The 283599-nt window shown below is 38.2% G+C and overlaps 1 protein-coding gene and 1 long non-coding RNA gene across 13 annotated transcripts; both read right to left on the bottom strand.

Moving 5' to 3' along the window:
* Positions 1 to 58987: 58987 nt before the first annotated feature.
* On the bottom strand, positions 58988 to 61140 carry LOC112996567 (uncharacterized). The gene is made up of 2 exons (XR_003262491.2): positions 60763 to 61140; positions 58988 to 59782 (listed from the first exon to the last, which is right to left on the bottom strand). It is a non-coding gene; the product is annotated as an uncharacterized LOC112996567 (long non-coding RNA).
* A 23521-nt stretch (positions 61141 to 84661) lies between these two features.
* FUT9 (fucosyltransferase 9) lies at positions 84662 to 195083 on the bottom strand. 12 transcript variants are annotated; one of them, XM_064508793.1, is made up of 5 exons: positions 195018 to 195083; positions 137415 to 137737; positions 127374 to 127524; positions 118050 to 118177; positions 84662 to 94520 (listed from the first exon to the last, which is right to left on the bottom strand). In XM_064508793.1, the coding sequence occupies exon 5, from the start codon at positions 94510 to 94512 to the stop codon at positions 93433 to 93435; it is 1080 nt and encodes a 359-aa protein (XP_064364863.1). In that variant the 5' UTR covers positions 94513 to 94520; positions 118050 to 118177; positions 127374 to 127524; positions 137415 to 137737; positions 195018 to 195083; the 3' UTR covers positions 84662 to 93432. The 12 variants fall into 12 exon arrangements, 8 of the variants coding, with proteins under 8 accessions (XP_064364863.1, XP_064364864.1, XP_064364865.1 ...); XM_064508794.1 differs by having other exon boundaries at positions 137633 to 137737; XR_010388287.1 differs by lacking the exon at positions 84662 to 94520 and adding an exon at positions 111752 to 111950 and having other exon boundaries at positions 116904 to 118177.
* Between the last annotated feature and the right edge of the window lie 88516 nt (positions 195084 to 283599).

Raw genomic sequence — 283599 nt, 5'->3', positions numbered from 1 at the left:
TTGAGATGGAGTGAAGAGAGCATCCATCACCCAAGCACCCTACCTTCAGTGAGAAGCAGGAATAGGAGGTTGTGTACTTCCTTGCACGGGGATCCTGGTGCACGGTGCTGAGGCTGTATAAGCATCTGTCTGTATTTCTCGCTGGTAAGATTTGCTGCGTGAGCATGAACCACACACCTGGCCACTGCTTGATTCTGGTTGCTCTGTCGGCGTACTGAAAGTTGCAGAAAAATGTGTCTTTGGCATAGCTCGTGTCACGCTGATGGTAGGTTTTAATAGTATGGAGAAAATACTTTGCACGATGGCACTGACACAGTAAGCTGTAATGGCATGTTTATAGCAGGGTAAGTGTGTGGCTTCAGTTTTACTGGTCATTTTCTTTTTGATGAGAAACTAGAGGCAGGATTCATTCAGTTTAGGCATCTAAACAGCTGTCAAAGTCTAAATAGTCTAGGAGCCCTTCATAGACAGTGAGACAGGCACCTCACAGGGTCCTTCAGCTCTTCATAAAATATACATCTAATATAAGTTAGATTAATTGCTCACTGGAAGTGCCTGCTTTTCTCCATTGCGAAAGAAGTCAGCAAGCAAATTTCCTTAGGGCCAGATCCTTGATGTAGACATCAATATTTAGGTGGAGTTAACAGTGTATTGGGAGGGTAGGGAAAAAAAGTGGTAGTAACCATGGGGGCAACTTTTATGACGATTACATAGAAACATAGACTGTCATAAGGAGCATCTGGAAAAAGAACTAGGAACTTAGAGCTGGATTCCTCCTACCTAACTGTAAACATCCATCTGAAGTGCTTTAATTGCCAGCAAGGTCTACAGTCTATGGAGAATCCCACCTAAAATCGGAATCTCTCTCTGGGCTGGCCAAATTAGGCATCATAATTAAGATCCTAAAGTTAAGTGCAATGAATTGGACCTGCACTTGTGTATGTGTGACTTGAATTCAAGCAACAACTGCAAAATCTGTGGAAGTAGTCATCTGTAAATATATCTGGTTTTTTGTTTGTTGCTCATTTTTTAAGTTTAGGGTTTTCATGTTTTTCCAGCGTGCAAAAGAGGAGAGATCAATCACATAAACACACAACAGTTATAAGTATTTTGGTACTTCCAAATTGTACATTTAACGGAGTCTGCAGTCAGAGACTATAAAAACCTTCTCTTTCCAGATTTATGTACATGTGCATAACATGTCCCTTAAGATTTTCTATGCCTAATTGTTATTCAAGTAACAATTCAGATATTTTTTGCTGTAGAAATCAAGGTTTTATTTAGATAGTTTATAAATTAAGTTAAATCTTCTGTTGTTAAAAATACAGTAACTGATTAATTTGTACTATATATGCACAAATCTCTTGCAGTTATCTAATCTCTAACATTATTAGCAGCTATTTGAGATTTGGTTTTTTTGCAACAGCTGTATTCCTTAAAAATAAAGTTCATAGGTTTTATTTTACTAGAGTGCTCTGAATTTTACTGATTCCAGAGCCATGATGGTAAAAGAAATGTTCTTGTTTCATCATTTCAGGTATATTAACTAAGTGTGAAGATTTATATAGCTTTAATGTAGCAAATGATTAAATGAATCTTTGCATAAAGATGATAATATGGATTGATGGTCACATTTTACTGACACAAAACAAAGCAAATGCAATAACGTCTTATGAAGGCCATGCACAATATTGCATTGATATACTGTGGGAGTATCAATTCCCCTGTCTTAATTAGGGACAATAAAAGAAAATACTGAGGATATTAATCCTGTCAAAGTGAATCAATGTGGTATGCATGACATTAAGTGCATTATAAAAGTTCATATTGTAATACCCAGATACGTTCATACACACTATTTTGAACTCTCTTCTCAGGGGACCTGGAATATCTCCCAGTCCATTGAAAGAGCAGGAATTAAAGGAGCCGGTTGTCAGTTCTGCAGTTGCTCCTACTTGCAGATGCAATGCATTAGCCACCAAAAGACCAAAACTTGAAGAACAGGATGGAGTCACTATTGGCTGCTATATATTACAAAAAGTTATACCTAGTGGTCCCCCATCCCAGCCAGGTGAAGATACTGTCTTTTAGCTAAAAGACAGAAAGTATGGTCATTACAACATTTAGAGCAGGAGATAGGGACAGTGAAATATGACACTCGGGTACACGCACTTCTATATTGCTTGTGTGGAAACACCTACTTCTGCTTCAGAGCTATGCCTCAGGGCACCTGTGTTTCCATGCTCTGGGAGAATTCACCTTTCACAACTCTGGTAGCCTTTCTGGAAGGAAGCAGAGCTCTGAGAAATGTGTTCTTCTATTTTCCATTCTCTCCTCTGTGTTCAAGCATACTCTGGTGGAATGTTTTGTGGTATTTGTTTGTTGCTTTATAGCATTATCCTGGAATAGGGTTTAATTAATAAAAACTTAATTGAAATAAGGCATTGATGCAATGCCTGCTTAAGGTAATTAGTAGTCTAGCAAGAATGCCACCTGGTGCATCCTTCTTTACTGCATATCAGACTCATCAAATATTGACGTGGCAATATTTTGAATCTCGCAGGAGAGACCATGAATGTATTTACCCTGCTTTGCAGAATGTGTACTCTGAAGACAGTGTTAATAACAGTTACTGTCCTACACGATATTTGACCAGTTTTAGCGTCTTAATCTCGTCCTTGGGATCGTAACAAAACCCTCCCGATACTGGATTGGGACATCTAATTGGCGTCACGGACAGGATCCCTTGAGACGAGAGTGTCGTACAACCTTATGGTGTGCTGAGTGGTTGTGTGTGAACGAGACGTACGAACAAGTACGAAGTGAGTGCTGAGTTCCGATCCGCGGTTCCGCTCTCCCGCGAGGGAAGCGGCCGGAGATGAACGAAGCGTAAGGAAGGAGTGAATGTTGAGATCTTTAGTATAGTGGTTTGTGGTTTGGCCTCCTGAGGGTGTATAGGGGGAACTTGGATTTTAAGGTGTGACCCCCTCAGGACGAAATCCCCTTTGTAGGACATTTTTTGTAGTAGCTTATGGTTTGGCCTTCCGGGAGCGTGTAGGAGAAACTTGGACTCCTTTAAGGTTTGGCCCTCCAGGGACAAAATCCCCTTTGTAGGATATGGCTGCCCAGAAGGCAGGCGATTTTTGTGAGGAAATCGAGAAATTGTATGATCTTTTGGAAGTACACCGTTCTCATCCCTCGCCCCCGGGACGAGACTGGGCATGGGACCATTGGTTCCAATTGCAAAGTGTAGTGGACCGAATAGCGGTCTTGCAAAAAGAAGCTAAAGTTAGGAGAGGAAAAGGGAAAACTATTGTTTGCGCCGTTCTAGGAGCGTGCCTAGCAGCTGTGGTGGAGGACAGGCAGCGGGCACCTTGTCAGGCGGAGGCTGTGGCTGCTGCGCTACAAGCGGCGCTAACGCTGCTGCAAGAACAATTACGGGAAACCAAGCAGGCGCTGGAGGAGGAGAAGCACCAAAATCTGATACTGAAAGAGGAGCTGAGAAACCAGCTCCTGAGGGAGGCAGACGCCCTCGCCGAAACTGAGGTGCTGCTCGAGGGAAAAGGGGTACGCCAAATTTACCCCCAAAGGGACCTAAAAAGATTAAAGGAGGCCGTAGACGGCCCCCCAATATGTGCCCACTAGTCAAAATGGAATATATATACGAGGACAACAGCGATGACTGCCCCCAGATTGTTACCAAAGAAATCCCTTTCACAGCTACTGAATTGGCCAAGCTGCGAAAAGATTTTGCCAGAACAGCTAGGGAATCCGAAACCGAATACGTGTGGAGGGTATCCCTGTCGGGGGGGGGGGGGGGGGGGGAGGGGATCCTGCTATCTGAAAAGGAGGCAGAGGGATATTGGGGCCCGGGCGTGTTCCTGACAACCGGCGATCACCGAGCCCCGTGGTCCCTGACTCAGAAAGCTGCATATTGGGCGGGGGGCTGAACCCTTTGGAAAGGGGGGATCCCCTAGCTATAACAGGTTCTGTCGATCAATTGCTGGAAAGTGTACAAAAGGCAGCTTGTCTGCAAATGATGTATGATCGGGAACTCAAGCCGAACCTGAGCTCTCCGATGTTATTGCCGGTAGATCCCGAGCGGATGACTCCCCTAATACAGGGACTTCCTGATTCCCTGAAACCTACTGGGATTCAGTTGCAGGGGAGAATCCAAAATGTGCCCCGCGAGGAGAGAATCGCGGCTGCCCTGGAGGGGATACTAACCCCCGAGCATGGTTGGCTAGGGAAAAAGGTGTGGACCTGGGGGGAGATAGCCCAGGAATTGATCAATTATAGGAGGAAATACAGGCCAGTCAGCCGGACTTACCAAAGGGTGGAAACTAGGGCCGTGCGGGCGGCAGAGCCAGCAAACAAGCCGCTGGCATTTTCTGGAAGGAGCCCAGACTTAGCCAGAAGAGAAAGATCCCTGACCCGGCAGGGACTATGGCAATTGGGACTGCAAAAAGGCGTGCCCCGAGACTTGATGGACGGGCTCCCGATCAAAAAACTAGAGCTCCTGGTACGGAGGTGGTCTGGACAGGGACCCCCCCCCCCCCCCAGACCGAAACAACCCCCCGCGCTGGCGTTAAACGTGGGTGGGGGGGAGTTCGAGGAGGACGAAAGGGCGGTGGGAAAACTGGCTCCTCCGCCCCCTCAGGGTGAGGGGGGAGGCGGAGGGCGGATGTTTATAAGACAACTCACCTGTAATAACAAAGGAGATTTGTTAATCACCCTAGCGGTGGGGCCGAAGAGAACGCCCGTAACCTTTTTAATTGATATGGGGGCCCAAATTACAGCGCTGACACAGAGTGTTAGTGAGGCGGAACGGTGTGGCATCTCGGTCCCCTCCAAAGACCTAGTAGTTTTAAATGCTCTGGGGAAGACCCAGACTGTGCCCATGACCCCGGTAACATTGTGGTTACCAGGGGAAGAGAGTCCTGTGGACACCATGGCGGCTGTGGGGCCTTTTCAAATGAACCTCTTAGGCACAGATGTCCTGAAGGGGAAACAGTGGCGGGATTCCCAGGGGAATTCGTGGTCTTTTGGTGTTCCTCAGGTCAGAAGACTGACCGGAGATTTCGGTGTGGCAGTGCGCTTGCTGCAAGCGGCGCCTCCCCTCCCCTCTTCCCGGCTGACTAATGTAAAACCCTATCTGTTACCTTTGGGAGCCAGAGAGGGAATTAGCCCAGTATTGGAGGACCTGAAAAAACAGGGAGTTGTGGTCCCGGCACAGTCCCCCTTCAGTTCCCCTGTATGGCCAGTTCGAAAACCAAATGATAAGTGGAGACTAACTGTAGACTATTGGCAATTAAATAACAATACAGGCCCATTGATGGCAGCTGTGCCAAACATTGCTGAATTAATAGCGACTATCCAGGAGCAGTCCCACCCTGTGATGGCAACAACTGATGTCAAAGACATGTTTTTTATGGTCCCTTTACAGCCTGAGGACCAAGAGCGTTTTGCCTTCACGTGGGAGGGACAGCAATACACAGTCACTCGACTACCTCAGGGGTACAAGCATTCCCCTGTGCTAGCCCATCATGCACTAGCACACGAGCTCAAAACTGTCCCCATACAGGTGGGAGAGCTGGCTGCAGTGTGGAGCGTATTCCAATGCAAAGGCCAGGCTACTTCCCCTGTACACATCTACATGGACTCGTATATGGTGTTCAAAGGCTGCCCAGAATGGCTTCCTTTTCAGGAGCAAAACAGCTGGGAGGTTAATAGAATAGTAAATGTACTTGGAGAGCAAAAGGTGCTAGTGGGAAAACCCACAAGATTCACACAAAATGGATTATTCCCTCCTTCTGACCCGAGAAGCGAGTTTGTTCTTATTTCTGTTTTCAAGGGCGGCGGTCTGACCAAGATGCACCTACTGCCCTGGACCATCCTGATTCAAGGATGCATCCATGAGGGTGACGAACGACCACCCCCTCTACCTTCCCCCCACCCATTTAATCCCTTCGAGAACAACGAGTTCGTGTTGCTGGCAAAAGCAGTAAGCCAAACTTTCAATTTAAGTCACTGCTGGGTTTGCAGAGGACCGCTAGGGTTAGCAGGCTGGCCGTGGATGTCCACACCCCTCACCCCAGACCAGATCGTAAGCAATTACAGCGAAACCACAGATGACACGTGGAATGACAGTGGGACCTGGCCAATTCAGTTCCCAGCCATGGGACAATATTGTTTAAATTGTACCCAGGAGGGAGGGATTGAAGTGGGGGAAAGTCAATGGACACTCACTTGTAAGCTACTCGATAAAGACAGGAATCTCCAGCTATGGATGTGGCTCGATGAAACGGGGCACAATTGGGGACTTGAGGGATACTGGTCAAACAAAAATGAAACTGTAACTCACCAACGACCCAATTATCCCCCTTACAAGCGAACCTGCGAATGGAAAGACACTTCTGGGGCTTGGTATTGTACCAGCTGAATAGGTGATGGGGCAACCATATTTTTCAGCCCTCTGAGACAGAGACACAACTTACTTTCAATTCCCACCAGGGATAAACGGGCCATTTGCTCAGGGCATTGGAGCTAAGAAGGGGCATTATTTGATCTGCGGACGCACAGCATATAATTTTTTACCCGCGGGGTGGTCGGGAATTTGTTATATAGGGATTATCAGACCGTTGTTTTTCCTTTTACAAGAAACAGGCGGACCTCGGTTAGGCGTAAAGGTATATGATAACCTCGGAGACAGAAGGGTTGCCTGTAAGACACGATCCATTAAGGTGGATTTGGGTGGGATGCAAAAATGGGGAAATAATGAGTGGCCTCCTGAACGAATAATTCAACATTATGGGCCTGCAACCTGGAATCCTAATGAACTAATATCAGGGGCGAGAGAACCAATTTACAACCTAAAAGTTGCTCTAGAAATTATTACCAACAAAACTGCTGATGCAATAGATCTTTTAACTCAGCAATCCCAACAGATGTGCACGGCAATCCTTCAGCACCGCATGGTTTTAGACTATCTGTTAGCTGAAGAGGGAGGGGTGTGTGGGAAATTAAATATTTCCAACTGTTGTTTAGAAATAGATGTAGGCAAGGTAGTTCTCCAGTTAACCAAAGATATCAGAAAAATAGCCCACGTCCCTGTCCAAACCTGGAACGGCTGGAGTGGCAATTTGTGGTCCTGGTTACCGGGGGCACCGTGGGTGAAACAGTTAATATTGTATTTGTTAGGTGCAGTTGCCACTTTAATGTTTTTTACCTTGTATAATTCCTTGCTTTGTTCAATTAATCCGACATGTTGTGTCAAATATGCAATTTGTTCCTACCACCTCACCCAACGGCATAAAAGAAAATCCGTGCCATCTATCGGCCACGGCCAACCACAGTACCCATCATTTAAACCGATTCCCAGTTTACCCTGAAGGAGGAAATTGCATATTGACATCTATACCGCTTTTGCCAGCTGTTGTACCTGTTGTAACAATCACTTACCTTCGTTAACTCAGTTTTGATGTGTGTTCTGTGAAGTTAAATGTTGCTAAAATTGTTAAAGCATGAGCTTGCATTGGGCAACACCTCTGTTTAATCACTGTTAAGCACCTTTTACCCGAACCTATATCGTTCCTTTTACTCTTCCCGCGACTTGTTCTACCCTTTCTATACTTCCTTCCAATCTCTATCTCATATCACCACTGTGAACAAAGGCTATGAAGACTTCAGGAAGGAGACGTACCAGTCAATGTTTAAGTCACGGGGTGGTGTGGCGGACAGATGAATGAATTTTTTGCCTTAAACATGTCTTGGTGCATGGGGTGCAGGCAGGCCACAACCCCAAACAAGGCATCTGTCCCTGGCGGAAACAGGACTGGGCTGCTGCGACCCCTGAGATGGTCTCCCTGTGACCACCCAGGACACACCGAGCCTGCACTGAACGAGACCACAATCGGGCAGAGACTTTGGGATCTGGACTGTAAATTATTGTCCGTTTTTAGCACAAGTTCTATAAAACCTGCTTGGCATGAGTGGCTAAATTTGCTGAAGCCTTAGGCCGCACTCCCTAGTACAATGAGAAAGGGCCCCAGAGCTGGTGCAGGCGGGAATGATAAGGGAGTTACCAGCAATTTGCATTCCTGTGCACTGCTGAAACAGTGCTAATTGCTGGAGTTATCACCTTCTTTGTCAGGACCTTGAGAGCTAATGGCTGGACCCAAGAATGGAGACACACCTGTCAGCAGAAAGGGTAACAGTAAACGGCCTACCTAGGGACAGTGATGAGACCCAATAAGGAGCAGGAGACCCCAGACCCAAATATTACTATTGGTCTGAACTACCACGTGAGGGGTGGGAAAACTTAATTTGAAAAAGCTATAATTGCCGAGGGATTTCTTTGTTTGGCTCTCTCTCTCTCTCTCTCCCCCTCATCCCTCACCCCTCGTCCCTGGTCGGAGGCACCCAGCTTGAGCTGTGATTCGAGCGGAGTCAGCGGAACATCATCGGCCTCGGAGTGGTGGTAGCTAGCTTCCTCTCTCCTTTTGCAACTTTCTCTATCTTTTCCCCTTGCCCTTGTTCTGTTCCCCTCTTCCCTTCGCCTCCCCTTCGCTTTTCCCCCACCTTTTCTCCCCACTTCGTGGAAAATAAAGCTAAAAGGTTGTACGATATTTGACCGGTTTTAGCGTCTTAATCTCATCCTTGGGATCGTAACGAAACCCTCCCGATATTGGATCGGGACAGCATGATAACTAAATCATACAGACTGACTTGCAGACCCACCAGTTTCAGTCTGCCCTGCCATTCTTTTCTGAAATTACTAGTAATTATTCAGATAAGAAGAGAATGTAAAGATGTCGTCAGGCCTCACGTTGAACCTGTCACAGAAGAAAGTGTTATTAATGCCATTGAAATCTGAATAGCTAGGGAATATATGTTAAGTGACTTCTCTGTCACTTTGTGTAGCTGCTGTTCATCCCAAGATTGATTAGGAAATGAATCTATTGATGAAGGACAATCCACAGGACAAGAGAACAATGCTACAATGTCAAATTAATGTGTAAAGGATATGATAAATGTCGTGTATAAACAAACCATGCTGATTATAGTGTAGGGTATTTTTTTTAAGCATATAAAGGACTTTTAGCAATATATAGAAAATACATAATAAAGAATGGGTAATACAGAATAGGAAAGAATAACATTGCTAAGAGGCATGGTTTATTAGAAACCTTTTTGGCATAAAAAATGAATTAGAGGTATTATGATATGCACAGTATATTTTCCTTCTACCCAGAAAAAGTAGTGTTAATTTGGGAATAGAAATTGATCTGATATTAACAGAGAAATAAAGCATAAAGACATGACTATCTGGTAAACTGGACCATGTGCAGGCTGTATGTTTTTGATATGGGACATTTTGTTAAGTTACCTGCAAAGTAAGGAAGTAACAGTGTAACCATGTAATGATGAAGTAGAAATGACACAAGTAGAAATGAGTAAATACTTACCAACAGGATGTGGGACATATAAACATACCTAAAAATAGTATGTAAAGTAGATGAATTGAAGGATAAATTAGAATTTTACTAAATATTTGGTATTTATTTGGTTCTTCCTTTGCAGTGAATATTCATATCAATAACAAAGCCTTCCCTGAGTAAAATACTAATAAATATACAGTGCATGAAGCAGCACAGGCATGTGAATAATTCTACAAGTAAAAATGAATGTTAAATGTATGAGCAGCTTCATTGCTTATATGTTCTTTGTATGTGATTCAGATATATTTAGCAAATTATGTTGCCATAGATATCATTTGTATTGTTTTAAGTAACTCATCTCTATTTGTTGATGTAACAGAGCTAGTGAATTCTTCTCTGCTTCAAAATACTAAGTCCAATTTATATCCTTGTTTGACAAGGTTGTTTTCTCTATTTGAATTAGAAGACTAAATGTAGAGAAGTATATAAATGAGCAAATTTCCTCTGATCTTTTTTGAGGAGTGGTTTAACATAATGTACAGAGTTTACAATAATCATTTGTTTCACCTGATCTTTGAGCATAATGCAGACTGTTTAGGGGAAGAGAGATATTTATGCAGGTTTTCAGCACGTGCCCGGTTCAAAAGCAAATATACTGCTGTGTTTCCAGAACAAACTGAAAAAACAAAAGCTGCCTTAACCACCCATATTTTGCCATTCAACTGAATATCTTGACTAATGCTAAATAGAAGACCAGTCTATCATTTATGGCATAACTCGTCATTATAGTGAGATACTGCAGACATCAAATACGTCTTACCCTGATATACTGAGCTGTCATAGAACACAACATTTAAGTAGCATAATTTTTATTCATAATAAACCAGAAGCACTTGTAAAATATTGCAAACTATAAAATATATGCTGTTGCGTAAACACGCATTTATACTATTGAAGGCAAAAAACAAATTTTTAAGAGGTTTGTCAACAAAATTCTCAAACTCCAATGGCGAACAAAGACTTGAGCAGCATTTGAGACCAGAGAAGTAAAATAAAAGCACTTGAAGATAGAATGCAATAGCATATTTATTTCTGATGTAATTTCAAAATGCAATTATAGTAACAAACATGCAAATACAAAGAAAACCAGACATTTTTATCTCCAGAATACTTCTCCCACAGTGATATACTTTCATATAGTTTTTCACGATGTTTCTTCTATATGAAGTTTATGTTGCAGTTGAAATGTCATTGATCCTATCTTAGAGCAGCAGTGAACTGAGGTTTTGCACAGTCTTGACATGCACTGGATTATCAGCAGAGGTGCGAGCTCACGGCACAGTGTGAGTTTAAGTATTAAAGGTGCCAGAGGCCCGTCACCTTAAAGTGGAAGAGTGGATGAAATGGATCATTGCCAGCCAGTATTAGGGAATTAGGCACCCAACTATAAATGCAATGTTTATTGTATGAGATCATCTGTGTGCGTGTGTGTGTGTGTGTGTGTGTGTGTGTTTGTGTGTTTTTTTTTATTTGTGGTTTGCAAAAGATAAAACCTAAGTACGCAACATTCTGTATTTCATAAAGGGAAGAATTTTAATGAGAAGGAAAGAGCCAAATCCCAAGCCTGTCTGCCTTCCTCTCACCTCTTCCCATCTCAGTTGCTTCTTTGGACCCCATGTGATTTCCATCACCTTACAAGGGAGCAGACTTTTGTCTGCTTCTCCGTTTCTCTCCCATCCTCCTTGGGCTGCTTTCAGCCCTGAACCAGAACAGGGACTTCTGGATCATAAGTTCTGCTTGTCTCATGTCACAGGTAACCCTGTTATACATTTCTCATTTCAAAACACGAATAGTAGTTGGGTTGCTCCCCTATGCTCTCTGGAGGAAACTGCCCTGGAGTCAGTCTATCTAGATGATTAGAAATCATCTAATTTCCAGCCTGAATTAATTCATGAGTATTTGTGTTTGTGTCAACTTTGTGCTTTAGTTGAATTATTTTACCACTGTCTATACAAGAAAGGGTTTATTAGTCAATCACAGAGTAAGCATGACCTATATGTGTAATATTATTGAAAAAGACCAATATGATGCAAGGGTAAGCTATTTCTGATATACACACAGGGAAGTGTTAATGCCACTGTAAAAGATACTGGTTAGACTTTATCAGAATTGGGTACAATTCTAAGTGTCCAAGTTAAAAAGAAAAAAAACTGGTAAGAGCTGTAGGAATGATTTATGACGAAAGAGGAAAGGAGAGTCAGTTTTATGAGAAGCATCTGTCTTGTTTTATTTAAAAAAAAAGGCTGAAGTATAGTTGATCCTTAAATGAGAAAATAAACAACTGATATATAGGGAAAAGCTATAATTAAGTTATAGACATAGTTGGCCCCAAAATGAATTAATATGAACTAGGTATGAATACATTTAGATTGAAGCTAGAGAGAAAAACATTTCTAAAACCAGAACAATGAGGTTCTGGAACTACTTCAGCATGTGAGTTATGTGGCCAATAACTGAACTGGTTTTATATTGAGATTTTCTAATAGGGAATTATGAGATTCAGTTGTCTAAAATATCCAGGGTCTGAATCACTGTAGGAGATCTTTCTCAGTCTTATATGTGGTTAGATGGTTTTGTGGGAAAAATGATCTGATTCAAAGTTCATAAGATTCAGAGATCTGATTATTTTGTAAACCTGAGAAGAAGAAATTGAGGATGATCAGCACATTTCCAGATCCAGTCTAATATGATTACTTGAAAAGTATTGCAAGTCTGAATTCTCTAGTAAATCAGTCTAATGACATTAATATGTTACGTGGTTTCATGCTATTTTTAATCAGATTCTTCAGATTCTGTGAATGGAGACACAGCCAAAAAGCATGATAATGTCTATGGATGCATGTCCTCTGAGCCTGTCCAACTGTGAAATAAACTCAGGGTTTGAGCAACTTTATTTTATGATACAAATGGGACAGGCTGAAAGCTTGTGATGGTTAATCATCACATCTCAGCTAATGTGTGGTAATTTGCCAAGCTGCAGTAGCCCAAATGCCCCAACTATATTCTTACATACAGTTTGCTAACTCATTTGTGTCTGCTGTTAGTAAAATTTGTTTGACATTTTTAAGCTAAATAAATCAAAATGTAGGATTACTTTTATTTTATGAACTGAACAGTGATTTTTTTTAGAAAAAGTTTCTTAACATCTTTCTAGGTCACTAGTTAAATGGACACGAAGTGTGTTTGCGGAGGCAGCATTTAAAGGGTTAACATGAATTTTATATTTTTTTGTTACATTTCAGTTCTGCACCAATTCTCTGAAATTATAGGAAGGCTCAAGCGGAACAACTGCATTCTATTTTAGCTCAACATTTTAATCCACTCCATTCTGTATCATTTTGTTAAAGGGTGCCTTCATGTTGCACACACTGCAAATAGCACAGATGTGCTAGGATAAAAAAGCTTCAGTATTTTTCAAATGGATCTGTATGAAATGCCAATGCATGCTGAGAAGCAAATGCATCCTTCTGTTAGAAAGAAACACAGCAGAAAAGAAAATAATACATTCAAACCTTCCTCAGCTAAATTTGCATCTGCAAATATTAAATTTGAGAAAAAAATTCTTCCCAAGTGCTGAAGTGCTAACTAATCAAGCTAATTAATCACATATTTAGGTAGGAAAAATATCCCTTAGATTTTAGCCTTCTTTGTGATATTATATCTGTTATCTCACGGTTGTAAACTTTAAATCTCAGAAAATCATAAAGATTTTCCTCTTCTGTTTTCTCTGCATGTCATATCCTCCCAGTATGGTGGATATTACACAATTAACTCTTTTGTTATGGCAATCACCCTGGTTTAATATAGTATTAGAGTAATGAAAGAGCACAGGGGAAACTACTGCTGGAGGGTGACAGGAGGATTAAAAGCCAAAAAAAAAGAAGAGTCTTAGAATTCATAAAGTCATGTCCCTACCCCTCTATTCTGGAGTGAGGAATCTTGTCAAGAGTTGTGTGTTTTCTGGTACCAATCTAGGGTATAAAATTTGTTAATTTGTTTAAATCTGTTCAACTCCGTATCTTTGTTTCTGAGGTAGGCTTTTAAAATTTCCTTTAAGGAAAAAGCTTTCAGATGCATTTAGGAACTAACAGCCTTCTCACATAAGTTATGTTTCCTTAGAATAACTGAATAGTTAGACTGCTATGCTGAGAGCACTTGATGTCATGAAGTTCAATACTGTGTCATGGTTTCACTGTGCTTTGTTTGTGTGCCAGTCAATCTCCATCTGCTATGTCTTGTCTTATGATTAGATTGCAAGCTCCTTGGGCAGAGATTTATGCTTTTGTTGGCTATATATATTGCATAGTGAAACGGAGCCTCAGTTTGGAAAAAGAGTACCTAATAGCTGTGATGATGCAAAGTAATAAAACAATGTTATTTGCTCTTTAGAAGTGGAGGGCTGCACTGTTGTTTAAGAAAGAGCCAAAAGACACACAGGTGTGCAAGTGTAGCTCTGTGCATTACATTGTATCTCAAAACTGAAGTCCAAATTTTCCTCTTCTTTCTATAACAATGCAGTGCTCTTGAAAAATGCCCTCCAACTGAAAGTCTCTGAGCACCTAATACATAGTTTTTCTTCATAACAGCCTTTGAAGTCCTTAACTGTAAGTATTAGGAACCTTGCATGGGAGTTGGTCTGAGATTAATATCCCTAAATTTGCGATCTATGTAGGGAGCTGCAGGCATAGTAGATGTCTAAGCTGCTTCTATAGTCAGTGGAGAGCTAGGGCTTGATTGCAGCTACCTAAGGAAGGGGAACCAAGAGCCATCTGAGATGCTATAAGGTATCCAGAATATTTGCATGGTCCTGTAGGTATAACAAAAGGCCTAAGGGAGGACTTAGCACAATCAGACTGACATATGGAAGTCCTGTGGAATACGTTTAGGCATCTTAAATGGCATGAAATGCTTAGTCAACTAAATTGAGACTCTAGTCACTATAACTAGTGGAGGCCAAAGTGATCTTACAGATCTGATACAGCTGACCAGCCAGGAGAAGTGTTACCTGAGGTGCTAAAGAGCCACCAGCCACCACTTCAGAAGGACACGGGTGTTCCTTATGTCATATTTGGCAGCTGTGTTTCTTGAAAACTCTCAGGCATCTTGAATAACACTAAATGTTTACATGTGGGGAACTAAATCAAGCTCTCTCTGTCAACTAACAACTCAGTGAGCTGTTGCTTGCTGGGCTCCTTTGATAACACTGATTAGACTTTTGTGTGTTATAATGAAAGCTTAAAGAAGCAGCATGCCTGTAGACACCTACCTATTGGAAGGATTTAGTTGCATATATGTGGAGCCTGGTGTCATTTAGGCTCTGTAGGATATTTCCTCTGGTCTCCAGGTGCTGCTCTAGAAGATTGTGCATCTTCCACAAGCACTGCGTCATATTTACCAACTCCATGCACATTTTTTAGATAGCCTTAAGCATCTTATTTGTGCTAGATGTCTGTGCTTGGGCAAATGAGTTACTGTTCAGATGTCTTAATCTCAAATTGAATCCCAGCCACTATCTCCATTTTATAGCCAGGGAAAGAAAGACAAACACTGCCTAAGATGACCCAAATGTTGCCTAAGGTGGCCAAAATCGTTGTGACCATAAACCAAATTTCCAATTCCTATCACTGTGCAGTGACAAAAGAAGGGAGGGGTCCAGCTTTAAGCATGAAGCATAACACCAGTTAATTTAACATGACAAGTTAAACTTCAGTCTGAGGTATTCATGAACCAACTCTCAAACTATTTCCATAAGACCTCTGTTCTTTTTGTTTTGTTTACATGCTTTTTACCTCTCTCATAGCACCTTCTCATAGCATCAGTAGTCTTGGTATTTGCTGCATAAGGAAACTGGAGAAATTACCTTGTTTAACCTTGTAGTTGCAAAATTCCAAGCATTGCCATGGTGATACAAAAATGAGTAATACATTTTTAATAGTAAAAGCACAAATAAATTGTGCACTTCAAATTTTGAGTTTGTGCTTCGTTTAGTTCTTCTAACTACTGCAGCCTTGTCAAGTTGTTCTGCAAATTTCTGTTTGCTCCTTTTGCAATGTCTGAGGACAGGATATCTGAAAAGTTCATGAGCAGAATTCTGCAAAATTGGATTTGTTTCCTAATGGCTCATATGTACTGTTTTGCATTATATAATGTCTTCAGAGATCAGTAGCTACTGGCTGTGTGGCTGCATTCTGAAAGATTTACACCCAGGAACTATCTGTCACTAAGGAATCTACTTTTCCATACATTCCCAAAGAAAATGGCTTTGCAGAAGTCTGATATAACAGAGTTCAGATAATAAACATTTTTTTAGGTTTTATCCTACTTTATGTAGAATCTTGGAAGTTGTCTAAGTTTAAACTCTGAGCTTTGTAGTCAGTGAAATGAATCAAATGTCTGCAGAAAGAGATTCATCTTGTCTAAAACACCAGTTTTAGGGTGAGATGAATTTCCCTCTGGAGGTGCCTCATTCATTCCCTTGATATACAGAGAGCTTAAGGTTACTCATTCTGAAGTAGTCAACTAACTTTCAGGTGACTGAATTTGATGATGTTAATCTTCGCTTTTGCAACTGGACTGTGTGCAACTGAGATGTGCCAACAAGATCTAAGGCTTTTCATCAAAGCTGCATTGACACTGAATGCTCAGATTTAGCTTACGGATGGTAGATCTTCTTCTAAAAGGAGATTTCGTTTCCTGGTATTGTCTCCAAAATAGGTATTACAGGAAATGCTTCAATGAGATGTGCCAACAAGATCTAAGGCTTTTCATCAAAGCTGCATTGACACTGAATGCTCAGATTTAGCTTACGGATGGTAGATCTTCTAAAAGGAGATTTCGTTTCCTGGTATTGTCTCCAAAATAGGTATTACAGGAAATGCTTCAAGTTTGTCCATTACCAGCCATAAGAATCCATAACCAAACTACTTAGAAGAAGTTAAATGTCTTCTGGAAAGAAAAGAAAAAGATTTTTATTGTGTTTAAGTATTATTTGGCACTCACTGAGACTGTGTAACATCAGGTAAAAATGGGAAGTGTCTGTTTAATTTGTAAACAATATCTCTGTCCTTTTGAAATTCCTTATTATTTTACTCAAGAACGGTGTGAGGGCAGCAGGGGCAGAAGGAGTATGTGGTGGTAATGATGTTCAGGAGCTAAGTGAACTGTGCTCCAGAGGTGTCTGGGGGGCACTTGCATTCTCCCAAGAAGGGACCTGCCAAAGGCAAGTCTCACGCGGAAGTGGGAGATGCCTGTGCCTGCCTTCTGTTTGCTACTTACTGGCACTGCAGAAGTGCAGTGACCTGGAGCACTGTTAACAGGAGCTGCAAAGAAGGACTCGGCAGTTAGTGTCCTTGACAATGGGGTGGGCAACGGTGGATCCTAATGTTCAGCAAAATCTGACCTTAGCCCCCAGAATTGTGAGTTTTAACTTGGTAGCTGTGTTTTTCTCTTACATAAGTCAAATCTGGGACAGGCCATATGGAATGAAGACAGGGAGCCAGCTCCTCATGGTTTCTCTTTTCTATTCCCACTTTATCCCCAGCCACTTCACCCTGTAGTAACAGGAAAAAGCTTGTTGAGAATTCATAAGATTTATTCCTGTGCCTGTAATGTTGGTAGCCACCTTTACTGTAGGAGAAGGAAATATATATGGAGGAGAAATTATCCTGAGCAGAAGTCTTAGGGAAAAGAATTAAAATAAAGGAGAAAAAAGTGAAGTGGATTTCTCAGAAGCCTACTTGTAGAGACAAAATCTGATATTTCAATTCATATGTATCCAGCAAACCAAGATTTGTGTGCGCCAAGATTTGTGTGCTGCTCCTTTGAAATTTCAGAAATCAACTGTCACTTCTTCAAACCTTTTTTCCTTTCCATGTAACAAAGTTTATTTAATGAATTCAGGGACCTGGATATTTATTAAGATGACTGGCAATCTAGGTCCATATAATAAAAAAACCCAGCATGGCATGAGGTATGAAATACCTAATGAAGCAAAATGTGTGTGCCAGTGGGTTCAATATGCTTTTATAAAACTCTGATTATTCTGAAATGGGCTATGAAATCTGTAGGTTACATGACAAGAATGCAGCTTGCAGGTAGCTGAGGCAATAATCTTTTAATAGACTAGAAAGCAAAATACACAGAAATCAAAGGCATGGTTTATACCCATCCAAGTGATAGCAGGAATGCACATTAAGTTCCACTATTTTACCCTTGGATTTTGCACAGAAGAAAGTTGTAATTTAAATGCCAAAGACTTTGAGTAACTGCAGTATAACACTTATAATATGGTTTTTCATCCCCAAATTGTTAAGAAACTCATATATGTGCTATATATATATATAAAATTGTATGTATATAAAAAGAAATTATTTCACAAGAGAGAAAACTGTTTAAGAGTAAAGGAAAAATGACACTATTTATAAATTTATAAGTTGCCTGTGCAGTTAATTCTGTAATCAAAGGAGTTACCACTTAAGCATGTTCACTTTTCTGGATGGAGTATAATCTCTGTAAACTGAAACCAAAATGCTTGGATTCTTACATTCTATGAACCTAAATCACGCTGACTATTTATTTAGAATGAAAGGTCCCTGAGGCAGGCAATATATTTCCTTCTTCTTCTTTTTTTTAATGTTTTACTAGGCCAGTTAGCTGCTTTGGTGGAATCACATAAGACCTGGATAGTAAGACTGCCAGTGAAAGGGATTGACATTGTATGAGAGGAATAGAAAGGGAAATCTGAGACCAAAAACATTGGGTAAAATCATACCTTAATATGATGGAATGATTTGCATCCCCAGAGAACAGATGGATATTTTCTTAAATCTTCTAAAATGCAAGATATGTCATAGAGTAAACCAAGTTCTTGTGCCTCAGAAGCCAGAATCCCGAAGTCCTTCAGCAATATATTTTGTCCATGGTTCCCACTGGGAGAGAATTTATTTGGATCATGCAGTCTCAAGTTACCCAAGATCCGTAAGAGATGCTCCTCATGTAAGCACTGTGTTTCCTGTTAGCACAGCATTGTCAGTAACCATAAAATTGTGACTGTTGAACAGGCATAGTGGGCTTGGAGTAGAAAGTTGGTCATCTTTTTCTATTTATTTCAGTTCTTGATAGAGTGCTTAGCAGGAATATTAAACTGATCATCTCAATTTCCCTTAAAGCAGGCCCAAAAAGGGCACTAACAGCACTCTGCTGTACTCTAATTCCTCTGTTGAATAAAGAATCAAAACAAAGATGAATATGAAGAATGTGAATATGAAGATTAAGTGTGCTACAAATTTTTAATCTTTGGAAGTAGCTACCATGCAAGGCAAAGAGCAATTCAGATGCTTTATTAAATGCAAGTTTAGAAAATAGCTATTCAATTTGTGCTTTTTTGTACATAGTTTAAATATGCCTGTGCGTGGACACATTACACACAGTCTTATGTAAAGGACACCCACACTAGGATTTGCCTCTGCTCTGCTAGCCATATAGCTGCCTTTCCTTGAGGTGAGGGTGCAGAGGGAATGTATGTGCCTGAAATGTCCTCACTCACATATATGTGTTAATTATCTTTCCCAAGAAAACACAATATTTTCTGTGTCTGCAATCCCACTGAAATTGCCTTCCAGTCCCATAAAAAAATGCTCTCTGCCTCACCCTATTAACTGAAAATCAGACCTCTTTCAGCTTCATGGAATCAAAGGTAAGTTCCAGAGGCTGATTGCTGAAAAACTGCAGCCCTGTGTCCTGACAAACACACCTAAATAGCTGTTTATATAGCTGATTTCAACTGATGGAGTAAGACATAAGAACAGCAACTGCTTTTAACACACAAAACTGTTATCTAGAACAGCACTAGGAAATTGTGCACTGAAGTAAATGTGGGCCTGAGTTTCTGAAGAACTTCACTTCATTGCAGTGTCATGTGGAATACAGCTGTACTGGAATTGCTCAGTGGAAGCAGACAAGGGTTATTGGGAACACAGACACAATATTCTCTTCTCTGATCAAGTGAGATGAAGCAAAATTAATATTCCTTTTAGTGTGTGATCTTCTAAACTCATTCTGTTTTCTCTGAACTAAAAATATTCTCAAACTTGAACATACTCCAGTTTAAAACATTAAAAAAGCTTTTCTACATATTGTGATAAGAACTCTTGACTGCTGGCATTTAATTCTCCCAGTCAGCTACTTTTTGGATATTACATGTTAATCCCATCACTGCATGAATCTTATCATATTCATACTTCCTTGTCTCTTAGTTTTAACTCATTGAAGGAGAGCATTGAGTACAAAGCATCTGTTATAAACAGTATTGCAATATAAATTGAAGTCTTAGGAAAATGCTAGGTTGGAACTATCAGGTTGGACCATTGGCATGTGGAAGAAGCGGAAGGGGAGGGTAAGAGCTGTCCTTGTCAAAACTGTCTCATTGGCTCTGCTGCCTCTCATCTTTCCCTGATTGTGTGTCAGTGCTGAGTCAAACAGCTTAGCGTAAATTGAGTGGAAGAATCACACGGGTCGTTGAAGGCATTCCTTGTCAGTCTGCTGGTTGCTGGAGTTCCTCTGAACTTGTTGGCCACACTACATATGCGACACTCAAGTTTGCCTCCGATCTTTGGGTCTTTGACATCCTTCTCCTGGAGCATTTCCATGAGTGGTCAATGGGAAGCAGAGGGTAATAGAGTGAGGGTTAGGAAGTTGGGCAGAATGGAGGATCTGTAGGTCACGTCTCAGTTTCAGACATAAGAGATATAACCAGCAGTGATACCCTTTCTTCAGTGATATCGTCTGGTCTAAGAACCCTAAGATTTACATAACGCTTGTTTTACTTATGTCGTCTGACAATCATGACTAAAATACCACTAACTTTATGTGCTTTGTGATTCTCGAAGATAGGACACAGGTGCTTTTCAGAAATACACCCTGTGTCTTTTAAAATATCTTTCCTTTGTGGGCTGGTTTTCAGACTAAGTTCATCTCGCCCCACAGTGGGCGGACTTTGTCCTCCAACCCTCTCATTTACTGAAATAGTCAGAGATGTCTTTGGGATATGGTTAATTCCTTCATACTACAGTTAATGATAATTCCACATGTGAATGTACTAGGAGGCTTTGGAAATGCCACACGTGTATTCTCACTCTCTCTTGTCCTTCTTTGCTCCCTTGGCTTTCCATTTCTCTGTCTGTGCTCTAAACTCCAACTTATTTCCATATTTTTCCCTATATTTCAAAGAGTGAAATGCACACTCAGCCTGAGACTCCATCAAATAAGGGATTAGTGAGTGACTGGGTGATCAGCCCAGAGTTATTGCACATTCTGATGCTATTCTTGTAGAAAAAGGGTTTGATCTTAGTAGTCTGCTTAATTCTATGTGCTAGTAATAGCTATCCAGAACATTGGTGCAAAGATGCACCAGATTTTCCCTTACTCCTTTAACTCTGCAGGGTATAAATAAAATAGCGATGAACATACTGTAACTAGTGAATAGAAATATGAGAATGGAATGAATGGGCAGAATTTGCCATTATTTCCTTTTAAATTCAGCTGGTCTAGAAGACTATATGCTTTCCTCTGCAAAAGAGAAAGCTGGCCTGAATATTATAGCAGAATGCAACAAAATTGTAGATCCATTGCCCCATTTGGCAAAAATTTGTAAGTTTAGTGCATTGCCTTTCAGTCATTTCCAAACTGTTTGAGCCAGTCTGTTGGCACTGTACGCAAACTAGGTTTTTCAGCACTGCAAACTGATGTGGACTGGTTCTTTAGACTGGAATAGAGTCTGAGCATGTACAGTTTGCTCACTGATTCTGCTATGACCAGGCCAGATGTCTATATAATAAATACCCCGACCACCGCAATGATTCATGAGGGAAAAAGATAACTCTACCAAACTATGTGCATTAATGATTGCACAGTCAAACTTTGTCTCTTCTCCATTTTCTTGGGTAGCTGTTATTTAGAATTAAAAGTCTGCTAAAGTAGGACTCTTTGCCATGTTCCTTGTGTGCATTTACACACTTCATGAGAAAGCAAAGTGTGTGCTACAGTGTGTGCTACAGTGCTGCTCACCATTAGGTGGTGAGGAGAAGAGTTGTTCAGGTATGTGACCTAACTGAGCAGACTCATTTGTTCCACCTCAGGGCTTATGTACCTCTCAAGGTGAGGTGGTACTGCCTGAAATAAATAGTGGCAATATAGATTTTGTTAGGAGTGTAAGTTCTTATCTCAGCCTTAATGATTTAGTACATTCAGTACTTTTAAGGAGCTTAATATTTCAAGTGATTAGATGGGATGGAGAAAGGTAAAGGAACAACTGCTATCTATGACATTCTGTCTTCACCCAGTTCCCACAAGAAATGTACCAGGAAAGTTGCTGACAGTTTATTAACATATATAACTACTCTCCTTGTCCCATTCCTAGCAATCCCTGGAGGATATTGGATAGGACTGAATGGATTTCCTGACAGCATGGCCGTCATATGCTAGCAACTTACTCTTCTGCCTTGTCACAAGAGGTTATTAGAGAGGCAGAATAATCTACTTTTCCCTGTTCTCACTGTCTCCATCCATGATTCCTATTTTTTCCATAGAAAGAATCAGGACACTTAAAGCATAGTTAACAAATGGTATTTCTTACTCAAAGGACTAGCATCCAAGTCAGAAAAAAAGTTGTACTTCTACTTTCACCACTGTCTTAAGTTAGTGCTCTCTGAGGACACAATCACATAGGAGCAGGACACAGATCCAAGCAATGTCCAGCATTGTTAACATGCTTTCTGGCATGGTTTTGGCCCATGTCAGATAATACCTTTTCAGCCTTCCTGGATATGATTTGGAGAAAAGCACAGGCCAGGGAGTGTTTCCAGTAAGCATTTTGAGTGAGGCCATCTTGTCTGGTGTAAAGAAAATTTAGCTGCACAGTTGCAAGTTGTACTTTGGCACATGGCTTCTGTGACAGGGTATTCTCTCTCTAGTCCAGGCAACAGAGCTTTGAGTCTGCTCTCTAGAAGAGAGATTACCCTACTGTAAAGCCTCAATTGTTCATTAAGAAGTCAGACGAGTCCAAGCTCTAGAGTTTCCTGATGAAGAGAGAACATGAGTATGCATGGTTCAGCAATATGACCCATACTTTTTTATATGTGATCGGGACAGAGTAGGTATAAGTAAGGCTTAATCACCCACTGAGCAGGAGGTATTTGGAGTTAGCTCTTCCTGAGCTACCACTGGCTGTGAGGATTGAAAGCACCAACAGGGTGGGGCTCAGTGAACACAAACTTTCTTCTCAAGCCTGCTGTCCACTTTGCAGTATGGACACAAGCCCAGGTGAAGGAGTGGCTAGTACAGTCAAGTACTACCCCTGCTGATGGTGTGGACACATTGGCTTAATCCTCTTGGCTCAGCAATCAAATATAGTAAAGATCTAGTCGCTGTCATTCATTAACAGGTGGAAGAGTTGCAGATTAGACTGTTACTGAGGTCACGGCAGCATTCAGAACCCAGTGGAGCTAGAAACCATTGCTTCAACAGCAGTCCAGCAAAGGGAAAGGGAAGACCTGTAAGGCTAGGCTGGAATAAAAGTGCTTGAGGTGAGGAAGCAGTAAGAAAGATGTGGAGGGGAGAAAAAAACAAAAGACTTTTCCACCACATTCCTATTTCTTGCTCCAAATCAGCCTGTTAAGACATGCATGAAAAAGTATTACCTTGTGATGATTGTTGCTTACTCCTAATTGAAATCTGTAATCCCGTTACAGATGCATCCAGACACATTTAATCAAACTATATCCTGTTGTGCGACTTGAGATCCAAGTTCATATCTCATTTCTAAACAAATTACACATAGTGGGAAAGTCCAGGCCCTGCATTAGGCATCTTGTAGCAAATGCTGTCAGCTCCTTCAGGTTAGCTGAGAAACTGTGTTGCTGCTGTTTGCAATTTCTGAAGCATAGCAGGATAGCTCATTTTCCAGGCTGCCTTGGATTTCCAGCTAGGCTAACTCATGGGGATATTTTGTCTTCTGCAATATTCTAGTGGTGCAGAGAAGCTTAAATATACTTTCTTTAAGATTTCCTTGAAAACTGGCAGGCTTTTTCATGAAAAATGAAGGCAAGGCTGCTAAAGTAGAACATCTCTTAGTCTGCTGACCTTTATTTTGCAGACCTGAAAATTGAACTGGAATGCATATATTTTTAAAATGTATGGAATAGCATCTCTGACTGGCTCTCCTATACTCAGTTCAACCTTTAAATGTAAGATCTGAATTTGTTTGTCCATTGAAGATTTTGTAAGCAAGACACTTACAAAATTCAAGTTTATCTACCATTTGCTTGTTTTCTCTTTCACTTTTTCCTGACACATACTGTTCCTAATATCAACACCTCCACCTCCCTTTACTTCTTCAAATAACCACACAAATGCAATAATTTTGCTTGAAAGACAGCCTGTTACCCTCATTTCCATAATGCCGCAATGTTGGACTCTAGGTGGCAGCATATGTGAGTAAATATTAGATGTTTGTGCTAACTCATTTTAAACATGTCTGGATTGATAGTCATTGTAGACTAGTCTTGCTTAAAAGCATTCCATTTTTTTGCTCTTTCTACTCTGTATTTTTATCCTATAAAACCTAGCGGTCTCCTAGGCTAATGCACTAAACTACATCTGGGAACTTATAAGAAGTAAGCAGACTGTTTAGAAAGTGCTTAAAAATAAACCCATGCATACCCAAGACTGAGGAAGAAGACCGTCCTGCCCCAGCCATAAACATCACTCCTCCCAGCAAAGGCCTCAGGATGCTGAAAATGTTATAACACACTCCACTTCCATTTAAGGAGGCCTGAGATATTAAAATACTTTATTGGAATACAAAAATTCTTAGCTCAGTTATATGGTATGTTCCCTTTTGCCCATAGTGAGAGTTTGAGTGTAAACAGCATCTCTTACTCCAGCAGCTGTAGCTCTGATTATGACCCTAGTGCTGCAGGGCAAATGCCTGTGCCTTGGTACAGTATAGACATGACCACTCCCACTGCCCAGGTAAATCTCTTTTGGACTATTGGCTCCAGTGATATCTTGCAGTGGTTAAATTACTTCCTTAGAGCATTTGTAGGGGTTTCAGTTTTACTCCCTTATGCTTGGACAATTGGATCCATGGGTGCACTGAGCACAGCCCCAAAGTAGTTTTGCTATAACAATTTGATGTTACAGTGTTACACAACCAGTAGTAGGTCTATTGGCTCTCAGAAAAAAAGACAGGAAAAAATTATGTGGACAGGGATACCAGTCCAAACCCCCATCCACACGTGTGTGCACACATATACAGTAACTTAAAATAAAACAAATTATTAGATTTACTTGCTTGATGTTCCAGAGTGGACACTGAGTGAAGAGTGAGCTTGATATGTGAACAAAATCTGTTAAACTTTGATTATCTTTGGCTAACATTCCTACTCACCTATCTCTACATCCATATAAATAGAAAGTTACTCTGTGTTACCTATAAAATGTGAAATATAGAATAAGCTAAAATTCACATTTGTCCTTAAAAACTCCGTTTTTTTCAGGAGCGCTGTCCTTCTTATTACTACCAAACAGGCAAGGATTTGGAGGTGGCACAGGTGCTTTTCTTTTCCAGCTGTTAACCTCTGTTTAGGCTTTTCCTTGTGATACTCTTGCTTTAGTCATTAGCACATGGCTGGACATCTATAGATTTACAGACTAGAATCTTCACTATTCCTAAGCAGGATGAGCAACAAAACGTAGCATAAATCTAATTTTGTTTTAGCCTTCTGCTCTGGGCAGTTAACAACCTGGAACTGACTCATGCACCTGTATGTGTTGCATGTTTCAAAAACAGTCAGAAAAACTCTTCAGTATCATCTAGCAGAATGCTGCAGAATTCTGTTTTCTAGTTCTGTTATGTCTTCAGTGTAATCATTAGTGATATGCCCAGTGGGTATGGAATATTTGTATTTTCTAGAATTTATTTTGTTAGCACAGTCTATACGTACATACTGTCATTTGAATATATATGATACTTAATATAAGGATGTAAAATATTTCATATACACACCTATATATATTTAAATAACAGAAAAAGATTAAATGGGAAAGGTAACAACAGCCATTTCTTGGGAAGAAACAGGCTCATATATTTTTTGCTTTTAAGCTCTAAAGACTGGCATGTACAAGCTAGAAGAGGATTTCGACTGATGCTTGATCAGCAGAATGCAAAACAGTGGTCTGAATTCTGACTTGATAAATGGATGTCACGCTCAAGGAAGCAGTAAGCAGTGTAGGCATAAACTGGGTCAGCTTCATGGGACGAGGCTAGTCTAAAGAAGCAAACTAAATGTAAGCTGTCAGTGAAATACTGTTAAGATTATTCCCATAACCATTATTCCTATGAACATCCTTATTTCTGTCAAAGCCTTACAAAGAGGCTCCTTATTTCATGTACACTAATTTACTCATTCCTAGACAAGAAGGTGAGACAGACAGGTGAGATCAAGTTCCAATACGAGTGCAATAACCCCTTGGTGACATTTGGATGTAGGTCTTTTTTGCTTTTAATGAACTAAACTAAAAACCAGAATCCGAACTCCCTCAAGCTATGAAAATTTGATTCTGGTTCTTACTGAGGAGAGCCAAAGACATAAGTCTCTCCCTTCCTGACAGAAGAGCTTTTCATACTAAAGACCTCCTAAATAGATATACTCAGGCTTACATTGCTCAGTCATCCTCAATTTGTTCATGAAAAATTATCCAGGAGGAATAAAGAGTTATATTTATGTTCTCTCAAATACGAGCTATGCCGTGTGTGTGCTACATTTACAATCCTGAAGCTGTTGGCTTGATACTTTTCTGTAGTAAATAGCACACATAAACACGTAGATGCTGCGATGGTATGCATGAGAGAAACTATACTATGAAATAATTATATAGAATAATTATATAGAATATCTTATTTATATTTCCTTGGTAGTCATTGAAAACACTTTCAATGACTTTTGATGGGTATTGTAACACACTTTTAGTGAGGAGAAAAGCCAAATGCAGTTCAGATAGTGTTTTAATTGTTTGCTTTTCTCATTTTCTAGCCCTGTTCAACCCTTACTGTTGTTCACAAAATTGCCAATATGCTGGGCTTTATTTTCAGTTTCTCTAACTTTATTACCTTCAGTCTTAGGCCTGAGTATTCCAGCTGAAAGCCTGGTCCATTATCAATCATTATTCCTCTCCTAGATTTAGTAGAAAAACTATTAGGATGAAATTTGGGATTGTACTAGATACCACCAGTGGGAGTTCTAGTCCTTTTTAGCTGATCTCAGCACAAAATTCTGGAGTAGACTTGGGTGCATATGTGTGTATGAACAGGCATACAGAGGATTAAGAAAAGAGTATCATACAAACCAAGAACAGTATATTTTTTCATTACCAAAATAATCCTTAAAAGAGGAAAAAAAAATACTTGCTGTAAGTTGGAAAACAAAGCAAAATGTCCATTCCTTTGTAGAGGACCTTGTAGCTTTCTCCCTCGCACCTGTTTTTCTACTTAGCCTAAGTTAATGCATGCCTGCTGTGCAAGTTTGTGGATAGCACAAGTAATCCTTACTATGCAGGCACATGAATACCTTAAGGCTGGTAAAAAAATGCATGTATGGAAGCATCTTATATGTTCAAGCAAATTGTTTTTTTTTCTTTCAACCCAAACCCTAATGCTAAGGAGAGCCTCAGAAAAAAGCATCCTAGCCCAATCACGACAGAAAGTTCCTCCCAGGAGAATTTTCAGTTTCCTTTGGCAGTCCATCTCCTGTCCCCCTACAAGTGCCACTCTGAGATTTCTCCTTCTCCAGACACTAACCCTAGGCATAACTCTAGGGCAGGGACCATGTTTCAACAAAGACATCAATATTCCTAAGAAAAGATTGTTAATGTCTTAACTTTAAGATGTCTCTAAAATATTGTTCTAGGATTTCTTTCTTATAACAGTAACCAAAACCCTAACACCAAATCCTAATCCTGGGATGAGCATCACAGGAGGCCAGATAGACTTTACCCATACTGAAAATTTCCCAGGAGAAGATTCTGTTTGCAACTCCCAGATCCCTTTGGCAGCCCTTTTCAAGTCCCATTGCACCTGAAGTTCTGGGCTTCTTATTTTCCTCAACAGACCTAGCCCTAGCCCTACACCCTAAGCCCAAGCTGACCCATAGGAAAGGAAACCCTATCCATCCATTAAATATGCTTTCAGAAATATGCAGTTCCCCAGTTGTAGCATCAGCTCTTACTTAACAGTGGAGGGTATATTGCAGCCCCACTACAAATTCATCTCTGAGCTCTGTCTCTAAGCCTACTCTAACTCTAACCGAAATGCTTGTCTGACCTATCCGCCAAAGACAGTGCTCTATCCAGAGATGCAGTATTCTTCAGAAGAGAATATTAGAGTCAGCCCTTGGGTTTCTTTGTCAGCTGCTGTCCAGATGCAATCACACTTTAGCTCTGGGCTTTCTCTTTCAGTCAAAAATAATCCTAACCCAAACCCTAAAATGAACCTAAGAAAAAACATGCTAATGAAGATGAAAAATTCCTAAGGAAACAGTTATTTTTGAACCACTTGGTTTTCTTTAACAACTCTTTAATGATTGAGAAAAACAGCCTAGAGCTGCAGCTTGAATGGTTCAGGAAAGGGGCTGTCAGAAAAACTGTAGGTTAGATTTCCCCCTTGAGTAAAGTTTTTTCTGGGTAAGGAGGAGGGCAGTGTCTAGGTTTAGCCTATGGTTAGGATTACCTTTAGGAATAAAATTACGATTAAGAGAAAAACACAGAGAAAGTATTGGATGCCTGTGGTTAGGAGTCTGGAAAACCCCCTAAGGAAAAGAATAGCTCAAACTTGAATTTTCCTTTCTGGAATATTGATTGAAGTAGGAACAATGGCCAGGAAAGTCAGGCTATCATTAGGGTTCCCTAGGGTTCAAGAAGAAAGAACCACAGAAATCCAGTCGGAGTGGGGCTGCAAAAGGGCTGCCAAGTCAAGGTTTGGGCTCCTAAAAGAATTGTCCCCAGAGAACAGGTTAATGTGGGCCAGAGCCTGGGGGAACTTAGATGAAGGTTCATCTGATGCCAAGGTTAGTGTTAGGGTCTGTCCTAACCCTAACCATAGCGTCCGCTGAGCCTTCGCCCAGTGTCCCCCAGGCAGTGGCCCAGGTGAACAAGTCCTCAGGGGACAAATCCTTTTGCAGCCAACACCTTGCTTTGGCAGTTCCTTTGCAGCTCCACTCCAACTGCTGTTCTCGGCTTACTTTCTTACCAAACCTGATGCTAAGCCTAGCTTCAGCTGAGCCTTGGCTCAACATCCCCCAGGCTATGGCAAAGATGAACAAGTTTTCCAGGGAGAATTCTTCTGGCAGCCTTCACCTGGCTTTGCATTCCTGCTCCAGCTGCAACTCCAGGCTTTCTCTCTTTCCTAACCCTAAGCTTAACCATAAGCCTAGACTTTGTCCTCAGCTGAGCATTGGTTCATGTCCGAGTGCCACAACCCAGATGAATGAGTTTTCAGGGGACTATAGTTTTTTGGAGCCCCCATTTTCCTTTTGTAACCCCTTTGCAGCCCCACTCCCACTGCATTTTTAGGCTTTGTCCCTTCCTAACTATCACCCTAACCCTTGCCTATGGTCTTGGCCTCAGCTTATAGCTAAGGCTTACTTTTATGGCAAAGGATACCAGTCCCATCACAGGTGCTGTATTCATTTGAGGACTGTTCTGTCCATTCAGCCTCAGCTCTTCCTTTGGAAGATCATTTTCTTACAGATGTAGCTCTGAGCTTTCTCTTTGTCTCAACCCCAACCATAACCCTAAAAATAGATGGAGCTTATGGCAGGGAAGTCCAACCTTTGCCCAGACAAAAATTTCTCAGTACAGAGATCTCTTTGGAGATCACACTTTCTGTTGGCAGCCTCTTTCCAGCCCTTTTCAGTTGGAGCTGTGTTTTGTTTTTATCTTTTATGTGTACCTATTTGTTAACCTACACTACTACCTAGCCAGTGTGTGTATTCTGACACATCAACATCAACATCAACATCTGAAAGTGAAAACGATTTTTGAATAAGTACTTCTTACTCCTTGATATATGGGTAGAGAAGTATGCAGAATATTTTTTCTTACAATAAAACATCTGTTCTTTTCTTTTTGTTTCATTATCTGCTTATGAATGATTGTCCATTGCCAAATTACTAGATAATGGCACTTCTCATTTAACTCCCAGAAAGTTAAATTCAATAGCCTCACATTTCTAGGAAAGGCCAAACCTCTAGGGCTCTCTGTACAGAACCAGTTTAAGTATTCGTAAATCTGAATCTATGATATTTTTAATTTGACTTGAGGGGATGAGTTTTTGATGGAGTAAGAAAAACACAAATATTTTCTTTCCTTCTGAATTTTGTAGAAATAATGTTATACAAAGTATTTTGCTGTGTTTAAGCAATATATTTAATTGTATTCACATTATATTTTTATTCTTTTGCTACATAACTAACTAGAATCTCATATTTTGTCCAAGTGTCTTGAGTATTATGAAGCTTATGAGAGACTTATGGGTTGGACAGTGGCTGTTGCCAGTGCTGTATGGCATATTTAAATAATCTGTCAATGATTAGATAGAATCAATGGCAGGGAAAACATTCTGTTAAAATTTTACTGAAGGAAGGGTTTAGGTTTATTTGTGTTAGAGACTATTAACTGACTCACACTGAATTTCATGAGATTCCAAAGTGTGAAGCAAAGTTACAAAATGAGACCTATGAATGATACGCACACATTAGAACAAAACAAACTAGAAAGAAACCCTGCTGAAACCAGATTAAAAAAATGGCAAGGTTATAAGTATCTGAAAAAACTAGTTTTCCCAGGAGAAGGGGCTGGGACTTAGACCTAATATCAGCTGCATGTTGCAAACTCAGGTCCAGCTCGGGACAGGCCAGGTGTGCCACAGCAGGAGCTGTGGAGATTTCGGGTAGCAGGCATAGAGCAAAGCCCGCAGAAGGAGTTTGCCTTGTGCCGCTCCTTCTCTGCAGCAAATGGTACAGGTAGGAAGGTGACTGAATGGACACACTCGTGTCTAGCCCCTTCCCAGACAAGAAGAATCTTTGCCCTTTCTTGTTCTCTCCTGGAGGGCACAGGCCTGTGTTGCAACTGCCTTGCAATTGTTTTCTGAAGATTTGACCACTGTGAAGGGAGAAATACAACCTGAACATGCAGGGAGATTAAGAAAGACTAACTATATTAGTAGCTGGGGGAGGATTGGTTTGCCCACTGGGATATTTGACTCTGTGGATCTATCTGGATATTTGGAACCTTACGCAGAACACTTTAGTAGTGTCAGTGGGATTTCTGTTGAAATTTTTTGTGAGAATACAGGCAATTAAAACAAAGAATATTGTCCCTTTTCCTGCCTCCCTTTCCCCATCTCTTTCCTCATCCATTCAGATTTCTTCAAAATGTAATCTTCTTATCTGCAGGTGCAGTAGTCCACTGCCAGAATCTTAAGGAAGTTGGTATTTCAGCCACAGTGAGGTTCCTTCTAAATGGTAAATTTGTTGTTGTTTCACCCGTGCCTAAGCTTGCGTAACTTGTTCAGATGTCTGCATATTTTCAGGCATGTTATTCCTCCTAGGAGGTGTTAACTTCCTGCAGAGGTTATTATTTTCAGCAAGTAGGGTTTTCTGAATTACATAGGCTGTTGCAGATAGTATATATGGTGTGTAAATTCTCACCTATGATGAGACAGAGTTGATTTTTCCTTGCTGGCAGTGACAGAAAAAGAAAGAAAAATACTTTATCATTTACCCGAAGAAAGCTAGTTCAGGCTGACAAGAGAAACCTGGACTATTGTCACTGGAAACTGGGAGTGCTTAATATCTTTCCTCTACACTACATTTCCAAATCATCCTATTTAAGAATTCTCAAATGAAAATGAAAGCTATCTTACCAGATATCTGTGTCCTTGCTTGTCTCAAAGATTTTCTTTATCTATAACCTGGATCAAGCACTTGAGAAACAAGTAAGACAATCTGAAGCTTTCATAGCTTTTTTGAAATAATACTTTAAATGTTAGTTGTGATTTTATCACAAAATAGATATAATAGGGAAAATTGGCTATGTATTGAATCATCATTCATGGAAGCAAACTACAACTGTATTTTGTTTCACCTTATAAAATGTTTCAACATTTTTATTAATATTCGATATAACTGTGGCACATTTATTCACTTGATAGCAAAGATTTACAATATGTATTACATGAACTGCCTGGAGAATAAAACTTAATCTGCTTTTTATTAGCAATGATTGCATCCAGAAAAGTTGTTTTCTTTATTTTAATTTATTGGACAGCGTTTGTGAAATGCTTTTTGCACAGATTACTATTGTAATTATGAGAAAAGTGGCAAAAATTATTTCCTGACTTTTCTACGTTCAATTTTGATCCTGAACTTTTCCCAAAGATCGATATAACCTTACGCAATTGAATTACCTATATTCTGTCAATATAAAGGGCTTAGTAATCAAAATTGATGTAAATTCTTAACTTATAATTTGGGGAATAATTATTGCACTAATTATGCTCATATAGTAATATATAATGTAATTTTAGCTTCTCATGGCATGAAATATTAATTAGATCTTGCTAGTAGCATGACAATTCAGACATAATGTGACTTGAATTCTTAAATGGTTTCAGATAATAGTTGTAGAACAAAACCTGCACATCCATTAAAAATATACTGCCCCTTCATCGGCTATATTTGCAAAGAATGTGTGCAGAGAGTTTTTTGTCACAAGACGTTGCTGAAAATTCTTATCTTCTGTTATACAAGAAGTACGTATTGCATGTTTGTATGAGGTATACATATAGACATACATAAATTGAGCAATGATAATGTTCTTTTCTGTTACTTCTTAAGTTGTTTCTCAGGAAAAGTTCACGAATTACTTATGTTACTAAAGCTGACCCCAGAACTGTCATAAAAAGGAACTGTGTTATTCACATTGTCTCTTAGTGGTGATAAGTTCTGCATGTGATTCTCCTAGGTTAGGTTACTACTCCTTTAATATGAAAGAATTACCACTGTTTCCCTTTAAACCCAGGCCTGTAAAGGGTCTTTGCAGTTTTATGTTTCTGCAACAACATACCTTATGCTCTTTAAATCTTTAATTTACTTGGAAATGCTCTTGCTTTTCTATGAACTCCTTCAAATTTGTCAATATCTCTTTTTTTAGTAATGTTGTCCTGGGAAATGAGCACGGAATACACCACGTGCTGTTAAAGCAGATCAGCAGAGAGAAGGGCCCGTTGCCTGCTTGAATGTGCTGCATTCGTGAATACAACCCTAAACTGTATAAATCTATTTTGCAGCCATATCACATTGCCAGCCCCTGTCTCCTTCACTTTTAGCTTTCACCCTCGGGCCTCCTATATCATTAATCCTGCCCAGACCTCTCCACCAGACTGAATATTTTTGTCTGTGTTTTTAATTGCATTTCCCCAGATATATTAGGTTGCATTTTTTTGAAGAGGAAACTCATTTTGATCCTTTCGACTCAGGTTTCTAATCTCTCTAGGTCTCTTTGTGTCATGTCATCTAACTCATTGGTTTTCACAGCTCCATTCAATGAGACCATTTTCAAGTTACTGTCCTGTTCACTCTATCTACCTGATCATCCCTGAAGAGCTAACTGAAACCAGCACTAACTGATCTCCAAAGCCAATCAGTAGGCTATTTCCTTTTGCATCTATTTCAGCTCTGTTAACCCACATGATAGCCATTTCTACTCTATCCCATTTTAATGATTTCTCAAAGCAATTTCAGTTTAACTCTTTTCCCCATATTCCTGCTCATTTCCAAGTATGAATTAAGCCAGCTGTTCCATACCTGTCTGCTGAAATCAGCATCATGCCTCTAAATCAGTCTTTTGATATGAGCTGTGGACAGTATAGAGCACATTTCAGTTTCATCACCGAGGGATTTATGTATGCTCTGGCTTCTGTAGCTAGTTTACAAATACCTATTTGCACTCTAGCCAGCCAGCAAAATGAGTGGAAATAATAGAAGCCAACAATAGCAGTTATCAGTCATGAATTTGTTATCTTCATTTTTAGTTTATGAGCACAGATGATGGTGAAATTGCTATTTTTTGCTGTGCCCAAATCTCTTCAATGGCCAGAGTATTCAGTATGCTCTATGTTTATAGTTACTTCTGGATGATTATAATAAAAATGGGAAGAAAATAATCTGATGTGCATAATAATGTCAATGACTGACTGTTGTTTTTTGGATATCTGTGAATGCTAATGATTTTTTATTTATTATTAAAAAAAATTTTTTTTCCCTGGCTTTTAAATGACACAAAGGTTGAATGCAGAATGGTTCTTGTGCTGTTCAGATGGAACACCTACAATATAAAGAACTTATTAGGAGGAAAAAAACTGTGGAAGATTTATTTGATTGAATTATTCAAATCTTTAATCTGATTAATATTAATTGCTCATATTATTTTAATTAAATACATAGAAAGGGATGAATCAAATCAGGTGAGATTTCAACTAATAAAAGTTATCCATCCAGTAAAGCCAGATTTTAATTAATCTGTTAGCGTACCAACCTTTTCATGATAGTCATCTGCAGCCTAGGAGTTATTCATTTTATTCAAAAGTCATATAGGATATTTTTCATCTATATGTGCCCCAAATCTTCAACCCGTCACTTGGTACTTTCTCCAATTTAATTCTTGTGCTGGAGTGAAAAGCCACAAAATGTCCCATTGTGCTATGCAATAATGTGAAAATGATATCAGACGTTTTCATATATTTTTTCTTTTTTTCATTTCTAGAGGCATGGTTTTGGTCCTTACCTGCTGCAGGGCTGTGTGATGCCTTGTTGCCATGCGGACGGTGATTATAGTGAAGATGGGTGGCAATTACGTTGAACTAGACTGCCCATATTCACTTTCAGTTATTATCTGCATGTGGAGTGTTTTCATTAGCTACTTGTAGGAAACATCCTGACTGAAATAAGCAACTTCTGCTATTTGATTTGTGCCTAGGTATGTGTGTATGTGTAATGATTACTGTGGTACTTACAGGAATGCCAGAATAGCACGCAGTCAAACGGTTAATTCACCTCAGGGAAATTATATATTGTCAAAGAAATCAGTTTCTACAAAACCTTTTAATTGCCAAGTAGTCAGAGAAAAACCATCAAAACATCCATAGCAACAACCATCAGGGTGTCTGACCAAGTGAAAAAGTCTTCTGTGACCTCTGTTACTATGGATATATATGAAATACATGCAGTCGTTTCTAGTTAAAGTTTCATTTCTTATAAATTCCTGACCTTTGGCATATTGCTTATAGCGAAAGGAGAGAGCCACATCTTTGACTGCTGAATCTGCCTCATCCATCAGCTGCAAAAGCCGGCAGAGGGCCACTCGGAAGGAGCAGCAGATAATTCCCAGGGAGAGGGGAGTTCTCCATTACGACATATTTCATGGAAAGGCATACGGAAGGGAATAGGATGAACATCAAAGGGTTACAATACGCAAAAGGAGAATGAGGCCTCAGATAGAAGTAAAAACTACAGAGTCGTATGGCATTGCTGGAGGACTGAGAAATGTGGCCCCCCTAAGCACAGTACAACTCCTCTTCACACCAGTATAATACCATACCTGGGAATACTTCTCAGATTCATACCATGTACAGAGGAGCAAACAGGCTTACTTTTCATGCCAGCTGGCTAACAAACACTGAAGAATATGTCCTTTTGTGAACTTAGTTTACTAGGAAGTCCTCCAAAAACCACCTGCCTGTCTTATTTGCATAGGTCTCAGTCCTGTAGAATATGCAGTGTCTCACAGTTTTTCCAGGGTACTGTACAGAGACACCAGACTCCTGTGTTACGAGCTGGCTGAAAAATGCAGGATGTGTTCATGATTTATGTTTTCTCATCTCTGAGTTCAATGTGTGAAACACTAATGCATTAACAAAATTTATGGATGATAATAAAGAAGATTAATTCACTTGTAACAACCACTGATGAGCTGTTTTTCCTTGGTGTGTCCTTATTTATAAGAAGATTTAAGTGCCTAACAGTTTGTATTCCATGGAGAAAGCATAAGGACTTTATTCACTGCTTGTATTATTCAGTAAGCGCATTAAGCTGGAGTGGCATTGTTGAGGATGTGGCTTCAGAAGAGTTAGAACAGATTTCTACCTGGAAGTGATAAATGTACATGCTAGAATTCCTCTAACAGAGCAGGGTATGTGGTCTGGCTCCTCTGATACTTGAAGGAAAAGCTGAGCTCCCAGAATTCAAAAATGTCATCAGTTTGAATACAGTCATATGTGGGCTATGACTAAAACAAAAATTTTCAGAAACTGTTCCTTCTTCCTGCCTTCTATCACCCACTAATGTTGGAAGCTTCCTGAGCTGCAAAGTCCATCCAGATCAAAGAGTCTAACAGCTGCAGTGAGTCTGATATCCTTTAAACCCTGTTTAAAGGTTAAACTGGTTTGCTGAGAGCCTTCGCACAAAACAACTTGTCCAACTACTATGATTTGATAACCAAAAATGTGGCTAGATTCATAATTTGAATTGCATAAATCAAGGTAATTCTAATCAGGAGCACAAAATCATTAAACAAAAATTCTTGCTTCCGGCTTACTTGCACTACATTTACATTTTACATTGCTAAATGAATGCGTGCAAAATGTCTGCTTGATAATAAGCGTTCAGCATGCTCCACACAGGATTAGGTGGTGGTAAGGGAACTGGCCTTTAATGAGTTAATATACAGAAGGCAGTCGAGCAATACTGATCTAGCATACTACTCCTTGCTAATTTGCCCTGAGAAACCTGGAAGGCAGAATAGTCTAATAAAGATTACTAACTCATTTAGAGCTAACTGTAGATATGAAGGGTGCTAGCTATTATATATCAATATAAAGCCCTCTCAGTTCTGGCAGAAGGAAGAGCATCCTCGAGATTTCAACTTCGAAAGGCTAATGATGCAGGTTCTGGCAACGTGAATTCCATTTCAGTCTCATTGTATAGCGCTTCCTATTAGCCACTCAGCTGTGAAGACCTAGCATCAGGGAACAGGAAAAGCTAGGCTCGAGGACTTATATGTAATTTGTGCCGTCTGAATCTGCTGTGCTCATGCAAGTCCTGCTGCCTACCATAAGCTTTCTGACACCCTAAAAGACAGAAAAAGCAAAGTCAACAAGATGGAGAATCAGTCATGGATGAGGTGCATAACAGGACAGGATTATCTTGGAATTATGAGATTAAAAGGTTGTTAGAAGATCATTTCTCTTGGGAGAGGATATCAGACATAAAAAGTTTATTTCTGAGAGGAAGAAAGGTAGTCAGAATTATTAGCAATCTATGTTTGTGATTTGTGGGTTGCTGGAGGCAAAAAAGCAATATTTTTAAAGAAAGGCATATGATGTGACAGTTTTATGGTAAAAAGAGTGAAGAGAAACAGAACAAATAATACATCTTGGTTGTTTTCTAAAGCCTATATCCCAGGCTCTGTTTCTGTTGCCAATGCTAATAAGTTCGGTGGTCATTGTCGAACAAAGGTCGTCATCATGGTTTCACTTACAGAACAAAAAATATCATTGTCAAGCAAACCAAAAAGAGAACAGAGGCAGAAAGAAAAGAGGTTGGGCAAAGTTTCACCACTCGCTCAGCTCTGCTCACCTTCAAACAAAAAAGTGTATAAAGTTGAAGTATGGAAAAGAAGCACAACATTTTGCAACTTCTGGACATGAAGGAGTTTCAGGGCTTCCAGACCCTAGTTTGAAGCCAGCATCTCAATTTCTCAGAGAAGGAACTTCAGTAGCTCTTGCCAGCTCAGGCGCTGACTTGCTGCATTACTGTTTTCAAAGTTTGGCAAGTAATTTAAAGATGTGTTTTTTATAAGGAAATGCACGTCTCACAACTGTACACCCAAATGGGCATCATCAGATTGAAAAAGGATGGTGACATGCTGAAGCAGTGATTTGCGTGTGCGACTGCTTGTTGCATTCCTTGAAACATCTTTTGCCAACAGGATCTTAACATTTCTCCTGCCCGTGAGCACAATTTTCTGAGCTTAGCTTAGATCCTACTTTTGCAAAAAAATTAACACTCTATTCCTACACAGTTCTTAGGCGCCCAGGAGTTTACCTTTTCTCACTCCTCTGTGGAACTGTTAGATTTTTATACTTTAGATTTTATTTTTAGATTATACTATAGATTTTTATATTTTTTAATCATGTGTGCTTACTATTTATGTCCTTCAAGTATCTGACATATGTTCTGTTTTGTCGGTTTGGGACAGGGACTGAGAAAGTAGTGAAGAGACTTTGCACTTATCTGTAGTGCCTTGAAGTATTTTAAAAGTATTAGTTAATACTACAAATAGTGAACTTTCAAAGTGCTGGCAGTTTCAAACACTCGTACAATAACTAATTGGTGCATAACTACCTCACAAATTTTCGCTGTAATCAGATATCATTGTACTCTCAACATCTTCTTCTAGTTCTGCAATGCAGAGTTATTTTATGAGATCAGTCATTTATTCCAGAATATCTGTGCCCCAAATGCAGAGAGAGTAAAAGAAGATGTAATTCCACTAGCTGGCAATGAGAGACTGATTTTTTGGTGGGCCCTCACATTCATGAATTTTGTGGACGTCTTACTACAGAGATTCACAGTTCCAGACAGGTTTGTGGCATTCCTAGGAAGGCTCAACAGAAATTTTCCCTTTCAGCTGTTATTCAGTTGCTACTGCAGAGGGAAGATTGTGTACCAGTTATGTAGAGGATTACTAAATTAGTGTTCCATAAGGGGAACCAAAGCCAGTAAAAGTTGCCAACACTGCTCCCCAGTGAGAAAACCTTGAAAAATTATTTTCTTTAAAAGGAATTCTCCAATTTATTTATTCTTTGATTTTAGCCTCCAGAACACTTTGCATGAATGAAGAACTACTAGTCTGGAAAATTCTTAGAGAAAGAAATAATCCAGCTAGTAGAAGCCAGCTTTTGAAAGGGAGACTAAGAAGCCAGCCTGGGGCTAGATTACTAGCTACAGCTGTAGAATCTAAGTCTTAATAAGTGGACAGTGGGCCATCAAAAGAATGAATCTTCTTATATATTACTTAACGTATGATGCAAGAAACACAGTAGCAATAGTCAATTTGGTGAGACTCATGTCAAGGAAAAGACTGTGATTAACAGGTGAATGCTACAGTCCTGAGAAACAAATCAAACAGCTTCAGGGTGAACCACCAAAGATCTGTGCTTGAAAGCAATGGATGCAAGAGATCAGTCTGCATACAGAGCTCCTCATGAGAAATAAAGATTAAAAAAAAGTAGAAAATATCTTTTAACTATTTTGATGGAAAAAAAAAGAAAAGTAATAAATGGGATCCTGTTGTTAAAAACAGTGTCTGAACACAGGAGAGAGTAATCTAATGAATTTCTATGACTCCAGACAAAGACTGCAGATAAAAAACATTCTAAAAACTTACATAGTTAAGAAGTGTTCCATTCCCATATAATTTTGGAGAAAGAAATCCCTAATCAAAGGCTGAATCTTTTGTGAAGTGTAAATCCAACTTACTAGGGAGATTTATGAGAGGAGCAGCTTTATCTCTATAAAGATGTCTCCTATTGAATTTTTCAGGGACTCCATTAAAGTAGAACAAGTATATCAGGCTAAAGGAAGACAGGAAATAAGACCAAGAAAGAATAACAGAGAAAATAAATCTCGTAGGCTACTGTGCTGGGGAGAGCAACAGAGCAACAAAAAATCAGGAAGAAAAAGGACTAGCCTTTGGGCTATTGTATAGGGGGTGTAGCACACAAACCCACGTTCAATCCCAAAGTGCAGGTAGCCCAAGGATAAATAAGTAGCTGTGTACACTAACTGAAAATGCAGAGCTTTATAATAAAGAGAAGTGTGTGTCTAGCAGATCTATAGGTTCTCAGTGTACAGACTTTTCTGCCAGCAATTCTACTAACTTATTTAAGACTGTACCATAAGCCCCGTGATCAGTTAGATTTTTTAGATGGTTCAGCCAGGTGTAACATCATCTCAGCAATAATGACAAGTGGTAATGTCAACTTAGAAAAATACGATGATGTGTTGTTGCTGTTTATAAAACACCATGCCATGGACAAAGAAAGATATCAATAAGAAGCTTATATAAAAAATATGCTAGATGTTGGGAAAAACTTTTTATTCAAAATCTTTCCAATGGATAATTCTGATATCTCAAAACAAAAAATCTTCAAAAACTTTGAGTGTTAATTGCCTTAAAATAAGTGGAACTTGCTTTTAGAGATTGTAAACAAGTTAAAAATAAACATTTTATGTTCAGCACACTTTTCTATGGAAAAAAACCATGGGATCATAAAATACACATGGGTCCTTGTGTTGGTATGGCTTTGGGGGTCTGTTCTTCACTAATAATTTTTTATGCAGTTGATGATAATCAGCATTCAGATCCAAATCTCCTCAAATAAAGCCACCTAATGTTTTTATCTTTTTGACTCCTAGTAAACAAGTGTTTTGAAAGCAAATGGCTAAATTCCCTATAGAGTCAAGGCAGGGGAGCAGCTGCCTTTAAAGATCTCTGCAAGGGGATATCTTGATGACCTTAGTTTAGGCTTGGAAGTTAGATGGACAAAAAGTAATTCTAGACGTCTTCAGAGACAGCTACCTCTTTCCATTCACTGCATATTGTGCTAAGGCTCTGAGAGGACAGAATCACTAGGTACCTAAAACTGACATGTAGATTACAGGCTTGAATTAGATTGAATAGACCACAGGCTAAGATTTCTCAAGTTTCATGAAAATAAGTGTATGAGAAAAGGAAAAGTACCTTGCATATGCAATGCTTAAGGAAAAAGTATCTTTGAGAGCTCACCAAATGGAACCCCTGGACAAACCACGTAGGAAGGAGGCTAGATTTCCAGCTGGAGTTAGCATTTTTTTACATGCTGAAGTCTATAAAGCAGGCAAACATCTATGGGAGATCAGGCTTCTTTAATCCTGGAACCTGTGGAACGACATGCTTGTGTTGGAGTGACTTTTCACTTCATTGTAAGTCTGTGACCCATAATGTAGTTAACAGAGATGTAAAATGCATGTCAGTAATCTGAAAGTACATATCCTTTGTAGCAGTTTGAGCTGCTACATAAGTCACTTGGACTGTCTGTTCAAGTACCTAGTATACCTGAAACATCTGACACACTTCAAAGAATTTAACCTCATCAAACCTTCTGTATTTTACAAACCAGTACATTTAATCTTGACACATATGTTGAAGGCTAATAACTTGTTTTTAGCCTTCCCAGTGGTTCCCAGACTATAGGATTACAATTCAAGATGAGATCGTGAATACAAAAGCAAAGTTACCTAAGAAAACTTCTGGAATTGTTGGAATGAATGAAACATTATTTCCTATGAAGACATCCAGTCTTCACTTGAAGACAGTGAAAGAAGATAGATTTGCCATTTCCCTGGTATTTAAATGGCTGCCAAATGCAAGAATTTTTTCTTCCGATTTGAATTTGACTGTTTTTTTCTGTTAGATTTCAGAAGTGTGTAGTAATCACTATTATTCAGAAACATACATATAGCCTGTTAGTTGTCTGTTTGATTGAAAAAAACCCAGAAAACAAAAACCAGACTGATCTCTGAAAGTCTCTCAATGCATGGGTCTTTGCTGATTCTTTTTGGCAATCTGTCCAATTTTTCACTATTCTGTTTAAACTGTAGATACTAGAACATGAGCGATATAATATTGTCTGTGTACACAGATGTACAGTCATGTAAAATCCTACTTTTTAACTTCATTACCACTCTGTGTATCCAAGACCATATTTCTTCTTTATTGCCTTTAAGAAAAGATTTATTTGAAGGGGTGTGGTAGGTGAAAAAAACTTTACCTCTCAATTATTGCCAGCCCAGGATAATCTGTGAGCGCCACTCCTTGGGCTTCTCTCTGGATAGGGTCTATATCTACCTTCTACTATAGTAATCAACTCACAGTGAAAATCCTAAATCCTGTTCAGAACAGCTCTGTCCAGGAGATAGTCCTTCCTTCTATATTACATGTATTGCAATTTTAAAGCATTTTCATGTATTAAAACATAACCTGCCTGAATGTACTCGGTTTACTGAGCAATTTACCAGCTACAATGGTCTTTCTTCATCATTACTCAGCACTTCACCTATCTTTGCATCATTTTATGTGATCTTATCAGCAGTAGTTTTGTATTATTTCCATATCATTGAAGAAGATACTGATTAGTGTCAGCTGTATTGTCAACCCTTGCAGAATTTCCATAGAAAGCAGGGCCAGGCAGTAATGTTTTAAAGGTCTTTTCCATTGGAGTATATCAATATGTTGGAATTAATAATTTTTCACAGAATTGTGCCAGTTTTGATGAGAATTTTACCGTGAGAGATTTCTCAGATTCAGGAATGTCTAGTGAAAACTAAAGACAACAGGATTCTCTTCCAGAATAATGAAAATTCCAGTTCTTAGGAATTTGGAAAGTCCAAGTTCAGTTTACTGTTTTTTTTGATTCAGCCTAAGGATTGGACTTGAATTTAGATTGCCTACATCCCCAATGAAATCTGTTACCATACTTTGATTATTCTTAGATGAGTCTAAATACCTTTTCTTTGCTTTATATATCTAGTTAAATATTCATTGGATGAGAGAAAGAAAGTCCTCTTTGGTGGGAAGTTCTCTTTACTTTTGTAACAGTTTCTGATACAGAACGAGAACATTTTTACATCTCAGTTTTCAGGGACAGGAAAGCCATTTTCTACTCTGTTCCAACAGAAACACTAAGTGATGATCTCCATTGAAGAAGACTTTCTGGGCTCTGTCAGTTGGTAGCTTCTTAATTCATTGATCACGTGGACTCTTAATTTTTAAATCAGAATTCTATAAGTCAATACTTACCAAAATTCTGTTATACTTCTGCAGTTACCTTTATCAACGAAGCTTGTAATCTCAGCCAAAATGAAATCTTATGTGTTTGACAAGACCTATTTTCCTTCAAACCACACTGATTGGCATTAATTGTACTCTTATCCTTTAATTCAGTTGTAGTGCTATCCTTTAATTTCTTATTAGCTTCATCTTGTTCTGACATTTCCATAACAGTAGAGGTAAGGGTGATGATTGAGAAATGCTGCGTTACTTTTTTACATCAGATTGGAAACATGATTCAGGAGACGATGAAATTCTTTAGAAGAAAATGTACTGTAACAAAAAAGACATGACTTTCATGTTCTGTCTTCCACATGTTTTCCAAAACACAAACCAAAAAACCATAAGCAAGAAAATTATTCTGTTAAGTATACCTTTTTATAACCAGAACATTGATGAAAGTTTTCCAGGAATCATCTAGATTTTCAGAGTCAACACTGTTGAAAAAGAAAATACATAGGAAATGTATCATAAAACCATAAGAGCATAAGACCTCTCATGTCCAATTTTCATATTGGACTGATTAGAAGATTATCTTTCCTATCCTTTTTTTTGCTAAACAGGGACAAAGTGTAAAGCAACACCTCGGTGACCCTTGGTTCTCAACATACACTCAATTATATTGTGCTTTGATGCATAAAATTCTTTGCTTGATGTGGTTCAATGTAGCTCAGATAAATTAACTGAGGTAGGCTGCTTTAAATCAGTCAATAATCCAACATGAAATTGGTAATTCCAGTTACATAATCAAGTATCAGAATACTTCAGCCATGTTGCCTTACATCCTGCCATCTGACTTCCTTTAATGTTCCAGCTATTAACCTTGTCTTTGTATTACCTTTCTGAAGCACAGCCTCAAATAGAGACTCTAGACAATTATGTCCTGCCAGAATCAAAGGGAACAAAGTTCTTTGATTCTTCACAACTATCACCCATTTTCCTGAATATTATAAAATCATCAGCTTGCATCACACCAAGAGCTGGACAGGAAATTTTTGTTTTATTTCTTTTTAATGGAGAAGACCAACTTCTAAACGATAAAAATTTTCTGTAAAAGCATTTTTTTTTTAAATTTCCATTAGGAATAAATACATAAATACTTCTTTTTCCAAACTTGAAATGCTAGCTTCAGTTCAGGATTAACCTGAATCTCCTTCTGTGACTGAAGAGTCTCATCACACCTGTGGATTAGGTGCTTCCTGCCTCTAGTCTGCCTATAATCTATGTTCCCCAGCTGGATTATAACTCTCATGATGCCACAGAGTAGCCATTTGATTGAAGCATGTGACGATTCATGTCAGTGCATTGTGACAGTTAAAGTTCTGACACTGAGTACTGCTTATGAAGAAGTAGATTATGAGCTGGTGATGCTACAGCTCCCATGAGACCATGTGGGATGGCAGATAATCCAATTTAATGTCAAACTGACTCATAACAAAATATTTAGCTATTTCTGAATCAGAGTTTTTCTGAACTTTCTGATGAGCAAAAAACTCAATATTATGACATTGATTTGGAATGAAAAGATGCATTTATGTGGATTAGAAATTCTCACAGTATTTTGGCAGTATAATGTGATACTTTAAGGGCTACAAAATCCTACAGAAAGGGCAGCCTGAGTCACAGATTCTTAGATCATCTTATTCCCTCCTCCTTCATCATCCCAATAAATCATTTCTGTGTTGTCTTCACCCTACTACTCAGGTGACGAATTTTGCAGATGTCAGAAGTCATGCCTTTCTTTCCTTCTCTGCCTATGCCAAAAAACATTTGGTTGGTACACCTTGAAAGCAATGCAGCCACTGTTGAAACACTGTTAAGGGAAATTACCAGTCTGGATAGAGACTATCATATTTTTCCCATTTGAAAGATATGAAGGACCAAACTTCATTCAAAACTGGTACTTCCCTTTTGCTCCCTAACCAATAACTCTTAATGGGAAATTGGGCCTCTGTGGTAATTCCCAGCTGAAATGATAAATCAGCTACTGTAGTAGAAAAAATTCAGAACGGCATAATCACAGGGAAAGGGTCCAAAAAAGGTCTGAGGAGCCTTGCTGCAGGATAATGATTGTCAAATAGTGATAACTATTGCTGTCAACAAATAACGTTACCAGCTCCTGTTTAATGAAAAGTAACATAAACTAGAATAGTGCACTGCAGAGATTAAAATGCTTAACACTTGCATCAGAAAATGCACAGTCTAAAGTTCTGTTTTTGCACCGAGACTGCAATTTGCAGTTTTGACTGCCAGTCAGGCCATAAAATTAAAAGGATGAAGGTTTCTGACAATGGTGGCTTTCTACGATTTGGGTTAAGAAAGGGAAAAAATGAACTTGCTGTTGTGGTTTCACTCCAAAGTTTCAGGCATCAAACAAATGAAATGATATTTTCTTATGGAATTTGGAGCAGGGTTTTTTCCTTATATCATTTAAAATATCAGAAATTAGTTGATTCCATCGTCTTGTATATGTAATAGTTTAGAGTTCCTGAGAGTATTGTGTATTTTTAAAAGTTTTAAAGATTCTATACAGAAAATGCTTATTTGTCAGCTGCTCTTGGCCTCCTCCCCTGCCAAAAGATTTGTAATTCCTGTGGCCAATTTTGATTAAATTTGACAGACAGGTAAAGGTCTGGAAGATATTCATTTCCTATACATGTCATGAAACAGAAAGCTAAGAAGAAATTGAACCACAGTAGTTCTCCACTGAAGGAAAGGTTGAAGCCAAAGATGAACTATGTTAAAGACACCAAAGGATCTACATGGGAGAAGGAAGTAGGAATTAACTGCTGGAAAAGCTTTTACCAAAATTCACATTTTCAATAAATGTTGGCTCATCCAAGAACAGGGCACAGAGTCTTGGGAAACCAGGTACCATAACTTCCACCTTACTTAGATCTACTCATTCTGCTTTTAGATAGGTCCATCACATGGAAAGAGCTAGGGAATAGACTCTGCTCAGGAAAACTGAGACTCGGACTTCCAAGACAGAACTAGAAACTCAATGTACAAAGTTATCCTAGTTTCTCTTCCACTGTGCTGCAAAGCTGAGCAGAGAGGCAGGAAGCATTTCCCAGTGTCGCTGGCCAGTGACTGGATATTACCTGGGGAAGCAGCAAGTGAAAGAGGAATGAGTCATTGCAACAATAACACCACCTTGTAAAGGGTCTCCATGATGATAAAACTTTTTCTCATGCTTGTCATTTTAAAGGACTGATTAAGCTCAGTGACTTTTAACCTATTCTGGGTAACTTTCACTTTAATTTTTACTGTAAAGAGGGAGGTGAAGGTCTGTTTGGCACCAGCTGATTTCTTTTATGCCAGCTGCCTGAGAGGATGGTGGTTGCTCAGCAACTAGAGTCTCAGGCACTCCCTGTGCCTGCACCAGCCTCCCAGAGTTAAGAGTTTTTGAGGCTCAACATAAAAACATCAACATGAAAGTGAAAAGCCTTCAAGGTGTTTTATCCCATTTATCTTCTCTTATCTATTGTCTTTACGCACCACACGTGTTTATGGAATTGAGCTGTGGGTATATCATTTCTGTATCAAGTACCACAAATGCAAATAGAGATGAAATTAAAGTCCTCCTGCAGAAAATGCAACTATGTGCAGATCTTAGCCACAAAGAATGAGAGAGCATATCCTTTTTCTGACAAAAAATATATGAATTCCTGTATATCATATTCTTCTGGTGTCCCATCTGTGCCTTCCCACATGGAAAGAAAGGTGCATTAAGCTTCCCTCTCTGGTATTTCATGTAAAACAATTAGGACACTATCTAGTAAGAAGCTCATTTTAGGGAGGGTTGAGAACATATACCATCTCAGTGAATAGGTATTTGGTTCTGCTTCTGCATTTTCCCCCAGGAAGGTGAAACAGGAAAATGATTTCATCCTTTCATTTAGCTTCATTAAAAGGGAAGCCTTGGAAATTGAAATTGTCAATCAATAGAATTTGATTTTTTTCTAAATTTTCAACTATTCTCACATTTTTTCCCTGTGGAATTAAACTGGGGTTTTGGCACACAGCACATTTTTCTTATTTTTTTCCCGCTTCAGGTTTACATTAAGGTAGCAATAGAGCTCTGACTTTACAGTCTGGAGAGGCAATATTTTACCACCTTCTTTACCACTTCTGATTTCTTCTCCCTGGCATTATTTGGAAACCCATAGTTCCTTCCCTTCTATAATCCCATAGTTAATTCCCTTTATGCAAGGCAGGAGGAGAGAAGATTTTTGCAGAGTCTGCCAATTCCTTACTCTTGCCAACTGAGTCCTGACACATAAAGAGACTTAACTCTATGCTTATTTGCAGTCAGAAAACTCTATCTATATGGTCAGACAGCTTGTGTCCTCGCAAGTACCTAAGACTCTGAGGTGTATGATGCAGCTTTATGAGTGACTTTCATGTCTAATATTCTTTTACACACTTATGCCTTGAAGGGAAATGCAAAGTCCTGCACCTGGAGAGGAATAACCTTATGCACCAGTACATGCTGGGGGCCAACCATCTGGAAAGCAACTTGGCAGAAAAGTACCTGGTGTTCCCAGTGGACAGTTTGACCATGCCCTTGTGGCTAAGAAGACCAGCGGTGGGCAGACTTTGGCAGAACATTGCCAGTAGGTAGAGGGAGGTGATCCTTCCCCTCTCCTCAGCACTGGTGAGGTCACATCTGGAGTTGTGGGTCTAGGATGCCCCAGTACAAGAGAGAGAGGGACATACTGGTACGAGTCCAGTGAAGGATCATGAAGAAGATTAAAGGATTAAAGCATCTCTCATAATAGGAGGGGCTGAGAGAGCTGGGACTGTTTACCCTGGAGAAGAAAAGGCTCAGGGGGACATATTTATTAATGTGTATAAGTACCTAATGGGTGAGCATATAAAGAAGGACAGGCTCTTCTCGGGAGTGCCCAGTGATGGGACAAAAGGCAATGGGCACAAGAGGAAATACAAGAAATTTTATTTGAATGTAAGAAAAAACTTTTTTACTGAGACTCGGAGTGTGACTGGCACTCAAAGAGCACCACTCTTTTCTCCAGACTTTTTGACCATGCAAAGCAAGCACAAAAGAACAAACATGTCTATTGCATGGCCTTTCTTCTTAGGGAAAGACCTCAGTAGTACAACCAGGAACATGGCTGATGTGAATGGTGCAAAGGATAAGATACCCTTCAAAGATGTTTGTGATGGAAAGCAAATATTCTGCAAGCATGATCAGTGGGCGTGAACACTGTTTAGCATACTTTCTTTTGTACCTGAATATTGAGCCTGTGTGCTAAACTCTTTTATTCTGTTCAGTTTAGCTATGCTGGAACATGCTCTCAGGATGTGCTACCACTACAATCTAAACCAGCCACAACAGGTATGCCAGGGTCCCATCTTCTCCCCCCAGTCATGTAGTTCCTGCTTCCCCCTCTATGCCACTTGTGCTTGGGGAGCTGTGTAGAAAACTGACTATATAGCTGATTTGACTCCACAATATATATGTATATATAAAAATATAGCCTGAGTTCCTAGCCAGATCTGTTCCCTGATCTGCCTGCTTGGTTTCATAAATGCCAGTGTAAGGGTGGGGGAAACAACAGGGTCTGGGGAATTAGGGTGCTGCAACTTGCTAACTTAAAATGGCTAGAACTGCCTTCAAATACAATGCCCTAACACCTTAAAGTCAAGTTCAATTATATGTCAGTCTGAACAATAAGATTTGCCACTGGTAAAGATTGAGCAGACAGGGAAGCTGACACATGATGTAAAGCCAGTCATAGTATTTCTTACAAACTGTCATTGTAGACTCAGGTACAGAGAATGAAATAAATCTCATATTTCTCCAGCTGCCTCTGACCTTTCTGCATCCAGCTGACTTTAACCTTGTCTATGCATAGAAACAAGCTGTAATCTAACACAATATACAATTTTATTGCTATTTTGTCAAATACATTACTCACAAATACGGGTTTTTTTTGCATTGTTTGACTAGTACTAACAGGTAGCCAGGAAATAGATTAGCTCTCAAAGGCATCAGCAGTGCCCTCACTTGTAAAACTTCTAGCCACTTCTTTATTTTGTCTTCTGTACCTTCACAAAACAAAGCCCTGCTTACTCAGCAGCAAACTGGACTTGAATTTTACTGCATGGCCCTCATTTTTTGCAGAATACATGTTCTGAATTCTGTGACACAAGAGGTTCCTGTTGCACATTGGCAAATGTAAACAAAAGTTTTGATACCATGAAGAGAAAAAATACAACCTCTCACATCCCTTTTGTTATGAACTCAGTGCTGAATTGTCCCACCCTCTGCTCTGTGGTAAGTAAAATTAATTCTGTTCTGCTACTGACAGAAGCATCACTGATGGGAGCAGAGTCATGATTTCCTATTCTGACTTCTTAAGAATTCATGAGGATCTTTTGATGTCTAATAAGAGGTGAACTTCGCTGCAGTGGAGACACAAATGGGAGATATGTCCTCTACCTAGCTTCTCCCCCCATTTCAAAAGTGAATATCTTTAAGCTTTTACCTTTTGTAGAACCTGGCCTCTGACTTCTAATACTTTCAAAGATAGACATATAGATCAACACAAATATATGGGTACAAACACACAGACAAGGTCACATAAGCCTCTTCTCATAAGAAAACCAAGCTAAAAATGGATGTGTCGTAGTTCAAAGGAAAAGCCACTCTTCAAAGCTGATTGTTAGGACTAGTATAATCCTACTAGCAATGCAATGATTAACAGGACAACTTTGACAGGAGGGAACTGATAGTACCTGCCTAAAGAGGAGAAATATGAGGATGCGCTAGTCCAAGTTTCAAAGCATGTTCTGAGATAAAGGCAAATGAGAGGTATATGAAAGCATAATTCCTCTCATTTTCTGGTAGATTTTCACAGCAAAAGTAAAATATAGCAAGAGACAGTCTGTTGAAATTGACTATTTTTTCCTGAGAAGAAAGTTAAAATGCTATTTTCTCTATTTACAATCTTCTCAGACCACTTCAGATTTACTGTGTATGTGTATGTATGTGTGTTGGGATGGAGGGAAGGGGCACATGCCTGCATGTTGCTATAGGCAGATGCACAGTCAGACTTACATGCAAATGTGTGGTGCACTTTTCTATGCCAAATATTGCCAGTGACAGATTGCCATTAAAGACAGACAAGGCAAAATGATGATTAACATCAACAAAGAACATGTTGTCTCATTCTTTTTGAAGCTGAAGTGTTTGATGTTTTGCAGATTTTCAGTCTGTCTTTTATTGAATTTGTCATTGCTAATAACACTAAATTCAATACAGTATTAAGGTAGATATTTAATAATATATTCCAGTGATATTCTCACTAAAGTGTCAAACATGGTATGAACTAAAGATCATGATTTTGTAATCTACATCCAGCCATGAGAAATTAGCTTTGAAGAAGCAAATTTGATTTGCCATTCATGATCAGAGGAAGCAGTATTGCGAGTAGTGAGATGAATCTTTATTCCTAATATATTCGTCTCAAGTTGTATGCCTTCATCTGGATTCTGTTTAAATTTTTTGAAAACAGCTTTCCAGATGTTTAAACAGATAAGTATCTGTAACTTCAGGGGCAGAAAAGTCAAGTTTTATAGGCTTTGTAATGTGGTAGTTTAATATAAACTAGAAAGATGCACTTAACATGTCTTCCATTCAAGCTTAGTTCATGATGTTCTGAATGTTAGCATTATCTGGAGGCTGTCTCACTCCTTCTTTCTGTGTTTTATTCCTTTCTTTCTCCCTCAACCAATTAGTTCCTTCCCTTTTGGCATCTAACTCAGTCTCTCTTCTTTCCAGTTTGGACCTAGAAACTGTGCTTTATTGCCAGATGATGGCTTTACAGTGATGCTGGCCTCTTCTTTCTGTGGTAAACAGTAGGAAAAAAAGGAGCTGATTCAAGATATGGACCAGATGGAATTATTTTTGACAATACATCCTGATTTAGTACAATCTAAATGTTTCTCAGAAATAGGGTCTTTTTTGGTTGAAGTTTTGATGAAACTGAGGTATAGACCTAATAAATCCTTCTCGATAGATAGCTTTCAGCTGGAAATTTGCCAAAGTATTTGCCAGTTTGCTTGCTTGGCACAATGAGGGGTTCCCTGATGGACTTTGTCTCCCAGGCTCCTGAGCTTTGGAGCATGATTCTTCCAAAATGATGCACAACTCCAAAGCTGAGGATCCATTCCTGATTGCACTGAATTGTGAATTTTCTGTTTCAAAAGGAAAAAACATTGTTTGAAATCTAAGTCCTCTTTTGTGCTTTTGTGCTCCATGAAGTATATCAAGTCCTTCTCAGGCTGACTTAAGCTTGTATCCTTAAGCTTAGAAGACCTTGCTTTGTTGCCCTACTCGCATATAGTAACTAAAAACAGAAAAGCAAAAATTTATATAAGAAGAATGAACAGATACATAAACTGATGATGTTTTCTGTTCTGTGTAGTGGGTGTCAGGGAGCAGCAAGGGCCAGCTGCTTCCAAAGAGAGGACGAGCCAGGAGCTGGAGGTGACCCAGTGCTGGCCCTTACCCATGGGGCACAGCCCCACAGGACCTCAGCACAGTGGGCAGAGCCAGGGATGCTAGCGGGGCCCATCAGCAGTCCCAGCAACAGCAGTGATGAACAAGGGCTTAGGCCCCTCCAGGGAGTCTAGCCAGGGATGAGAAGAGACGAGGCCAGAGACAGAGCTGAAGCCATGGCTACAGCATAGGTGCAGGGTCCATCCAGGAGGCAGGGCCAGAGGCAGTGCTGGAGCATTGCAGGGCAGGGACTGACAGCCCAGGGCCAGGCTGAAATGGGAGTCTTTAGAAATCTTGAACAGAATCTGTTTGAAAAGGAGCTCTTTGCTGTAATAAAACCTCTTTCTCCACCTGGGATCTCATTACTCCTAAAAATAGTATTCCTGTAGTTGTGTTTCTTAAGCATCATCCTAATGACTTGGTAAAGCTGCTTGTGCGGATGAAGCTTCTTCTGGCAACACTTTCCTTATGGTTCACGGGTAGAGGCAGTACAGCACTCGCTTGCATCCATTGCTTCCGGCTGTGAGGAAAAGGCATACTCCTCCTCTGGATCTACGTTAGAAGACTGTGTAGCCTTTAGGGCCAGATCTGTAAAGGACCCAATGTCTGAACTGTTTGTGCACCAGGCATTTTAACATCAGACTAGCTGTGTGGAGCTTGTGGAGCTCATCACCCAGTTTAATCTCTTCTGAAAGAAGTCCAACTCCTGTATTTTAAGTCTCCTTTGAGATGTGAACTAGAGGGTTCACAGTGGTTAAGTGGGAGCAATCTGGAGATCTGCTTCAAAAATGTACTCCTGATATAAACCAAAATGCAAATGTAGACCAACGAAAATTTGTCTTTAACCTTCCCACACAAGAGTTTTATCTATGACAATTTCCTCATTGAGGGGAACTGACAAGGCTTTTAGCAGTTTCTGTAGCTTCTATTATATCCAGATTACCTCTATTCTTCAACCCTCAGAAATATGGTAGAAAGCGCCAAGAAGGCTGATGCTTAAAAAATACTAATGCAATCTCTGAGACATCTTGTACTGCCCAGACAATGCCAGGCTTAAAAGCAGTTCCCTTCAGTGCAAGTATCTCCACCAGGCAAACCAATTAGAAATCACAGTGGAAACAGAACTTCTCAGCAACTATGCAATCAAGTAATAGCAGGGAGAGACATAAGTGGTCTCTATTCTTTGCTCAAGATTGGAACTGCTATTATCTTTGAACCTTTAAGCTGAGACTTAAAACTTAGAAAGCAAAGAGATGCACACAATGGACCTCAGAGGGTTTTAAATTCTGTGGTACTTCTGAAATTCATGATAAACTTTACAGACTGAGGTCAGGTGTTATTCATGCTTACTTGGCATGTGTCTACCAGAGCTGGAACAAGATGATGACCCATCCTGGTGGGTTGTTTTATAGACAGAGTGACTAACTTATCTTTTCCATCCCTGTGTATTTTATCTGAGTCAGAATGAACTTTATGAGTTTGGCCCAGAGACAAGGCAAAGATTTGGGTCAGGTTCTTCTCTTACTGTGGTGGTTCACCTCCACTCATTTGCAACCTGTGAATTTATTAATGGATCCAAATATAGCCAGTGACCGTCTATGACAGGTGGTGAATCATGTCTTACCTCCAGTGCATAAATTAACATTTTAAAAGGTTTTTAAAAACAGTGTTGACTTGAACAAGTAAGACATAATAACAAGAATTTGCTGAAATACGATGCTATAAGTTTGGATAAGCTGGAAATTCATTATCTGAGAGAAAAATCCGTTAACAACAGCATTGCAAGCTGCCATTTGTTTTAGAATGATGTATGGTTTATGATGCTGAAACTGCCATCACAGACAGGTCATGATGATTTGCCTTGAAGATAATTTATGAATCATAACTCTGGAGGAAATCATTTCTCTCACACAGCTTGCTGGAAGTCAGATCCCTCAGTGTTTGCTTTCATCAGAAAGGGTATCTCAGTGGCCTTCAAAGTTTTGATCTAGAATATCCTAAATCCTCCCGCCTTCATTTAATAAAAAGTTTTCATATGGCCATTGACATGAACATAAAGGTGTTAATTATGCTTTCTTATAGCCCATTTTTTTTCACACCTTCCTTAAGCAATCTTACTAAAATACGGGTACACAAAAACACTTAGGTAGCGTTTAGATAACTGAGAGAAGCTTAGGTTATATATCTAAGCAGGAATGCTAAGTAGAGGATCCAGTAAACAAATATAAATGTAAATGCCTTGTAGTATTTTCTCCCCGCAAAGTTGCATTTACAGGATCAGAACAATACACACTGACAGAGTCCAAAGCAACTATTCAAACCACAGGGCACAAGTGTTATATGCAGTTAATATGCTTTTATTATGTCTTTTCTTCATTTAGATCATATGTGGAATAATGCCTGTCATTGTCATATGTCATACTGGAACAGCAGCCTGCTAAATTTGAAGTCCAGAGAGAACAGAGAACAACCAAATGCACATTCTTGCCCTTCCCTCACTCCTCTTCCTCCAGCTGCAGGTGGGAGGATCTTTCTCTTGGATACTGAAATGTTGCCTGGTGAGATTTGGATTCTATTTCTTCAGCTTGACTACTTCTTTGTCTGAGTCACTAAGATACTTTCATGAACTGGGGATACATAAAAACTGGAGGAAGCACAAAGAAAGTTAAATATTACTCTTTTTAAATATAAGCAACTCAGATAAAGTATTTGGATGGATGCAAAACTATTCAGTCTCTCTCCTCATTTTACATTCAAAATTAGAAAATTCAAATTCTGACAATAAACTTGGAGATCTTATCACATTGCAGAGCAATAAATCCCAGTAGAACAGAAATACATTGTACATTGCATATAAGATGTGGAGCCTCTGAGTAACCCCCCTAAATTCCTACACTCCTTTCCCTCTGTAACAGAAATGCACCTATGCCAAAATGTCATGATCCTAAAGAGGAATGGACGAGATTTGATCTAAGGTAATCTGGTGATTTTAGTAGTAAACATTAAGTAATGACAGAATATGTACAGACTTTTGTGGATTACAGTGTAATTACACTAAGCAGATCTAAAAGTAATTAACAAGTAAGCTGCAGTTCTGTTCAGAAGACAGAAAAGTCATGTATTCATCTCATAATCACAGAGATACCACGTGAAAATTAATTACCATGTAATTATGTGATCAGTATTTACCATACTTAAATAGTATTTGTGCCCCTTCAAACTGAAGTACCACTTTACTTTTAAAATATTAAATTACTAAGTCTTCTGTGAGTGTAGTCTAAATGTAGAGTAGAATTCGCTGTGTGTGACAAAGCACATAAGAAAAAAAGTCACCGAACATTGAATGACCCCGTTCACTTTCTACGCACATAAGGAAAAAAAATTCTGGCTGATGGAACTTCACTGAGTGTCCTTCTTTGGGATTATGTCTCATGTTCTCCTTTAAAATGTTGTTTTGGCAGACATAGAAATTTAATCTAGCCTACTTCAAGACAGCAATTAAGCACGAGCCCAAGCCCAGCTGATCTGCTTGAAGACGGAGTTTAGAGAGAGAAATGGAAGTAAGAGGACAGAGATGGATGAGGAGAAATCCTGGAGAAGCAGGCTTGCTGTTCTAGTTGTGATGAGCGGGACGGCAGAGGGTTTGATGGCACAGGGTTTGAAGGTTTTAGGGAGGTCTGTGCCCCCAGCAGCGGCCTTAACCTTCTGGCCTCTCCTGGGTGGCAGCAGCAGAAGCATGCTGACTTTCCAGGGCTCTGAAGTAGCTTCTGTGAGCAGTAAGCCATAACCAGCTCATCCTCCTCAGCAATCTCCTGCCCAGGGCAACTGCCTGCTTTGCCTGTGCTTTGGGTCTTTGTGCTTCACACTGGTATGGTATGGCTGCTGTATAACTAAGGTCCTGTCTGCTGGCCTGCTCCCGTGTCTTCATTACTGGCAAGCCGAGGTTGGTTGCGATGAAAAACTAGTCTCTGTGGTTTTCAGTTGTCACTGCAAACTAGTTGTTGTGGAGTGGGTTTATGACAAGAACATCTGTCCTATAGTAATTTCTCTGAGACCACCGGCTACCACTATTTTTACAAGGTGATAATGTCTAACCATTCATCAACATCCTTTGTGACAGAGCAGAAAGACTTTGTCTGCCCTGAAAAATACTTGAAAATTCCTACAATAGAAGTATAGAACAAATCATTGATTTGGATCAAATGAAAACTGATGAACTGAAGTGAAAAAGCCTATAAAACAGAAATAAAAACCTTATAAGACTTCCCTCTGCCCCCTGATTTATTTTTAATTTCTAGCTAAAGGTGATATGTTTCATCAGTGCTTGTATATATGGACACCTGGAGATAGAGAGTGAGGTACAATTGAAGCAGGATGTTCTACACAGGTGAAATTTGGATGACTAAACACAATGTAAGGCAGCAGAGAGTCAGGAATATGCCTTTTGAGAATCCTGAAGCAGAAATATGATGATATTTGTCACCGATTGTTTTTCTAAGGCAGCTTTCTGTTACTGGCTTTACTTTGACTTCTATATCATCTGGAGCTACTGGAGGGCAAGTATGAGATACAGAGAAAATCCAAACCATGAGCAGTGTGGTATAAGGTGGCTAATTCTAAACTCTCCTGATCTTTGGGAACTGAAAATCCAGATCTTGATCAGAAATCAGAAAGCTTCTGTAACTGCAAAATCAAAGGCCAGAGAGGACTGCCATTTTCTACAGCCAGCTAGCTGTAATATTGTCCCTGAAGCTTTACCTTAACATAGTTTACTTCATGTTTGCTGTTTATAACTTGTTTTTCTTAATTGTCTCTTTTCCTTGGGCACATCTTTTGAGCATTTTTTCCAGTGTGGTTGTAGTATATGGAAGTAGCTATATGAATGGTATTATTCATTGTCCTTTCAGTAGCCCATGAAGACATCTATTCAAACACATGGGAAGGTCATCATTTTTGTGCTGACAGCATGAAAGGATGTACAGTGCTGGGCAAGAAAGCTAAACATTGTATGGATATTCATGGCTTCAAATTAAAAAAAAAGAAAGAATGAAATAAAAGAAAACCCTAAGCAATTCTGAATGCATGAATACAGAGTGTCTGGCTATAGAACTGGAGGGTTAAGGATGCTAAAGTCTGAAGTTAAACTCTCTTTCACCCTTCACTTTTTCAATTCAAAGTCTTGCAGTCTCCACATTTAATGGTTTCCTGCCAAACAGGATTCACTCTTCATACTGGCAACTAACAAGCACGGTGGATCAAATCCTTACATAAACTGAGTAACTTTACTAAAGTTAGACCAAAAATTAATTGATTTTATTTACTCTCCACGGTCCCAAACTCTCCTACGTTTCAGTGGGAGAGTTGTTTCAATAAGGCTTGTTGTGTGTCTTCTCCTTTGACTTAAACCATGTTAATTATTCTCTGCTCTGAAAATTCAAACTACAAAAGCCACTGATTTCTACTGCCTTTCAATGGTGGACTGAAGAATGTCATGTTGAAAAGCAAAATGCCACTCATTAATCATCAGTGGAGTGAGAAAGTGGGTTCAAATTACCTCTGAACTTATGAGCAATGAGTGGGATAGAAAGATCTCTTTGATATAACATTGTGGCTTTTAAATATAAACACTTGTTTTCTCAAAAAGTAGTTTGGGATTAATGAGAGTGACAGTTTCTATAGGAGTCTGTGCACTTGGGAAATTATTTGTTTATTTAATTAGATTTATCACAAGCTGATTAAGAAATAGAAACTGCCCACAGTTTTGTTTTCCAAGTGACTCAGATGAGGCTTTGGAGCACCATATCAAATGCTCAGCTAGGGTGGCCACATTTGTCCATTAGTTCTACTGATAACAAATCCAAAGGGATTGCTGATTGAGGAGTTACTGTAGATTTACAGCAGTACAAGGAGCAGAACTGAGCCTAGGATGCACCTGTATTTGTATGTTTAGGGGAAGGCATTTATTATATAGTATATAATATGAACCAACATATTCACATACTGATAGTGAACTAACAGATGTGGAGCGCTCTCTACTTTTAGGTCTTTTGTTGTTTATCAGAGCTCTGCTCAGTTGCTGTTCTTTGAATATTGGAAAAAAAGAATCATTTTGTAGCATCTATTACATCTTCGAATTATCAGTAAGAAAAACAAAATTGATTAAGAGTATAGGGTGTGACAAATGAAACAATGAGGAAAAGCATGTTTCGGTATTCCTGGTCAATGAAACCTGTACTCGTGAAGATGAAGTAATCTGATGTAATCTGTTATCCATATATTAAAATGATCTTACCATTTAGAATCTATGTGGAATGCTGAAAACACTTGCTGGAATCCAGCCGTGTAAAAAATGAGCAGGAGGAAGTGATGTGCCTTTTTCAGGCTCTTGCACATAAATATCTAGTCACTTACATTAAAATGTGATATGTTTTGCAATAACACGTAATACTTTTCCCTTCAAATGCTTAAACTTGGATTCTGAAATTCACACTGCAGCATCTGCATGACTGGCAGGATTTCCAGATGGAGTTGGCCTTTAAGGACAGCTAGTATTATTTGGTGCCTCTGAAAACCAGGACACTTGGTTAATTCCCTAATTCTTAATGTTAATGCTAATGTTAAGGCTGAAAAACTTTGATTACATTCTTTTGGAATTCCTTAGATAGAGAATTCTATTTCTAATTTTGCTTGGTTTCTATTTTCTCATGTAGACTTTCTGAACATAGAAACTGTGAGTCATAAAATACCATCTGCTGAGACAAAGAAACAGCCTACGTAATTTCTGAGAAGATGCCTCAGCTATACTGCCAGTACTGCAACTGTGTCTTACAGTGTATAACGTTGCAATTAAGGGTATGTGCTTGAAAAGGCAGTATGGCTTTTCTGGTGGCTCTTCCACAAACAGGATAAGAGACAGCTTTTGTGTACAATTACAGAAAGTTTTCCACTTAGAGTGCTTTTGGAGGCTTCTATTTACGGAGCTGAAAGGCATCAGAGTTCTTGACACATACTTTATGTACCCTTACTTTCATGCTTTCCAAAAATTTAAACAAAAGGACAATAACAGAATTAAATCATACTAAAAGATAATATTCATACTAGGGAAAAATATGTATGCAGTGACACTCAGGATAAGATTGTTGCCAAAGATTGTGTTGTCATTTGCAGAGCAGCATTACACATTTATTAACTTAGGAATAATAGTAGCACTGTATCTCCAGAGCACTTTGACAAACAAAAGCTTCTCCTGTGTGGGACGTACCACTTCACAGAAAGAAAATGTAAGATACTTCCCCGCCATGGCAGAAGTAGTCAGTGTGAGACAGCACTTTTCCTCTCCAAAGCACTTCATAAACAGTAGCAAAGACTGTAAATATGACTACTCCCATTCTGTAGATGAGAGTATAATTTACTTTCACACTGTCATGAGTTATTCCGAGCCATTTCAGGACTGCTTGGTTCTATTTCTGTGCTCTTGACAAAAATAATGCTGTGATGAAAAGACTAATATTCCAGCCTCTGGAACGTGGTTATTTCAAGCTGCAATCTATCTATATTGGACAGTGTGAGTTATGTGCATACAAACAACTGAAAAGGTAACACAGCACATGGAGTATGTGATATTCATGAACATGTACAACTGAGGGAGAATGAAATAAACTTATATGTAAATTTGTTCTTTATTAGAAGGTTTAAATCTCATACTCCTGATGTGAGTTATTTAATCCAAACCTTTAGTGCTATGGTTATGCAAACTATTATATTTAACTTCAGATTTATTTAGTCAATTGTAGATAAAAATAATTAGTATTATGAGGCATATAACATTTTTAATCTAGTGCGAATAACATACTTGATTACTGTGCTAATAAAAATGCATAAATGATACCACAAAAGAAAAACTGGCTCCTATAAGAAAGGGTAATAGCATTCTTTTTATTTATTGACGCATATGTGACATATATGATGGCCTACAGGAAGGACAGAAAAGGAAGACAGCATTGTCTTCCTAGAGCATGGTCAATGTATGCTGCCCTTCAGTATACTTCCTATGGTAAAAATCTGGGGAAGCAAGAACATACTAATGCAATCACTTCATATAATTATTTCAGGTTTTCTAGTAGTAAGTTATACAAGCACTATTAGTTGAATGCAGTAATATTAGATGAACTCAATGAGCTAATCAAACATAATAGGTAGATTAAAGAAGTTTGACATGATACAATATCTACTATGATTTTTTCACATCAGTGGAAATTAGGATAACATAAAGTTCATCTTGAAAAATCTGTTGACTTTCTTTTTTTCACGGGAGCTTCTATGCCATTATCCATATGGTATTTTTCCAAAAGTTAAGACTGGGCTGGAAGTGAGTATTCTTTGCTTCATCTGGATATATTCAGATTAAACTACTTTCTTTTAAGAACTTTAGTTCATTTCAGAAGAAAGTTTACTCCATTAACAAGCTGACAGTGTATTTTGAATGAAAAGACAAATGGCTGGAAAAACCTGTAAGCCCTGTTGAGCATAGTGAAGTATTTTGCTAGCTAAGTGGAGCGCTTCATAAGTGGGAACTGCAGAGGATGATTTCGTTTGAGCCACATTTAGAATTCATGACAGGTTCACTTTAAAACACCAGATCTCAGATGGCAGTTCTGTCTTCATTCGGGGTCTCAATTCCCTTTTACCAAAGGCACAATACCTGTCACGGCTTGATGAGAAAAGAAAAAGTTTTAACAACATTACCGCTTGACACAGCTACAAATGATGGCATGTTTTATAGAATCCTTTGAAAGGTGTTTTTTTTCACATATAGATCAGAACATAATGTGTAAAAAGGCTACACTGTGGAATCATAAGATCTAAAGATTTTAGCAACATTAATATTGGAAGCCCACATGAGTAATCAAACGAAAAGTCAATCACTCAGGTCACTCTGTTTTTGATATACCACACGAAGGAAAGAAAGTTGGTGCCATTTTTATATCCATCTTCAAATTCAATCCATCCAAAAAATTTAATCATTTAAAGTGAAACTGTGAAAAAAAAGGAAAATAAGCAAGAGCAGCATTTATACTCTAAGGCATATAAATACCTTGTATCAATGAAACTTTAACATAACTGATCATATTCATATACTTGCATGTGGGGAGAGAGGGAGAGAACAAAAGAGCCAGGAAATGAACTGCTATCAATGAAAAACTCTATGGATATTTAGGTCTAGAATTTATTTTAAGTTTTTTTTTCTTTTTGCCAGTCTAATACAGTTGCTTTCATTTGAGAAGGAGGCTTTAAAGGTGAAAGCGTATGAAAAAACAATGCCACTAAAATTTTGAACTTTATCACAAATATATGCATGTGAAATATTCCATTAATATTGCAGCAGATTGTTTTTAACACAGGTTTTTGTATCTTTATAAAAGTTCCATAATAGCTATAATTAATGTATAGCAAGTTAAAAGAAAATTCACAATAACTCTTCAATCTTTCACTTAGGATATATCATACTGAAATAGAAATATCTGGCCAGAATATGGGATTTACATGTCAATTTTCAAAGGAACATAGAAGCTGACATAGCTGACCGGATGAGGAATCTGCCTGTCTAATCCACCAGCCTTGGCCAGAACAAGATACTTCAGGGGAAAGTAAAAACACTTGTATGGAGAAAATTGCCTCAGAGGAACTTACCTTTAATTGCCTTCATTTCAAGGTGAATTCATGCTTTGATGTACAAGTTTTTAATCCACTTCAAAACATTTACTCCTACTCTGACATTCAACATGAATGTGTATATTCGTGGGTAAATTTGAGTATGTCTGTGTGGCTTCATATGTGAGTCTGCGTGTCTGTATTTTTAAGTCCATTTTAATTCTTCTAATCTTTTAGCCTCAGTGATAACCTGGCACAGAAGAGTCCTCTGGATAATTTAGCTACATCTATATTTTGCCTCAGCTGGCTGCTCTCAGGGATACTCTGAAGCGTGGAGCACTCCGTTTTTCCATATTGTTCCTGTCAGCAGCCTAAATACAGCCTGACTTTGGATTTCATCGGTCTGCATCAGGTAACGATGACGCCCTTCTAGGAAAGACCTGCTTGTCTGCCTGACAAGCCTGTTGGTCGTGTTATGTCACCTCAAGGGCATATGAAATAAATCAAAGAGCTGAGTCCAGAGCCACAAGCTCCATCCAGATATTGAATAAATCTGTGCTACATTTCAGAAATTCTCTGGGCTCTTGAGACATCTCCTGTGAAACCGCTGCACAGATGCTCCTGTAGGCAAGGAATAGGGATGAATGCAAATGTGGCCATCAGCCTGGCCTTAGAGCTACTCTTTTCCAGCAATGTAGACACAGACGTTATACTATAATAGAATATATGCAAAGTACATACAGATTTTATTTTTGTGGGAAAACTTTTCTGCAATAGAAGTTCTGCATCTGCATGAGTAAGGCCCCTGTGACAGCTATAGCCCTAAATTTAGTCCCTGGATAGGCTTTCCAAATATCTTTGGAAGCCCGCAGCCTGACATCCTGGCTTATGGTGTTAGACTATAAATATGTCAGTATATTCTTTTACACACATGCTTGTTCCACCTGTGCTCTAAGCTGACAGGACACCAGCCAACTTTAAGCTGAAGGCATGGTGCTTGGAGTAATGCAGTAAGCCTTGCTCGGAGCACAAAGCTGCCTAATGAAGCTATGCAGTTTCTGCGTTAGACCTTGTTTGTATCCAGCCAGTTTAGAGTGCATGCAGACAAGCTCAGGGCTGTCTGTAAGAGATCAAGCAGACCCTGAAATGAGGCACATTACAAGCTCTTCACAAAAAACTGGAATAATGCCTATATTACCAGTGTGGAGAGCAAAAATAAGACCAAAGAGCATTTGAGAAACAGTGACCTTAAGCCAATATTTTCTCATTGTTGTGGAGCGCTTCTGTGCAGGTCCAGTGCTGCATCCTGCTGTGTGAATACAGCATAAATATAACTGAGGGTGATGAACAGACTTTGGTTTATGAATGTTATTTTTGAATGATATTTAATTTTTTTAGACATCCTGATTGGATGTCTAGTTATAGACAAGATAGGATATCTCCATACTGTGTGAGGTCCTTTTGGGCAGCAATTTTGAGTCAATATGTATTTGTCCTTGTGTGGATGTGTGATGCATGCATGCATTCATGTTTGTGTGTGCCTGTATTTGTTCTTATATACAAAAACTTCGTAGATACTCACGCAGAAAAGTAATGAATGCATTAGAATAACAAAGGGGATATTAATATATATACCAGAGGCGGAAGGCAGCATGCTTTTAAGAATGTCAAGCAAAGGTACACCTGACTTCGCTGATGTAAATGTTGATGCATAGCCCATGGTTTGTTTTTCAGTGTTCAAACTTACATTATTTGTCAGATATTCTCTTACTGCAGGAAGAAATCCTGTGGCAAGAAATCCTGAAATCTTTAGTCTTTAGCCAGGCAAAACTGTCAGAGATCAGTTAGTTCTAACTGGATTCAGACCAGCAAAACATACCTATTTTCTGTTGTTTTCCACAACTTCCATATCATATTAATATACTGAATGCAGATTTGGGGCAAGATTTTGGTCAAGATTGGGTCTTGCTATGCAAAGAAGTACCGCTGGAGGAGGGTCAACTCTTTGATGTCCATTTTTTTTGATGCCTTCTCTTCCCTCCTCTCTACCCACCACATTGTGTTAGCATAGGGCAGCTGATGGAGTGATGGAAGGGAAGAGTCTGTGTGAGTAATGTGCTGAAATAGTTGCATTTTCCCAAGGCAAGGCAACAATGAAGGAGTGAATTCTGATTCTCTGAATCTCAAGATTCAGACTGCTGTGCTCCCAGGGAAGTACAACTACATGCTGCTGGCTGTTCAGCACTTGTCATAAATCCTCAGTCTTGCCCTTAAAAATGGTGGATTTTCTTAAAGTGAGAAAAATACTTCTGGAGAGAAGGGGTCCACGCTGTGTGCTGTAATAGCTCAGCTCAGTTAAACTCCGTGGAATTGAGTTACTAACACCAGTTCAGAATTCTGATAATATTTTGGCAGAAATGAACCTTGAGGTTCAGCCATAGTGAGTTCATTGTTACTGTTATTTTCTCTTAGGTTTCACAGCAGGGAGAAACGAAATGAGTGTGAAATCTTGTTAGCTATCTGAAAACCATCTGTATTTTCTTAATGAACACTGCACTTCACTTGGAACCATGAAATATGCAATATATTATGTTGATTCTGAAACAAATTGTGCAGAATTTAAACTTTACATGTAGACTGAACATTCCTTTATTTAGCAGATTCTCCTGTGAAATCTACCAATGTGATATTAATCATTTAGCAGCTGCTACAAGAAAGAGCTCTTGGAAGGCTTGGCTTAATGTCTTCCCTGGAAGTAATTACTTAGTGGCTAAAGGCACTTGGTTCTAACCAGTGAGGAATTCTGAATTTTAACTCATTACTTTTTATGATGACTATGTCCTTTAGTGTATGCCTTTCATTGGTTGTAAGCAGCCTATCCATACTACAGCTATAAAATGCAGGGATGGGGGAGGAAGAATTATATGCGCAGCTTACCAGAAAGGAATTTTTCCCCTTTGAAATCCTTTGAGGAAACCTTCAAATAGTACCAAATGTTAATGCGCAGTAGCAGTAAAATATTCAGCTGAGTTTCACAAATGAAGATGGGTATTGCATAAGTGTCCCAGAAGACCCATGAAATGTCAAAGCTTATAAGCCATTAACTGTTAGGCTGCTCAGACTCTGAATTCAGAATTGGCATGGTTTAATTTTTGCATTATCATTAACACAATGGTGCAACATACTGAGGTTTCACAGAACCTTTTAAAAACCAAGATGGCATGAAATGTGGTTGGGGAATATGAGACAGGCTGTGTCAGAGAATCACCACTGCTCTCGCTTACAAAAATAATTGACACTTCATTATGTCAATACTGTGGGATCTGGGACAGTTTCCCAGCCCCTGAGAGCAGATGCATATCCCAGCCACAATGTCACTCCCTGTTGGAAAAGGAGACAAGCATGAACCACCCCTATACAGCTGCCACAGCCCAGCTTCCATGAAAAGAAAATTTGGACTCCTGGACAAGTAGTGGTACACTTTCCCACATCCCCCAGCGTGGACAATGAGAGGTCAGGACTGAGAAGGTGCCACAAAACATATCTGCTCTGTGAGCGAGGTGGGCAGAGAGGTGAAGAAAGTCCAGTTTTGGTAAGTCCAGTTAAATTCTTCATTGTACCTGCTCAACACTTGCTTGACATACTCCACTCACAACTCAGTGAAAATGTATACTACAGTTTGGCTTTATAAATTACTGTGCTTATAAGAAATCACCAGCTATAAATTATGTAGGGAAAGGAAAATATTATGTAAAATAAGAATTGTAATAAAAAATGTTAGGGAACATTAACTTTAGACAGTGTTACTACTCTGCCTATGAATATTACAGTTAAACATCTGCTTAACTTCAAAACTTTAAATGGCTCCAACAAAATGAACTAACTGCTTGCATACACAACACTAAGCCTGGGTATAAAATGTTTGCAGAACCAGCATCACAGATGTGAATGCAGACAACTATTTTTGGTTATAGCTTTTTCTTACATGATTAAGTGACACTTTTCCTATTCATGTTTTCCTGGATATGGGACCATGCCTTGGAGGAACTGCCACATCTACATCTACATAAATGAAAAGTATGAAGATTGGGGCAACCTTTTATGATAGCTTTGCATAGTGCAACATTTAGTGCTCAAAGAGACCTCATCCACTGAATCCTTGAGAAGCACAAGTCCAGCTGAGGAAGCTCCATGGTGATGCTGCCATATTAAAGCATCACAGAGAATGAAAAAGGAGCTAGGGGTTTCTTACTTAGCTGTATGACACTGATAGTCAACAAACAAAGCAGTGAACAAAACATTGCAAGAAATAAATATTATTTCCTTACCTTTATTTATCTTTATAGTCATAGCCCCTTGTGTTTGTGGAACTAATCAATGTTTCCTCCTATAAGAATGATGACTGGAGAATTTTATTTTAATGGAAAGTAGACAATAAATATACATAGGGATTTTTGGTGTAGGATGGATTGGGGGACTCCTAAATTTTACATTTTTCAAAAGAAACCTTTATATGTGCTTGCACAGTAAAGACTCTATTAAATACCGATTGCGTACAGCATACATTCCAGAAAGAGAGCTGATTTGTTTTGGAAATGTAGGTGCGGGATTTGGTTGTGTTCAAATGAACTGCTACATTTGTTAATTACAATTGTTGAGCTCTTCACTTGGGTTGTGTGAATAATTGATTTTTTGGTTCAGTAGCCAAACTGAAAAATTGAATGTTTAAAAAAAAAAAAAAAAAAAAAAAAAAAAGGAAGGAAGAAGGAAAAGAAGATGCACATGTATTTAACTGAAATGGGTATATTTTCATATTTCTCACTGAAAACAAAACCAATGCAAAACTTGCACTTGATGCCAAATGAGAAGTTTTATTTTTGAGTTTGGTCATATTTGACAGAAGCAAATCAGCAGAAATGACAAATTAGAATTAGGTACCGGGTAAAAACTCTGCTTGGTGGTGGTGGTGGGGATTCCTTGTGCTAAATACACCACTAGCAGTGCCAGAGATCTGCTCTTCTTCCTGGTCTCATGCTTGACCTCTTTACTGTGAAGAAATGGTGGTGGGAGGAGGCAGGGGAAGACAAGTATCTCATATTTGAGTGGTCAACTCCCTGACTGCCTGGCAGTTTATCCTATTCTTCCTCCTCCTTCCCCCCTATTTTGCCTTGAAATTCCCCATCACAGAAGTCCCTCATCCATCTAAGGACTGCCTGAAAAGCCGAGAAATGCTCTCAGGTCCTCTGCCACATAGCACACAGCCCCCCTCACTAACAGTTCAGAAAAGCACAGGATGGAGGATTTGAAGACGAAGGAACGAACTTTTGTCAAATAATGGAGGTACTGCTTGATGGTGAGAGGAGTCTGTGAATGACCTGCCTTTTGGAGCTATGTGAAGAGTAGCCTGGCATGGGACAGGTGGAGGCGACCCTGCCTCACCTCTGTGCCCACCATCTCCAACCTGCTACCTTGGTGGCAGCATGCCTGTGAGTCTCGCCTGGAAGGTGGGGGCTGAGATCTCTCACTACCCCAAATTCAGAGCAGGGGGTGCACAGTGGCCTTCCTACTGGTGATCATACTCCTTAAAGTGGCTACAGCAGAGGGGAAGGGCTTTACCATACCCTTTGTGGGTGCATCTGTGTCTGTTTTGACTTTACCTGAAAACAAAGCTGCTGTGTTAGACAGAAATGAATTTCCTTTGTTCGTTACCCCCTGGATTGCTCTGATAGACAATTTCCCAATTAGCTGCAGGGGTGTTTTCATAATTGGGGGCTATTTTATTCTTTGTCTCCCTGAAATTTCCTGCGAGTGTTTAAAAGGAGTATTTGCAAGGGAAATCCGAATGCTTTCTGTAGCTTGAGTTTTCATCACACACTCCAATGTGCATGGATTAATCTCTTAAATGAAATGCTGTGTAGAAAAGAGTTCTGTTTCTACTTACCTACAATATATATAACATTTTAATATAAATAAGCTGGGGAATTGTGTCATAGGATGTTGTTTACACCATACATCCAGTTCTTGTCATATAGGCATTGTTAAGTCCAATAATATTAGATGCTTGAGGGCAGAGGGGATTAGTTGCAGGCCCTGTTTTTGCAGACAGGAAGCAGCCACTTAGGATGCACATGGGTGGGTACCGACAGTGAAATGAAAAGCAGCAAACGGTAATGAATCTAGTTCACGCTGAAGCAGAAAACCATATAATGCAAAGTCCTTTCGAGTTTTCAGTTTGAGTTAGACTTTCCTTTCCACTGCCTGGACCTTGCCATGGGACTTGGGGTTGTTGGTGCAGACCTGACACTCTCTGCACGACCATACGGGGTGCCCCATGGAGTGGGGTTTTGTTTCTTGTGCTGGCTCTGTACTCGTTCCCAAGCCCCGAACCTTCAGGACAGCCTATTGCAGCCCGCACCTTTCCCCACCCAGAGAAGCACACATGTAGAAGGGTAATGGAAAGATTTATTTCCACATGCTCTACAGCTAGCAAGGATTTTATCTTGTGAGCTGCTGGATGTCTATACCTTCTCTTGAAGTTAATCAAAGCTGAGGGCACTCAGGCTCCTCCAGGATCAAATAAATAGAAACCACAATGTCTTCCTGTCTTCAAGGGAGGGAAAAGAAAAGGAACTCCATAGAAGCCCTGATCCTGCTCTGTCCCTAGTGTTATTAATTCTTTTTTGAAAGAGCACTGCTGCTGTTTTTGTAATTTCTAATCTATGGTAGTTTATTATCACTTGTTCTCTTAACAAAGCATTTATTACTACTCCTACTAATGATATACAATTATGAATCAAAATGGGACCATGAAAAGTCACTCCTCTTAAACCTGAAAGCTAGCAATTAAATCAGGCCAATTTAGAAACACTGATGTGGTTCTCAAGGCTACTCTTACAGATAAGGTGTTTTAGGTGTTGAAACAGCTGTAATGCTTCTGCCCATAAAATATCAGGTGAAACTGTAATATACTGATTAATTTGTTGTTTTTGCTCTCCATTCCAAACACTGCAAAGCCAGACTGTTTTTAGAACTCCTATGTTTTATTCATAAGTCCACCTTTAAAAGAATAATAAATTTTAAATGTTGCTAAAGCAAAAAATCATTTAAGTTAAGGGCAGGCATAATTACTTCCTTTCAACTGAAAGAACTAAATAGAGATTATAGTATTATTTATTTTAACACAGCTGGAATTATGCTTTCTCATATGCAGCCTTTCCCTTTTGATTACTTTTATTTTATGTTAAAGAGACAACAAGAAGAAAAAAATAAAAGTCAAGTACCCATCAGAGAGCCTAGCTTTGTATAGACTTCAGAGCACTGAGAATGAAATGGAAACCATCTCTTCAGGAAGAGTACTTCATAATTTAAAGGTGAAGTACACAAAAATCAACTGCTATGTATTTACTGCCTTATATGCCATATGAAGGATGTTATCACTCATACTTTTTACATAGCTCTTGAAAATGATCTTGTTTTGTATGGCTTACAGATGTTTCTGTGTTTATAAGTCTGGAGGAAATGCACAGATTTTGGACAGATTTGCACCCATTAGGCTTTGTATCTGAAAGATGTTTTTAGAGATAAGGCCAATATAAAAAAAAATTATCAAGGAAAAACAAGCTTTGAAAAATGTGAATTTGCATCACAGAAATAGTACAAGACAGCTAGGTTATGCTGTTTCCTTTTCATCACTATTATTAATTTCTCTGAATGTGGCTTCTGAAAACTCTCTGGTTGTTGATAAAAACATAAATAGAGACGGTGGATAAAAATATTAGGTTGGCTTTTAGTACTGTTGATATAGGAGAGGGAGAAGTCCGTGCTTATCCTGGAAGAGATACTTACCTGTTTCCAGACACCAGAAATAGTGTATTTTAGTTAGCACTGTGCCCTTCTGCAGATATTTTACTATATCTAGTGATAGCTCCACTTTGACTTTTAAATCCCATGCTGCATTTGTTAGTCTGAGATCCAAAGTAAAACGCCAACTGCATTTTTTTACTCAGAAGATATGTGACACAGCGTCAAGGAGAGACACCGAGCCTGAAATCCTAAAAAAACTTCTTTCTGCAATATCTTCACAGAGTAGAACCTCATCTTAAACATTGTAATAATCATGAATTCTCTTACTTTCTTAATAGCCCTCAGGTACAACTAGTCATTTTCTTTCCAACATTCAAAACTAAAAAGCAGAAAGTTGTTTGCATCTTGATCCACCGCCTTGCTCCAGAAAATGAACATCCCTGCAGAAAATCTCCCTCTCCAATTTACTTTATGTTTTATTCAGATCATAATCTCTTTCCCTCCCCTTCCACTCATTAATCCTCTCTGCACATGACAACAGTTCTTTGATCATTCACCACTGAAAAGTCCATGCAAATCAAAATGATGATATTTCATTCTGGACTTGTAAGGTAGGATTTGCTTCATCTAATTTAACTGCCGAGAAGTTATATATTTAGACTTCTAGCCATTCATCTAAACTCCATTTATGGTCAGTGGAGAGTGACAGGCATCTTCAGGTATACATTCATCATACCTATCTAAAACACATATCTTCTTAATCATTCCTTGGGGGTACTTAGCAGGAGAAAGTCTAGGGGACAGGACCTACGCATAAAGCTGCACCCCCAGCTCTAAGACAGCTTGAGGTAGGTGAAATGAAGCAGCTTTACCAAAAATCTAGTTGCTCCCTAACTTCTCATTCTAGTTGGGAGATCACTGTTCTCCGTAAACTTCCAGACTGTGTCCTTTTTCTTTCCCTCTGCTAAGCCAAATCAATTTGTGTAATGATATATGTGTAATGATATATCCAGCCAAATTTGTTGCTACATATTGCGATGAGATGTGGTAGTTTCTTAAAATGGAAGAATATAGGAAAGTAGTAAACCTTTCATAAAGAGTGATCTCTTCTGGATTGCTCAGTTGTTGAGTGTTTACATTGATCATGACCTGGAATTTTTTTTAAGATCCTTGATTTCGGTAATAGTTGATGTTAAATACCATTAGAAATTTTGTGTGCAGAACAAATGTCAGGAATAGCATAGCAAGTGCTGCCGTATATTATTTATTGTTTCAAAAAAATTAGAAATAGTTAAATAAAAATGCAAGAGTTCTGTTTGGACAGCAGAATACACAACAGTAAAAGCATTCCTTTCTTTCCTTAAAGGACATTTTTCTTTTACTTTATTTCTTGATATTTCTTCTTCTAGCTCTACTGATAATTTGCACATAGCAATTTTTTTTTGGATCATGAATTGTCATTTCTGTCTTTCTTAGTTATTTTACACTTTCCTGTTAGATGCTTCTGTTTGAACCTGTCCAGGTTCTATAGCTTCTAATCATTTTTGCTCCCATCTTTTACCTAATAAATGCGAGTTCCTCAGTTCTGCTTCCTTCTACTTGTGGCATAGTTCATCTACACTAGCAATGCAAAGACCTGACACCTCCTGGAGATTTACAAGTGAGGAACAACTTGTGGAGTAACAGTCCTCTTCGCTTTCTGGGAGCAGAAGCCCAGGAGAGCTACAGCAAAACTGAAGATGGTTATAACTCATGGCCTGGACTGTACATTAGCTGCACCAGTGGAATAGGAGGATATGTTGAATCAGTCAATGCTATGCCTTATTCCCTCCAGTACCTCTGACATCTACCATTCTGCTAGTCCGTATTGGAGTGTGTCTCTCAAGTTTCAGGGCTGAAACTGCATAGTCAGTCTTACAGGGACCAGCATGAATAGAAGAAGACCTAGATATATCTGGAGCTTACAAGCAGAAAGAATAGCTGCTATGAAAAGAATAGCTGTAGGAAATCATTTTATAGCCTGTTGCCATTTAATGCCATCACTCTGCCATAGCTGTAAAAGTGGTGAAATGCTGCAGCTTCTGGTTGGTCTGGTGGTAGGTTTAGCTAGTTTTTGATTTGCAACAGTCCTTGAGGTGGACTTCACAAGGCGGGATTTGTTCATCTGTAGGTCTTGAACATCAGTATTTATCCCTTCTATTTTTTACTGGCATCAATTGCTAGTTTACATAGAGCAGGTAAAACCTGAAGGACATTACTGGCTTTTTAGCTGATATGGTTCTTAGCAGGATTTCTTATCAAACCAGGGCATTCTGATACACGTGGGAAAGTCAAAAAAGTGTCTCTGTGATCTTCAAGTGACTCCTGAACATTTTTACCACTTTTATGATACTGGAAGAACAGTCTAGCCATGAGATCTAATGACTCTCTCACGGGGTACCTCCTAACAAGGTTCAGAGAAGAGTGGGGTTGTCACAAACACTTAGCTTTTACAGCTTAACAGCCCAGTTTGTATATTACCTGTGTATGTGAGTATGTGAATGAATATATAAGCCCAAGAGGTGAGAAGGAAACAAAAGTTCTTGTTGCAATTGACTGGCATTATCCATTATATTAGCAGCCCAGCAGTGACTAGAATAGAGAACATTAGAACCTCAGTTGCCCCTATCCCTATTGTAAATTACTTTTTTCACTTAAGGGAGCAAGTGAGGGGAAAACAGGAAAAGCTTAAATCATCAAGCTGACATCTTTAAAACATCTGACACACATCATATATCAGATTGCTGGCCAATATAAATCTACATGTGTGGCACTCTCAATATATATTTCTCACTTTTATGTTTATCTACATAGAAAAGTCACCAGCTACAGGTGGGAATACATCTCTGCTGAAAAAAACAGGCGAAGGAGATCTACATACCCATGTGGTTATGAGTGTATCCTGTGGCTGTGTCTGGGGGGAAAGCAAAAAGAGGCCCATTAAAGGCCAGTTAGCCCCTCCTTTAAACCTGTGTTGGAACTAACAGAACAAATCATACATGCTCCAGGCCTATTAATTAAACTCTGCATATATCTTCTGGGGCAAATTGCCATTGCTGTTGTGGGCTCAATATGGGATTTTTCCCTTTGAATGTTAGAAACCTTCAAGGTAGACAGAAGTGTCCAACTGAGCTAATCACCCAAGGGTAATCAATGAGGAGAAATGGGCACTCGTAATTATTGGGAATGGCCTGAGCTTAGAAAACGTGACAGAGATAAAATGATTTCTTTGTCTTCCTCTTCAGAACTCTAACCCTTAGGAATCATTTCAACCCTGCCACTGACAGGGGAAGACTTATGAGTGGAAGACTTCTTAAGTTTCAAATACTGTCCCCCAGTATGGATAATCACGAATGCCTGTTGGCTTCAAGCAGGCACCATTTGCAAAGCTCTGCGTATAGGGAAGAAATATCACTAAACTATTCAAACAAGAAAACGATAAACAGAAGACCATTTTTTTTCCCTTTAAGTGTGCACTTGTTGGACTTCAGTAACCCAGTCTCCTCTTCTTGCATGGCTTTCAGGCAAGAATCAATACAGATGTTATGAGTATGGAATCATGCTCTCTGCATAGAGGTGTGCGGGATACTGAGGCAAATGTTAAAAAAGGCAAATGTTGACAATGACAATGCATTGTTTGCTGTTGGGATGCACTTACCTCTCCTCCTTTTCACATGGAGTGACCATAATAAGGCCAGATGAAGGGAATCAAATTGTTTTTTCCATCCAAAACCGCATTCTTGAATTCTCTGAGGTTAAATATGCAAAATAATTTCCACTGGAATTCTAGTTGCCCCTGCACAGAAGCTCCTGGTTCATCTTCCTGTCCTATCTGTGTCAGAAGATACTGGACTTTTTAACTGGCTAACTAACTTCACAATATGAATCAGATATGAATCTCCTAGGAGGCCTAAGGAGACTTAAGCCCATAAATATCCTGTTTCCTGCTTCCCTGCTATGATACTGCAATGTGTGTGTTGCCAGGTCTGTTACCTTGACGCTTGCCCTGTGCAAGATGCAGGGAGATGGTGAGGAGCTGTGGTGCTGCAGGAAGAGGTGTCTTCTCTCTAGCTACAGCTGAGCATTATAACCCCACGTGGTTGAGGGAAGACATGATAGGTAGAAGGTTCCCTTGCTACATGACCTGAAACAAAGGAAGATAATCATATATTACTTTACATAGTTGCAGCCATTCACTCTACTTCACATCAGGGATATCTTGGTACAGGCGCACTTCTGAAAGCTACATAGGCCTCAGGTCTAGGCACATGGGCTTCCTCAGCTTTGGTGCTTCCTTCCAAGAAGAAACTGATAGGTGTTGAGCAACAATTTTGTTTTATCCCTCTCACCACACAGAGTTAGTAAATTCATATCCCCAGCTCCTTGGACACTGAATTAGGGCCAGCATATTCATCAGCTCACAGGACAGATCCTTTGATACATGTGCCTGAGAAATATAGCATTCGGTTCAGCCCATCACATTATCAGACAAACAACTCCAAAGAGAGGGTCATGCTTTAACTTTCTGGTTTAAGCTGCTTTTGAGTTTTATCAGTAAAAATTTGCCATTTTTAAAATCACAGCAGTAAATATTAATGTAACCAAACAAAGAGATAGGTGAGATCACATTAATTTTCATTTGTCGTAGCTGCTAAGTTTTGTGGGGCAGCTTGTTAATCTCACACTGTGAAGCAATGCGTAGTTAGCTCAAGCCTTCACAGCGTCAAGCAATATAGGCACACAACATAAGAATGGGATTTTTAGTCTGGGAGGACTGAAAAGACTGGAGGTTGGGTTTCTCAGCCTTTGCCTGATGCTGTTAAAATATTCTTATTAGTGATCTAGATAACAGAATAGAGAATAAGCTTATAAAATTTGTAGATAAAGCTGAGCTGAGCTGAGTTGAAAGCACTTTTGAAGAATCAGAAAGATCAGAATTCAAAGGCTCTTGATAAATTGAAGAAATAAGCTAAAATCAGGAAGATAAAATTCAGTAATGACAAGTGTATAGTTCAACATAGGAAGAGAAAATCAAAGGTGTAAGTACAAAATGAATAATAACTGAGTTGTCACTGATACTACACTGAAGGCTCTGAAGGTTGTAGTGGATCACAAATGAAACACGAATCTCTATGGGGATGTTATAGCAAAAAAGTATATCTCTCTGTGATATATTAGCAAGAATGGTGTATAAAAGAAACAATTATTTTCTCTGTAGAGAGCTGGTGAAACATTGGAATTTGGGCAACACATTTAAATAAGGAGCTATAAAAGCTGGAGAAAGACCACTGGAAAAAATAAATAAGATGAAAGAAAAAAGCACCTCTGAAGGAGCTGGGCTTATTTAGTGTGGAAAAGAGGAGAGATGGGGACTTGGCAGTGGCCTTCGGATACTAAAATTTTAATATAAAGTCAAACTTCTCCATAGATATCCGGGGCAAAAGAAAGGTTAAATTGCAGCAAAGAAGATTCACAATAGTTACTAAGAGGGAAAACGTGGGAGCTCCCTCCCTGCCAAAAATGTTTATGATTTGATGACATAATCAATGAAAACTGTCAGCCTCTTAGAAGAGTGACTGTTTTATTTCTTATGTACCAGGAAAACATTGATGCTTTAAAAAAAAAGTAGATGAATGTAGATCATCCAAACTTGTGAGACAATGCGAGTACAAACAGAAATATCAGGGAGCTTACTTATTCACGTAATTTACTGTGTGATCTTGGCAAGGTGAATTACTTCTTTCCAAAATACTTTCCTAAAAGATGGAACAGATGGGCAGGTATTTTATGTGTCTATTAAATTATAATTTATGCTTACCAAACTATGTGTTTTGTCCAGCAGGGGATCCTTACATGTGCAGGATTTCAGTTATAGCAGAAACATTTCCAGGGATTTCCATAGAAGCAAGATTATATTCTTAACAGATAGGTAGGTGTATATTAATTTAAAATCAACTTAAAATCTCTTAGAAAACAAAAGTTAAGACCAAAAGATACGCTAACAAAATTTTAGAAAAAAAATTCAGTGAAATTGGTTTTACAGACTCCTAGAACTGAACTGGATTTCCTCCAGCGTCTTCCTTTTAAGCCTCATGGAATAGTGCTGTGTTATTGCATGTTAACCTAGGTAACAGTTGCAGTACTAATGAATTTGGGGTTGTATGAGGTTGGATTTGGAGGGTGTATGGTAACAGTGCTTGGCCCTAGTATCTTGAATAAAGAATTCTGTTTGAAGGTGTTGCCAGTGGGTTCAGAGGCATACTATATCTGGAAATTGAACTTCAGATATCAAAAAGAGACCAACCAGAGTATTTTCCTTGATAAAATTGAGAGAAATTAGAAAGTAAACAAGATGAATTAACAATGATCAATTACTCCCAATCTTGGTGGCAGCTGCATGAATTTTTAATATTATGCTGAGATATAATCCTGTTGCAGTCATAAAAGGACCATTCATGAATAAAATTAAGCAAACTCATGCCTAGATTCAGAGATAGCTTAAGGTTTACGATCAGTGTAGGCATGATTGAATGTTGCTATCCTAAGGATGAAATAGAAGGGCCTTGTCGTCATACAGAGGTCTCTGCCAGAAAAGAGAGGAAGAAGGATGGGGTCTTGGGCGGAGACAAAGGAGAGCTTAAATAAAAATCTCAAAATAAATACTTTTCATTCAAATCGAGTTAGATATTAGATGATACCATCTTTGAAGAGTGAGGCTGATTCATAAAACCTTGGTATACTGAACATAAATCTGGCTCAGTTTAGCTTACATTTTTTTAAGAGTTATTGTTCTTTTAACAAACTCTAACCAACTCTCAACCTATTTAGGCGGAAGCTGTGTTGTGATGCAGATTTGTTGTACTGAGTTTCGATGATGAAGTCATAATCCATTGGGGTCTAATGAATGAACTCTTTAATCAAGAGCTATGTATTCTCCAGACATCTGTAAGATTGAATTCACTCTCGTACTTTTGAACTCTGGAGGAGGATTTTGATAGTAATCGAGGAAAGGAAGATGATCCAACAGGACCAAATTTAGACATAAATTACGTCCACACTTTATACAATGCAGTTTGTAGAATTTTGTTTTCATTAAGGGGAAACTGCCACTAAAAAAAGGGTAAATTCACACTAAATATGGGAATGTGAACTATCAGAATACCATCAATCTGATCATGCACTGAACTGTCACAGAAAAAGGTATTTCGTAAATGAGGTTATAGCTCTTTTAGGGTATCGTGATTGCTATCCCCAGGGAATATGACAAAGACTTTTTGTAGGTGGTAGAATGCGATAGTGTTTTCGTTCCTGAGACAGACATGGAGTTTAAATAAGAGAGCTTAAATAAGTACAAAATATTAAGTGCTTAAATCTGTACTTACCTTTAGCTGCATTTATACTAGTGAATTAAATATGCCAAGTTGATTCTCTGGTGCTAGCCAGTGTCCACACTAGGCAAGTCTATTATCCTCCAGAAGAGCATAGCCTCCTATGAAGTGCCTCTTGGGAAGGGTTTTGGGCCTGAGATGACTCCTGAAATGTGCTAGAGAATTACTGGGAGTGCAGCAGTTGGCCTGAGGCATAAACAGTACCAGGGATCACTCTAACAATGTAACAGTATAGATGGTCAGGTTACAATACCTGGGATATAATGGAAAAAGCTAATTTAAGTGCCCAGTTCCCTCTACCTGTATGCGCCTTTGATCTGGCTTCTAGTTTCACTAAAGGCAGATTTTTAGAGGGATTTGGGCATTCCCATTAGCTGAACTGCAGGGCTCAAAGGGTTGTTATCAGTAGCACAAAGTCCAGCTGGAGGCTAGTCACTAGTGGCGTCCCCCAGGGATCAATACTGTGGCCAAAACTGTGTAACATCTTCATTAATGACTTGGATGATGGGACCAAATGCATCCTCAGCAAGTCTGCAGATGATACAAATCTGGGAGGAGTGGCTGATAAACCATATGGTTGCACTGTTATTCAGAGGGACCTGGACAGTCTGGAGAAATGGGCAGAGAGGAACCTCATGAAGTTCAACAGAGGGAAGTGTGAAGTTGTGCATGTGGTAAGGAATAACCCTGTGCACCTGTACAGACACCAATACAGCTGGACAGCAGATTTGCAGAGAAGGAGCTGGGGGTCCTGGTGAACAACAAGTTGGCCATGAGCCAGCAATGTGCCCTTGTGTCTAAGAAGGGCTGCATAGGCAGAGCATTGCCAGTAGGTAGAGGGAGGTGATCCCTCCCCTCTACTTCGCATCTGGAGTGGTGGGTCCAGTTCTGGACTCGCCAGTACAAGAAAGAGAGGAACATGCTGGAGCTAGTCCAGTGAAGGTCTGTGAAGGTGATAAAGGGACTGGAGCATCTCTCATATGAGAAGAGGCTGAGAGAGCTGGGACTTTTTAGCCAGGAGAAGAGAAGAGAAGAGAGAAGAGAAGGGGGGATCTTATCAGTGTTTATAAATATCTGATGGGGGGAGCATATAAAGAAGACAGGACAGACTTTTCTCAGTGATGCCCAGTGACAGGACAAGAGGCAATGGGTGTGAACTGAAACACAGGAAATTCCTCTTGAACATAAGAAAATGCTTCTTCACTGTGAGGGTGGTTGAATCCCAGAGCAGGTTTCCCAGAGAGGTTATGAAGTCTCCATCCCTGGAGATATTCAAAATCTGTCTGGACATTGTCTTGGGCAGCCTGCTGTAGCTGACCTTGCTTGAGCAAGGAGGTTGGACCAGATGATCTCCAGAGGTCCCTTCCAACCCCAAATATTCTGTGATTCTGTGATTCCCCAGTCATGTTAAGGGCAGGCAAGGAAGGCACTTGTGTGGGGCCAAAGTCTGTGGGAGTATATTCATGAAAGATGACTGAGGGACCTGTATCTTCCACTTATCTGTGACTCTCAGGTTCTAATGCTGGCTCTGGAATTATTTAACAGAAACTTGGTTGTATTTTACAAAGAAATATGATCCCAAGTACTCTGCTTGTGATTCCACACACACAACGTTGTGTCACCTAGACTTAGTAGCAGTAAGTTAGCTTTATTCACATGCCTCTGCCTCTGAGGTGTGTAGCTGGCTTGTGTGACCCTGCAGCGTGTTGTTTAGCACTTCTGATTCCGTGAGCTAATGCAGGTACAGTTAGATAGGCTTTCAATTAACTCTCACAGCAGGCTTGCTTTGAGGGAAACAATGCCAGTAGACAATCTGCCATCTGCTGCCATATCCGAGGCTAAGCAAAAGAGCTGCTGCCACCAGAACTGCCTGAAGAGTGCACACAAACTGCTAACTATCTAAGAAAAGGATTTTAGAGTTGACCTGTGAACTTGGTGCTTCCAAAGGTCTTCAGGAGTGAAATGGTGTGGCTTCTGTGGTGAGATTTCAGACGCTGTTGTGGAAAGTTCACTGTGACACTTTTGTATAACTGGGTTAGACTTTTGTAAACGAGGTGAGACTGAGGATCAATATAACCCAGTGGACTGTCTCCAAGAGCAGGAAAAAGCAGATGCCCAAAGATACAGTAGACTAGGCTGTCTAAAATTTATTTTTACTGGCTGTTTGACTGTGTGCTTATTTGTGCACAACTTGTGCTTGAATGAACAGTTGGGGAATGGTTGTTCTTTAGCAAAAGCTCCTAGCTGTCATTCTCTTATTTAAAAATGCTATGCGGACACTTGGGCAATACAGTATGTATCGGTTGGAGAGGAAGACAAATACTGCACGGGAGAAACTGAATGTGATTCTTGTAAGACTAACACAGTCTGAGGAAGAAGGAGGAGGGTTGAAAATGGGTTAAAAATGAAGCAAAAGTAATTTCATCAAGGAGGCTGGCTTTGTCTTTCCTGTTTCTTCATGGAAGGTGAAAAGTTGAACTTGTGTTTCTCTAAGGGTGTGTAAATGGTAGATATTTTTACTAGTATATGTTGGAAGGAGCTGTGTATCAGAATGGGATGTTCTAGTCATTTCCCAAGGATACAAGGCTTAAGAGGTTACTCTCTCTCCTGTGTCTGTCTCTTTCTCTACCTGTGTTTCCCTGTCTGTTTCCACTTCATAACTTTTCAGTAGATGAGCCAGTGTAAACCACATTTTACACAGTGTTAGTAGACACAAAGATACTGTTGTGTTCATATAATTTTCATCAAAACGGGCAACTTGGTAGTCCAAATAGACCCGTAGACTTTCCCTTCTGAAAGAGAACTGGGCCTGTGAGTGCAACCCTCCGGACACATCAGAGAATCCACAGGAGAGAGCTATTATGAATGTCCTGATTATGAGAAAAGCTTTAATCAGATATCACACATAATTATATGCTAGAGACTCCAACTACAAGCCCTGAATTCATAAAACTAGACTTTATTCCTTCCTCTGCTAAAGGAACTTAAAGGAACTAAATGTCTATTAACCGGATGGGGCTGGTGATGGACTTCACTGAAAGACTGCTGTGGAAAGGTGTTGTTATATTCAGTAAAGAGAGTGAGAATGAGCAGCATGTTGTGTATGTAAAAACTGGTGGTGAAGAGGGATGTTTTGGGAAACTTTTTATGCAGGATGCATTGTGAAGCAAAACCCATAGAAGTAATTAACTTCAGAGGAGATAACAAACCCTATTAAGCGGGTATTCTTCTGTCTTGGAGGGTGTAGTTTCATACAATGGAGATATTACTGAAAGCATTAGAACAATGCAATCAACAATGCCTTGAAATTAATGTTTCCGGACTTCACAAGCAATTTCAATTATATTATGCTAATATATTAAATTAGGAAAACAAAAGTTATGTAAGGCTTTTAGACAACATTAGGGTGCTGAGCCAGTAAATGAATGAAGGGAATTCTCTCGTAGTGGGAATAACGGACTGAGGAACAGTTAAAGGAGAAAAATCAGGAGTTGCCCTCAAGCTGAAACAATCAGCTATTGGGAGAACAATAAGAAACCACTGTAAGGCCAGAGACATCACCAGTAAAGACATCACCTCCCCTTTGGGGAGGGGATTGGGAGGCAGGCTGAAAAGGGACAAGTTATTTTAGACAATTATTATTGAAGCTGTTACTACTAAGCATTTCAAACACTAAGTCTAGTCATTCAGATTCAGGAAGGATAAATTCCTCTTGACAGCTAGGAATATCAGCGCATGGCAAACCTATGATGTGAAAAGCAGATGGAAGAGAAAAATGAAAATGTAGAAGGGATGCGACACTATGAAAATGCATCATAAAAGAGGGGGGAAACAGTTTCTTCCCTTTTAATCTGCAGAGCAGTGCTATCACAAGATGATATAGGCTGTCAGTGAGAAGGGCTATACTAACTACTGATGCAATGAGGTTCCTGAGCAGCAAAACAGCTTCATCAGTAATTTTAAGTTAAAATATGAAAAGTGTAAGCTCAGGGCTACTGAGAATGGTCAGTTCTGGCCATTCTGACCCAAAATGTTCCTTCTAGTCTAGTCTTAAATCATAGATATCAAGTTGGCAGTATCTGTAGAAAAAAGAGAAGGCTACAGAGTAGGAAAATGATTGTCACAGAGAAGCAAACCACCTCTTCAGTTGGGATATTTGCATTAAATGTTTTCCAAAAGGTCTATATGTTTCATGGAAGATGAGTTCTAGTCGCCTTAAAAAGATTATATTGAAAGTTTAAGAGAAGAATCTATGAGACAAGTTCTCTGTTACGATGTCATTTGTAGTAAGTCAGCTGCTCTGCAAAGGCATGCATTAAGGTTCACCACATGGAGGTGCTGCCTTATAACTCAGTCACATCTTTCATTAAAGGATTAAGAAATTTAGGAAACACCCCAAGGCGTGTGTTCTGACATTAGGAGGAAAACCACTGACTTTCAGGAAGGATTTGAAAGACTTCCTGAATGGATAGAGTTAGCAGATCCCTTGCAGGAGCTCAGTGGCTCCAAGTGAGCTAGCTCAGGTACTGGGAGCAGTGTTGGTAGGAAGTTATACCGCTATGCAGCTACACTGTACAATATCTGAGCTGGTTCATTCAGAGTTAACACAACTTTTTCAGTTCATAACTGCACTGTGCTGTGCAGACAGTCCATCTAGATAAAGCACAATACATCCTTCATAAACTCTGCCTCAGTTGTTTAATGTGGAAAATAAAAATGAAAGTGTTTACACAAGGCACCCACTTGTCTGGAAAGTAAAGGCTCTCAAGTTGCAAGAGTGCAAACACTCGTGCAGATGCTTCGTTTAAGTATGGAAGGAGTCTGATAGCCATTTCAGGCTGCAATTTGCATGATTAAGGAAAAACATCTACATAACTGCTGAAGGGTCAGGTCTATTTCACTTTGATCTCCTTGGTTGAATGGAGTTGGAAGTACTGAGAATTATCATCATTATGGTGCACATTCCTGCATATTTCTTCTGATAAGATTGATCTCCTGAGCCATGTTCCCACTTGTGAATACATATTTGAGCCTTACAGAAAAGGTAAATGGGCTGTGTTTTCTATACAATATGTTTATCTGCAAAAAGCATTCATCCTGAAAACCAACCAAATTGTAATGCATTAGCAAGAAATAAAATCTCTCCAAAGATTAAGGTTTTGGTTCTGTAGTTTTTGCAAGAGATTTTGAGTAATAATATTAAGTGACATTGCTTTCAGAGCTAGTGGGAAAGAAGATGCTTTTTAATATCAAACAAATGGAAGATAAAAGAATTTTTCAGACATCCAGCATGAAAGACATCAGACAAAGGAAGGTGCCCTTTTGAATACACTCTTTCATTGACCTGGATCTGATATGGCCAATGAGTGGCCTACTGGCGCAATTCTGCTCACCAGGCAGTGCTCTCCAGCTCTCAGCAATGCTTAAAACGCATCCACACTGCATTATGGTTGGGCAGCTTGTCCAGGGCGCAGAGCTCTGTGGGTCTGTAAAGTCCTCTGTGGTAACTAGAAGCCTGAATGCAAGGGACAGACCCAAGGGACGTACTGAAACAGGACTGATAAAACCTGCTGGACACTAGCAGGTACAGGGCACTGAAAAAAATTGCACAGTATGTCCAATAGTATCTGGGTTTTTTTCCCCCCATTAGCCAGAGAGTTTTAGATAACAACTGACTGCATGGCTATCTTATGATATTGCCTGGCCCCTCAGTATTTCTGTCTTTGAGCTCAAGACAGGGCCTAGTAGGCTATAACCGCCTGAAAGCTTGGAGCTGTATTGGAACAAAAGGTTTCAAGGGTAAAGTAGCCGCTTTGGGTGTAATTGACACATGCACTTGATTACATTAAAATACATTTGGTTGACAAGCAGAACTAATTAAAAAGCACCTGATTACCCATGTACCTTGTTATATTTCACTTCAGTGCACTTACCGGTGAATTAAATCCAATTTAGTGACAACCAAGGGGCAGTGCTATAAGAGGGTAGGGCTCCCTAGTTCAAGGTTGCAGAGGCTCAAATCATTCTAGCTGGAGATAAATATTAATTTTTTTTGCTTATGTCAATATGCTGACAAGTAACATAAAAATATAGATCCAGTGTTGAAGGAGAAGGCATGATATGGCTGAGGAAACCAATCTGACATAAGGTGGAGACAGTGTCAGTAAATACCAGAATCTGTAATGGTGCTGAATAACGAGACTGGGTAGCTTAAAAACCAAAATGAACTTCATAACCTGAGAGAATGTGTCTGAAAGATGGCAATCAGCTATTAGATGATTGCCTCTCTTGCAGGAATAACATAATTGTGGTAGAGCAGGGAGTCTGTGACTTTACAGAAATTATTTTGAAACCTTTGCAACCACTCTTCCATTTTGATTAACCACATCCCACTGACTGTGTGTTCTTCACACATGACAGAATTCAGATGACAGATACCAAGTGAGGAATGAAAATACAGTTGCTGACATTTTCTGCATTCAAGAATCCCTTCATTGAAAAATAGCCTCATTTAGAAAAAAAGAAATATTTAATGAGAAGAGTTGAAATTGGTATGGAATTTTCCAAATTAACACTGGTATTATTTTAGTTATTACTCAAATATTAATATTATTTTAAATGGAAAAACAGTTTTTGATTGAAGGTAACACAGTTTGAGAGTAATTTTGATCTTTTATAAAAGTATCAATTAAAATATCACATACAACTAATTTTGATTGAAAAATGGAATGCTCTAATTCTTAACTTTTCAACAAAAGCAACATTTTTTCTTTCTGTTTGCTAATTCATTGTACATTGAAATAAATTATAACAGCACTCCATGAACTGTTACCTAATATGTTCTATTTTAATATGGTTTCAGGCAGGATTAAAGATGAAGACTCCCAGAGTAGGTGAGCTGAGTTTCTCTTAGCCTCCATTGCCTTTCTAAACTTGTGACTCCTTCAACTATAGTGAGAGCTTAGATATTTATTGCACCTCTACCCACAGGCGTGTAGACATCTGCTGTGAGATATATTAATCTACAGTCAGGTCTTTCTCTTAAAAGGTTGTTGTCCAGTCCAGAGATTCTACTGGAATTAAAGAACAGTTGAGAGAATGTTGCGCTAAAAAGGAAGCTGTTGTTTTGGTGAGTGTGCGAGTTGACATGGGGTGTTTTGTGGTGCGGTGAGACAGGCTGTAGCCAGCTGATGGACCCAGAAGTGGTGGAAGTGTTTGTCTGTCTTCCTCCTCTATCAGCCTTGCTGAGAGGTCCTAGCCTGCTCTCAGACTTGCACACTGGGTCCACATTCAGCTCAATGAACTGTTTTCTTTCTTAAGTACCAGTCTGTGTAAAGCTAAGATAGGGTTTGTTGCTTTATGTTTCACTGCATGAGAAGTCATGCCCACGACAACCTTTTCACCCACAGATGTTGCTTCAGTCTCTGTAATAGCCCCTGTTGCTGGCGGTGCTAGAAACCTGCACACCTTCTATGCATGACCGTTTTCTTAGCTTACACTTCAGAGCTGTGCTTCTGGAGGCAGATCTTGAAGTTGGCTACTTTAGACATTTAGGGATGGAAATCTAACTTCCTAAACATGCGAGCCTTTGTTTCCAAGAGGATGGCATATCTGGGGACTGTTTGGAGCTGCAAGAGAGAAGGAATGGATCATTTCAGAAAAAGCTCTGTTTTAAAGACAGAAAGTTGTATGTTCTAGCCAAAATTTACTTTTTGATGTGGCATTTGAATGAAATAATGAAATGTGTCAGGGACTTCTTTCATGTATACTATTAAAAATGAGTCTGTCTCTGCACTTATCATGGATGAGTTCAGGAGGGTGATAAGTTTGGTTTGAGCAAATGACATAAATTAGATGAAGTTTTTAAAAAAATTATCCAAATTAGCAAAGCTTTGTTAGCTCAGGAGGAATGGAAATTTACCTGTCTAATGGGAAGAAGAAGGATTTGGAAGATCCCAACACATTCATCAAGCTTCACAGTAACCAGATGTAATATTTTGCCTTGGATTCACTGTAATCACTGGGACCAAATGCTTTGTTCTACTGGGAATACTGCAGTATTTATTACAGGTATTGCACTGGCAGACATTTCAAATTTCTATTTATGTAGTTGAAAATAAAGCTGACACCATTATGTTACACCATTTGCTATTTTAGAGATACTGGTTCTTTAAGCTATGCAAATGTAGGTTATTTGAACAGTAGATGAAGCAATTAAGTATGAGCATGTAAATTACTACTCTACTGATCATCTGAGATCTGAGATGTTTTATAAGATTATATAGACCTATTTCTCAAAAGTAAGTTATGATTTTGGGCATCAAATTGATACCTCCTTAATGAAGCCTATTTTCCAGTAACAAGTGCCTTGTATTTTCAGAAAAATGATATGATTGCTCAAAGGGTGCTGCGTAATTACATTGCTAAAAGCAAGGCAAAGTAATCCAAATTGTAGTACCATACTGACTCAGCTATGTTGCTTGTACTCAGCAAATTCATGTAAGAGTCCACGTGAATTCAGGCTGACCCTGCATGCTTACAAGGGTTTCATCTATAACAGCTTGAAAAGAACGAGAGTTCTGTTTGTGAGATTGCAGCCAAAAGTCACTGGTGCTACTGGCGACAGTCTTTAGATCAGACTCCTGAGGAGAAATCCCACAAGAAGAAGAATGAAAACAGACCTACAAAATAATGATCAAAGGCCACAGTACACTTAGAATGTTTCCTTTTATTTTAAATATACCTATTACAATAATTTGTTAGGCATATATAGAGCGCTATTATTTACATGGTTCAGTGTTTATCCTTTGGGGAGAATTCCAGTGCTCAATAAATAAGAGTCAGTGAGCTGCTTGTTAACCATGTTGGAATCAGAGTTCTGAGAGATTAAATTCACATAAATGATGAAAGTCCTTGAAATGGTTACAGTTACCTGCAGTTTCATACAGTAGGCTTCTTCTGACTGCAGTCAAATTGTGTTTAAAACTGTGAACATAGTTCTAGGTAATCAGAAGAAATTTTAACAACAACGTCAAATTAAAAAAGTACTGAAAAACATCAGTGGTTTAAACTCTACACTTTTCAGATGCATTTCAGGGTGATGATATTGTTCAAAGGGAACACAGAAAGTTTGGTAGAATGCCTATTATAAAATGTCTAGATCATGGGGCAAAATATACAATCACTAATAAATTAAAAATACAGCTTTTTACCAGATCTCCTTCTAACCTGACATCTTAAAATGTGCCTGCAGGCTTTCATTATTTTTATTAAAATCCAGTTTTCCGTAGTTACTACTTCTTATACATGTATTTATGCATTATATATAATATATATAAAACATAAAAGATTAAGTTGTCAGTACAAGGAATACCATTATCTGAGAACATGAAGCAAAGGTTCACATCAGATCCCATTCAATGCTCTATGTGTAAGCTGAAATACATGAGAGAGGGACTGTGCTTCTGATCTTGTTCTAGGTCAATAAATGCGGGCCCATACTTCTACACTTAGAGCTTACTGCCTTTACTGAGATCATGCCAGTCCTGTGCGTCAACCACCCATGTTAAGGTGACCCAACAGAGAAAGTGGGTTTGAATGAGGACAAACCGCAGGTATTTCTCGTAATTCTCATCAATATATTTTGGATGTCAAGTCTATGGCACATTATGAGAGTGGCTGAATATCTATGACATTCAACTATGGCACCCAGTATTGTTTCCCCAACATACAGAAAGACAGAAGGGAAATGCAGCTTATACCTACCAGGCATTTATCCTAACAAATGTAATATTATCACTATTACCATGGAACAGAAGCTATCATTTATTGACAGTATGCCTGCTTATTCAACAAAACATTTTGGATTTTAGCAGCATTACAGTTTGGCAAAGAATAGTTTCTGAATTACCTTTGTTACAGTTTTGGATCTCTGGCACATTTAAGACATCCACCCACCTACTCTAATAATATTTTAAAGCAAAATCAATGTTTGATATAAAATAACAGTTGTGTTGTAAATGTGGAAAAATAGTCTACAAAAAATAAGTATAAAAGTGATCTCAGATTTATGAACATGTTTCATATCAACAAGTCCAGATGACTAATCTGTGTGTTAGAAATGGCCCTTGATAGGCTGTGTCACAAACGTACATCACATTTTCACAGTTTACAATAACACAGTTAAATTCACAATGTGATGACACCTTATATCATAAAAATAGTATTTTACAAACTATACATTTGGCATCTGTTTTTAGATTTGTTAAAATTTTTTTGTTTCTTTTTCAGTTCCTTTTTTCTTTTTCCTTTTTTCTTTTCTTACAAAATAGTGCAAAATTATAGTGTGTTAATAGAAGATTTTGCAAATCCTAATAAAAAGTCATTATGTTTAACTGTTTTGCTTGTTCAGTGGAAACAGTTTGGCACATTAGGATTTTGTATAGATGGAAAAACTCTCACTTTGTTCTCTTTAGTATATCCACTGCATCTCTAAAACATTAAATTGCACCAAGGGAGTTAACTTTCCATGCTTTTTAATCTCATCTCTTAGAACATATGTGTTACAAAACAAAAGAGCAAAGGAAATTGTAGATTTTAGTGTTAATTTATTTGCCAAACAGCATATATCAGACTGACTTTCCATACCATGTCATAAGAAAAAGGATTAATGGGAACATTTTGACTGCTAAAGTGGTTGGTTATAGCTTCAAGGTTCTATGGGAAGAACTTTATCCCAACTTCATATATATAAGTGCTGGTTGACCATATATCTTTCAAAATTTGCTATTATGCATGCATATATATGGATTCAGACTCAAGTCAGGGGTGTATAAGGTTTCATCAAAGCCTATTTTCCACTGGGCTAATCCATATAAAGAATAACAAACAATTGCTTTTGCTGCCAATTTGCAACAATTTAATAATTTTCTTACTAATTATTTACTTAGCAAAGTTAATGAAGAATTTCCACAGCTATGAATACTTAATCCATTCAGCCTGGCACCATGCTTTAAAAAATGCCAATGCTCTGTTATTTTACTCAGAACACCAAGGCCTTGTGTTCCAAACAGGCAGGGTACAGGCAGGAGGACTGTGAGCTTCTTAAATCATCCTGGGCTCTAAGGGAAGGTATCAGATGAGTCTCCGTTCAGTTCTTTGCCTCCTTGGCTGAAGCTACTGACAGTGCTAGTGGTATGAAGGTTTCTGTGGTGTGGCTATCAGTCCATGAGGAACTGGACTGAGATCACCACATCATCTACTAGAGATTGCCAAACAGCTGTCTGTACCAATCTACTCGTAATTCAGGCTGTTAACCTAGAGGTGAAGGGCTCTGTGCCACATGACCAAATCTCTGAACTATCCACTGCACAGAGACTCTTGGTTTCAGTTAATTGCATAGAGAATATGGCAACATAGAAGATTCCCAATTAATTACCTTTATAATAGAGTAATTAAATCACTTTTTCCAATACAGAAACTGCAGTGTGATGTCTCTAGGTCTAATTATTTCTCATGAATTTATAGTTTTATCATCTGTATCATTCTGTGACATTTGTGCTATGAATTAAAATTATTACTGCATGCTTTATTTAATCAATTTCTTGACATTTCTGTAGCTTTTATGAACATATCTAACCAATATGAATCTTGCAATGATTTTTCTGAAGGTAGAATTGGCAAGACCACTAGAACTATTTACTCACATTTTAGAACGGAAATATCCACAAATAAGAAGGCTGTTTCTTGCTGAAACCATTCTGCTCTAGGCCCAATTCTGTGTTCCTGACTTGGGGATCTCCCAAGTCACCTACTGACTCCAATGGGAGATTTGCCTAAGTGAGGAGTAAAAGATGAGGCTGAAATAGCTATTTTGTATGAATCATACGAATTATCTTAGTTTCCATCTAACATTTCAAAATCACTTATATTAAAAAAAACAGCCAGAACTGTCAGCCAATATTCATAAAAAAGCCCACCAGCCTACAGATAAACAAATAGTTCACCTTGATTCTCTTCTGAATAGCATACTATTTTTGACCAAGGAAGCACTTGAATATATGATTAACTTTCATCGCTAGATTTAAACAGGTCAGAAGCCTCCCTGAAGATAGCTAAGCATCTCCAGTCTGCATAGACAGACTAATGTGCCCAGTCTCTCCAAGACCTTGGACCTCCTGTTCCCACTTTGTGCATGTGGTTGTTCACTCCCAGAGTCCCACCTGGACTGAACCAGGTATTTCCCTCCAAGAGGAAATTCTGGCAAGGCCGAGACTCATCCTCCCCAGAGTGCGCTTTGTCCAGGCTGAACATACATAGATGTGACGAGGTTTTATGCTTTCTTCCTAGCAAAGTCCTCTTAAATACTATTTCAGCAGGTCTTGGCTCCTCTCACCTCCTTATAACACATCCAAATGCACATACCATGCACAGCATAGCGAGGCTGTAAAGTAGAGTACCGTGCTGTGAGCAGAGTACAGGAGGTGATGGTGGCACATAGTGTTTGCTGAAGCAGAAGAGTAGGCTCAAGGTCTGCTGAATAGGCACTAAACCAGAATGAGTCCAAATAGTTTTCTGCTTGGAGCAGCCAGTCTACTCACAGGGTACTCCCCTTGGACAGTGGGATGCAAAAGAGGTCACATGAACTAGCCTGTGCTAGAGGCTGTGTTCTCTGGCTCAGTTCCCAAAGACAATAACTGTACTGTTTGAAGCCCCAATACATTAAAGCATTTAAGATGCTCTTAAATTTAAGCATGTGCTTGAGTCTCATGGCCGTAAGCATGTGCTTAAAGTCTTTCCTGAATGAAGTCCAAAAGGCATTGTTGCACAAGAACGAAGGATTTACCTCAAAGACAAAAAAAAAAAAAAAAAAAAAAAAAAAAAAAAAAAAGAGAGAGAGAGAGAGAGAGAGAGAGAAAAAGATAAGATAAAGATTCTTCATATCAGACATGAAATATGATCAGCTTACTGACAAGTTTCACTTCTCTCCCCTAGATTTTTTTTTTTAATCTAATAGAAGAGGTAATACAAGGCCAATATGAATGCCATTCATGAGTAATCAGCAGCAGTTTTAGCTTATTTAACTGATACTGGGCTGATTGGAGGTGGGAGAGAATTACATGGTACTTTTTTTTTTCCTGAAAGCCCATTTTGAGGAACAAAGATGAGTAGCTAGAGACAGTAACTAGTTATTTGTGCTCAGTAATGCCAATTTCACACGTCTTGTTCAGTCTGCATGAGCTCTAAAAATCCCTAGATTCATGCTCTCTCAGCGCAATATTCATTTTATCTGATCTGATTCTTAAAAGACAAATATGTTGCTGGTTGTGTCTTGCACATTGTGTGAACCTCACTCAGGCTGCTTGTTCATTGTGATTACAGCCATCTCAGATGGCAAGAGGCATTCAAAGAAACTGGCAACCATGAGCCTCTAAGGAATGGAGATCTCATATAGAGCAAGAGCTGCTGTGGTTATTGACTGTCTGTGAAATGAAAGGAAAAGTCTGCTTTAGAAGGATCTGCTGTCAGATGTCTGTTCACATTCAATGGGCTGGTAATGCATCTGCAGTTAATACTTTATCTGTTTTGGTTCTTATTTTCTGCACTGATAAAGACAGGAATGTTGATTGCTCAGTGCAGGACAGAGAGACTAAAAATGTCCAAAAGAAGGCATTGTAAGGAAAGTATAATGATTACTCTCTGTCTTGAAAAATGCAGCATTGCAGAAGATGTCATTAAGCCATACTGCAATGACAGCAGAACTAACTTGTAGCTAGTGAATGTGCCCCTAGATTATTGCGGGCTGGCGCATAATATAAGCTGAATGTCTGAAATAAAACTGTTGAGAAAACAGTCAGAATGGATGTAATTTCTCATCTGTCATTTGTTTTCTCATGTACAATTGTCTTCTTTTGCCAATGGTACCAAGGTATAAACAATATCTTGTTCTCTATTTTAATTAACTCCATGTTTTTTTTCTCTTCCAAAATTAATTGGTTTTGCCCATTCTCCTTTTGAGTGATTTACTATTTGAGTCTTTTTATGCTATTTATTTGTGTAGGAGGGCTCACCAAAGGAGCACAATGCTTAATGTCATATACAGACTGGAATCAATCTTCTGGGAGTTAGGTGTCTAGGTTTAGTCTTACTGCCTTTTTGTATGCATGAAGTCCAGCTATGTTACATCCGTTGCTTCCTGTCAGGTACCACCTAGTCTGGACATACCTGAAGATGCTTAAGCTTTTGTCAGCAAAATACTTTATATCCCAAACTGCTTAAGGCTTGGCGATACCTGTAGCTCCTCCTAAAAACTTCACAAAATGGCTGGACCATTTATATTCTAGCCCATGCACTTTATCCTAATACCTTGCTGACATTCCTGATGTCACTTGCTTAGGATTTGTTTATGATTCTTAGACATTTCAATGTGGATTAGATTTCTCTCCCATTTTATTAATCTTTCAGACAATTTAAGCAATGCATCCTGAATACAAAGTATCATACAAGCCTTTTGTGAAGGTTCTGTGAGGAGATCAACTCTGTTCCCAATTCTAGCAAAAGACTTTCAAATATCTTCATGGTTCAGCACAAGATTAGCCATGCTGACCTGATCCAGTGGTCACAGAATTAACGATATTTCCTACAGGCTATGGAGGAAAGTATTTGCTCCATATTCCCAGCGTCTATGCAGGAAAGTATTTAAATATATGCAAAATTTTAAAATTGATACTTGTGGTGACCAATCATATATCTTCTCATTTCATTATTGTGCTTATTATTAATATGAGAATTTATGAGTTGAATCTTGAAGACAAGAGACCAGTCTGGTTTAACATAAGACCTTGTCACAACACAACTTCAGCTATCTGAAATGAGGAATGAAATAAGGGATAGTACACGTTCACCAGAGGGTGAATATACTTCCACTGAGATTAGTGAAAACAGCTTCCAAATTCCAGCATCAAGGGAATCAGGTTATTCAGCCAAAGCAGTGACATATTAAGTGACTGAGAATTTCACAGCCCTCCTGAAACCCAAAAAGTGTAATAAAATATCCTTGGTTTCTGTCCTATAGGCATTAGACATTTGCCTTCAAAATGATAGAAATACCATATTACGTTCATGCCTGTGCTTTTAGAAGACTGGGTTTCATTATAGTGCATTAATGTGCAAGGTAAGCTCTTTCTTTCTTGTTTCATACTGAAATGCTGTTGAATTTGGGAGGTTCACAGTATCTTGTAAATTAGCTTTCTAAGAATACAATAAATATAGCAGAAATAAATATCTGGATCAGAAAACAGCCTTTGAAGCCATGGGGAATGTACAGGTATAATGCTATAATCATTCCAGTGCAGTTTCCTACTTCAGAAATAAGTTACTCTTAATAGGCTTTGGTGTTAGTGTTCCAGCCTGGGGTAAAAGAGGTATCTGAAAAATTGCCTTATCATTTGCTAAATGCTTATCATTGTTCATCTCTTATCCCTTACTTCAGAACAGTTGTCTGCAAGTTTAATCTTAAGTAACTGATCAGTTACTTTGCTAGGTCAAGGTCTTATATATCACATAAGTTGATTTTTTTTCTCCAGTTAAACTTTTACATTTTTGTCCTTTCCTATATGCGCTTCTTTTTCCAGGCCTTAGGTTAGTAGCAGGGTATTTGTTTACAATAAATGAGAAAAGACACTACTGTCTTACACCTTCATACTTTGAGATCTTTGTGTGCTATTTCCTTTCCTTAGGGAAAAGTCTAAAGACTCTAAACCATTTGGACCAAACGTTCACCTGTTAACTCTTTGGACTATATGATGATTTCCTGTGAGATGCTTAGCAATGAGTATCTACCTTTTAACAATTCTTGTACTTCAGTTTCTTTTATAATTCTTTCTTTATTTTAAAGGAAAGGTAATGAGAAAAGAATTCTCATGATTTTGAACATCTCAAAAATAGTCACAAGACTCAGAGCTGACTGCAACTCAGTAGGAGCTGTGATCTGTAACATTTTGACATAAAAAACCCAATTGCTTTCAGTTGGTACAAAAATATATCCATACATTTATAACATTAACCCAGCCTTATACCTATGACTATATAGCAGTCAGATATTTACATCTTGCTGCAAGAAAAGAGTAATAAAATCAAATGATAGACATGTTAAAACATACATATTTTAAACAAACATGACAAAATCACATTTTAGTATTTGCTATCATAGCAAATAAAATACTCATGAACATACGTATATACTCAAATGTTGATAGCATCTACTGCTCTTAAGAGTGCATTTGTTTATATCTGTCATATAGCATATTTTCCGAAAATAAAACTCCATAGCTTAACTGATTGAATATGTTGGCCTGATACTTGATGTTGACTGAATTTCAGCATTTTTCTTTCAGAAAATAAAACACTGAGTCAGTGGATTTTTTTCCACATTAATCAGCCATCACAGCAAGTTGCCCAGCTACAGTTAAAGTTCAACAAACCTTTAAAGAATTAGGGAATAATACACAATTATTCAAAAAATTATATGAGAAAAATTGCTAAAACTTCTCAACAGTTTATTTTCAAAAACTCATTATTACCAGCTGAATACTATATATGAGGCTGATGTAATCAAATGACTATATTAACATTTGTTTACTTGTTCATCAGTTCAATACCAGCTACAACCCTGGCTCAGGTAAACAATGCATGAGACAAAATGGGACTTAAGCACATGCTGAGTTTAAATGTACTCAAAAGCTGAATGAACCAGGGCTTCGGTCACTAAGATTATTCACCTTCTCTACATCTGACATCTTTATTCTTAGAAGGGTAAGAACAGATATATTCCTGAAGTAACTTAATGGAGCTATTTATTAGGAAACTCATCTTCCTTTTTAGAAACAAAGACTGTCTACTATTGTGATAGTTTTTTAAAACTATATTTCTAAATTCATTACCCTTAAAAAGGGGTGAACACTGGAATAATGGTAGATATTAATTTTACTGTGTTCTTAAAATGTAAGATGGACCACAAAAAACTTTACTGTCTTTTGAAATATTACAGACATTTCAGACTAGAACAGCAAATTATGTTCTTAAAATTCTCTATAGTATTTTAAGAGCTGTGTCTTCATTTTCCAAATAGGTTAAACAGCTAATCTCATGTAAAAAGAACAGTGTTAAAAATGACTACTTTATGTGCAAGACTGGGACATATTCCACAGAAAATGTGAAAAACCCCTGTTTAAAAATTATAGTAAACAATAAAATATTATTCAGTGCACATAATTAGTATGTACATTATAATTTAAAACTGAGTATTGACGACTGTTGCTGATGATCTTTTAAAATTTCTTACAAAATATAAATAGGATAGCCAAGAAAGGATAGCTGACATAAGGTTTTCATTTCCTTCTTTCTTCTCTTTTGCTTTCCTCTCCACTTGGACTAAGGATTCTTTGAGATACTTCAAAAAGTGCACGCAAAGAAAAAAAAATTAATTCCAAAACCATTTTTCTAAATTTCCAATGGACTTATATTCTTGGTGTCTTTTCACATGATCACAAGCAAGACATGCATGTGATTCCCAGAACCTGGGAAGATGCACTGAGAAATCCTTCTTCCAGTTGAAATAGCTAAGATACATCTTGTTATTTTTGTCAAGCATCAGAAGATATTCTGCCAGCTCTCTTGGGGAGAGGAAATCTTCCACATGTATGAAAGAGTCTGCTGGAATGTAATTCTCATAGTTTTCTCTGGAAGGGCCCAGTACCACTGGTACTGATCCAGCCAGAAGGGCATTGTAAAGTTTCTCAGTAATGTAATCTTTGTGAATTGAATTTTCAAATGAAAGGTAGAATTTACAAGTGGAGATAGTTGGAATCAAGTTTTTGTCATTGACATAGTCTCCAAAGGCTTGTCCGTAGGTATGGATTTCAATATACTTGCTAAGCTCATTGTAATACTTGACTCGAGCATGCTCAGGGTTCCAGTTACTTACAACCCAACACACCAAGTTTTCTTTACTTGGCACTTCAAATGTAAAGGAACTTGTACCGACCATCATGAAGCCATAAGGCACCTGGATATCTGAATCACGCCGATAAGTCAGGGTCAGGTTAAAGAGATGTTCAATGCCACTTTTTTGTGGAGTATGAGTTGGAGACTCCAAATTCATCCAAATCCATTTCTGGAATGGTGGCCTAGCTTGCTGAGGTAAATTAGTGAGATCCCAGCTGATGTCCCTGTGATGAATGAGAACGGCATGGGATCTGTTGTATAGTGAACGGTCAATAGTCAGATGGCACCCATGGATGTTGAACATTGCTTGGCAGGATGTTAGATCAAATGTCTGACCAAATGGCCAAACCCAGATCAAAATAGTTGTTTCATTAAAATTATCAGTTTTGGAAGAAAAGAAGTTCTTCATTTTCAAAACTGAGCTGGCTGATTCTATAGGACCAGAGATCCAGCTGTTTGTTGGTTTGATATAAATAAGTAAAAATGCCATGAAACAACCAAGGACAATGAAGATAATCAAAAATGGCCGGAAAATTCCTTTAGATGTCGATGTCATAATTTGTTCTGAGAAAAAAGAAGAAGAGAAAGAGAGAGAACAACCACATCAGGCATTAAATTGCAAGTAAATTTCCCATTAAAACAATCAGATATCAAAATGGATAGAACTTCAATATCACAGAGGTGTAACCTCACAAGCTTCTGAAGAGTTTTGAGTAGACAGGGTATGTGTTCTTGCACACTATATGCGGCAAAGCATTGGAAAATGTGATATTTTTCGTCTTCATATTAAAAGCTAGTTTACATAAATTGTGTGTATGCATCTCACACTTTCGGTAACTCAGTGTACATTTAAAAAGACTTTTTGTTTAGAAGCTAGGCCAAGAGTTTAAGAGGCAGATGAGACAGTCAAAATTGCCCTTTGGTTCTGTCCTTGTGTCTGGGTGAGGGACAATATGCTGCACTCTTGGTCCATTCATATTTTTGTGTTTATATGTATGGAGAATGCGAGGTTAGGGGAAAAAGAAAGGAAGAGACTGGAACATGAAATCTGTTAGACTATTAGAAACCTAGTTTATGCCTGATGTCCGCATGGGTATGAACACCCATGCCTTCTCCTTAAGGGTCCCAAAATAGCTAGGCAAAGAAAGCAGGAATACAGGTTCCCAGCTCTCCTTTTCCCATATGCAGCATCACATAGTTTCCACATAAAGAAAAATGAGCAATAAGATATTCTTAAACATTTGATTATGTTTTTATTACAGTTAAAATACAGAAAAATATAGATATACCTCATCATTATGAGGCACCATTATTTCCATATGGAAAAATGGATGAGAAGTTCATGTACTTGCCCTCTTTTTGGTGGTCTCTTCCTAGAAGAAGTGACAGATCTCTCTACATAGCTTCTCTTCCATATGGTTCTTGTGAAGTGTAGCAAAGTTAGGGCTTGCTTACTACTAACTTTTGCTCCTGAATGTAGCCCTAGAACTTGGAGGTGTTTTAAAAACAAAAACAATCAACCATGTAAAGAGTGCTATGATATAAGAAGAAGAAAGGAGCAGCTGTAAGTTACCAAAAAGAGGTGTTAAGAGTATACAGGCCTATTATAGAAAAATAATTCTGCAGTGTACTTCAGTTACTTTGGAATATTTGCCTGGCTCTCTTTTTCTGTATATTTTTCAATGATTTAGGTTTTCACTATCTTTAGCAGCTAGTTACACAAAAATTATTATAAAAACTCATGCCTAAATATATAAAAGAAATATATACTCTAAATATATATTATATATAATGTATAACATATGCATCCAAAAAATAAATTCACTCACAAATAATAGAAAGAGGATTTCAGGCCTTTTAAGCCAATTTTATAGCTCATTGCATCTAACCTGTGAAAAAAATAATTAAATTCAGCATGAAGACATGGTAGAATGTGATTCAGAGGTCCTTTAATGCAACATACATTTGCTGTATTGTGAGTGTAAAAACTGATGTGTGAGTGTAGCAGTACAGTCATAACAAAAATGTCTTTATATTCACTGTTGAGGGAAAGGATAGGAATGGAATGCCATAACTAGCTCTACTCTAACATTGTATTTTACAGAAAAAATAATTTTCCTCCCTGTTTCCCTATTTTGGAGAGGCAGATAGTCTTAACTCTGTTTTTACTTATCAAAAAAGATGTGATATGCTGAGGCTGAGTCTTTTATCTCAGCCTCTTTCTTTTTGGACGTAGTTCAGCATGCCCCCTCTGCTTTCAGCAAAATGGTCCTAAAGGGAGTTAAGGGGAGGAACTGTTGTGTCTATGACATTTTCACACAGCCTCATCAGCTGAAATTTCTCTGACAGAAATTTTTGGTTTTACAACTATATCACACTGGTATTTTTTTAGTTTCTATTGATTCTGCTAGAAATATGTCCAGAATAGAGTTTATGACCCACCAGAGCAGAAGGATCTTACCCTACCTTAATATTATGAGATTTAGAAAAGGATCTCTGACAAAGAAGGGATTTAGTTTAAGCAGCTCAAGGAAAAAACAAGACTAGAAATAAGGTCTGAGCCAATCTTCATGTGATGCTGTTCTTACTTTCTGTGCTGTTGAAGCCAACACACAGAGTAAGTATAGTTTTTCACTTAACAGCATGAGCTGAGTTTGAAGAATAGGATGGGAAAGGTGGCTGCTCAGGGAGACTCGTCATTTTCTGTGGAATAAAACAGATGGAGAATCGGGAAAGTACCTTAACATAGTGCCCTGTAACTTAGTCATCCTTCAGTTCAATGCTGCTCTCTGACAGGGCTTACTTTATACTAAGCTCAGCTACTAACCGGTGAAAAGCCCTGCATCATCATAGGGTAATTCTTAAACAGCGTAGTATTTGTGTAGGAAGCTTTTGAATTGCTGCACCAATGTTCACATCACAGGGGTGAAGATAAACACTTCCCATATGTGCTACCTAGAGTGTCTATGGATACTCTAGACTAAGAGGTGAGTTTACCTATTTTATCACTTCCAGATCTGTTTTACCACATTGCTTTGCTGCCCTGTTAATTCACATATCCAGTACTGATTATGGTTCTTAGATTTAACCTTTCCCCAAAACACCAGCACACAGCCAGGATAGTCCTTTCTAGTTTTCCACCCTCTGGATTCAGAGAACTAACAATTCATTATGCAGTTTCATACACCCATTAGGAGCTGTGCAGACTTCCCTGGGATGCCTCACTGAAGCTACTGCTGACGGAATGGTCGAAAAGGATTATAAAAAACAGAACGATTAAAATCTGGAATAAGAGTCTTGCAAGAAAGCAGAAGACTACATCAGACTTCTAGGAGTATATGTCTATACCCTGAGGAGCTGGACAGGAATTTGCCATGGAATCCTATCTTTTTATTCTATTTTGTGGTAACACCAGTAATAAAAATTAAGATGTGCACTTTGAATAGCAGTGATTTTTGACCATGAAGTGCTAACCTCAGAAGCAATAACCTCTGTGCTACATAAAGCAAACTGAGGAACCCATGGAATGGACCGGCAAACTCTGCCCTTATGGCTTTTGGGACTCTTGAGTCCCTCACACAATCAGGCAGCAGCACAGTGAAGGCATGTGGTAAGTAACTTTTGACAAGTAGTATTTTCCTTGAGAAGCAGCTTGTACGTAATGTTAGGATATGAGTTGTATTTATTTTTTCTGTTTGTCCTCTCAATTTCATGGAATTTTCCCCCATGTTCTCCAAAATATAGAGTCTTTTCCATATTTAACAATTCCTTCTTCCCATTTGTGTCCAAGATAGCCATTGATCTCCTGTTGTGGTTTTGAAGCTACAGAAACATTCATTATATAAAAGATATCCAGCCAAATAACTTTAGCTTCCCCTTCCTCTTTCATGGCTTTCCTTCAACCACAGAAGCACAAACTCCCTTTTTTGCAGATTCCCTCCCTCATCAACCTCTGGCGTTCCAGACTCTAAAAAGAAAACTTTGTCAAAGAAATGTGTTTACTGAGACTATTGCCAGCTAGGAGAATTCCCTACCTTTGATAGTTTCATTATAAAGTACATTCAGGAGTGTTGTGTTATAGTAAGTATTTTCTAGGTGCTTTTTTCCTAGCTGAAAGTAGAGTATTTCATCAGTACAAGACTATTTTTCTCAGTACAAAACTTAGTGAGGCTCCTTCTTAAGTGCAAAACTTGGCATTCCATCAGCAAGCAACTCCATTTAGTAGCAGCACAAACAAGGAGATAGTAACAGGGTACCAGCAACTTTAAGCCCAAGTACACCAAGCAACGCTTGCAAAAATATGTCTATTTTCTAATTGCCACAAATTTTGTAAATGTGACTTTGTGCATGTCACAAATTAAATAAAATGGAATTTTATGGGAAATGTTTTATCATGACTCCTTTACAACAGTGACTGCTTGCTCATTCCAGAAGAGATAGACATGTCATTTTCTTGGGTCATGCAGCACTGCAGGAGGGAGAAAAGGTAACTATTTTAGTCAATAATATCAATGCCTGTTTTGCTGGCATCCCCCAGCTTCTTTAGTATATCCTCAAAGTCTTGCCAGCAGGTCAATATATAACATTGCTTGAAGAAGTATAACTTCCATGACTAGTCTAGTACTGAGATCTTCCAAAGGGTGGTGGCAAGGTTGGCACTACGATTTTTCAGTCCAACAAATGCTGGCCACTCCATGATTTTTCAGTCCAACAAATGCTGGCCACTCCATCCACCAAAAACTACTCTAGTCAGTACAGCCAGTCACTGCAAATATTCTAGAAGAATTAAGAGGGTTTTCTGAAGGATCCTAAGGTGTATGGGAAAAAAGGTTTCCAACAGAGGGAAGGGAGACTGAGGACAGGATTTTAAAATTAACCTGGAGTGAAAGAACAGTGTTGTTTTTGAAGTCATGGAAACTAAATAATGAATACTAATTATTTGTTACATTTCTCGCCTTAGAATTCTTGTGTGTTCAGGGCTGGACTATCATCTTTACCAGCTCCTTGATCTCAGAAAAATTCAAGAAGAAATACTTAATCTCAGGATAGTCTCTAAGGATCACTCCTTGGATCAGACTAAGCATCTCTAGCGTGGAGGACTTTTTTTCAAGATTTAGGAGAAGAACACAATGGCAAACAGTTGTCAGAAATAGGCCCATTTAGAAGAGCTAGCTGTGTAGACTCTCTGGGACTGTTAAAAGCACAGTCAGATGCAGTGGTAACTGATAGGAATCATGAGTAAACAAACGTTATTGTTGGAAAGAAAGCTCCTTTGAGATTGCTCACCCACTTCTCTGGCAGTTGCAGCAGCCCGCCCATGGCATATCCATACAGATGCAAAGAACTCTGTCTCCTCAGACCATAGTTCCAGTTAGCTGGAGGTGTTTTCCCCTGCAGTACTAATAAAAAGGGGATTGCCTCAGGATAGCCTGAGTGTGACTTCTTATCTTCAAGTCACTGCTGTGTGGACATGCCCCAAGCTGCTTTTGCTATAGTTCTCTGAGACTGAAGGATACTTTCCAACAGAACTAACTCTCACAGCTCCCAGGCACACCTCCTTTCAGCAACTGGAATGGTGGATTTTTCACTACTATCTAAACAGGGGCTTACTTCCATGCCTGTCCTGCAGATTTCTGAAAGCAGTCCACTATGAAAAGGTTGAACTGAGCTGCAGATGGTTAAAAGCTTTCAGGCAGAAAGTTGAAAGAGGTGCTAATCTCAGACCACATATTTCTGTTCTGTTGTTGTTTGCAACATTCTTTATCTTCCCTTCTAGTCCTCCTTTGTTTTCAGGTTATTTGTTCAATACCAGTTGTGTATTTGCACTTTGAGAACACTAAAGAATGGTTTTATTCAGTGGTAATTTTTATTACAAACAGCTTTAGAAAAATGATCTAAGAGCACCCCAAGGACAGGTAGACATTGAGATAGATTGTTTAGGGATGGTGCTGAATCTATCACTGGAGATTGTTAAGAGCAGGTTAGACAAGCATCACTCAGCAATGGCAGAGAGATCAGATTCTGCCTGCAGGCCCTGGGGCTGGACTAGATGGCCTCTCCTGATTCCTTACGTTCAGTGATAATACTAAACACAGACGTGTTTTTAATAGATGCAATTTACAACAAATCTGACAATCTAAAACATCAGAAAATTACTGAAAGCATAAATTAATAAAAAATCCCCCCCATCATGAAACTTTTCTTGCAAACCATGAAACAGCCATATTACATACAGTGAAATTGTGAAGCAAGCCGTGAAAAATTATACAATTTTAAAAAAAGCTCCTATTTTCACAGGCAAAACGTAAAGCTTCCCAGATATTGTCTATTACTAGCTGGGGTACTGCTGATTTTTTACGAGTCTCTGAATCTCATCCCCCTCAGGCCTTGCGGAGGGAAACCCTATTCTCAGCTCCGTTCTCTCAAATGCTGTGCAACACACAGCATGCAGCTATGGCTCAGCAGCTTCCAGCCTTCCCCTGTGACTTTCATCTACCCTCTCCATCTCCCAATGGCACTCACACTCTGTCATCCTCCAGCTGCTTAGGCAACAGTTCAGTGGTTCTTTTCTGTGATCCAACTGTACAACAAAAGGCTTTGCTAGCCAGGGAAGCAGCATCTTGCAGAATAACAGAGGAAAATGGCTACAGCATTGCTGTCCTTACTGGAGGGACGCTATCTCCAACCCCACAGCCATGTATGAAAAAAGAGAAGTGGAATTACCTGAAAATCCTATCTGCAAGAAACTTTTCCAGACAGCCTGGCATTGGTGTCAGGACACACCACTGCACGTTGCAGCTGTATCGCTTTCTATTTATGAGTGCTGAGATTTGACTCAGAGGGAGTGTAAGAGGACTATCAGTCCCCTCCTTGCAACAACTGGAAAATTCATGCATGCAAAGCTATCAGAAATCTCAGCAGCACTGCCAGGTTTGGTAACATGCAGAGACAGTACCTTTCTTTACGTTAACTTCCACGTTGACTTGTCCACGTCAAAGCTAGTTTATGACTGATAGCATTCTGCAAAAGGGGTAGTGGCTTTCCATACTGTGCTGGCTATAGAAAAGGAAGTCCTCAGCCACCGTAGCTTAGTAGCAAACTTTATCTATCTCCCAGAAAAGTGCTCTTTATCTTCCTGAAGATAAAGCTCATTTTAGCTGTGCAGCATAATCCAGTCTGTACTTCTTTCACAAACCCTGAAAAGGCTCTGCACCAAATGAAGCTGATCTAAGAAAAGCTCCTCCAGGAACAGGTGGTCTATTTCTTCCTTCTTCCCATGTGGTTTGGGGCCAGCAGACTGCTGCTCTCCCTGATTCTGCCAGAACTGCAGCAAAAGCTGTTCAGTAGCTTTGTGGCTGGCTTGTAAAATTGCAGCTGACCAGCTGAAATATGGATAACGTATCTGCACAAGCTATGCATTTCTGATTGACACAGTGGGGAGCCCTAGTTAACTCATAATAGCTGTGAAAGTCGTGTCAGCTAAGCCAAGCAGAGATGGAGAATGAGGTGGCAGAAGAATCATAGACTTGATTTGCTCTGTGTGTGTGTGCTTGACTCCACATCCCCAAATCACAGTGGCTTCTGGCTGGTTCCCTAGCATATTTATGCAGTGGAAAAACATCTCTCCATGCAAAGCAGAGTCAAAAAGAGCAGAGGGTGCCAACTTACAATAGCTAACATTTATTGTAGGGGACATTCCTTCTGTGTCAAAGCAAGACTTGTGGAGCTCTAAGTGTTAGCTGTCTCTATAGATACGCTTAGAGCCTGTATGCAGTACTTATACTGCTGAATCTTGCTGCATAGGCAAGCTCCAAAATTTTAATTGAGAGTTAATGCTGCTTTTCTGCAGATACAACTGCATAGATTTGGAGGATTCCGCCAGTTGCAGCAAAACTCCTGAGACAGCTCTATAGCCTAGAAAGAAAGTCTGAAAGATGTCTAACAACATCCCATAAAATCCTCATAATCTGATCTCTACTTAACATTTGAGCTCTCTGCCTGCCTAGCACCTTTTCTTTAAGAAACTTGCTATATCTAGGGGTTTGGAATCAGTACTCATGTCACTTTTTTGGGTTACAAGTTAGTGTTCTTGCTTTAGTTTACAAAGTCTTAAATGCTATGGATACTAGTTGCCAGAGAGACCCCAGGTACCCTAGAGAGAAAAGGGAGCAACTGAGGTGCTCAAATCAGTTGCAATCTGCTCTGCAGCTCAAATGGAGAATGGCTTGTACTAATACAGGTAGAAGGAAAGTGGAGAAGAGAGGTGGTGATTTATGGGTCTGTTTTTTGAAATTTGTCCATATTCTTTGTAAACAAGGCTTCTCTCCCCCCCCCCCCTTTCATAGGGTGAAAGCATGGGCATGTGTTTTAGAAATCAAGCCAACTAAATTGGATTCCTTGGCTATTCTTAACAAAGAGGTAACTAAGTCTTAGGAAATGGGACTCTCAATGGCCAAGAGATTAAAGTCCAGGTTCTTCTAGTTGTTGTCGATGTGACTTAAGGAGATCTTCTCACTGCCCTAGCTTTCATAGAAGAGGAACATCAGTGACTCAAATGTTCAGATTAAAGACTGTGCATATAAAATAAAAATCTTTCATATCATACTGAGGTCCAGAAATGATTATTGCTTATTTTCCATCTGGAAAAACTGCAATTCAAGTAAGTGATGTAATGTAGAGCACTCGTAAGTGTAAGGACATCAGCATGAAATTCATGCACAATTGGAAAAACAGAAGAATAGCACCCTTTTCCCATTGTACACCAACAATTATGTTTTCAAGGTGACTTGTGTTGGTATAGTTCCAAACATTTTACTGAAAAAGGCTGGTAGGTACAAGATGGAAGGTGATTATAAACCAGGACTCTTAAATCAGGTATTAAGTCTTGCTGGAGCAAACAGGTTAATAAGTTACTGTAGACATTAGCCAAGTTTGGTCAAATGCCAGGAAATGGAAGGGAAAAAAAGAAAGAAAAAAGTAGGAAACATTTAAGAGACCAGTCAAAGGAGCTTCTTACTCACAGAGAGGAAGAGCAAAATCATATCAATTGCACTGTATTTTGAGAGGAATTCATCACACAACATAAATTCAGAATTGTTTATAACAATTTTATAAGAACTTTAAAAATCACACACATGCTCCAAAAAAGAAACAAAAATGTGATCCTCCCCAAAACCTAACAACATTAAGCAAGAATGAAAGCATGTTTTAGATAGAATATATATTTTAGATAGAAAGCAAATACACTTCCATTTTCTAGTATATGTTGTAAAACTGGCAAAAAATAACCCCCAAACCTCTCAAACTACATACTCTTCTGGGAAAACAAAGTCTCAGTCGAGAGAAGGCAGTGGTTAATTTCTTGGAGTGTCTCTTTGTGTGCGTAACAAAAGGAAGAGCACAGAACTGGAACTACTAGCATAACATGATGAGAATTATGAAGCTTAACAAAAAGTCACTGAAAAGGCATTTTTATAGAAGAGAAAAAAGAATTCCTTCAATCAAGAAGCAGCAAATGCATAAGAGGAATGGGCTGAAGGCATAATGGCCTGAAAAAATCCTGCAGTGGTTACAAACACCTACATGTTCTAAGACGATGTTTTCTTGTTAGTACTTGCTGTCCAAGATACCGTATGCACTGATGCCTCTGGGAGAACCTCTCAAGGTTAGGATATGGGAAGGAAGAATATTCCACACAGGCTGTTGATAGTGCATTGTACCAAGCAGTTTGGTGCAGAGACTTAATTTGAAGACTAAAGCTACTTGTTATGGAACATATAACATGACTAGCTATTTCCTAGCTTATTGTCATCCTTTTATATTTCTTATATAACCAAGTAATACTTGTGGTGTAAGTAAAAGCAGTCTATTCTGATGTTCAATTACTGGATTTTATTGTTGTACATTATTCTATTCTTAATAGAGCAAAGATTCCATAATGAATTCATATAATTTTTACCACTACTTTAACAGGTTCATGGAAAATTATTTACTATACCTTGGAAGTACAATTTGTTAAGCAGTCTTTTCCCCATCTTAAGGTTTGCAGTCCGTATTTTTTCACTGGTACAAATCCACTGCACATATTAAAAGAAGGTGAACAGGAGAAAGTAGTTCTCATTTGTTCCTGCTACAAGAGAATGCCTTTGTATAGGGCAGCTTACTCAGAAGGCAGCTTACTAAAGAAAGTCAACTGAGACAGATAAGAGGAAAAAAGAAAAAGGAAAAAGAGAGAGGACAAGGGAAAGAAATTTTGATATGAGGATAGTAGTGCTCTTTATTTAATTCTGTATTTTTCTGCTTTGAGGACACTGGTGTAAAGAACAGCAATGGCTGACAGTTGCCTTTACAAACAACCTGTGACTTCCTGCAGTTAACACAGCTTACTAAAGCTGGGCAGGACTAATGTGATGACAGGGATGATAAACCGGTGGTGGATTAGGTTACCCATAGTCCTAAAGAGCCCCAGACGAGAAACAGGCACTACTAATAGGGCTCTGGGGAAATGCTCCTACCTGACTCCAAAACTGCAGCCCTGAAAACCCCTCTTTGTTTGTCTCTAGATGCTGATCAGGCTTAAACTCACTCTGGCCCTCTGCCTTTAAGCATCCTGTGTGCTTAGAGCCCTGTGCCAGAACATGCCCCAAAGGGGCACATTCTTCACAGAGAAGGGTCATTCCAAAATCGATAAAATAGCTATTCCCCCAGCTCTCAGCCCTGAGGAGAGACCTAGCAGATGCAGCTAAAGGAGTGGACTCCACATTAAATGCAGTGGTAACCACTGCTTTTTCTTTCTTTGTTTTTAAAGAAACGGGCATAGGCTGAAGTTGCTTGAGGCAGCAATTGAAGCTATGACCCCAGATACCAGATACAAATCCTGCTTCAGCCTGAAGTGATTCAAACCTAGGTATTTCTCTTTCCTTGAAAATTTCCTGATTCCTAAGCTGCAATGGCTGTTAATTTTAAAATGTATAAAGAGCTTTAGGATTAGAAGCAAAGAATCTCTTCCTTGTAATTTGTGACCTAGCTGCTATTTGAGACAGTACTATTTTTTCTTGACCTCTTTCTATCTCTCCCCTATTGACTCCTTAATGATTTATGCCCGGGGCACATCTGCAGCAGTAGAGGGTGGAGGGCAACTTCCTTCCCTGTGTACCTGGCAATGCCACAGGGAGGTGGCAGAAGTGGCTTGAAAGGCCTCTGGTGAAAAGATCACAAGAAATGATCTGTATGCTGGGCGATTGCTTGAGCTCTCCTCCTCTGCCTGGGTTTAAAAAGGTGCAATTCCCTTATTTCTTTATAAAGTGAGAGGGCCTAGCTCCCTGCTCTCCGGGGAGGATACCCAGCTTGAATCCCAAGGGGAAGGACCCATTCCTTCAGAGTCCAAATGAGCCTGGTCGAGGGATGGATGAAGGCACTCCTTCCTTCCACTGCTTGCACTTTGCGTCTCTGTCACTCCATTGGGCCCCAGCTAGTTTCCTAGGTGGGCAACCTGGGTACCTAACAAAACTTTTGGGTTCCTACTCTGAGGCCAACAGGCTGAAAGCTAGCCATGCTAATGCTCAGCACGCAAGCTGATTTTTGAGTGCAGCCCTTGGTCTACATGACCAGATAGAGGCCAGAGATCAAAAACCCCAATGACTAAATCACCACAAAGTCTCCCTCCCAGCAAAATTAAATGGAATTTCTGCTAGAATTCTTATATCGTAAGCTCTTATAAAAGGAGAAAATCAAAAGCAATAATAATATTAAGAAATCTTGATGTTACTAACCAGGATCTTGATCTGATTGAGGACAGCATGGTTTTGCCAAGACAATTAGAGCCTGTTAGTGTCCCAATTAGTCTAATATATAGGGCAGAAAACAAGGTGGTAGGAGAACTTCTTGGCTCTGCTATCTGTTTACCTTGAGTTTAGCTGAGTCGAATTTAATTTGAATTAATTTAAGAATTGCTTTCTATTTCATTTTCTACACCTGTACCATGGGACTAATGATATTTTCCTTCCTTTAATAAAATACTTCAAAATCTACAAATTAAAAGTACTAAACAAGCAAAAAAAAAAAAAAAAAAAAAAAAGCTGTTTTAGCAATAACAATACTTTCACTCTCGAAGTGCCCTCCCTTAAAGAATCTCATGGACTTTTACAAGCATCAATTAAGTTTTAATCATAGCACAGTCAGGAAGTTATTACTAAAGTTGCTTTATGGGGAGTAAAGGAGGAGTGGAAATGAAGTCCCAGAAAGATTAAGTGATTTTTCACAATATTGTAAGGTTTTTAACAGATATCTGAAAATGATGTCTTCAATTTATATCAAAAGAGCCGAGTCTGTGGGATAGAATATTCTTCTTCAAACAAATATCATCAGGAGCTAGTCATATCAGAATTATTCAGATCAGCTATCTCTGGATATGTTGCTGTTCAAAATCTCTGAAAAGACATCCTGGTCTTGACTGTAGTAAGTTAGTAAAGGAAGATGGAAGATGTAATCAGGTTTAAGTCAATGATCCCTTGATTGGCACAACAAAAAGATGACAGCTTTTTCGGAACTATAGTAGAAACTCTGTCAGCAAAGTTGAATTTACTGAAAGACAAAAAATATTAAAAGTGAAATCCTGCTCACAGAATCACTGGCAAACCTCCTATTAATTTCTGTATGGTTAGGATTTTGTTCCTTCAGTTGAATGCGGCAACATGTGGAAGGAGAGAAAAAGAACACAAAAGCTATTCCTTTGTGATTAAAGTTAATTTAGGAATGAAAAACCTAAGGCAACACGAGAGCCAGCAAGATGGATGCAAGTCAGAGTTCAGGGAATCTAAGCACTGGAACAAGTTACAAATAGTAAACACTTTCTTATACACACATATGCATGCACACACACAGTCTGTAACCTCAGGAAAGCTTTAATTACCTCTTAAAGATGTGTCTCAGTTTTCGCACCTGCAACACGTTATAGATATAAATATATATGTATATAATTCCTTATATGTGGTGTTTGTAACACATTCCATTTCTTAGATTCCCTGAAGTGTGACTTCTTGATTCTGCTTTGCATTTCTTTGTTTTCATACCCATACATACATCTATATATATCTAAGTACATACACATATGCAGGTATGCTTACGAATATGCAGGAATCTACTGCTGGACATGGAGAGAGGCAGTGTTTCTAATGAGATATGCTGCTGCATCCCAGGGTGACAGCCAGCAGGTGCAGAAGGCAATGGAGCGACTATTAGTGCCATACTAGCAAATACGATGGAGAGAAACAGAGCATTGAATTCAGTGAGGCACTGGATAGGGGAGGTGAGGCGGTGGGAAGAGGAGAGGAAAAGTGGAGATGAGGGTTATTATGTATGAGAAATAAAACCTTTTTCTTTCTTCTGCACCTTAACCCTTTTATCAGGGAAGAGATGAAAGGAAGCCTTGCTATCAAACAGTTCCCTCAGAAAGAATCACAGCAGTAGTGCTGAATCCTGCAATACTCAAGATCCTTTACAGCAGGACAACTCTGTATACATATTTGGAGATCAGAAATCTACCGATAGACTTTTGGAAAAACTCCAGCAAGAAAGAGAAGGCAGTCTCTCAGGCTAGGATGCTGATAAAATCTGCCTATGACATGGGGGAATGGGGTCAATTTACTCAAGAGTCTTTAATAGGCAAACAAATACGCCTATTGACATAGTTAATAACGATGATAAAGGATTCTTAAAATCCTGTTTAGTTTTCATTTTCATTCTGCTCATTTTTGCATTTTCAGTGTCAGCAATGACTATCAGCTTCATTTTTATTTCTGGTCATTTTCTTTCAGGTGTACTGTGCTTTCAGGTTTTAGGTCATGGATATGACAAATACAATAATTGTTTTCCACCAGCTATTTTTAGTGGATTAATTTTAACTGCCAATACAATGGTATAAGATTTATGTGTGTTTTTAAATAAATCAAATGAAAAATAATTCTAGGTACACGTTAGAATAAATTCTTTCAATGTTTCAGCACAGGTTTTTCTACATTGTTGTTTATTTTCGAGTTATTCTGTTCACATTTCTATGTTGTGCCCAGCACCTTAGCGTCTTTTCTTGTTATTTATTGTTCTGCAATGTCAGAAGGAGAGATTAAATTTTAAGTTAGATACATGTGAATTTATTCTATGTAAGCTGTTCTGTACTCATAGAGGTAGTTGTTTTGTTCTATTCTGTGTATGAGAATGAGAAAAAGATGACCTAGGTGCCCATATCTAATTTGTTTACTTAACACTTCTGAGACTGGCTGTCTGGCTGGGAAAATGTATCTTCAGCAGAATCCAGCTCCAGTGGAGGATCAGCCTCTTACTGACCTGCTCCTGCTGTGGGACCTTCAGCAATAGAGAGGGTTTCTCTTGCAGAGCTTTGTTTATCCCACAGACTGGCTCACCATTAGAGTAAGTTTGGCCAAGTCAGAATGAGGAAGATACTGTATAAACACATATGAAGACAGTCATTTCTGAGATTTTCTAACTCAGTCTTTGCTGTTCATTATAAGATAGTCAGCAGGTAGCAGTTAATGTGTGCTACGTAACAGATAAGAGCACTATGTGTAATATACATATTCCATGAATGTATTTTGCTTTCTTTGAATGGGTAGGAAAAAAATATACTTGTTTTGAATTCTTAGAAGCTAGAAATATCACTAGAAAACAGAGGTTGAAAATCTAGCTGTGAATCATTTCTACTTTAAGTCAATCCGTTTGAGAATGTAATTGAAGTGAATTCATGGTTTTATTTCTTGGATGGTGAAGAAGTGGCAAAGAGTCTGCAGGAGTAGTTGATGGTGGCCAGTTGGCTGCAAAGAGGAAAACATACATAGCACTTTATAAAGTTCACGGCCCTTTATAAAGTGTGAGAACCACTTCAGGCTACTGTGGGAGCCTGGGAGCTCTGGTCAACTTGCAAGCCTCATTGCTATATGCAGGTAGGCTACATGCTGTGGGGCCCTGTGGTTGCTCAGCCCACACATGGGTTTGGAGCTGAATGTCCTCATGAAGCTCTGGAGCAATTCTGAAGCAGAGCCTCTGATGCCATTTCCTTGGAAAGGAAAATAGTTTGTGCATACCCAAACCTCCTTGAGAAAAGAACCAGCTGACGGCAGAGGGAGGCAGTCAGGGGATCCATTTCAAAACCTCAATATGGCTCCGAACCAGATCGCTAATGTAGACACCACTATAGCAATGAAATCACAAGAATAATAAACCATCATTGATTTTTTTTTGCAGTCTCAACAGTAAAATATGCAAAGACCTGGTTTGTTTACCAAATAACCTGTCATAGCTTTATTCTTAATGATGTATTAACATATTTAGTGTATCCGAGAGTTATTTCTGTGCTTGTTTGTGGTTCCTAGTGAGCTCTTTATGACACCTGTTATTAACATTTGATACAGTACAAGAGAAGAAAGACTATGCTTACAAATCAGAGAACAAGTACTTTTAAAAATTGAGTTACCTTGCTTTTTCAGAGGTGTAATTACATGCAGAAGTTGTTTGCTAAATTCCAAATAATGTAATATTAACTGGAAGATGTAGTTTTCCAGGTACTCATGAAACATTTAGAAAAGTCCTTACAATTTAAAGGAAGTCTCCCTGCTTTAAGTTATTTTATTTGAATGCCAAGCAAGCATTTATTCAGTGTCCATGGTGTAAGAATTTAAACAGAAAGTAAAAGATCACTTAACAGAACTCATGTGCGATTGAAATATAGTGGAATTTTTTTGCAATTCTATGTTATATAAGATGATAACAAATGAAATGTGTGCATCTGGAAAAGCTGGATTTGGATGGATGACCTTTACTTCCTGATAAAAGTCAAATGAAATAAATTACATTTCAGCCTCTCTGAAACTGGCCTATTATATTGAACTGAACTGTAAGTATTTCACCAGGAAAGTTCTAATATGTTCTCAAAGATCTTTCCTTTTTTTTTTTTAACAGAGAATAAAATATGATAATCTCCCATGAGACTTCTGGAAAGATACTTTAAAGTGTCATTTTGTGCAAGGAAGCAAGACAGAGTTTTGCAGAGCCGATGTGTTGATAGTATGATTGCTCTAGCTAGATTTATTTTTCCATTGGGATTTTACATCACTGCTTTATTTAACTGCCACATATAAGGGAAATTGCATGAAGGCATAGGGTTGAGGCAAATGTGGCCCAGAATTTAGGTTTGGAATGCCAATATTTACAAAGTCTAAGAACAATAAAAATGTTTTCACTACAATTTTTACTTAAAATGCAGAGGAAAGAGTTTTTATTTCTTTTGCAAATGCTGCAGCATATGAGCTGTAGTTTTCTGCTAGTGGAGGACAACCTGAGATTTACTGAACAGTAAGGATAAACTAAGGTGGAAATGGCATGCTTGTTTTCATTGCCCAAGGTGAATTAAATGCCCTTTCTTTCCTAGTGTCTTTCCATACACCACTTCCCAAATGATTTTGGATTCTGATGTGTTGGGCGTAAAACTATATTTTAAACTATGAAGATTCTAGGAGAAATGATCACAAAATGTTTACTAAATTAGGAGGTTTGACTATTATCACTTTGTCAAAACAAAAACTTTTCTTCAGAATACAATTTTTGCTAACACTTTCTCAGGAATATTTTTTGGCAGATGTTGATCAAATATTCAAGGAAGCCTTTAGCTTCTGTTACACCAACTGACCTTATGGGAGATATGAAGATTTCAAATTTGCTGTCACAAAAATAGGAATATTTTTGACATCAGAAAAATTTGCAGAAGATGAGAAATTGTTCCAAACATCAATTTACAATACCTTTAATGGCTGCAAGATTTCTCATATTTTGTCAAACCTGAAGGACAGGTATACACTGTGGCATGTTCTCAGGATGAGAGATATGTCAAGAGTATCCCAATTCCTTGTGAGCTGTAAAACTGGATTATCTTCTACAGGAAAGCAAGGGTGGGAAAAGGGTGTTTCACCTTGATATGGACATAGCCTGAGTGATTATTAATTTCCTTCAGGAGACAGTCCAGCTACTCTCGCTCTAGTAGCAGCTGCCCAGAGGAGTACCATGCTTCCCAGCTTCCCCTAAGTTGTTTAGATAAGGATCTAGTTGTTTAGAAGCATCTGCCTCAAAGACCTTGTACCTCTGGCATCCAGATGTACAAGGCTTCTGAGATATCTTATGAAAATTTCAGTCCTCTCACTGGTCCTTTGGTCACCTGTCCTAACAGCAAGATCATGGAGAGAGCTTGATGGTTTCAATCTCAGACATCATGATGCAACGCATGCTCTTAATGGCTTCTCTCTTACTTCCCCTCTTTTTCCTTCCACATCTGCTGTTCCCTTTTCTTAATTCTCTGACCCCATTTCCTTCTTTGCCTCATTCTTTTTTTGTGGAAAGCTCTCACCCTTTCCCTTTCTCAGAAATAGCAAAAATAATGGGAGTCTGGCAGCTTCAGTTAGTTCAACTTATTGAACTAACCAAATAATACTGCCAATGTCACTTTACCTGTTCTTCTCCCTCAGAGTTTGTTGTTTTCTATGCATTTTCCTATTTAAAGGCAGAAGAACAGAATTTTGAGTGTTCTACGTGGGGCCCAGCATTTTAACACAACAATAATTATTACACAAGTGGAAATTGCTGGAATAAGGCCTGTGAGAAGAATGGGAGAAAAGCATCTGGAATGAGCACCCCTTTTTTTTCTGGTACTCTACTCCTCTGAGACAGGGGAAAGAATGTCAGTGCTGAGACAACCAGTGCCAGATAGTGTGGCATATGACGACACAGACCTGAGGTAGGGTAGTGCAAAAGATCCTTTATTGAAAAACACAATGGCTGGTTATATAGCAACCAAGCCCAGCCACTCCTCCGAGTATCTCCTGAGCACTGTGGCATCTTGTGATAGGTAGGAAGACATCTCCTGATCCCTGGCAGGCAGGCAGGACAGGCCCACCATAGCTGCTGTCACGTAGGCAGGAAGGCACACCGTGGCTGCTGGTACGTAGGGAGGAAGGCACATCATGATCACTGGCAACTCACATGCACACATTCTGGCCACAGATCATAGTTACCACATCATCATTCTGCCTTAGAGATTCTCTGCTGTCTTACACAGTGTCATCCTGTTTTGGTCCCCAACAAGATAGGGAATCGGAAGCCTTAGCACTTCAAGTGTGCTTAGGAAAGACAGTCTCCAGGCTTGCCCAGAGTAAGCATTGCAGAACGGAGGTAGTTTGCTGATACAAAGAACATTATTTTGTGTATTAAAGCTATTTTATAACATAGACATGTCTTATTGTGTTATTAAAATGGGTTCAGATTTGAAGAACCATGGGCTTACCGTGTTATTTGTTATACAGAATTAATTTCCAGGCTTACAAGTGTATACTTGATTAGAAGCGCTACAGTTACTTTCATGGAGACATGGTACAGCATATACTACATCCCTGACATTTCCTGGAGACTTCTTTCTTCATCTCACACGCATTTTATACCAGCCTAACTCTATTCATTACTTCAGAGTTACTCCTAGTTTTCCCAGCATCAGTGAGATTCCAAATTAAAAATATCTGCAGGATCCAGATCACTGATGCTTTCAGGTGAAACATCTGTCTGATTAATGAGCATGAATTAAAATCCAATGAATTTGGTTATAGCAATGGTATTCTGCATATTTTCTCTGGACCTGTGATTGTGGGCTTCTTGTAGAAGACTATGTAAATGCCTCATCTGAGAGAACAGGCATTACGTTCTTCAACTACGTTCAGCTCTGTGTACTTCCAGCTCCACTTCTCTCCCTGCCCTGCTTCTCATGTTTTCTGGAAATGACTCTGGATGCAGCGGTACTGAGACAGCACTGCCACCAGCTGATGCCACTCAGAATCATTAATGCTTCCACTTCCAGAGGTCTGCGCTGCCCCTACCTTGAGCCAACACACATCCTGCACTGCTATTTAATAGGGCTCCATGGTGTGCCTCACTTATAACAGGTTTGTACCTTACCAATGGGGAATCGCTGTTCTTGAAGGTTCCCTAATGGTTGGCCACGGTCTAAATATGACCATTAAGCTATCAAAATCAATATAATCTATACCAATCATGCTATAATGCCATAAAAAGCAGTGTAATAAACAAAAACAAAGAATGATATAGAAAATATGTAATACCAAACTGAACACACCACACTAAAATCATTCCTGTGGCAGCCGCAGAAGAGAAAATCACTTAGATATAGCAAAACAAGGAAGGCTTGTTAGATAAATAATATAGTGAAGGCAATTCTTAGCCCTCTCTCTTTTGACTTATAATGGAAAAGCTTCTCAAGCAGAATAATCCCAAAAGGTGGACTGGGGAAAGGTTATAGAAGCAGTTTCTTTCAAGGGCAAAAGGATGCCTTACAAATATGGGCCTTCCTGGTCCTCAGTCATCAGCACTCTGCCTTTTAGCTTGCACCTTTGAAAGCTGTTGTTAATCCCTGCATAATAAACACCACTTTCTCTATACTAACAGTGGTAGATGTCTGCTACTTTGCATCATAAGTCTGAAGGTATATTTCCTTTGTAAATACAGAGTATAAAAAAGAGTATTGGAATGCCATTCCCACAGCTTGACTAGCACTCTGTCACTGTCAGTTTAGCATCCTAATTACATCAACATTGTCCTTTGTGACTCATGTCGCAGGTTTCCAATCAAAGTGTCTCTGATGAACGAAGCAGCATTATGACAATCAAGCAGCAGAACAACATCTCTAAATAACCCCGGCTTGTTCGACATCCCAACTGCACTGAAGAACTGACATCTGAACAGCTAAACATGGCAGGAGAGCATACATCACTCTGTGAACGGCTCTGGCTTAGATAGCTATTGAGGAACAATTAAATTTTGCTGAGAATTGCCAGAGTGCAGTATACCTCATCCCTGGAATCCCGTAACCCTGAGTTATGATAAAGAAAAGTCAAAACAATATCATTTCTGCCTGTTAGCATCTTCGCTGTAGGCTTGCATGCAGGCATGTGAATTCACACAAGCAAATTCATATACCATAGACTCATTAGATAATTTTTCACCAGCTGTTTTTTATTCAAGTGCATGGGAGGCCTAAACTAGCAATTGTCTTAGGGTCCTAGGTGCCAGAGCATTGTGGATGAACAGGAACTACAGCTTCTATTTTCCCAAGGAAATACATCACTAGGAATCACATTGGAGAGCAAAGCTTGAAAAAGTAACGCAGTGTACCCCACAGATTAAGATAAAAAACAAATTCAATACTGATTATAAGAAATCATATCATAGGAATACAGCTCTTGAGTACTTCATGTTTGGTGCTGTCAGTACAGCATAAGAACTCAGTTCTTCCTCTCTCAAGGCAGAGGACTTTAAATGCAGGGGGATTTAAATAGTCTCAAGTGTTCTGTTTTTTTGTTCTTTTTTTTGTTCTTTTTATTGCTGCAGGATTCTAACCATGACTGCAGACTTTGTGTCTGCAGCAATGTTATGCTGAATACACCTGTCTGCGATGCTTCATTAGGAACTGGTTTAGCAACTGAGTAGGCCCAGAGTAGAAAAACGTTCAGGCAATGTTCTCTATATTTTGGAGCTCATCAGAGATGTGGAATGGGTATGGTTTGAACTGTTCTAGCTCCATTACTGTCACAGAATGACGTCTATAAGTTTGAGAGATTTGCCATTCATTAGACACTCTTGTGCTGTTTTGCTGCATGCTTTGGCTATGCTAGGTAATACATGCTGTGAGGTACTTCTGCACAGTTTTTGTGATTTTTTTTCCCAAGCTGATCCATAAATATTAGTGGTGGAGAGTCCCATGCTCTCTTGAGTACCCCAGGATGCTGGGCACTGGGAAGAAACGAGGACTTCTGCTGGACTTGCCACTTCCCAGAGAACAGCATACCGCTGTTCCCTGTACAGCATTGCCATTTGGTACAGAAAGCAATGCCTGTGCAACTCTAGCAGCTTTAAAATCACTGCTCCTACTGCTACAACATGAAGAAAGATGAACAAGGAGTTTATTTTGTTATGGTGTGAAGATTCATAAAACTTCTGCTCTGTTTAGGGAAAGATGTACTGAAATGAAAAAAGATTCCATTTTCTGGAGCTATTTATGCCAAAAACATCTCTCTCCTCATTTCATCCAACTGAAAATTTGCCAGGACACTTGCAGATCCGGGTCTGTCCTTAGGCAAGACCCTCATCTTGAGAACTGTTTGTACTGAATAGGATGCTGCTCTGCAGCAAGCCTTCCCAAATGCACCTATATTTCCCAGTCACATTCTAGCTTCTTTTGCAGAACTTCCTGTGATTCTCAAATTTAATATTTAATCAAGATATCAGTTTTTTACATTGCTCCCAAAGGATTTCTGGCTGCTACAGCATAAGTTTGGAAATGCTGATATCGCTAGAGAGAGTTGTTGTCTGGCCAAATTGTAAACGAGCCTCTTTTTCAGAATATCTGTGGAAGACGTAATGACTGGGTTGGTATTTAATTCTGCTATGAACAAAGGATTTATCTTATGTAAATAAAATCCTCCCTCTAGACCAAAAGTGAGATGTTTATCTCAGTATATACTCATTTATGCAGTTGAAATATCATTTCATCCCTTTGCATAGAAAAGCACACTTCAGACTAACGTAAAAGAAAAGTTATGATGGTAGTTTTGACAGAGAACAACCAATTAGGAGGATGCTCAAAAATTCAGTACCATTTGCTTTGGCTGTGGGACACGTGACAGTGACACTTGCCAGTCAAATCTTCTGTCTGAATTAGTTTTCTCAAATGTAAAATGGAGCTAGAGATACCTCCCTTCTTTGTAAAGCATTCTGAAATGTGCTAATGAAAGCATGTACAGAAATTATCATTTAACTAAGACTTCGGTTCCCTTGTACTGACTGAATTCTTTAAGTGGGTAATCAAGCTTTGTGGCTGCTTTGGGCTTGTAGATTAGCACAAATCATATCCAGCAAACTTGAGAAATAAAAAGTGAAAGCTGGTCTATCAAATTACTTCTTAATATTAGTTTCATGTCATGTATGAGAAGTAGGTTATATTTATTGCAGAAGAAACTCTGATTTGCACCTCTGTTAGGTCTGTGTCAACAGATTAATGTACCCAACCTTTCAGCTTGACTTAAGGAGGGCTGGCTGTGCTGATGCCCTTGTTTATAGCTCAGAGCAGAGCTGTCTCGCTTCTTGAGGATGGTCAGAGTGGTTGCACAACTGTCTGCATTTAAGAGAAGAGGTATGAACTGTGATTCAGTGAGATGTTTTTCTCAGATTTTATACAGCATAGATGTTGTGACAGTCCTTATAAACAACAGTTCATTAGCAATTCTATTAATTTGCTAAAAAAGAAAATGAGGTTACAATTTTGACCACATAAGGAGCATATGAGTAACAGACTGCGAGTAAGGCTTTGCCATCTAAAAGATTGCCATATACTTTCTTTGGTGGACACCAAGCTCTTTAGGTTGGTTAAATGAACCTCTATCCTGGCATGACTTGAACACATGGAAGATACAGTTCTTAGTCTCAAGATGGTGTAAAGAATGGACAAATGGGACTGATGGACACAGAGGAAGAACAGAGTATGTAAATACACTTTGAGCTGATGCACAGCACAGCTATGGTTTTTAGATTTCCTCTCCCCATATATACTGCATGTTTAGGACCTTTGTGAAAAGACAATAAATATGCTATAAAAAAGCAAACATTATGTAAGGATATATCTGTCAAAGGAAAATGACCCAATCTTTCATTCTATTTTCTACAAAATAGGTATAGATAGCATCGACAGTCTCTGTTCATCTGTTCCTTACTTTCAGAGGTCATTCAACTACTTAGCTAGCACGGATCTCAACACCCCCTCCCCACCAGACTGTGACACATGGAAGTGTTAGTAAAAAAATATGTTTAGGGAGATGTGTTATACATTACCTCCTTGCTACATGCTACTCCACTGTGTTATGCCACCATGACATGTTGCTATTAAGACAAAATAACAATGAAATATTTTGTAGAGAATTATAAAGTTCTAGTGGTGACAGACCCTACTATCCCCCAGGTAAGAGTTGTCCCAGCTTAGTTCTTTTCTCTCAGCTACCTCAGGTTCTTTCTCCAAATCCTGATTTCCAGTTCAGAGCTATTTTGTCATGACATATGAGTTACAGCAGTGATCACAGGTAACTTTGAAATTGGCCTTGCAAATCTGTAATAAAATGCTCCTCATAGATTACTGATATTGTTTCATAAACTTAGCCGTAGTGACAATAAGGAGTGAAGTGCCTAATTTCCATTTTCTTCCAGACACCTTTCAATGCTGGAGCTTTAAAAGGGAAGAGCTAAGAAAAAAATACGTTGTGACAACCAGAAGATTAAATATTAAAGGTCAGCAAATGTTGGTCTTCTTTTTTTGCAGAAACTCATACATAAAACTAGTTTTTAAAGCTTCTTATTACTATTTTAAAACTGTTTTGCATGGTATTTTATAACTGTTTTACAGGGAATATTAGCAAATCTCTGGTTTTTAGACTAGAAATTAAATAAAAGTAATAAATTTTAATGGGACTCCTCCACACAGAAAAATTGTCAGACCTTACAATTTGCATCTCATAATGATGCCCACATTAAAAATCCTTGTTTATTACATTCTAATGGTTTATAAAACAGGCATAATTTAAATTATGGCTCTAAATCTTAACTTACTCATATAATCCTTCCTTGAAAAATGTAAATATGGAATTTAGCTTGTAGAATATGATGCAAAATTCTGCAAGATCCAAAGTTTAAAAAGTAAGCTCAATGAAATGCATTAGGGTCCTATTTGCAGTAGAGCTAAGGGTATAATTTTCAAAAGCAGCTATTAGCTATATACTTTAGAAAGGTATCACCATTTTCAAAGCTAACTTAGCATTTTAATTGAGACTTCCGTCTCCTGAAAGTTAGATATCTATTCTAAATTAGTTGTATAATCTTCTTCTAATATTAAAGGGGGGGGGGGAGAGAGAGAGAGAGAGAGAGAGAGAGAGAGATCTCAGTAAATAATTCAGCTCATCATAAGAAAGGATGCTTCTTTCTCCTTACTGAGGGAACTTCCTTTCTGTTGGGTTGTAGTCGTTAATCCTCTTTTGGAGGTAGATCAATGAAACAAGGTCAGTCCTTTCTGACTTGGAAGGTCGGGGATGCACGGAGCAGCTGGCTGTAACACTCATCTGGAAAATAGGAGAATCAAATTCAAATCCCTTCTGTTTTTGATTTGGTTTCCCATCTCCTAGAAAAGAGATCTAACAGCTAAGGAGGCATTCAGAAATGAAGGTCTCCGTGTCCCATGGTGAAGCTTAAATACTTGACTGCTGCAGCAGAACTGGAACCTGATCAAGCCACTGTGGTTGTGCAGAGAAACACTCTCCCTCTGTGATGCATCCCAGAATACAGCAGCTTCATGTGAGAGCCTAGAGAAGATGTAAATCCTGGCTCTATAACCTGATCTTGCAACATCTGAATACTTTAAGCTACAGGACTTCTTATGCTAGGTTCAAAAAGTATCCTTGCCCCCTTCTCTGTGCTGAGTTATGTGAAGCTTAGGTATGCTACAAAAATGTCGATGGGGTGCAAGGATGCAGGCAGCACAGGGAAAATGCATTTTGGTTTGAGAATCCTATCAGGATAATGATAGGCACTTGGGCTTTGGACAGCTCTGCATTGGTCAAAGGCTATGTGGTTTTCTCAGAGCTCAAGAACTAAAATGTGGACTTTTACACTGAAGACTTCACTGACAAAGACCTGAATGTAGATGTGTCCAGACATGTGGAAGCTTGTGTCAGCTGAGAGTAGGTAGCATCTCATAGGTGCCTAAATATTTAGATTTAAGAGCATGAAGTAGGTGCTTATGTCTCTGTGTAGTTCTAGATTTAAAATCACTCATTTTCAATGAGACTTTGACTCTTTAGGCTGTATATGAAAAGTTTCCAGAAAAGCCTGTATGTCAAATATTTTGCAGTTATGTAGGAGCCTAAAGGTTGAGCTAATGTGCCAGGGGAATTTTCTCAAATTTCTGGGTATTGTTCAGTCATTAACATTCATACCTTCAAAACCTACCCTCTGCATCCCTTCTGTTTGCTTTTGAAACTGGGATTTTAGCACTTGCTATGTAAAGTGCTTTTAAAAACTATCCTCCCATTTCTCTAGAAACTGCAACGTTTTCAGTGGTTCAAACAGTGCCTTAATTTTCATAACAGCAGATTTGCTTAGAATGTCATGGAAAAGAAATAAAGAATAAGGAGAATGAAAATGTCAGTCTTTTAGGGCTTTGATGTGTTTGAAAACTGAATTCAGTTAACCCCCTATATTTGTTAATCTTTGTCTTAATAAAGTTGCTGTGAGTGTTATCTGCTTTTTATACCTTTAAAACATGAAGAAACAGCATGATTATTTTCAGATTTATGTTTAGATTTTTCCCATCATAACCGCATGAGAAAACTGCTTGAATGTGTTCACTATTAAAATCAGCAAATAGTTTTAAAGGAGAGAAGGTAATTAACTCACTTCTTAATGATGCTTCTAATTTAGACTATGCATGAGATGTGTCACGAGTGAGAGAGATGTTGCAAAAAGAGATTGTTCTGTGGCTAATGTACAAAACTGAGAATCAGCAGAGTTTGATTCTATTCTCACATCTTCAGCAGACTTGCTGTGTGATCTTAACCAAAGTATTTAACTATTCTGCTCCACAGTTTATCTATAAAATGGAAGTAATGACAATCAACTTGCTCAGAGGTTGTTAGGATTAATTATTTCATATTTATATCTCCAGATAGAATACAGATAGAATTACAGAATATGATGACTGATTAACATTATTTTCCAAGATCTCCAAGATTGTAGCCTGGCTATTTTATTGTACAAAATCTTCACTTCTTATAGTCTTGTATCTGACAACTATCCTGGCTGAACTGTATTGAGTAACCAATTTAAAGTCCTTTTCTTGGCTCTTCAATCTAATTAATGCACAAACAACTCTCAGAAGCAGCAGAGGACAATAATTTGCGGGTCTACTTCTATTGTTTGCACCTGCCAGAGCCACAGAAGGATGAAGAATGGATATTTTCCAGATAATACACATATACCACAATCTAATGGTTTCAAAACCAAACCAAACCAAACCAAACCAAACCAAACCAAACCAGAACTTCTTTACTGCAGGCTTAGAATGCAGGTCCTGGAGACTGAAAAAAGACTAAGTGCCTTCTCTTTTTGGTAGCAGCCAGGGATTATGCCTACAGGCAACAGACAAGATTTCTTTTGATGGCTTCTGAAGCACTGATCTGACCCGCACTGCTGCTGAATCTGGCTACCTCAGACAGCATATTATGCAAACTGCTCAGTCTATCAAGCAGTAGTTAAAAGAAAAGGGCTGTATGTATGCCCAAGAGGTGTGCCAAATGCACTCTAATTGATGCTTGATGAATTGTTCAAAGTAATTAGAGAGTAATATTCATGATGTACAAGTACTGTCATTTTGAATCAACAAGTAATTGCCTATAAATATTTAAATTTTCCTACATAGTTCTATTTAAGATATAGTTCTATTTAAGATACAGAGTTTCATGGTCTTTTTAATTCAAACACTTTCTTGCCAGTATAGGCTGTACTTGATGAATTATTATTTTGAAGTGCGGTGTGCTGACAAAGATCTTCAACTTTTTAAAATTCCTGATACAGCCGAATGAGTTGAACTCTCCACCCTATTTATTTGTTACCACAAACTGGAAGAAGGCGGCACGTGTCCTTTCTGGTAGTCAGAAGGAATGGAGGCATTGAATATCTATTGCTATCCCTGCGACCACCTCGCTAGAGGAGTCCTGTGTACTGACAGCAGTTCCTCATCATAGACAGTTCACTAAGGAAAACCGGGGATAGCTCACAGCTTAGCTGTGGCCTGTTTCCATGCAAGTACAAGGAAAAATGATTTTAACTGTAGGGCTGAGGCAGAGTTTGGGGGAGCTATAAAGCACTCATGCAAGTACTGGAGGAAAAAAAAAGAAAAAGTAAAGCTTTCTTCATTCTTTCCAAGCAATGCACCCAACAGATTTATCAGTGCTATTTTTCTGTCTGAGGTCGATGCCACTACAAAAGGGTTATGTTGACCTCATGGCTTAATATGAAATTTTCATAAATGTATGCAATCCATGCCGTCATGAACAAAGAGGCTTCCTGTGAAAGGAAGATTAATTGCTTAAGCTATGGGAGACTATCCTTCCATAGTCTTTAACCCAGGGGTAATAGTCATGATTTAGTCTATGATCTTACAGTGATGCTACATGCAAAGACTGCACAATGTGAAAGAAGCAGTCCCTAAAGTGCTCTTGAAGCTTGATAAAATCACAATATAGTAAGTTGCCTAAAATGACCATTTTGTTTCCCCACTTTCTGTGAACTCCATTTCTGAGTGTGGCAGTATAAACACAGGCAGTCTTGAACACCCTAACCCATTGAAATGCCATTTAGGGAAGATTTTCCACCTTCGGCTTGAACTTCTTCTGATACTTTATATATATGTATCATATTTAGAGTCGGTAACTTTGTTTCTGAATAATCCTATACAGTGCCTTGTTATGAACAGTGTGTTAACACCCTGGGCTGCCTGCAGAGGCTTGTATTTTTTGGTCTTGCGGAGCAAATGAAAGTCCTTGTAGCTCTATAACACATAAAAGTGTAAGACCAGGAGTACCTCTGCAGCAGCTTGGTTCTTGTATGACTGCTGCTCTGAGAAAGAATCATACGTTAGTTAGCCAGAAAAATTCACATAAAATTTGACTATCTTCCTTGCATAGAGATAGAATAAAAATGAACATTTTGAGGGCAGCTAGCCCCCTTGCAGAGCCTTATTCCAACTTGTAACAGCAAGAAAAGCCTGATCTGCCAAACTAAAACAAAGGCAAACTCCCCCAAGCAATGATCTTCATAGACAGGAGGAAGTTTTCTAGTAAGATGTTGGTCCCAGTCAATCACCTTCCGAAACCTTACTACGACCTAACAGGAAATATGACAGGCAGGCAAATTTGAGGACTGAAAACTCTTAGGTAAATCCTGCTCTATATTTACTTCCTGAGAAGAAAATCCCCAAAGTGGTGGTCCCCAATGTGAAAAATACAGCCTAGAGCCAACGTCTTTTGGTGCATTAAAGAGAAAAAGGAATCCACATGTTCTTGCTCTAGCACAGAAAAAAATGTAATACCATTATAAGAAGGATTCTTTTTAGCATGGAGAAAAGTCTAATGCTATCATACAAAGTATGTATCAAAAATTAAAATCAGTGAATTAGGAAACTTTCCTACTCTACATTTAATCCCTGGATTTTGCATAGATGTATTGTCATGAAAAGTAACTGTGAAATATCAGAAATTTTTTACACCCAATTTATACTTAAACTGAACCTTATAATTTTATCTGGTATAAACACGGTGCAGGACAGTGGGTAGACACAGTTTGTCTCTACATGTCTTCTTCATCTTCTTTCTAAGTGAAGGCCTAAAAGACCATGTCATTAGATAGGACTTTACAGAATACCAGCAGTTCTGTATCAGTCAACAGCCAACTCCAAATCAGGATCTAAACTCCATCATACAAATTGGCCATTGCAAATACGAAACAAACAAAATCCAGAAAATAAAATCTACCCTCATTAAGCACAGACCCAAAAATAATTCATAAAAATTTGGTAGCAAAGAGAATATCAGAATAAAATGGTTAAGAAGGTAGGGAACAAATATTACAGTTTACATATCTGGTTAAATGCACAATTTCATCTTTGTCACTTAAAGTGATATTAGTTAGTAACACAGGCATCATTATAAGTAAGTTTTACAGTGATGAAGAAAAACAATGTATTTTAGGGACAGAATCACAATCTCTGATAACCATACTCAAAGTAAATTACATGTTAGTTAATGTGAACATTCTTAAACTCACTGAAAATGATATGCAGAAGAAAAAAACACAATTTCATATTATCGAATGACAGCTCTAGACTAACCACTGACTCTGGGAAGTGAAAGGAAAATCTGAACCATGTAACAAATGAAAATGCAAGTGTGTTGAGTAAAGTAAGCGTGCAAAGGAAAAAAAAAAGAACTATTTCTGACTCACACGTCACAAAAGTTAGGAATGCCCTTAGATGCAGATTCTTCAGACAAATATGATTATATTTTTAACACATGTCAATTACATCTACATCCCTGGATACACATCTGCAATCTATCAGATTAATCAGACTAAGTGAGTGTCAGATGTGATTTGAAGCAACAGAAGGAAGCAATTCAATTAGAAAGCCAAAAAGGTTCAACATGTTTAGCCCTTTTTTGCATTATGTTCAATGCAACTTCGCTAGGTGTTCAGCACACCTTCTTGTTTGGACTCCACGAAAAACAAACTGAAATGCAAAACATGAAGTCTTTCTCTATAGCTTTTTATAGTCTTTTCTTCATTGCCTAGCCATTTTTAACTCATGGGATATTTCAATTGTTGTTTGGGTCTTTTCAGGCTTAAACAGAAGAGCTTCTTGTTTTGTAAAGATTACAAATTGGAAAAAGTTGATTTTTATATGCTTCTGACATGCAACATTTCTCTTAGGTCACTGTCATCAGCTGTTCCAGTAAACGCTTCAGTGTTGCCGTTGACTAGCCTCTGGGTTTCTCTCCATTATGCCATATTCCCCTGCAATACTGAGGTCAAACCCTTCGTCAGTATTCCCAGCTTGCCGCGGTGTAAGGCAAAGATTTCCGCGTGGTGTTGTAGCTTGTGTAAAAACAGTCCATTTGGTCCGCTAAGGATAAAGCCAGGCCTGCACCAAACGCACAACAGGTTTCAGAGCATAACTCCAGGAGGTAATGATTGTATTGCATATCCTTAACTTCAAGCAGTCAAAGAACTCTTAGATTAAAGCATTTATTAGATAGATGCTTTTAAGGTCAAAATCATACTGCAGAAACATGCACTAACTTAAGACAGAATTAATAGCTAGTTGCTACACTGAGATATCCCAGTTAGTGACTCTCATGGATACTCTGAGTAGTTTCTTACAGAAAGTATTAAAAATAGATAGCAGCACAAAATCTCTCAACTCTCTATACTTGCAGACAGCATTTCTTTCAAATCCCTCTCCTGCAACAGACATTTCTCTCCATGTCTCTGTTTACCCCCAGGGAAATCAAGAATGAGTGTGTGTCTTTGTTCTCTTTCACTCCATCTCATATCACATCAGCTCTCAATCACCCACATTCTCACTGTGTTTGATTGTGTCTAGAAATTGTACTCACTAACTCAGCTAAAACAACAGTCTGCAAAGGTATCGCTAGTGCACTGTACCTAGGTCAAGGTCAGGTTGCTTAACATATGGGTTTGTTCAGGTGTTTTTTACTTTCTTCCTGCCAAAGTGAATTTGTGGGTGGGGTTAGCAAACTCAGTGCTCTCAGAGAGCATAAATGGAATAATTAGAGGCAAATTTCTTCTGCTCCATCTGTGAAACTGGGTTTTCAGACCAGATTTTTAAGACATTTTCTTTTACAGACTTTTGTTGGAAATGTTGAAAAACATGTAGGTAAAAGACATAGTATTAGAGTGTATTACATTATCTGAGAAATATCAAAATAAATGTAGTTAGTGGCTATACCATAGCACACATGTACAAAAGAGTAAGGTTAAGACTACAAATGGAACTTTTATTTTCCTGATGACTGCCCCATCATTATGATCTATGCTACTGTATAACACCAGAACAGTTGTCATACACTTTAATTTTTATAGAACATTAATAATTACTTTGATTAATAGTTAACAATTTGTTTTGGTTTGGGGGGGATTTTTTTTGCAAATACTAGAACAGAGAAGATTTAGAGCATGTGGAGTGTTTAATACTTCATTGTATATAATATTTTGTTATGAATTCCATTAATTTGGTGGAATTTGCCTTACATTTACCTGTTAAGGGTGATGACTTGCTGATGTAATAGGTAATGGAAGAAGGCTACTCCATAACTGAGATGCTTCAGGTGATGGGAGTAGCTCAGACTTCCACAGTGTTTTGCAAGAAACTCCTTTACAAAGGCATAAGTGTTTGGCCAGCTGATGGGCCACTTAGTTATAATTTCTATCATAATAAAGAAATTATACATCTTTTGGTAGGTTCCTGGAGGGCCTTATCAGAATAGAAAATTGCTTGTATTTGCATTATGAACATTCACAAGCAGGTGGAAAATTTACCACTTGGAGTATTTTGTCTGAGTCAAGACACAATAAATGAGTGTAGTGAACGATGAGAAGAAAGATAAGAACAAAGACAGAGATAACAGTAATAAGATCATATATTTAAGTAGGCATACTTAAACTGCTTTAGAAAGCTTAAAACAGATCTGTATCAGCTGTTCTGTTTGCTGTGGAAGTCACAGCAGAGTGCTTCTTTCCAAGCAGTGGTTAAGGGAAGAGAAGAGGATCAATTTATGGATTGGTTTTGGGAATCTATGGAAGGATTAAGGAACTACCCAGAAGAACCTCAGAGATGTTTGCCCAGGTACTAACAGAGTGAGTAAAATGGACATGTTCCAAGGTAGATGTGCAAAGGCTGAAATACAAAGTTTGCTTTTGGTGTGGTAGGAAATAAGGCAAGAAGGTAGAGTTTCATAGAGAAGCAAGCAAGCTATAACAACTGGTTTGACTGTTTTAGCAGCTGTATTTTATATGAATAGAAGAGTGCAGTGATAGGACTAGTAAAAATGGTAAAAAAAGAAACAACCCAAAACAAGGGAGCAGATAATGAAGGTCAGATGAGGGCTTTAGCAGCAGTGACAGGAAAACACACTGTAATCCACTTTGGAGGAGGAAGGGGGTGAGACACGGTCTTAGCATGGCAACAAAGGCAAGGCAAAAAGAAGCAACTGAAGACTTTCTTTAGCGAGCTAAGGGCTCACTGTTTTCCATGAGGTTTGTATTGTCCCTGCAAATACCACCTTACGGCAATCCATTCTGTAGGTGAGAAGGGGTGGTAAGAGAAACACAGCGTACCCCTGTGCCCACTCACTCAGCTGATGTTTTCACTATTGCTCCACAATTAATTCCTTCCCTTCTCAGTGTGCTTCACAGCTTTCCCATTTAGCAAATATTTCCCAGCATGGAGCTTTCCCAGGCTGATTTCTGTTTGCTCAATGCTTGCTGAATCTCCTGCATGATCCAAATTCTTTAAATCTAATTGCATCATTTATCAGGTTAGTGCTTTTTAAGTAGGCAACTAACTTTGCACATAGTCTCTGAGGTTTTAGAACCTGGGAGGATACTAGCCTGGCTGCCATGGAGACCAGCATCGTCTCTTTTCCCTTCTGCAGTGCGAACACCCCAGTGGAGAGGTTCTTGCCTTGCCCCATTTATGGAGGAGCTTCCTCTGCATGGGTCTATAGGACATGTCGTCTTTGAGCGCAGGTGAGGAAAGATCTTTATGAAGTGCATTTATGCCCAAGAAATAGAAATGAAAAGGCACGATGCCAGTCCCAAGGGTCCTGCTTGTATTATTTCTCAATCATTGCACTGCCCCTAAGTTAAATAATTTCCTTTTGCATTCCTTACCTTCTCCATCAGATCAAATGTACATTATCTAAATGCAAAATAGCCCTAAAATTACCCTAGCATACTACAGTCCTTTACCAAACTGAAAGTTTCCATTCCAGATTGCATTTCACAAATCATCTTTCTATCCTGCAACTACTCACTTCTCTTCACTTTAAACATTAATCTGTGAGGTGAAATCATGTTAAACACTTTTTGAAATAAATCCTGCACAGGAGTTAAGTGTAATTTCCTCTGTTCAGAACTTATATGTATCTCATATGCACTTTTACAGGCAGCAGTGTTCACATTTTTCTGGCTCCTCTCAGTGGAATTATGCTTTTTCTTTCAGTGGCAGATTGAGTGTAACCCAAATCTCAGGGGAATCTTTATCATTATTATTACTTTCTTGTGGAAGACTGCAGAATGGGAGAATACAGTTCTTAATGTCAATGACTTAAGAACTCTAAAAGGATTTAGGCACTTTTACAGATTAAATGCTGCAATGCCTAAATCTTACGCACTGCCTAGAAGTGTACCTCCTGGAGAGGAGGTTTCAAGGTAAAGTCGAGTGTCCTTGTTCCCTTGAATGAATGGGAAAGCCTGGAGGCTACAAGGGGAATTTGCACCTGTCAGTAGCTGAAACACTTTGATGCTTAAACAGTCATTAGAAAATGCTGAGGAGGGTGGATCTACTATTCCATTTCTGTTACAAGTGTCTATCTTAGGGAGGTAGTTAGTCATCTCTCTCAAACTAGAATACAGATCCAGAAGCTTACTTTCTGAACTTGGCTGCCAAGTTAGGTTTTGACTCACCTTTGTTTCCTATGGCAAGAAAGACACATGGCTATTTGAATACAGCACTCAGCTGGAATGAGTGTTCTCAAGAGGACTGGCCAAGCCAACAAGCAGTAAATCGTTCTGGAAAGATGTTGGTGAGGTAACTTCTCTGGTTTTCCTGTTGCACCTTGGCAGATAAGAACGTGAAAGACCTGGAGTCAGTTGAGATCAAGCTCTAAGACTTGTATCATGCACATAGTGGGAGTACAGAGCTTTGTGTTTACAACACAAAAAGGGGTGTGCTGGATGTCTCCGGCCAATGTACTTTTTTTAGGTAGTCAAAAATGTATTGTTTGACCCAGAGACAACTGTAAAGATAAGTAAATTCTCCCTGTGCAGAGGAGGCATAGAGCCAGCATAGTCATGTTGCCTTAAAACACTCATCTTCAAAATAGAACAAACCTTCTGTGATGCTTGGATGCTATCTTGAATTTAGACCTGGAAATGCTTTGTTTCATTTTGTGTTGTTTTTTTTCCTATTTGAGGCTTCTAAATGTTCACATTGAACTCATCAGGGCTACTCATGAACTCAGCACTGAGCACATGAGAAATATTTAGAGGGCCATTTTTAATCTTGACACTATTTGAGTCCTTTAGGTGGGAATCAGGCTTCATGTTATTTTCTGGAACAGGACCAGCTTCTTAAGATCTGAAAGCCCATCTACATTAAAGTGCTAGCTGTTGGTCACTTCTGTGTCCAATCACATAGACACAAAAATGCCAATGCACATCTTTGTAAATTCCAGTAAGGGTCTAAATATCATTGCAAAAAAAAAGTTCTATAATAAAAGATTATGCTATGCTACATAATTTTCTTTATGGAACTAAAAGTGCTTCATAGTTGTATAAAAATATTATCTCTTTGTGCTATCTATAAGTTCAGTTACCATACAAAATTAAGTCATTTTTTTAAGAGATGTAACTAAAATGAACCTCTTGTCTTTTTTTAAACAAGTCTGCTACCTCAGCCTCAGGTAGTTTCTGTTTTAGCATCTCTGAGAAGCCGATTGACAGGCAGTCCACCCTGTTCATCAGAAAAGCTGAGCGATCTATTTCCACCCAAAGTTATTCTCTGTTACTTTTAAAAGATCAAATAACTTTTTCTACTCTTCTATCTGAAAAAGCATTCATTGGTATCTAAGGAATTCTTCTTCTTTTTTTTTTTTCATTTGTTATCCACTGGTTATTTTAACTCCACTGCAATTTTTATTTTTAACATCTTTCTGCTTCTTTTCAGTTGCTCCAGTTTATTCTGATTCCTGTTTTTTTTCCAGAACTGATCTTCTCCTATTTCTCTTCCTTTGCAATGTATTTTGTTTTATATTCTTTCATACACTTTTATTTAGCACATTATGATATAAACCAACTCAGCTCACAAAAAAAAGTCAGTTTATCAATACTTTTTTAACTGACTCACTTCAGGACACACATTTTAATATAGGTTATACTATAAGATACATTTTGTGTAAATGAATAACTAGAGTCACTGTTTATTTCTCTACAATTCAACGAGACCAGAAACCTGTTATTCTTTCTTAATGTCCTAAGTTTCTAAAGGAACCGTAATAAACACCCAGTTGAATGCATGCTGGTAATTCTACTGACTTGTTACTCACACGTGTAAAGTTAAGTGCAGCCATGAGTGTTTCACAGGAATAAATAATAAAAAAACCCATCTTTGTATAACTATTTAGAGACTATTGTTCTGGAATATTGTTCTGGAACAGTCTGGAGTTAAGTGTCAGATTTTGGGTTTGACAAAGGCAAAACTGAGACATACATACAACTTTGTTCACACATGCATATGAGTATTGAAATGTTTTGGCATCTCCCTCTGTACAAAATGAGCATCAGCTCGGATAGCTGTAATATGGACAATCTCACTGTATCTGTAGCTTGAGTATATAATGTTAGAAAATAAAGATGAGTGGTTTACAGAATAAGTTCTGCTTGAATAAAGAATTTGTGATCAGTTCCTAAATCAAGCCTTATTAGAATATTGGCCATAGCATACATGTTAGTATCTTGAACCCTCTGAAGACACTGTAGCTACGTGTAGGTAAATATGATAGATAACAGAACAGGTTTAATGAAAAGCAACAGCAGATTTGTTTGAATAAGGACTGCATGATCAGGTTATTTACTGGCAGGTTGGAAACTATCCAAGGCTACAGGACTGTAGAGGGAAAGAACATTTTTTGAAAACAGTGAAAACAGGCTCAGATTTATTAGAAATATTATCTTAGAATTTGAGAACTGTTGTCTTGGAGATATATAGCACCTTTACATTTCTGCAGTGCTACACACTACAAGCCTGACCTGTACTGCCCCTAGAATTTTCATCTGTATGTATAAGGGGAAACCTTACAGCTATTCCTGGCTCAGTCTTTCCTGTTATTACTCCTTAAAATAGGGACATCTGACAAAAATTAGTTGCCAGCATTAAAGCTACCACAAGATAAGTGACTCTTTATATTGCGTGTTTCTCTCTCATCCACCTAAGAAGATTAAGTGATGTAGGACAGATTTTATATGCAGAAGACACTTCTTGCAGAGAATTTTAAAATGCTTAAATCCATTTGTAAGAAACTTTTCTCTGAAGTGAAACGCTCTTAATATTGCAAATGGGCAGTGTCAACCAGCTTGGTCTCTTGCATCAGACCCAGTCAATTTTAGAATGATTTTGTTGATATTTTGTTAGTCTGTCCTTCACAGAGATGTGATTTATGCCAGCAAAAGAATGATATGGATTGCACAGTCTATAACACGTACGAAAACAGAATACATACATATATTACAAAAAAGGATGTTTTCCTGTATATATGCACAGGAATAAAAGTATTCCACCGGAATAAAAACTGACAAAGAACCTTGTTGCTACCTGACACTATTGCACTACCAAAGGTTTTAGTGTAGGCTAGAAGTAGAATCCAGAGTCAGACATGTGAATGTAAAGGATAAAGGAGCTCATCCTTTTTTTAAAGGAAAAACATCTCTGTGATGATTCAGCTTTGCAATCTTACCGGCACCACTGTGTTTTTCCTCACAAACTTGCTGAGAAAATTATTTGGCTCGTCTACTAATTCCTTCCTATCTCCTACCTTTAAACTTACCGAAAACTAGACAGGTGGAAGCAGATGACTACAAAAAGAGACTATGCATGGTCAGAATCAATGCTGTATCAACCATTGCCACTTTTCTCCAAACTTCTTTACAGCAAAAGAGACTCCTTTTCTTGAAAGCAGACAAGCCTACTGGAATTAATGGTTTTGCTGAGTTTAATCAGTTATGTATCAAATTATGTGAAATGATAATTAATGATTGGAAAAAAACCCCCAAAGTAGGTTGTGGTGAGTAATTGTCCTAGTGGAAGTACATTGTGAAAGGGTGATAGTCTCTTATATTTCATATATATTTCTTTTTTCTTCAAACTAACCACTTCTATCTTTAAAAGATAAAATGAGCTGAGAACTATGTGGAGCACAGATTAACACATCATTTCCATTACTGTCTCTAAAAGCTGTTTAACACGTAAAACAGTGACAGTATGGCCTTTCATGGGAAGATTTGATTACAGACGCATTGAGGCTCCTGTACTATAAGAGTGAATGAACCTGCTTGCCATTTTGCTTTGCAAGGAGTTACACTGATTGTAGTGAGTTAAGCTAAGCCTCTGAGTGTGCCTGTGCAGGACTGGAGCTTAGCTGCTTCAAATTTCAAATAATAATTACATGACATACCTAAGCCTACCTTCTCTTCTGTTTCAACAATCTGTTTCTGCAGTTGTTTTTGTTAGGCACTCTGTTCTTTATCCTGCTTCCCATAACTAAAGTTCAATCTCATATTTTTCAGCAATTTATCAAAATAAAACTGAAGCTAACTGTGCTGTGTAACTTTTTGACAGAAAAACACAGAATGAGTAAAGCTGGTTAATATCATTGCAGTCAAAATAAAACCAGAACAACAGGTCAGGTAGCAATCCAGACAACCTGACACTAATTAAAGTCATGTATGTAAGGAATCTGAGAATGAGAATAGAAAGACAGAAATGAAATTGTTATCCCCCAGATTAAGTGCCCACAAATTGTGCAACACAAAGACTGCCCAGCTATTTCAATTTATGGGATAACATAGCTATTTTTCAAAGCCTGCAATAGCATCATAACTGGACATGCAATGTTTTAATGAAATAGTGCATGGTGAGAAAGTTTTTTTGTTTCTCTTTAACAGAGTAAAAAGTGCAGACATCCCAAGGAGATTCACATGCCTTAGATATCAGATCAGTTGGAGGAACATTACCGCATGACTCCCTCACTTCAAAAAAGACTTTTCTTCCTTTTGTCTAGACCTGCCTCATTTGTTCATACCATTTCGTATTGCTAGGCAGGAAAGTCAGTGTTTCCAAAATGGATTTTCTGATTTTAGAGTTTTGTTTTGTAGGTGTGAGGGACAGTAGTCATACTTTATGTCAGGAACTCATTAATCAGTTTGACCAGGCTTGTCTATGATGCAGGTTAATCTTCTGGTTAGTTACGGATGAAAGTGAGCTTTATTGGCTGGCGTAGCTTCTAATCATTTAGAAACATCCACGAAATCTCCAGTTTGTGAAATGGATACAATAATCTACAGTGGATTAATCTTGTGTCCTTTTTATTCTGATCAGCCTCCAACCTGATTATCAGCTTGGAGAATATTAACTACAAGAGAGACAGTCTTTATGCTCTTGGTTTCCAGTGTCCGAGGCCAGAGTGACCTGTAGAATCAAGGAGAAGTTGTAGGGAAAATACTGCTCATTTTTTACAAGCCTGGCATATCACATTTACAGTTGAAACAGACTTAGAGAAATTAGTAGTTAGACTGCTGGGCATATATGAACTGAAAATTCTGAGAGACTAGTTTTTTTACTTGGCGCAATTTGAGAGTTGTTGCCTCCTTTTCCCCTTTTTTCCTTGTTTTCTCTCTTTTACTTATAGCAGCACCAGTGCTACTCACTCTCAAATCTCAGACCCTTTTGCCATGTTTTTGGGAGCTTCTTAAGCAATTCCAAGAATTACTTAAAAAAAATTATGAAGCAATTTGTTTTCTTCCATTTGTATTCTTAGAAATAGCTAAAAATTATCTAAATCATATAAATTATCTATTATCTATTACCAATAATTTCTCTATCATCTAAAATTATCATAAATCAAAATCCAGTTCAAGCGATACAAGTTTTACAAAGGGATAAGGAAGTGAAATCAAGATCTTTTAACTAAATATATTACATATTAGCTCTGCCTACCATAATTGGCATGGCCCTGTGATTTGGGAAGCTGATTTCAAGGCCACTGGTTCACTTCCAATGATTCCTTCACATTCTCAAACAGAGGATAGGGTTGCTTAGTGATCCACATAGCAAGTATTATAGGGGCAGTCTGGAGCATACGTATGGATTTACATCTTTTCACTACCGGTTATCATCATGCTCTGCCCTGTCTCTCACAGAGGAAGATCGAAGAGACTATGATGCAGCTTATAAGTAACACTGGGAAATCTTTAAAATACATTGTATGCACAAACACACACAATCCTCATCTATTTGGTTAGGAAAAAAAGGCCAGAAACATGAAGCTAACTTGTGAGATCTGTGGTTAGGTGTACAGTAATTCTGTGTGCTGAAAGATGACAGAGAGATTTATCTCACAAAAGAAATGTTGACAAAATCTGGTAATAAGTCTGAGGTATTCCCTTTCTCATTCTACCTTCAGGAGACATTGTCAGAACTCATGGGTGGTGGCACTGATTGCTTTTGATTTATTTCTTCTGAAGTAAGTGAACTAAATACTTTGGTGGAGAGCATTGTTTTTCAGATCTTGCCTCCTGTCTCCTGTTTTTGGTGATCTGTGGGCTATTCCAGATGGTGAATAATCTTTATAAAGTAAGACAATAAATCATAATCAGGGAAAAATACTGCATTCTGAGGCTGAATGGGAGCAGTGTGTTTTTCTATGTATAACTTTCTTCCAGCTATGCTCCGTATATGATCACTCACAATATCCTTCTCCTATGATAGCCATACAAAATATGTTTAAATCTGTCATGCTCTATCTTCCTAGCACTAAGCACTTTTTGTTTCTCCAGCTGCTCTGCTGCCAGCTCTGTAAAGCCAATTACTTACTGTGCACTCTGTATATGTGGCTTGGATGTCTTTTCATTATTTATTTCAAACTGTGTATGATAATCTTTATTTCTAAAAACAATATGGAGGAAAATCTGTGATGGTGCAGAGGGATTTAGCTATGCAACTCCTATTAACATTAACAGAAATCACACAGCTTGATCTTTTTAAAGTTTGCTAGAATTTCAGTACTTAAATGTTCTAAAGAATGTTTAGGAAAACAGGAGACTTCCAATCCACATGAACTCAATGTAAAACATTTATCAATAATTAAACACCTTGAGGGTATTCATAAGTATTCCTCTATTTCACCCCTGTCAAGTGAAAATCAATTTTTCTTGTATCAGTTTTGTACTATTGGCCAAAAAAGTCTTTTTGTCAAGATAATACTACCTTTTGAATAGTTGATTCTTTCCTTTTTCATTCACTGAGAACTTTACAACTTCTGTGCTGAATGAGTCAGAGGTCCTTTGGGAAAAAATAGGATGCGATCATGTAATTAAAGATTTAATGTGCACATTCACATGAGGCTTGAAGACTGACAGGCAGACTCGATTCTGGCATTTCTTAACTTATAGTGTTCCAGCTCTGCAACCCAAGTCACATTCTTTGACATAGGTTTTGTGGGTGAAGAATTGACTTATGTGAGTTAACCTTTTTAGCAAGTGTAATTCAAATGCAGAAAGGAATAGTCTAGACCGACTTTGAATGTTGAACACCTTCTCAAAGAAGTTGATTTCCTTGTGCATCACATCATTGACTAAGAAACTTTTCCTACTTCTCTCTCAAAATGCATGAAGTTGATACCATGATGTTACTTTACATCGTTCTGTGCCTCTGAAGCAACTCTTCTGCTCTTCATCATAGTGTGTAATTATATGTCTTCCTCACAGGTAATTTTAACTGTCGTTATCTATGTGTTTAGCTGGCAGGTTAAAGAGGTAACTTGATTGAACTTACCAGTTAGTCTAAAGTAGATTAGGGTTTGAACTTCATAGTTTATAAACAGGGCGCTAACAACTTTGGAAGGATTTTTATACGCTGTTACTCCTTATGCTAATTTTTGGTAGAGGAGAGCCTGTTTGGTGCAATTTGCTTCATTCTGGAGTCAAAAGTACTCCTAAAAAGCATCTACAGGAGCCAGATCTTAAGGATCGTATAATCTCCCATTTCTCTATCAGTTCCACTATTAGGTCTATTCTGTCTTGAGGGAACTGAGAACTTTTATAATAAGGAATACTTGTTCAGTTCTCATTCTCATTCCAGAAGCTTGATGGATATTAATTGAATTTGAGTTCATTAGCTGTGAATATATACGAACAAGATGGGATTTTTTGACTGCTACCCTTCTGAGATTACAGTTGAGTCTGTAATTTTCTTATTAAAATTAAATGAGAAAATAAAAGCACACAGGCAATTGCACATATAAACCCAGGCTACTGGGTCATAAAAACAGGACATATTTACGGTAATTTTTAACACAGTGTGAAACAAGCAGCAGTTATTGGTTGCAGTGAACAAAGCTCCATCCTTTTCTTAGCATCTGGACCTGTAGATTTCTAAAGCAACAGTGGCACAATAAAGACAAAGGTGCCTGCCATCTGTTCTATTTTATGAAGATTATTTGTTGCCCTCAGACTCCTGGAAAGTTTCCAGCAAATGTTCCAGCAAATTTGAGCATAGAAATAATCAGGTGCAAGGCATCTGACCATTATTGAGTGTGACGTGTTATAAAACATGAAGCAGCAGGGAAACATGAAAGGAAAAGATAAAAATAGAGCATGAAGCAGAAGAAAGCAAATGTTAATAGAGATAAAGGATATTTATGTATTTTTTTCATTTCCATCTACTTTGGTCAGAAAAGTAATAATTCTATGCTTAGAAAGAGGCAGTGTTAAGGCTGTGATTTTAAACACTTAAGAGCTAGAAAGTATGTTGTTGATGAGCTCATGACCAACTACAGAGAGGTCTCTGGTGGCTTCAGGAGAAACTGCATGGTCTGGGCAGAGCTCAGATGACTGAGACTGGAACTTGCATGGTACCAAACAGCTCTGAAGAGGAGAGGGAGGGAATAGATGGATGACATTTTAAACTAGGAAAAAATTATTGTAAAATCATTAGGTGTGGCAGAATGATTGACGACAGGTTAGCACCTAACATTATTTCTATCTCATTTTGTGAGACACTGCATAGACTTCAGCTTTACTGTATCTACTTCAGTGTCTGAGATTGCTCAGTTCTCGCTATAAACTAATGATGTGCTCTTACTGTCATTCATTTAAAGATACAGAAGGAAAAGTTTGCATTCTTTCCAGTAAAATATCTTCTATAAATAAAAAAGAACCAGGTGCAAGTAGATTTTAAAAAACACTGTGCTGGCCAGTAGATTCAGATTAGGAAGAAAGGTGTTTTGAGACTAGCTGTTCTGATTTCCATTCATAGCTTTGATACATCCTTCCTCTTTGATCATGAAGAAGACTTATAGGAGCCTGGAAACTTTGCCAGAAGTGGAACATCTAAGGATGACAGAGTCACTTGCAGTCTTTCTTCATTTGGGGTCTCTTTGTTATTTTTTCTTCTGCTTTGATTTCCTCAATTTAATTGGAATTCTATGAAATGCCAAGAAAAAATTTTAAAATATCAGCCACTTTTCAAGCCCTGAATGGAAAAAAAATCTCAGCTTTATATTTCTGTTTGTTTCAGATTTAGCTTTGAGAGCTGGAATTAGATATTTGGTTAGCGCCTCTAGAATGACTGTGACTACAGTCCCTGGGGAATCTGGATAGTAGTACTGCAAGATCCAAATTAAAATGGTCATGTAAAGTTAACATTGTGCTATATGAGCTTTCTATCAGTATAACTATGCTTACTCTCGGAGCATTCTCCTGAACTGTTATTAACATGTTTTGACCAACACAGAGGCAAGCAAAGCATTTATTTTTAAAAGAAAGCAAGTATGTGGTCAGTGGTGAAGGGAATACAAGCTAAGGCTTACCAAAGAACTAAGCAAATATGCTGCAGCTCAAGATACCTTTAGCTTTTTTTTTGGTTAAAACCCCTTCTCATGTTAAGATATTCATAAATACACTGGAATAAAATAATATGTAACAAAGGGATGCTTTTGAAGATGCATGACAAGAAAGAAGAGGGAAGAGACAACACCTCTCTGTACCACTCTGGGGAGAACACCATCCTGGACATGAAGGCTTCAGAGCATGTTGATGAAAAGAGAGCAAGATCAGGAAATAGAAACAAAGTGATAAAGAATCCTGGAGGAACGGACTTATGAGAAATATTGGAAAGGTAAAACAAATCTGTAGCTAAGCAGTGACTAAGGGGATAAAAGAGAGCAATAGGAGAGGGGCTGTGTGGAGATGAGAGTACATACAAGCATTCGAAAGGGAAATCGGGATGCTTTATTGCCACACAGGGAAATGTTACTGGAATAATATTGGGGTTTGGGGGAAAGGTAGCCCTGTGAGTTCATTGCAAGAGGAGCTGTAGAAGAGCTAAGTAGGCTGAATAACTTACTAGAAAAAGAATAGGAGAATAAAAGGCAGTAACTGGACATGAATCACAGAGGGAACATGTCTGGATTTTTTTTATTTAAAATTTGGTAGCATGTTAATGTTAAACTAGACCTGGAGAAAGAACAAGTGGTGCAATCTGTTATAATAGATTGCTTCAGCCTAAATCATTTGCCAATTTTCAGTGATGACCTCTCTCACACAGGGCAAGGAAAACATAAGGATGCTCTATAATGATGATGCTAAATTGCTTGCATAGCAGGCAAGGTACAAAACCTTCATTCACTCTAAATTCAATGCATGGTTTTGCAGAAAGAATTGAACCTTACTCACTGTAATTAGTGCCTGAGTCTTGATTTCATCTGCCATAATCAGTCATCCAGATGAGGACAGATGAATGACCTTTCACTCTAGTGATCACAGAGGTACTGCCAACCACTTGGAAAAAAACATTTTGTTGGCCTGAAATGAAACTCTGAAGAAATTTTCTGGTGGGTGAGTTGATGGAAAGGTCTTGATATCAACCTTCAAAAGAGCTCTCCTGAGTTTACCGTATGAATCATGGAGCTTGGCAAATACATCTGTAGGGGAAAGAAGCCAGGAGGAATGCGTTCACTTTTTTTCTCTTTCGGATGAGATGCAACTCTCTGGATACTCTGGTGAGAGAAAAATACAGAATATGTATGAATGAGCCTGCTTTCTAATGACAAGCCTGACTCCAAGGTTTCCAGGCACTGGCAATGTAGTGAACAGGATCTGGCATATAAGGAAAGAGAAGAAATATTACCTGAAGATTCAAACAATCCTTTTGATTTTGCTTTCAGCAAAGGTGATTAAAATCCTGTGTTTTTCTGAAATAGGCCTATTCAGAAGTAAAAACAAATGCCAAAGCTGCTTTAAATCAGCAGTGAAGGACATATGAGGACACCAGAAATGGCCCTTTCAACAAAAACTCATGTTAGTGTGGACTTGGCGTGACAGCCTCAGTGAGCTCTCCGGTTCTGTCAGGTTGACTTCTGAATGACCATTACCTGCTGGCACCAGTGATACCAGCTAGGAGACTGCCGCACTTCACAAAGGGAGCAGTTCTTTCTCCAGGAACCTTTTGTTCTTGTGAGCAGAGCAGTGCCATCAAACCATATTTGCACCCCAGACTATAACTTAAACAAAGCTTATTTAGGGCTGAAAATTTTTGCATTTAGCAGGTAGCATCTGGTTCTCTTGATCTCATAAAAGCCAGACACTTGTCCAAATTTCATACGGGAAGATACACCATGCCACTGCTTCAACCAGAAAAACTTCCAAATGTGAAAGACTTCTGTCTCTAAATGTCTAGGATGGTTTTCAGTTAGGGTTATTTTGGGGGGATGTGTTGTTCCTTGGGAAACAAGTGAGTATTTGCTAACAGACTGAGCTGCCATCCAGAAACACCTATAAAGTCTGCAGGAATGGGCCAGCAGGAATCCTATGAAACAAATGCCAAGTTCTGCACTTGGAAAGCAAGGACACCTTGCAATGACACAGGCTGGGCGATGCCTGGATGTTGAGCAGCTCTGCAGGAAAGGCCCTGGGGATCTTGGCAGACAGCACTGTGTGTGAACCAGCAGTGTGCCCTGGAAGCAATAAAGGCCAACAGCGCCTGGGGCTGCATAGGACCATAGCCAGCATATCAAGGGAAGTGATCATCTCCCTCTATTCAGCGCTCAAAAGACGACTAGTGCAGCCAGTTCTTGGGTCCCCCAATATATGACAGATATCGATAAACTGGAGTGATTCCAGCAGAGGGCCACCAAGATGCTCCAGGGGCTGGAGCACTTGACCTGTGAAGAGAGAGAACATCTGAATTTTTTCCAGTTTTCTTCTTCACTGCCACAGACCTTACATTAGAGAGGAAAGGCACTCATAGTGCATCTGGAAAGTCTACATTTAACATATAATATTATTATAACAAGTTGACAGTAGAATCAAATTTGTTATGCACTGGATCAGTTTAGTGCAATAGTGGACTTGCATTTTTATCTTTGTTTGCTGTGCTGAGTTAAGAAGCACTGTTCCAATGATAAATATGGATTAATATTAGCCTTTGGGGATTTCACTTTTCTTTTATCTTCTTAAATCTTCCTTTATTACGTGTGCTACCTCTTTTCTTCCTTTTACCTTCTTGAAATTCTCCAAATTATCCCTACTTTTGAGCTGCACACTTTGTTTCCACTTATTCTCTAACTCTCTCTTTCCTTTTCCTTCCTTTTTGGTCTAGATTCATCTACCATCTATTTTAATTCATGACTTGACATTTTTTAGTCTTAAAAATGGGTCTGATGGAAACTGCAATATCTCCTTGTGAGAGATAATAGCATGGAGCAGGAGAAGTATGCAACATACAGAAAAAAAGAAATGGAGAAAAATTTAGTATGGGAGGGGGCTGAATTAAGAGGAGAACAGATAACAGTCCTGAAGGTTGCTTAGATATCAGGAAATTCATAGCCTAAGACTGATGGATGTGTTATATGGGATAGTCATATGATGAAACTGGAATAGAGAGTGACAGTTACAATGGTCTTCTTCAAGACAAATAGGAAGAAGGCAATGTCATATTATAATGAAAAAGTTACAGAATACCTATGCCATCATTATCATTATATTTTCTCTCTTTGTGTTTCTAATTTCAGAGCTAGAAAATCTCTAATACATCATTCCTGTATATTTTGATATTGGAACTGATCAGTTTTAAACTTTTTGGCTGATTTGCTTTTGGCAAATTAAATTGTCTGTGGTAGAATTTCTAGAAATTCTAATTATGAAATTAAGTCCCTTGAAATATGAAAACATAATGGAAAACAAGTCTAGATACTGCTTTACTTTCATTTTTAGTACAAAACTGTGTAATTGCATACAAGCTATGCACAATAAACAGACATGAAAGTATTTAGTCCAGGTATGTTCAGAAGTCATATTAGTAACATGCTTCTTTTTAAATTATATTAAAATACAAAGGTATATACTTTTTATCAAAAGAGATAAGCAATATCTATATTAGTCTACCCATGAAATACAGTTCCTTTGCCGACTCCCCTGCATTTTAAAATGAACACAAAATACCACTTTTCATAAGCTGAAATCAATTTCATATCACTTTAAAGATTGGAATATCTATTTTTTTAAGCTGGATACTTTCCAAAGCAATTTAAGCTGGATACTTTCCAAAGCAATTAAGGATAATAAGAGTCATTTTCACAAGTAATGAGGATATTTGGATAGCAAAATATAAACACGGACTAAGATTTATTTACAACATAAAGAACTGATATTTACCGGGGGACAAGAAGAAGGGAACAATTTTTGTGGGTACTTACACTATGTCACCCCCTAGTTATTACAGAAATTGTGCATTCATTCTAACAAAAATCATTAAAATAAACCAAGGTAGAGGAAAATAAGGTGTATTTGTCTGCATAAGTCACCATGTCCTGCTTCCTGCCTCAAACTATGGCCTTTAATATAAGGACGTGCTGCAGTTTCAAAACATGGAGTGTCTCCTTCCAAGTCTGATACTAAGGCACAAAAATTTTAATCTTCTTTTTCTGTCATTTCAACAGAATAGGTGGTCATATCCTGCTACCATGGGTGCAATGTAAAACCCTAGGTCTGATGAGATACATCAGCCAAACTTCCCAAGAAAATTTGGGATTATATTTGAACAAAATCAGAACAATAAGGTGGCAATCATGTATCTGAAACCAAGAAGTACTGCCATTTGCAAGTAAGCTGTGTGGGCCATGTGGTACAAAAATATCCCAACAGGAATTTACTTTGGTTTTGAAAATAAATGAAATAAGTGGGTGTGGGATAATATTACCATGAACAGAAATCTTTTTAATCATGAAATGCACAGGATAATGAGGAAGTTGAGGCTCAGAATGGTGAAACACAATGTAACTCCACAGAGACATTTGCAAACAACTGCCCTATACAGTAGACCTTGATCAAATATGCTGTTTGGCTTTCATTTTAAAAATCCCTAATAGACATCTTTTCTCATTCATTAATATTTTATGAACATCTTTATAGAGGAGGAAGAAGAGACATTGGTGCGTGCCATCACACATAAATTATCTCAGACTGTCAACAGCTCTTCTCATTCTGTGCTTGTGCATGGTGTTTGATGGTGGCACACATATCCTGCCAAGAGTTACTGCTGGTGCGATGGTCCAAAACCCCTCAGCTTCCCTGTCTCTCCATGTGTTCCCTTTCCCACAGACACATTGAGTACGCCTACTGCTTTTGACAAGGGAGGCAAGCAAGGGACAGGTCTTGCCCTGCTGACTGAGAGAGATTCTCCACGAGCCATGCTACTGATAGTCAATACTAATAAACAGTGGGGAAATAGGAAGAAAAGACACATTTGTCTGTGACTTGACACATACATTACTAAAAGGAAAATTGCCTCTTAAAATTGTATTCCTGATGCATTTTGGAGTATGTGTAGGCACATACATTTTAATCAGAATTGCCCAGTCCTGAAAGGGAAATTCTTCCATGAGATGCAGCAGGGCTTGAAAAGTGCTTTTACATTTTGAATCAGATTCTTTAAGTCAGACACTAAAATTCTCACTGTGTACTATGAAGTCTTCATTTGTAAGATCACATGCCATTTCTCAAATAAAATGCTATTATATCTCCAGTCCCACAGACATGATCTTGTAATTATGTCATTTATTTTTCCTAATTACTTTTTTTATTGTTTAGGCTAGTGCTACCTTTCATAATTCAAGATACATTCTATATTGAACATTTTTTTTCAATTTTTTTTTACCATTTATATTGATCTTTTTTTTGGTGATAATTTCTTTGTTCTGGTGTATGTGTTTTAGTAATTGCCTCGCCTTTGCAGATAGATCCATATCTGACCTGTAATCTATTCATATAATATTTATTAACACCCTTTTATGTGGCTCAAAGTAGACTATAATTTTTTTGTGTTTCTTTGCTGTCTATTCTCTAGATTGAAAACGGTGGATCCTACTTTCTCAAAGTAGTGGATATGATGTCTTCAAAATACTATTAAACTATTTAGTGGATGAAAAAGTATTTAAAAATATATGCTTAGTATGATATTTCTAATTAGCTTAATACAAATAAATGGAAAATGCACTTTTGGTCCCTGAAAGCTGACAAATGTTTGTGTTTCCAGATGCAAATAATTAATATTGTAATTTAATGACAGTCAATAAGCACTAAATATTTGTGTTGAAAGACAAGGATTCTTGCTCAAGGAAAACATGCAAAATTATTTTGTACGTAACACAATGAGGAAGAGAATAAGGAATGGGGGAGGAAGGATGAGGACAATATAACTGGAGGATTTCCCTTAATACCAAGATCAGGCCCATATCACAGGATGGCTAATGTTTGGCAGGATAGATCCCAGTTAGGATTATTTATTATGTTATTTAGGTAAATGGATAAAATATACGTAAATAAATAAATGACTGATGAGAATCTTGTGAGTGTCATAGAATAGACTCTTCAGGAGGAATTTAAAGAAAAGGATAGAAGATATGTAGCTATTTATAGATTAATTTATAGGCTGAACACAGAGGAAAGAAAGGGTTGTGGGAGAACTACAGAAACAAGAAGTTGAGGTTGGTGCCACAGAGTGTAGAGAGAATTTCTGCTAAATTGTTTATCTGAAGGATGAGGTAGTAAGATGAAGAGAGTATACACTTATGTATAATCTTAACGGTGGTGAAAAAGAGTGAAAAACTTGGAACTGGCAAAGAGGAATCAAAACTGAAGAAGCAACAAAATACCAAAAGTGACAAAGGCTTGGAGAAGATTTTTATCTGTATCACAAAAACAGAAACAGAAGAAAATGTCTCAGAGAGAACATGATTTAAATTTCAGGTTTTAGAAATAAAGTTGTATAACAGCTCTGATAACCGCTCCTGGAAAAGATATGGCTGCAGTGTAATGCAGTATTATTCAAATGTAAAGTATTACAGGAATACAGAGATCTTTTAATGCGGGAATTCCTGCATGTGCTAGTAGTTTCAGCACTTTCTTTTTTGTGCAAGACTATGGAGGCTTTACAATACTGTAATATTTAATTTCATGAAATTTAGTTCCTTTTTCTATGTTACTTTACTGGAGAAAAGGACCCCAAAGGGTATCAAAAGTGGGCACTTTAGCTAGGGCTGCACTAGTTTCTGAAAAATAAATAGCAAATTTATTATAAAATAAAGAGAATATGTGTATTCATTCAGGTCAAGAGCCTGAACTTGTGAATGCAAACATGACTCTTCATGTCCTGGTCCCTGTCCCAGCCCTTCTGAGTTCTGGGTATGGGGGTATGAAGTCTTAAGGTTTCAGCAAGTAAGGTCTATAAATTGAAGCAATATTGTTAAAGAACTCAAAAACATATTTACATTTGTTCAAAAGCTCCAAAGTCTTATTTCTTTTTTAACTCTGGTTTGGGCCATAATACAGCACAAGGACTGAGCAATTTACTGAACACTTAATTATTGAGTGCAAATTTTCTCAAGTGCCTACCTAATGAATTTAGCAAAAACAAGCAAACAAATAACTGGAAAGAGACTGAGCAGAGGCTGAGCTTTAGGATATTAATGTCAGCGACTTACCCAGTTTCCACATGGATAATACCTGTCTAGATTGCTTTTGCAATTCCAACTGGAAAAGATATGCTTCATTTTTTCTGTTTTGTTGCTATGTGCCATTGAACAGATGCTGCATTTTAACTCCAGGTTAATTTATTTTTCAGTGGCTTCAATTAATGTATGTCGAATAAGGGGGTGATCCTTCATCTTCTACTCACATCTATAAGCCTTACTTATCTGGGCTATCCAGTCATAAGAGTTTGCAAGAATAACCTTCTCAACTCTAAAGCACTTTCAGATGAAACAGATTACTGTTATGTAGCAGATTTCTGGTTTCCCTACTGCAAAGCGTTGCCTCTTTTAGTAACCATACTGCAACATTTACAGAAAGACAGAGAACCTCCCCTTGTTTTTCCTAAATTTGAGCTTTCCCCAATTAGGTCCTATCTCTGTATCTCTCTGTTAGAGACTGTTTTAAGCCTCAAAACCTGACACCTCAGGCTTCTCATAATGCTTATAGGTATTAATTGTGACAATGATAGCATGTCTTCTTTTTCATTCGCTTTAATTAAAATTCACTTGCTATAATGCAAAAATGGTTATATAAGGTTTACTCTCTGTATGTTACACCTTGGGCGACCACTCACAACTCTGCTCAGTTGGTGTAAAAGCCTACAACATCAGAAAGGTGCTGGTCTAAATCCATTTTTGAATTACTGTGCACTGGTAAACCTGTGTGCTGAAAAAGGCAGGGAGAGAAAAGATACAGAATCAGATCTTTGCAGTTCAGGCAGAGTTTAATTTTGGATCATAACTGAATTCCTGTAACTGGCTAAATGCCTACTAAATTCTGTTTCTGGCATGAAATTTCTGAAACTGATTATATTTACTTACAATACAAAATATATGCTTCTGACTTGAGAAAAATATGATTCCTTTATAATGTGGATTATTTGAAATGATTTTAGACTTGTTGTCAAATTGCCTTATTTAGCTATTCAAAAAGCCTTGCAATTTTCATTCTGTATCAGGAGAAAAAGCCTTCAACAGTGAAAGGGGGGAGGAAAAGGGAGGCACATTAGTGGAATATGCTGAAGGGTAACCAACAGAGAAAGAAACCAATCACCCTTTAAAATTAAATCTTGCTGGGTGTGCTTTAATGTATTCTATATCTATGGATGTTCTTTTTGATACTCTTGATGTTCTCTTCCAGTGCAGTGACAATGGTTCCTAGTGTAACGGATCTGGATTAATTTACATCATATTTATTGCACATATTTGGACAAATAAGCTTTTTATTCAAACGGACTGTATCAACATATAATTATCAAACATAGTTTTCTCCTGGAGTATAACCAGGAAATTTCAAATAATGTGGCTGCCAGGAAAATAAAAGTAATTTACAGCTCCATTTCTGTGGAACTTTGAGATCAATACTTCTGAGGTTGTGGAACACCTTATTTGTATGGCTATTACGTATTAAGTTACTGCCATGACTGATGTGCTAAGAAGCAGTATTTACTATTTAATTGCAGTCACATTGAAATCTTTGGCCTGTTCTGATATGCAGCTCTCGGATTCTCCTCATTTTCCCCCAATTACTATCTGATACAGAAAAGAAAATCAACCCACAGAACTGCTCCCAGGAGAGTCTAAGGCAAAACTTCATTTGCTTCAGCAGAGCAGGGTAAATTCTAGTAGTTTTACAGTAATGAATATGTTTAACAATATCGACTTCTGAGCTGTTCCGTTGCATGGTTAAGATATATTCTCCTTAAATGTGTATACTGATAAAAAACATGCATTTGAAAGCGAAGCATGTGTACTAATAAGTGTATTATTTGAATATGAACATGGGATTTGAGTTTAAATGTGAGGTATTAGGATGTGTCCATAGTTGAATATATCTGGTTATCTTCTGAATCCTTGAGCCCCATGTGCCTATAAATTCTGTGATCTTTGGATGGGAAAATATCAGAGCAGAAGCTGGTGAATGTGTGAAACTTGATATGGTTTCTGTCCTGTCCTACCCTACCCTACCTTACCCTCTTCTGTTCCTGAGAAACCACAGAAATTTACCAGAACTCCTAATGCACTACTTTTATCTATAAGGTGACTTCAAAGAGGCAAAGATACTTTTATCTACAAGGTGACTTCAAAGAGGCAAAGATTGCAATCTGAACAGATGGAGTCAGGATCTGGAGAAGGAAGGTAGAACTATTCAGAGATGGTAGTACTATTTTTTTGGTGGAGATGATCCATAGAGAAAAAGATGTACAAGTAGAACAAACCACAAGGATCATTAAGTCTCATAGGAAATCAGGGAAAGAATGAGGAGAGTCCCCTGAAGTAGATGAGGAGAAGCGTTCATTCAAGATTATGGTCAATGTTAGCTGGAAATCTAAGGAGTATAAGGCCTGTTACGAGGCATCTAGACTGGAACATATTTGAAGAGTGACTTCACTATAAAGGACAGAACTTGAATTAGAAATGTAGCATAATTTTCATGATGTCCAAATAATTTTTAACAGAACTTGTCATGAGCGAGAAGGTCTAGTGGAGTCTTGTATGGCAAGAGGAAAGAACTAGTAGATAAAATAGACCAAAGGGTAAAGATGAGAACTGCTGGAAGGGAGATGAAATATGGGTTACCTGAACAAAAGAGAGATTAGAAGAGGTTGAGGATGGATGGGTAACTCTAGGTGCTGTGGATTACTAATGCTAGTAAATATGCATGTTGTCATTAGAAGTTAACTCAGCAACAGGGATGGGTAGAGGAATGAGTGCTGACTTTGACAGAGCTCATTAATGGAAGTAGTGAGTAGTACTTTCCCTTTTTCTTACACTAGAATCATATTTGGTAATGCATATGCACTATACATGTAAACATGTACTTTTGTGTTTCACCAAACTGAGTCTTAAATTAGGATACGATAGTGTTGCAACAACTTTGAAAACCAGCTCTGACCTTTGTGTGTGTATAAATGCTCAGCCATAAAATAGCATTAGTGAAGAGCTTATGTATTTTATTTCCTTTTTGAAAATGATGAGCTCTGGCTGATCAATTGTACTTACTAATAAATGTGTCATTGTACAATTCAAACATAGGTACATAATGTAAAATACATTCTTGCTTCCTACATGCAGTAAAAGACAAAATCTGAGTAAATACAGGCACAGAGAAGAAAGAACCTGTAATTCAAAGGCAATATTGGGGTTTTTTTTGCTCTTGGAATAAATTAGGAAGCTCTTTGGAGTGGGTTGGGATTCAATATTTTCCGATAAGAAAATTATAATTTGTCAGCACCAAAACTGAGGAAACAACACTTTCAATGAAATGTTTTTTTGGGAAGGGCTCTGTAGTGAGGAATGAAATCTCTGGTCAAAACCACAACCATGATCAGACTTCTGTCTAAGTGGCCAATAACCCAGGATGGGAGGATTCAGCTCAGATATTGGAGCTGTTCAATGCAAGTACCTTGTTCAAGTCAGATATAGCTCATGACAATGAACCTAAGGCTAAATCTATAGCACACAAAACAGGCCCAAGCATGAGGAGAGCTCATGTCCATATGTCTATTAGCTAACCTTTTTGCTGCTCAAATGGGATGACTTCATCAATACAGCCAGTTGAGCTGGTTGTAGGCCTTCTGACAGCTTCTGAACCATGCTTAAGCATTTCTTAGCACAGGAAAAAATCAAGGCAGGGAACATGCTAATAGTTTAACAGTGTAAGGTGATGCTAGTGCCTTCTATAGTTTACTAGGGCTGATGTAGCCTTAGTGTTCTGCATTCCATTCTTCTCCTACTTTCAGGGTTGTTATTTTTAGTCCAGCAAAATATAAATATTCCCTCTCAAAAGAAAAGGCTATGTTAAGATCAACTCAAGGCACTGTAGTACAGTTGCTTCTGAATGCCTGAGTACAAAGACATTGGCAACACAGAACATCAAGCAGGAGAGAAGAATGATGGTGTTCATTTTGACCAAAAATGGTCAGTACCAAGAAAGACTTTAGCCCTGTTCGCTACAGCTATTATAGAGCTGTTATAGAGAAATCTTTCACAGGTCACCAAACATCTGTGCGTCTCAACTCTCTCCTTTAGGTAGTGGTCTTAGTATGATGCTTTCAACAATATGGAACGTCCCTAGATGCGTTTACTCTTCATTTTAGCAGTGCTAATTACTCAAGCACTGGCTAAGCTGATGCAGCCACCTTGCTTCCTGTGCTGGAGCTTACTTGTTGGAGCTGGGAATCACTATATGATGCAGCAGTGTGAGCTACAGACATACCCTTCATAATATTAGTAGAAACAGTGCTGTGACACAGATGGTTACCGTACAGTGTTACATCCTGCATAAACATGCATACATTGTTTTCGCCTTTGAGTATCAGTGTCTTCATAATCAAACGATAATGACTGAAAGCACTATGGTAACTTAGGATGATGCCACCAGTCATACTTCTCATGGTGAGACACAGTCCTCTCCTTAGTCTTTTGCATATTTTTAGACACATGAGCACATCCAAAGTTGCTTTAAAAAAATGGATATCATATTGTAACTCATATTTTTATTGTTGAGCACACAGTCCTTTTGATATGACAACCCACTAAGTATTTCCTTTCTACTGAGTAGCCTCATCTTGGATTGTCTGCTTAGATTATTGTAATCTCAATTTTCTTCCAAGCTGAATCCACTTAGTTCTTTTTTACAAATGTATCAAATTTCAAAAGGTCCAGATTTAAAATTTTTCTCTTGATGCTCTTGATAGCAACAGCTATGATGTATCGTTTTCCAAATCATTATTACAGATGTTAAGTGAAGTTACAATTACCAACAAAACTTGTAGCAACTGCTGGATAATTTATGAAATAATACACTCTTGTTTCCTTTTTTTGAACTTAGTCCTTCTGAAGTTGAATTATACAATTTCAGGAAAAAGTTTTAGGATTAAAAAAAAAAGAGAAAACAATTTTATTCAACTTGTCATGGAGTTCTGTGAATGTACTTGGTGTGAGGCCAGGAGGATGAACTACATCTTACCTTGTGTAATGGCAGGTCACTCTACGTAGATAGTAATAGCATAGATTCATACAAACTTCATAATCTTTATAGGAAGATCTGTCATCTTATACTATAGCAAAATGCACTATTAAGTATCCCTTAATCTACACACTGCTGATACAATACCACACAATAAGCTTGTAGCATTTCACTTGCACTTCTATAAATCATCTGTCTGAATTGTCAGCTCCTTTAAGACTGACATGATTTTGGTGAGATTGTTACAACTGTACATCATGATAAGAATGTAATTTAAACTCTCATGCAAGTACATGATCCTTTTGAACAGCTACTAAAGATATTTTTTGTGAAGCACAAAATATAAAATATCAACTCCATGGGGCAGCCCATGTAGCTATGCTTATTTTCGAAAGAAGGTTTTTAGATGAGAAATGATCAGGAGCAGTCTTCCCCATCCAGTGCTTTGTTGCAACACGTTATCCTATAAAAATATGAGATACTCTTTGCTATGCGCCCCTCTCCCTTCCCCTCAGGATCTGGGCATTATATATAAAAAATTGTGTCTTCCACTAATATCTTGTCACTGTGCTCTACACTTCAATAGGAGAAATTTATATTTGTCATGAAAGCAAAATAAAGGTTCTACACAAGTAGCACCCAGAACAAATTCGTTTTTAAAAAATGTACTTTCCTTAAACTATATGCAATACATAGCTCTGATGAGTAAAATTACTTTGCTGTAAATGTCTCAAAGGGAGTTCAGTCACTTTTCACTAAACAGCCTACAGTATGTAGAGTAGTTAAAGAAGCCAAGAGGAGTTATTAGTATTCTAGTGACCTTTTAGACACAGATTGCATGGAAATACTGAAGGCTAGTTTCCAGCTAAATTAATTAAGATAGCACATAATATACAAGGCCAGACTGTGCTCTTTCTGAGTTTTTCTGTCAGAACTAGACACTAATTCTTATTTTAATTCTTTAAAGAAAATTCTACTTCTCTGTGTCCTAGGATGTGCAAAAGATTTTGGAAAGCAAAGAATAATGAATGAAAACAAATCTTTTATTCATTTCTCATATAAGCTACTGGTATTGCATGGAGTGCAAAGGAGATTATGCTGAACATTGCTCAGTGTGAGAGGTGCTGAGCTATCATTCATCACACATCTTTCGTTACTCTTTTTTCAGCCATCTTTTCCTTAAATCATGAATAAGAAAAAGCTGTTAATGATGTATTAGTCTAAGGGGGTGGAGGAGGGAAAAAAAAAGAAAATGTAATCCAGAGGGGCAGATCAGAGAACTAGCAAAATAGAGCAGTGATCACAAACTACAGGAAGGGAAAGCACGCACTGTTTATATGTGTTAAAATGCCAGTCTTACTCCAGCACTTGTTTCCGTTCCCATGAAATGAAATGACACCTTAAGTGAATCTATTGCATTCTACCCAAGAGAGTAAAAATGATAAAATATTAAGCTTGAACCTAGAAGAGGAAAGTTTAGGGGAGATAAATGTGGTTAATTTTTGTCTTATGAGTATTAGAAGCCTCAGTAGGCTGGTATTGACTGAATAGGCTTATCGTATGACATGATGTCTCCCTTTCCATCTAACCATGAGCAATCATTACTTTTTTCCATGGTTCCAGTTCTGTAACAGCCATTGACCACTTCATAGATTTTAAGGCCAGAAGAGAACACTGCAGTCATTTAGTCTGACCTGCTATGTGATACAGGCAGTAAGATTTCACCCAATAACTTCCACATGAAGTCCAGTAATTTATGGCTGAATACAGTACATCTTTCAGAAAGAAACCAATATTGATTTTAAAATGTTGTATGATGGACAGAAAATCTTCTACTTCCCTTCATAAATTGACCTAATGGTTATTTTCTCCCACTGCTAGAAACATGTCTTATATTTCCACTTGGAATGTGTCTACCTATAAGCCATAGGCATTGGTTCTTGTTATAGAGATAAATAACATGGTATCCATCAGCCTTTCCTATCACATATACTCCTGTGATAGTATGATAGAGCAGTCTCTCAATCTTCCCCTGATAAATAGATTATTTCCTGAAGTACTTCCTTGTATGGGAAGCTTTGTGCCCCATGAATCATTCTTCCGAGTAACAGGGCTAGAAGTCTCTCTAGTTTTCAGCCTACTCTTTCAACTGTGAACAACAGAGCTAGAGATGTTTACTATATAGAGAGAATATATTTTTTGTATCCCTTTATTAGCTATAAATACACAAATAATCTAACTTAAAATCTGTCCTAGTGATCTTATAAAGATGATTTTGGACCTTGCAAATGTTTATGTTCATAGGGAAACAGTCCCTACAGACTGGCAAATATGATAGAATTCACAGCTAGCTGAGTATGAACATTATGAGCCTTCAGTGTAAACATGCTACATTAACCAGAAAGTTACTGAGTGCAAAGAAGATTCTTTACCAGTCTGAATTATTCAGCAGACTGCAGGAAGTGGAAACATTTCCAGGAGGGAAGAGGTTAGAGAGTACCAAGATTGTGTAATATTTTCTGGACCATAACACCTAATGAACGGGGCATTCTGATTATCTTCTGAATATCATGTATCTTCTCTGATACACGTGACACTGTTAGAAATGGGAAAATTATATAATTTCTTTGTTCTATGCTTTAAATCTGTTTTTATTTTATTAAGTACGAGAAATTAAGTCTAAATTTAAAATGTTTTCAGCAACTCCTCAGATAAATGAACAGGCTAATTTTCTGTCCGAACACTCTCCTCAAATGTGTTGCAGAGGTCCTATTTCATTAGGGCCAATAGTTTCTCTATTCTAGGCTTGGAAGTTAGTTTTTAGGTTCTGATCAGTCTTTGAGTAAAGCTTTCTCCCTGCTTTCTACCAATTTCCAGATCGGGTTGCTGTTCTCAGGCTCCTCAAAATCAAATGAGACACACTGGATTCTCTGAGTTGTTCTAATGGCATAACCTAGCTCACATTAAAGGCAAAGGGAGCTTTATCTAACAGGAACAAAAATGTCAAATCTGGAAAAAATTCTACCCATAACTAATTGGCTGTTGTGTCTTCGTTAGCTCTGCCAAGCTGACTTGTGTTGAGGAGCCAACCCAGAACTGGCAGGACACCTGGTGCTGCAATTGCCATGTAGTCTGTTAGAAGTTCTTCCCTTTTGAAAGCAATGACACATTTTTATCACTTGACACCTCCTTATTTTATTTACCATAAGAGCTGATAGAGAGTGTATAAACAATTGCTGAGGGAAACAGTCCTGTGTTTACAAAGGGCAGTGTGAATAAAAATTTCTAGAACTATGAAAGACCAAGTTTAAGATTTATTTAATTGTATCTTAGCAGTATAAAAGCAACCATTCTAAGCAGTAATCTATATAACCTCCTAGAGTTATGGGTATATAGAGTATATAACCTCCCTAGAAGAGGGAGATAGACTTATTCTTCAGTATCAGAGGGGAGTCCAGTAAGGGTGATACCGTGATGGGATTTTGTTACAGATCGCCCGATCAAGATGAGGGAGTGGACAAAATCTTTAGATGACTTGAGAAAGTCTTTAGATCACAGTTATTATGGGGGACTTTAACTTCCCTGACATCTGCTGGAAGGGAAACACGGCAGGACACAATCCAAGAGAGTATCACAGGGACCTGTATGGGAACCTGCCATCTTTATTCATGATCTGGAGGAGGCAACAGAGTGCACTCTCACTGAGTTTGTAGATGACACCGAATTAGGGGTACCAGTTCATTTCACTTTAGGGCAGGGCTCCCATCTAGAGGGCCCTAGACAGGCTGGGGGAATGGGACAACAGGAACCTTTGAAATTCAACAGCAACAAGTGCCAAGTCCTGCCCGCACCTGGGAAGGAAGAGCCCTTTGCAACAATATGTGCTGGGGACTGACTGGCTGGGGAACAGCTCTGCAAGCAGCTCTGCGGGAAAGGCCCTGAGGGTCTTGGCAGACAGCAAGATGGACATGAGCCAGCAGCGTGCCCTGGCAGCAAAGAAGGCCAGCCGCATCTGAGGCTATATCAGCAGGAGCACAGCCAGAAGATCAAGGGAAGTGATTATCCTCCTGTACTCAGCACCTAAGAGACAACATCTAGGTAGGATGTGCAGTTTTGAGTCCCCTACAGGAAAGACATCAATAACCTGGAGCCAGCCCAGCGGAGGGCCAGCAAGATGCTCTGGGGGCTGAAACATTTGCCCTTTGAGGAGAGGCTGAGGCAGCTAGGCTTGTTCAGACTGGAGAAGGGGTGGTTTCAGGCATGCCAAAGAGCAACCCCTCAGTACTTATGGGGAAGTCAGCAGGAAGATGGAGCCAGGCTCTTCACAGCTGTGCACAGTGGAAAGATGAGAGACAACAGGCATAAGTTGAAACAAGAGAGGTTCAGACTAGATATAAGAAAAAGTTTTTTCATCCTGAGGGCAGTCAGGCAGTGGTGCAGGTTGGTGGTGAGGCTGTGCCATCTCCATCCTTGGAGGTTTTCAAGGTCCAGCTGGATAAAGTCCTGAGTAACAGGACGCTGGACTAGAGTTATTCATTCCACCATGAATTATCCGATGATTCTATCTCTTCCTAAGAGTTAATTGCCCTCAGAAAGTGCCTGCATTGCTATGGAAGGAGCCTAGCTTGGGTTAAGATGTCTAATTTTTAAAGGACTAATGTTAGATTATATGAATCTCATCCTGATAGCAGAGAACTTAAAATCAGCTAACAGACTGTGTCAGAATACCGATAACAGGAAAAGGCCTTTTAAATAACAAGCTGCTTCTCCAGTCTCACCCTTATAATACTGACCAAAAGTTTTTTCCCCTGGACAACCCATTTTCTGTAAATTCTATCACAGTTATTTATATGTCTTCCTCCTCCACCCACACACTCAGATGCATGCACACAATTCAGCAGCAGTATCTGCACTCCCCCATAGTTTCTGAACTGCATTTATCCCTGTTCTACTTACCTCGTGAGCAGGATGTTGCTATAACTCCCTATTTATAGATGGGGAAAGACCCAGTAGGACTTTGATCTCTTGGTTTCTAGGCTACTTCTCTAGCCGCAGAACCATTCTTCAATTTTGTCAGATTTTCTTCCTTGAAAATTATTGCCCTATACATAACTGTCTAATCTGATGAAAAACTCAAGGACCAAGGTACTGCTGCTCATGTGTTATTCAAACAGTGCATATTTCTCCCAGCTTAGGTACTGACTTCTAAATCAGTACCTGGCTTCAGGTCTAATGTTCTTGTATCCTTCTCTGACCAGCATTTGGCTTTTATCCCCTTACAATCATAAGCAATTAATTCATATATAAATGAATAGGTAAATTAGAAATGCATTTTCCTCTTGGTGTCAGGAAAGCAAAATGTCTTAAGAGGGCAGCAAAGTTGAGAATGATTTCAAGAAATATAGGGGAGGTTGTTGTCTGGAGTGCAGACATGTGAGATGATGAGATGGACATGACAGGAGGAACTGATAGACTGAATGGAAACCTGACAGACAAAGCTAAATTGTGCATGTATGTTCTTAGATGAGCATTTTCCTATCCCTGTTAAAATGCAAGATAAATAGACAGAAGATGGGAATACCCCTGAAGATCAGTAGAAAGAGACTAGCAGGAAATAGCAGAAGACACGTAGCCTGCCTGTTCTTTGCACTCCAGAATGAGTAGGGGGATCCTAGAGCTGGAGATGCCTATGAACATTATGAAAAGAAAATCATGGACTTTTGTGCATAGAGATAGAAAAAAAGGTATATGTATCTTAAGCCTTTTATCTCCATTCTTTCCATTGTCTTTCCCTACAGCAATTAGTAAATTAGTAAATTTATTTAGTAAATAATCAGTGAGCCTTTCATTTACATGATTTTGTATACGTACATTAACAAATTAAAACAACTTTGAAGAACTCTGTCCTCACTTGTTTTTAACCTTCTACTCATGCCATCTGGTCCTTTGCAATGGCTGCTCAAATGATTCATTTTCCTATTTAAGCTGACCTTGGGTTGACTTCTTCACATTTCACATAACAGATTAAATTTAGTGGCAATTATTTTCTCGGTCCTTTTTAATGCACATGCCAGACATCTAATTTTTAAATAAATTTGCATGTGTGCAATTTTTGCTATTTGCTTTGCTTGTATAATCATACTTGTGCCACTATGCAGGCACTTTCAGTATGTTTAAAGATGGGCATAAAATCTGCCTATTAATGTATTCACAAAGGTAATTTTGGCATCGTCTTTCAAGTGTATAGGTAATTGAGACAGAAGGGCAAACATACATTCTTTAAAATTAGGCCTCCAGTAATAAGTATGTTCCAACTGGTTAATGTCTCAAACATCCCCCCACAAGCAGTGTAAGGTATAAAACTCCATCTGAGTCATCTATCCTATGCTGGAAATTTCTTGAATTTTTGCCATATGCTGAAGTGATCCCAATTCAATAGTCCTGTCAAATTGCTGAATAAAATTCAAATGGCATGCAGGCATTTTGTCCCAATAATTTGATTGTGTATTGTCATTTACATTCATGAGTTATAAATTAATTAAAAGGCCATCTGAAACCCCTCGGGTAACTTTTGAACATGAGGAAAACCTCCATTGTAGTGATAATGCTGTCCCTGTCAGTCTGTGAAGATATTTTAATCAGATATATTAATTTTACTCCACTAAAATGAAAAAGGGAAATATATAGTTACGGACTGTGCTTACTGTCAGCAATGAATTCTTCTACTGGCATGAATACGATGCACAGGGTGTAAGGCAATGGCACAAACCCATTACATTATTTCAGTTGAACTATAGCAACCAAGAACATAGTAAAAATGCATTCTGTGTAGGCTGACGTGTAAGAAAGCCAAGATACAGAAGGATTTATTTGACACCTTTGGAAATTAATATACTTATGTGCTATGATAGCTCATGGAAGAGACTGGCAATAGTGCTCTCTAAAGTAACGGTTTAGCTGAGATACTCAAGGATTTCAGGGAACCCACTGATGACAGAAGATACCTGTTTGTCTGAAAGCTGCTTCTTTCTGCATGCTTCTCCTCCAGTCTTACCACATGAGGCTCTCGATATGTAACATAGCTCATGACCTGTCTTAATGCTAGATGGACTGGAAAATGATTCATCCTTCACAAGTTTTCACTTGTTTTGGTTTTGTGTGTATGAGAAACTCACTTCTCTTTCTGCAGGGAATTCTGCTCCCAGGTGCCTAATATCTTCTGTTTAATGAAGATATGGTTCTTGGGAAGGATCCTCTGCAGCTTTTCTGTTCTTGCTGATCTTCTCTATATTAATAAGTAGCCACTGTGACAGGTGCCTTATTTTCATTTCATTATATCAGTGCAAAGTCAAGGTTCTAACCAATTTGCAATGGCTTTTTAAAACATTGTTGAACGTCTTCCTATACGTATAGCTCTCCTGCTGGCTGTTATTGCTAACACTGAAGAGACTATAGAAGTGAATATGTATTGGCTTCTCAGTTGCCACAGTTCACAGCCTACAACATTAATGTAAATGTCATTGATTTCAGTTTAGGATGATATGCTGGGCCACAGGGTGCCATGACCAAGAGGAGAGTACACATTTACTTCTGCTGTCTCTGCTACTAAGGCAGAAAAAAATAGGAGCAAATAAATAAGGATGGTAATTCCTTAAAGTATCGCATCAGGAATCAGGAGGATTTACTAGTCACAGCTATGTCGTCCTTTTCTTTTGAAACTATTCCATTTTCCATAGACTGGGCCAGAAAAACTGAGTTTTTTTAGGAGTGGCTCTTCTAGAATGGTGAATGACAGAAGTCCCTAGCAGCTTACAAAGAGTTTCGTGTTCTTATCTTTGTAATTCCTTTCTTAGGGCAAAAATCTCAATGTTTTCCCATTACCTACATGAAAGGAATACAATAATAAGTGTAAGTAAGTAAGCTGCTCCCTAGAAAAGACAGTACTGACTTAGGCTTTTTTCTTCCTTTTACCATACTAGAACTGTGCAGAAGCAGTGTGGAGAATGTTGGATAGAAAAAATGAAGGGAGCTTGGTTTTTGAAAGCTGATCAGCTAATTCTCTGGCCTCTGATTGTTCAATCCTCATCACATCTCCCCCCTCACATCCTTACCCACAAGTGAGGGTATGTCCTGACATGCAAGAAATTCTGCATGATGACAGTGAGAGAGGCAATTTGGAACATAGCTTGCTAAGTCTCTTAACGTGGATTTCTGATGCTTGCAAATCGAGTTGCTGAGATGGTTATTGCACGCACTTCTTAACCCTGAGATCTTAAGAAAAGGATAAAATTTGCTGATGCAGTTATCTATGTTTTTTATTGATAGAAGTCTGTGTATTAAGTCTTAGAACAACAAATTTGAACAGTCTAGTGTTAGAAGGAAAGCATATACCTTCCAGACATGCATTCAATGATCACAGTTCTCTTGCTAGGCTCCGATACCATCTTTAAGTTAACTGTAGAATTTTCCAAGGCCAAAGTAGGGACAGACAGAAAACTGCTTCAGGGCTGTTCCTGAGGCTGAATTCCATGCTCTTTTAAAATCAGAAGATAAGGGACTGTACGCTTGACATGCAACATCATGCTGAGTCATTTTTTCTTTCATTAGCCTTTAACCACCTGGTTTTAAAATTAATAATATCATTGACAACAGCCATTGACTTGAAACCTGATTGCTTAAAATCCAGCTTGAGAAGAGAACAGTGTGTTAAAAATGTCAAAAATAAAATAAAATAAAAACCTATCTGAACATCTTAAAACATCCACAAGTACAATGTTCTGTATTTTTTTTCCTATTTAGATAAAAAATAAAAACAGTTTTTGCTAAATTCTGCCTCATATCTTATTTAGGGGCTCAAACCAAACATAAAATAGTTCAGGCCAAAGAAATATCCAAATCTGAGGAATGCTGGTAATAGTGCCTGTCTCAACATTGACTGCAAATCTGCTCAGGCAAGTTTTATAACCAAAATTTAGGTCGCAGAAGTGTCTGCATTTGCTGTTTTTGACTAGTCAAACAAAGGCATAGGCTAGAGAATATAAAATGGATTTCTCTATAACTAAAGCCAAGCAGAGGCTCTACAACATGCAACCCATCCACCATAAACAGAAAACAAAGCAGAAATAAATCTCCATTAACTGGAACACCTCACACACAAGACTGCTAGTCCAGAATGTGAGCATCCCAAGTTTCTAATTAACTCTCATTTTGTTTGCCTCAAGTAAACAAGAGATCACTATTTTAAAAACAACAACTAGAATGCCAGCAAAAAAGTATGAACATTTCTGGGATCATGCAGAAGGGCATTTCTACATATTTCTGGCAACCATACAGCAAAACTCACTGAGTATGTCCAAATTATACTGATAATAAATCTTATCACTAGATACACTGGAAAGAGACAAAGAAAATGAACAAAGGCAAAGACACGGAAAACAACATATGGAGAGAAAAGGGAAAAAAAAGAGGATACGAGCACAAAGAAAGTAAAGACTAGAACTGGAGAGGTAAAAGGAGAAAGGAGAGAGTTAGAGAGAGAATGAGTAACTGTTAGAGACAGGGAAGCTTTTAATAATGCTATTCTCTGAACTTGATTTTTTTCTTTCCTTTTGCTCATATAGTGTTATAAACTGTGACCTTACATGAAGAATTACTTTATTTTTTTTCAAGAAAATTTTATAACATCTATTATCATTCATACAATCCAATAGAAATGTAAGGCACCACGTTAAAAAAAATGCTATCAGATTCTATATTTAATACACAAGGAATTATAGATGAAAATACAGAGAAATAAGCTTAGCACTGTATATCTAAGCCCAAACTTAACATCTTCCACGGGGTGACTCTTCCTTCTGTGAAGGCTGAGAACACTCATATAATGAGCCTGTCATTTACCAGTTCTAGGGCATGTAGTTCAAGTCAGTCAGCAGTCTGCATATTGTATTAATATTCACATTAGTAGACTATTAGTGTATAAGTAAACACAGCTTTGTGTCCCGATAAATGAACGCACACAACAGGTAGAACCTAACCAACTGCACACGTTACTGCTTTGGCTGCCTGCTAGCGGCTTTGGAAACAGCGTCAAAGCAAGTATCATCATGGGGCTCACAAAACAGAGGGATACCAACCTACTGACAATATTTAATTTGAACAGAGGACCAAAACTGAAGTTGCTTCAAACTGCTTAATTTAGAATTCAGCTAATTTCATCATGTGGAAGGCAAACAGATGAGAAAATTATCTATCACTTTTCTTTTAAAAACCTCAAACACTTCTTCAGTATTTACTCACAAAATACAGTATCAGAAGAAGACAGTACTTAAAAGTCAAGCTGATCTGAGCATAGTTTATTCTTCTGGGCATCAGTGATGCTCCCATTATTGGTTAGAGAAATTAATTTATACATGGTAGTATAAAGGCCTCAGTAATTCAGAGGAACTGATAGCATAATAAGATGCTGATAGAACACCATTCCTGCTACAGAAAAGTTACTTTTAAAGGTTAACTGCATACCATTTACAATAAATTTCTTTCCCTGACTGAAGCAATATGTGCTGAACTCTCCCAATACTCAGACTAAAAAGGACACTGATTCACTGCTTTTTTCCCTGGGTCTTTGAAAGTCCTTCATCATTCTACTCTCCCAGATCTTCTGCTCTCATGTGACATGCTGGGAAAGCTACGCTAGTGAATCATATTATCTGTAATTCTGGACTACAGTTTAGGTTTACAGTCTTAAATAGGCAAGTACTGGGTCATTTAAAAAAATGCATTCTGCTATCCTGCCACTTCTGTCCAATTTAGAACAGGATATAAAAAATGTGGATTGGAAAAAGAAAAAACCCAAACTTATGCCCTTTCTTTCTTAAAATGTCCTTTTTGGCAGAGAAAGAATCCCACTTAAAAATAATTTCTTTTAATCCTGGGGCCAATTTTGAGTGTCTGCACTTAAATTTAGTGAGTGGTTTATGTCCCTCCAATTGGATCTCAATTATATACACTCCAGTTCTTGCATTTAGATCATTGTACTCCTTAACAAATCAATAAATAATTCAGTTCCCCAGGGAATAAACTTTTAAACCAAACTCTAGTGGACCTTAAGAGAGGGACATTTGAACTTTCTAAATTATATGGGAAACCTTTCAACAACTATTGCGCAGAGCTAGTATGAAACCAGATGGGCAATGAAACGCCTTGCGGTTACATTGACATAACTCCTTTATTTCCCCATTACAAGCCATTCACTTATCACCTATTCTTACACGGCTGTTTATTTCAGTTAATACACATGAAACCGTGTTGCTCAGTTCTCCTCAGCTTGAGTGAACACTCTCCTGCTTTGCACTCTTATCATTTAATCACAGCAGATCCCAAAGTGGGCTGGGGGCCACAGAGACTCCTTGTCCAGGCCCCAAGGGCTCCCCTGGCCCCCGTCCCTGTCCCTGCCCACCCAGCCCCAGGCCCAGGCCCCCATTTCAGCCCAGTCTGGGGCCATCAGTCCCTGCTCCGGGCCATGTTCCTGAATTGCTTTTTGCATTTCTTGGCTTTCCCTTGGGCCCAGCTTGTCACCTTGCCTTCCCCCAGCACTGGCTGGAGGGTCAGTAGGGCCTGTAGCCATCACCGTCCAATGCCAGGAGCCCAGCTGTGCTCTCCCTCACCTTCATCCCCTTTGCCACCCGCAAAGGAGGAGCCCATGGAGGTAGGCACCATCCAGCCTCCTTGTCCTGAGAGAGAGTGCAAGGAGAGGGCAGGGGCAAACGCATACTGTTGTGAAAAAGGTCCTCTGTGTGGTCACTTGCATTGTCACGACCTCCTGCCCTGACGGCTGCAGAGGTAACGTAGCCGGGGCATATGCCGCAGAGCCACCTCCGTGATGCCCCTGACCATCGCTCTCCCAGCTGGGCACACCATCCAAACCACTGCTCTGGCGGGCTTGGGGGCTCCCAAAGTCCTGCAGCTTCTCTGTTTGTTCAGAGTGCCCAGATCCCCACCTGGCATAGCAGGCAGAAAAAATGATTTATGGAAAATTGTGGAATGCAAGGAGTGGTAATAAAGCAATTATGATAGGAAGTGTGTGCCTCTGTAGAGGAAAACTGGTGTGTTCTAGTAAAACACAGTGCCTACACTTATCTAGGATTTCTAGGGAGCTATAGAAGAAATCTAGAAAAACTGTTATGGTTGTAGCTTCCAATACAGGAAGACAAACTGTTTGGTCCAGCAGATGTTGGAGAATGGCTAGGTTTCCAAGCCAGGAAACCCACTGGGGTTTTATTTTCAGTTACACGCTGGGTGATCCTTTCATGCTGGATACCTCACAGTGAGTGATAATGTGTTCAGTGGAGGATTAGAAGACAGGTTGTCAGAAACAGTTAATGCAGATTTACAAAGACTTGTATGACACATCCCAACAGCCTACAAAAAGTGTTACTAGTCAAATATTTTCATAAGGATAAATATTCAGTAGTCCTACCTGCATGATCACTTGCGATTGTTTAAAAAAGCTCTTAAGACTGGTTCAGGATAGTTATATAAAAATCATCACAGAATTTAGGGTTCTTTCTTCTGCATGCTATTGTCACTCATTTTAACAGCTGACAAATCAGTGGTTATCATAATCACAAGGCTGTTTCTGAGCTGCATAATATTTAAGATAAATAATGCTAATAGCTAGAAGGGGATGAGAAGCTGGCAGGAACCACTTTGGCCATCAAGTCCAATCCTCCATCATTTCTGGTGACGTAATGGATATCAGCTCTTAAAAGGTCTGCAGAGCACCTACTGCATTCCCTTCCCAGGTGTGATGCACAAAAACACCTCCCCAAAGGCATGCATCAAATTTAAGGCCTTTAAAACTACAGTCTAGCATGGAGAGTGAACACAAAAGATCAAAGCTGTGAAGCATCTGGGAACACTGCAATATTTACTTTGTAAGGACATGGTAATCATAAGCAACAGACTATAGCCCCTGTTACAGAGAAAGAATTTACTGCTTCTAATTGTTTCCTTTTTTCCCACTTGGAGAAAAATTCCTTTCTGATTCCAAATCATGAAGTTTCTCGGCAGCACCAGGATTATAATATTTCTGTCCCATATCTGATGGCAACAAAAAGAAGAAATTAGGCAAGGATGTTTATACCACCTTAAAATAAAAAAAATAAACCTATGGTTATGATTTGAAATATCAGGCACTGGAAGAAGACAAAATTAAGACCCTTAGTTTCCTCCATGATATTTCAGTTCATTCATTAAACTATAGAACTCAATTTGCTAAGATTCAAATGTATAACAGGCAATCTAAAGGTGGGTTACAAAGGTAAAATGAGAGCAGCAATAACAAAAAAAGAAAAGGCAAAGGAGCAAGAAAAGTCCAAGGCTTTTTCCTTCAGCATAAAGCTTTCTACAAAACTTCACTCTCAAAATTTTCACCTTTGATATGAGTAATTTTTACAAATTAAAAATGATATAACACTAAATGAGAGGTATACTTGTCCCTAAAATGTGACTTATCATTTCATGCATTACAAGTGAGAGGTATGACATTTTACCTACTTGAAGTTTGAAATAATGCTTTTTATAGAGAAACATTAATTGTATTGTGCTCGAGATCACTTGATTAAATCCTAGCACCACTAAAGTCTACGCAAGGTTTTCCACTGAGTTAAAAACAAGATGAGGTTTCACTTTCTTTTCCTTAGCAGAGTTCTACAGAATTTACTCTTTAGTGAAAATCATTACACATATATGTTGAAATTGCTATAGTGCAATATCATCAATATTTGCATGAACTGATTCCCCCAACTCTCTTCATTTTTAAGTTGCTTTATTGGTGTATCTTTTGTTTTCACAGGGAGTACACCCGCTGATCTACTTGGCCTTTTCTGCAGTCCCAGGAAAGCTCTAACCCAGTCTGTACAAACTCCTGTTTCACTGCATCACAGTACTGAGTAATTTACTGAACTTAACAAAACCTACAGAACTCAGCACTGAAATGAAGCAGCTACATGATACATTTGGACTCTTCTTCATACCACAGCAACAACTCTGCCAAACTCCCCAACCATTTGACAAAGTCAAATGAGCAAAATCAGATGGGAGTTGGAGACCATGTGTAAAATTCTGCAATCTTGATTTGTGAGACACAGGTCACAAATCATGCTCTAAATCATGCAGTCAGAAAATTAGGCCTGTATCAACAGCCTGCCCAGGAGTGCACAAACCCAGTAGGAACGCTCAAAGACGTGTGCTCAGCTGCATGCTGCAGACGTGGCTGCACAGCTCTTGTGTCTGGTTCTGATGACAGCTTAAGCTCATAGTCTCTGTTTTTGCCTACACATTATGGCAATAAGATACTGAACAACTTCCAGTGACTGTGGTCAAACCCATAACAGCAGTTAAGTTCCACTAAAGATGACATCACATAAGCAAAGTGAAAGGACAAGTAGAAAACTGTGACAGATTGGATTCACTCTCAGCAAGATTTGATATGCTTCACCTTTCACCGCTGCCTGATCTAAAGAGGGAACTGTGGCAGAAGTGACTTTTGGCTCATGCAGTTTGATAATCCCATGTCAGGGGATAAAGAATGATGAAAAGCAGAGAAATCTTCCATGTAAGCAAAATAAATAAGCAAACAACTGAAAAAACAAACAAACAAAATCAAAACACTTAGAAGAATGTCTCTGTTATAGAACCTAGTTACTGCAATTCATCTGTCTTCAGCACAGATGAACTTTACCACTATGTCATAACATTTAATTCTGACAGCAGAGCACAGTTATGGACCATGGTGTCCATCCCAAACCACTAATGAATTTTTAATATCCTGGGTTCAAACTGCTAAGTACCTGGAAAAGTGGAGACCATTAATTTGCCTTGGTATGATGTAGAAAGTCAAGACAGTGACTGGTTTATTTACTCCAATTCATGAGGGTGAAGAAGCACATTAAAATTTTCAGTACTAATTTGTGTTTCTGGAAGACTGATGGCTTCATGCCCACCCTACTCCACTGTCTAATAAACAGGAGGTATAAAATACTTTTGTAACTAGGGCCAGCCTGTGATGTACACTCCCCTGGCCAACTGGAGATAGTAGAAAGTTTTATTACTAGTGGTATCTAAAGCAGAATTAATTATCAAGAGCAAGTAGTGCTTCTAAACTCTCAATTGAAAGTCTAGGTGTGAGCTTTCTACAGAGATGGAAGTTTCATCTTTGTGGGGGCAAATATTTTCAAGAATTTTCATCTGAACCCAGAAAAAACTTCTGACTTCCTTCGGTTTAGCTTCCATTGGCTGTTCGCCATTCCTGAGCTGACTGTGTCTATTAGCTGCAATTGTTAACTGCTACTGGCTGAGTCCCTGTGGAAATGGAAATAAATCTGAGATGATGCTGAGTGGTTGCTAGGAAACAGCCAGATGATGATGATGAGGAGGTGGGTAGTATCCTGGCCACTTTTTTTGAGGATATTTCTCTAGTTTGTCAATCAAGATTGCAACTGATAATTTGACAATTCCAGTGTTGCTAAGGGTTTCTATTAAAAAAAATAGGAATGTTTTTTATTGACTGGACTTAATAAGGCAAATGCAAACTGTCTTTCTGACAAGATTTTGATGCCCTCCTCAACTCGACTGAAATGCACTTTACATGGAACTGCTCTTAAGATTTGTTCTAACTCAGGCTGATACAGAATGGAGCAGACTATTTGACAAGTTATATAGTGCATTTGTTGTATTTTATATATCTCTTTATCGCATACTCGCAATGAATGTTGGAGTGCCTTCCAGTAGTGCATTAAGCAATGTGACTAATGCTTGTTACATGTTTATTCTTTCATTCCTCTCCCCAGGGGAAGATGTGTCTACTGTGCAATGTTTTGTTCTACAACATATAATGCTTGTCTGACTGTTTGTCTAAATGTTTATGTTACAGAAGGAAAGGTTAAGAAAATCCAATTCGCACTTTGAAAGGAAGGTGGCACTCAAACTTGTGTTGGTCCTTGCCTCCTGGAAAGCTGATTTCTCAGTCCCAGACTTGTCCCAGAAAAAGCACTGTTTTCTGTCTAAGAAGCATTACCCTCCTTGCAAAGGTCTACATTTGCCAGAAGAACAAAATCGTCAATCATTGTTTTCGTTCTGGAACTTCAGTTCAGATATCCTGGGCCCTGACCATGAAAAAACTCAGAAAAGTGCTGTGGCTTTGAACCTGATTCAGTGGCTGATAAGACAACTAGAAGTGACACTCCATATACTGCAGTAGCTGCTCGTCAGCTGGAACAGTTCAAAACTCCTCACAGCTCAGGATTTGTATACTGGCAAAACTGTTCCTCCTGCCATGCAGCGTTACTGTGACCTGCAAAGGCCCTGCAACCAGGTATGACTTTCATTAAACTTGGGTTTCTGATGACATATGCTTTGGGAGAAATGCTTATTTATGCAGGAAGCTCCTCAGTCTGAGAGATGTAAGGTTTGGCAGCATCCACCCTCCCATGGCAAAATCCACCTTTTGAATAGATTCATGAAGAAAATAGTACTTGGGAAGGAAAAGAGATTTATGGCCATGTTTGTTATATTATGTTTAAATTTGGTCGCTTTTTTAAGTAGAAAAGTTTTGAAAGACAGTATATCATTCCTAAATTTTTTTAAATTGTCAATACAATGTTAAATTATTTAATAATTGATTAATTAATGTTAGAAACCGTAAGCTGCTATGGTTTGAACCCTTGCTCTTCTACATGTAGTGAGCTGCTAGCAATTTTGTAATAGGAAAGTATAGAAGTGACATTGATTTCAGTTTTATCTTTACTGCACATGTACTCTATAAATAGCAGAATTTTGTTATAAAATGTTCATTCCATGTTTTATGGTATTTTTGTATTTTAGTTGTGTTATTGCCATTACTATATATTTTATATTTAAGAGAATATAGTGTTTCAGAGAGCAATAGCAATGTCTTTCCCCATAACAGGCAGTATGAGAAAGGTCAGTGAAGGTATGGCATAAGCTCTGGACATCAAGACCATGTGCCCAGTCTAGAACATCTGGGATGGCCACTCAGGTCGAGATTTGTGCATTGGTGAAACTCAAAATAAAGAGTTTGAACAGATGTTAGAAAATTTGCAAAAAAAAAAAAAAAAAAAAAAAAAGCTTTGTGCTTGCAGCAGCGAGTGGATCAGTGCCTCATTTGTTAACATACATGTCCTTTTTATTCATCTTCATTTTGCTATAGCAAACAGCTTCTTGTGGGTTTTTTTTTCTTTGCAACTAGGAATCACATTTATAACTCAAAAGAGAGTGGATTAAATCTATTTCTGAAGATATTTTACGAGGAAAAAAAGTGATGACTACTCTAAAAGATCAGCAGTTTCTCTTTTCTGTTCTCCCTTTAGATTTTAATGGATATTAATTATAGTTTGTCAAAACTATCTCTGAAATACCTGCTCTTCTGAAAGAATTCAAAAATAAACCTTTTGTCTAATTTATTCTACTACTGAAAAAAGTGCATTCTCTTTTTTCTGTCCTGTGTTTAAAAACATAACATCAATGGGATATATGTAGGCAGGTTAAGGTTCCTTTTTGTGTCCCTTATACTATAAGATATAATTTGATGTAGGTAAATGTCTCTCAAAGAATGCCATTTTTGTGATCTTACTAATTAGATATAAGTGAATCATACATCTGATCCTGATCCCACTGAAGACAGTGAATAACCATCATTTACTATAGTAGAGCAGATGGGACCTATGGTGTAATTATTATTGCTATGTGCCATATGATTAGACAGAGGTGTTGAAAAGTATTTTCGACAAGTTCAGTGCTGCAGAACTTGCTGCAGGAAAGCAAATTCCAAAATGGGTACCCTCGAAAAAACGTGAGAGGAAAAGTCAAATGTGCTCTATCTTGGAAAATGAAATCTATGTTATTCTAGAAATCTGGCATAAAAAGTACTGCTTTTCTTTTCCTTATCTGACTATCTGTCCTCTTATCTGCTATTCCTTTATACTTGACTGCATTTTTATTTAGAGGAATGAAAATAAATTTCTTTCAAGTTTCTCCTAGCTGAAAATTCTTATCAGTCATAGCAACTTCAGTCTCAGAGGGGTAATACCAGAAAAATCTACCTGTTCATCAGTTCAACATCTGACACACCTTTATTTTCCCTTTCTAGGGACCAGAAGAATAGGAATTGAAGATCACCTAAACCTCCTGTGTTTTAGTCCCTCCTCTTTGGGTTTGTTCCTTTCCAGCAGAAACCTGCCATTATTCTTGTCCCAGTCTGAAAAATCAATCAATGACTTTTTCTTTCCTGTTAGCATCAGGCAATCTATGTGTATCACGAAATATTAGTCTCCCTGGTAAGTCTTTCTTTGAAATATCTGGTATAAATGTTGGTCACTGCTGTTTAGAAAAATGAATTAAATCAGGATAAGGATAAGAAAAGCCTTACTATCATGATCAGAAGAGAGTTTGTTCTTTAGGAAAAGTTAAGAGGTCTAATAAAGAAGAGAATGAGAGGGTTTATGATTATTTTTTATAGATATATCAGAGTAAAAACTTGGAAGATAAAAGAAATATTTAAAGCAAAGGATGACAGACATACGGATAATTTAGAAACCGAATTCTACTAAGTCCTATTTCACCTTTAATGCAAACAGCAAAACTTCTACTTCTCTGTAAATTAAGGTTCAAAGCTCTTTCTGAGTTCAGCTGGAAATTGGACCATAACTTCAGAGCTGAGTCAGGACCGCTTATGTAATGATCTCATGACCTAAATGTGTAAACAAAGATCTAACAAGGACTCAGTCAAATACAATTAACTGTAAAACACTTTGTGTTATATTTTGCTATAAAGTTTATGAATAAAAAGTTTTACTATTATTCCTGTTTATGTGTATGTCCTTTTCTTCTTCCCATTCTTCAACATTAAAATGAGATTCTATCTTTCCAAAAGAGGCCCTGGATTTGTTATTCAATTTGAACATGAAAATGGTATGCCACAATCAAGTACTATGAAGGTATTTATCAAATCAAATCAAAACCCTATGGAATGCTACAGCCATGATATGCTACGAGCAGCAAACTCCTGCAAATCTCTGCCAAGTGCAAACTGCTGGAATGACATTAGTTGAAAGTAGTAGTAAAATAAAAGTAAAAACCCAGCCGCTTTGTTAATTCTACAACAATTTTTTATCAAGTTTTTAAACATTTTAATGGCAATGGAACTATTCGTGCATGTGACATGATTATATTAATGATTGCATGCAGTGACAATTGATATAATTGAGATGTTAGCGGAGCATTTAGTCATCAACTGATAATGTCTCAGTTTAAAACCTGCACACAAACTAAATGGGGCAATTACTGTCAAGAGTTATAATGAAGAGGACTAAAGCTTTGATTCATCTACCTGTAAAAAAAAAAAGTAATAAAAAGAGGTCATCAGTACTGTCACTGTATATGTCAACTGCATGCTAAATTATTGTTGTCTCTGAAAAATCTCCTGCCATGTACATGGGCTTCACTCACAATAGGGAAGGATGTGAACACAGATTTAGATTGCTGGCTGACAGCCTACCATCTCTTTTTTGGGTGCAGCTCTGAAGCTGCATGCATGTGCTTCAGAGTGCTATCAAAAATGATTTACCTCTGCAACCGAGAAATAGAACCAGACCTATGGTCACTACCTCAGAACTCATGTTACTATCACTAATCCTCGTGAGGATGTGTGATCAGTCATCAGTGGACTAGGATCACTATAATTGCTAATATCTGGGGATTTGCCAAAATTCAATGACCTATATAAACAAGAAAAAGTAACAGCAGATGGAAGTATATAACAAATATGAACATGATCTGAGGGATTAGAAGAAACATGAAAGAGCAAGGAAACATGATGAGAAGAGGAGGTACATGTTGTGGAGCAGAGAGAGGAAGGGCTGACAAATAAGGAGGAGAGAGCAGAATTTTAATGGAAAGATGGGATGGGGAGGAGAAGGGGGAGTTCCAGGAAGCTAGAAAAGGTTAGCCAAGTTAGCATTAAAATAAAGATGAACTTGAGCTGGAAGAAGCTGTTGATGATTTCAGGAAGGGCTGATAAAACATATTTAATGATGAAAACAGGATCCTGAAAAAACTGAAATTAGAGTGTAAGAACAACCTTAATTTGATTTGTGTTTGGGATGAAGGGAATTTATGGTAGAAAATGACCTTGAAATTGACTTTTGAAGAAAAAAAGCAATATGATCTATATGAGTGATCAACTGAAGCCTAGCGTCAAAAGCTTTTTATGCAGAAGATGGCCCAGACAAAGCTTGAACCATGGAGCACAAGTGTAAATTTGAAACAATACAGGAGCATACGGTGAAAATTATCTATAAGTTATTGTTCCTTGCTATGTTGCTTTAACCATTATGGTTACGATTATGATGATGATTATTATTATTAGGAAAGACAGAGGGATAAAATAATATATTTTGTTTATAGCAGTCAGTTTTGGGTGTGGGGCTTGTGAAAACTATGTAAAGTCAAACACATCAAAGGATCACTGCTTTGAGCCTGAAAAGATGGGGAGCAGAGCAAGTACTGAGTGTCTAAATATCACCATTAAGCAGGAAATACATATGCAACTAGACCACCTAAATTTATGTACCAATTACAAGCAGAATGAGTATGTGTTTACATGCCTAGCTGACTTTCCGCAAAGGCCTTCCCATCTCTTTTTATGCTCCCAATTACACAGACAATTGCTATTATTAGGCAAGCACTACAGATGTATCTGTTTGAAAATTCATCTTGCAAAACTTAGAAGGTGAAAAAAAACAGTGAGAAGTGGTAGGCTTTCTACATTTAGTCTCAGACAATATGGTCTGCAGATTTTGAAGAGTGCCATTGTGTCTGCCAGGGAATCTGAGATTTTAGCATCTTCCAAAAGTGAAATCCCAGTCCAGTGAAATCCATGGGAGCTTTTCCACTAGTTCCTTGTCTCTGCAACAACAAAGAACGGTACCTAAAATTCTGCTTGAGGAGACACCAAAAACTGAGTAATAAAGATGACATTTTTGTGTCAGCTTTTGTTGATCTTTATGATAAAATCAAACAGAGTTATCATTTATAAAGTTAAAAATATGTACTAATGACCAAAAGTTTGGCAATATATAGGTAGAGAGGTATTTATGAATGGGAATATATCTTACAATATTTTGTATAAGAAACAATTACTTACATTTTTAGTGAATTTGGGGTGACTTCTAAAAATTATGTAAGAGGAAACATTTAGGGTATTTTGGGTTGGCTGGAGATTTGCTACAGAAAGCAGTTTATCTGGTCTTCTTGCTTTTATTAGATGAACTTTGTAATTAGGTTAGTTTGTTGAAGAGCTCCTCTTCACAAAAAGATAATATACAACAGGATTTCCATCTGTTCAGGGAACCAGAGCAATTGTAATTTGGGTCAAAGATGCTGTACTTAGCTTTAATTGTACTTGGTAGCAAGGGGAAGTGTGCTATAATATTACTACAGGGTGAAGCAAAAAAAATGTTATGCATTAACTTAATAAAAAGAATCGTGAGCACTTAGAAAACAATAATAAAAGCTAAGAAATGGAAATCAAGGCTGATGCCATTTTAAATGTGGGCAGGACACAGGAAAGGTTAAATTTTTCAGTGGTCGAGTCATTGTTTTATGATCAGATCTAATGAATCAATCACTCCATGTCTCTAGGGATTTACTATATCCAAAAGCACTTTAAAAGATGCTATCTGAATACAGAAATATTTTTTAAAAATTGGGGATCTCTTAGACATTCCCCAAGTTGTTAAATGTATTTGTGGTAGTTTCATAAAACCCAAATTTTGCCTCTTTTCTTTGCGAAAGAGCAATCAAACTGTGACTTTTCTGTGCTAGTCTCTTGACCATTTCAAGATATTTATTCAGTAGCAGTAGATAAGGAACATATCAGCTGTCTCTGGACCATTTTCTCTGTTTATTCTCTTCCTAGTGCATTTGCTAGTCTGATTTGCTCATCTCTTCCTTGCCAACATTCAATTGCTCTTCTATGTCATTCATCTTCCTGTGCTATAAAGTTTCTTATTGTATCATTAAATTTGCTGGGAAAATATATTACAAACAAATGAGGATAAAGCTAGCTGTTCTGCTTGACTTCATCATGTAGAAAACCACAGAGGAAGAAGAAGGGGGAAGGCTCAGTGGGGAATGGTGGCTTAGTCCTTGTCTGCATGTGTTTCTGTCCGCTACTTGCCCTCTCTCCACAATCCTTCCCCTTTATCATTCTCTGCTCAATACCTCTCCAACACACTTGTCACATCCTTGGTGTAAAAAGCCCTTAAACACCTGCAGAGAAACCTCTGCCTCCCTAGTGACTGAGAACCAAATTCCCATTTTGCTGCCTATCATCCTTAAAATGCGCCTCGGCCTCATCCTTCTCCCTCCTGGCAGTTGCGCAGGCTTTCACTTCCTGGGAGCACCTGGCTATCCCAGCCTGCTTGTGAAAAGGCAAAAATCTCTCTAAGAAAGAAGTGAATGTTGTCAGTCACTTGTAGCCACATTCACCCATCCTAACCATAACCTCCATCCCCTGGAGACACGCTTTATATTAATCATACTATGCTATACAGCTATTGGTCATAAAATGATGAAAGCTCTGGCCTTTGAGAGACTCTTATTGACAAGTTTCACTGTATCTCAGTGATAGGTAGCACTTATTTTTTGCCTCCGACTCCTGTTTTTAGGCATATAAAACAATATTCAACCTTCTGGGTGTATCATAGATTCGGCTATGATTTTCTGTTAGTTAGACACTGTTCGTATTTATAGGAATGCCCCTTTTTTATTGGATTTCAACATCTTTGCTTAAGCATGCTTTATAGGGCAATTATTGAATCTGAGTTCTCGGCAAGCTAGCTATAATTCAGTTTCTCTACTTTCTGTGCTCACATAAAATACTATTAGCAGCTTCTTTAGGTAAATAGAAAAATATGTAAAATGTATCATTAGCTGGGATATAAAAAAGTGAAATGTTTCTGTAGAATAACTAGTTGTGATTATGCCTGCTTTTCCCACACATTTTTCAATCTATTTTAGGTTCCTTTCTCATAAGCACAGGGGATTCTGCATTATAATAACTTCTTCCTTATCCTCAAAGGAAATAAAACTGATAACACCCTTTTCTATTTAAACAAGCAGTGAAGTCGGTATGCTGACAAGATGTTAATTTTTTAAAGTTTTCTCATTTCCCTTCTCTAATGCAACTTTACCATGGATGTTTGGGCTTGTGTGCCTGTGTTCGTACTTTTACCCCCAGACAGTGGTTGTGATCTCACTTGTTCCCCCAATCTACAATATTTGTAAATTCATCCATTAATACTTCAAACACTCATTCATATTATTATTATTTTTTGGATGGGATGATTATACATTTACGTTTTATTCATTTAAAAGGTTACACTGCATTAATTCTTCAAAGGAATGCCAAGCCATTCAATTATGTCCTTAACTGTAGCTTTTTTTAGCTTTGGAAGCAAGCCAGTTTCCCACTCTCTGCTCTCTCCCTCACTGTCCCTGTCCACTTATTCCAGTGGTCATGAAAAGAGTTTTTCTTTCATGACTGCCCCAACAGTGTGCTCCTCTCTTGTTAAAAAAGTCAAGCTTTTTAATGAAAAATTAAACTGACATTTTTATTATACTGCTTATTCTGCTGAGTGAGAAGACTTCAGACAAAGAAAGCTTGCATAAGGGGACTATTCACAGGAGGTACTTGGTTTCTTGGGAATGGGAAAAGCTTTACCTATTGACAACTGGGGGCAGCATAACAGAACAAAACTGAATGCAGTAACAGAGCCTCAGATTTCCCAAGCTGAAAGCAAGAGCGATCAGTTACAGTCTCTAGCACTGACCCTTTATAGGAAGGAGATAATGAAGCTGAATATCAAATAATGAAAGATGGTGCATCAGGATAGATGACGTGATATTTTCTCTTCTTAGTCTTTAACAGTAAGTTCATTAAAAAAATGTACCATAAAGTGCCATAACCACAGAAGCGTCATTAAACAGGTTGTACCCTCCTAATAAGAATGTCAGCAAAACTAAAATTTGGATGAAAAAAACTAAACATCTTTGATAATATGTCAAGACTTAAAAACTACTATTTTGCGTAATTCAGTCTCCAAACATGGCCTCCATCTTGAGCTAATATGGCTGCTCATTTAGGATTAAAAAGAAACAATTCTTCACCTGTTATACTTGGCTTTAAATAAAACTAGTAGGAATGATTTTTATTACTCATTATTTGCTTGGCCAGGATTGCTCCTGCACTGTTGGTGTTGGAAGGAGCTTGAAGGACAAAATCTGCCAGGGCCAAACATGATCACCTTGCTAGGAGATTCACCACCTCCTTCTTCTTTAACCAACTGAACATTCTCCCAGGGCTCATGGCCAGAACACAAGAACTACAGCTCTTGGTATCAGCTAACTCCTGCATGACGAACACGTTCCCTAAATTGAAGCATAAATAGATTCTAACATTTTTCTTCTACAGAGAGAACTGTCTCTTCATAGCTGTTATCCATGCAATTTTAGTTCTTCGAAATAAAATGTCTTCAAAATAAAAAAAAGCAAAAAAAAAGTGACCTACACATAACATATTTCAGCAATAATTTAGCATAGAAACTGAAAATTTGGTTAAGTTCCTTAATAGAGAGAGTGATGTTTTTGTTTACTTCCAGAAGTGTATCAAATGAATTTTGCATTTATGATATATGATTTAAGTACATTTGAATATACAAGATTTCTTAGACTTTGGAAGAGAGAAATTTGCTGAGTGCTGTGATGTTTTTCAAGTTCACAGCACCAAAGTTATGAAAATCAATAACTTTTACTGATTATGCAAAGCCTATATACTTTATGATATCCCTGAATCTGGAAGGTCTTTCTTTCTAGCTCCAGGCTTCATGTACCATGCAGGTCCACACAAAGGTCTGACACAGAGTTTTCTTCAAACTCTGCACATGCAAAGGAAACTGTCCTCACCTTAACTCTGCAGTTGGTCCATATCTACAGAGATGGAAGATGGGCATCTAATGGGGAATTTGACCTAATCCCATCGCCTAAAAATCCCTAATTCCTTGTTTGCCTGAAGAATACCTGCTTATAACATAAAACAGATTTAATGTTTCTGATTGAACAAGAGAAAACAAGCAATGCATTGTAGGTGAGGTAACTAGTATCAACTCTTTGTTTAATAATTGAAAGATGTGTAATTTCATGCATATCTTGCCAGATTTTCTAGCATGTTCATAATAAAGGGAGTATTGGTGAAATAGTAGAACAAATAATGGAAAAACTAACCTCTGGCTTTCTCAGGGAATATAGTATCTCTGCATCATTCCTATGCCTTCACTGACACTTGTATCACCTCCATAAGTAACATCATCAGAGAATCAACTATTTCTATCTTCTGGTCTAATGACTGCTTAATATAAAATGAATAAATATTCCCTGCAGCAAAAGCCAAGATTTCCTCTTCTTATCTGACCCATCCTATCTTCTTAAATAGAGTGTAAAACCATCTTTTACTTATTCTCCTTCTTGACTACATGTATCTCACCCTCTTTGCTGCATAATAGCTCAGTGTGAGGATGTTAAGGGGTGGGAACAAAAGAGAATACTCTGTAGGTTATCACCCCCTTCTCAGAAGTGGGCAGGGGAAAGGGACAGCAGATTTCACTCTCAGAGTGAGGTAGCCTGGGTGAATCTGCCATAAAAGGCATGGACATGACCAGTTCTGCAGCCAGCCACTGGTTTTCTTTCTTTAAGCAAAGTCCTATTCAGCCTTTTCAGATACTTGTATGTGGCCATCCTCAGGGGTAGGTTCAAGGCTGTGGAACTTGGGGGACATTTGCACTTCTTTCCTGCAGAAATTGGGATTTACAAGCTAAGTATGTGGCATCTATGTTTTCCTATGTAATTTGTTCCTTGGAGTTTATGCTCCCAGATCAAATATTTTATAGGTCTACTTTTCTTTCTTATTCATTTTAAAAGCAATTACTATTTCTCTAACTGAAAACACATTTAATTCAGTAATTCAGCTGTTTTTGTGTCATCAGCAATTTCATCTGCCATAGCTATTGCCTCGATAATACCTGTAATTATTCTCCTTCACTCTCCTCGAGGAGTAATAATGCCTATTACTCCTTGATATTTCTTATTCCTTCTCTATCCCTTTGCGAAGTATAATATTGTTTTATTTCACTTTTCCTATTTTTGTTTTCTTTAAGATCCTTCTCCGGATGAACATTCTTACTGTGTTACATACTACCTTTATTTCTAATCAGTAGAAAACTCTTTATCCCTACATCTTAGCACAACACTGAAAGATCATTAAGTTATCCACTTTGGATGAGAAGTTTATTTAATTTCTGAGTGATAAAAATCTTTAATCATAAAGAGACACATTCTTTTGGACATAGGCTTGCCATTCACTAACTGAGTTTCTCTAAATCTTCTTAAAAAGCCAGACCAAACCAAACCAAACCAAACCAAATCAAACCAAACCAAACATTCATCAGGTTGGATTCACTGGGAAATGTTGTCTTTCTGAGAAAAATGGAAGAATAGACAAACTTGTAATCATAAAATTTTAGGAGTACAGGATAGTAATTTCAAAGAAAGTCACATTTTAAACTTCTTTCTCCTCTGTGAAGTCTGCTCCTTACACACACACACAAAAACCCCCATCCTGACAAAACCTCCTCACAAAACTATATTGAGGACACGTGAGGGGTAGGGAAACTTCCACTCTTTAAAAACTTTGAAGCTGTATTTGCTTTTCTTCTATACCAGTCAGTGCACTTTGAAGGTCTTGGAAAACAGCCTGTGTGAATAGCAGCATAAATTATCTCCATTCAAAGGAACTCTGTAAGAAACTGTGTTTTAATGAATCTATTTATATAAATAAGAAAGATCTAAAATTAAAAGTAAAAAATGGATTCTTCATTATCAGTGCATTAATTTCATCCAGAAAACAGAGGGCTTACATTTAGTGTCACAGCAAGAACTTTTTACACTATTTCCAAAAATATATGCTTAACTAAGTTTAATCATTTAAAGAAATAAAAATGATTGCTGCTGGGAACAGATAGTAAGAATCAAAACCAGAATAAATTTGAAGTGCTGATAAAAAACTAGATTATGCTGACCATAACCAAGCAATTTTCTATAATTAGCATTAAAGATCTATTTACTTAGGAGCAAAGTTTCACATTATTTACAGTAAAAACATTTATATTCAGCATAATTCAGTTTCATGTAGCACTCTCACTAAACAGTTATATGAAGGAAAACTGTATTTTTGATCCAATTAACATATCTTGACACATTCATGAAAATAATTATAATTTCCAAGGATTGGAATTTATCCCTTTTACCAAGATTTACCAAGTTCTGGAGAATGGACTGATAACTATTCTACGACTATAATACACTGAAATTAAATCACAGTCAATGCAACATTTAAGCACCCTTAGTGTATAACAAAGAGGAAAAATGCTAATTGTGGAATATTCTGGCTAGGAACCTGGGTGTTTTTGTTTTGTTTTGGAAAAAGAAAGTGATTTCCTTCGTTAGAAAATAGTGCAGAAATTAATGTTATGCCACAGGCACGAACAATAGATGGTCAATTTTTCTTGGACGACAGGAGATACAGCAGTCTTGTCATTCCCGTTGAAAATTAGCATATTTACAAAGGTGGGTTCTATGGTCCTTGTGAAGAAGAAGATCTTTTATCCTGCATCTTCCAAGACTATTTTGGGAGCTTAGCAGAAGGGCGGTGAAGCTAATCTCTCTGTGGTGAGTCCTTCCTGACAGCTGCCCCAGCGGATGGGTGTCTTCAGACAAGCCCTCGATGGCACCCAGAAGAGCCATGCTGGCTGCTGTGACCTAGCACTGCAACCTTCAAAGCAGCAGAGAGTAGCTAAGCTTCAGGACATCAAGGGCTGTCTCTTTCTCTGGATGCTCCAACCCTCCATAGAGCAGCTGGGTTACACAGAGCAAGGAATTACCCCACAAAGATATCACCTGGAGGCCTGATACTCTACATGTTTGCAAAGCTCCCTAATTGGAAGAATACTTAATTGAAGTAACAAGAAGAGCAAAGCAAAATGTGATTCCTGTAAAACTATATGCCAATGTTCAGGGCAAAATTATGTTAACTGCAAACCAAAACTAACAGTTAAAAAGAGAAAATCTTTCAAAATATATATTGGAACTGACTATTCTTTCTCCCAGTTACTCTGAAGTCTGGTATCCAGAATTAGTACTCATCTAGTGGCATCTTATCACAATTAGCTCACACAAGGACAATAACTCAATGCTCAAGTTTCTCCAAGGATCTTCTCATTCTGTTACCAGAGATAAAAGGTGAAATCTGTATTTGACTGCATAAAGTTGGGTGATGAGCCTTCAACAGATATAATTGGGCAAGAGCACAGGGACATTTGAATCATAAAAGAATACACTGTTGGACCAGAAACTGGTTAGGTCTCCCATTAATATATCATACATAAACTGGGATTTATATTCTACTTTATAGAATGATTTGCCAAAAAAAAAAAAAAAAAAAAAAAAAAAAAAAAAGTCTGAGAACCAAAGCCTGTTTTAAACAAGACTATACAAAAAAACTATAAAAAATTCTAACATAGTCCTATAACGTGACCTAAAATCCTATAATCCAAATAAAATATGACAAAGCAAAAGTTTTGATAAGAATACCAGAAATGAACAAATTTTCATATTTCATATATTTGTGAAATCACTGATTCATAAGCCTTTAGAATACCATGGTTTAGAAAGCAGTATAAGAATAAATTCAAAATGCAAATGATTGCTGCTTATGAGTATTATTCCCAGTAAAATATGGAAATATCATTAATTTCTAAAAATATAAAACAGTTAATATTGTTAAATCATGACATCATAGTCTGGATAAAAAATTAACAATATGCAAATGGTTATGCAGTGTCTCATTCCTAAAACAGTAAAAATCGCATAAAGCTAAAACTCAGATACAATCCATTGCAATTAATGCTAAAGAGCTGATTTGGTAAACACGAAGCATAAGTGATAGAAATACTGATACTTCTTTTTCCCTGGGCTAAACTCAAACAAGAACCTCTCCTGTGAAAGTGGGAAATTGTCATATACAGAAGATATTAAACAATACCTTCTCTGTCCATATGGAAGGCTCAGAATGAATGCTGGCAGTACACAGATAGGGACCTGACCATGTGCCAAGTGAAAGTGATAGTCAGAGGAGCAATCTCCAATAAGTGTCATGTACTGATATGCAGACCTCTAGCTGTTCATAATACTGATTTAACTCTCAAAAACTGCAGTAGAAAAGTGTACACCTCTAGTATCCTGGGGCCCCCAGAATTTTTTATATTTCTTATTTTCATAACAAAGCACCCAGTGATTCATACCCCTTTCTCCTATTATTTTCATCAGCTATAACTTAAACCTGCTTCCACTGGCGCATACTAAAACTTTCAGTAACTTTTGTAAAATCAAAACAGAGAACACAAATGAAAATACTTGACCATCTGGGAACATACAGTAGAACACGTACAAGGAATGAATCAATAATATACAAAGAGCAAGACCTAATGAGCAAGTAAAATATGCAGAAAATCAAAGGCCTAGTGTAGAGCATTATGTTTGTCAGAAAAAGCAGCTGCTCTGGGAAAGCTGCTGCTCATGGCATCAAATCATAATGAGTCAGTGGGACCAGTTGCCTACACCCTCTCCCACAATAGAAAGACATGCAGACTAACCAAAGATTTAAGTGTAAGGCTTAACTTTAGGTAATAAGCAATTTAGAGGAGTACTACTTCGCAAAAGATCGTACTTATAGCATCAGAAGTTTCCATGCTGATTGTGGCTCAGGGCCCAGTTTTGCTGTCTTTACTCATCTTGATTTGTATTTCTCCTGGTGAGTAGTCACGTTGGTGTCAGTATTACTACTTGCATAAGTATATATTCATCAAAGGTGAGTTAGTTCAATTTATATCTCAAAAAGACAAGTTCCTAATAGCTAGCCTGTGGAAACTATTCCATGTAGAACTGGACCAGTTGTAGTCCCACTGGCATTGTCTTTTTTTCACAAGACATAAAGATTCTGTAAGCCAAAAGTTGCATTTATTTCTGCACGACTTCATGCTTCTCAAAAGAGGTGAAGAAAAAAATTTAATTAGAGCATTGTCAAATTCTATGATGAGTATGTGTAATGAAGAAAAAAAAAAACTTCTGCTCCATTTTTAAAGCACAAATTTATCCAACTTCAGTGGATTCATTCAAAAACATTGTTGCTTTCCAGGCTCCATCTTAACTGCCCCAGTGGTATAGAACATTTTGCCAACAAAAGAGCTCAGGTATGGTAACTCAAGCCATATATGAGATGGATTTAAAAATTATGTGATTAAAAAAGAAATATATGTGAAGTTATTTTAAATGTGCTTTCCATTTTTCTGTTATGGGACATATTTTCAAGCTATGGTCTACAGTCATACCTAGAAACTTAGCCTTTGGAAACATCACCCTACAGCTCCAGCTACAGACATGGTTAACTTTCATCTTGCCCCATCGCCCCTCTGGCTGGAAGGTAAAACTTGTGAAATCCAGCAGTTCAGCTGCTTACAAGAGCATATAATCATAAAATTTACTCATAATTTATTTCAATCTAAAAGATCCAGTCTAACTGTAATACTTACAACAGTATTAATAGGTTACAGAACTGAAAGGATAATAATATTTAATAGGGTAGGAAATTTTAATAGGGTAAAAAGCTGGAGAGGGTTTTGCATGAACAGTGGTATGTTCCTAGCTTTCTCTTTTCTTCTGTCCAGTGACATTTGAGATTTTCATGCAATATCACAATTTTCTGAATTAGGGCTTTACAAGACAAAGTTCACAGCACATATGTTAAAATAATGAGATTGGACTCCAGCAGCCTTTTCATGTGCCCCTAAACAGTAGGGAAAGCAAGCAGTAAATCTGTAAAATAGTATAGCGAATTTAAAGATATCACTGCTATAAAGCCAATTTTTGTGCCTTCTCTTTTTGTCGTGATATATTTAGCCCAGAAGTCCAGTAGGGAACTCATGTGTGTACAGGAAAGAATGGAGTTCAAGTTTCTACTCCAAGAATAGAGAGCAGGATCTCAAACCTGTTTTCTCCATGCTCTTCTCTTGCAGCAATGATAAAATTTAGAAAAGTAGAAAAAGCTCAGTTGCTTATGCTGTTTTGACAATTCACAGGGTTCCCTAGGGAATTCTGTGAATTCACTGGGTATTCCCTCCCAGTGGATTGGCTCACAACTCACCTCTGCTGAGAGTGACAGAAATGAAGTTAGTTGAGCCTTATGTTTAATTGGCTCAGGATTTCCTTTCACATAAGTTTTAATAACTTCCCAAACTAGAAGGACTTCTAGGTGAAAGAAACAGTCATCCCAGCGAAAAAAAGTAGTAAACCAAAACGAGTAACAGTCTCCATCTCAGTGCAAAGGACATTTCCTTTGACAAGAGGAAGCTCTTACATCACAGTCTGTAGCAGTAATATTTCAGAAACTAGTTTAAATGATGCCCACCCTGCTGGAAAAATGATAATAACTATACAGAGGGTCAGACTTGTTTTGCAGGCTTTCAGAGAAGACTGCAGTTGTATCCTCTATAACCTTGCAGTTCTCATAAAGACGTATCAATGATCAGCTTTGGAAAAACTCTGGAACAGTGCTGTGAGCACTTGTTGACAAATTTAGGTTGCGTAACCTTTAAGTTTTTGCACTAATTAATGGTATGCACTTGCTTATTAGTTTTCAGTTTGTACTCATTCACAGGAATGAAAAGACTTTTCTATAATTAAATTAAGTTGCATTAATATGAGTCCTAATCCAGAACTGAGTATCACAATGTTCTCAGGTTTTCCCACATTGCCACACTCCTTGATACAGAGGTACATACTTTTAGAAATGGTAGGACAAAATGAGTGATATGCTGTTTCTCATGGGAACATATATTCTGTAGCAGAAAACAGCTTGTACAAGATATCTCTAAGCTTGCTAAATTTTTGGAATGGTCTGTTCAAAACCAAGTAAGAAACTGGAAGTAGTTTACAAGACCTTGATAAACGTATAGAACATTCTGCTGGTCTATTTTCTATAAACAAATGTCATATAAATTGAAGTACTGTGTTAGTGAATTGAGCTGGTTTCAGCAGAGCTCCTTAGCTCAGTGTGCAGCGTTGCATGAAGACAGCTGTGCTGCTTCTAGCCCTGCAATGACTGCTGTGCTGCCAGCTCAAATATCTCTCTGTACCACACTCCCCAGCTTTCCCAGTTACGGGGGTAGCACAGCAAGACCATTTGGCTCCATACCTACTCTCTAGACATAGCCCTAATCAACCACAGGCAATGATCCTGGAAACTGAAAATCCTGTAGAAAAATAATTGATAGCCTTACATAATAAATCACATTAAAAAAAAAAGTTAGACATATGCGCAGTGCTACTCACTGAAGCTCCTTTATAGTCAGCAGAGAGGGACAAGTACTTTCAGAGGATGATGCATCCCATCCTAAGAGAGGCGCCCAGAAAGGGCAATGAATTGCTCTCTGGAGACATCTCTCTCTCCCTGCTAACTACAGGCGAAGCCTTGGAAGTAAGCTTAGTTTTTGATGGCTAAAGTTAGGTGAGATGAAACCCACTCATGAATATATTTTGAATGTCTCCAGGCTTACTGCTTTGGGTTGATTATAGTGTTATAAGTAGAATCATGATACTGAGTGATAAAATACTGCTAAAGAAGATGGGAAAATACGGAAGAAGATGAGAGATGAAAAGATGTAAATTATTCATGGCAAAAAAAGAGGAAATACATAAAATAAAATATACTGTCATATTTGTACTCAAACCTAAAATTTTAGATGGCTTCACAAAGAAGGTCGCCTGGGTTTTAAATTAGCTAAAAGCATCACGATCAGAGACCAATCTCTAGTTTCAGTCACTGACTTCAAAGAAAACTCAGGGATTTCAAAATGCAAATATTTAGAGGGGCTGTTCCCAGATGTATTAATGTGTAACTGATCAGTAGCTGAGGATTTGACTCTAATGCCAAACAGTGGTAGCTCTGGCACGTCTATGTTTCAGAAGGAAAAGCTAGCCTTTCTGGATCTCAGAAGGAGACGTAAGCCCAAGAGTAATTTGTAAGATTAAGGTACTGCGGAATGGCTATATTCTAGTCACTAGACTGGAAGGCTGGGACAAATCCAAGGCAAAAAAGGTCTATCAAAGAACTGAAAGGTAATCTTCCAATAGGAATTATATGTGCAAATAGGAAACTCCACTTTATAGTTAGAAAAAGGATCATTTCCAATTTGTAACAATTAAGATAAAACTTTTCTAGGAAAGCATTTTTCTTTGGGTTGGGAAAGGTCTTAAAATGTTGATGGTGGAATACAGCCTACTACCTTTAACAGATTTTCAGCCAGTAACTACATATTTTTCTGGAAATTCTAACAGTGTAGTCCTTAGTCCTCCTTCAGAAAGGTCTCAGTCTAAACAGGAAGTAGTAAATTCCAAAGATTTGTTCTCTTCCATTATCTCTACTATAGAAGTCTTACCACAAACATTAGGGCATTCACTTGAATCATATCTAAGATTTGATAATGGCTCAAGAAGCAGTAGGAAGCATGAATGCCTAATTCAACAAAAATAAATCAGATATTAAAGATTTCAGCAAGAGTTTTTAATGCTACAGAAACCTTTGTAAGGTTTGCTTTGTAAAATAAGGTGTAAAAACTAGATTAGATTAAGTTTTAGATTTATTTATATTTAGATTAATTAGATTAAGTTGAGTTATCATGTTAGTACATACTGGCTTTCAAGGATACAGGAAAAAACATGATAAAAGGTTCCTGCCATGAAGACTTAAAAAACTTAAATAAAAAAAGGTAAAGGAAAGATCCTTTTCAGTAAATGGTCTGTCAGAAATAAGTATTTGTGGGAAAGTCGTATATATTTACCTTCACCCAAGGTGTAATTCTCTGTACGGACACATTCTTCTACTCCTTTGGACATTAACTTATTTTATGGTTTTGCCATAGACTTAAGCATCTTCTTACAACAAATGAAGTAGTGAAGTGTAACAATAAGTGGTGAAGAACTGTGGGAAAGCCGTATTATTGCTCACTGCACTATATCTATTATATAGAAGAAGAGAGATCTTCAATTTCCCAAACTGACAACTAAACACTTGTTATAAAACATTAAATTTACTTAAGGTTTCTATTATTAGTACCTTTCTGCAGTTCTAAAGGCTCCTAAACTTTGCTTTCTAATACCCTCAAATTTTTAGTCAAGTATAAAGGTAAAGTCTACCAAAGGATACAGTTGCCACGTCAGACAGTGTTAAGATCAGTGTTTAGACAGCACATCTGTCTTACAGCCCTCATGCAGCTGCAGCCCAAGGTCTCCAAGCACTGTGGTGCTCATGCACTAAATCACTCAAGCCCTGACACTGCCGAGGCGCTCGGAGCTCCCGCTCACTCACAAATGACAGCAGTGTTACCCTGCAGTGAACACCAGTAAACTTCCTGAGAACATTCCTGCCAAATCAGACATCACACATGCATAAAATAAAAACAAGCAGCAGGAAGAAAGACTTTCTGAAACAAGAGTTAGTGAAATTCTCACTTAGCAGACAGGCAACCTCACTGCATTTGATTTATAGAAAGTATTAGAATTGAGACCCTTTGCCTCCCTAGAGGATCTCATTAACCAGAAAGTACTTGTTATTTAGGCAGACAACTTTCTCACTTCCCCCTCTTGGAACTGTTCAGTTTGCTTTAAAATAATTATTCAGCCAAAAAGCAAGCAATTGACTCCAAAGGCCAATGTTTAGTCCACTCTTCTGTGAAACAAGTGGGTCAGGTTTGAATTGCTCCTCCATTAGCTATTTAATCAATTATACAAATTGGCAAAGTTTCAAGATGAGAAAGTCACTCATTTCATTCCCAAATAACCATTCGGTCAGTAGTTAGGGCACACTTCTGGCCTGAAAGAGCCCATAAGTGAAATTCTTTTTCCAGCTCAGAAGTGTGGGCATGTTTTTTAAATGGTCATCCACCTAAACGCCAAATGCACTAATTCCTGGATACTTGGGTATCGATTAGCAGCTTGTTCTGATTATTTTGATGAAAAGGCAGGCCTAGCTTATGTGCTTACTTTCAGGGGACAGTAGGCACCTTCCGCACTGCTGAAAGTAGACGACTTTAGGGTGTAAGTTGTAGGTTTACTACTGATCCATCATACTCCCTTCCAGTTACCTGCCTTCAACTTGCTGATTGCTCTGAAGCCTATTTTCATGCACCTTCCTGTGCTTTGTATGGGGAGCCTATTTGCCTAACTCAGGGTTAGAAAACATGTCACTATAAACAGCATATCTGTTGGTTAGGCATTGCAATGCCTGGGGATTGCATCCAAATATAAGTTTGGGTACTAAAATGCAGAGCAATTTGTTACGTCACTTTTGATGTCCTTTCCCCCACGAGAGAAAACATCCATATTTAAGTGTTTAAGATCTGTACACAATTGCCCAGGAAGTTAAATGGCTCAGACTGGGTTGTGGACACCCTGCACACAGCAGAGCATTATGTAAAGCCAGGACACTGAATGGGCAGTTAAGTGCAGAGGGGAATGCTAATTGCAAAGCCTGTTTTCAATTCCTCCAAGCCAGAAGTTCAGCATCTTGCTTAGGATTTTAAGGAAGTGCATCCATGCATCTGAGATTCAGATCCTGCTACTAAAACACACATAAAATACTTTTCTTTTTTCTACAAAACTGAATGGAGGACAAAAAGAAATAGAATAATGCTTTTCTTTTAAGATACAGGCAAAGGGGATATGCTGGTGCTCCACTAATAACACTGTGATTAGATTAGTTGTCCAAAATGTCAGAAGCCTAAATTCAGTTTTGCCAATTCTCTGCTCTGGCCGCAAAATTGCAACTTATTACTCCCAGACACTATTCAGAAATTAGACATTTGCCACACCTGTCGGAGCTATGACACTACATGGTCAGAATGGGGGAATTAAAGATTTATTTGCCCACACAAGAAGGGGTGAATGACTCTTTAGCCAGTGCCTGAAGCAATTGCCCTGGGACAGGGTACCTGGTTGCAGTTCTTGCTCCACAAATCAGCAAGATGAAAACATTTAAATAGTCCTTGATAGTCCTGGAGATTCACCCAAATAAAACTTTAGGACTAAATTTAAATTAGGAATTAGGCAACTCCATGGCAGGGTGACAGCAGAGCAAGGTTTGCTGTTCAGACCGTAGGAAACCACACTGTCATTTCCAGTTGGAGCAGTAGTGTGGCTTTGAAGTGAATCTGAATTACCGTACGGTGGTCTGGTTTGCAGAACACTCTTGGTGTGTGTGAACTAGATTTATTTTGAAGGCAACTAAATTGGGAGCTCTGGTTACAGTCTGTACCAAACGTACTCCAACCTGCAAGGGGGACAAAAAGGTCTGAACTAATTAGTCCTTGAACAGCTTCAGACTACATTCGGGATAGTAACATTTCGTCCAAGACAGCAAACTAAGTCTAGTCCAAGGTAAAACACACTAATCACATATCCTTTAAATATAGGGACCTCAACATAAGCTGATTTGATCTACTGATCTGCTTCTTGAATTACTCGCTAATATAGGCGGATACATCCAAGTCACATTTTTTTCTGTCTAAAACTCTTAATGGATTTAGCTATAACTCTCTGTGTGGATTTTGACCTCAATCACCACAGATAATTGTTAGTGAAAACTTCAAATTCCCTCTTTTTCTGGGACAAATAAAATGACTTTTCTATAATTAAAGAAGAAGTGACAATTTGGGAAATCAAGCAAAGGAAAAGAGGGAAATATGGAACAGCAGTAAAATCAATCTGAGGCATAAAAGAAACAAAGGCAGGAAGAAAGCACCACAGAAGTTAAGGAAGGACCAATAATTACTAAGAGGGAATAGACCAGGAAAGAGAAAATGTGGTAGTGAAGCAGGAGGAAATACTATTTTGAAACAATACTTTGTGGATAGCTTAAAAAATATACATGCCAGTAGACAGCATAGTTTGCTATCTAGACTGATAGTACCTTTAGGCTCTCAAGTCTATAAAAGCCTTTCCTCATTGTTGCTGAAGTAGCTTGTGATTATGATATATTACATTCCTTTCATGGCCTCAAATGTATTCTTCATTTTGGGGGGAAAATACGTGCTGAAACACGTTTAGATTGTAGGAAGAGGCATGGCTGGAGCTGGGAACTGGGACCCTCCTGCCCTGGCTTCCATTTCTAGCTTTGCATCTCTGACCTTGAGAGAGGTGTAACTCTGCTGTCATTTTTTCTACTTACCTGAAAACTATGGATAATCCGTAACTATTACACAGCATTAGGCACTTACAAAAATGGGGCACAAACATCAAAATGACTTATTCCATAACAACCCAGAGAAAGGAATAAATGCTATCTGCATGGTAATGAGAGCAAAAAGAATTACAGATTAGTCCAATCCAACTGAGTTCAAAAAAGAGATAAATCCAAAAATACACTACAGGAAATTTCTTCATTACAAAAAAAAAAAAAAAAAAAAAAAAAAAAAGTCAGAGAGGAGGATTTTAACTAGGTAGAGTTCCTGAAGAGCCAAACTGTTATTGTGGACTAGGAGGAAGAGGAGGGTAAAAACTTGTAAAAAAAAAAAGTATATAGATATGGTTAAAACACAGTGATTCTGTTCAGCAGATTAGATTATTGTGTAATCTGCAGGAATTGTCAATTTTTTATTTTTGCTGTTTTCTGAATAGAAAGGTGATAAAATTGTAAAATTTCCCCTAAACAGAACTTGGTATTTTCATATGGGTGCGAATTTCATAACTTAGTGTGCAACAGTCTCATAGCTTTTTTTTTTCTGTGTACCTTTTAGGTTTAAGGGAAAACAAATTTTTGTTCCCCAGTGATTAATGTTATATAGAAATATGGTAGCAAAATCAATTTGAGAGAGTAAGTTATCTCTTCAGCTAGTCTGTTTTGGCTCATAACAAGACTGAGAAGAATGTGGTGATGTGCAGTCTAATTAAATTTAGGCTTATTTGGAAGTGTCAAAGAGTAGATGTTGTGGGATGAAAAACCTATTTTAATAACAGGTAGTCTCTGAGTTTCAGGTTCCACTTCTAAGACTGGCATATGTCTCTATATTTCATAATCACTTCTTAGAAACGTGCAAAAATTAACTGTGCTGTTATCTTCTTTGGTTATCCACTGAATTACTTCACAGGTTTCGGCAACTACTCCTTTCCCTACACTGAATTGCACTTGATTCATCCATGCTGTAGTTCCTGCATACAGGCAAATACATATCATTTTAGTATTTATTTCAGTCATGACATGAAATTAAATTACTCCCAGTGTTAAGCCAAGTACTATCAGTTGTATAAAAACTCACAACCCCAAATTTCATTGCAGTGCTTCTCTGTTTAGCTCCAATGTGCAATCAGTGTGGAATTCTTTCACAATGACTATGAGACTTAAACTTGCCTTGTCTGAAAGAGCTAAAAACGAGATGTAAATATTGTTGTTAATGCTTTTGTTTGTTATGATTGCTTTAACAATACAAATATTTTCAGCTGCTTGCAATTCCCTACCCTAGGGCACCTTTGGAAAGTGGACTTTTCATCTCAATGGGACCTTAGATAAGTACTTTTTATCTGGCTCTGAGTGTTGTAACTGCCAAAATATTTGAAATGTTCTTTTGAAATTATTATTGCTTTTGCCTTAAATATCTTTCTTTCTAATTCTTTATTTAGAATCTCAAATACTTTCTGCAAGCCAACATGAGGGCCAATGCTGGAGACCTAGCAGGCATGGAGAGAAGGAAGGAAGTGCAGGAAGATGCGTATAATACATTCAGGCTCAGAGAGGTCAAGTAATGGGGAATTTCAGCAGTCTTCCCTGGAAAGCTTTATCGTGGAAGCAGTTGATCATTGCTTTGCTCCCCACACATATTACTCAGCACGGGTAGCAAATAAGCAGCTGTAGAAGAGGCATGGAGAGCCTCCAGCAAGCGAAGTTTGACTCCTTCCCTGAACTCCTCACTTACTACCCTAATATAAGCTATAATATTTAATTTAGGATGTCAGCTGTCTCTTAGTGTAGGTGGTTGAGGCAAATGCTGCTTGGGACAAGCATTCTCATTCACAACATGCCTAATTATTACAAGTTTTAGAATTAGCAAGTTTTTTATGCTCCAAATGTCATTTGCTGAAGATAATCCTGTTTTCTTTCTCCATCCAGTTAAAAAGTGTTGTTTAAAAACTCTTTTTTAAGTCTGGTAGTTTGCAAGAAACTAATTAGCATTTGTGTCAGAGCAAGCTTACTTTTTTATGCTTAAATGTTGGCCTTTAAACTATGGGTATTTAGAACTGCTGTATAAGAGTCTTAAGCAGTTAGTCTGTGAAAACCTTGTATTGCCAGATAAAATAAATTTTAAAATCAGTACAGCCTAATTTGATAGCTTCAGTTATTTAGCTGATAAATTTTATTCCAAGCATAACCATACAGGCAATAATAATTCCCTGTTTACTTTCTAAGTGTAATTGCATGTTCTCCCATTCCATTTAAATGCAATCTTCAGCAATAGTGATCACAAAATATTTCACATTTCAAATCCTTAATTTCAAAAGCTCTTGACTTTCCATAATCCTTTCCCTCTAAGCCAAGACTTTCACTGCTTTGTCAAAAAAATATGAAGGACCTAACTCTGCTAAAGTCAGATTACTTGTCACAAGAGTAACTTGATGTACACCTTCAGAAAACTCTGCGTACACACAAACGATTTCAGGATTGTTGCCTTCATTTAGTATAACCTTAACTTTAAGGAAGGTCTTTCTGCCTTTATAATTGAAGCAATCGAAGGAACTTCACTAAAAACCTATTCTGTAAGAATACGCAGTTCCACTGAAATCACCATGCTTCAGGAAATTGAATTAACTTTGCTGAAGTACTGATTTGAAAGAAAACCTTAGAAATAAATATTCTAATGGTTTCTAATTTGTTAGGATGTGTATTACAATATTTTTTAAGCCTGAGTTGAACATTTCAGTTAACCTAAGACAATTTGGAGAAGAAATTTTGTTTTCTGAGGACTTCTAAATTAGTGGGATTTATTTCAGTTCAGAAAGGAGACAACTTCTGTATATCAGAAACCTCTGAAATGTCACCCTGATAGGTGGAGGGATCTGCTCTTGAGCCTTTATGAGCTGGCTTCACCTTGTGGTGTCTGGCATGGTCTACTCGCCATCTGCATCCATCTGTCCTCGGTTAGTAATCTGCTCTTGGTACTGCTGTAGGTATATGACTGCTTAAAATGTGGTGACTCATCTGAAGGTAGCCTTAGAACATACAGGGAGTTAATGCTACTTAATTATTTAGAAGATAATTAAAAATATTTTGAACTCCTACCCAGTGTCTCCATCTACAATATGGGTGAAAAGAGCTGCAGGAGGGACTGTGAGGAAAGGTACACAGAAAGGTAAACAAGACACTTAGCATATACTTATATATAGTATACTTATCCTATACAAAATTTAATACTCCTTTTTGCAAATCACAAAGTCTACATCTATATAATTTGTTCAGAATTTTTAATTTGTGCCTTCTAAAACTATGAATGGTGATTAATGTTTTAAAGTTATCATGATGCTTTGGGATGGAAATAGATATCCAGTTAAAGTGCAAAAAGTATTTTATAGATTGCTCTGTTAGGTACATAGAACAATAATAAAGGTGCTAGATAAATACAAAATTTATAAAATATATTCTGTATTAAAAAAGCCAATTCATTTGCTAAACAACAGAAATTGTTTCAAGGGAAACGGTTGTTATTTGCTCATTGAGTCCTTCAAAGTTTAGATCTAATAGATCTCAGCCTCTCATTTCTATTCTCTCATTTCTATTCTTCTACTGGAAAGGGGAAAAAAGGGTTTTCTGCAGTTTCAGTTCTGAAATATTTTCTTAATTTGAAACTCCTGTAGCTGCTGTCCTGGATATAGTAAAAGGAAGAAGACATCTGTGGAAAAAACACTAGACACATGAACAGTTGGGTTATCACTTAAATACTCATTTTCATTGTTCAGTTGGTGACTTCTAGTTCAGTAGCTTTGCTTACTTTAAAGTTTCAAAAGGAAATGTACTTTTAGATGTTGTTTTTATTTAGTTTAAATGAAGATAATAGGTCATGGTAGGTTTAGGTTGTAGTAGCAGGCATTCACAATTACAGTTTTAATTTTAAATATATTTTTTCTCAGAAGAGTAATAGAGTTAATTTAAATAAAGTAATCAATTATACATAAAAATCTATTACAAAAATTGATTTTTATCTGTTAGTTATTTTATTTGTTTTCTGAAAATTTCTGTCATCGAGTGATAGATAGTAAAAAAACCCATTAGTATTGGAATGTTAATATTAGCTAGCTATTGCTTGCTGTTCATAGTTAAACCGTTGTCTACTATCAGATCAAAAATGTAGCACTGTGTGGTAAAGAAATACAAACAGGTATGAGATTGCTGCTCATGGATTAAATCTGTATTCCAGGACCAAACATCTCACAAGATGCAATTAAAAGCCTCTTTACAAAATTGAAAAAAAGATGTATTTAGTGTGAAAGCTTTTTTTAAAACAAACAGAAAATATTTGTCTGTTATCAATTCATTTTGCTGTGCTCCAGCTTATGAAATACAATCACGTATTTCCAGTAAGATATCCTTGAAGGACTAAACGTCTCAGGGGACTGGTAATCACATTTTTGGAGCCTTTCACCTCTAGTTCACTGATTCAAATACAGCCAACATGCAGTAGTGACGGAAAATCATTGCCATCTGAAAGCTGGTTTGTGGCCTGTGTGAAATGAACTGGGTATTTCACTCCATTTCTTAGCAGGTCTTGAAACGCACGCTGCACTTTTGAAAGCGTTGATGCCGAGAGTACCGAGCCCCTGGCAGGATCTGGCCAGCCCCCGCGGACCCACCACTGGAGCTGGCGTCTTTGTGGGTGGCAGCGGCCGAGATGAACAAGATCCCCACTGGGATCCAGTTCCAGGCAAATTTCCTCGGTGTGTTGACCCCATAGAGCAAAAAGACCCGTAACGACCTGGAAGATCTCGGTGAGCAAACATCTGCTGTCTATCGACTCCTGGGCCCTGTCCAGCAAGGCTGAGATGAGCTGGCAGCTCGCGTGGGGTGCCTGCACTACGTCTTTCCATGCTTTACAAACCGGCAGTATTGACCGAGCTTCCATTTCTGCCAATCCGGCACTTTTCGTTAGCATTAAATATGCCTAATTTAGTAGAAAAGCAGCAGAAAGACACCATTGAGAATACTAAGTTTTGCAAGGGAAGCGTATATCCTCGGGCTCTTTTTTTAATGAAGAGGTATATACTTACTTAGAAACTGTTGTTGTCCTTTGTGAAGACCACATCTAACACATTCTGGAAAACATCTCTGAAATTAGTTTTCCCCATTAGCTACAAATTACCTCACTTCCTTGTTTCCTAGTGAAGTGTCCTTTATTATTTCATTTCCTTTACATTCTTCTTCACCAGAGTTGCATCTCTTTTTAAGAAAATATACACAACATTTTTTCTCAATATTTAATACATTAGGTTATGAACTTCCTCCAAGGAAAGAAAGAAAAGTCTATCTTCATTAATCACTAAATATAAAGTGGGGAAATTAAAACATCCAGATGTCATGTCAGCTATATACATTGTCTTCTATGATGTCACATTTGATTTTCTTATTTTATTATTTTGACAGCATCGTATTAAAATTTTGATTGCACAGTGGCACAGTACAAGTCTTGAATTATTCAGTTTATGAGTGCACTCTAATGGGAAGACTATTTTGTATTTCTTGCCATTTCTGGAAAATTGACATTTAAAAAAATGTAAAAGGAAAGGGAAAATGATCACTAATAACTAATTAATAACTTGAGCTCGGCAAAGGTAACCTCATCTTAGTATAATACCACACAAATTAAAACCGGATTAAATAAAACACATGGTGTATTTGAAAAGTCATTTGAACTGTAATTCTCAGAATGACATTTTGGCCCCAGTGAAATCAATGGCAAAATTCCAGTTCATTTTCAGTGGAGCCAGGACTTCCTTCTAACTGAAAAGCATACATTTAAAATATGTTTTTAGTAATTATCTGTCAAAATTCTTGTAGTATCTAATTAGATTATCTTTACCCATTCTTTCTTCTAGAATTCAGTCCAGATCCTAATGCTTACTAAAGACAGTGGGACTCTACCATTGGACTGCCATGAGGGTTGGATCAGACTCTTCACATTAGAAATTTTTTGTATAAATTTTGCAATATTCTTTCAGGTTTTTCATTGTGTATTTTCCAACAAAGACTGAATTCTGCCAGCTTTCTTTCTTGTTTCAGTTTTACCTTCGTCTAACGTTAAACAAGTTCAATCTGTAATTTGTATCAAATAACATCAGCTGTAACCCCTTTTCAGAGTGACCAAATTTGTCTTTTTTTCATTACAATTTAAGGTTATTTTTAAATCAGTAAGGATATTTTTAAATCACTAAAGTTGGAAACATCTGCTCTACAGCTTGATTAGATTCAGCTAGTCCTTTCATATCTGAAACATAAGACAAATAATGCCATTTTAAGAAACATGCTATTCCCACAACCTAAAATGAAATTTTAGGGGTATCAGGTGTGAAAGTATCATTCAAAGGCAAGCCCTTTTTTCCACTAAACATGACTATTATTTACCTAATAGGGTCCAATAAAACAGACCATAGCTATACATATGTTTTGCTTTCTTGAATGAATTATTTCAGCTGAGCTGTCAGGGTAGGTAAGAACTGTAGACTTGACTCCAGCTCAGAATGGTTAAGGCTTGGAATATTCCATACGAGACACCAAATAAATCCTTCCAGCTAAGGAAAAACATGAGTGATCTTTTCACATCCCCAATCCACAAAGACTGTTAGCAGAAATGTGTCTTTTGCTCGCAGTAATGTCTGCGGAGAATCTCATACTGGGATCAGAACTGTGACCATAGTGATATCAAGAAACGTACTTGTATTTCCTCAGAAATTTCTGAGGTTTATTCAAGAGTTTAGTTTGTCGTTAAAAGAATATGCCTTGGTGTTCCTCATCTCTATTCTAACATCATGGCTTTATTCCAATTTCAGGATGGCAAGATTATTCTATTTTCATTATAAACAATGAAAGCTGTTTATGGGTCATTTACATTACTTCATTTTAGTTCACCTATTTAACCTGAATCTAGTCTGTTTCAACACATGAATCATACGGGCACAGCATTTTTTTCATTCTTAAACACACCGTTGCACACTGGTGTCTCTTTCCTACTGATAAGCAAACATTTCAAAATGTACTATTGGAAACAAGATATCACAACTGAATAATACTTCATTCTGCACTATCAGTATCAGTCTGTAAATATTCTTCCAGAAGTAAAAATGCAAGTGCTTCAGGGACCAAATCCTGCTGTCCTTATCATCTACTGCTCAACCGCTACTCAAGCAGACTCCAATCAAAGTCAAAGAAAGGTACCCGTACAAGTGCAGAGTAAAAACTGACAGATAATATAGACCTCTTACTAGCCCATCTTAATCAAAGACTTCATGGTTTAAACACTGTTTTCAGAAAATACTACTGACTAAACTGAAATCAGAATTTCCCTTATAACTGTTTGTGGTCTGGACAAGAACAAGTTGAGATACTGGAGTAACCATTATTAGGGACAGAGGAACTTATTTCCATAATAGTGTTTAAATATTATTGTTTCAGCCTACCACCGCCACCAGCCCCTTCACCTACAGCAGTTAAGACGTGATGAAACCTTGCTGATGACTTTCACAAATTCTCTTCTGTATTGCAAACAGAAAATTTACCGTCAAGCAAATCGTGCAGAAATTCTAAATCTAAATCTATAAATCTACAAGATATTGTCCATTATTTGTGTGCAGAACTGCCAGAATCCCTTTACCCGGTGTAACGCAGAGCTAAGGAGTCCTCTATAACTGAGACAGAATGCTAGGAAAAAAGCACAAGTGAAACACTTGAAAAAAGCATGCAAAACCAAGCAAAAACTCCAACAAAAATTAATAAAAAGCAGGAAAAAAAGAAAGAAGACATGATTCCTCCCAACCTCCTTCAGTCTTAAGTGTTGTCGCAGCACCAGCTTCTGGAGAAGGGAGTGAGGATTTACTGTGAATCTTACATTCATACTTGTTGGCTATCTGGCGAAGAGGAAAGAGGGTTTTTTTGTTTTTTTTGTTTTTTTTTAAAAAAAAGCAATTTCCAGATCTTTAACACTACTCCGAGCCAGCGATGCTAAAGAAAAGCAGGGGGAAGCGCTGCTGCCATAACAACCCTTCGGCAGGGAACTATTGGGATACAGAGAGTTACTACACTACCTACACCCAGCCGTGTGCATCATGACACATAAAACCAGCAAACGCTCCCCGGCCCCAGCATCCTACCGTTCGCGCTCGCTGCTCTGTGCAGCGAAAGCAAAACAAACACCGACTTCTCTCTCTCCTTCCCTCCGAGCCTCTCTTTAATGCATTTATTTGGGGAGGGGGGTCTGGGAAAAGTCCCTCGGAGCGGCGAGCGCTGCCCCGGCCGCGGCCCCGTCGCTGCGCAGCGCCGCGGCTGCCCCGCGGGAAGGGCCGCCCTGCGCTGCGCCCGGCGGCCGCGGCCCCGGGGGGGGGACGGGGACCGGGACCCTCCGCGCACCCCGGGGGCGACCCTGGGGGCGCAGCCGAGTCTGCCGAGCTGGGCCCCCCCTCCCTCGCCCCCCGACATCAAAAGGGTCCTTACAAAAGTTCAGGCGCTGCCCCCCCTCTCCGAGCCGCCCCGGGCAGGGCGGGGGGAGGGTGCGTGGGGGGGGGTCAGAGGCTCCCGGCCCCGTTTGGGGAGGGGGCTGGCGCGCCTCCCCGCCGGCGCGACCCCCGTGGGAGCGGGCAGCGGTGCCCCGGGGGTGGGGGGCGCGGTGCCCCCCCGCCGCGCTCATCCGCGGGCCGCCCCGGGATGGGAGGCGGGGGGCGGGCCCGGCAGGTGCTTTTTGGGGCGGGGGGAGGGGGAGAGGAAGAGGGGGGGCGCAGGGCCCGGTGACTCACCCGTCCGAGGCGGGGGCTGCGGGGAGCGCGGCGGCGGCGCTGCCCCCGGGGCGCGGGGGGCGGCGGGGCAGGAGCAGCAGCGGGCGCGGGAGCAGGGGCGAGCGGCGGAGCCCGGGCTGCTCCTGGGCGCGCTCTCGCTGCCCATCCCCGGCGCTGCCGCCGCCGCCGCCGCCGCCGGAGGATGCGAGCGAGCGGCAGCCCCGGGCGCGGGCACGCGCGGCGGCGGCGGCGGCGGGGGGGCGGGGAGCGGCGCGGCGGCGCGCAGGGGAGGGGGAGCAGCCGGGAAGCGCGGGCGCTCGCTTCTCCATCCCTCCGTCCCTCACCGCTGCATCCCTCATCCCTCTGTCCCTCACCCCTGCATCCCTCATCCCTCTGTCCTTCACCCCGCCACCCCTCATCCCTCATCCCTCCATCCGTCACCTCTCCATCACTCATCCCTCGTCCCTCCATCCCTCACCCCTCCCTCCATCCGCTCCCGCGGCCGCGGAGCCGCGGTCCCCCTCGCTCCTCGCCCCCGCCCGGCAGCGCGGTGCCCCCGGAACCCCCCGGAGCCCCCCGAGGCGGGCGCGCTGCCGCCCCGCGCTGCGCCCGGCCCCGGGCAGCCCCGGCGCCGCCGGGAAGGGCGCTTGGCTCCTCTGAAGGGCGGGAGGTCGCCGACCGCCCTCCTCGCCCTCCCCCCGCGACGCCCCGAGGGGAGAAGGGGGCATCGTTCATCGTGCTCGCCCGTCTCTTCCCTTTTTCATTCTGTTTTTCCATCCGGCAGGAAAACACAAAACCGTGTTGTGGCAGGAAAAAAAGGTGGTAAACAAGAGCAAAACATATAGAGTATAATAATTACTGACTGCATAAGACATAAGCCGTACACCGGAATAGTTCTTCAAAGCAGTCTTTCAAGCCTGTTCCTGAAACCTGAAGGGCTTTCCAAATGTTTATTTCAGGTCAAGAGTAATTATTTTATCATTAAAAATAAAAGAAACAGCAGCTCAAAGTGCACTGTGTAAACAAGAGAACTATAAATCAAGTGTGTCAAATAAACAAGCACACCAAAAGCTGGCTATCAACTCTTTATCCTTGCTCTGAACTCTCCCCGCATTATATAATGTTGATAAACTGCTGCAAGCACATTTGGGGAAAAGATACAGGGATGATGAGAACCCAGCAATATTTATCACAGTGCATTAGTATCCTTACCTGCCAAGTAGTTGTTTCAGAGGTTCATCTGTACGCTTCTCATCAGTCCTCCAAGTAAACAATTTACTAGATGCTCAGCACAGACATATGATTCCCCAGTGCCAGAGTCTCTGTCCTAGATGTTTCTGAATTGCTTATGGTTTATTAACTTACTATGCTCTTCTGCTCTGCCTTGTACCAAGAGCTGTGCAGGTATCAGCAGCTCCCACTTGTGAAGCCAGAGAAGAGAGAGATTGGGTGGATTTCCACACAGCTCCACATTTCAAACTGCTGATTTGCTGCAAAGGATCCAGTCGCTTGAAGAATTGGTCTGTCTTCGAACAGGTTTATTCCAAAGAGAGGCCTGACCCAAAGTTCACTGAAGACAATAAGAATATTTCTATAACCATGGTGGGAATTGGTTCAAACCACTCTGAGCTCACTCTTGGCATGGAGGTATTTCTGAGTGCCACTATTCTTCAAAGCTAGCAAAAACTCCCAGGAGGTGGGAGGGGGAATAAGAAAAAATTATTAAGATGTGCGTCTTTTTCACAGAGACAGAAAGTGAGGGACCTGCTTCTGCTTCCCTACAGCTAATGGCAAAAGCATGTACTAGAAAGCAGGACATGGCTAGAGTATGTCCTCTGGTGTCTATAGGTTCAACCACACCATGCAACTACTGAATGCAGTAGGCAAGGGGAGGGAAAGAGGAGACATTGGAAAATAATTAGGTTCAAATCTGGACATCTGTGAAGTCATTGGGAACTGAACTTGACCTTTCATTTCAAGCCATAGCTGTTCACAATGAAATTTTCACCAAATTAATCTTTCACTATTTTTCTCTCTTCTGGTCTCAGGCCCAGACTTCGATTTGGGCACCCCTTTAGTCTGCAGGTTTCAGTTATTTCCCCTCTACTGGTCCCCCCATGACCTTCATCAGGCTGATGAGGGCCTCTCCCTCTCCCACCTTCTCCAGAAATGCTGTTAAGGCTACTAACAGGCTGATGCAAGTAGTCAGGGAAGGGAAGGGAAACTGGTGGAGGTGGGTGAGGAAGCTTCTCACTCTTGTTGGAGCTCTGTATAGACAATTATATTTTTGAGCAAGAACTTATCTAAAGTGAGTGTCACAGACATTGGATTATAGAGAGTTAATATTTTGCCTCTCTCTCTTGCTCAGTGACTGTTTTCTAGTTCAGTGGCTATTTAAAGATGTATGGCTCCAATAGGGGCAATTGAGAGCCGTGAAATACTAGCCGGGTGACTAGAGTGCTTAGTTGAGAAATGGGAGACTGAGGGTCAAGATCTTTGTCTCTGAGATTCAGAACAGGGAATGGACCACTAAGGTACTGTGTGTTCTCAGGTGAATGCCTTTAGCCCTTTCCTAACTTTGACCACAAATTTAGTCCAAGTCAAAGCAAGCACATAAATGCCTATAGAAAAATTTTCCTTCACCAAAATCAGAAATTTGTCAGTCATTCAGGAAATTCCAGGGCTCTGTTTGAACTCTAACAGATTCCTGTGCGTTCTTTATATATATGCTTTAAATATTGCTGTTGTTTTCTGAACAAGGATTTGCTGAAGATTTGCTCTCAGAAGCTTTTTTTGGTATCAAATCAGCATTCCATTTATGAAGAATACAAGCATTAACCCTTACTTTTCAGTATCATTGCTGTGAACTAGTTCTTAGCATATGAGTTGGCACCTCTTTTACAAATACCTTGTGTGAGAGAAATAAACATTTTTTTCATTGGAGAGAAAATTTAGCCTTTTGTGATTATACCATTGGTACATAAATTGCCCTGCAAAAGCTGGCTGCTGAGCTTTCTACCGTAGGCTGGAAATAGCTGTATCTCTTTTTCTGAGGATTCCAAAATATTTTCAGAGAGCACAGTTTGATAAAAGGTCTCATTCGTATAATGGAAAACACATGGACATTACTAGAAGTTTTAAAAATAAAGAAATATAGATACAGACTGATTGTTTTAAGTAGGATTTTAAAGGTCAAAAGAAATAGACCAATTTTTTTTTTAAAAGCCCCAAAGTAGACATTTATCAAAATTATCCAAAAAGATGAAATTTTATATTTTATTTTATATGGTTTGGACATTTATGTCAGGTATGTTTGAAAATAATAATGTAGCATAGCAAAAATTTAAGCGCTTAGTAAAAATCTGCGTACAGTACTAGATTGTGCATTGTTCCACCCACGTGAGTTATATAAAGTTAGGCATACCTATGTTTGCAGGAACAGGGCCACTCTTTCCATTTGTATTCATTTCAGAGGGCCCAGAACTCATGTTCATGGGAGGCCCATGTGCGTTTTCCTATTTGTAATTGATTGTTGGCCTGGGGGTTAACTGCATCATTTAAAAATCTATCATCCTTTGGCATACTGTTTGTGACATTCATTAGTTCTGGCTTGCCTTAAACTTGGCCCTCATCCTGCAACTGCATTGACTAATGCTGATACCTGTTGCTGTGCAATGAGCCTTAATGACCTTGAAGAGTGCAGCGGCCCATTGCAGTTTTCATGGCTGTGGGATGGGGAATAGGATGCTCGATCTGGACAGGAACTGTGTTTGTGCAGTGAGGCTCCAACCCAGGCTCAGGCTTGGGATATGAATAAGAAAAAAATAACATAAAATATTGCTGATGTTTGAATCTGAGAAAGAACTGTGCATTCTTAGTTTTTACTTTTTCATGATAGGTTGAACATGTTTAACTCTGATGTCTGAGAGGTTAAGTTTCCATTGTTAGACACATTTGCAGCATCTTCTAATGTCTCTATTTAACAGGAAAAAACACTACTTTAAAAAATATCTTCTATGTGGGAATTAAGCTAGTATGCCTTATAAAAGCTTTGATTTATTCACAGAACATTTTATTTGCTCAATATGTTTTATCAAGGAAAAATAAAGATTATGTAATCTATAGTGAATGAGATTAACCTTTTTGTGCATGTGTGTGTGTGCATGGTGGCATTTTTATTGCCAAACAGCAGTTTCATGTTATTCAAGACAATCGATTTAAAATTAAATGCCTTTGCACTACAGTTTATAGGATTGATCCCGAAAATTGTTGTGCTTTTGCAGGCCAGGATACTGCAAGGACATGACTGATAAACCTGAAGTGGCCCAGGGTGGTTTTACACCATGGTGAATAAGAGATGCATGCTTTGCAGAACCCAGGCCTCAGATTCCACTGAGCTGAAAGGACAGCTGTGAAATGTGCAGCTTCTCTAGTAAAACAAAGAACTTTACTGTTAAATTTGTATCAGCTTCTGATAAAAGAGAAAAAGTATGAGAGGAGAAATGGAATACAGGTACCCCTTTTCCATTAGAGAAACAGTCTAGGAGAGGTTAGATATCATCAGAAACCAAACATGCAGACATTGGTATAACTTTCTCCCTATTTTCATAAAATGTAAAAGGGACAAATAATTGAACTGGAGAACTTCAATATTCTTACAGATTCTCATAATATGCAGTAAATCTTTACAGTTCTGCTCTCCAAGGAGATTCTTGAGTAAATAATAATGACTTTGGTCTCTTGGATAAATGAAGATGGATGTACTGAGAAAAATCTAATTATGGATTTTTCCTGCCTTGACTCCTATCTTGTGTACCGGTATTATATTGTTGATACTTCATATCTATTCCAGCAGTGGTGTACTAAATTGAAGCTTAATGCAGAAAAAAAGGAGCATAAACATGTCAACTGATCTGTTTCTTTAATATTTCAGAATCAAATCTGGTGATTTTGGAAACAAAGAACGCACCGGCTTTTTTGAACATTGGCTGGTGCTACAAAGACAATAAAGCTAAGCTGCAAACTCTAGTCTTTTTTGTCTATCATCAACAGAATTGTTTACTAAGGACCATGTCTTCCCTAGGAAGGATTTAGAAGTATTCTTATACTAGGATACTATAGCAGCAATTCATTCCTTGTAAGGGTATAGCCCATCTTCTGAAAGCTATATACTGCATACTTTGGCTGATCATCTCTGGGTTAAACCAGCTAAACAGCTAAAAGCTCTGTTTTCTTTATGCAAGTGTGTTTGTAGCAGGAACTTCTTCTGGAACACATTTTTATATCAGTGGCTCACAAAACTGTGCCGGCAGAAGTCTGCAATGTAGGCAGAGCTTAATTTCAGGTTGATACAGACAGCAGAATATCAGAAATGTTATTGAGTGCATTACTGGAAGGAAATATCTGAGGACCCAACTTGTCTGGCAGCTTTTACAGCTAGCACTGAGGGAAATAGAAATACTCCCCTTTGATGTTAGAGCCCAGTCTGGATGCACAGAGCTTATAATTAGAAAAATGAACATGTTTTCTATTTGGAACATGGTTCTGTATATATGAGATAGAACAAATGGAGAAAACCAAAGTATTAAACTGCAAGATAACCCTTTTTACAGTGTCCTTTCAGGGTCATATTAAGCTTTAAAAGTCTTTTCACCCATGTGAGAGTTAATCCTCCATTCTCTCTGAGTGTTTTTCTTCAGCATTCATTACAACGGTTAGTGATTAATTGTAGACCTGTCTCTTTGTTTTGAGCTCCTCTGTAACACTCCTGGCTTTATTCATTTGCCTGGAAGGACTGTAGGTTGTTTGGTATCACAGACCATGTTTCGTTCTAACATTTTGCAGTATCTAGGATAATGGAGTCTTGGTCCATCAGTACTGCTCTAAATAATGACTAGTAATAATGATAATGCAGGCAGCTCCAAATCCTATATTCACATAGGCTAGACAGCTCAGAGATGTGAAAAGCCTCAAACTCCTTTTGATGTTGGAAAAACATGCAACAGAGTGAGAAGCAGCCATGAAAAGTTTGCGCATGCAGACAAGACAAAGTTGGTAGTCAGCACAGCGATTTGAGAAGCTGCCTTCATGCCGACTGCAGGAGATGTGGTGAAAAAAGTCACTTGGTGTTTTGGAAATTTCCACCTCAAGCATGTATACAGTCAAAGTATTTTCATTCTAGCTAATGATAAATTAATTTGCACATCTTCTTTTACAAATTTGCAGTGCAAGTAGAATACTTCTAATTATTTCTGCTGGCTGAACTTAAAAGCAAAATATATATTATTCTTATACTTTACGAATCATTGTAGAAACAGTAGTCACAAGACACATTTACATGCTTACAGACCAAAACTTCTAAGAAACTGCATTCAGACAACTTTCAGCTGTTTGGTTAGGGTATAAGATTGAAGAACAAGTAGGACAGCAATTCTAGTTGTTTCCACAAAGTTCTACTGGTTTGAGTAAAATCCATAGAGTAATTAATATATTTTGAGTATGCCCACACTGCAGAATTCTGTTGGTGCATTCATTCAGAACACAATTAATCACACTGGATGTCAATATTCACAAAGACCAGCTGAATTTACATTCCGAGAAAACACTTTCTGAAAACCTGGCAGCTATTACTAAGTCCAAACCCAGAAGATTAATCTGAGTACTCCAGATTACAGTCAGAAGGGCTACTTTAATCTGTGGCATGAATCATGGTATTGATTAGTGCTATAAATTGGTTTAACAATATTTGTCAACATTGAGATTTCAGTCAAAAGGTCTTATCTTTTAAAATTAAAAAAATACTAATTTGAGTAATTAGTAGTCTAAGAACATACAAGAAGCAGTGTCTGTGGAGAGAGATAATATCTCTTGCTAAACTAGCTGATGTATTTGGAAAAAGAGGCATACAATCCGCCCATCCCACCTCCAGTGTATTATCTTGTCTTTATTTGAATAACAGTGATTGTCTAACACAGTGACTGATGAATGTGAGCCACGTAACTGCAAGGGAACTATTCATAGCATGAATAACAGGTGGCAAGAACAGGTCCTGTCATGTTCTTTCTAAATGTCTAACTAAATAACTTATTACAAATAGATCACGGTCTAGATACTACTGTCTGAATTCACATAAACCATGAATTCCTCTTGGGAATTTTATTCATGGGAAGAAAACAATTAATATGTGCTTTTTTGTAACATGAGAGTTTCAACTCAGCTAGCACATGAAACTTCTCTTCCCCTGCTTTCAATTGCTACAGTCTCAATTACGATCATTCTTAATGGGCTGAAATTTCTCAGACCTGGTGTCTGATATTAACTGGCTTGTTTTGTGTCAAGGCTTTCTACTTTTTTTTTTATGCTACACTGAAATTATACAGGCATACAAATTGGGATGTAAATTCATGGCTGATGATAGCAACTTCTTCAAAATTAACGGCATACTTTTATGTATACATTTATTTATCTGTTTAACACCGAAAAACAGTTACAAAAACTTAATCTCATCATCTATATTATCCTTGATGAGGAAGACAGTCTCTGGTACCTCTAAAACCTCCACTTATTTTGAAATAATGGCACTGAAAGCAAATAAAAAGAATTACAAACAAAAGCAATAAACACAATTGCCATTGTATATGCCAAAATGTAAAGAATTTTCACATTATAATTGTTGTTTGCTCTTTCCTTCTTCTCTATTCTATTTATCATCTAATTTACAATAGAGAGAAGTCTGGGGCAGTGCTTTCATTTATACTTATTAAGCAGCAATGCAGATATGTGTTTTTATAAAAATGATGCATAATAATTACCTGTCATTAATTTTCCTGAACAAAAAAGGCAAACTATTTGCCCTGAAGATAGGTGCCGAATGTTTAGTTCAATGACTGGATGCTGCACATCTGACAGGATATGCCTGTCTTTGGTTAGTCACGAAAGGCTGCCAAGAATAGATGAATCCTTTTGAGGTCCAGAAGAGACTCCACTGACCTAGTCTGGATGCCTGCGTATCACAGGACAGACAATCTGACCCACTATTTCTTCTGCAAGAAGGAATTATCCTTCCCTTCTGCTATCTAACACCAAAATTTATTGCCTGAATTGTATCTTTTGGAAAAGCGTTCAGTGTTGAATTAAGGATTTACTTATGATTAATTTGCCATTTCTCTTAGTAAGCAGCTCCAATGATTAATTACCCTTGTTAAAAAATTGTGTTTTCTTCCTAATTTATACTTTTCTGTCTTTAGCTTATCCAGAAACTGAACCTTGTTATGCTGTTGTTTGTCAGATTAAAGTATCCCAAATGTCAAATATCCTCCCATCTAGGTCCTTATGAACCATGTTCAAGTTGCCTTTTAACTTTGTGTTTGATATACTAAATGTGAATGATGACAGTAGGGAAGTCTCTCACAGTACTGAAGTCCCTCTTTGGCTCAGATAACGGTGTAACATTTGAAAGAATTTCTTTAGGGTGCCAGTATAATTTTTTACTTTTTTTTTTTACTTATATCACACATTCTTAAAAAAGAAGAAAATAGATACCTTTCCTCAAAATCCTTTCAGTGAATGTTAATGCATATTTCTTCCATTACTTGCTATAGCTTCTCATTGTCTTGCTATAAAAACATAATGCCATATGTTTCTATGGGATAGATGTCAAGGAGAAACAAATAAGATATACTTACATATAAATGTCCTACAAAATCTTTTGTAAATGACTAGGCAGTACATCAGCATCTACAATTGCTGAAAAACAGCAATTTGTAACAAAAAAGGAAAAGGGAATGTGGCTAAATGAGAAGAGCTTAGATAGCCCAAACTGATTCACGTGTTTAACCTATGCAAGGTTGAATTAGCCTACTTATATCCATTCAATATAATACCTTCTTTAATTACATGTTCACAGGCCTGATTATCCTGGCTAGCTGTAACTTAAGCAGTATTTTGCCTGCATTATCCAAACACTGCACTGTGGTGTAAATCTGCACCTGGTCAGATGCTAAGAAGTTACAATATCTTTCTCACCCTTTTTTTCTGAATGCTTCAAAGCCATTAGTTCAATGTACCTTCCTGACAGCCCTGCGACACAAGGTAGTATTATTATCCTATTTTCAAACAAGGGGAACTGAAGCACACAGTGATTTAGACCAAAACTGTCAAAAATATCAACTCACTTCAGCTGCCTACTTTCTGATAGTTAGAGCCAGGTTTTTGGAAACCAGAAATTCAGGTAGGCAAATTACTCTAGGAGAATATTAGCCTAAGGAGATGGTAACTCCTTTTTATGAGTGTTGGGCACCTGCTTCCCAAGTCCCCTTGAAAATCCCTGTCAGCATGATTTTTGCAATTTTTAGGGCTTAAATACATTCAAAAATATGGTTCTTAGTGGCCTTATTTTCAGAATACTTCAGATTGTTATAATACTCTGTATATCCAGAGCATAGCTCCAGTCCACTTCATTTGCAGATGTGAGTACCCATCAATTTACAAATTAGGCCCCAAGTCTGGTGTTGAACATTTATGAAATTTCTTTTTTCTTACTTATCTTTCAAGTCTTGTTTGACACATTAACCCATTTTTTTCTCCAGTCACTTTATACTATTCTTTATTTTACTCCTTTACTCCTGGTCCACTGCTGTTTCTCCTGGCACTCTCACACCTGCCTCTCTTCCTTCTGTTCCCTTCTGCTGTCTTTATGCTCTGGCTTCAAATTCTTACTGTAATCTGAAAAAACTATATTCCCTGATAGCACAACGAGGATACCTCACATTGGAAGTAATGAATGAATGTGTCTTAGAGTCCAGATTTATCCATACCATTACCCAGAACCAGTATGTCACCTGCACATGATCTTTGCAGCTCTCTGGAAAAGGAAAGGTCGGGTCTGCTTGGTGTGTTAGCGTTACGGTCTTTTTCTTGCCATTTAGATAGTCAGGGATTCATGACATCAGGCATGCTCTTGCTCAGTCTTCCAGGATGTATTCTAAGCTTGGCTCTTTTCAATCACAATGGTAAATTAGAGTGAGAGTTAGAGGGTTCATTCCAGCTAATTTAGGCACTAAACTAAGTCATCCAATATAGGAGCCTAATCACTCTAGACTTCATCCATAATCAATAATGATAGATAGGTACTTTTAAGGAGGCAACATTTCCTTCTTATGTCCCTTGACTATAGAGGGAGATAAGGGATCCTGCAGCAGCGTTACTCTCAGAGTCTCGTAATTGGCAAAAGATAATGTACCTTATGTTCCAAACAACAAAAAAATTATTGTTAGTTTAATGATAGCATTAATCATCTAGTCAAAATTTAGCAAACAGTTATTATTAGTCCAGTTACAATGATGTTGTATCATTCATATTCCAAATTGCCTGTTTAATACAGAAAAAAACCATTCTGCATTCCACTGCTCCTCTGGGTCCTGAAGTAGCTGATTTTGAACAGGGTGTGTGTGGGTGGGAGCGGGGGTTACCTCAAGCAGTCAGCATCCTAGGTCTTTCACCAGGAGGAGTGTGATGTTGATATTGCTGCTTTCTTCCTCCTCACCCGAGGGTCTATTTGGGGCTATTATTGTTTTCTAACACAGTTCTACACTTAGCTCTTTCTTGATTGGTCTGCAGTTATACATGACTTCTAAATTTACTTTATATGATGTGCATTACTTATGTCGCATCCTTGTTTCTTTCTTCTCTAGGTGACTCCTAAAATCAGTTTTGCCCAGCTCCGGGTGTTTTATTCCTTTACAACTCGCTTATCCCTTTACAAAGGCAAAGCTGTGCATAGTCCTGAAGTGTCTGGACCTGGACCCACACTCTCAAGGCGTCTGCTAGCACCCTACACTTGTGTTTTACTACACCACAGTATTATTCTAAGGTCATAGTTCATTCTACATACATTAACCACCAGAATAGCTGCCTGTTACCAGGACCTATTACAGGAAATATATCAACTTTATGACAGCAATAGGTAGTTGTTGCAGTACAACATCATACAGAGCTAAGCAAGACTAAAACAATTTAGGTAATGGCCACCTGCCCATTGTGGATTCAGCCAAGAAAACTAAACCAAAACTTTGCACTGGCCAAATAAAGACAGTCTGACTAGCTCCAGTCCTGAGGCCTAGCAATTATTGAAAAGCCTGTAGCCCGTTACACAGCCATTTACTGAGCTACAGAGTTATACTAGTCACCTCATTTGGGAACTTAAAGTTAGATGATGTGAATCTAAGCTTTGGAGACCAAACTACAGTCATGTTATTACCAGCAGTATGGAGCAAAACGGTGCATTTCTGCACTTTCAGACAACAGCTTCAGAGTTCTTTGGGATGTACAGTTCATCAAATCCAACACAGCTTGAAAACCTAAAGGAATAACAAGTTTTCCAACATTCTCATTTTTAATGTTGAAACATTTCCAATGAATATTCAAGAATAAAAATTCCTACTCTAGAAGTTACTAGATAGAGCTAGTATCCTATCAGCTAGACAATTCTTCCTCTTCCTCTTCCTCCTCCTCCTCTTCTTCTCCTCCTCCTCCTCCTCCTCCTTCTCCTTCTCCTACTCCTACTCCTACTCCTATTTCTTCTTCTTCTTTGTTATTATTATTTAGAGTCTTAATCCTAAATTCATTACTTAAAAAATGACTCAATTAGCAATGACGGCCCAAGGTCTGCTATAAATCGAGGTTGGACCATGAAGCTAGGACAGGAGTTGGTACTAGGCAACTTGCTGGGGGAGTTTAAGCTGTGTCAGTTCATCTGGCTCCAGGTTTGCATGTGGCCCATAATAACAGTGCAGCCTGGACCTCTGCTGGCACTGTGAAGTTTTAGAAGAGGGAAACTGTGCAAGATCTATGGGGCACCGATATGTTTTCTCTGCCTTACGGAATGTGATTTGGTGTATATGCAGCATCAATATTTCTGGGTGTAGTGTTGTCCAGCCTCCATGTGGAATGCGGCAGAAGTTTTCCCTTTTGGTGTTCATCTCTGGTGTGTTGGGTACTCCAATACCAGAAAATGTCTGCAGTCAAGAGTTATGGCCATTAGGATGCTGGTGCGGCATTTTGACAAAGCAGTTTTGCTCCAGCTAGAGAAAGTCAATGATGCTCAAAAATAAGATCTAGGCCTTTGGACTTCCAGCCAAACCATTAAGCAAGAGAAAAAAATGAAAATGCATCGTGGTTTTAAAATGTCATGGAATTAGATTCTAAGCCCAGATTCACATCAGTATCTTCTGTTAAAGTCATTGGGAGTTGCCTATCTATATCCACAAGCAGAAATTGGTCTTTAATAGTAATTAAATGACTCTTGTTTATTGCCATCAGTTGATTAGTGTGGTGAATTGATGCAACCTGTGGGAAACCTCTCAGCAGGCACTGCAAAGCACTCTGTAAAATGTCTACATATTTCAAATCTTGCAAGCCTGCAAAACCCCTGAGGATTGTACAGTGCCTAGCAAACCCAATGGGATCAAACACTTTATACCTGATGGTGTTGACTGTAAACTATCTTATGCTGTAACAGCATACAATTCATGTAACATATGCTTCTCCTGAGTAATGAACAGATATTGCAGAAGCCACACAGAAATGTTAAAAAATACCTGCATATAACACTTGTCATATCAATAACAGAAAGCTATCTTTAAAGTTAAGGCCTGCAAACTGAAAAATAATACTTTGGCAAACATGGTAGTATTAAAATAGCATTTAAAATAGATATTTATTATCAAGTAACCATTTTATTTTAAGTCCTAAGGAGTGCATTGCAAAACTTTAAGTATAGAGGATTTGGAAATCCAATTCAGTGCATGTCTCTTATATGCGTTCCTATGAGGAGGAGAAGGCATCTCTTTGGAATTTCTTGGGGTTTTTTGAGGATTGAAAGTAACATCTTCTTTTCTCAATTTAACATATTTTAACAAAAAATATTCATGCCACAAGTGAAACCCTAATGAAAATAGCCTAGATTCCTAGCTGATGATAGTGAAAGAATGCTTTCTGGCACATTTAAAAAATGCAAACTGGTATTTGTGTCAAAGAAGGCTGCTAATCTACATTCATCTAGCATTATCTGTTCTTTGTTAGGTGTCTTCTGGATACTTCTGCTCATTGTACGGTATTCAGTTAACAATCAAATCCATTTACTCAAGTAGAAGTTCATCATTTTACCACAGAACAATGATGCACTAAATGAAGGTTCACCTTGGTCAGAAGGACATTGCTCCGCTTAGGTCTGCTCTGTTCCACTAATGGGCTAAACAATGAGCCATTTCCGATACAAAAATCATCAGGGTTAAATTACTTCAGGCTCATCTAAGGTTTGATGCTCTTTCCTTAGTATCTCCTACTGGCTCACTGCATGGCTCACAACCTAGGGTATAGCCATGCAAATGACTGTTTGCTTGATTTGAAATTACCATAAATATATTTCCTTACAGCTCATGAGGTGTAGAAGAGTCATTCTATAGAAGTTGCTCACTACCCTACCACAGGGCATTGATAAGGTAGGTTGGGCAGGGGTGCAATTTGGTCGTTGAGAATTGAACCTTAAGTTTTTACAAAGAAGCCAAGAGTTTCTTGAAAGCTGCTAGTTTTTTTGTTAGCATATCTCTAACCTTTGGATACTCCATTTATTCCTAGTCTATTGTTGGAATGAATTCTAGGAGCGAGTCAAATGACCTCAGCAATTTTCTCTAACAGTTATTTTTGATCATTTTGGTCATGTAACCTCACACGACACTAATTCAATAGATCAAATTCTCCTCTGAAACAGTCTCAGTACTGTCTCTTTGGGGAAAAGACTTATCCACTGCACCTTCTGAGAAACACTGAATAGTAAAGTGCTAATATAAAATGCACTCCGTTACTACTTCATATTGAGCTATTACATATATTACATATATATTACATATATGTGTGTATCACATATATATGTGGAAAACAGTAAAAATATAGTTTGGCCCATTTTGATTCTCTTAGGATTTTCTTTTCTTTACCTATTCCTTTCAGTATAAATGACAGTAGAAGAAAGTTTTTATTTTTTTTGCAAATTTAGCTACCATGTACTAAGGTTAAAGTTTTCCCCTTTATTCTTTGTAGGATATAGACTGAGTCTTAAGAAGTCACTTAGACTTAACACTTAGCTATCGGTAAGTGTAGAATTATATATGTTTTTATGGCCCACTGTGTGGGTCAATACTTTAGAGTATGTATTAGACATAAGGTTGGCACCAAAGCATGTTCTGGACAATAAAAGATTTCTATTAGTCGCATTGGTTTTGGAACATGTTCAAAGCTATATTGACTAGGATCACTAGAAAAATCCTTTCACTCTCCAGAACTACCCTACTTAAAACCCACATGATGTATAGAACAAATGAAATAAGCAAGTACATCTTTGGCTGAAACTAGACCAATACAACTTGTACTCCTCACAGGGAGGTAGCAGTTTTGTAAATCAGAAAAATACTGTCCTTACTGCTTCTTTGCTTTCCAGTGAAAAACAATGTGGAGACTTTGTTCCCCTTATACTACTTATGCTGAGGAGGCCTTATTCATGCCTGAAGTGTTTAAATCAAAATTGGATGCCTTCTCAAGGGCTACACTTTTGCTCAGCTACAAGTTAAGGGACTGAGTAATGCTAGCTAGCACAGTAGGGAAGAATATTTCTATTCTTTACAGAAACTGTTAGATGAAATTATTTGGCCTGTGCTAGGCAGCAGGTCAGACTAGATGAGCTTAGTGGTCCCTAGTGGCTCTAAAATATGAGTCTGTAGCTTGTTCCTTTAGTTGGCACTTAAGTCCTTATCACGATTACTTTGAGAAATTTATAGTGCTAAAAATTAGTTCCATCTGTCTGAAATTACTGCATGAAATGTTATTTTGAAGAGGGTTTTTTTTCACTTGATAGTAATCTCAGAGGTCTGGACTCACACTGGGAATTTTGGCTCAGTGCAGCAATGAGCCAAACTGCCTTTTCAGTTCTACTTAGCAGCGTCCCCAGCCACAAGTTAGATAGGTACATCTTCCACACTACGGTTAGAGAAGTACTTTAATGACTGGGAAGAATAGAATTCACAAAAAGCAGCATAAAGAACTGTTAAGGCAAATAGGAGATGCTAAAGCGAAGAGCTTGTTTTAAAGCCTCCTTTTCTGTGGAATAGAGATGCCTGAATCCAGGCTGGATAGATGCACTATGTCCACTAAGGATTCACTGACATGAGCTCTTCCCTGAGTCTAGGTGCTAAGTCAGGTCATACCAGTCCCTTTTTGTAAATTACAGTCCATTGTTTAAAATCCTCACAGGGCAGCTGGAAAGCTGATGTTCACTTTCCCATTTGCCGTACCACTCTCAGAGGAATGTCTTTGCTATCAAGCTTTGGGATATGGTGTGACATACCATTATTAGTCTCTGGTGATTGTGTTATTTGGATAAATCTTTTAAATATTTATTCCCAGACAATGCTCAAATTTACAGTATACTGATTCATGCATACTGTCTCTGGCCCATGGTCAGTGCAAAGTGAATGTGTTGACTGTCGAATGTCCAGAGATATCTCCTCCTGTGGGTTTATACCATATGATCACAACGTATGCCCTAGATCAGAATCCCACAAAAAAAGGCTGAATAAAGACTTTGGTGTCCCACTCAGTTTTAGACCCAAAACAGACACAGAACTGTTTTTTGCTGTAAAAAAATAGGTAATTAGGTGTCATAGAGATTTTGCTGACAGAAAGAGGGTCTCAAAGTGATCCTATGAGACAGTTTTCAAATCAGATGGCTGAAGAGGCAGCCATTTGACCAAAACTCCTGCTCCTGATTCTAGAAATTTTTTTGTGGCAATCCTGCTTCAAGCTCAGCATTAGAAACCTGAGGTAAACCTCTCATCACTATTCTGATGAGGGGCTGGAGTGGTGTGGGTGCAGAGAAGCATTGAACCAGAAGCAATTCCCAGCCACATCCTTCCAGAGGACAGAGGCAAGAGGACAGAAGCTCTGGAGATGCACACAGGGAAGTGATTCGTAGGTCTCATTACTGGAGATACGTGCTCTCTCTCCAGTGGCCAGTTTGAAACATTGGCTGTCAATTGGCTGGAACAAAAGGCATCCTGCTCCTGGTGCAACCAGTCATGCTTTTTGGGGATATTTAGTGATGCTAGCAGTGTGCTGAGTCCCTTTCATTTGGAACCAAACATCATTTTGACTGCTTTATATACACATATATTCAAAATGGGATAGTATGCCTGTGACCTCTGATTCCTTGAGAACACACACGGGAAACTGAAATCTGGTCCATATGGTAGAAATTGGTGGCTTATCTCCATCTCACTGGCACCGATCATGGGAATTTTACTGAAGAATTTAGTACAACTGAATAATAATGAGTGTGGACTTAACTCTTGCCTGTTTCTATTCCATGGCAGGAAATGGAAACTAATACCCTGGATTTCATGGAAAAATTACAAGAAAAGGAAGTAAAAGAACTTTTTTTTTTTTTTTTTTTTTTTTTTTTTTACAAGAAACACTGGCCATACTCTCAGTCAGTGCATATTGGCACTACTCTGTTACTATGACTGGCAGCAGTGAAAACACACTGAATTTTATCAAGAGTCTCTGAACCCTTGTGCTTCCTTATTCCTGCATAAACCAAAATTCTAACTGTGGCAAGTACAAATAACACATTTACCATTAAATGGGTGTATGCATAGACGTGTGTGTGTGTGTGTGTGTGTGTGTGCATCTGATGAATAGAAAACTGAAAATCTTTTAAGGACCAATTATTTCTAAACAAAACAGAATATGCTTCTAGCTCTTTTCTGGCACAGACATCCATCAAACAATAACAGGGCATCTGTTGAATAGATATGCACATGCAATCCATGCAGGCTTAATTTTTATTTATTGCTCATAAAAGATGTTGCCACAGTTTTATATATTCAATTTTGTATAAACATTTAAGTGAATAAATGAATAAAGCACAGTTACAACGAATAAATGCCAATAAAGATTGTGATTAAATACAAAGCAATGCAGCAGAAATTTCAATAGATTGAAACTGTAGTCACATCTACTCAAAAGGGTGTTAACAGTGTGCTTCACATGCCCTGCTGTTGGTCTGAAGCAACAAGAATGCCAGTTGCCCAAAATGCTTCCCGAAGCAAATAACTATACAGACCAAATTTCTTCCTGAAGGAAATTCAGGTATTGATTATTTTTGTTACAATAAAGCTCTGCTGCATCAGTGGTTTGTCCATTATTGTTTTTTTCACAGTTTGTAGGGGAAATATTTTGCTGCATTAATAACACATGCAAAAGCGATAGAAGTGTGGCTTGACTAATACATTGCGTAGTATATCACTTTTGATTACAGACTTACTGAGCACAGGAATGGAGACTGGTCCTACTCCTACTGAATTTATGGAACAAATTACCACCTATACCAATGTGGAAATATCACATTCTTTAGGAAAGTATGATTTTTAAGATACTAGATATTTAACAATCTCAATGCTTTTGCCATGTTGCCATTCGTTTATTCCAAAAATACTTGACACTCCAAAGAATTGTTCTATATTCATTTTACCACTTTGAGTATATTTTACAGTGACCAGACATTTAGTATCATAGCATAATCTCATGCTATGATTCTGCTGATAAATCAAAAATACAATAAAATATACAATAAAAAATACCAACACTTGTTATGTCCAATTACCGCACTTAGAAATTCTTTGATGTATTGATTAAAATATCAGCCGGTTTCAGTGTTTAATATATGACAGAAAATGTAGTATTCCTGAACATTACTCTAAAGACAATACTGTAATGCATCTTAATACTTTTATGGTTAAAATAAAAAAAAAAACATTTTGAGCATAAGCTTTAGACCTGATTTGATTACTGTTCTAAAATTAGTACAATGAAGGCAATGATTTCAAAGTTTTTAATATTATAGTCACTGACAGATGAGTTTTATTTGGTTAAATAAGTGTAAATAGATATATTCCATAAGCTATGAGTTTGCTTTACAGTGATCAAATGTTCTATTTGAGGAGGTGCCTAATATCCCTCACTAAGTTTGAAGACTGAAGGAGTCGTGTACTATTCTTTGTATATATATCATCTGCTTCTCTGGTTGTCTGCTTGATATTAACTTCCCTGAATTCTAGGAGTTGAAGGAAAATGATAAAGTTAAAAGTAAAAGGAAGAGAAACCGTAGGAAAGGTGAAACATCAACTTAAAAACCTCAGGATGGTAATAGCTGGGCCACCTTCTGAGAAATAGCTACCCAGCAAGTTAAATCCCAGTGGGTTGCAGTTGCTCTTCTGAAAGTTGACAGTGCAGCTTCCAGAAGGGCACTAAGCCCCAGGCTTTCCAGCCTCAGAAAAAAGGATGCACGAGCCTTCACAGCTGAATCCTACCTGGCTGTCTCCAGCAAGCCGCTAACTCTCATAACTCAGGGAAGAAATAGGCTGGACCACACCAGGGCAATGGATAGGCCTGCTGAGCTGAAGCATACGGCAAAACACTGGGTCTCTTCGTTGTGTCCATATTCTCCTAAATGTTATGTTCTACTCGGCAATTTCATTCTACTTTGACTTTAACATGCTGTTCTTCAGCCATTTTAATCAGCTGCTGCCAGATGCTCAAGAAGTCTTCAGTGTTGGTAAATACTAAATTACTTACATACTAAAAAGCATAGCCAAACAGCCAGTCCAGAAGACAATCTCCCATGCAGAGTAAACTGGGTGATTGGCACCCAGCTGGGTTAGTTTACCATAGGTTTAAACATTTCCTCAATAAATTCTTTCCATGTTCTTGTTGCTTTTGCTTCTGCCACATGCCTTGGTAGTCAATTCCAACTTTTTTTGTCTTAAATGTTCAATGAACCCTTTCCCATCAATTGGGTCAATTACAGGAGAACTCATCTGTTCTTTACAAGAATTATGGGATGAAGTAATGGCTGCTCATTGATTTTTTTCTGTGTGCTCAATTCATGGTAAATGTTCTTCTGTCAGAGTGTAACTCATAGGTTTTCCAATCACAGTCGGTCTCGCTAGCTGGAGTTTCAGTTAGCCCACGTTTAAAACACTTCTAAGAGTTGATTAAAGATTATTATTTGCTGATAGGAGATGTAGTAGTACTGATTCACAAAAGCACCAATGGACTCTTTAGTGAAGGAATCACTAAGTGCATGCAGGACAGTAAATGTCACAGTGCATTTAATAAATGGCTCATATATAATACCTGGAGAGTGCAGCTGAGAGACAAAAAAAAAAAAAAAAAAAAAAAAAAGGTGATTACTGTAGTTGTTCGTACCAGCTGTGAATATAAAAGATGTTTCTACTAAGTTCATAACCCAAGTGTGCAAAATGAAGAAGATGCTGTCTCTTCTCCAGCAAAAAGCTTATAATTTGCAAAACTGTTCTTGCTGTCAGGGAAGTCATAGCATTTCATATTTTTTTAAATCAGCAAACCCTAAGAAGTCTTGTAAGCAGAAAAACCCTCCCTTCCTTAAAACCAGAATCTTTAATAATTGAAGCACTAATGACCTTACTATACTCAAAGCTTCGTATAATTTGCAGCAGTACCACATATATGTCCTTTCATTATGACAGCGTAAAAAGTTTAGTGTCTACTAGTGCTGCTGAATTATTATTAATTTTAACATCTTTTAAAAGCATAGTTGAACATAAGGACAAAAACTCTTGATGTTAATAGAATAAATACTAGTGGAGCACTTCCTAAACTTTAGCTTTATGCTGATATTAGTTTGAAGCTGTGGTTGTGGCTCAACCAGACTGAAAGCTGCCAGAAAACCAAACCAGACCAAACCAAAGCAAATCAAACCAAACTGCTTCATGTGTATAATTATCTCCTCTGCTCTTTTTTTTTTTTTTTTTTTAAATACAAGGATTAGAGATCCTCACATTTCAATTTCACAAACACTATATAGCGACAATAATGTGCAGTGAAAGCAAAACAGGTCTGAGATTTTGCAAGACCTTCTTTGTGAAAGTGTTGAATCTGGCACCTAAGCAAAAAGTTTGAGGAAGGCAATGGAAGATTCATTAGAGAAAAATAGCAAAGGAATAGTAGTGTAGGAGGACTAGCGTAAACATGTTGCAGGGTGGAAAGAGAGTTACTCTACAGTAACAAAGGGTTTTAGTAATGTCAAGGTAGTAGAAAAGTGTCTTTACCCTTTATGAAACAGCTGTAAGGGGAGATGAGAGTAAAGCTGAATATTATAGCTAGGCTATTCACAGAGGAAACATCATCCTGCCTGTTTCCTCTATGTGTTTACTCCGAATCTGAGTATGAGTTTTTTCTAATGCGAGTGAAAGGCCAGAAGACCAATTTGACACAGCTCAATTAGTTTATTGATCAGGATTGTGAGGCCATAGCCAATCAACGACATAACATACATGTTATCAACCTCTGTGTGCCAGCAGTTCAGAAGAATCAAAGTCAGCATATGGTTGTATTTTTGAGTAATATTAATGTCTTTTCTGTTTATAAGGCAAATCTGCAGGAAAAAAAGAACATCCTTTTGATACGCAGCACAAAATGAGAATTTTGTCTGAAAATGGTATATGCAATTTACCAAATAAAATGAACTGATATTTTATCGTTTGTACTTTTTTGCCATTTTGATCATACAAAGCCCAGCTATAACTTTTTATGTTAGCGCTTGGGAATCATCAGAGTGTAATTTACAGTTTACCATCAACAAGAGGAAAGTCTTTACTCCTATGATCAATTTTTAAAAGTATCTTGGCTAAGAAAAGATACTATTTTATACTAGTGAGGGTGCAGGGTAGACACTGCACTATGAATTCTTGGTACAGTTTTTGTAATTTGTATATTTGTCAGTTTTAGAAATGGATCGTTTTTCCCTTCAGCATTATTGGCAAGGTTGTAGACATGCTAATAATTATAGCTTTTCAGTACTTTCCAGAGTAGGACTCTTTTCAATTGATTAAAATATTGCTGAACTTCAATCATTTATGTCCAAATTTCCATGTTACAGGTTTGCCCTGGACTGATTTCTCTGTTTCTTTATTTAGGGTAGCTTCAGCCAAAATAGTCTGGAATTTTTCAGAGGACAAGAGTAATATTATTTTGCACATTTTAAAAGATTTCTTAAATGTATTTCATTAGGTTGCTCTCTGTGCTGTGGAGCAAGGACTCAATATTTGGCAGGGCAATAAGAATTTAATTTTTGTTGATCTTATGGAAATTTCTTCAAGCTAAAGTCTCTGAATATATTAGCTAGCATGAGCTTCATTAAGCATGACTTATTAGAATGACTCTATTATGTTTTCTGGAGATGCTCTTGCTTCTATCTGCTCCTAGTGGCTTCCTGATCTATGGCCACATCCCTCCCACCCTAAAAGCCTGGGCATGTTCCCAGCCCATGGCCTCGATGTTTAGGGGGATATTCCTGTGTCAGTTGTCACTCCTGCCTTTTCAGAAGTGCTGCAGCTCCAGGCCCAGACACGGAGCTCTCCTGTCAGGACTGGCTCTAAGTAATGAGGAAGAAACGTAGAAACAGATTTAAAGGAACGGACACAGGGAAGGTAGGAAGGCATAGGAAAGAGAATAAAAATGGAAAGGAGAAGATTAGGGAAGAAGCTGGAAAGGAAGAGACAGAAGAAGCAGGGGAGGGGAGTAAGGATAAGCTGAGGAGAAGAGGAGCTGAGGATAGCTCAAGAGCACTTCTCTTCAGAAGCTGAGCAGTTCTTTGCTCACATCTCTGGATATCTCTTTGCCGTATAATAAATTGCTGTTGCACTACCAGGTGGATGTTCCTAGCCCTATCTACCTGGTGATCCCTACAGCAGACAGCAACCTTCTGCATCTCCTTGCTAATCTTTTTTTGATGGGATTGAGAGCACTGTGCTACATATCTGAATCCCTGCCTCCTTCTATGAAGAGAAGGCTCATGAGGTGGGATCTTACAGGAAAACCATTTAAATAGCATGAAGTAATTATGATACAATGTTACACAAAATTCCACAGAAAAACCTTACTTCTGTCATTGCCTAAGTTTTGCAAAACTCTGCTTTGCAATTTTAGCAGAGCATTTTGGGCAGAATGTATGTGTATCTGTGCAGCTATCCGTATTCTCTTTGAAGCCAGCCCTAGCTATTCTTTCTGAACAGCTGAATTTTAGACTTTTCTGGCAATTAAATTAACTCTGTGTGCATTTTACCCAGCAAACTATCTTGAAAATAGATGATTTTCACTGACTTACTTTGTGATTGAAAAATATTCTTTGCCAGTATGCCTGAATAATTTCTACAGCATTCAGATCTAATAAACATAGCCTCCCCAAATCATAATTTCTCTGCTGTGCTGCTTTTACCTTCTTGTGTGAATGTACAAGCAGCACTCCTGCTTTACTTTCTAGATGCACATTTTCAGGGCATGTGGCACTGAAGAGAGATAATTGCATTTAATTTCAGTTTAGGAAAGTTTATTGTAAAACCTGGGATATAATCAAGTCACAATTAGAAAAGCAACTGGCTAAATTTCTTTCATCAAGAAAGCAATAAAGAGGCATCACAGGGAAATTCATTATTAATGAATATAAAATGCAGAACAATAGTTTGTAAAGTGCTTTTAAAATTTAAGGAATTTTGTATATGGGACAGTGATATAGGCTACTTTTTAAAATAAAACCTTTAAAGTGTAAACAAGAAAAAATGAAAAAGCAAGGTTTCTTTGCAACAGGTTATGTCAACTAATAGGATATTTAACTATCCAGTATATTTTCAAGGATGCAGTAGGCAAATGTTGAAGGCAGAGTGATTTAGAAAACATTGCAATAGTCAAGTACGCATGTCTTCTGTATTACTGAAGAGATGGCTATTATTTTCACTGACATAGTAATAGACAAGGAAGAAAGAATGACAGGATATCAGGAATTGTAGGGACAGAGGATGTCATTCAATTATCCATCTAAGGCCTAAGGGATTGTCTTTTCCCTGTTTTGTTGTTGATGTCTGGTCCCTCCAGCTGTTCCTTTACAACTTTGCCTCACTGTAGCACTTTCAGATATTTTTCTGCATGCCTCTCCTAGGGATCAGAAGTCTCAGAACAATCATAATCCCTGGCATAATGCAGGAGTTTCAGCACGAGGGCAGAATCACTGCATACAAATCAGGACGGTTGGTAAGCCTGCATAGCAGCCATCTATCACTCTGTGCTTGCACAGAACCACACCATATATCTTACACTAACTGTATTAAAGAGGCTTTGTCAGCAGTCGTGTTAAAAATACTTTGCCTATGGTTTTAAATGTGAATAGAGTACATATTAGTCTGAATCACAAAGCATTTCAGGAAAAGTAGATTAAACAGGCTAACTATGGAAAAAGCCCTCAAGTTCTTAGCAGTTTCAGGCAGCAAAACATGAGGGATAACTTCTGCAGCAGTGATAATGCAGCCAAATTTCTATAGCGTCATTTGATTTCCTTCCCCAGTGTTTATGAGGAAGCACCTTTAAGTAGGACACTGCTGGGTGGCAGCATTTTGTGACACTTGATATTTTTCAGTTGCCTCCTAGTTTGTTCCATCATTCCTTGAGATTTTGGCTAGAGGCCTTCTAAATGGAGAAAGAGGAAGCCTTCTAGGATGAAATATCTACCAGTCTTTCTGACGACTGCAGAAAGATGCTGAGATGAATTATACAAGAGTACATTAACTTCACTGCTACCTGCTGGGAAACAGTCATTTTTATTGCTCTGTTTTTGTTGACTGATCACATTAAATGGTTATCTAGTATTTCATGCTGTACCATTCTGCTTATACTCATGCAATCTCTTCCGATTGGACAGAAAGCTAACTTGTTACCCAGTTCTTTTAGATGTATTTTTTTGTGCTTGATAAATACACTATTTAATCTTCAGGTCCAAATGCCATGTTTGCCTTTTCATTTGGAATTTTTCTTCCTCACTGACTTGCTCTATCTAGCAGTTTTATTTTTAGGCAGGTCTATATGCATTATTCTTGTTTCGTTGGATACACGTCTTTGTTATAAGCTGCTTTTTATGAGGCATGATGATCTATTATGTACATTTTGCTTGCTTAGACTATGTAGAGAATCTAATGCATAATTTTCTTTTCATGTTTCACTTGTTTTTCCATTTTTCCCTGATTTTCTTCATTTCTTTTCTCTAGTACAGTTTTTTTCTGCAGGTCATAGTTCCTATAATTTCTCTTCATGAAGCAAGCGGGATTTTAGCACCTTTTGCAAAGTGAAGAATAGAATCAGACATGAGAGGGACCTATGTCTTTCTCTAATAGACCCTGCATGCTACAATATGACTAACTACTATTATATACCACACTGAAAGGAAAAATCATTTTTGCATAGACTGTGTCCTGTGGAAATGCTAATTTACATTATGGCGGAAAAATACATGCTTCATTGTCAAATGACGAAGGAAAAGTTGAAAAATGGCACCAGGGTATTTACAAGTTTGTTTTTTTTGCATGCAACATAGCGTGTTATATATATGTTCAAACAATATTGCTTATGGCACTGCTTTGTTATGTTAACAGTGGTGTAATTATGACTCGCTATAAATTTCGGAAAGGATAAAGATACTTGAATATTTGGTATTATGTTCAGATGGGTAACGACCACCACTGTAATAGTTTCTCCTGAAGTCTCAGGTGCACAATTTTTTAAGTGTAAATCCAGGCTCAATGTATTAGTCTCCGTAGATTGCCCATTACTGAAAGTTAGGTAACTAAAATTTGTCTCACTGAATGCAAACCCCAGTTAGCTGGGAAAAACCTGCAGCAGCCCACAGTACTGTCCAGTGTGCCAGAAGTTGTAGCTGAGTTTGGGACAGAAGTAGCTTCCTGAAGGCCATGTCCCATATCCCCAGGCCTAAATTACGTGTCTCCACTATAACGGAAAGCTTCACTTGCGTGATACCGTGTGGGTCAGTGCATTCAACAGTCGATCGCAAAGCAAGCTGCCTCAGAGACTGGAAACAACACGACCATGCTAGCAACACTGAAGAATCAGGTCTGTTTAGCCTGGCCAGAACACATTGCAGCACAGCTGTATTGCTTATCGTACCTGATTTACCCCAAAATACAGTTTAAGGAAGAGCAGAAGCAGAGAAATTGAGCAACAGAGGCAAGCTTTTCCATTTGGTGTGTGCGCCAGTGAGCGCTGCAGAGCTGTGACAGCAGATGTCTGCTGAGGATCTACTGTCAGATAATGATTACTATGTTTTTCATCCTCAGTGACAGTGAGATTCATATCTTTTAATGGAAGCAATTAAATCTCAGGTGTGATCTGTACAAGCCACATCTTACAAGCATGCCATCATCATACCACCCTGCTGTTCTTGTGCTTATTTTAGTACATCATTCCTCCTAAAGAAAGACTACTCATTTTACTGTTGGTCACATTTGAACTCAGGTATTCAAGGTGGAGTGGCTATGCTCATAGAGGCTTTTATCTTATTTTTTTTAATAACCTACTGTAGCATAGCAACATTTTTGACATATCTGAAAGTGAGAAAGGAGTTTTCCTGTGATTTGGTTGTTACTGTATTTCCTCCTATTATTCAGGGAGATCTACATACAATCACATAACAGTCTTCAAGTAAATCTTTGATACTCTATCAATCACTGGCCTTAAGCCTTGCAAATAAACATTACTTGACCAGAATAAATCATGTGTTTTTACTTTTGGGATGCTGAATGAAATATTTATTTTGTTTATAAGTTCATGCATGAGAATATTTTAAAGTTGCATGAGGCACTTCAGAATTTGAAGAATATTTTATAGCATGTTGTTAAAAACAGAGGTCAGATATCTCCTGCTTGATCACAGCTTAGGGGACAGCAAGGACAATCTTTCCTATATTCTTCTAGGTAACCAGCGTGTAATCTAGCACATGGCAATTCACTCTGGTAGACTGGCCTAAGGGAAAAAGAAGACTAAAAATAGATGCTTCCTAAAAGTATTATTAATCTGAAATGTACTCTTTTCCAAAGCCACTTCCACAATTCCTCTGTTTGTATATGTTTCTAAGATTCAACAGTCTCTTCTTCCTGCTATGTATTACAGAATTATACAGCTTTCTAGCATTGCGCTAGCGCTAACAAGGAAAGGGTGGAATATTTCATACTAAAGGGCAATTTGGTGCCTCAGACATCTGAGGCCAATTGCACTGAACAATCACAGCTTACTGTGATTTAAACAGGAGCCAAAGTCATGGAACATTTTACAGGATCAGGCTCTTTGCTGATAGTTCATTCAGTCTACAAGTGCTGTTTGGAATTTTCTCCTCTGCTGGATCCTCTAAGTCTGAATTTGAGAGACCTGAGCTGGCTGCAAATTCAATTAAAATAGTTTCAAGAAACGCAAAGAGGATCATTTGCCCTTGCTGTGCAGAAAGAGAAATCACAAAATGTTTCACATGGCTACCTTTTGTATTGGCTCCTGCCAGGATTTCATATTTGTCAAGAAAACTAACTTTCTTTAATGCAGACAGGAATAACCTGAAATTCTCCTTGAATGCTAGAGAAAGTGGCTAACTATTTTTCATCTATCACCCTCTAACAGGATTTAGACTAGATGATGATACATTTTTTGCTATCAGAAATTATGCTCATCTGCTAAGATGTGATATAATTTGAGAAAAGTTGCTACCAGTTTCAATGCCATTGTTGTTTTCTTACTGTTATCCTGTCAACTTGTTGCGTATATTTTCTATATACATGAAAGAACAACTTTCAATTATATTTTTCACAGCCGCTTGAATGCAGGTGCCCTTAAACTTGACTGAGAGCTCTAATGCTACCACAGCGCAAAGAATATCAAGAACAAAAAAGTTAAACTTTTTTTGTGTTTTAAATAATTACCAATGACACTGTATACTGAATGCTAGTAAGGATCTTTGCTGAATGCTAGCCATATTTCCCCATCCGTGTGCCATTTGCTATAAAAGCTGGTCTGCTTTAGCAGTACAAACCTCAATTGACTACTGAAGAGAAGGTTCAAGGCTGAACTGTGACACTCCACAGGTTTTGCATTAATTCCTTGGATATGTTTGGTATTCATCTCAGGCTGCAGTTTCCATGCTTTTAATATGTGCTTGGAAACAGTTAGATTTGCAACAGAGTGGGAAGTTGTGACTTCAGGCTATATTCTTTCTTGAGTTGTAAGTCCTTTCTTCTTTGAACAAAGAAAATCACAATTGCAAGCATATATTTTCACAGACTGGGGCTTACCCATACAAACTGCCTCCATCCTTTTTGTTTAATGTTAGTGTGTTCATTTTTGCTGACCTGCAAAATCTTAAAACCTGAAAGTAAAAAAAAAAAAAAAGAATTTAGAGATTTCAAAGGTCAAAAAACATGCATCTTCCAGAAATTTATGGTTTTTTTGCTTGACCACTAGAGGAGAAATCCTGAAATCTTTCCAAGTCAGACTGGGCATCACCAGCGTGAAAAACAGAGCATACTACAGCTTGTCTAATAGTGGACACCAGAACTGGAGCTTGGCTGTGCTGTCTGAGGCCATTTTCACTAGCTGCTCTCAGCAGCTTTCTATCTGCAACCAAGGCATCAAAATAATCACAGTCTTGCATAGCTTCACCTCAGCAACCCTGATGTTGGTGCACAGAGGGATTTGGATGGGACAGCTGCCAGGCTTGCAGCTCCCCACTCCAGCTCTCCCTAAAAGACTGCCTCTCCCTTGCAGCAGGGCAAGTAAGTAGGAAGCACACCTGCCTCTCAGCTCTTGCAATTTATGACTTCTGTGCAAACAGCAACCGAGAGCAGGATAACAAGGCAGCGTGCACGTTGCAGCCCCTGGGCAGCAGCTACGTGCTCCGTCAAGCTGTGCCGGCATCCTCCAGCAGTGGGGCAGAGCCGAGGCACGAGGGGACTCACAGCCCAAATTAAAGCACCATTACCAGCAACAGTTTGAAACATGTAGTTGCTATGACTTAAAAATATTTCCTGTTTGAAAGGATTTGGTTACGATTTTACTAATAAGAGGGGGTAAGGCCAGGTTATTTTCTGATTGTTTTGAGAAGCAAGTGTGGCAAGAAGGACCCAGTGTCACACTGAACTTTCCTGGTGACTGGGGCAATAAGCAGCTCCTATGTCAGTTCAGTGGTTTGAGCACTGGGATTTGATCACATCTCTGAGTAAAGTAAAAGCTCCAATTTATGCTAATGAAGCAATTTTTTTCCCCTCGGCTGTCAAAATACCCTCTATTTTACACATTGTGTTACAGTTGGTCTCTAATTCTACTTATGACTGATCTTGTATGAATAAGTTCACATTTAACAGAGCTGAAAAATGTTTCCAAACTCACTGAGCACACTAAAGGCCCATCTCGGGTGGCGGCTGCAAACCAAGCAATTGTGTTTTACAATAATAATTACTCCAGGTCAGTTCTATAAGCCTATCGGGCTATCCAGGGAACCTATGAGCACCTCCATTGGCTCTTTGGTCAAGATATCATTTGACTGAGGTCATGAACTCTTTCATCTATGCGGCTGCTCTTCTGCATTCCCTGGCCAAAAGAACAAAAGCCACAAGAAATCCTGCTTCAAGGCAAGAGAGCAGTTGACCACCACCTGTGTTTGAATTCTTGGTAGATTCAAAATATTTTTAAATCTTTGGGTTGGCAAATTTTCAGGGATGTTAACACTGCCAAAACTCCGTGCAAACATTTAACATTTCATTGAATATTCATGAAACACTAAATATATTTTAGGTCCTGATGCTTCATTAACAAAACAAGAAAACAGTCTGCATAATTCACCCAATATTTATAATAAATTCAGTAAGATATTTTACATACTCTTTTCTTATTCATTATTAAAAAACCTCCCTCTTCTCATGTTTGCACATCATTGTATATTTTACTGTTTTGAATATTTTTACTTGTTTTGAATTTCTGAATGTTTTGGGGGAAAAAAAGAACTTGAAAATCACCTTTTAAAAATACATTGAGAACCGAGTACTTTCTTTTTTACCACTATCAGACTTTGGGGATTTTCACAGCATTGATGATCATCTAAAAATCTGACTTTCTTTTAGATTCCTTGAAAGGAGGGTTTATGTTCAAAAAAGGTCAGACTAATCTGTTTCACCTTCTCAGGTAGATAATGTTATGTTCCAGGTGTTCAGAGCATTTGGCTCTTCTTTCTGCAAATGTGGCAACTCACACTTTTGTTCGCTGTGGCTAATGGGGTGCTGGTTGTGCAGCCTTCACTCACGTTGAAATCAATGAGCATGACAGCGCCTATCAGCTATCACAGAAGAGACTGAAGACATTTGTTTCAGACTGATTTAGCTGACCTTATTTGCTCATTCCTGTCTTCTTGATTGTATCATGACAGTATTGATATACTGGGAAACAAGGTCTGAAATCCTTAGTGCTAATCACAGGTGGTACAAAATGCTGCAGAGTATTTTCCTTACTAACACAGGCTTCTGTAAGCAACTCATAGTTGCTGTGTGGGCTCTATGACAGGTCTTTGATGCCAGATCTCTGCCTATGTCTTCAACAATATGATTTTCTGGTGCCAAAATACCTAAATGGCCATCACAGAATTCTAGGATAAGACCATAGTCAACAGCTGTACTTCTCTGACACTTCATGGTAGGGACTAAACTTTACTATGTGAAGGACAAAACTATCTTAGTGTTTGATCTGAGGCTCTGGAATTAGCTCCTCAGGAACTAACAACAATCACAGATGTCATCATTTTTTCAGCCAGATAGAAAAATTAAAACAGCAATTACAAAAATATGCAGCAACATGTACTGTGGAACAGAGGGTCAAACAAAAATGGAAAACGCCACTAAAGACTGACACATCTCAGGACACGCTTCTCCTCCTGGGAAGAGACTCAGGAAATGAACAAACAATACATGACAGATGTATCATGCACCGAGTGCATTAGTAATCACAGGAGGACTATGAGTCATTGATGAGATGTGGTCATGAAAAAAAGACAACTGAAATTGTAAGATGTAGCAGGTCAGGTATTTCCAGGAGAGACAGTTAAGACACCAATAGGGACAGCAGCAGGACTTCCTTGGACATTGCATGCACAGTTCTGGCCCCCATATTTAAGAAAGATGATTTCAAACTACAACAGACACAGAAAACAGCTGTGAGATAATCAGGTAGATTAATTTATTTCTTGCAAGAAGGAAAATCATAAAAATCTGGATTATTTAGGTTGGAAAAAGACTACCAGATATGGTTGCTCTCTACAAATACCCAAGAAGGGCAACCACTGACTTTGGGAAGGTAAAAGCATTTTTAGCAAAAGGACAACACCAGCACAAGACAAATGAGTCAAAAATGGCCAATCAATCAATTTGGGGTGGAATTTAGAAGGCAGTTTTTAAGCTTCAGGGCAGTGAATTTCTGAAACACTGTAATATGATAGGAAAAGGGTAAACAGGAAGCATTATCAGTTTTAAGAGGGATATGTTTAAGGGGATTACCTGACAGAGTGATGACTGGACTTGGTAACCCAGACTGCCTCTATTTTGTGGTCATATTTCTTGACAAACTAGCAAAAGGCTCTCATATATCACAAAGGTGGGCACAGTGGAAGGGAACGGAATAGACAAGGACAGACTTCCAATAGACACCTCAGCCCATGTTTGTTACCTTTTTTCCTGTATTCCTTCCTAAGCATTGCTTTTTGTTTTTATTGTTTTTTTCTAATGTTACTAGTCAGTAGATAAAATTTCAAATGCATCATTTTTTTCTCTTAACTATATGAGTTAGTCTGATAAAAAATATTTTCCCTATAAACCTTGTCTCTCTCATACCCTTAGATTGCTACTGCTAAAAGAGCACTACTACTCTATAACTTAAGGGTGTAATTTTTTTTTTTTTTCAGGAGACCCAGGTGCTCAGGCTGTGTTTGTACTAGTATACCAAACCCAGTGAGGACTGGTGTGTAGCTCAGAGCTCCCTGGCACGGGAGGGCTGGCACCTACCTTGCTGAAACTCTCCTGGCTTCCAGAAGGGATGAGGGGGTCTGCTCACTACCACAGCAAATGCTCCCTGGACTGTGCTTTCTCTACATTATTTCTCAGTGTTATTTGGGACTAAACTAGCTGACCTGAGCCAATACTGTGCCAGGGACTATTTTTATACCTGAGCAGTGCAGATGATTGATTTCCAATGCCCTGGCACATTCTCACATGCTGCCAAACTTGCTTGTATAGAAGTAAATTTCATTTAGGAAACGAAATGCATTTGACTTTCATTAAGGTGTGCATTTCTAAGTCACTAATGCAATGTGACTGGCTTCAGATATTTTTGCATATCTTATCCTCTAAACATTTATGTTTTTCTGCATCTTACAGAAAACATAAGAAATAGCTATTGTAATATAATGAAAATGATAGTGAATGAACATGGCCATCTTCACAATATACTTGTTAATATGCCAAAAAAGAGCCAGAAAGATATCCTGCTGCCGCAGAAAATTTAACACTCAAACAAGGATGAATCTGATGTCAACAAAAACATACTCCATACTGCTAACAGAAGAAGAGTCATGAAGTTCTGGGAAGTCAGTGACTGTTATGGAAAAATGGATATTGAAATGAATATTATAATTTGATGGAAATTCAAATGCTTTATGTGAAATGCTTTACAAGAAACTTCTATAAGGCAGGAAGTCTCACATTCACAAACAGGATAACAATTTGATCTAGTTTCTTCAACTCAGAGGAACCAAATCAATCCCAAATGTCAGTTCTTAATCAAAGTAGCCCTGAATTTTAATCAAAGAAACTAAGTTTCATACAGAGTCCACGTGGGAGAAATTTCCATTCTTTTAGCCACATACAAAGATGTCCCAGTTAATCCTTTCTCTTCACACTTGCTGCTTTTGCAGGTCCTGATGAAGACATGTTCATTTCTGAACAGAAATTTAGATAAATCTTCTGAATGAGAATAAAAACAATTATTTCACCTCACCCACTTCTGGATTTTAACATCCGTGTCTTTCTGTCAGCTATAAACTTGCCAAATAAGCAGCTTGAACAATGAGGAATCAGTAACCTGACAGCCACATGGTTTAGCTTAGACCAGTCTCAGTGCTAACTGCTGCAGTAGACTACAGGTAACAACTTCAGCTCTTCTGCAATTGAGCAGCAGGCTGCAGCTCCCTCCCCGAAAACCAAGCCCATGCTCTCTTCTTGCATCTTCCACATAAGGTAACCTCAACTGCTTTCACAAAGTCAAATTTTGCATTGCTTTCCATTTATCACTTACTGCTTCTCCAAATGTGCCTGTTCATCCACACTTGTTCACTTGTATGGCAGCATCTATAGCACAACCATTAAATGCAATAATGCTGTGTTATGAGATTTCACAGTCTTATCTTGTTCTCAGAATTTCCTCAATTTTATGGATTTGATTGTCATCTTCATTTTAAGTAGTTTTGTTAGGTCTTGATTTTTAGGTATTTTAGGCAAGGCATGTGAAACATGCAAGCGTAGTCACATGTCTGATTTGCATGTGACATTACCACTATGGCCTGTGAAATCTTCACCTGAAGAGATAGTATCTGCAGAATGGATAATTGCACATGCAAATGGATGATGATCATTTTCACATTCAGATACCCAGTATGCACATCAGTAATCATAACTGCATGCTTAACTTGTTTAAACTCAAGGTTATGGTATTTCTTATGGAACTGAACTTATTGCATAGAAATGATAAGCAATAGATGAATAAAGACAAAAGTGGAATTTTTGAAATTAATTGGACTACTGAGTGGCAGATGAGGGGTAATGTAGACAAATGTCAGACAAGAAAAGAACAAAAGGTAAATGTATTAAGAAAGTTATTGCAGCATGCTAATCACAAGAGAAGAAGAAAACTGAAATCTTCTATCCAGCAGATGACTGTAGTGAACACTGGCAGAATGCTCAGGTGGATAGGAAAAGAGATATATAAGACAGTTATGGATAGGAAGCCACAAAGCTTACCAAATATTAAAGTTCTCTTGAATTTGAAGGCTGTTGCCCAACTACTGGTTGGTTCAAATAGATTATTTTAAGAGTCATCGTGCTCAACAGACATTGGGAGATTCTATATTTTTTACATTTAATTCCTGAATGTCTGGATGGGGTTGCTTCTTCTCATCTGCTGGCAGAGATATCCAGTGAGAACCACTTGCAGAAATAATTATGAATTACATAAGAGCAAACTTGATGAGTTAGTGGATCTTTCATTTTTCCTTAAAAATTAAAGCAAAACTAAAGACAATTCTAAATGCAGATTTTTTTTTTTTATCTGAAGAAATTCATAATGAAAAACATATTTGTCTGTAACACTGATCAGGATACCTGTAAAGCTATGGTAAAACTTAAAAAAATGCACTACCACCACCCCCAACACACATGCATTTACTCCAGAAGAGTTCAGCTCTTTGTTGGTAAGAGAGATAATGATATTAAAACTCAAAAGATATTCATAGACTGAATAGCTGAAGAAGTAAAAGGAAAAGATTAGATTGGCACAAAATACAAGGCTATGAAATAGATATAAGTTACAGACTGCCAATGATGCAAAGAAATAGGTGTATGAAACCTTTATTTTTTTTTAAAAGTATGTTACATTAAAAAGTTAGGCTAAATTATGATTAAAATCTCAGTGAGAAGATAGAAAAGAAGAAAATAACTTTTGGGCACACATTGCTAAGATGTTTTTTCCCTCCTCCTCAAACTGGAGGCAAAGGGTGCTTACCTTATGGTAATGTTGTAATCCTTTTTTATTTTGATCTGAATCAGTGTAGACAGCAGTATTAGCTGCTGGGACCAGTTTTGTCAGAGAGGTCTGAACTTCTCAACCGTTGTATTTTTAGAATTTATGCCTTTGCATAGCTCCACCTGGTGTTAGGAATGGAGTTTGGCAAGAAACAGTATTGCAACTCTGCAAACTTGTCGGTTTTTAGCTAGATGCTGTGCTTCTTTTGGTCATTTCCACTGCTGGTTGTTCGTAGTTCTAAATTATGATTCCCTGGCTAGAGGAATTAAGATGATTTTTTGAATATCAAAAGTATTATTATTTTTTTTTATTCAAGACTTCAAACCTTTACAGCAATCTAATGGCATCATGAAGAAGTGGAAAAAGTTGTCAGCAACATCAGTACTTTATGGAGACAGGAACTTTAAAGCATTGTCAACTTGTTTGAGGTGAATTAGAGCCATAGAAATGTTAGATGTCTATACCTAAGCAACTCCTAATTGAAAATACCAAAATTGAAAATCATGATTCTCAAACGCCCCACACCAGTTGCTGCCTGCAGAGAAAGGCCCTAAAATCTACACAGATATTTTACATTAAAGTATCCTGATGTCTGAGTTGGGCTTCTGACCATGCTCAAAGTGCTTAGTTTTGACAGCACTGGACTTGTTAGCTGTCTCCCATAGAGAAGATCCACCTCATCTGCACAGGTGTGCTTCCTCTGTTTTTGCCATTTGAGAATCCTGATCTGGCAGTGTTCTCAGAGCATGGTTACACAATTCAAATAACATGACATGAGCTACCTTTTGTCCAGCAATTCAGCCATTTGAGCAGGTGGCAGGCCTGGATTTTAATTCTTTTGTCTTCCTATGATGCTCTCAAAAAGAGAACTCTAATTAGCTGACTGTAACCTGTCTTGAGCTGCTGGTGGTAGTCAGAGTGCTCTTCATCCCTCCTGTTGAGTCTGCTCCAGATTTAACATCCTGCTATGAAGAGGTGCACCTTCCACTGGATATTTGTATTTAAATGTTGAAGTATTCAAGAAATACAGCCTGGGACCCAACACTGCTGTCCCCCAGCAGGAGCTCAAATCTTTGGGGGTGGTGAGCATTTAATTCAGACAAATTCCAAACTTCTCCAAGACACTGAAGTTACTCTCCTTGCCCCAGAACAGTCCTGTGGTTTAGAAAACATGCCTGGAATAGAGGAGAGAAAAGGGCTTATCTGTAGGCACCTCCTATATATTGCACTTAGCGCTTAGGGATCTGGCAAAGGTACTGGGGGTTGCCTTTGGGGTGGGGGAACAGCCATCTCGTGGGGGTCTGGTCCGAGACAGGATTTAATAATAGTTAGAGCTCTGCTGAAGGATTTCGGTTGTATGCTCTCTGGTCCTTTAAAAAGTGACTTTATGAAGGGAGTACTGTCTCATATGACCTTCCTACCATGGTCTTAAAAGTTAAATTAATGGGTCTGTGAAACCTCTTACTTTTGATATATAATAGACTCTTTACTCCATTCTGCCTTTCACTCCTTTTGCTGTCTCTATGAGTCTATGATCCACACCTTCTGAGCTGTTTTTGAAGTGTAAAAAAGGACCTTACCTCAAAGGTGAAAGGGTAATGAAAAATGCATCACAGTAGTAAAGCTCCCTTACAATTGCGCCTGTCCATGCTTCCAGGCAAAATGGGAAGGTATAGTTTCAAGTGTTGAGTAGGAGGGAAAAGTGATTTTAAGGCTGTGGAAAGAAATTGGGTTACAAGGAGAGAATGTTTTTTGTTCTAATATTGTAATGGTTTAGCTAGGGGAGACTCAGATTTTTAGCAGGATGACTGTGATCCATGACAGGATAGATGTGATCTTTTTTTTATTTATTTATTCTGGAACAGGTGCATTTGCAGAGTAGCATTTCTAATAGATGAGGCAGAATAAAATGTGAGACAAGAGAGAAAAAAGTTAAATTACCAGAGTGAAATGCTGGAGTAATGGAGTCTGTTGGTGAATGAGGTGGTTGCCTCAACTGTTGGGTGTACTTGTGGACCGGAAAAAAGAATGCTGCCAGAGGCAGACAGAAGAATGAGAAGACACATAGGAGAAACAATTGCTTACTCCTATTATGGTCTTTGAAGTTCATTATTTCAATTTTTGGTCCTGAGGCAGGCAGAAGGATGTTTCTTCCTCTCAATTCTCTGATATGTGTTCCTCTGAAACACTTTCAGTGACAAAATCCCAGTTTTCTGCCTTTCCATTTCAAAAAATATTAGCCACCAGGGAACCTGTGAATCTTTGGGGAAGAACTTAAGAGAAGCTCGTGATCATTTTCTCTCCCGTTTAACTTGTCCATCCAACACGGTAGGATAGTAGTTAATGAGGGAGAGGGATGGTGTTAGCCATCAATGGTGTTAGTACTGAGGTATTGGGGTGGCAAGCAAATATGGTCATATTTTACAGTTGTCAGTTTATATGGACTGCACCGTGAAAATATTCTACTCAGAATGAATGAATACTTACAGGAAGAATGGCAGAAAACACAGAATAACTCACGCTGTGACACGTTCTTAGCATGCTAGACCCAGATATTATCTCTTTAAAATAGCACCTCTCAGAAAAATCACTTCAGATGTATTCCTGTTGCTGCCAATTGCCTTTGGTATACAACTGTAAGTAATTTTTCTTTAAATGACTCCCCCTGTTTGCTGTGAAATTTTCAAGTACAAATAGCGCTACCCAGCCAAAACCAATTTCTTCAGAGATAAACTGTTGTTCACTGAGGATAGCTCCATACCAATTTGGAATTTAACACAACTCTTTTTGTTTCCAGATGTGATTGGTTTTCTGTTGTTTTTTGATTTTGTATTTTTTCAAAATGGCAAAAGTAGTGATAATGAACTATTTCTGTTTAGAATTCCAAAGGGAAAACACCTTGGGGAAAAAAACAAGTACAAATAACATATGTTTGAAAGACTCAAGTTTTACAGAGCTCTGGATGAGTTAAAATAAGTAGAAACACTTACAAAGACTTAACAGTAGCAAATTGCAGCCAAAGTTCATATGACTATTTAGTGCTTTTATGTCCAGTGACTGTTTAAAGAAAACATAGGACAGAAAAATTTTCCAAGAGTAATAGTTTCAAAGGTAGTTATCAGTGTCAACTCACTTTCTAATTTGAGATAAAGAAATAATTTTTCTTCTATTTCCTTCTTCAGATTAAAGAAGTCTTATCTATGACATCATGCAAATCAATAAATATACATATATATAAATGTAACATATCTATATTAAGCACATGCACATTTTTAATAAATGACTTAAGAATATTTTATAATTCACTACTATATCAGATTTAAAACACATATAACCATATTTTAATAATAACTAGAGTATTGCAAGCTGGAAATTTGAACTATGCCTTCAGTTTCTTTTTAAATGCTATTCTAAAACATAACTGTGTAACAGTTTGGTTTGGTTAAAATTTGAGGAACCTTAATTCGCTATTGAAGTTCTGCAAGCAGTCACATTTGCATTATTGTCTTGCATTATTGCATTCATTACCTAAAAGCATCAACGTCTGCATTGCTTGAGCTACATTTACCATTAGTCATTCATCAGTAAAGATTGCTTACGTGTCCACAGGGGTTCTTTGTGCATAGTCTGTAACAGAGGAATAGTTGGCCGACGAAGGAGAAAAGGAAAACTAGGAATAATGTGGCTGCCTTACTTCCATACACAGCTGCATTACACCGCAGCCCCCATGGCAGCATCAGTGCCACGTTCTTTTCGCTTTACGAGCAAGATTGGGTGGGAAAAAAGCAGGGCTTGTGTACAACTCAGTTACACTAATTACCCTGTCATTTCTTTTCTGGAGCACTAATGGAGTCTCTAGGGCCTGGGAACATGGAAGGGGAGGGGAGTGAGAGTTGTCTACAGCTCTGCAAAATCCGAGGTAAATTGCTTGCCGTTTTCCTGGAGCGGGAGGGTGAGTGTGGCGGCACGCACGCAGCACAGCAATGCAGCAACGATGCTGCTGGGAGTCATCCTTTCTCCCGAGTCTGTTCCCAGGAGGTCGGACGAAGATGACGGTGGTGTTTGCGGGGGAGACCTTACCCACAGCTGTGTCCAAAGGAACGACCTAGTTCTCCAAGCAACCTCTGTGGCCAGCTTGGAAGGGTTTTTCTGCAATGTTTTAGTGGTGCTGTGTGCAGCTGCCTCAACGAGGAGTTACTGTCACAATGTTTTGGCCATGATTCATGATTTCTAGGTATCTGGTCTGGTAACAGGGAGGACACATGGAGCTGAAATGTTCTACTCTTATTTGTCCCAATGCAAAGGAAATGAAGAATGTCAGCTTTTGGTTTTTAAGATTATGCCTGGCAGAGCATTGCTTTCCTGTGTTTGACAGGGTTACATTGCCCTCCATCACTTGGTTAGGCTCCCATGAGCGAAAAACAGAGTTATGGCTATTTATTTCATGTGCCTGTTTAATCGGTTGAAGGGAACCCTGTGGTATTTCTTATTCTCATTCAGCTGTGCCTTGCCACATCTGTTCCTCGATGACTTGAAAAATAAACAATATTTCCTATTATAAATCAAATATGTTGAGTATTAATACAGAGATGGAGGGAGAAGTATTGCATGCTTGAGCAATAGTGAAAATAAAGTTGCCTTTCCTGATGGATAAGACAAGTAATGTAACAACAAACCACTACGCTACCTTCTCACTGCTACCACCCTCACTGCCAAACCTTTTCATCCTGGAGTTTTGGGATATGGAACAAAATCTGTATCTTGTAGAAAATGGATGCAGATCTGGCCGACAGCCAGTTTACAGTATGAATAATATTCAGTTTCCTGTGCAGGTTCACGGTGGGTATTCAGAGGACAGAAGGAGACAAAAAGACTACAAACTATGTAAAATAAATATTAATATTGAACTGATTATATTATTTTATAATTTCTATGTAATCATGAGGTTTTAATGCTCTCTGTTTGAAGAAACATCTCCTAGAAGCACCAAGGTCTTTGAAAAACAGAGCACTGGTTGATAAAGCATTGTACAGAAAAAAATGTATGAAAAATTGTATTCTCTTTATAAAGAGAGTATGAAGAAAATGATTGCAGTAATGAGGATGAATTATTAATGAAGATTTAAGGCTGAAAATGATGGTCTTGATTCTGTAATAAGCTCTCTGTTGGCAAATCCTCCCATTCCTACAGAGTCCATCTATTTTGTAGAGTGAGCCACCAGAATCAGTCTTCAGTCCTTCACAGGTCTGGATTTAAGGGTAAATTTTCTCCGTTAATACACAATTACTCCTGTTTGTGTGAGTGTGTGTGTGTATTTTAGGAGCAATAAACAGCCACAACATTCTGAATATTGCTTTCAGATTAGAAAGGTAATTCTTTCAGCATGATTGAAAGTTTTTGAGTATATTTTGACTTCTTAACATTTTAAAATTTTATATCCATATCAAAAATCATTTTTGGAAGGCAAAGTTGAAACTTTTCATTGCAAATATTAACATTTAAAAATGAAAATTGTTTAAAGTCTTGTCTTAATATGCTCATTTTTGGTATTTTAAAGAAAAAATGGGCCTTCTGCACATATATCTGTTCACGCACATTGATGGCTTATTATTATGTGGTAACTACAGTTAATGCAGATATAGACCAGTTATTTTAGTGGGAACGACTAACTTCTATCTCAGTCAATATAATGTTTTCTGATGAGTTTTAGATTAGACTGAACTGAACTGGATACTTACCTCACTCATTATTGTCTTTCAGGGGTATTTTTAAAAAAGACTGCTTTGGTCAGTTCATAGCATTTAATACAAAGAAAATTACAAGATATTGAAAAATAATGGGAGAAGCTAAGGGACAAAACAGAAATATGAGGCTGGCAAACGTCAATGCAGTAAGAAAGATGTTTTAATTTAGAGCAGAACAAGAGATTTCTAGACTAGTATTAGTCTAAAACTAGATAGAAATAGGAAAATTTCAATAATAATAACATAGAAGAGGCAGTATGTTTATAAAATAAAATACTACTGCTGCTGCTTTAGGAAAAATACAGATAATACAGGAATATTAGTGCAAACTTATGTGGTTGGAAGAAAGGGTATTTGCCCTTCAGGATCACGCCTGGAACATGTTCTGTGTCTTGTGATAAGGAAGAGGTTGCACTGCCGTACAGTCTCATTTCAACGTTGCAGTCATTTGTAGCCTTGAATCTATTATGGTATAAGGATAAAAATCTTCCATTCCAGTTCAAAAGTGTAGGTAAGTGTTAAACAAAAACTAATACAGACAAACATATAAACATAAGCAAATCTAGATAATTTGTATCCAAGAGTTTTATATGAGCTGTCTGATGATCTCTCTGAATTGTTAGGGTTGATTTCCAACACTGAAATATTTGAAACACTGCGGTAGTTCCAGAAGCCAACAAGACATCCGATTCTGTACAAATATAAACAGAAAAAAAGTGTGATTATAGACTTGTCAGCCTGATAATGATTTCAGGCAGAATAATGAAACAGATGATACAACAATTCTGTTTTGTTTATAAAGGTAATAAAATTGATGGAATACACTTAGTCTTCTGTAAGACATTTCATTTGGTAGCACATGACATGTTGATTAAGAAATAAAGTCAACATGGTACATACTGAATTGATTAAAATCTGGGCAACTGAAAGGTCTTAAAATATTATTGTAAATGGAGAATCATCATTCTTAAATGTCCGTCTGTGAGATCCGCAGGGATCAGTATTTGACTGTATTATATTTAATGCTCTTTTTCAATCCTTAGAAGAAACTATAGAATGTTACTGATAAAGTTTTGAGATGAAAAATGTTTCTAGAGTAGTGAATAATAAAAAGGGAAGTCTTTGATGCAAGATGATCAGAACTGACCTTGCCTGCAAAGCTCAGGTGAGCATGAACTGCAATGTTTTGCTAGGAGTATTTAAGCAGAGATAAGGAAGTTATGTCATCTTTGAATATTACTGCTTTACAATGCCACGCTCAGATCTGGTGCCACAGAGATGTGGAGAGTTTAGAGAGGTTACTCGGTAGTCCTTCAAGGACTGGGAAATAAGCGCTTACTGTGAGTAACTCTAGCAGCTTAATCTAGTTTAATCTAGTTCAATTTATTGGCTACTTAACTGTTTATCAAGATTAAGAGGTGAGTTGATTGCATACTAAAGGTACTTGCATTGAAAACAAAAGCTTAAAACTGAGGCAAAATTATTAGCGAGGTCTGAGGGTTAAGTGTTAAAACTAAGGCAAACTCAGACCAGAAGTAAGCTATGGACTTTTCCTACAAGCAAGAAAAATGTCAGGGTAAATACTAGGTTCTCTATATCTGGTAATTATTAAAGTTGAGTACTAAAGGAGATGCTCTAGGTCAGACATGCATTCAGGGCCATCATACAGCTTGTGTTGAACAGGAGGCCAGACTCCGTGTTCCCAGCGGTTCCTGCTGACCTTGGAACTGATGAATTTATGTCCAAAGGCAGACATCGAATAAAGCCATTATTTTGGGTTAAGGCACTGCTGTGATGATGCACTGCTGTAAAATATGGTACAATTGCCATAATATGTCTCCTCTGTCCTCTGACACCTATCCTCTTTTGGCTGGAAAATTCTTAAGTGTTTATCAACTTGTGCAGTGTATCTGGGAAACCATCCAAAACCTTTTTAATAATGGATTTTTTTCAATATGGTGCCTAAGGGCAGGAGAGCTTGCTAATACTTTCTGCCATGTTCAGCTGCTAACTCTAAAGACTCAGAATTTCATTTGGTCGTATACCCTGCAAGGTAATCTGGCACTATAGGGAAAAGGACGTGAAAATATAATCAATGTAGCTGTGTCATACTCTTGTTTTGTAATAGCACATTAAAGTCTTGAGCATCGGTTAATTCTAACCTTTCACTGACTAATTAAGGTAGTCCACTATAAATGAATTTTGAAACAATCCCAGTGTACTACTGTTATGTATTTGTAGCAGTCAATTATTGGCCATGAAGGTACTGGGCAGCAAACTGACAACGAAATAGTGACTTCAGTGGTTTTAGAGGAATGTGATTGCTCCCTCTGTTATACACCATTCGCAAGGTGGATTCAAGCCACCCCAATGGGCGTGTTCATGTGCGTGAGCACAGAACAGAGTTCTCAGGAAATGAGTAACATACCGACCCCTTACATCTGAATAATCAGCAGGTTTTGGGGTGGTCCACCTCAGCTAAGATCAATCAGTTTAAATGTGGATATCCTGAGTTTTATGTTAGATGTTTTTTGACCATCATATCTCTTAGTATGATTCCTATACAATGCCTCATAGACTATATTCCTGAAGCGCTCCATAATTCAGAGTAGTCCGCGAAAGGTAGCCAGCTGTATATGTAGCTTTGAGACTGTTTTCAACTTAGTTTATCTTAGCACTATTAGGATAGCATTATGATTTTGTGATTCCTCTGCAATAACTATTTAATATTTAACATTAATTGCATTTGGGTTCAGTTTGGGATAGTTTTATAAGGCGTCTGTGAAGGACATTGCAGAGTGTTCTTTTGTTTCTGAAAAAGCAATCTGCAAATGTGGTCTTACAGCAGATTGGGGCTGCATTCTGTCCTAAAAGATGTCCTTTGAATTAATTTTATGCAATGCAAGTCAAACAGATTTTGACCTTTATTCAATTCTGAAAAGGTATATAAAAGTGCACCTTCTTTTTCAACAGACCTACTCTATATTCAGTCATATTTGAATTCACTGACAAAAAATAAATGTATTCTACACCATGCAGTTAGAATGGGGGAGCCAGTGCAGATGTGGGAGTGTGAGACGGATTCCGGTCTGACTCACCCGTCATCAACAGAGCTGCAGTGTAAGGGCTTGATTTGTCAAAGCATCCGAACACCCACACCTCCCACTGACTTCAGCTGCAGTAGGATGGATGAATGTCTTCAGAGCACTACCCTTGCTACTTGTAATAAAAGGTAAAATTCTGATGGGACTCTAGATGTAAATGAAGAAGGATTTTTCTTTTAGAGTCTTATGGGTAGTAACCCTGCTAGAAATAAACATTTGAGTTTCAAATTTAATGTCGGAGATGAAAAATCATTAGCCAGAGGGAAAAAGCCAATGTGTTTAGTTGTAAACAGAGCCAGTTTGATCCAAAGATATTGAGCAAATAAAAGCTGCTTCTGTTGCAAATAAATAGCATTGCAGAAAATCTATTTCTGTTGGCTCTGAAACACTATCCCCCAGAGCTGTGGTCTGACTTTTGTCTTCACAGTTCAGGACTAAGACTTTCTGAACTCTAGTGGCTATATAGCATAGCTGTGTACGTTGAGTATCTTTTGCTCTGGAACCCAGATAGTAGCTCTGAGACAAAACTGCTGTTTTGTTCTGTTTTGTTTTTCGAGTTCCAAATGCCCAATGCAATGAGAATGCAGTCCTAAATGGTGGGGTTTATTTGTCTGGAATCTTTTTGTTTATGTTTTGCTGAAGATGTGTTTTCTGTTCTCTTCTATAAAAAATGAGCGCATGCAGGGAGCTTTCACTGCATAGTGCCTGATGAGTTTGTGTCAGAAGTGAACAGGGGCAACCTTGCTGGGGTCCAGCCTCCGTACTGTCTGACCAGAGCAGAAGCTGGAGGGAACTGTCCCGTCAGCTATGCCACCTCCCTTCTTCTTGGAGGAAACCAGCTGACATGCCCCAGTAGTAAATCTGGCATAAATTATCAAGAAGGCCATATTGCTGAGTAGGGGCATAGTCCTGCAGTGGGGCAGAGTAAGCCAAACTGAAATACCAGCTACGGTTTGCGCAAAATTAGGGTAAGAGGAAAAATGTCTTCCCATTCCACAGAAAACATATCCTATTCTAAAGTGAAACGCCAAAGGATGTTTTCTGGAGCAGATGAGACAGAAGGTCTTCCAGAATACCCAATGGCTGAATAGTTAGGGAAACTGATCCAAACTGTAGATCCTGGGGAAATTCATTTTATCACTGTTTGCTGATGCCAAGGAAGTTCTGACTCTGAGAAAGATGACCTTCACTCTGGTTACGCTAGGAGAGTAGAACTAATCATTACAGATTTAACCCTAGTGCTTAAGGCAGTGATTTAGACATTGTACAAACACAGAGGGATTGGAAGGCACTTCCTTGTTCATTGGGTCCAGTCTTTTGGCATTACAAGTGGTCAAAAGTGGTAATCACCTTTATAAATTTACCATTACCATTTTTAAATTGATTAGGTTTCTACTTCTACTGTTTGTATATGAAAACTATTTACGAACCTTCCTGATTTAAGGAACATTCTTCTGATTTCCAGCCTACATGTATGCATAATCAATTGATACATCCGAGTTTCTGTGTCTGTGTTATCTTCTAAAAGTTTTTTTTTTTCTCCCTAGGATTTAACACTAGGATTTATTTATAGACATTAGCCATATTCCCTTGCAGCCTTTTGTTGCAATACTAAACAATTTAACCTCCTCTCTCCCCTTGAATGAGAGGTTTTTCATATAGCCCTTCTCTGAACCTATTTCAGTTTGAATCAATCTTTATTGAATATGAAAGACCAGATGAAGGTGGTGGGAGGGAAGGGGAGGGAAGAGATCACACATTTGCCTCATATCTGCTGGAAAGACCTCCATGATGCATTCAAAGATTGTATTTTGCATTTTAAGTGTTATACATACTGATACTTCAACAGTCATCACACTTTCAATTATTTCTAATTCTTAAAATAGAGCAGAGGTGCTTATTATCAGCTCTCACTTGTAGTAATCTTTGGATTTTTTATTATTGGATTTATTCCTTTTCCTATTTCCATTCTGCAAGATCACCCAGTTCTTTCTGCATGATATCCTGAAATTTTCTATTATTAGTGAGAGTTTTCAGTCTTATATCATCAGCAAACTTTACAGCCCACTCCTGCTTAATGCCATTAGAACATAATTGCGTCATTAATACACATTTAAACAAGATCAGCTCCAAGGAGGTGTTCCACTAAGGCTCAGACTGGTATAACCTCTTTTGACACTGCCAATGCTGTGACTGCTTTAGCTTGTCCCTTAGACACCTTACAATCTCTTTACTTTCCCAGGCACTGGAATGATTTTTTCGGGATGTGAAATGTCTCATAGATTAAGTCTCATCTCTTAGATTTCATTTGCAATCCCATAGAAATCCGATATAGTGAATATTTTGTATCCTACACACTGTATTCCTGCAGAGCTAAGGTGCTGAGGAGCTGCACTATAGTATGTAGAGGTATTTAAGAGTTTTCAATTGCTTCAGGCTTCATATCCAGGTTTTTACATTGGTATAGACCAAATGAGAATTTCCAGGTTTTCCAGCTTGGATATCAGCCCCATTATGAATACAGGTGGTCAGGATGGGTCAGATGCCCTAGCCAACCACAGATAAAAGCAAGCAGTTTTGGAGATTCTTTTTTATGTGATAAAACCAAGAATATCCATAAACTACATAGTAGGTTACTCAGAAGTAGCCCCAGCTGTGAACTCTTCAAAATGCTTCCCTTTGCTCCTCGCTGTACAGTTTAGATTCTGTTGGACCTGAGTGTCATTCATCCACAAGTCAGCCATGTGCAAGACGCCGTTCTTAGGTGGCAAAAGGGGGGTAGGCTCTTTTTAATAGTAATAATAGTAAGCTAGTTTGCTTACTATTTCCATATAGCATCTAGATAAATACTATGTTTCCATACTGTATCTATTTATATCTATGTCTATGTCTATATCTATGTCTATGTCTATATCTATCTATATCTATATATCTATATCTATATCTCTATCTATATCTATATATCTATATCTATATCTATCTATCCACATCCACATCATGCCTTCACCTACACCTACATCTATGCCATCTATATCTATGCAACATTTACAGCTGTAATTTTTATATTATTCATTTGTTCATTCATTCTATTACTTTTATTCCATTATAATACTGTAATCTTATACATCATTTACCATTTTAATCTAAATTATATAAAATAATATATATATCTATTATCAATATGTATTGCATACCTATATGAAATAAGCATATAGGGAAATGACTATGGTTATATCCCTTTTGTTTTGCTCAGGATTTTTACCCTAAACTGAGATATACTCATATTTTAAAATAGATATATTCTGTCAATAAGAAGAAATAATTAAATATTGATTTTTGAAACACGCTTTGCTTATTTTTCCACATTCTGATGCTGAATATTTACAGAATGAAAAGTCTCTTTCACTGACAAATCCTGTCAAATTTCATGTCTATAAGAAGCCATTTTTATTTTTTTTTATCTCCTGATGTTTTAAAACTTAGTCTATCTTATTTAATTTGATATTGTGATAGTTTCTCTTTAGATATAATGCAACCAAAAGGAAAAAAGAAGAGTAGTCATAAGATTAATTCTTTTAAATGAGGCTGGAAGCTTCAGCAGATTTTAGTTAGAGCTGCATGATAAGTTTTACATACAAAGAAAAACCATTCAAATTTGGCTTTAAGCCAATTCTGCAGAAGCAAAATAACATTAAGAACTACCCTTCCATTGCACATTTTAATTTTTTTCTGTGAGAAAAAATTCCACATTTAAAATGAAGTTGGGAATATCAAGCAATAAAATAAACTCTGGATTTCCGTTTGCTGCTTTTTTATTATTAGGTTGCTATTATGCAGCATACTGAATGTGTTTATTAAAGGAGCCTATCTTTATTGTTTGGAAACTTCCTGCTTCTATGCCTATCAAAAGTCGGTTTAGATGTGAAAGAAATGCAGCTAAGCTTTTTCTCTCAGTGAAAATGAACACTCATTATCATCGGATATTCAAAAACTCTGCCAAACTCTTCTCTCTCTCCAGGAGAATAGTTTCTCTCAGGTTACTTTTAGATGAATTTCTAATAAGCTTTGTAGATGAAATGACATTGCTCTTAACAGAATGACAGGAAGCACACAAAATGTTAAACTTTTAATTGAACATTCAGATAGGGAAAGCCCATTTTCAAATACCATTGCTTAGATTACAGAATTATGACTCCACATTGTAACACTTGGGTTAATACATTCATGTGCTTCAAAGGGGCATTAGGTGCCTCAGAAGTGCTGATTTTAACATTCCAGTGTGAAAATGAGTTTCTTGCCTCAAGACACAAGCTGGAAATTTGGCAGTCTTGCAATAGATCCTGCCTGTTCCCCCCTCTCCCCAAGAGCACTAGTACCCAGCACCAGTAGTCGCTCCATTAAAATAGTTTCATATCTTGAAAGGTTTCATCTTCAGATGGATCAAAAAGCCACCCTAAACCTAGCCGGTCTATTATGGAAGGCTAGTCCTATTAAATATATGGTGCACTTGGTTGACATCTCTTTACCTTTGGCTCCACGGTCCCGATGACTTTATGAGAGCTGGGCTAACTGGAAACAGCTTTAACACAGGTCCAGGGAGACCTTGACTACACCTTCATATCTGCACCTAGGCATGGGGTAACTTGTTTTACAGACTGCAGCAAATTGCAAAATTGTCATCTGGCTCTGAAGTGAAAATTCAACCTCCCCCAGCCCTCCTCTCTCCCCCCCCTCCAAATTTTTGAAGCAGCCATTTCTACTGTTTTGATTATGAATTTATCTTTTTATGTTAACCTCTACATATATTTTCACTTTGTTTTGCAAGACATTAGCTAACGACTCTGCTATATAGACTGAATCTTAACAAAGCACATGGTGATATCTTCCGGCCTTACCTATTGCTTTTCTTGTAGAGGTCAGTAAAATTGTTTGTAGTTAAACAAGCCTAACAGTTAATAAGTTAAATAGAAAATAAACTATCATTTAATCTTCTGTGAAATGTGGGTATCTATAATTTTCCTATATCATCAAATAATTTATTGATAAAAGCTTCTCTTTGTCACTGTAGGTTGATCGCAGCTGTGCGGTGCCTGGCGTTATGATTTTTGTCATAAAGTCTACTAGTGTCATTCTAGTTATCCCCAAAGGTGGTCCAAAAGAATTATCTGAGAGATCACCACTGATTTAATTCAAAAGTTTATTTTAAACATAATTGCCATGAGTACCTGCTTAATGTATTTCACTTACCCAGAGGTCCCTTAAGCTTTAATCTGAGGTCATTCTTCTCATTATTCTAATTCTTAAAAACTATAAAGATACTTATCACTGCATGTGATTTCTTTGCTTCCTAATTAAATGGATTGATGGAGACTGTAGGTGTAAAGTGTTGGCCAAATTTAGGAAGCTTTAGGAAATGTGAAGGAATTGCATATGGACACTTTGCTGGAATTATCCAAGTCTTTTACTTAAAATACAAAATAAATAATAAATAAACCTAGAAGTACAAAATAAGCCCCTCTGGTTGCAAAGGCTCATAGCCACAGATGAAATGCAACATAAAGATTAGGAAGTGTTGGATTTGATTCTCACCTTTTTGTACTTGTACTCCCCTGTAAATCAAGAGTATTACCATGCAAATGAGCACATTTTTGACACTGTCTTGGAGAGTGAAGAACTGGGTCCTTTGCTATACTATGATTAATCACAATATAACATGGTTAATACAAAATTAGCATGTCCCTGCTAAATTTGTCTTTCTTTAGTGTTTTACTTTAGAGGCAATAGGAATTATAGAAAAGTTGTACTAGGGTGGTCAGGGTGTCTTTGCAGTCCTGTCAGATTGTTTCTTGGTATAATTTCATCATGTTTTGCATTAAAGACTTTGCCTGTGGCTTAAGTGATTATAAGAGTGCTGAGATAGAATTTACAACCTTCATAAAGAACATAGCAGTTGGTGAAATTGTTTTAAAGAAATGACAGGTAAAATTTAAATTGGTTTTGTTTTCTTTTACTGAACTTTTCCTTTTCTCCATTAGTATAACAAACATCTGGAAAAAATTAGATCTGATTTCCAAGTGAAAAAATGAAAAAAAACCCCCCACCCCTGCTTCCTCCAACAACATGTTAGTAGTTTCTCTATAAAAAAAGGTACCTTCAGGTGCGCATTCTGGTTCCACAAATCAAATATCCAAATATCAAATATCCAAAAATCCACAAATCAAACAATTAGGATCAGTGCAAACATTGATATTGAAGTGGGTAGGATAAAGGCAATTCATGAAATTTCTTTCTGCTAGGTTGTGGATGTGTGCAGTGTGACTGTAATTCCCTTCCCTTCCCCTTCCCCTTCCCCTTCCCCTTCCCCTTCCCCTTCCCCTTCCCCTTCCCCTTCCCCTTCCCCTTCCCCTTCCCCTTCCCCTTCCCCTTCCATCTCTCTCATCTGTATGTCAGAAGGCAGGAATAAAGGAAGCAAATTCCATTGAAATCATAGGAATGAAGCTTCTTCTTCTTCTTCTTCTTTTTTTTTTTAATTAGGCTTGCATTTTTTCCTCCTATGGATTATTTTGAATTTTAATTTTTAACCAAATGAAATTTACTCTCAGGCTTAATATGTATTTTTTCTACAAACTTCAGATAAATATAGTGTGCTGAGAGAAATAAGCAAATAGGACTGTAACAAAAATACCTTTTTTTTTTTTTTTTTTTTTTGGACATGGAATATGAAGTAGATCCTGCTTACTGATCTTCAATAAAGTAGATCATAGGGCATGGTGGTCAAAATGACTAGTTAAGCAGTCTAAAGGAATTGCAAGCTTCTGAAAGGGAACACCAATATTTCCTTAAAGAAGAAGCAGCAAGTGTAACTCCTACATCTTTCTCTTGGGTGCAGGAAGTGGTACTGAACACAGAAGGGTGCCAATTTCAATGTTGTTTCCCTCTGCCACTGGGGCCCGAAAAACAGGATTCCCGTGGAGGAAAGTTAACACTATCCTCCCTGTCCTTAGAGTGGAATGAATATTTATCAGCACTTCCAGTTGTTCCAACTCTACCAAATGATAGAGCGGAAAGAAAGCATGTCCCTATTTCCTTAACAGTGCTCTTCAGAGATGGTTAGATATAGGTGCTATACCTCAGAGAATGGAATGTGGTTATCCTTAAGCCTGTGTTTCTGCATATTTTGCTATGAAGGTACAGGAAATTTTCCGTTCACCATGAACAAGTCGGTCAGAACTTCATCCTATGGCTCCCACTGCAGTATGGCCTTGCTACATATTTTCCCCTTCCACTGTTAAATAGTCACAACTTTAAGGGACAAATATAGCTGTAAGTAAAATGGAGATAAGGATCACTATGAAAACAGAGAAAACTGAAAATATGTGGGGAAACGGTTCCTCACTAGAGTAGGGTTTAGGAGAACTGGAACAATTTGCAAGCTATGATGACTAGTACAGTATTAGGTATTTATGAGTGTGAGGATCTAAATACAAATTAAACATTTGGTGTTAATAGAATATGTTCAGAGGAATTATTTACAGATATGAGTAATCCAAAGCCTTTGCAACTTGAAAAAGACTGCCTTGCATAGACATTTAAATTACAATTTTTCTTATTGTCTAGACAGTCACAGGACACGGGCAAGTGGTCTTAGTGAAGTTCAGCGCTGTGCTCCAGTGCTAATCTGCAGTGGTATACGATACAACACATGGTAGTACTGGTTTCAGTATCATTCTCCTTTAATTTAATAGACGCAGAATTTTTGTTTTAGCAATCCACTAGTTTCCTAAAATGGTAGGGAGTAGTAATTTAAGAGATTCAGCCTATATACACTAAAGGAGATATAATCACAGAGGAATCTTGGGTTAAAGGCCTTATTTAAAACCCACAGAATGAAAGTGAATATTCAATGAGATACTGCAGCTTTAATCTCTGCTGTTCTATCTGTTATTCAGCATGACAGTCCAGCTTTAATTTTTCTGTCTTCCATCTAGGTCTTTGAAGGATACCTTCTGCCATCTTCTATTCAATGCAACGTTTGGACATACTGGGGTGATTTTGAGTAGGAAAGTCAGAGGATTTTCTCTTTAAGCTTTGAATTTCTTTCCTCTGTCAGTGTAAAGACAGACTTTTAGCTTTTCTTTGTGCCTTAATTTATGTACAAAGTAGAGAAACATAAAATGAAGAACTATGAAAGTGTAATGCTATTTTTAGATAAGATATTTTATTCTATGCAAGAGGCCCCAGGCCCTCAAATGTCTTCAGATCAGGTGATATTTAATATGTTAAGTTTCAGAATGAAAGATACCTTTGCAAGTCTTGCACTGCAGACAAAAGCAGATAAGCAACTAAATATAACAGCTCTCCTGGTATCTAATGAATTCTCAGAAAATTGATAGGCAAAATTGTTGCAGGATACTTATTCCAAGGACGTTAATGCACTGAATTGTCAACAGGATTCATGCTATTGCCTGTCTCTAGGAATGCTTTTCTTGTTGGATGTTTTCCTAAATGCAAATAGCAAAACAGATTGTTCAGAGCAAATGATTAAAGAGCCTATCTTTCATAACAAATAAGTCAATATGTGAATAGACTGAATATCTTAAAATAATGTGACTATATGTGCAACTCTTGCAGATAGTTGGAGTGTTGATAGGTTATCTGCAGAAAGAGCTTTCATTTAAAAATGTAAAAAGCCTTTTGCCCTGAACAGATATCACTATGAATGATGAACAAGAAGAACAGCAAAAGCTTTGTTCAGGTCAATAAGACTGTATTTTATCAAACTTTATCACGAGTGCAGACACATCCATTTCAGAGCTGATAATAAAGCTGTTTTATGGGAAAAGAGGCAGGCTAGAGTTGGTGTTTCTTATTTCTTTTCTGGCCGAGTAAATCAGTAATGTGCAGAATACCTGTTAGTGATTTCTTTCTGGTAAAGATTGTTAGAAATGATGGGAAACAAAGTTGCCTTTCTATCATCACACAGCTCTGAAGATGGATTTTCATTCAATGCAAAAGACTGAAGACAATTACATGGGTCAGCAATGAAAACCGTGTGAAAATAGTATTCAGCCTTCCAGAAAAGACTACATGGAAAATTTAACAGACAATGAAGACTGTGAATTATATAGATCAAGGTAAAACATGACTCTTCAACTCTATATTTTCAGATTTAAAATGCTGAAGTTTGTTAAGAGTTTTCCAGACTTTTGAAGTTTCTTAGAAAGGTACCCAGAACCTTTGTTTAAAGTAGGAGATATACTTAACAATATATGCCTTTTTTTTTTGCTATGCACATTATGGAAAAAATAAAATGCCTGGCACTTGATGAAAGAAGACTTCTGAATTAACACAGACACTCCAGCCTTTCTATCCAGCATCTTGCAGGATAGATTTGCACAGTTCACTACTCTTCTCTTTTCCTCCATCATAGAATTTCTGTTAGAAGAGATACAAAAAATGTCTTAATACTCTTTTTTGCTTTTTAAATCCATATTGTTTGTGGGTCATGTAATTCTGGAACCAGTTTTGCAGAGGTCCCTGCTAAACACTGAGTAGCTACAGTCTGAGCTGAGATAGTGGTGTCCAGCATGCACTACCATGTCACCAGGGTGTGCAGTATAAGATTAGTATAAGGTGCTGCATGCAAGCATAGGACTGGCTCTAAGTGGCAAGATACTATGCTCATGTAAATTAGTATGTATATTTAACATCTGAGTTCTCAGCTAATGATCCTTTCTCTTTCCCACATGGGTTTCTGCCTTCATTTTCAATTCCTTTTTGATCTTCTTATTTTTTTTCTCATTTCTCCTGTTTCCTTGAATTTAGTGGCTTTATCTCAGGAAAGAGAGAGAACACGGGGATTTTGGTAAGCCTCATCAAAATGCTAGATAAAAATTTGCCATAATAAATATATCAAAATGACTGTGGCCAAGCTATTTAATCTCCCTGTATTTCAGATCCTGCTTTGTAATAAAGAAATAATAATATGCTGTATGTCTGTTTACACTGTATATTTTTCAGATCTAGTCCTGATTCTGTCTCCTTCTATCCCAATTCCTCTGGTTATACAACGATGGCTTGTATTAGCTGACACCATATGGTCACTGAGAATTCTCCTATTCATTTTGTCTTGTACTATGATCCCTAATTACCTTCCAAGATACTATTTTGCAGGATAGGATCCCACCTCTAGCATGTGTCTTCTGCATGATTTGTTCCTGGGCTTACAAGTGTACACTTAGCTTTCTTAAAATAAGACTGTTTGAGCCTGATTCAAATATGTGCATAATGCTCTGTATAGATACTTCTCTTCATTATTTGCCACTTCAGCAATCTTTGTGTGATAGAAAAACTCTTTATATGACTAATTTTCCTTCTAAAACAATGGATCTGTCACTGCAGGTCTATCAGTAGAAACACCTCTGTTTAGTGGGAATACTTTTCCATCTTCCTGTTTCTTTTTCTTTTTTTCCTGAGCAGATCTAGAGCACCTACATTAACAGATACCGCTTAAGGTCCAAAGGCCTCTCAGTTCCTCTTTCTTCCAGCTTCCATATGGTAAAGCATATCTTTGATTGAAGGAGAAAGGTACATGTGGATGTTTCTGTCTCTTCTTCTAAGGGAAAATGGAATGTACTTAAATTTTGTTGGGATGACTATTGCTAATTGATACAGATACATAGAGTGATGCATGGGGATCACTAGGCTCTGAATAATTTTAACAGATCAGCTCACTGGAGCGCTATCAACCAAGTAGTCAAAAATGCTGTCAGCTTCTCTTTCAACTTATGCGATTATTTTGCATTGCTACTGAAGTGATCACTGCAGATTTAAATGTATGTTCAACAATAAAGACACATTCTTAACTGCTTGGAGATTTGTCATAACACTCTTCCCTGCCTTTCTGGATTTGCTCTGCATCATCTTCTGTCTCAGCTTCTTTCTGTCTCCCTTAACCTCACCTACTGAATCACCTGTCCCATCTTCAGCATCTTCTACTTCCTCTTTCTCTCTTACTCTTCTTTCGTTACTCCTGGGCAACATGCTCTAGATGGCCCTGCTTGAGCAGGGGGGTTGGACTAGATGATCTCCAGAGGTCCCTTCCAACCTCAACCACCTGTGATTACGTGAAATATCCTTCTTGTTCTAGCTATCACATTTTCTTTATCTTTCCCTCACTATTAGCTAATTTGCTTTATTTAAAGGCTTTCATTCTCTTGGGCACTAACAGCCGCAGAAGGATACTGACTGTAGTCAGTTTGGCTGCAATCCACTAAAACTTAAGAGAAAGGGAGACACTTTTGGAGACTTTAGAATATTGCCACAGGAGACCATGAGAACTCTTCTAATACCCACGACAGTGAGATTTGTAATGATATTAATGTAGTTGACAGTACTACTTGCAGTTTCCTAAGATAAAAGATGTATGACAGAAAAGGGAGGAAAATATTCCCCGGTTCCATCATTTCTCATGTGCAGCAAAAGACACAACATAAATCCTGGAGAATGTAATGTTCCTGGCCACAGATCATCACACACACTAATAATATCTCCTGGGAACTAGCAGAATTTCAAACACGATCATATTCCACTATAAGTGCATGTCACATTTTGTTGACCTCCCCTTTTTAAAATACCAAGATATGTATTTTAACATTTTTCTACAGAAAAACTTATCAGGTAGGACATTTAATTCTGAGACAGGCTTTTGGCTGAACAAGTGGCAGATATATAGCCTTCAGGCTTAAAACAAATCAGAATAATATGGTGATGAATACAAGATAAGAACATTTGAACATATATGAAGCAAGACAAATGAACACAAAAGAATAATGCAATCCTTTTCCATTTTCAAACCTGTGCTTGCCATTCCTACCGTTATCTAAGCTTTGAATATGGTCATTATGTAGCATAAAGAAGTGCTGCAACTATCAGACTATAAATCATTGGCTCCTCATTATTTTTATCTGTTACACTGCAGCAAAAGAAACTGAAAACATATGATCCTATCTTCTTCTATTTTCTATGTACAGAATTGGTAGAGTTGCCCCAGAGAAGTTATGCATTTTCAGATGAGGAAAGAAATGCTGCACCTGCTTTTGAAGTGGGAGGAGAATGCAATTCACATGTAGGTACAAATCTGGAAAAATGTGGTGTGCAATTTCTGGTAAATACATAACTATGGTAAACTAAGCTAATGTCAGTATCTGTGATTATTTATTTGCCTTTTGCTCACCTGGATTGAGAAAGCTACAAGCAAAAAAATGGGTAGCATATGCATTGAATTTCAAAAAAAGCCCCTAAAATCATACAAGTGTCAAACAGGTTGTAGTGAAATAAAAATGAAAAATAGAAATCCAAAAGAATAGAAAATGAGCATGCTGCATAGAAATTGTCACTCTTGGGCTAATTGGAAGACTAATAGCTTTGATAAAAAGAGAAGACAGTGAGAAGTTTGTGCATTTCACAAAAGGTTTCCTTTCTGCCTCTCAGCTTCAATACACCTATTTGCATCTGAAAAATATACTGACACAAAAAAACACTATTGTGTAACTGCCACTGTGTAATGGAAAAATGACAGACAAAACAGGAAATAGGGTAAAACAATTTTCCTCGCTAGAATGAGTACAAAAGTCAGGAATAGAGAGGGTATCAAGAAGCATTCACTGTGATGCCTGATCTAGCGAAAATATTTCTGGAAGAAGACTATTATTTATTCTTCTTAAAAATACATACATACATACATACATGTATGTCTGTATGTATATAAACTAACATTTGTAATCCAGAAATGACCAAATATCTGAAAAGAGACAAGTATAAAAAGAGTTTCCCAATAAAACCATCAGTCAATATAGTATACTGAGTGTATACTGCGTTTGTGGTCAGAGCAACTAAAGCCTACAGCTCTCAGGGCCCTGACACCGGCTTTTTATAGCTCATTTTTCTTCTTTCCAAGGGTTAGATTGCCTTAGACCATTCCAGAACCATACAAATCACTTTCCTAATGTCATTTTGCCATACATGCAATCACAGCTGTGGTAACAGTGTTGTTAGACAATTATGAACCCGGGGAAGATAGACTATTCAGCTGTAAAATGCAACAATAGTAAAGAACACAATCACTGTAAGAATATTTCTTATCAAAGAGGCTGGCAGGCTCTTGAAAAAGGGAGGGAGTTAGAAGAGTTATGAACTATTTTCAGATGAAGAGTCATTCCCGTAATAAGTCGTTTGTTATAGCTTTGTCAGAGATTTCATAACTGAAATTTCATTTTTAGTCTAATTAGAATATGACAGAATGGTATTGGAACTTTTTTTTTTTTTTTAAGTGCTTCCTCAGTCAAGGTTGGTACTTGCAACTGATAACAGAGATATGATTATACTGTAATATCACTATTCATTATAAGACACAGAGAAACTCAACAAACTTTAAATATTTAAAAATTCCACACAGTCTCAGATTCCTGACTATATGAAGAAATATAATAGATGCTTAATGGTATCTAACAGGTCAGCAGTAAAAGTGGTGTGGGTAAAGTTATGGGTAATTGCTCATACTGTAAGAGACAGAGAAAGTAGGAATTATCAGGTTTCAACTCACCTTTTAGGTACATTTGGGTTGTTTAAAATTTATCCAGTTGTGCAACTGCAGCTAACTGCAATTCCATAGTTCTTTTTACTGTCTTTTAGGCCTTCTCTAACATACGACCTTTCAATCTTGTCCCTAGAAACATCTCAGAAAGGATGCAGCCCAGTAAACTGACTCCTACGAAGCCGCTGCTTAACAAATAAGAAACAGAAGGTGCATAGCTTCCGTGCAGGTTACTAGGTATGACACCAGCAGGGAAGGGCAGCTCTTATCAGTAGCTAAAGGCAATGGAGGAAGAATCTTAATATCAAAATCTTAAATGTCAGTTCCTGCGGTTACAGCTACCTCACGGAAAATAAGTTACAGTATCACTGTTCCTTTCCGGTGGTTATCTGAATCCTGTTTGCAGTGTAAACAGGGACTGTTCCATGAAACAGACTCAGAGTCTTGGAGAGGACTTGGTTACATCTGCAATTTAGGTGGGATCAAGTTCTGAAGTGAATATATCTGTTGCTAATATTGCAAATCTAGACGCAGGTTCAGTACATCATTTCTGTTAGACATTCACTGAGTTATCCTAGATGAGAATTTGGCCTATGTTACTGACACAGACACCTTAATGATCAGATGTCAGCACTGATTGAATCCTTTGTAAATTGTCTCTGGCTGAAAGGTGTGATGAATAAAACAAAGGAGATGAAGAGAAAGTGTAGAATGGATATAATGTTCACACCCCTCAGATAAGTCAGAATGTTCTGCTCTATTATTCATTATTTTTGATATTTTCTGTTTCACAGGATTTCATATTTTACTTTTCTTCAAGAAATGTCTCCATCAGTCTTATATCTATTGTATACTCATGTACTTGTATTGGCAACCTGTAGTAAAACATAGATTATGGCTTGTTGCATTAAAAAAAACCATTGTATATATAAAATCTGATAGGTATGTTTCTATGACTTTATCATTCATTTGTTTATTCATGATGAAGATACTTATGCCTAAATGCTTGCTGCCTAAGGAAAAACCTAAGTAACTGCCATAGCTCACCAGGTGATTAATGGATTAATGGAGCTGTCTGTATAAACTGAGTGAGGCACAAACATTAAACCACATAAACTATGACTCTCATTTCAGCTAATGGAGATAAGGAAAAAATGCAGTTCTCCGAATACAGGCATCTAGTGCCATTTGATAGACCTGAGAGCACCTGAGACTTCTGCAAGGGTCTAGCAGAGATTCATGTTCTCTGGAGGGGTAAGCAGAGGCCAGGTGGGATGTAGTGCAGCTAAACAGTACTAGGCAGTTATGTTTAGGCAACTAAATTGAATTCTTTGTCAATATGGTCCTCTGACTGCAGCAATTCAGTTGGTCTAATGCAGTTGCATACTGAAGCATTGACTGAGTTACTGTTTGAGTCCCTTGACCAAATCTTTGTCTGCTGCAGGGGCCTTAAACATTTAGTTCACATGCAGATATTCACATGTAGACTCCTTAATGGCAGTATCTTCATCTAGAGTTCAACTCCATCCTGACACTTAGGTTCAGGTTGGGTATTGAGTGAGATGGATAAGACCATGTTTGTCCTTTTATACTGTGGTTTTCTGTACAGCTGGTTTATATGCCGAATGACATTTACAAGTAATTTGATTTTTTTTGTTGTTATTGAATAATATCACACTTGTAAAATAGCAATTTTGCTGCAAGCCATTGCTATAGCTATGGCTGCAAAAGATTTTTTTTCCCTGTTACATGCCATTACCTCCTTATGTGCATGATTTTATGTTATTTTCATCACTTTGAAAGTTTTCATATTTGAGGCACTGATGAGGCAATCATTTGGGGGCAATTACCTGATCCTTCTTTGTGTGTCCCTGATTCTTATACAGTGAGGAAATACAGTGATAACAGTTTCCTATTACCTTCTCCACAGCTTTTTTGAGTTTAAAAAGACAGTTGCAAACACTTTGAAATACAGGAATGAGCATAACTGTGGAAAATGCTGTTCAGCTGTTGGATATTCATTGCTTATAACCTAGATGTTCCGGTCTGTACAAATGAGAACTAAATTGTACAGGTGTTTGGCTGAAAGAGTTAATGTCTCTGCAGGTCAGGTGAGTATACCCTGTAATAGTAACAAAGTGAATAGCTTTGAAGCAATGGAGTCAACAAGCAATAGTGATAAACAGTAGGAAGTGAGAGAGTGGGAGTCTGTCTGAACTCCTAATAGCAATTGATCCCCTCATGTTAGGGGAATCCCCTCACCCTAGAAACAAGATATCTCAGATTCAGATCACTCCTCGGTCTGAAGACATTCAAACCCATAGTTTTTGCTCCAAACTGAGTGTTCAAACCATAAGGCCATATACCCAGATTGCAAAGAAAAGGGAATGTGAAAGATGGACTTTTCTCTCCTCCTTTAATATTGTATCAATGTACAAAAATAAATACACTTTTCAGACCAAGCAGGAAGCCTAAGCCTGAATTTATAGCCCAGTAAGATAGACTCAAAGGAGTCAGGATCTTGGCCCATGATATTAATGCATTTTATTCATGGCTCTGGTTTGTGCTTGTGATTGAGCTTTAAGGCATCTTTTAAATGGCCATTTATTTCCTTCTTGATATCACAGAATACTTTGGAAGTGCAGTTCTCTAGCATCTGTGATAGTACTAACTAAACGCAATAAAGAAACCCAACAGCTGTTGTTGGGCTAGGCTTTTTTTAAGAGATACTTCTGAATTTAGTTTGTGGGGTGGTTGTTTTTTGTTTGTTTGTTTTTTCCCAGCCCTGAAATAAAGGGAGCCAATTGAACAGTTAATTAGATCCCTTTCTACAAATGGATGCCTCTTTTTGTAGAGAGGTCAACACTTGCTTCTCTATGGTACACTTCATGGTAAAGAGAATATTTCCTTTATTAGGGCTCCAGAAGGGATAAAGCACGGACTCCACAACCAAGCAGAATGCAGACAGGCAGGAGATGTCACCATAGCAGTAGGCTGCTTGCTTAGAAAACTGCATGAGATCCTGCTGGGAGGCAGAAGCACTGAGGAGCTGCGTTATCTCTCCTGTTTAACAGATGTAACTCGGTGCCAGAGGGAAACCACAGTTCTGCGCTGTGCACCTACAACATGCAGACATTTCAATGGGAAAGCGTTATGTTCACAGCATGAGTGCTGTCTTGCTTGAGGGGTTTAAGCTCCTCAAGACATTCCCAGAGAAACCTTCTGAGGCTGAATCCCCAAAGCCTGTTAGTTCTATGCTTGGCCTACAGTAGTGGCTGAGCTGCTCAGCCTGAGGGTGGGATGGGGCAGTGATGGTTGGGACGCCTTAAAGTTAAAGATCAAAGCTTGAAAGGGTTTAGGCACATTCAGGGTAAGATAATATCTGAATAAATATCGCCCTCTGTGTTTAACTTGCTTTGGATCCTCAAACTCATCTTCCCACCTCAGTTGCTACAGAGGAACTCAGGGCCTCTTTCCAAATCAGTGACTCCAAGAGATGCAAAATACTCTATGTAATACAGTGATAGGTTTAACTCTCCCAAATCTCTAATCAAAATATCTGTGTTTTTCTTTCATTTTTTCATTCAGTTAGAATTCTAGTTTTGATGCAGCAATGAAAATGTAGCTTTTTCTTTTCTTTCTAGCAAATTCTGCTCCCTTTTGCTTTCTGCTCACTATTTTTGTGATTTAGAGTAACCTCCTCTGCCTGCTCTGATGGATGGGGTGGATTCTGTTCTTCTCTGGAATATGTAATTTGAATACTAGAATTTGCTGGATATCAGTCAACTTTTATTCTTCTAGCCTATTGTATTAGATTCTCAGTGCATCCCTCCTCATTACTGATGCCTCTCTAATTCCACAAGTCACTGCCAGATTGTTTTCAGTACACTAACATCAACACTGAATGGGTGTTTCCCATAAGACAAGAGCCATGTTCTGATTAAGGAAGACACAGTAATAGGTGTTTATGCAATATGTGGACATAAATGACCATGTTTTTCTGAAGGGGATGTTGAGAACTTTCTCTGACCAAAGAAATATGCCAAAGTAGCATAGAGCAGCTCTGGGTGGAAATACTGACTTTGGTTTCTCAAGCAATACAAGTACATTAGCACCATGCTGTGGTGACACATCTATGCTGTTTTTTAATTCCAGTGATCATCTATATGTTGTCAGTTCAGGGATATCTTTTCTATGTTACTTTATTGTGCCATATAGATGAACCCTTTTGCTTCAAGGACAGGCAATAACATATTAAACTTTGGGTAGTTTGTTAAAACTTAGTCAATAGTTAACAGACTTTATTACCAGTGGACTTTATTGATGGTCTACATATAATTTGGTGATTCCAGTTGGGTAGGTTGGTGATGTTGACTGAAGTGAGGAAAAATAAGATGTTATCCTTAGGGTATGTTTGTCATTGCCATTAATTTTGGTTATGAACACTGTCTTTAGGCTTTTGAGCTGTATGGAGAGAAGAATCACTTTTCTGTAACCCTTTGGACTTCAAACAGCTCTTTCTTTATTGCAAAGCTGGGGTCCAAAACACTGTTATGCTGATTTAGTTGCATTCTGTGTCTGCTATAATCATTCACGGCTTTAAGCGGCACTAAGATGAGATTTAGGCTTAAAGTCCTTGCTTTATAATGCTAATTCCAAGCGGACAACACACAAATAGGGGCTGGAGAATGCACTGAAAAAAAGTGCTGGAAAAAAATCTGGTCTTGAGATTTCTATCTTGAAGCAACAATTGTTAACGAATACAAGATAGCTCCACCACCTTTTGGACATATTACATATTCAGTAATATTATTTTTAAAATAATATATTTATTTTATAATGTGTTTACAATACATACTGCATTGCATTCATATAATAAAAATAGTAAATGATTATAAATAGAGTTCTACATTTCTGCTGGGACTGTCCACACAAATGACCACTAATGGAATAACATTTTGAATAATTATGGTTGCCGGTAACATAACAAGAGGAGGAGATGCTGCTGATATTTTACCGCTTTAAAAATAATCTCAAACATCTTGAACTTTTTAATTCTTACTATGCAATTTTACTCAGATTCTTATTTCAGTATCCAAGTAAGATCAGGTATATCAGAATAAAAGAGAGCCAGTTGTACTAATTGCAAGAAATAAAGCAGTCTACTACAACCAGGAAGCAGAAATACACAAAATTGAAGCTGAGTACCTGAAACTGGAGCTGAAAACTGCTTGTCAGAATATGACAAAACCTAGTGAATACTAGCACTTCTAGGGTGGGGAAAAAGAAAAAAGCCCCTCATATTCAACTCCAGATTTGCAATTCAGATCAGCAAGATGCAGTTTGAACACACTCTATAAATAAAACTAAATGATCAGTGGAATATGGATGTTTTGGTAATGAAAATCTCAAATATTCAATGTTGTTTGTGCATGAGGAATAATTAATGTGAGATGGAGACAAGCTGGTTGTGACTATTTGATGGTTTTGACATCCAGGAGGGGTCAAAAATACCAAATGGTCTTTAGAGCAGAAGGCAGAGAAAGAGGAGATGAGCTTGTCAGCATATGATAAGTGAAAGAATAATGGCAACAAAAGATTGGGGAAAGCACACCTATAAGACTGTCTTCAACAGGAGGGAACATTTTATTTTATTGCTACACAAATCATTATTCAAACCTATCCTTTCGTCTCCAGATGTATTTCCCTATGAAAAATTGTTACCAAATCTGCATTCCTGTGTGAATTAGTCAAACATTTCTATTTATATCTATGAAATATTTGAACTTTTTAAGTAGTCATGAGTCCCCAAGGGCTCCTGATGCGTCTGTTTATGGGTGTTCATAGAGAGAGTATATAGAAGTCAGTAAACAAGGGATCTACATCTCACCATTTTTGTAACATGGACAAAGCTTAGTGACTGCTGACTGACTAACATGATCTCTGTTCTCCTTCCTTAACATGACTGCTAAACCACTAAGATTGTTTTGATTCTGGTAAACTATTTCTGTGACCTGGGACTCCCAGCTAATGGTGTGATTACGTGTATCCCTGTACCGTCCCACAGGATTTTTCCTGTGTTCTACTATTTTTCGTCTCTGTTCTTGCATGGGACAGAGTAACATTTTCGTAACTACACTGAAGTTACAGGCAGCAAGGAAATAGAGCAAATGTATCAGGAAAGTTGTTTTCTTATTCCTGCAAAGGCTGTAACTTCAGACTTCGTTCTGTGCCATATGAAATCAGGTAGACCACACGCTTTGATTCAGCAAAACACTTAAGCAGAACATTTTCAAAGGCACAAATAACAGTTAAGCAATAATTTTCAATTGAGGATGAAAGAAGTAAGTATCCAGGTGTTGCCTGTGACCTGGAGAATCCGTGCCAAGGACTGCTGTAGCTTGGACTACCTCCTTAAATGCATAATGATTCAGCAAAGCACTGAAGTGCATGACCTGTATTTTAGCAAGACTTACCACCAGACTTTTTCTTTAAACACTGTCATCTGCATGCAGCAAAACACCTAAGCACATCCACTGTGGGACTTAAAGGACAAAAATGTTTTGGTAGTTGCATTCTGCAGACTCCTTTGGAAAGGAAATGCTTCTCCCTGGGTGAAATTAGATCTTAAAAAATACTGACTGAGAAAAAAAAATTAATATTTAATATATAAGGAAGTGGATACAATTTCATCTTTCTCTTCATATTTGCTCCCTGACAGAACAGCTGGAGTTCCAGCAAACACTCTGAAAGTGTGTTCAAATGTTGGCAGTCAGCACAGTGGTAAAAGTGTCTGGAGGTGCAGTAAAATCTGGAGTGATAGTATGAAATGATCAAACTGACATTCTATAGCTTTTGATGTTTATCATTTCCCTCTCTGCCTCATACTTGTCTGGAAATGTTCTGCCTTTGAACACCTCTCTAGATGTCTGTCTGCAAGAAGAAAGAAGAATATAGAAGTAGCAAAAATAGTAAAAGAAAATAAAATTGATTGCATTTGTTTGCATTTTAGTTACAGAGGTAGGAGTCAGAAACAAACCTTCTAAAATTAATAAGGCAAACTTTGCTCTGGTACCTGTGGAAATCTAGAGTAATTTCATTAACAATAATCGCAGTTCATAATAAGTGATAGCAAGCTTAAAGTCTGCTGCAGCTGTTTGGAAAACTTTTTGAATGTAAAGGAGCACCTTTCCATTCCTTACCATTTCTTGGGAAATGTTGCCTTTTTTCTCACTGCATTTTGTATATTAAAGAAGTTTGAGAATCAATATGATTGTTGTTACAGTCAGTCATTACAAACTGCCAAATACTCTGTAATGTTCTCTGGTCTGTTCCTTAAGGTTTCACTGAGGGTTGCTTTGATGCAGAAGCAAATATCGTAGGATGAACTTTTAAATATATGACTCTATTTCTTTAAGACTGGAATCTCTAGATACTTGTTCAAACCAAAGGGTCTTGCAGAAGATCTCTCAGAAGGAAATCGAAGATAATAATTTGGAGACTGATTTGGTGTCTTTTGAAATCATGGGAAATCTTTCTAGGTACTTTAGAGCAAGTCCATAATAAGATTACTTATATGAGAAAAGCGGGAAGGATTTAGCTATATTGCTTTTTTACTAATAAAGACTGCTGCTCTCTGGGAAATACGTAAATCAAAATTTAATTTTGTGTTTGACATGCTTATTCTATTTTGAGAATCTGATATTTTGCAATGGGGAGAAAAATATAATTTGTATCTAAAAATGGATGGTATTTTCCATGCTTTTGGTTAATGAATGAGCATTATGAAACTGATCCGGGGAAGTACTGAGTATCTGTGTGTGCCTCTGTGAGTTGTGAGACAAAATTTAGCAACTTAGACAAAGTCATATATAAGTTATCTTATATGCTATTCAACATATGATCATATGTTATAGTTTCAAAGGTAGTCTGAACACTATCAAATAGCTTTATGAAATAGTTCAATCAGATAGTTTAATCATTAGCCCCTTGAAATCCTTGTTAATATACACATTATTAATATCCAAGATTTTATTATTTTAAAGCTGAAGAGATTGGGAATCATGGTCCAACTGCAAAATCAGCTGAGCCCATCTAACAACAAAGTGTTGCTGAGTAGCATAAGCAGGCCCTTTCCCCCACCCCTTGGCAGTCCCTGGCAGCTAGTTCCCGCCATCTCCCATTTCTAAACGCTAGCTCTTGTGCGACTTTGTAATGAGCTGGTGTAGAAGACTGCAGGAAAGCATTCAATGCTTTCATTGGGTTGGTCTTCTGATTTGTTGATGAACCAGCTCACGGTGGAGTGAGGAAAAAATCAGTTCCTGGGGAAAGGAAGTGGTGGGAGGTAACTGCCAAGGAAAGGGAGGGCAGGATCCTTCTGCCCCTCTTGTCCGCAGCTCCTGGTTAGATGAGCCCCATCGTACATCCGACGACACCCTTAGGCTCCCGAGCTCTGCTAACAACTGAGCAATATACCACTAATAACAAGGCAACCAAACTAGCAGCGTAAGGGGATTTATTGTTGTCTGCTGGAATCAAGGGAAAAAATGGAATTTGAATCAACTCATCAGATAAAAGATCGTGCCATAGTTTAGAAAGAATCATAAGGAAATCATGGGGCTGACAGGGGAGATAAAGTAGTAGGGTGAGCGGCAGTGCACTGAAATGCCAGAAAGGGGAACGTTTACAGCTTCGACCAGTTTTACAGAAACTGGTAACACTTTATACTGTTTGTAAGTAAGTGAACAAAAACTGAACTGTGTGCCTTGTGTGCCTGTCTATAGCTCAAGGAAACTTCATGTTTTTACTGATAAATAAAGTTTGTGTAATAAGTCTTGGTCACCCCTCAGCCTGTTACGTCTTTTTTAGGGCAAAGGGAAATAATCTTTGAACAATAGGCAACACTACATTCACTCAACCAGATACAAACGTCCTCAAACTTTTGGGGGAATTAATTCTTCCAAAGTAACAGTCCTTTAAATGCAAGTGGATGGACTATTTGTAATTAGTGACTCTCATATCACTCTTAATGAACAACGATAGAAGATTTCTCTGAAATCCTCGGAAGCAGAGAGTAGCTTCTTGTCCAAACTTTTTCAGTTAAGCAGTAGATACCATTGGTATTTCTGCCATAACCGGTCACTGAAAGAAACTAATCAATAAGGATGATGGTGGATCTATCAATTGACTTACTATCAATTATTGCATTTCTTAAAACAATTCTGGTCATTTTCTGAAGTGCTACCTTTCACTTCTTGTGTTTTTGTATAAAAAGTCTTATCAAACTGCTATATATGGCTTTTTGCCATTGTAGCTAAGCTTCTAGGAACTGAAAAAATTCTAGAGGAGAGGCCAGAGAAGATCCTGAAGACACGGAATCTGCTTAAAAATAACATCAGAGTAATATGCAATATCTATCTATAAAAAATTGAAAGCTTTTCTTCTTTAAGGATTTTGCAAACAAGGCTCAATATGAACATCTATTGGGTCTGTGGATAAAGTTTGACATGTCATTACTTTATAATCAGAAGAAACAGTTAGACCAGAAGGACTGCTAGATGGACAATGCTCTGAGACAAGTAGTTCCATTTTTCCAGACAGTAAAATCCTTGGGGAGGAATGGCAAAAAACAAAACAAAACAAACAAACAAACAAATCTACCAATAATAGAAGAGCTGGTAGTGGCTGGAAACAACCTCAGTTTCTGTTAAACTTGACATTTGGGACACTCAGAAAACAGATGGCTCTGCCCAGATTGACGAAAAACTATATACAATGAGTCAGTACCGCTCTGCCGTCAGGCTTTTGTAGATATCCATTATGAATCAAAAAAGCTTTTTGCCTGAATCCTGAACATACAAACATAAGTTGAGACTCCCAAAGCAAGAGCTATATTTTACATCTTTTTGTGTCAGTAAAGCTAGGTTTTCTGTTCTAAAATTTGGATGGGAGATAGATGTTTTTAAAGATCACTTTCTTAGTGTACAGTTAGTATTAGTGTTTCCCCAGAGAAACCTTTCCTTTTTGTGGACACTCTTGGCACAGAAAAAAAGAACACACAAACAATAATCTATATTCAAAATTATGAAACAACTGCAAAACTGCTCTATTTGCCAAGGGTTGATTAGATTAATCTATCACATAATCCCAATTTTCTCCCTGTTAAACTGACAAATATTCAAATTAAAAATATTAGCTGAAAACTTCTTATTTTCAAGTCTCTCTGGTTTTAAGTTCTCTTCTCACCTCCCCAACCCAAATTAAAAAGAGTACAGCAATGAGCTACACAGTACCAAACAGATAATTATCCTTGCCATATTTCTGGCTGACACGGGTGTGTTAGAATATGTACTAGCCAAAGAATCAGAGTGATCTGGGATATCAGCCACTTTTTTTGAGAAAGAACTCTTTTTTCACTGGTTATTTACTCGTTCAAATTACTTCCCTTGTTTTCCTCTTTCATTGAAGTGTTTGAGAACAGATAAGTAATCTGCGAAATTTTCCAGTTTAATCTGTAAAGTAATAAATAATTGAGCTACTTGGCACTTGCTGCATTAAATAGGGTCCTCGTGCTCTGAAACAAAGACTGGATTCAGCAGTTTCACTCTGGAAAACTCCACTCTCACAGTAGAGTTACCACTATGAAGTTCTAGTTCTGTCAGCAGGAGACAGAGGTTTCTCAGGGGCTGTTCCAACACTGAAATGAATTGGTTTAGACACCATGACCTGCTCACAAATCTCTGCATCCTTCAGTTCAAAAGGTGTTTTGCTTTTGCCAGATGGGAGATATTTGATTGCATATAAATCTGTTCTGGGGAAGAAATGCAGAATGAAAGAGCTATGTAAAACAGGTCCTAGTCATATCAATTAACAACCTCCCAGAAGGTGATCAAATACAATAGTGAAGAAAACTGGGGTGAGAGAACACAAAAAGAGCAGCCTGACTTCTTTCATCAAAGAACATTCATCTAAGCACAGGGAGCTGGAGGTTCTGGTCCGTGTTTCTTCCATTCAACAGTGCTTGCTGCAAAAGCAGCAAAGCCTTAGGAGTGGGATCCACCTTTGCAAACGGATGCTGTAACTGCTGGGCTCCTTTTATTCTTCTGGTGCCTAAAGTGCGTAACCTCTCACCACAGGCAGTGGAGGTCTGCTCCAAGCAGCTACAGGAACCTGGAGATGTGAAGCTCCCCTCAAGCAAGCACTTAGAGCCTGGCCAGATGAACTGCTGACTGTGCTGGCAGCAGTAGAAATGTAAACATCTAGTGTTTATAGACACCTACATGCAGATGTCAAAATCTAGGAGTTTTAACCTCAAATGGAAGCTTCTCCTTGCATTGCACGGGCTTAGCATCTCCAATTCAGCTCTGTGTTTAGGGACACACAAATGTATCGTGTGTATTGTGTGAGTCCACTGAATTCCTTGAGGATGAGGAAGGCACAGAACTTCATCAGCTGTGGCAATAACTTGCTACATACCTAAATAATAGGAATTCTTCCTAGAAAGAGAGAACATACAATTGCTTTGACTCATTGACTCACCTAATGTAATGCTTCATTCCTAGCCCTGAAATGTGGCTAGCTTGGTGATAGGTAGCAGAAAGGACAGCTACAGAAAGTTGAGACATAAAAAGCGAATTTTCAGATCGGTTGGGGATGTGCCTCCTGAATGGAGCAAGAGGAATGAAGCAAAGGGTTGCAGTTTTGGATTCAATTGCCTGCAATATGCAGAGGTTCTTTGCCCTTTTTTGGATCTAGCCTATATCCTTCATCTGGGAGAAACTTGCATCTAAAAGGAACATAAAGTTTCTGCTATTGATACTATTATAAAATAGCATTCCAAGCAGCTAGACCAGCATTTTGCTCAGTTAGTTACCCTTAGTAACCTTCTGCCAAACAGAACAGAGAGAACAGCTTTCTGTGCCAGAACAAGGTTAAATGATCTTTGCTTTTTATGGTGGCACAAATGATTTAATAGGTCTTTTATGCTGTTCTTTGATTAACTCAGTATTTTACAATGTATTACTAAGAACACAGAGATTTTTTTTCCCTCTTTTGATTATGATATATGAGTCTCATCAATACCTTCTGTATGTAGTGTTTGGCTGTCTCCCAGAGCAGTGAAGAAGAAAATATTGGGATCACACTGGGTTTGTTTTGATTTTTCAGAGAAGGGGGAAAAAAATCTATCCTGCAGTGAATTGTTATAGTTCTTGACATCCTTATCCAAAAAAATGAGAACAGCTGAGATGTCTGGGTATAACAGAAGGATCAGAAAAAGATGCCAAGAGTATATAAAAAATTATTGAATTTACCCCTGTGATTCAGCCAGCAACAATCCCAGAGCGAAGGGAGAACAGAAGTGCACAGAGTACATTACACACTGAAAGACAGGTGAAGATATTTCATCATTCATTTGTTGTATCAGCAGTCTTTCTCCCTTCTGTTCCCTGCATGGTGATTCTTTGTACTCTCCATCATGTTGAAAGTTTTGGCTAAGATTTCGCCTTGCTTTGTCAGTAAGGATTGACAAGAGCATGACACTGTTCAAGTTGTCTCCTTGCCTACTATGTTATTTGGTTTAAAGTTTCTAGGAGCCGTCATGTTCCAAGGAGAGCACTTAATCTTTCTGCCTCTGGCTTACAGAAGTGTTACTGAGCTTCTCTGCTTTCACCTGAATACAGGTGAATAACAGAAGTCTCCAGTGCTGATGCTTGTGTGAATGGATTATGTGTACCTGTAGCTGAGATCTGATGAATGTGAAACAATCAGCACTGTTTATCTGTGCTACAAGTGGTAGAGTTTAGGCTTTATGTACTGCCCTATCCAAGCTCATGCTCCTAAACCACCCCACGAATTTCTGAGAATTCATGAGCTTAAGGCACAAGGTCATGGCTGGCCACAATTCTGTGAAATATGACTGCACACATGTTAAAAAACTTCATTAAAAAAAAAAAGAAGAAGAAGAATAGGACAACTTTGAAACCCAAATTCTCATCACAAAATCTCCTGTGTTCACTGCATTTGGTAGCTGCTCATGGCAGGATGTTTTTGCATACTGCTCTCTGACTACACCACTTCTTCGCAGATGGCCTGCAGCAGGCTTGCCTGGCAGCCTGGTTTAGCTGTGTGCAAGGTATCCCCTGTTTGGGCTGCAGGATGGGAGTCCAGGGCGGCAGGGGGATGGGTCACCAGCTTTCTGCCTGCACAGACAGTAGGAAGACTTTGAGATGTGGTGGAGATGCCCTTCCAAAACTGCACTCACAATCCCCATGCAAAATCCAGTGCTTCTCTGAAAGCCTATTCATCAGTCCCTGATGATGTGACTCTCCAGTCTGGACATCTGTATGAATCACCGAAGCTGTTGAATGCATTTTTCAGTTATGTCATACTAGTTATGAGTGTTGAAGCACTGATTGAAACCTGAAAAATTGGACATAGCTTGATCGGATATAGCCTGCCCCTGAAATGTGAAATTTTGCATAGCAGGATTGTTCCGTCATTTCAGGGCTCTCCGGTTGAGGAGGAAAAAGTTGCAAACTCTGAAATCTCTCATGGCATTCCTTTCCAACTACAGTTAAAATTATTTGTTGTCTACAGCTTCTGTCTTTGAGCAGTGCTGAATAAATTGAAAGTAATGATGAATTCCTTAAGTATTTTTAACAGAAATTTTGCATTAATGACACCTTTGATAAGAAAGATTAATTCATACTAAAATGCAAGGGCTTTTCTGCATATATAAATATATATGTATAATACTTCAATATCTCTAAACTTCCTTATTTTTTAAGTATGTATTTTCTGTCACACTTGCAATTTTTCTCTTCCCTGACAAACTTTTGAGAGCTATTACAAAATGCATGGCTCATTTCATGCTCCTTCAGTACATAAAACCTCTGCATTTATATCAAATATTTGCAGGAATCATATATTGTAAGAAAGAAAGAAAGATTTACAAACATCATTGCTAAAAAGCTATTACAAGGGAGAAATTCAAAAGAAATGGGACTTTGTATAACTTAAATGCGTGCTATAAATGTTCATCTAGCCAAGGATGAGGTTAATAGTCTTTTCCCTTCATAAGGCAGAGTATGCAAAGCAGATTCCTGGGCTCTAAGCAGTCTGGAGTTTTAGGATGTGCTAATTCTTCACTAGGAGATATGGAGCCTGATTTCTCTCCTTCGCTGGAGTTTTTTAAGAGTGTTTTCACCAAGGGAAATGGAGGAACTTGGAAACAAATACAGAACAAGCAGGAGCACCAACAAGGCAAGCAAATGAAGTATTGCTAGTCCAATAATATTAGCTGAAAATTGACAACTTGGCTTTAAATATCCTCTTTCATTAGTTGTCCTGTTGTAGAATTGGGAAATATTCTATACTGTCACATCACCCCAGCGATCAACTAATATTATGTAGGCATCTGGCAAATGATCCTTTGCATATATTCTGTATTCAAGTTTAGAAACTAGTTATATATTACATAGGTTACATTCTGGTCCCTGAATAAGTGACTATGATTTTTTTAATAAGAAAAATAGGCTATAAAGTGCTTCCAATAATTTTGTGTCAACTCCAGTATTTACCTATAAGCCGTTACTGCTCAGTGATCAGTCAAATATTCATGAACAACAAATAGCAGTAACAAGCCACACTGGAATGGTGTGCTTGAAAAATAAGTCTTCATAAGTCTTGACCAGCTTTGCTGCTGATCAGTGATATTGGTCTATTTTTTCTGAAACTGAAGATGACATTTCTAAGGCTATTAGCATTCAGGTCCATCTCATTTAGATTCCTCTGAATGGGGGTTAAGTGATGCAACAATTAAAGTTTCAGTGAATGCTGGCATACCCTTTACATTAATTTTCAACTTACTGCCACTTTTTGGGATGCTGAATCAATGAGGATAATACCAAGGACATCAATAGACTCATGGAGAGACAGTCCTGAGGGGGCTGAAGGATGGTGAGCAGTCTCTGAAGGAACAAAAGGGTACATTTAAGAGAATTTGGGTGCAGATCCCACCACTCTACTAAAGATGATTTGTCTAACCACTGGTCAGTTTAAGAGCAGTGAGAGTTAAGGGAAGACTTTTCCCCATTCATTCAAATTTCTGCTTAAGGTTTTAGGAATCTGTTGTTCCCTTGTTTTTTATCTATGTCCATGCAAATAATACAGGAGTTGCAACACAGGATGCCGGGGACCTGATTTATAACTTTTAGGGGAGAGGATAATCAACACAGATTTTTCTTCCTTAGAACCAAAGTATCAGAAAGGTAAGACTTTTCACTGTTTCTCTCAAGGTCAGGGAATCAAAGCTTGGTTAAATAAGAACTGGGCATAGGAAAGAATAGCCATGATTTATAGAGCTGCTGACTTGTCGCAACCTACAGCTTCTATTCGAAGTGGATAAAAGGCCATAGATTTAATTCCCAGCAACAAAAATGACTGCAGAGTTCTTGGTAGACCTGTGATTGTGCTGTAAGTAGATATCTGATGTCCTCACAAGCTGAAAACCCTTTACCAGCCTCAAAACTCTTTGTTGTCCTGAGAGCCCTGAAAGGATACAGACTGAACTGAAACCCAAAACTTGCCTGAAGCTAAAGATGCTCTTGGGTTATGGATTATATTATTTCCTATGACCTACATTCTAGTGTCTCTTAAAATTCAGGTTTGGTAAGATAATAAAATTGCAACAGGCTACTGAAATCTTCCCTTAGCCAAATCAGACATGTTAAAAAGACATGTGAGCGGAGATTAGAAAACTGTACTGAAGGCACTTCTAGTGATGAAAATCAGTTCGCCGATGGGAAATAGGAAACGTGTACATATGCCAGGTCCGTAGGTGTAAGAATGCTGGTGCAAGAGGAATGCAAAGGGAATGAGGGGGGAAAATGGTGCTCTGGCATTGCTGGAGATGTCACGTTCCTCAAGACACCAGGGTGCTCCTGTCCTGAGGGCAGTGAAGGGGGGAGGACATACTCTGGCTTTTGCAGCCCTCCACAGCAGAGCCACAGGCATTATACCTATAACTCACTTTTCTACAAGGGAAATTTCTTCTCCAGCTGCTGTTAGAGAAGAGCACCTCTGCAATGCCTATTGCTGCAGGGAAAAAAGGTCTCAGTTCATGTGCTTTAATACAAGTCAGCGTCAGAGCAGTTTATTGACTTATTAACCACACATAATTACACGGCAATCAGTGTACTGTATATTCAGGATCAATATTGTTAATACAACAGATAAACCACAATACGAGACACTTACGTAATGTTAATAAACAGCTTCACCTTTCCCAGCACTCCCCTCTCCTTGATCCCCCGTCCTGTGCACCCACACCCCCTTCCCTGGTGGTTGCACACACATCCCCCGGTGCAGGTCCATACCCCGGCTGCCCATGGGGCGGCCATGCTGCCCGGCTGAGCCGAGGCCAGGACCACGCTGGGACCACTGCAGGGACCCTGCTGCCCGGCCTGGCCGGGTGCCGCTGCTGCCCCGCAACTGCTCGGCCTCCCTCTGGCACAGATCCTCCTGCTTCCATTGTGCTGCTTTTTGGGCTCACTCGTCTTTATTGCAAATGTCTCTTGGTAATTCCCCAGTTACAATTTAATCTGGTTGATGGTCGTCTTCTTTTGGGTATTTTTGGTTTTGGGGCAAATGCTCCCTCAGGCAGATCCCTGTCTTATCGGCTGCTGTTGTCCAGGCCATTTGCCAGAGAGAAAGCCTGCAGGCACGCCCACAGCTATGCATGCAAAAAGCTGCAGTCTAACCCAGAAGAAAACAAAATATAAGTATATGCATACACACATGAGCATATATGCACCCTTAGTTTTAGATTATTCTGCTTCTGGATTTCAGAAAAGAAAAATTTTCTACCATTTATAGTGGGACTGATGAGGAAGTAAACACAGTTTATAACCCTTAAGACATTTTAGTCTTTTTATCTCAAGTACATTTTCTTTTTAAATGAAAATTTCCTGTTTCTGACAAACTTAAAGATAGGAAGGATTCTTATCTGACCACTAGCTTACAGGCTATATTAACTGGGAACCAATCAGTTTTTTTTCCAACTTCCACTAGAGAAATGAAAGAAAAATGAAACCATTAAAGGAGTAAAATGAATTTTACTGGATGGTATTCTCTGAAAAGGGAAGGCAGGGGGATGTTTGAGAAACAGGGAAAGAAGAAAAATGACATGTCATCAACGAATGCAACCTGTTACTCTTCGTAACAATCACGTTTAGCTGCAGGTGCACGCAACACAGTCGATCATCCTTTTCCCCACAAGAGTCTGGGTGAAATTAAGGTTCTTTGTGAGAGATACAGTGTTGAGTATGTCTCAGTACCGCATGCTAACAGCCTGTTAATGGTTACCCAAAGATGGGCTTCCAATCATAGAAACTTTGATTTGAAAGAATGCCTGGAGGTCATCCATCTAGTGCAACCTCTCTCTTGAAACAGGTCTTGACAGTAACACCCCTTCCTAGCCCCAAAATCAGTGCACTGCAAAAAATGTGAAGAAAACTTCATTTTCAAAAGAAAACTTCATTTTCCAAAGAAAAGGAGAAGTAAAATCTTCCTCACTGTATTTTCACATGTAAGATTACCCCCTTCAGTGGTTGAAATAATAATGAATTTCTTCAGAAAAAAAAAAAAGTTGTTTTTTGCTGAGTATATGAAGTTAGTTATTCTCTGTTGTAGGAGCTCTTTTTTATTCTCCACGGATCTGTGCAAGCTACTCCCATTAAAATCTCCAGAAAAGCAACTGCACTACTTTTATTTTGCATCATTTGGGGCTTTGACCCTCAGCTCGGCCCTGTATCACAGTGTTAATATGCTGCCTAAATCCTAATTACAGTGCCAAATTCAGACATGTATTCTAAGCAGGGGAACATCAGTGGAGACCTGCATGTTGGTTACAGGAGTGTTCGACAGCTCACTGTACATAAATCACTACTATCTAGGTGTCAGGAGACACAGGATATAGGTATTGTAAGACAAATCTGACATTGTGCACTGCAGATGGCTTTGCCTGACAGCACTTTACGTCAGCTCCTTATTCTGGGGACCTGCCATTTGAAGCTCACTGCTACTATTTTATTTTACTTTCTGTATGTGCACAGATCATGTTCTTTACTGTTATTTTTGAGCACCTTCCAAAACACATTAAATCTGAATGCCCAGGGACTGGTGAAATGCACCCTCTCTCTCTCTGTGTACAGCACAGTCAAAAGCTACACACAAATCCTTTTTTCCTCTATTTACTCAATTCACCATTTCTAACATCAAGGAAAAACATTTTAATTTGAAGTGAGGGTTTCAGATAGGTAAGGACTAGCAGGGGTCAACATGTCTGAAACACTAGTCTTCAACTCAACATCTGTGAATAAATGAGCAATCAAAATCCCCAGAAAAATTCAAGTAAGAATATCCAATTCTGTGCACAGGCATAGCAAGTGAAATAAACATATACTGTATTTCTGAAAGGGGCTACTTACCTTGTCTGCAGTTATGGAGCAATGGTCTGACCCAATATATTCAAGTTTGATCTGTCAGTTTAAAGAGAAAATTAGGATTTGGAAAAAAAGAAAAAAGAATCTGAAAAAAGTCAGGTGATTCCTAGTGCCAGTTCCAATCAGTAGCAGCAACACAGCATTCTTTTTTTTTTTTTTTTTTTTTTTTCCCAGTTATTCTGCATTTGGCTTCTTTAATTGAGTGAGATGCTCTTTATACCTAATTTTCAGCTCATATGCTTTATCTGCTGTAATATTCTCATTCATCTCTTTGTAGAATACTCTCTTTTTTTCCCTAAATCTCAGTTTTTGCTGAGATAATTGGCTTTAGCTGTAATATTTGAATGTACACAGATGCATTTTTCTAAATGGACTTAGAATCCAAGTCACGTTAGAAGTCACAGACCCTAAGGGTTCTTAACTGCAAAAGTAGTTTCTGAAAATGGGACTTAAACTCCTAAGTCAAGTAGCTACTTTTGAAAATGCTATCCTTTATGCAATCAAAGGAAGTCAGGAAGGAAACCAAATAAAGAGAGTTCTCAGTATTGCTTCAAGTCCCACAGTGTGTTATGTGCAATTATTGCTCAGAATGTGTATATATTAGGACAACATGTATCTCACATATAATACTTATTAATGAAGTCTTTGAGCAGAGTTAGAATTTGGGAAAAATACGGTTAGGAACGTAAGCTACAATATAGAGTATAAGAACATAAAAAAAAAAGGCTAGAAATAAAATTGTGTCTTCTCTGTCAGACTAGATTAAGAAGTCTCTGGAAAGTGTCTACAGATTTGCAATGATATCCTGCTCCCACTGATGCTCTTGACAAAGTTCCCAGTTTCTTTTCAGTTATGGTTGCTTCAGAATTTCACATATATTTCAGAAAGAAAGTGTGTGTCTCCCTAAAACACTCAATATAATTCAAGTAATTCCTTCAGCAGGGCAGGTTATCTTTCGCAGATTAAGTGAAACTTTGTAGTCCCTAGCTTGTATATTAGGACTGTGGTAGGTAATTAAAATATGAACAGCTGTGATTTTAATATCTCATGCCTTATGAACTGTTTATTTCTATTGTACCTAAGGGAAATACATACAGTCCAACTGGACTGGATTTCAAAAATATTTAACCAAGCAGGTACCTCAGACACAAGTCCATTAAAATCTGTAAGGCGATATTTATCTAATGAAAGTGAGCAAGGTTTGGTCCCTGAAAGAATAACTTATTTAAGAACATTCTGAAAATGAGGTACCTTGGAGGTAAAGGCTTGCTGGACACCGGATTGTCACTGCTAATATTGCTGGCGAGGAGCAGAAAGAATTCTGCTGTAACAGGAATAAGCTCTGTGTCAGGAATAAGCATTGGCTAGCAATGGGAATGACAAATTATTTCTTAGAGTAGAAAGTTGAATCTTAAATGGATCTTCAATAACATGCTAATTTAGTCTAGTATCTTGACCGTGGAATTAATTTTCTAACCGCCAATTTCAGCTGGCCATGCAACTGCTTCTCTAAATTTCAAGGTGACCTTTGTAAGGCCATACAAGACATTTTAGCTCAGTGAATAATAATGTTGGTTCATTCAGAGACCTCTGCTTTGATCTTGCAGTAAGTTGGTCCCAGTGAGTTTATCAAGCACGGGAAATATTAATGGGATGGCCCTGTCAAGTACCCCTATTCACGACCAGAAAAAAACAACGTTTTGAGGTGCTAATGAGATTTGTTGTTGTTATTATATGGGGAGATGGGTGGCTGTCATATACAAAATCTTTATTTGATAAATAGATCATAGATAGTCCAGTGAAGGAAAGGAAGGGGAAGAAGAGAGGGAAAGGGAAGGGGAAGAGAGGTGGAAAGGGAAGGGGAAGGGAGGTGGAAAGGGAAGAGGACGGGAGGGGAAAGGGAAGGAGAAGGCATAGGAAAAAGGAAGGGGAGGTGGAAGTGGAAGGAAATTTTTGGTGTAAAGTGCTGGATGGGAAGGCACCTTGAACGTCAAGCAAAGAAACTGCCTGCTGCTGGTTGATTGTGACCATGCTCAGAAAGTTGGGTGTCTAATCGTCCTTTCTAATGGTAGCAAGCTGCAGGACCAAATATCGCCTAATTGAGCTAAAAATAATATGATCTTGACCAAGGAAAACTTTTCCAGGACTTATCAGAGACTCCATATCAGTTTTATTAAACCTTAAGACAGAGCAGATACTCTGAGTGGTTCAAGCAGAGTCCAAAGTAGATTAACACTCTGCTTAAGATCTAGAAAACAGATGTGGGTTTAGCTGCTAGTCTCCTGTAGGGACTCAGTGATACTTCTGCAAGTAAAAACCTGACAGCCTCACATAATCTGCACCATGGCCGAACCAAGCAGAAACCTTAGCTGTTGGGAAAGCGCAACTGATTGCCAACCTGTAAGAAACCTGCCAGTTAAGGGTCAGAAATATACATCTATCTATACCATCAACTGCCAGTGAATTGGCTTAGTAATAAATTGGGAATATACTGCAGCCATCTAAAAATGTTTATCAATTACTTTCCTCTTAGGGCAGCTAGGCTGCTTTGAGAGATAACGTGCTGAGGCATGAAGTATCTTTTTCAGTCCCATGAGGCAATGTGTCTTCACATGGCTGTGCCTGAAGGCACAATTTTGCAGTCTGCTAAAGTGAAAAAATGAGTGGAGTGTAAAACCAAAGGTAATACACAGATTAGAACAAAAATTGTACTAAAATTAAAAAGACTCTTTAAATTATTTGGTAGGATTGGTTATAACATCATTTAATGTATCTGAAAGAAACATCAATTAAATCTCAGAATAACAGGCCTGTGTGCCAAAACAATACATGTTTCTAGACTTTGAGAGCCTGGACTGAAATATGTTCTGATTATTTTACAAGGAGCTCCCCAAACTGTGGTTCCACAGGCTCCACACATCAGCACATGCATTATGTGACAAAGAACCCAGATTTGAGAATAGAAAAATGGAAAAGATGCATTAATTTGTGATACCCCTTAAAAAAGAGAGACTTTCCTCCAAACTTGTCTAAAAACAATGAAGAGTAGTACAGTTGTTTGATTTGTATAGTCATTGCTTCAGAAAAAAAACCTCAGTTGTTCAATTTATGTTATATTAAAGTAGCACAGAAGAAACGTACATGTTAAAAGTGGTTATAGGTGTACTTCCCCCAACAACCTGCATCCCTGTCACTTGATATGATACACTTTACTCCAAAGGAGAAAATATCTCAAAACAGTACTTCTTGTAGTATTTCTCTTCATCTTGGGGACCGGTCTTCTCAGGCAGAGAAAATGTAATAATAAACAGTTTTGGCTGAACTCCTTCAGAGGCAAGAAAAGCACCTCAAATCCACTTTCAATTAGGTGATAGAGTTTGTCACAAAGGACTCCTGGACCTCCTGTAAGCTTCCTCCAGCATGTCAGTTAGTCTGCATGACAGCATGATGACTCTGCAACTATAGCCTATTTTATTCTTTTCAGAGATTTACCTTCAGATGTCTTTAAAGACTTTCTTTAACTTTTTTTTTTTTAATTAAGAAAGATTTTTCAAGCTTGAGGGCTGATTTTTTCCCCACAATTGCTCCACAGTCACGAATGGGGAACTAGGCTGAACCTACTGCTTCAATTAGTTTAATTGATGGAGACTGGGGTGTGTGGATTTTCTCAGCTGAATCTAATGAAAGGAGCATTCAGTTTATAGAAGAATTTTCACACTACAGAATTTAAGTTTGAGAATGAGGAGATTATAATTTTCTTCTCAGCTCTTCAGCTGATCCATAATGGGATGTTGGCCAAATCATTTCACTTGTGTGTCTCAGGGCTCAGGCAAATGACCACTACTGAACTTTGATGATTTAAGAAGTCACTGGCCTCAGCTGGCTGTCTCCACCCCTGTAAAAAAGGCTACCACAAAGTTTAGCAATATGTCAGCCATGCCAGTGCCTGGCCCAGTAGGTTAGGTGCAATGAAGATCAATTTGTGGTGATGCTCGTCTGAGTGACAGATGAGGGGGTTGCTCTGCTGCCCCTGCCAACAGTGCGTACCTCTAGCTGTGAGGTCAGGCTCTGGACAGAGCTGGGTTTGGTATAGTCCCAGGCCTTCCCTATGAGGTTCAGGAGGAGATTTGCTGCCCTGCAAAAATTTTGTTTTCTATTAATTACTTTGCTTGTAAAATGATGTTGGATCTATGAATGAAAAGTGGCATATAAAGCATTAACTGCATGTTTTTATTAAGTCAATACTTAATTTCCATTGGTGTTTTTTTTCTTCTCCTTCTTCAAAGAATCAAAGATGTTTTTAGCTTAAAAGAAAACTTTAATTGTTACACATTAATATTTTTAAAAAATCAGATGTCATTGATTTTTTTTGAGGCTGAATTTTTTTTATTGACTTAGTAGAGATTTCTCCTTCACATCGATTGTACAACATGGCCATGTGTACCTTATAAATGTTTTGAGTATGAAATATATTTAAAAAAAAGACAGTAGCTTTAAAAAAACATTGTGTGGAGGGCTTTAAATTAACTAGACCCTCGAGGTGGAAATGCCTGCAGATTTTTGTCTTGTTAGTGAGACTATTAAAAGAACTCAAAGGCTTTCAGTCTCCCATACTGTATTTTATTAAAGCACAAAATAATGGCTTAGACAGAATAACTCTTTTATGCAGGGAAAGGGTTTGGAACCACTGGCTGAGACACATAAAAGAAAATCTGTGAAAAAAGAACTATCCCCTGCACAACATTTCCTTGCAAGTAGGGTCCTTTGGTCCTTTCAGTCCAAAAGGCTATACCATGTGGCCATGGCATAGGCATAAATATACAGTCTTCCACTCAGCTTCCTGTTCTTGCAGTACTTTTAACAGGATATATGATGCACAATGCTGGCACCATAAGCTGAAAACAAATTAATTATATCGATCCATTATCCATCACAAAGTATCATTGTTTAAACATCACTGCTCAGAGCTAGGCTACACTTTCGAATCAGCTCAAGACTAGCTGTGCTGGAGAGGAATTCTGACTTCAAGGTGTCCTCTAGGACAGGATTCCTTTTTCTACCTTGAAAAAAACTGTGCATCAATTTTCCTTTTACTTAATCATCTTACATAACTTTTTTTAAAGACACTGGCCAGCTACAGTGTTCTCCTTTTTCTTTTGACTCTTGTTTAAGGCTAGAAGAAAATACCACCAGCAGGTAAGCTGCAATAATTTCTTGTTTCTAATCTTGTTCAGACCCATGATCCAAGAAGATGTTATGCCATTTTCTTGAAGGATTTTATCTCCCTATTTGACAAACAAGCTCACCCACAAGCAAAAACAGCTCCCTGTGCTTCCGTCATCCCATGGAGAATGTGATACATTAAATACATGTAGAAACAGCAGCAGCTATTTCATTGCTGGCCTAGAAAGCTTGCCTTCCTGTAATGTAATTTTTTTCAAGCAAGGTCTTTTAAACTGTGTCTGACAAAATGACATTTCAACTTAGACTCAGCTGTTTACAGTCTAACTTTCTGCCCTAAATTTTCAGAAAATTGGGACCAGTTGCCTTAGAGATGGAGGAGCTATTAGTAGGAATTAATATAATGTCACTAAGAGTCAAAGGAAAATTCACTCAGTTACTCAGAGGCATGTATGAATGAATGTACTGTGATGAGAGAGATGTTCTGGTTGCCCTAGTCATAATGAAAGAGAGAGACAAGCCCTGGCTGCTACAGCTGTCACTTCCTCAAACTCACATTATTTTGTATCACTGTAAATGATGATAAGAGGTGGCTCTGCTTTAAATAGGAAAACTGTTAGACTGACTTGGTCTTTCACTGAATGTGATATCTGTTTGTTTCCAGGTGTAGTTGCTCTGGGAATATAAAAGTAAAAAAATTGAAAAGTGTAAATATAGATATATGTTTCCATGTTGGTAAAGGAGTTGTTCTTGCGTTTTTCACATAAAACATAAAAGTATGCGTGCCAGAGAGAAAAAGAACCATCTGGCTTCCTTCTGCACTCTGTTGATACCTCTTTCTATGGACAGCTTTATAAAACATGTCTTCGTAGTATATTTTAAAGATCAAGACAGTTGTGAACCCTTTGGGAAAAATGGCGGAATTAAGGATCCTGTCTAAAATTGTCTTGCTGCAGAAATCTAACTTTAACAACCTGGAGATATTGTAATATGCTAGTTCTTTTTATATGAAGGGAAGTCATGTTCTTATTTTTCTCTTAACGGAGAAAACATTTTCTGATAAAGTATTTTCTAAATAAATAACTCTGATGTGGAGAAGCTTTCTTTATTTTTGTGGGAGATTTCTTGGGACTGGGATTTCTTGCAGTCCTGAAAAAAGTATATAGGCTTTTAAATTGTGAATTTAATAAATTGCAAATTAAATATTGATTATATGTGAGACAAGGTGGAAATAAACAACGGAGGCTAGCATAGGTAGCAAACTGCTAATGCAACTTTCTAACAAGTTAATGCAACTACTTTCATTCCAGGGAAAGACCATAGGGAATCAGGCCTACCTGTACAGCTCCAGAAGAATAGACATTGATATCAGTTTGCAGGGTACAGTTTTGTAAAAAGTATAGTGTTACCTGACATTAGGGATATCCGATACAAAAACACGCAAGACATCTGCCTTCTTCTGCGTGAAGTTTCTTTAATTATTTAATGTTCAGGGTTTATTTTCTTCCTTTATCACCTTGCTGATATATGTCTTTTTTTGTTTATTTTATTAAGCATTTATCTCTACAATCATATTTTGATTTAAATAAACTATAAGCATCTAGAAGAATCTTTCTATATTTATATAATATGCAAGTGTGCAAGCTATTCATACTATTCATACAGGACATTCATACATATTCATACAGAACACATATTAAATATTGATCATGAAAACACTTTAAATTGTAGTCATTTTCACAAACTTCCTCACTCTAAAATGAACATGGTCTCACTCAAAAGCCTCCTGACATTTATGGAAGGTTCCCACTGACTCCATATCCCTTACTTGGAAGGCACTATCTTTGATGAGTGTCTTTGTTGAGCCACTCCACTCTCAAAACACCCATTTGAGACATCTCTATGTGAACTGACTATGAAGTTGTGTTCATCTTAGGTCATATCTCAGATGTTTATACAGATACTGCATTAACTTTGAGAAGAAAAATTTATGACAAAAGTGGAACACTAAATATTGAGGAAAACCTCAATAATTCATATTCCTCAGCTGCAGCCATAAAAATACATCTAAATGTTACTTTGCCTGCTAGCTTTCAAAGCTGGTGCTGAGGAACCATGCAATTTAGCAACTCTATTTTCCAGAAATCTAGGAGACACCTCAGAGTTACTGCATATAGAGGAGGAGGAGAAATTCCAAATTTGTCTAAGCCTTTAATTGCTCACCCTTTGTCAAACATGGATATGACTGTGCTTTAAGCTTAAAATGCAATATTTATGCACAAGACTGAGGGACAAGAAAAAGTGTGTAGGTCTATTATTTGTGTAGTAAATTCTTCTAACACAATATCCTTTCATTTAGTTTTCATGAAAGAATTTGAATGTAAACATTATGATTTTGTTTTCAAATACATTCTGAAATAAGTTATATTATTTTGTGCCTCTATTGCAAATAGACTATTCCCTGAAAAATATGAGTCATTTGGCCTACCCTCCTCAAACTGTTTTTATATTCACAGAACAATTTTTTTCCTTTTTTTTTTTCAAGATTACATTTTTATGATCAACGGGGAGTGCTGGTCACCCCCACCCTTTATCTGATTGCCTGATTTGGTTACTTATGAGAAATCCTGCTTCATATAATTCCTCTGTCAAAAGGAATATGAACCCACCTCTTCTATGTTATATTACATCCAAGAGGAGAGACTAAGGGAATCACTCCTCCTCTGTTGAATACCATCTCATCTGGTGGATAGAGGCTATTCAGAAACTGACTGCCCTTGATCCTAAGCCCTTTTGTGCTTAGAGCTGAGAGACATTTGAATTTTGACATGGCAATGACTGAGCCATGAAGCTCTGGCTCATTCATTCCTTATTCTTGAACTGTTCCACCTTGCCTGAAACAATTAAATATGAATTCAGCTAGAGAGAGAAAGAGAATCAGAAGAGCAGTGTGGGAAGCCACTCCGAGGGATTTAAGTGAAGAGACAGCAAGAGAGAACATTTAGCTTCCAGTCACTGATCAAAATGACTTGTAAATATTTTAGAAAAAATTGACCAGCTTGAGAGTAAAAGATGGATAGTTAACTGCTCAGCTCAGCAAGTTCTCGAGAAGCTGGGGCATACCTCTTGGAAAGCTACATCCCCTGAGGCAGAGGAGAAAATTAAACTTGAGTTATGAGCGTAACTGTAGAGGGATGTCCTTGAGTAAAAAGTGAGGGACTGTTTCTTCTCCCTTCTAGTTTTGTGAGTGGTTGCTAAGCCTGTACCTTCACCTATATCTTCATTTATAATGCTTTGCTTTTGTCAGTGTTACCTGAAATGAAATTAAAATGCTTAGTTTTAGAATCACTTAACCACACGTTTCAGTTTTTCATTTTCCCCATTTTTTTTCAGTTTTTCATTTTAAGAAGAAAAAAAAAGACTTTGGCTTATCTGATCAGATTTTTCTTTTCAGTTTTCAGGTTCAGCCAACTCACTAGAAAAGTAATTATTCACACAGACCAAATTCCTTATTGTTTTTGCTCCTTCAACTATAGCACTTATTTTTCAATGTCCTTATGTAGCTGGACTTCTATAAAATTTTCCTAATGCAGCTCATGCTAGTAAGAAAAAAAAAAGATATATAAAACAATACTTTTGTTGATTTTTTCCACAACTTAGTAAATGGATAAAGTGATTTAAATAACATTTCTCTCAGAGTTCTTCCAAATGAATTATTGCTGCAGCTAAGACAGTGTGATTTGGAAAAAGCTGAACAATTGTGGGAACGAGCAGAAGTTTTACATGGCATTCAGATAGATGAATACTTCAGCCAATTAGGATATCAACTGATACCCTAATTCATTCTTGCAATACATCTGTGCACTACCTAACTAAAGCTCTCTGAATTAACTCCTCAATGTGCAACAGATTTTTGAAAGATTCAGCCAAAATCTCTTCCTGGGTCGGTACCTGTGAAAAGCATATATAAGACATTAAACAACGGCAGCTCATTGAGAAAATATTCAGATGAGGATGGTCAAAGCCATCAAGGCCAGACTCTTAGCTAGACTTTATAGTTAGACCTTCCACTCCGTATCACATCTGTTATACGGCAATCAATACATTCTTCACTAGCTGTATTTGTTTTCTGCTGTAATCCAGCCCTGGGCAAAAGGATGACAATGGCTGGAAGTATAGTTTGTAACTTCCGTTACAAATATGTATTATAATCTTTGGAATTCATACAAGCAAACTTACTGCAGAGATGCAGTTGAGATTTTTTGTCAACTTTCTTAAAACAAGTTTCTTTCTTGAAACAAGGTTGTCTTTCTATGTGTTTGTACAGAAGAGAATACTGTTGATGACAGTCTTAGATGAGACCTCTGAACGTAATTTTTATTTGTAATTGATACTTCCATAGTATGAGAAAAAAATAGCATTATTATAAATTAAACCCGTAACACTGTCTTTGATCAGTAAATACTGAATCAATCTGATTGCTTTCATACAATGCACCTATTCCACCAGTTGTACAAAACCTTCATATAAGAAGTATTTTGCAGATTCATAAACAGCTGTTCAGTCTGATGCACAGCAATAAAGGGAATATAAGCCTTAGTCTCCATTAGAGATAACAAGGCTTGCTTTATTGTATTTTTTCTTTCCTAACAAAGCTGAATGAACTTAAGCTAGCTAGTTTCCATTATGTACAAGAAAGATTTTGGGATTAAAGGGATAGGTTTGACTGTCCCTTATGCTCTGTGGATGAAAGAGAAACCTTGAGGGCACTTTCATCCCATGTCTTTGAACTGTAAGGTATGCTCATCAGGGAATAAAACACACACTTTGGAAAATGATAGAAATAGGAACATAGCCCAACCATTAAAAAAAAAAAAAAATGCTGAAAATGTCTATCATTGCCTTGTTTTGCTGTATGAAGGATGATCAAAGTTATAACTAAAAGCAGAGATGAGGCATCCCCTTACCATATTCTGTGTACCATAAGACAGTTATTCTCCAGTTGCATGGAACTATGCCAAGTTCCTTGTTCTTAGATTTCATTTTTCTTTTTTATTGCAGCAGCTTTTCAAACAACTCATCATATCTGATAGTATAAACAAAGAACTTAACCAAATAGGAAGAAGTTCGGTACTTTATTCCAAATCCTGAAGACATATGTTGCAGTGTGATTAAACATGCTTATAAACAAAAAGTTAAATCCCTGACTCAGTGATTGATTTAGTGAGCAAGAGAAGCATGTGGAATCATAGCTGTCAAAAACTGACAAAGAGCCAGTTTTAAGATGATCAAAAAATGTTTTAAACTTCTAGCTTTTCAGGAGACTTGCAGGCATAACTTTGCACATATGCAGAAGTAGACTTGCTTGACTTGAATACATAATGTCCAAGGTTCAACTCATACCTGCATCTGCATATACTAGCACGTGTTGGACTGAGGGACCATGCATGACTTTCAAAATGTGTTTCATTGTATGCAGTGCAGCAGTGCCTAAGGATCAGCTTTCTTATTTCAAGAATTTAAGTCAGAGCATGAAGCTACTAGTGTAACTAAAATAGTGCATCAGGCAGCTACATTTTGCATATGTTTATTGAACAACTAAGTTCATAGAGGGAAAGGAGTCAAAATAACAACGTGCAAAGACTCATCTGACCTTACAGTGTAAATATATTTAGTTCTACGTACTTCCCTCTTTGGTATTCTACTACTTCTCATTAGTTGAATCATGGGTAAAATTTTAATTTTGGTCTGCATTTGTTCATGTAGAATAGTTTTAGCATGCAAGTGATCTCAAAAATTTCAGTGGATTACTGTGTATGGCAAATTGCGCTATTGCATTAGCATATTTTTTTTATTCTGCATGTGGTGTTCATACCAAGGCAGTTACTGCAATGACTGGGGCATCATTTACTAGAATAACAACATCAGAGCAACACAGAAAAGATTTTTTTGCATAATAAGTCACATCATTTTCCAGAGAAAATAGATATATCAGGTGATAATTTGACCCAGGAGCTTACCTTGCATCATGAAAATCTTTCTGATTTAATGAAAAGCAGCAATGATTTAAAGACCGTCAACACAAGTTAGTAAAAGCAACATTACCATGTCAAAAGGACAGTGAAAATAAATGAAATAAAGTGTACAGGGTTGATGTTAAGGTAAAACTGCATGGAAAGACTATTGATAAGATAGATAGAAAAACACTTACCTTTGTCATATACAAAAAAGAAAACAGGAGAGACATCCATTAAAAGACAGATTTATGAACACAGAATATAGGTGCATATGTTCCATCTAAATTCCAGACAGCAACAGATAGTGATCTATTTAACCCATTGGTGTTCAAAATCACAAAGATATTACATAAAATGTGAGCAGCCATATTAGCAGCAACCACTGCTGACGAGTGAGGTTATAACTAGTTTGACTTTATCAAAGGTCCATCAGGGCCTAAAATTTGGTGCCTGCCACCAGAGTTGGAAAGACTCTATTAAGCACTTTAATCTTTATCTGTCTTTGAGTAATCTGGCAAGCTGATTTCTTTTCTTTGCCTGAAGCTCCCCGTGTCCACATTTTTGCCTAGCAACTTAGAGAATTTGCAAATTAAGAGTTAGATAATATTTGGAAATAGGTGATCCAGGTTGCTAGCCATTACTGTCTGGTGATTGGACTGACTCTGTGAACCAAAATATGCTTGCATTATATGGGTCTTCTTCTTTCACAGCTGACACTTTCTTCTGGATGGTTTCTTGCTTTTCTTTCAGTGTTGTGCCTCCATTATCTTACCCAGTCATATGTACCGTGCAGATAGACATTTCTTTCTAGTACACTATTGAGCAAATATTGCACACATACTATCATACTATCATTAAAATGTTTAAATGATGTGTTACTGTTCTGTTCCCTTTCAGACAAATGAATAAATAACACATTCGCTGACAGAAATTTTAGCAAAATGAATTTTAAATTTCTACTGGAGACTGGAAGAACTTGGGATATTTTGGGATCATGTTAACTCCAAGACTAAGAGGTGGGGTTTTTTTAATGTTAGAAATGTAGATTGTACAGAGTTAAATTTACGCTTCTCAAAGGAACAAAATTTATCCCACTCACTTACCTGTTGAGCTGCCAGACAGGTGACTCCTTTGATCAAATGGCACAGACTGCATATTACAGAATATTTGTTTTATAAATTTTTTATGCATTTATTTGCAAATCTGGATTGTCTCTCAGTCACTACGTTAATTTTTGTCCTTTTGGTGTAGGAGCTGTAATAGTATGAACTTTGACACATGAAGTTTACATGTGGAAGCACATTAGCTCTGTGTCTAAATTCTTTAGGTCAATTAAATGCCATGATGAATCTTTTAGCACTGAGAAATAGATGCCAGAAGAGAGAGAATTTTCTGATCCCTGTAACTTTTAAATACCTCAGACAGAAATTTACATTAAACATAAAGGTTTATGTTAATGTTTATGTTATTTACATGAAACATAAAATGATTAAACATAAACTGATTAAATATAAAATGCTTAGAGAGAGACGAGCACTCAAAATAACCAGTATGCTGAATGGATCTCTGTCTATAGCTAACTATAGGAGGAATAGCCTCACAACTAGTGTTTTCTTAAACCTTACACCTCTGTGGGCTTTAGCTCTTGCTTAGCGTTTCAGAAAGACTTTTCCTCCTCCTCCTTAACATCCTTTAGTAGGATGTTAAGCCCAATATTGAAAATAGATGCTTACAGCCTTATGTCAAGAGCAAGCTGAGTTCAGTCCTTTATTTCAAAGCACGATTACCATGGCACAAATATGCCAGGCGGTGGGTGGCGACGTCCTTTTCCCACCTTTTATACAATACCTCAACAGTGTGCCAAACAAGTGATCTAACCACCGAGTTATTTATTTGGTGATTGGGATGGAAGGGAAACATTCCCAGACATTCAAACCCTTGTGTTGAAGCCTTTCAATTTTGTAGGATGGAACTCAAGTTGAACTGGGAGAGAGAAAAACTAAGAGAGAGAAAGACAAAGGGAGAGAAACAGAAAGTATTTAACACAAAAATCATAATCAGTCCTGAAAGCAAAGACCAGAGCCTAAATGTTTTCATTTTTATACTAGTGCTTTAACCTCTAAATACTGTCTTCCCACTTCCTTTCCCTTTTTCTCTGCCCCTTCTCTTTCCACCTTTCTCTGACACCACTAGAGTTACTAAACTACTGAATAAAAGAATGGGGTTTTGATCTTTAAAAGAAACCAGTAACTGTTTTATTTGATCTCATGCAGTAGATTTTTTTCAGAGCAGGCCTCCTAAATCAGTCAGAAGTCAGAAGAACATCTACCATCACCTAGAGGAATTCAGTTATGAGATGCAGCTCTAGAGAAGAACAGAGGAACAACTTCAGGTGTCCAGGCAATTCAAAAATTGGAAAAGTCCGTAGACCTTGCACACCTCCAGGATGCGTAGCAACTGAGAAAGCAAGATGCAGAGGATGGTTTTAACTGCTTAAATTTTGCCTAAGTCTAACTCCCTGCTACACTGCTGTGGGAGATGGTTGAAATTAGTGTACCATTTCTTTAATCACAACCTATTAAATTCTTCCATGTGAATGACTGTAAAACTGTGAACCCTCTTAAACCTCTGTAGTCCATTGTAACCTATAGAGATAATG

This window comes from Dromaius novaehollandiae, chromosome 3 (assembly GCF_036370855.1).
Source record: "Dromaius novaehollandiae isolate bDroNov1 chromosome 3, bDroNov1.hap1, whole genome shotgun sequence".
NCBI lineage: Eukaryota > Metazoa > Chordata > Aves > Casuariiformes > Dromaiidae > Dromaius > Dromaius novaehollandiae.
This window is presented reverse-complemented; position numbering and strand designations above follow the sequence as displayed.

What these genes read in the sequence shown, in the direction of transcription:
- FUT9 (XM_064508793.1), bottom strand. Translation starts at nt 94,512, where the DNA reads ATGACATCGACATCTAAAGGAATTTTCCGGCCATTTTTGATTATCTTC.